The sequence below is a fragment of the Oreochromis aureus genome, linkage group 8, assembly GCF_013358895.1.
Source record: "Oreochromis aureus strain Israel breed Guangdong linkage group 8, ZZ_aureus, whole genome shotgun sequence".
NCBI lineage: Eukaryota > Metazoa > Chordata > Actinopteri > Cichliformes > Cichlidae > Oreochromis > Oreochromis aureus.
The window spans coordinates 30,175,657-30,424,802 of NC_052949.1; the positions used below are offsets into that span (position 1 = coordinate 30,175,657).

Genomic DNA, 249,146 nt, shown 5'->3' on the forward strand with positions numbered 1-249,146 from the left:
ACGCCCTTAACCTGGACTTCCCACTAAGATCATCCAACCTGACTTTGAGGGGAGGAAGATGGGACAGGAGGCCCTGAGAGCGATAGCTGAATGGCTCCACCTTGCCTGCGTGGAAATCATTCCCTGTTTGTGCCACATTTATACACCGAGGTCCAGAGATGGGAAGTGACAAAGTAGAAAGATGACAGGACAAATGCAATTTTCCAAGTATGTGTCTGTACTTTATTGCAGTATTTATTTTTGTGGCACCTTTTCACTTTTATTCATAACATGTGTTTTACTTCAGAATAAAGCATTTATGTGATGTCACTTCCTGTCACTGCGAGCTGAATGTAAATGGAGGGAGGTCTACCATCACTGTTGCTTAAAACACATGAAGAGATACAGAAACACATCATTTATAAACTCAGTGATTTAAATGGGTATCAGTATCTAGCTAGCACTACAGAAGAGGAGCACGGATAAAGGCAACAAAAGTGTGGCAGGCAATGTTCCCTCTAAGTTGCGCACGTGCGCAATTGCGCACTGCTGGCACGGTCTCTGCGCACAGAAAATCTGTTGCGCACAAAAAAAATCTAACCTGAATTGAAATTAAAATTAATACTTTAACAATTCTGTTTTGCAGTGTTAGTCAGTAAGTGACTGGCTGCTCCTGTATGTGATTAGAACGATGCCACCTTATTCCATAGTCCAGCCAATGATGCGATTCACATTCGTATATACGCAGCCAATCAACGTCGTTGACAGGCTATGACAGCGTCCTTATGTTCCGACACCGGTGTTTTAGCGAGCAAAGCGGCGTGGCTGACGTGCAGTGAAGCCACATTAATGACAACGTGTACAACCATTGGAGATGTGAGCAGGACAGACGGAACAACTGACGGAAAAAGTGTGGACTTTATACCAGTTTTTAAATTGTGTTGATCGGCCACGTAAAACCAGAGTTATGATAAAAATATCTGCAATGTTTGGTTTTCTTCCTGAATACTATCGTTATTTATATTTACTGCGGGAAGAAACGGTAAAAACGGCGTTTTATACGGAAAACGCTCGAAAGCCTGTGAGCAAAAACAAACTCCACCCCCCTCTCCCTTTCCTATTCGTCCAAAAAAGTACCGTGTCGACCAATCAAAACATGATATGGCAACGTGGCATCTAGTTGTTAAGAAACGGGGGAAGTTTGAGGAGTGACGGCGGTGTTCTGAGATGTGAGAGATTTGAGACGTTTAGCGCAAATCTTGTGTAGTTAGTGTGTAGTTAGTGTGTAGTGTAGTCAATGGTTTTGTTGTGTGTGTCAGAACAATGAGGCGGCTGCTGAATGTTACAGGTGTTACAGCAGTGATACATCTCCTGTTGTCAGGCCTGCAGGTATCAGGCTGTTGTTCTCCTTTATCTCATAGTGGACAGAAATTATTGTTTGGAGTGGCACAAATAATTTGTGTGGCATCAGATTTGATGCAGAACAGCTGATTGTTCTGTAAATAGTTTGAAATGTTTATTTAAAAACGCCTTGGCTGCATTAAAAAAAATAAATAGCTGCAAAAAACTTTGTTGTTTGCCAAACTCAGTTACTTTTTTGAAGTAGTAACTATATAATTAATTGCCCAACATTGGTCATTATATACTGTATTTTGCAGACAGAGAGTTACAGACTCTCTCCCAGACCACAGACTCATAATACAAGTCAGAGCTTTTTTTAAAAAGAAAGAAAGAAAGTTGTGTTTTCAAAATTGGAGTTCAAGTTATTTTTACTTCCAATAGTGTTAACATACTACACAGGTCATGAACAGGATTTTTTTTAAAATTTTCATTGTAAGTGGGCTAAAGCAGTTAATTAAAAGTAGTCTAACATAAATGTAAATGCTGTAATTTGATTGTTTTAATAAACCATGTAACTTGGATGGATTAGATGCTGGCGTGACCACAGTGCACACGTCTGATGTCGCTCACAGTGGTCCAAGGGACGCTCAGGGAGTTTGTGTGTTCGCTCAGACACATGAAAAATTAGAGGGAACATTGGTGGCAGGTAATTTCAGATGCAACGTTTCTGTTTGTGTGCGTCTGCCAGCCCAAAGTCCAGCTCTGTGTTTCCAGGGGGAGAAAAGGGTGCGAGTTCATTTCAATCAGAGATGGAGAAAGATGCCAAAAAGCAGAGGAAGAAGAGAGGTAAAGACTGCTCAGTGATTTGATAAGCTGCTTACATGCAAGGATGCTTCAAACTTTGAGTCATGCTGACGGTGCCCTGCAATTAACACTGACTGAAAATCCATAAATATTTACATTTGTAAAGCTCAACTGAACTGCATACACATTACAATGTTACTGCTGTAATGTGTAAGAATCATTCAGGTTGAATCACCACAGATTTCAATATAATATCATTTCAGTGGACCCTGTATTTATCTAACCCGAGGCAAAGGCTCGTGTGGTCGTGTTGATCATAAGTTTCCAAACTAAGCTGAAGAACATTATGTAGTAAAGCAGGTAAGAAGAGAAACACATAACGTGGTTTCAGTCCATCAAATCATCGAGAAATGAAAGTAACATTATCAATACAGGCACAACAATCACACTGTCGCTATGAAAGTTTTCAAATTCACTGAAGCCCGCCTTTTATTGTGCTCAACACTTGGCATCAGTTAAATGCTCCCATTCATACCAATGTACAGTACTGAACACATGGCCAATGAAATTTATTCCTACAGGTGCCATTCATCAGGTACAAACCCTCCAATCCACACATGCAAAAACCAAAATGGTGAACTGGAGGATCCAAATAACTGGGTGGGGTCGCTGTGGCTGTGTCACAGAAGCCTTCCTAAGGTGGTGCTGCAGTGTGGAAAGGACATGCCTGTGCTCCAGAACACGATGGGCTCCCTTTTTATAAACGGGTAAACGGCACCAAATCAACTTTTAGCCAAGACCACCCTGCTTCCTCTTTATCCTTTTAGCTCTCTGCATTCTTTCTTTTACCTACTGACTGGGAGGAAGTGAGAAAACTCACATCCTGTGACCCCCATTGTCTTGCATAGCACTTTCCATGGATAGCAAGAATGCACTGGGGCTAAGGGAGACCTCGTTTCTGACCTTGAATAGAGAACTTTGTCTGCCGTGGCATGCTGAACATAGAAACTGAAACAGCTAAACAATAAAATACCAAATATGAAGAAAAATAGGAGTAACGTGAATTATTATTTGGAAAAAGTTTAAAAGGTTTAAAATGTGGAGAGCATATTTTAACCTGGTTCGGGTTAAAGTAAATTTTCCTGACAGTGCAGATCTGTGTACTGTGGGCTGTCCAGCATCTGTCCTACCTGTTCTGTATTACAGAACGTGAAACATGGAAGGGTGTTGCATTTAAAACCTGAGTCACTTTCACGGAAGCAGTTTCTTCTTTTCTTTCTTTGTCTTCTGTGCCATTCGTCCTCCAGTGCCTAACACAATGTTCCTTTTTTTTAAAGACGCTCTTCAACTGTTCATTCTTTTACAATCTGTTACCAGCTTTCTGTCTTTTAACCTCTTTCCTTATCAAACATCCTCCTTTGTGCTGGACATCTCCCAGCCAAAATCCCACCTTCCCTCCCAGCATTCCTTCATCTATTAATGTCCCTTCCTGTCTGTGTGGCCATCACCGTTTTCACAGTCCTTTGCCGGAAACCAAACAAATTAACACAGCATTGTTCTGGCCAGTCGCATTATAGCTGGAAACATCAGCACAGCAATAGTTTCCTGAAGGCCCACATTAAAAGGAAAGGCCAACAGCAATACATGTACGTGTCTCTAACGACTTTGAGCTTGCGTGACTTAATATGCACTGTCTTCACTGATGGGATGTAAATAAGGCAAATCCAAACAGCGACATAGTCGCTGTAAACAGCAGAAACTTCACCGTGGTTATGGAGCTGGGGCTCTTCCCATTCTCGTTAGTGGGCCGGAAAAAATAAAGGCTCGTCTTTATTTTTTCATAGTGGATCATCTGCTTCCATCTCACCCTTTTCCCAGCATCGCCCTCCTTCACTTCATCCATGAATCTTGTCTGAGGTCTTCCTCTCCTCCTCCTGCCTGTATTCAACATTCTCCACACCGTCTCAGCCCTGCCTCCCTAACCTTTTCTCCAAATCACTCAGCCTGAGCTGTCCCTCTTTGTGGCAGTGGGGTGTGTTTGTGTCTCAGCTGCAGGAGAGAGGTGGGGAGGAGGGTTCGGGGCAGTCCCAGGACAGGCTGGCTGGTACAGCCAGTGCACATTTTCTGAGGGCAACAACTGCAGAGTTGCAGCAGTGAAGTTACAGTTGGGACGTTCTCATCATGCTATGACGTCCTGTTCACTCCCAGTAGGGTCTCCAAACCATCTCATAAACCTTCCCTATCCTTCTGTCATAAATCCCCCCTGCCCATAGTTTCAGGTGGCTGACACCAGGTATTTCAACTTATCCACCTTCTCTATTTCTGCTCTTCTTGCATGTTCACATTTTAGTCACATGTATTCTTTACTAGTGTTGTATTCCTTTTGTAGTTCCCACAGCTCTGCGTTGTGTATGCATGCTGCCACTTACAGGAAAGTAGAATTTAAAAGTACTGCCAGTGTTCATGGAGGCTTTGAGCTGATGGCAGCTTAGCCTATCAAACAGTTGTCGTTCAGCATCAAAAGATTTTCCAAATGCTTGATTAACATGGAAATCCACAATCTGTTAACAGGTATATTATGTCTTAGAGACAACACAAAGCCATTTTTCCAGATCCTGTCTTTGACCCATTCATCTACTAGAGACTCCACAGACTACTGGACGAGCAGCACTTTACTGTTTTTCTCTAGGTAGCAAAGCTATGACCTGACAGTGTGATCGGGCGCAGTAATAAACAAAGCAAACACATATATTGCTGCTTGTTAAGGCTTCCACATGTCAGTAGAAAGAGAAGCATCCCAACACGATATCTTTTCCAGTACACTGATCTGAGATTACCTCCATATCACTAAGCCCAAACACACACACACACATCTGCATGTGTACATGTGTGTGTGTGTGTGTGTGTGTGTGTGTGTGCGACACACACTTTTACCTACTCATTTCTGTCGACTGAGGAAGTTTTATGAGGGGGCCTACTGTTTGCACAGGCAGTGAAAATCAATAGTGGGATTGGAACGAGAGCAAAAGCATGTCATAAAACAACCAGCAGCAGATCAATAAAAGCTTATAACTTGATCATTTACATGTGTGTGTATGAGATGACAATAAGCTGCTTCAGCACTGTAAACATGGATACATGTGTTTATCCTTTTCACACATACCATTACAGAAATGTGCATACATACTGAGAGTTATTCATACTGAGAGTTCAGTTATTTATGTACTTGATACAGATATGGTTGGGACATGTTCAAACTTTCAGCTCCTTACATTAAAGTGATGACAGGGTTTGGGTCGTGCCAGAGCCCAGTTTACCTTGAAATAACCTTTAAATCAATTTACCTTTAAATGCTCTTCCACAGCATGTCTTTATCCTGTCTTCCTTCTCCCACCCCAACCAATCACAGCAGATGGCCCCGCCCCTCCCTGAGCCTGGTTCTGCCGGAGGTTTCTTCCTGTTAAAAGGGAGTTTTTCCTTCCCACTGTCGCCAAAGTGCTTGCTCATAGGGGGTCATATGATTGTTGGGTTTTTCTCTGTATGTATTATTGTAGGGTCTACCTTACAGTTGTTGTGATTTGGTGCTGTATAAATAAACATGAATTTAAAAAAATTAAATCTCAAAACATGAATGTAAAATTTTATTTTACATTAACATACACTCACAAGATTTGTGTAACACAGCAATAGTCCTACACTAAAGCTTACATTGAACAAATCTGATTGATCTCTTATGCTATCATTCAGTGCCAGCAAGACCAAAGGTTAGGACAAACGGACGTGCAGCGTGCTGGCATCCTATTCTGTTTGTCTTTTTATGGCTGTCCTGATACTCTCCTGATCCATCTTATCGACCTCGCTGAAGAGATTTACGGGAGGTGCCTGTCGCATCCAGAGGTTCCTGATTATTGTTGATACCAGCTGTCAGAAATGAAACAGTCTTTAATCTCACAATTGTCATGGTCCGGGCGAGTGGTGGTGTTTTTCCACAGTGCTGTGATCTCCACCCCTGGGCGGAGCCATCATCACCTCACCTGTTGTCCACACCTGGTGGCGATTAGGCCGGCTGTATATAAGACCAGCGTGCACAGCTCGTCTTCGTCAGACTGTCTGCTACTCTACGTTAGTGCTAGTGAATCATTGTGTTTGGTGTTCTTGTGCTCTTTGCATTCTTCGCATTCTTCTGCTTAGCATGGAAGATATTTGAGCTCATCTAAAATCAGTGCAAACAATCTCCTTAACTGAATTCAAATAATGCATTTAAGTTCTTCATTTTTGTTTAAGGTTTATGCTTTCTGTACTTTGTACCTGCATAGTTGTTTCAGCTGTGGCTGGATCATGTCCTGGGAGAAGAAAGCTGTACATGGGCATCAAGATTCATTAGTTTGGCTGTGATTTTGTCCAGGGTGAGCAGTCCCCCTAAAGCATATATGTCTACATGTCTCTGCACAGTTAAAGATCATCATCACTCTGTCATAACCAAGGCTCAAGTTGGACCCAGGGAGCAGACTCAAACAGTGAGTGGGTCCAGCTGTGCAGGGATCTGTGTGGAGATGTACTGTTAGTGACTGAGAGGGATTACAATGTGCCTGCCAATGCTAACAGGAACAGAGTCTTACTCATTACAGAGAGTGCCCATTTCCAAGGAGATGGACTGAAGGCGAGCAGGCAGAGGAAACAGGCAGGAATGATCCAAGTGAGCCTTAACAGGTCAAGAGTTATCTAGACGTGGTATCTGCAGAGGAAATCTGGAATGGTGGAAACTCCAGGAAATGACTGGAGAAGATTGACATGGAAACTAGAGTTACTTCACAAGAACCAAATAAGTAAACAAGTTACCACTGAAGTGGAGACAACAATCGGGCAGAGAACTGCTGCCACAGCTGTTTAATGACTCAGTCTTCAAGAGGGATCATGGGTTTCTTTCTAACACAGCAGCGTCTTTATATAACAATATAAGTAATATAAGTGCCTCGAGGTGACTACACTTACTCTGACATTATGTAAATAAAACTGTTGTCACACACAACTGAATTCAATATTACTTTTAAAAAATAACTTTCACACTAAATACATAACAAAGAAAGTATTTTGAGGGACACACTCACTGTGCTCTATTCAGTCTCTTTTGTTACAGATGTGTTTTAGTTCTGCTTTGTCCTCTGATTTCATCTTTTTTCCTATTTTTTTCTACCTCCATGTATCTTCTTGTCTTCCTTATCTTCCTCTACCTCCACTTTTTATTCATCTAATTGTTATGTGGTTATGTGGTGCATATGTTTTTGACTTTTGCTGCCATATCTCTCCTGGAAATGAGATTTTTACCTGGATAAATAAAGGACTAACATCTTCTTCTCCTTATCTCTTTCCTTTCCTGCCCATTAGCTCTGGTATTGTTAAACTACGTAGATAGAAAAGGGCTAAAAAGAGGAGCCTATACAGTTTATAGAGCTACTCTTGACAAAGCAAATAGACCCAACAGCGCTTTCAGACCATGGCTCTGCTTGCTAATGATCGAGGACAGGACAGCTTCACAAAAAGTAAAATATAAAAAAATATAAGAAATAACCTAAAATAAATATGAGAGGTTGTTTTGATCAGTTGTTGTGAGAGTGTGTGTCAGAATGATTGTGTGTGTGGTAAAGGCCTTAGCATTACCACACATGTTAGGCTGAGTTTAGCCTGTTTGTCTCTGCCTGAGAGCCGACGGTCGGGCAGATGGTGTCCACAGTGAGAGCAGTGTTTTCCACCTCTGCAGAGGTCGCATGAGTTTGTGTCTGAGAGAGGGAACGGGTCAGCCAGGCATTTATTTATTTATAGAATTATTCTTATCAGCTACAGACAAGTCAGCTCACCCCACCGGGACACAGTGGGGTGAGCAGTCACCAGCAGTTTTTCCTTTTTATTTTTCTTAAACATTGTCTGGAAGTTCAAATGTTGCTGTTTAAATTCTTTTTAAACGCTACCTGTCCAAGATTTTTATATTTATCCTAATTAAACATTTAATTTGAGTCGAGGTTTACACACTAAAAGTTTTTATGTTTTAAGATAGAATTTTTAGGTTTTTTAGGAATATGCAAATATTTTCTCAACACTTCGGTGGTTACCACAGTTATTGCCTTATAGTGACATCAGACTGTGTCCACGATCTCAGCATGTTTATTTTAGACTGTTTTGATCCAGCGCTCGGAAAACTGAAGCTAACGAGGTGCTGAGCACGTTACAGTAGGAACCAGGGAGGTTCTGACATAACTGTAATGAACTGATGAACGGGGTTAGGGAATAAAGCAGACACACCAAGAAGATGAAGCTGAAGCTTTGTTAAATTATTTAAAAAATTAGAAACACTGAAAAGCTAGTGCATGTTTGATATATGCAGCTCGTGACGAGTCAGAGTAATGGGTTTCCTCTTCGGAAAGTGAGAAATGAAGATAAAAGCCTGTTTTTAACGTCTCATTACAACAACGAGATGTTAAAGAGTCTTTATTTTCCACAATATTCGCCCACCAGATTTAAGAGATTTCCTTTTATATGGTTCCAGAAACGTCACTTGTGTTCTAATTGCACCTTAATTTAGTCGGATGTTTGCAGCCTTTGGCCATAACTATTTATTATCTGTGTGTGCTCTGCCAAGCCAGCTTGTTTGAGCAGTTAATCGTTCAGATGGACTCTATCTAAATTGGATGGTGAGGCATAAAATCCTGCACTCTTTTAACTAGCATGTGAATACTTTTAAAACCTCCCTATCTTCCATTTGGATATGGCCTAATTGAAAAGTAAATAGTACACTTGAGTGCACCCATGAATCAGTGAGTGATATCTCCTTAGCTGCCAGTGGAATGAATCTCTAAGCTGGCCCCACGTCGCCTCTCCTGTCTTCTGCTGCTTCAAATGGCCTCCCTCGTGCATTATCTATTGCATTATTGTTTTGGGGATTAATGTCTTGATGTAGGTCATTTTCACACAGACAGTAAGTGGTTTCTGGGCCGACTCCAGACCTCAAATGTTGACTCACCAGATGGAGCACTGAACAAAGCCGAGCTTATACTTTCAGTATTCAGGGTGACTCGAGGGACTGCGAACATCTCGGAGCATTAAACATATTTCTATTGTTTGCTGTGTTTTATTCTCCAAAACACACTGCAACTCACCAAATATTGTACCACAGGCGTTCCAGATGAGGTGGGAAGATCTGTAAAACGACACAGAAAATGTTGAAACTGATATTTTTTCTCATCTCTCCCAAAATTCGGGGAAAAAGAGGTGTTTGGCAGTGGTTGTCAGGTGACAGTGATGTTTAAGAGCTGAAGGGGATGAACTGTGGTAAATGCTAAAAATGTTTTCCATTCTTACTTGATATTGTTTATTCCAGGTGTTCAGTACAAAGGTCAGAGCATATGTGTGTGTGTGTGTGTGTGTGTGTGTGTGTGTGTGTGTGTGTGTGTGTGTGTGTGTGTGTGTGTGTGTGTGTGTGTGTGTGTGTGTGTGTGTGTGTGTGTGTGTGTGTGTGTGTGTGTGTGTGTGTGTGTGTGTGTGTGTGTGTGTGTGTGTGTGTGTGTGCGTGTGTGTGTGTGTGTGTGTGTGTGTGTGTGTGTGTGTGTGTGTGTGTGTGTGTGCGTGTGTGTGTGTGTGTGTGTGTGTGTGTGACAGACAGTTATTTTTGCTTTTCATAGAAAACAGTGTTAGCAGCCATGTTGTCGTTAGGGGGAGGAAAGGATAAGAAGGAACTTGATGAGAATACTTGGGTAACAAAATCAGTAACAACCACTAACAGCAGAGTTTTACTTCTCTGCTTCACTATAAATAGAAAATTGTTTCATGGAAGGAAAAAAGTTGCCAAAGATGCCCTGTGATGGAGCCCAGTGTGCACCACGAGGGAAGAAATGCATAGCTCGTTACGCCCTGAGTCTGTAATTTGATCTCGGGCCTCTTCATTCAGCATGCAGAATGTCTGCTGGGCAAGATCCTTAACCCCAAATTCTTCTCCTCATGCATCCATGTAAACGTGTGCATGATGGGTCAAAAAGCTCATATAGACACAGAATAAAGTGGCACATCCAAGCAGAGCTCTATCCAGTTATTTTCCACATGTAAAACCCAGGGTACGTCCAGATGACCACAGATGTGCTTTTCTGAGGATGTGCATCTCTATGCTTTGGTCACTGAGTCTTTAAGGCTCACACTAGACATGTGGGTGTCAGTACTTGCTATCCCAGGGCTGTGCTGCAGAGTTTTTACACATGTGCAGTTAGTTCACTGTGCGGCTGCAGTACTGCTGACATGCACAGTGATGCCCTCTGGTTTTACTTCTGTGTTCTTAGCAGTAGTGTCAGCAAGGACTGACAAGTCCATCAGTTCATATCAGGTAATACTCATCCTGTGACAACAGTTTTCCTAGTGATGCCATCAGGGTTATCTCAAACTGGAATTTGGAAAGAATGCCTGAAGTACAAACTGGAGTGGGTGTTGAAGAGAAACACATACCAGGAAAGAAGTGCATGATATTTTCAAATCTTCATTAATACTGGGATGTAAAAACACAGAAAACACTCTGCTGTTTGCATTCTGACTCTTCTATCTTTGTAAGCATGTTTTGTGCATGTTTTTTTTTTTTTTTTAAATCTAGTGGTAATGAGATTTCATCCTTTCTATCACAGCTGATCTGAATTAGATGACACCAGGTTTGACAAACGACGAAGTATAGACGCCTGTTATCTTAAGATAAAGAAACATAATGAGGTACTTATACAGCCTGTTTCTTCAGATAACGTTTAAATAAGCAGGTCTTCAGTCAGAATATCATTAGTCCATTTGAAATGATGAGATTACTAAAGCTGGTGATGAAACAGTTTACATGTTGATCACAAATTAGATCATTATAAGCATCAATATTTAGAACCAAATATAATATTTTGTGCACCACATCATTACAGTCTGCAAAGAACAAAAACTTAACAACATGAGCAGATTTCTCCTGTTTTGGCTTCCCTTCATTGGCTCCCTGTTAAATTCAAAATCCTGCTCCTCACATACAAGGTCTTAAATAATCAGGCCCCATCTTATCTTAATGACCTTGTAGTACCATATCACCCTATTAGAGCACTTCGCTCTCACACTGCAGGCCTACTTGTTGTTCCTAGAGTATTTAAAAGTAGAATGGGAGGCAGAGCCTTCAGTTTTGGTGACCCTGAATCTTCCCTTAGTTACGCTGCAATAGGTCTGAGCTGCTTCTTCTCCTTTTTTTCTCACTGCGTGTTTTTACACCACTCTGCATTGAATTATTAGTTATTAATCCCTGGCTCTCTTCCACAGTGTGTCCTATCTTGCTCCCCTAGGTCTATGAAAAATTTTGTATTCATAGGTTACTTAATAAATTGCTGTCACCTTCCTTATAAGGCCTTAATATGTTTTGCGGCTATTTACTGATTTTATATATTTACTTATTCATCAAAAATGATTCGAGCTATAAAAAGGTAGTGAGTCCCTCTCCTTTCCCCCCGACCCACAGATAACAGTGTTCTTTAGAGAGCTCCTCATTAGGAGAGGAGTGAGTCAGAGTCTTAGTTTGTGTACAGTTTGTGAAACAACACTTAAGGCTTGCTTGGTCTACAACAGCGGTCCCCAAATTTATGGTTTTTATTGTTATTTCTTTACTGTTTTTATCGTTAACTCAGTTTTCCTGGGTCTCTTCCCGTGTGTTATGAATAAAATCTTCTTTTTTTGGTACTGGTTTCATTTTGTTGTATTATTCGCGACACCTTAAAGGCCGGTCCATGAAAATATGGTTGGACATAAACCGGTCCGTGGCAAAAGGTTGGGGACCGCTGCTTTACAACACTGATAACTTTGGTTTTTCACTGGCTTGTTTTTTCTGCTTTGACTGTAGGCTGATGTTCAGCATATGATCCAGGTCTGATTTCAGATATCTGCAATGCACAGCATCAACACTGCATATGGACAAATAATGTGTACCCAGTGCAGTTACACCAAGGGGCCCTGTCACGTGCTCTGAGTGCTTGTGTAGAGCAGACAAAGTGCTGTGTAAGTAGCATTTAGCACTGACTCTGTGTGTGTGACATGTGTGATGAGTTGGGATTCAGGAGCTTCTTTTTGCCTCCAGCTCGTGTGTTATGGTACAGTTGTTAAAGAACACTTTACGTGTAGTCTGGAAATGCCAGCACCTTGGCTGCTGACTCACACAATAGGACTGAATATTCCCAGCTTATATTCCATGTGTGGTTCTCATAGGAAGTAAACAAGCTGGATTCTGAGTGTTTCGATGATGTTTCACATTTTCCTCATAGTTATTTGAAAAAAATTTAAAATAACTTCACATCAGTTTCAAGGATTTCAGGAATGATTTCAGTTAAATATGCAGCAGAGTTTGTATATTTGGCAAATTACCGCATATCCTCTGTTTCCATTAGCTGTTAAAATACAGACTTATAATAGTATTTAAATATAAATCACTGCATTACATTTAAAACCATATGCATGCAGCTGTTCTGTCAAAACTGTGTAAAGCTTCACATAAATGTAATGCACTATTAGAAATATTAATTATGCACCAGTATTAGATCTCAAACAGTGTAGAATCCTGTTTTTGTTGCAGTAACCTATGGTAGTGCAAGAAATAGAAAACACTGTCAGTATTTCACTGGAATCTGCTCGATTCTTCAGACTGAAGCACTTTGAAGATAAACTCACTTGATGTTATTTTGTATTAACCTGCCTCAGAGGTGCTGGAGTGTGGGTCAGTGCAGGACTCTTAATACTGTGCCATCAGGGTGGTGGTGTTACAACTGTCTGCAAACTGCACACCAATCTCTGAGTGAAGGGCTCAGTAGTGCTTCACTCAACAACATCATACCAGCCAGAGCACACACAAAGCTGCAGCAATGAAAATGTAAAGGCCATTACGAGTCGCACTACTTTAGTCTGCCATAGAGTGCACAAATAAGCTGACACCAAAGATGAAAGTTGTGTTACTCTTAGTTAAGAAGATACATGATCCCTGCAAGAAACCTGCTGCAAGCACAAACTGTCCCAAAGGCGGTCTTGATATTTAGATGTATTACAACTTTGCAAAAAAAACACAAAAAACAGAACCAACAACAACTGTAACAATGTTGCAACAGTTAGTACTCATGTAAAAATGGCAACTTTTTCAGTATTCTGGTGTCATCCCAGTGCCAGAGTCTCTTGTTAAAGATAAAATGCTAAAGTACTTTGCATGACAACAAAATACTGTAATAATTACAATATTGCAATATACTGCAATATTACACATGAGAAGCTTGGGTTGAACCACAACAGTCTCAGCTGTTAATGTGATTTGGTGCTTTATAACTAAAATGAAAAAGGTCTGTAGAGTTTTGTGATCATGTCTTTCATCATTTTGGTCCTTTTGCCTCGACAAGTTGTGTCCACAGGCAGATATATGAACATCTGGCAAAGCACTAAACATTTGTCTTTGTGTTTGTTTCTCTACAGATGTGTACCTGTGGTGGGAGGCATCTGTCAGGCTTGGAGAGCTGAGCTCTGGATGGTGTTTCTGGTTCTGGTACAGGAATGGTGTGGCCAGAGTGCATGAGTGTAGTCAGGTGCCTCAGACTACTGGGCAGGTGGCTCTTCAGACTCAGTGACACCTTTCTACAGCGTCTCCAAGTTGATCGTTCAGAGGCTGCAGCTTTCCACGTGTTGGGGTTGGGGTGATACATTTTCACTACATGGCCAACGTGTGCATTTCCATTTCATCAGGTGTGCATGGCAGGGACTGCTGCTCTTTCCAGGATGGTGTTGTTTGTTTAGGATGACTGCCCGTGTTCTTTGCATTTCATCACACAAAGGTTATTATAGTGTCTCTATCACCCATGTTTTTGTACAGTGTGACTACGCTGGCATCCTTCTTGTGGCACGGCCACTTCTCTCTAGCATTTCTCCAGGACTTCATGCTGCTTGGTAATGAGGGTTCCTGTGCAGCACTTCATCCAGGCTGGTGCACTGTTGAGCTTCTCCAACGCAGCAGATACTCAGTGGTATTCAGCGCATGTTCAGTGACAATATTCTCTCTGGCACGCGGCTCAGAGTAGTGTTCACCCCAGCCCTCCATCTTTGTCTCTGATCCTGAATTATCTCACCGTTTATAGATTTCAAAGAGATGATTTTCCTCTGATTCCTTCAAACATTGTCCTGATTTTGCCTGTGTCAGCACCAATCTGTGTCTGACAGCAGAGTTGCAGCCAGTAGTCACTGGTGCATTGCCAAGAGCTAAGCTGCACCTTGTTGTGAGCAGCACAGAGGATCTGAAGGTTCGGGTTGCTGAGGGTAGGCCTCGTTTGCAGTGAGCGCTTGTCTCAAGGATGGTCTTCAACGATGTTCATAGGTGCACTTGGGTAATCATTAAGTTTGTAATCACTTTATCATATCCTATCATTTGTCTGGAAGCATCTGGTGGAGGTCCAGAAGACCTTCAGCTATCACCTCAGGAGGAGCTTCAACGACATTCCAAGATTAGCTGGGGACACTAAGTCCAAGTGGACCAAAATCTGCGCCTCCATTGGGTTAGGGTTAGTCGCACCGCACCGTCTGCATTTAATGAAGAGGTGACGGATAAAAGTGGACCAAATCCTCCGTCTCCAGGTTGCGTGGGCTCTGTGTTAGAGGATGGGTGAAGAGCTGACTCATTTGAAAAGAGCTGAGAGTAAAGCTTCTGCACCTGCATACGCTCAGAAGGAGCCAGTTGAGGCGGTTTGGCATTCAAAAAGGCTCCCTCCTCGACAACATCTATGTAAAGTGTTTTGGGTGTGTCCAGCCTGAAGACCCGAAAGCGGACCAAAGACACACTACAGATATCAGGTGTCTCTGCTGGGTTACAAATGCTCGTGTCCCCCGAGAAGAGCTGGAGAAGGTGGTCTGGGCATCTCTGATGACCTCTGCTGACCTCTGATGACCTGGGCCAATAAGTGAAAGAAACTGGATTGGATAGTACTATTATTACTATTGCTGCCATCTTCCCCTCACTTTGCCCATCCTTGTCTCAACAGTGATACTGAACAATGACATTAATCTCTCAGTTTCTGTCTCTCTTTCCTCACCTCTTCTCTCCCCCCCCGCCTCTGTCTCCCTTCCGACCAGTGTCCCTGTGGCTGCTGGCGACACTAGTATTGATGTAAGCGCTGTTTTCTCTCATTAATTTATCAGCTCAGTAGAGGAGGGGGGCCTCAGCAGGGCGAGATAATGGCTTCCATTTGGCCAAGGTCAACAGTCAACACATTCCTCAGTCGTTCAAATATAACCACACATTAACTTGTGTCACCAATACCACACACACACACACACACACACAGCTAATAGACTGTTAGTGAGCTGTCCTGCCTGTCTATGACTGTTTCATCCTGTTAAAGAGGTAATATAAAGTCCCACATATGAAAAACAGCCAAATATCAGAGTAGTTACCTTCAGATAGCAGCTACATACAGACAGCAAACCTTACCTCATCAATACTACATGATCCTTCCTGTCTGTGCATCGCTCATGTTTGAGTCTGAGAGATCAAAGTTGTTTCCAAATGTTTTATGATCATGATGAGGTTACAGTCACGTTCTGTTGGTGAACATTTCCAGCATTTTTCACTACAGTGTTACTGCTTAGTTTCAAATTATTCAAATTATACCTATCACAGTCATTGGATTTTATTTTTCTACATAACGTGTTAGGACAAAAACAAGCAGTGTGTGTGTGTGTGTGTGTGTGTGTGTGTGTGTGTGTGTGTGTGCGTGTGTGTGTGTGTGTGTGTGTGTGTGTGTGTGTGTGTGTGTGTGTGTGTGTGTGTGTGTGTGAATTGACCAGATCAGATGGGCACTTTGGAATCAGTCAGCTATCTTCTGAACATTTCACCCACCAACTGTTTGTGCTATTTGTCCAAATGTTGACTTTACCCTGCACAATTTGTGAACCATTACACAATACAGGGGCTGAGATCAATCAGTGTGCTCTTGGTTTGAGTATAGTCTTGTACGGTGAGGCCGTTGAACCTCAGCAATGGTAATGCAGCTCAAGTATGGCTACAAGAGCAATGACCTCTCCTTCCAAATATCGCACAGGGTTAAGAAAAATGTTAGATTTCCCAGAATACGTTTTCATTTCAATTCCCGATTGGTGTTAAGTAATCTATTATATGAACTAGTACTGTGAATGTATTGTATGACTATCAATCCACCCTTCCTGCTATCTCTCTGCTGCCCCCGCGGTTCTGAGGGTTCACTCAATCATTAACCTAATCTACTCACTGAAAAAGTCCCACTCATGCTGTTTGCATGAGAGTTTGACGATAAGCTATTTGAAGTTGAATGTGGTGATGGGACAACAATTGACAAGGACTAAACTGTTTGATAATCTTTGGCTGCGTTTGATTCCTCAGAGATTCTGAAACTGGAAATGGCAGCGATTCGCTTTTTAGCTTCAAAATCAAACATTTGTATTTCCTTTAAAAATTCAAATTAAAAGGTGCTTTGTCAGCCCTCACAAATCTCAGTTTTAGCTGCTAGCTGAAAGTGCTGACACATTTTTCACATCATGAAATAAAAACTATGACTAATCTAGAATCCTCTATAAAGTCCAACAACTGGTCCCAGATCTCCAAAGTGTTAAACATAGGCCTGATATTTTCCTTTTTTTTTAAAAAAAAACTTTCACATTTGTTTTCTGTTTTTTTTTTTTAAATGAAAGATGGTTTTACGGTTTTTGCAGATTTTGTTTATTTTCTCTTGCTCTCTATTTTTAAAATCACACAGAGCAGTGTGACTGTAATTCAGTGACTTCATGCACGCACAGGGAATCTTAATGTACCTCCTCACATTTACTACTGATAGTAAAGGCAGTTATCATTCATTATCACTGAGTGATTACACACTTTGATGATCTTCGACAAGACAGCTTGAAAAAGTTGAAGCTCTTCCTTTTTAGCTCAGCTGTTCTTCAGTTCAGATACGACGCGAGTGTTTTTGTCCCTAAATATTTTATAAACCCATACATTTGGATGCATTTTAGATATAACAACACATTCAATTTTTTTTGCTTTATTTAAGTTAAAATTAAAATTCTGATTTTCCATGAATGTAACAGCAATATTAAACCAATATTAATAAAATATTACTGAAGGCAGTGAAGAAACGCTCCATTTATTCAAGTCAGATTTGAAATGCACTATTTTTATGTTTATCATGTTGTGTTGGTACCTTCATCTACAGTCTGCTTTTTTCTGCGTTTTTTAATCGCCACTGATTTCCACACTGTAGTAAAAGAATTAGAGCTGGTGGTTAGAACCAACACAGCCACACATCTAACACATCATAATGTTCGGTAATATGGCTGCTGCAGTTTTATGAGATAAACTTTTAACCAATTAAAAAAGAATATGTGAAAATAACTTCGAGAACTCAAACAAAAGGAAAAAGTCTCAGATCTCCAGGTACACACAAAGACTCCCACGTTGGATATAAACATGTGCAAAATATATTTCAGGCTTAATGTATAACAGACACAATATGACGTCTGTATGAAGTTTATTTTATAATTATGCAGTACAGCTCAGCATTTAAATGCGACGTATTTCATGTTGATCGCACTTTTACTCGCAGTGATTCTTTATTAAATGTACTTTTGTTAAAGGTCCAAATATCACTGAATGACTGAGTTTGAAAATGAACAGAGAGCTTTGGTTCTTGTTGTTTTGGATTTTCTGTGATTATTTGGACTAATTATAATTCTTGCTGCTTTTTAACGGATCTTTCACACATTGCTCGATTGTATGTCTACATTTATTCTCATCCGCAGGAGGGAAACTCCAGAAAGTGGATCTTGTTCATCTGGATGTGGGAGAAAAGCTTCATTTACAATGTTTAATTTTCAGACAGCAGAGATAAGAGTTCACAGGTCAGCTGAGCTGCATCGAAAACGTTTAGATTGATTGTCATAAAATAGTTTATTAGACATCAGACAAAACTGAATTTGCGCTACATTGATTATTTAATAAAATGTCACATAAAACACACACACACACACACACACACACACACACACACACACACACACACACACACACACGCCGACACACGCAAAACAAAAAGAACTAAAAAACACGCTATAAAAACACGTATATGCTACAGTACAGAGAAACTGATCTACAGGCATACTATTCATCTGAAGAACATCTCTCTCTCTCTCACACACACACACACACACACACACACACACACACACACACACACACACACACACACACACACACACACACACACACAAACAAACAAACACAGTCACAGAACATTACGCATATCTACACAGGTTCAACAAAGAAGACAGTTCTGATGAAAGGCACTCTGGACGCGGGTTTGAGGGGCTGACTTGTCTTAGTATTACATCAGGAACCAGTCTATCAATCTGCAAGTCACCAGGCTGGAGGAGGAGGAGGAGGAAGGAGTTACAGCGACCCGACAGTCGAGGACGCATGAGAGCTTCAGTGTCCGAGGCAGTTTCTTTATGGAGCCTGTGTTTCAGAACTGGGAGTTTAGTGTGAAGTCCTCGTCGTCCTCTATGTCCAGTTCCTGGTCTGTGTCGTCTGACACGTCAGAGTCCAGCTCTGTGTGGGCCTGCTGTGAGGACACACAGTGTCCCGCCTGCGCCAACTCGGGAGCCGAGCCTGGCTGTCTCTGCTCCTGGTTCTGGATTCCGGCAGCCTCCATCATCTCATCTCCTTTCTTACCTCTGGAACTGTTATCCTCCACCTCCCTCTTAGGATTCTCCTGATGAAAGCGAACCCCGTGGATTAGGAGACGGGTACGAGTGTATTTTATATGAATGAGTCAAAGCAGTGAAAGGAAGGTAGGGCGACATCAGTCACCGCTGCTCACCTGTTTTAGTCTTCGCCACTTCGCACGTCGATTTTGGAACCAGGTTTTAACCTGAAAGGAAATGTTCAAAAAAAAAAAGAGAAAGAAATGAATGATCTTCCTTCTTTAAATATTAAAACTATGAAAGGATGTTTCTTATACGCAAACACGTCCGTAAGATTTCTAGCGTCAATTAAAAATTCGGTTGGTCCGCTATGTTCATGTGGAAATTCATTCTGGATCAAGGCCACGTTTAATCAAATCAGCACGCTGCTCAAATATTACACACACACAAAAACCCATCGGTAATATTTACTTGCAATTCGCTACAAATTTCAACCATTCGCAGCCAGTAAATAGTTTTCTAGTAATGAAGTAGCAAAATCTAGTATTATGCTACATTTCAAAAACTTCATAAATGTATAAAAGTGTTTCATCGAAAATTGCGAAAATCCTCCAGAGATCCTTCCAAACAGATGCAGGCCATTTCAGCACGTATGTGTGAACCAGAGAGGGCTCAGCTCACCTGTCTCTCGCTGAGCTGCAGCATCTTGGCCAGGCGTTTCCTCTCCGGAGGTGACAGGTACTTCTGCGTCTCAAACTTCTTCTCCAGCTCGATGGTCTGGTCGTTGGAGAAGCGCACCTGGCCGCCTTTTCTCTTGTGTAAGGGCCGCTGGATGAACGGCGTCCACAGCAGAGGCTTCCCTGTGGAGAGATCCCACAGAATGCACCGTGTTTCAAATAAATGAAATAAAACGAAATATTTATTTTGGCTATGACAAACGTGCGAAACGTCGAAAAAATAGCTACAGTATATAAACCTTACTGCTGCCATCTAACATGAAACGAATTCTGTGCTTTCCGAGTTATTCCATAGTACATAAACAAAAACACGCTAGTACGCGACATAAACACGGTACATTTGTACTGCGTTATATTAGGCCCACTGACGGCATTTTCACTCAAATTCACGCGTTTGAACTCTTGCGATAAATGAAGTATTATCCACATGACAATATTACTAGAAGGCCAACAACACCAGTCTCGGTAAGGCAGACAACACATTTCAAACATTTTCATTAAAAGCTCCTGAGCTGACGGCACCAGCCTATACGCAGACATGCGCAGTGCAGAGACATCGAAAAATCATAACTATTCGGTAACAGCGAAAAAATATATATTTTTTGTCGGTGATAGACTCTGTGGCCTCTCCCTGTCACTCCTATCACAGACAGCTGAGGACTTCAATGTGGAAAATTTTGAGACTTTATTATTTTTTAGGGTTAATCATCATCATCATCATCATCATTATTATTACTATTATCATTACTATTATTATTATGTAACAAATTGTAATGAAGAATTTCTGATGGACAGGACATAAACAGGAAGAAAAAGTGGAGACTATTAGTTACTAAATAGTGGGAAATGGGTGGGATTAAATAAACTTGCGCTTCTTTCTACTGCACTTTGAACATGTAAGTTATTTATAATTATTATTGTTTTGTTTGTTTGTCTCTTTTTTCTCTGTTGTTGTTATAATATTTAACATGTTCAAAATAAATATTTCATACAAATACAAATTATTATTATTATTATGATTATTATGATGTTTTATGTGTTTGTTGTTTTACACCGGTGCTGATTTTAATGAGGCTCAAAATCTCCAAAAGTCTCGATGTGCTTTTCAAAGTTTACCTACACTAAAACTCTAATGGAAATGAACATAATTCCTAATTTACAGCGGATTAATGAGGGGAAAGGATCGGTGCTGTTGAAGAGATTTATTGGAGCGAAAGGCCGCTGGGTGTAATCAGAGGTGTTTTTGTCCTGTCTGCTTTCCTCCCCGGGTAATGGCCGGGAACAAACAACGGCAGCCTGCAGCCTGCTGCGAGCTGTCTTTTCAGGAAGGTCGTGACAGTGAAAACTATGGCCAAATATCCGCTTCATGTGCTTCCTGCTTTGCGGTGTGATTATAGGCAATGGCATCCACCAACAGACACTCCTGTGCTCAGCTCTGACACAATATGAATGTTTGTGGTCGAAACTGCTGTCAAAGACCTTCTTATTGCTGCGCTTTTCCTAAGGAAGTTAGCCAATCCAGCCCCATGAGACACTGAGCGAAAATACAAGTACAGGAAAGATTGAGTAAAAATCAATTTGTGGCAAAAATGAAGGAAATGACATAAAATGAAACATTTTCACTGAATATGCTTTAAGTTGACGTGTGAGAAGTTTGTGTTTGTGCCTTTTACGCTCGGCTAATAAAGATCTGTGAAACTTTTAGAAGCAGCTCGCACTGAAATGATATGCGCTAATTCGTTATAATTGTGGTAATTAAGCACGCGCACTTCTGTTTGAAATATTTCGCACTCACAGTTTTTGTTGACTTTGTGTTACTTTGTAACCATTTCTGCCGTTTGAGCTCACAGCGGCCTGCAGACATAGTCTCATCAAATCAGAGTATTAACCTGATCACTATAAATAGATGCACAGATGTGGCGGTTAAGATAACTCGTTAATAACAGTTTCATGAAACTGTGAGTGACGGAGATCGGAACATAACCGGGCCTGAAAGCGCGCACACAGCGGGCTGCTTAAAATATCCAGAGGTGTGCGCGCTATTTATAGAGCACAGCATTTTTAATCCGCTGTTCGAGAAGACATATCATACGAGTTGATTACAGATGATTGTAGGTGCTGAAACCAATCATTGTTCTCCTCGGGCAATCTCAGTTCGTGCTTGTTTGTCGTCAGTCTGAAAGGTCAGCTCAGTTGGGAGGACAAGACTGTAGCTGCTGTTAGGGGGACTTTATCTTTCTCATAAGTCCCCATTAGCTCTCTGTTTGCCTTATTTTCTTCTCGCCGCCAACCATAAAGAAAGTCAGCCACATCCTCGCGAGCCCGGCAGAGGAAGTGCAACAATATGTGAAAAACGGATCCCGGGCTATCAGAGGCCGAGTGTTTCCTGAATATGTCTGTATTGAGGATGTCGATAAAATAATCAGCAGCGTGCAGCGGGCTCCCGAGGAAGCGGCTGGCCGGGGTGAGACAGGAAAACATTTAACAGCTTCTGAAACCAGATTTACTCCTATCGACAGGCTCACGGCTTCCGCTATGAACGGAAAAAGGCCCGGCTTGTTCAGCAGCAAACAGTCAGACGGTCCGCTTGTCACACTATACTTAAGAGGACCATCACTTCTGGCCTCTAACACGGCACACAGCGTGTGTGATGGGTTCAAGCACCCCGTGAACATCATGTAAAGCAGCTTTCACGGCTCCATACTCACACAGCCGATTTGTAACGAGCCCACAATATCAAGATCGGCTTGTTTCATGTCGGCCGCTCCTCCAGCCACCGCCACTATTACTAATACTACTAATGATAATTATCATAATGATAAAAAAAAAAAACTTGGTAAGCTCATGTTCAGTCAATACCCTAGAAAAAAATAACCTAACTACTTGGTGCTCAAAAGTATATGACACACACACACACGCACACACACACGCACAGCAGTGAAATAACAAGTGATTTAGGGCCTGGCTATGTTTTAGTCACTGGCTGACTCGGTCCTCTGATGTTTCAGAACAATGGGAGTCAGGAAAACGAGTCAAGGTTGCCATGCACCTCCCTATCACCACCAGCAGCAGCACACTGAATGGATATGCCTGCTGCTATTGTGGCCCCAAATACGTCTGTCACAATAACAATGTGACTCATGTGTGCGTGGTCGGGCATCATGCACAAATGTTCTTGTGAGACCAAAATGAGCTGAAGGCTTCGCAAAGACGCACAAAGTGTGTCCTCGACTCTAAAGTGTGTTTAAGAGGAGCAGTGCAAGTGGAGATGATCTTGAGTTCGACATGCATGACCAAGCGTGATGCTTATGCAAAAATGGTTTCGTTGGGACTGAAACGAAGCTTGTGAAGACATTAAAGTTTTCATGCAAAGAGCAAAAAGTTGTCTTACTGCCACATCATCCAAGTTTATATGTTGCCGCGAACAGATTTCAGGTTCACTTAAATTGTCACTGAGGGATATAATGTCCAATAATATATGATTTATTTGTTTTTTTATAATGCAAATTGTGAATATATGAGCTTAACTATTTTAAGGGTCCTGATTTCCAGTGAAATAAAACCAGCAGTGCAGACTTGAGGAACTGAGTTTAACTGGCGCATTTCCACACAGGAAAACAAGAAACGTGATGCTGGCTGTCTGATGGCAAGACAGAAGAAAAGGAGAAAATGCCCTGTAGGATATGTTTGCTAAAAAATGATAAGACAAATATCAGTGATGCAAATGAAATGGAACTCACCGAGAGGGTCGTGCCTGAGCAGCGCCTGTGCGTACTCCCCCATGGAGCGGTGGTGTTGCTGGTGAAATGGGTAAAAGGAGCCGGTGAAAGCCCCCGCCGAGGCGTACGTCGCCGTCAGCGCAGCGTGGTGCGACAGCGCAGGGTGGATCGGCGTGGGTTCATAGATCGGGGTTCGGTACGGCGAGATCAAACTTTTGAAGGACGAGTTGGGAGACGGGAGAGTCGGTGTGGGGATGACCGGAGTGGAGCAGGAAGATGAAGACGTTGGCGATGAAGAATAGGACGGAGATGTGGAGGTGGTGGTGGAGGTCCTCCCCAGAATGTCCTCGATGTAGAAGGGGGTCGGGTGTGCCGGCTGAATTGGGGTCGGTGCGTAAAGCGGGACGCTCATGATGCCGATCACCGCTGCTGCGCACTGGATCCAAACTAGGGGAGAGCTTCGCGTCTTTAGTCCCGCAGCCTTCCTCTTTCTATCACAGCAACTTTTTTATGAGCCGCGCTAACCTCGGCTCAGCCAGTCCCGAAACACAACGACCAGAGCCTGTTTCCGAGCTGCTCAGGAGACCGTTACACTGTTTTGGTGTCCATCAGGTTGCGGTGCTGAGGAGCTGCCACTCTGTTCAACTGTTGCTGCTGTTATCTGTCTGCAGCCGAAGGAGGGAGGAGATAAGTGGACGGCCAACTTCCTGCAGGTGGCCGGCGGCCGTTTCTGATTGGCTTGCACGCAGCTCTTAACGAGCCCCACAGTGATCGGATGACAGGAGAGGGGAGATAATTGTGTTTCAGAAGAATCGGCCCGACGCAAACAGGTAATCAGAAAACAGACGAATGTAATGGAACAGAGCCGGCACTGATAGTAGCTGGGTCTCAAAATGCAAATACGGGACCAGCTCACACTTCAGCCTCCTCAGTCACACTCCCAAGAGTGTACACCGCCCATACTGTTGGACTTGAGTAAAAGTCACACTCCTACTCAGTTCAAAAAGAGTTTGCATTTAAATTTACCCAAAGTACCTCAATCAAAACTTGCATGCAAAATCATATTACTGGATCATTAATGAGTGTGAACATCCGTTTATTGTCGCAGTATCTGCATACTGCTGGCAATGCTGCGTCATATATGTATTAGCACAGTGATATGTGTAACTTGGCACAATAAGAAATAAACAAGGTTTTCACATAAATGGTATGGAGTCGTGCTTTATAACATACACAATACAGTAGTACATGCACTGTTACACAGGAGGAGCGTTACAGTGTTTTCGTGATATTCTCTGTTAGCAGCTCTCAGATGATTTAATGGCAACTTTTTCAGGATATTTTGCATTAGACCCGGGCTTTCAAATTGATAAGTGTGATTTGGTTTTGAAATGATAGTTTTCACCGGTTTTGCTCCAGGAAGTATCGTGTCACAAGTCAGCGGATTGGCCCACGAGGGTAGCTGTCCAAACTGTTTATGTTCTCCCAGCCAGAGATCCGAATCATTGCTTTATGCAAAAAGACATTCCCCGTGGTTTGGCACCACGCTGAAGTAAGACAGTTAGGCAAAGAGCGCGATGATGCACTTGTTTGAATAACATTTCTTTGTGAACATAGCCGGGTTCTTGCGGTCTGTAAATGGTTTGTTCAACATTGTTTTTAAAAATGTTGAATTAGCAGCTCTCAGATGTAAACTCCACGTGAACACACAAAGCTGGAAGAGTACAGACAGCACGCAGCGCTGGTTTTATACCTGCACACACCTTTGTCTAATCAAACAGGCCGCAGCCATATCTTTAACAGTGTAATTAGAGGCGGACTGCGATCCACGGCCCCAACGGTGCAGCTCAATCAAGTGGGATTAACTCGTGATTTGAATGTTTGGAGTTTTCCTGTGAAATCCACTCTGGGATCAGATAGCAATAAACGCTCGTGTATGTAACGGCTCACTAAGTGGGTGGATGTCCCTTCACGCGTTAAACAATAACCGGAGACTTCTGCTTTAGTTACAGCGGGGCCCAGCTGCACGCGCGGAGGGCCTCGCGACATTTTATCGTCACACGAGTTCATTAATCGTCGCTGGTAACGGCGTCACACCTGGGAGCTGGACGAAGGCTTTTATCTGCTCGCTCCCCGAAACGAGCCGCTGGCTCGATTTCCTGGCGCGCGCCCCCGTCTGCCAACTTTCTAACGGCTGTAATTTAGATAAAGTGGGCTCTGAGAGCAAACAGCGCTGTAAGCAGCCTTTAAGACATCAAAGAAATCCCCAAAACGGCTAATATTTGGACTGAGACAATCATTGCAGCTCATTGATCCGGCCAGCCTCCCGTGGCGTCAGACTCCCGGCCAAAAACCGCTGATAACTCGAGTGAGCCGCCCCCCGGCAGCTGGCGCCATATATCTGCCTTTGTCAGTTCAAGCCACTCACACAGTCTCCTCCTCACGAGTCAACATTATCCCAATTATCAAAAGCATCGGGATGTTCCCGGCCTTCCTTTGTTCCAGTTTGGAATTACCGAGGAAACGGTAACAATGAGAAACAGCACAGAGCATGCGCTGGACGGAAATAAAGCAGCAGGGCTGGTGAGGCCTGGGCACATACAGGTGATACTCGGAAAATTAGAATAAGCCTAACCATGCATATGCACTCTGTACTTGGTTTGGGCCCCTTTTGCATGAATTACTGCCTCAATGCAGCGTGGCATGGATGCGATCAGCTGTGGCACTGCTGAGGTGTTATGGAAGATTGCGGCCACATTTTGCATGATATTCGAATTCTTCCAGTTTCACCTGCAGATGTGGGAAGCGTTAGAAGCAAAGAACTAAAAACACAACAAATAACAGTCCACACGTGAGTTTAGACGAGCTCAGAGGGCTTTTTTACTTAATGATGAACATCACTGCACTGAGCAGGACTCAAGGAAGACTTTGTAAAATACATTCTTTACAACAGTGAACTAAACTGAGTGTAGGCAGCCTATAAAAAAAAAAAAATACGGACCCTGAACGTACAACAAAAACTTCACAGAAGATTTTCGGTGCCACAGAGAGGGATCTTGCCGTTCCCTTGGATGTCCTCGCCGATCTTACGATCAGGTTATTTACTCTTCACAAATCTGCGCAGGTCAAGCAACATGGTAACCTGCTGAGTCTCCTTTGCTCACATTTCTCATTATATAACTGTTTACTTTACAACTTTTAATCTAAGGTGTGATGATGTCCAAACTTTGAACCACACATTTAACTAAAACTGAAGAGTATGAACCAAAAATCAGTCATTACATGAAAGGAAACCCCTTCCTCTTCCCTCTGGATCCTGGTCCCGGTCAGGTGACTACCTTCTTTGGCTTCAGATGGTCCTCCTCCTGCTCTCCCTCTGAGCAGGTCTTCAGCGAGCGCGAGATGTGTTCCAGCGTCCACTGCTCCTCGTGTAAGGCGTGCTCCTCCAGAGTGAACGGACCCTGCTTTGTTCTGATCAGCTCCTTCACATGAGCGCAAGAGGACAGAGCTGCAGCACACAGACAGCGTTACTCAGCAACACGCCGTCGATGGAAAGGTGAAATAGGTGGAAGGTAGTCTCACCTTTTCCCAGGTCATCCACCAAACTTCTGACATAGAATCCACCTCCACACTCAATATCTGCAACACGAAGGAAAGTGAAACATTCAGCTAGATGAACGACGCCAAAGAGGACACAACAGCTAAAAGCCTGTTTGAGAGGAGTCAGTATAGAGGAAGAAGGAAACGCTGTGTGATGCAACATTTCGAACCCAGAGTGAAGAGAGGAGGCTTGAACTCCTGCAGGGTCAGGTTGTACACCGTGACTGGCCTGGCCGGTTTGGCATCGACCTTGTGACCTTTCTTCAGGAGGACAGACAGACGCTGGCCATCCTTTTTTAATGCCGAGTATCTAAAACGATTATAAGAAAACAGTTAGTTGAAAAAGATACATATTTAGCACTCTAAGACGAGAAGAAGCACTAAGAACTGTTTTTATATAAAATCCATCTATAATGACACAAAGGCACTGCTCCCTGCATCAGTGTGAACGTAAACCATTTACCCCAGTGAATCAGCACTGCAGTAGAGGCAGTGAGCAAACAGTGACCTCTAGAGGCTTCATAGATCACTGCGCTACATTAATAAAACACAAAAAAAACTTAAAATGTTTAAACAACTTTGTGAAAGCTGGATCATTGAGAGGAATTTCATTCATTCTCCCAGGGGACAAGAATCCGTTCAAAGCGCACACGAACAGTTGACTGACACGCTGCAGCTGATCTCAGAGCATCTTCACAAGGAACTGGGTCCACACTACACCCTCAGTGAGCCCACACATCATTTCTTAGCCTTTACAACAATTAGTCATTACGGCTCTTTGATCATATCATTAACCTGTAACATGCCATCAAACTGGCTGCACATTCAAAGAAAACTGGTTTCAGTTCAGCCACTTATTGAAGCCTCTGGTGTCTACTGCAGCGTGTTGTGCGCTCTGCTGAGAAGGTGATTGGCTGCAGACTCCCATCTCTGCAGGACCTGTACACCTCCAGGACACTGGGGCGTGCAGCTCGGATCACAGCTGACCCTTCTCACCCTGGACTCAGTCTGTTTGACCTGCTCCCCCCAGGCAGGAGGCTCCGGTCCATTCGCAGCAGAACCTCTCGCCATAAGAACAGTTTCTTCCCCTCTGCTGTTGGACTCATGAACAATAACCACATGACTGTTCCCACCACTAACACATGACCCTACACTGTGTTCACTGCATCTGTTCCATTTTTGCACTGATCATCACCTGCGCACATGTATATATGAATCTGCTCAGCACTTTTAATTTTAATTTTTATGTTTTTGTAAGTGTTGTCTTACAGTATGTTTTGCACCAAGTACCGCAGCAATTTCCTAATGTTGCAAACCTGCTCAACATTTGGCAATAAAACCCTGATTCTGATTCTACTTCTCATCTTTGCTTGTGTAGACTCAAAATGATGACACGGCTAATGTTCCTCAGAAAATGGAAACGGTTTCTCCACAAATGGATATGCAGCCTAATTTAACAATCAAAGTCATTTTGTGGTTCCCTGATTTGAATTTTCCTGCTGCATCAGCCAACCTGTCACATTCCTGGAAGAGTCTGTGATAAAGCTGGGAATTCACCTCGAAGATGAACAATCCAAAGCTGTCGTCGTGCCTCTGCTTGGGTCGAGTTCAATTCATGCACCTTCATGTAAGGTAAGCATGTAACCACTGCACCACGGAGCTACTCACTGATGGCAACCCCCAAAGGGGAAACTCACATGAACCCGACGTTTATACATCTACCATCAAATCTAACACCATCCCAAACAAGCACAGTAACAGAGGACGTGAAGTCCTGAGCTGCTGCTCTGAAAAGTTTTAGGTTTTGATTTATGCAAAAGAAGATTTCATCTCAAGAAAAAAACGTTTCGTTTGATCTAATTAATGCTTCAGACGTTTGGATGTTGACTCCCGGAAGCCGTACTCACAGCGGAGGCACTTGCATGATGTCACCAGTGAAAGCTTTCAGCTTTTCCTCAACGTCCAACCTGGTTATGTGTTCTGGAGAGGAAAATATATGAAGACATAACTCACTGAGAGACAGACGGTAGAGCAGAAACTGAAGTTTGCAAACGCAGATTATCCTGCTGTGTCGAGGGATCTGAAAGATCAAATGAATGGATTTACCAAAACCTTTCTCCAGAGTCACGCTGCCGGTGGCATCAAGAGTGTCTGTTGCTTTTCCAAACTCTCCAACGGCAATATATTTCTGAGAAACACACAACATGTGTCACGTTTGTGTTTCCCCTTAAAAGAAACACCCAGTTCATCCACAGTTAACAAGTTAAAGGAAGCATTCATGTATTTGTCATTCCAGACATCTAATGTAAACGAGACGTTCAAGTCTGTTGAGGAACTGTATTGTATACACACTACAGAATGTCCTTATCAATATATATTTGCATGTATACTTGTACCTAAAAAAGTGCTTCTTCTACACACACAGAGGTTTGTGTTGTGGTTTCTAACAGCTCGTTAGTACTTGTTAGATCTGCTACCATGAAAGCAGGCACAAACCAATCAGCACGTATCAACACAATGCTAGAAGTTCATGGGGGAAACTGCCTTCACTGTGACACTAACTAAAGGACACGCGTTGTTTTATTTGTACTGGAACACGTCAGTGTGCATCTGTTAAAACTAACATGTTTGGCTTCATCCAGGTAATGAAATATGTTAGAGTCAGAGTAGCAGTCAGAGCTTGGCTGGTATCAGTTTAGAGCTGCACAGCAGTGCACAGCAGTGCAGCTCTAAACTGCATTAATGCACGGTGCCTCTCACTTTTCACCAGACGTCATGGTTTAATGCACAGAGAAACAGTTTAGTTCAAACAGCAGTGAAACAAACTGACCTTTGACCCAGTCAACATTGTGCTGAGCATTTTGGTGCCGTTCCCAACACCAACAACTGAAACAAAGAGAGTCCAATGATTAAAGTCCTGCTAGCGCCCCTTACAGGTTGAAATGTTCACTGAACTCACTTTTAATTCATTAATCTAATCACAGTTCACAAACTCAGAATATACTGAAACATTTATATTAAGTGTTCATCTTTGTGCTTTGTTAACAGTTGTTAACAACCTTTCTTCTTCATGACATCATCACCTGGGACTTTCCAAGCAGCAGTGAAGCGGCTGCTTTTCACTCAGACTGAGCCAACATCACTCCGCTGTAACCTGACTGAACAGCTTTTCTTATGTATAAGGACGAGGTGGAGGCGTGCTCTCGTGTCCCTGTGCTGCTGAGCTCAAACCAGACAACATGGCATCGTGCTGCAGGATGTTGTAGCAGCCATGCTGGTTAAGAGCCGTCTTACAATCAAAGCCATGTCACACTGTGGGAAACGTGCACCTCACAAAGACACAGCAGCTGGAGCATCAAATCTCATATTTGAACTCGTTTAACGTCTTTTGCTTGTATTTCTTGGTGCACACGGTTCCTTTCGTCATGGAAACACACCAAAGACACTTCAGGTTAGCTCTGACTCCAATGTTAAAATTCTCAACTAAACAGCAATAAAAGCATTTTCACTGCCTTTCAAAAGACCAGTTTGGTCTCTTTACCCACTTTTCCCTTTAATGGTGACTGTGGGTTTAATTCGACCACATTGAATTAATTTTTCCTAAAATTATGGGTGTGGCCACTTTGACAGACGTACCAGCACCATCAGCAGGGTTGTCTGGTAGGCCTCACCTCTGCTAATTGGAGTCAATCAACCAGGCTTCTGCACTTTTAGCTGCATAGGTGCTTTATAAAACACTTTAATAAAGATAAGAACTACAGTTGGGCTCATAAGAGTATCAGGAAAATCGAGTCCTATAACATCGTTATTCAATGACAACAACTTGCATTTGGCAGTTGTTCAGCGAAACTGTCAATATGAGGCTGCAATTGAAGGAGGCCATCATTGAGCTAAAAGCACAAACACAAAATACAGCCATCAGAGGGAGAGCAAATTACCAATGTAGTCCATTCTTAAAAAGCTAGAAAGCACGGGCCACTCAGAAACACCTAAAGGCCCAAAACACCACTGAAGAAAATTTAAATGAATTCTTCACTTGGTGAAGAAATAAAAATCCCTACACAACATCGACTCAAGTCCTGAAAACAGTTGAGGAGCGGCCTGTCATTGTTAAAACCTGCACCATGGTACAAACCACTGGTTACACTCAAGACCAAGAAGGCCAGACTACATCTGCCAGGATGTAGAGCCGACACAGTCGACACAGTTCTGGAAAAAAAAACACTTTTGTCAGGTGAAACTGAGATAAATTTGTACAAAAATGATGGGAAGAAAAAAAGTATGCAGAAGGAAAAGAAGCATACGACACAATATCTGTCAAACATGCTGGGAGCAGCATTATGGGATGGGCTTGTATGGCTGCCAGTGGAACTGTGCCACTTAAAGATGGTGTGAATGCTGATAAAGCAGCTCAGATTTAGACAAACGGGACACTGACAAACTGGGACAGCCTGTTCTACACTGTAGAAAATGCAGGAAAAACACCTGATCGATCTAACGAGCACTTCCGGTGTTGTTGGTCAAAGAGGTGCCCATAGACACTGTGATGCTGTTTCCACTGGCACCTTGATGGAAGTGGAAAGAGGGATGGCATGTTAGGAGGCAGTGAGAGAGAAGGAAAGGAAAGAGTGTGGAGGTGCTGCCTGAACATCATCTGTGGTATCAGTACACCTCTCAAGGTTGTGTTAAAAAGTCCAACGGCCTCTCTCCTACACATCTCCACACCTGCACAGGTGTGTCATCTGGACCATTCCACTCTTCATAGAGGATGAAGGGCCAGCACCAGGGGTACACTGCTTATGAGGAATATCTATCTATCTAGATCAAAACAATAAGAAGATCAGATTTCATGATTTTACTATAGTTTATCCATAGAAAAATAGCAAGCATGTTCTCATATAAAATGTCACGATGTCGCGGACTTTCTCAGGACACGCATGAGAAGAAAAATGTGCAAAAGAAAAGAAAATGCACCTATTACAGACACATTTTAAAGTATGTATTGTAAAAACTTATAGACAAACGAGTGTATATCTGATTTATATCAATATAAATCAATTTGATCTTAATAGTGAACTCTGTAGTTCAGCAGAAAAGGCCCCCAGAGATACATGACTGAATCAGACTGGGGTGATGCGGAGCAGCCCTGAAGGTGCTTCACAGATAATAATAGTGAACACGGAGGGTTTGGCTGGGACTGCCCCCCCTCCTCCCCCCAGGGCAGGAATGACAACAGTCGCACGTGGCCCAGCAGCGGAACGTGAACGCTAGCCTAGCCGCTTACCCAGCACCCCGCTGGCAGCGCTGTCCAGCGTCCCTCCGTGTCCCATCTTCAGGCTCTGATTCTTCCTCTTCCGCGGGTTTGGATTTTTGACTCCCGCTTCTGAAAGATAAAGCGACACAAACGGTTTACGGTCAGCTTTTCACAAACACCAGGCTGAACGTCCTGCTGCTGTTTGGTCCCGTTACCCTTGAGCAAAGCTTCCTTGAGTACATTTAACACGTCTGCGGAGGTCGGTCCTTGTTTTTTATATATCGCAAACAATCCGTTTAAAGCCTGTAGCTGTGACAAAGAACTAGTTATCGCAGGGACGGTGTTACTGACGTTCCCAGCCATGCTTGTTTCTCTTTTCTTTGGCTAATGTCCTTCTTCTTTTACCCCCAGTTGCAACTATGCGACCCGCTGTTGTCTTTACTGCCACCTGCTGGTTGAGCAAAAACTCCGTCTTACTTCTGCATGAATAACATCATTAAACAATACGATGCTTAATAACCTTCTGTTTTTGACGATCGGTTTAAACAGTATTATAGCCAGTCTTAGCTCATCCTCACACAGATTAGGCCTGATAAAAACGAACAAGCAGATAGATAAATAGAGACTTATTTTTTCGAAACTACGTTGACCAAAATGCTTTGCGTCAAACACTTCCTAGTTACTCTGTGCCCTGGTTTCCTTTTTCTGTCAGCTGGTCGAGCTACAACAACAATAACTGTCAGGAAGACAGTTTTGGTGGAGGTCTGTGTTTTTATCTTAACCTGTAATTATTATTTTGATCGCTACTCAAGAAACCCGGTTTGAACCCCTCCTTACTTGGATCATCGGTTTAAGATTTGATTGTCCCGCGCGAGCCTCTGACTCGCGTGGAGATAGCTCCTCGCGTCACTTTCATTCAAAACTGGCTGTTCAGCGTGGGTCTGACTGTTACAAGCTACCATGTAAAATACACGTCAGTACGCTTTAAATCCACACAGTTGTGTAGGCTGGTCGCTACAGTGGTTAAAGTTGATTCAGTGTCGTGTGATCATCAATTATTTCTTAAATTTAGCAAAAGAAAAAAAGTATCCCTCGGCGTTTTTGTTATTTATTAATGCATTTATCTTTGATGCCAGGAAAATCAACAGCACATGTATAGATAGCAGCAGTAAGAACTTTGGTCTCTCCTTCTTTTCACCAGTTGGTCTGAGGACAGAAAGCTCTGCTCTTTAGATGATCAGGAGTCTGCAGAGCCTGAATGGAGGATTTCAGGCGGATATACCTCCGTCTGTGTAAGGAGGGAGGCGTGGAGCCTCAGGAGGGTGTTGTAGCTCAGCTCCAAGAGAGCAGGTCTGCTCAGGGCTCCAGACTGGACCTGAGTGGACTGAGCCTGTCTGCAGATACCTGCTCAGTGCTGGCTAAGGCCTTCCATAAAGATACTGTCTTTACTGAGGTGTCACTCAGTGACTGCATGCTCAGCGAGGAAGGTGCGTAAGGACAGTCTTTATGTAATGTGGAGAATTATACAGTATGTGCAAGTGTATGGTGCTCAATAATGTGAATGATGCAGTGATGTGGCCCTGCCCGAGTCACACTGCTGCGGCACGTCTATGTAATGTACTTTAATCAGTCTGATGATTAAATAATAAAACTATCAGAATGAGTGTGTTAGGCTACATATCACACAGATGCTGTCAACAAAAAGTCCTTTGGTTCTGATCCTGAACAGATCTTCACATTTACAGAGTTTGCTCTGCTTGAATTAGGATAAATGCAAACAGTCTTTTTTAAATGCAACAAACAAACAGAGAAATAGAAAATGTTCATATAGATCTTTTTTCTCATTAGCACAATAAACCACATTTGCTGCTCTGGTAAATATTGTGACTCAGGATGCTGAGTGCAGGATTAAATTCTGTGTGTGTGTGTTAGTCACTGTGCTGTGTGTGACTCTCAGGTGCCAGAGTGCTCCTCAGTGGACTGTTTGACAACACAACTGTCAAAGTCCTGGATCTAAAGGTACCACCTCCCAAATTAGACTCTCCACACACGGTGACACTAGTTTTATTTTATTGCACAATATCTGTGTGTCCTTAGGTTGTGTTTTTATTGTTCACAGGGGAATAACCTCAGATCATCAGGAGCCGAGGTGCTGGGACAGTTCTTGGCACAAAACAAGACGCTGCGCAGGTGAGACTCATGCTCTTCGTGTCTGTGAACCATTTCATTCCTTTCCCTTATGGCTGTTAATAGTTGTATAGTACCGGTTTACAACAACAGATCGTAAGCTGTCTTTTAACAGCAGGAGACCTGCGAAAGCCCGCAGGCTGTGTGTAGAGACAGACAGACACTTTAGTGATCACACAGAATATTTAGTAGTTGAGTTGACCACACAAAAACCGCTGTAGTCACTTCTGTTTTTGGTGAGAAACACTCTGACACTTTGTATTTCACCACAAATGAGTTTCAATCAAACAACCAAGATGTGAACAAAAATATTGCATTTGTGGCAATTTTCAAACACATGAAAGACACATGACATGAAAGTAAGAACAGACAGCCTGTAGTGTGGGACATCATATATAGTCATTGAACTATGAGTTGTGGTCATGCTCCTGGAATTTGGAGGTCATGATACTGAAAACAAAATAAACCCGTCAGAGAGACAGCAGAAACGTGACCAAATGCACAGTCTTATCATGCATTTCTGATCATTGAAGGAATCTGTCAGCACATAGTCTGAGTACTGAAGAGTGTCCCTAATTAACTGGCAGTGTTTGGTTTTTGCAGGCTGGTGCTGGAGTGGAATGCGTTGGGCGTGTGGGACGAAGCTTTCTCGCTCTTCTGCAGCGGTTTAGCTTCCAACTGCGTGCTGACGCAGCTGGACCTGCGCAACAATCAAATCAACCACCATGGAGCATCGGAGCTCGCTCTGGCACTTAAACGCAACAGCACACTGGAAGTTCTAGGTGACACTAACTGGTTAACGTCATGTACCGTATTGTTTGGTAGAGAACAGCTTTTAAGAGCAGCCTCCGTCGTATGGCAGCATCATAAGTTTAAGCTGTAGAGCCTGCTGTTGTCATCAGCAGATGGTCCACGCTAACTCCTCTTACCTTACTTACTCAGATCTCAGGTGGAACAATATTGGTCTGCTGGGAGGCAGGTCCATGCTGGAGGCACTTCAAAACAACAAGAGCATAGTGCAGCTGGAGATGGCTGGAAACAACATACCCAGTGACACGCTGAAAGCTCTCGGTAAGTCCTACCAGAGGTCGTAACGCTAGCAGTATGGCTTTGTTAGCATTACTATAACATGGTTACGCTGAGAGCCATCTTTACCTTTCAGAGCAGGCCACAGGGCACAACTCAGACAGGCGGTCCACCCTGAGGGAGAGCCGCAGCCGGACCCAGGTCCTCAGCAAGGAGATTCAAACACTGAAGGAGGAGAAAGGCCGGCAGGTAACCTCGCAATCCCGAACTGCAGACACCACAGGTCGGCCATTCACCTCCAAAGTTTTGAATTCAGGAAACATTTCTCCCAGAGAAGCGATCAGAAATCTACAACCTGTCTGAATACGGGACTTCTGATCCTCCCAGCACTTGCACCACCAGTAGGAAACCCCAGTGCGTGCACTCTTGTAGCTATAGCCCACTGTGATTACAGATCCAATCCAAGACCATAGGCTGGATTCTGTAATGGTTTATCTTCTGTGTAGTGATGCACCTTTATTTGCTTTTCCAAAGAGACAAATGCAAACAGCTGCACTCGAGAGGTGAGTGCAGCTGTTTCTCATCACATAGTGGACACACAGCCTAGCTGCAGTAAAAATGAATCCCATAAATAGCCAAGACATGCATATCAGTACAAATCAGGTTAACATTTGGACTAAGCTGATAATGGTGGAGCGAGGGTTGAGGGAGTGTGATATCTTCACGGTTGTCTACACAAATTTTTAATGTGTAGTCAAATATTTCTGTGAGTCATAATGAACCACAGTAATGCCCAGTGGGGGTCAAATGTCCAGATAACCTACTCAGATTAAATGCAGTTTTTTATTTCTAACTTTTGTTTCAGTTCCTAAGCCTGATGGAGACCATAGACAGGCAGAGGGATGAGATGGGACGCTCCAGTAGGTGAGTGGTGACTCTGTGTGGCCATTGGCTAATAGCCTGGAAGATGGTGTGTGTGGAGACACCTGCATCCTCTTATGATTCTGTGACTTTTTCTCTGTCGTCAGGTCAACCTCCATTCAGATCGGCCAACTCCAGGAAGCTCTGAACGAGAGAAAGTCAGCCGTCAACTCTCTCACTGCAAAGTAATCGTTTCCTCCACCGTCAGCCCACGTTCAGTAAACAGCTGTGTGAAAATACTGCGCTGTAACATTAGAGAAGACAGCTGCTCGCATATGTGTGGGTGTTGCAATCATGCAAGAAGAAAACACGAGGATCACTTTATATCAGGACACTTGGCACTCAAAAAAATGCTGAAATCTAGGGAGCGTTCTAAGCCCCTCCCCCAGTTAGCCAGTCATGTTGTGCTGACACGTGTGAACAATAGGTTGTAATGCTGTTAAACTGTATGTGTGCCCAGCAGGTGTGGAGTAACGTGTCAGAGGAAAGCTCTTTACATATACTTCGTTACAGAGTCACATAGTGTTGTTTGCTTTTGACGTGTGGGTTTGAGTCCCACGGAGCACTGAAATGATCGTTATCCAAATAACTGCCTGGATTCGATCTCAGATGGTTACAGAGTAGCTAGAGAGACTTTTCTAGGATGCTCAGTCAGACGGTGGATGGAGGTTTACAATCTAGCAGAAACGCAGGGTTCTGACTTAGTTCAAGGCCACATCTGATAGCTTTCAAATGCTGGAAAAACACAGTACATGCAAAAATGCCCCCAGGAGGAGTTATTTCTGCCAAAGAGGGAATTTTACCAGCAGAGAAACAAGAGGAAACTTACAGAGTCCAGCCCTCCTCTCGTTCTAACCAACACCTTTACTATGAGCCACTCTGTAAATGTAGAAGCTCTGTTGCGTTAGGACACTGGGATGATGATGACTATGGTTTCCAGTATCCAAACATGATAACAGTTCTTTGTTTGTCCTATTTTCCTGACAGCGATATCATTCTGAGGAAATTTGCAGGAATCTCTCGAGACTTGGCACAGATGTCAGTTTGGACAAAGGATTAGCTGAGAGTTTGGTAGTCAGAGATTAAAGATCAATGTAACCGGGGCCTCCAAAACATGTTTTCCAAACATGCGTTTAACAGCATCATCTGTTGTTGTGCAGGCTGCAGATGACAGAAGCTGCCCTCGCACTCTCCGAGCAGAAAAACCAAAACATGGGAGAGCTGCTGTCTCGACTGAAAGCTGAGAAAGAAGAACAGAGGGAACAACACAGCAAAGAGAGGAAGAAAGAGCACGAGGTACAGAGTGATGGCAGCTTTACCTTTAAATGGTAGGACGCTGAAATACATGACCAGCATGCTACGTGGCCGATGAGGTCACAGAGTCAGCAGACAAATCCAGCAATACTAAAACATAATAACATCATGCAGAGCAGATGATATTATAATCCTGCTGAAAACCCAACACTGCAGTTAGCTTTCTTTTTTTCACAGTAATTTTCAGCGACCATAGAGACAAAAAGGAAGTTTGACACTGGTTTGTAATTGTTAAAGAATAATAGATCCAGTCCTGGTTTAAAAGTGGCTGCATGACCACATCACATAGAGATGATGGAGCCAAGAGTCTGACACCATGATGTCAGGAAACAACATGCTGCCCACATGACCAAGGAGCTCGTTGTGGCTGCAGGGAAGAGGCTGATAGCCCATCTTCATCGAGGGTGTAGAGGTGGAGAGAGTCAGCTGCTTCAGATTGTGAAGATAAACATTAGTGATGATGTTAGCTGCTCACAAAACAGCAAGACAGTGGCTCCTCTTCCTAAGGTGGCTGAGGAGGACTGGCATAGACGGACATATCACCTCCTTCTGTCATCCAGAGTATTCTGTGTGGCTGCGTCGCAGCCTGGGACGGCAGACTGACTGTACACATCAACAGGACTGAACTACGGGCAGGTGGCAATAGGCTGAAGCGACAGCAGGTCCATCCCACCAGTAGAGTCTCCACATTCCTGCTGTGGGCAGGTGTTAGCGGAGCATCCACACCAGCAGCAGTTATACAGCAGTAATAGTTTCTATCCACAAACCAGCAGCTGCTGAGCTGATGAGAAACCAAACGCTGCACTTTGTCTTCACCTCGCAAACCAAACTCACTCTACAAACTAGCTGATTTCAAATTGCACATAATTCACATATCCCACAACATTTGTGCATGCACACTACTGCAGACATTAAAGTATATTAATATAGAATTTTTACTAAGTATTGTTTTAATGCACAAAATTCAAGAAACTTTGAGTCTTTGGTAGTTTGGTGGTAGTTTGGTGGTAGTCTGTACGACCACGTCACACATTGAAATGTCACACATTTGAGGGAGATCTTCTTCCAACGACACCTGACGTGTGTGTGTGACGTGTATATGTGACGTGTGTATGTGTGACGTGTGTGTATTACTGTCACCTCTTCTCCTTCCGTTCTGTAGGACGCTGTGCTAAGACAGGGAAAACTCCTCAGAGACATCCAGAACCTGACAGAGACCAACGGTCAACTCAAGAATAACGTAGGAGCCCTGTCTTTTCACTTTCATCATTTGCACTTTGATATTTGCACTGTGAGCACTCTGGGATGTTGGTGTGTGTGTTAGGTGGAGGAGATGGAGCGCAGGTGTAAGTCTCAGCAGCAGCTGATCTTTGAGCTGAAGCAGGAGCTGACCACCAGCACAGCTGAGCTCAAGCTGCGACTAGCACAGGCTGAAGGTAACGCGTGTTATCAACTACGAACATATAGATTCCTTTCGTAACGTGAACGCCAGCAGAGATTTCCTGTGTGTCTGACAGACCGTTTGGAATCAGAGAAGCGAAGGTCCAAGCAAGCCCTGGATGACATGGACAGTCTCCGCCAGAAAGAGGTGTGCTGTTGGGCCGCACACAACGCCACGTAGAAGAATCAAAATAAGAGTTCGAATGTGTTAATAATGAGAACAAAATGCACTATTTTAATAGATGGGGTCATTTTAACAGCATCAGTTACTGAAAGTTTATGTTCCTGTGAAGGTGGAGCATATAAACCGACATTTAGAAGAAAGTGAGCGGGCCCTGCAGGATCGCATTTTCAAACTGGAGGGACAGCGGATACAACTGGAGGAGGTCAGAGCTCACACTGCTCACACTGCAATGTGACATACAAGTATTCATATGTTTACCACAATCAAAGTGATCCGTGCCATGTGTTACATCACCCAGATCTGTGACTCAGAGGAACTTGGCATACCACATAAGATACACACTTGTGTTACCTGGCTTCATGGACAGATAGAGCTGCGTGTCATCTGCATAGCAGTGAAAATTTATGCTATGTCTTCTAATGATGCTGCCTAAGGGAAGCATGTATAATGTAAACAGAATTGGTCCTAGCACTGAATCCTGTGGAACACCATAATTGACCTTAGTGTGTGAAGAGGACTCTCCATTTACTTGAACAAATTGGAGTCTATTAGATAGATATGATACAAACCACTGCAGTGCAGTACCTGTAATACCTACAGCATGTTCTAATCGCTCTAATAGGATATTATGGTCGACAGTATCGAACGCTGCACTAAGGTCTAGCAGGACAAGCACAGAGATGAGTCCACTGTCAGAGGCCATAAGAAGATCATTTGTAACCTTCACTAAAGCTGTTTCTGTGCTGTGATGAGCTCTGAAACCTGACTGAAACTCTTCAAATAAGCCATTCCTCTGCAGATGATCTGTTAGCTGTTTGACAACTACTCTTTCAAGGATGTTTGATATGAAAGGAAGGTTGGAGATTGGCCTATAATTAGCTAAAAGAGCTCTGCTCAGTATTTTAAAAATTATTTGTAATACCACCACCTTCAAAGCCTGTGCTGTGTAGCCTGCTTATGAACATAAATTGATCCTGTTTAAAACTGAAGCAGTAATTCATGGTAGGAAGGAGGAGGTCTAATAGAAATGTTGGTGTTTTAGAGTAAAAATTATTGAGGTAAGTTTGGAAAGATTATGGGATTGCTGTGAATGTTTTATACCTGAAATTGTTATTTATAAAGAAATGTATGAAGTAAATGGACCCGTGCTCATACAGAGCTTTTCTAAAGCACTAAAGAGCTTTGTACAACACGCCTCATTTATCCATTTATACAAGCACTGTTTTCTATGCTGAAATGTTTTCTATCTAACATTCACACACATTCATCCTCCAGTGGATGCATTAACGAGCAGCTCGTGGTCAGTATCCTGCCCAGTGATATTGGCACGCAGACTGGAGCAGCCCAGGCTCCAGTTACCAACCTTCCAGTTAATAGATGACCTGCTGCACCCCCTGAGCTACAGCCACCCCACCAGTCGTTACTAGTTAAGGTTAAAGGAATGCTTGGCTCAACAGAACTCTGACTCTGTGTCAGCCTGGTTCCTGTTCTGTTCATGTAAGGATCCAAAACTGGAGTGTCTCTCATTTTGATCTGTCACATTGTGAGTGGAAGCTATATACATAAACTGAAGGTTGTCAGTAGATGGATTAGTATGATATGATAATGGTGAGTAATCCAGGGGTGTGCGAGCTTTGACACACAGTTATACCTGAATTTAACTTTGTTTCTTTAACATATTTAAGGTTCAGTGACAAAGACTGTGTGAGTCTCTGTTTATTTAAGGAATAAAGGGTCAACTTTCCCTAACTGTGTATTCCAGACAGTTATTCAAATCCACAAGCAAACATTTCTTTGCCACCAGGGAATTTCCCAGTTATCAGGCCAAACTGAAGGTGACTGTAGAGAGCATGGGACACCTTGGTACTGCAGAGGAGAATGATAAAACCACAGCTGCTGCACACAGTTTAAAAAAACAGTTTCCCTGTAATCTGGGAGCATTTGTACAGAATAAATGACAGTGAAGTGAAATTCTTCTTCATCTTACACCCAGAGTGGGAGTTAACAAATCACCCCGAATGTGTTTCTCACGATAATCTGTCGTCTCATCTGTTCCAGGAACTGAGTAAAGCTAAAGCAGCGTTTGTGTCAGAAAGGGCCCAGGCAGAGGAGGAGCTGGGAAGAGTGCGAGCTCAAGTGCGTTTGGAAGAGGTGGGTTCAAACTTTGGTCATTTACTGAGTCACAACCTAAGTTTTCAAAGTCATGGTTGTGAGTGGAGAATGAGCATCTCCACTCCGGTGGCCGTACTTTTCTTTTTCCACCCACCACTTTGTCTTTTACTAGCAGGACGAGTCATTTACTCAGAGCTCTGAGGAACAGCAGAACGTGGCTGAACCCCACAGACCCAACTGTCATCATGCTACGACACTGTGTGTGTGTGTGTGCAGAGTCCGGCTCTTTAATCCATTTACAATGTCACTGTGTGCTGACCTGCAGAAACAGGAAGAAGCGTCTCGCTGTCTGTGAATCTCTAAATCTTGTACATGAATTGATGACAGTCAGTTTCCTAGAGACTCCTTAAAAATGACCTTAGTCCTTAAATCCATTTTCAAGGGTCTTGAAAATGTTCTAAGATGGGTAAAAAAATCTTTTTACTTTGCTTTGACCTCCAGTGACCCTACAGTCATAACATCAGGCAGAGACGAATGAATTACAGTTTACATTTCTTTGTGATCATTCCTCATGAATGGGTTAAATGCAAAGGCTGCACCACATTTGATCTAATATATGAATATTTTGACGTACAGTGAGCACAAGTTCACTGTAGTGGTAAAGACAAAGAAACTGGGGGACAGCAAACTGACTCCACAGTTTCCTCTTTAGAATAAACGTTCTCTCCTTTAGTTACACAGACATGTCGATGTATCACACAACTGATCACAAAATCAATATGGGCAACCTATTGGGATTGCATCATGTTGTAAGTTTGCCTAATGTTAAAAACCAATGTCACCTGTAATTGCTGGGCTCTAATACCTGAGAAAGACCCCTCCACAGCATTTCCCTCTGTGTTGATTCCTCTGAGCAGCAGGAGCACGTCTCGTCCTTGGAGGAGAAGCTGCGCTCGGTGCGTTCATCCCTGCAGGAGGTCCAGCTGCACTGTTCCCAGCAGAAACAGACCATCTCTGAGCTGCAGGCCAAGAACAGCCAGCAGAGCATTGAGATGGACGGACTACGACGCAGGATGGAGGAGCTGCAGCAGGTCAGGATGCACCACCTGCCTGTTGTACAAACACCACTCCAACTGTAGCTCCTGTATCTACAGGACAGAATTAGCAGAGTTTGGGCCTAGAACAGGTTTCAGCTGCCACACCTGCAACTATAAGACCTACCAGCAGAGGTGGCTAAAGTACACACAGTGTTTCCAGTGAAAAGTACACATACTGGTGTTAAACATTACTCAGTAACAGTGAAACAGTACAGGCTCTGAAATGTACTCAAAGTAAGGACATTACTGCCAGATGCTTTTGTGGAAAGCTAACTGAAGCTCATGCTCTATTAATATTACAATCAAATAATATTAGCACATAAAAGTAAAACCTTTGCCTGCACGACTAAACAGAGAAATGAGTACACTCGGGGGTCAAAGATGGCTGTACTGGCTCCATGTTGCTGTTGTGAGCTGCAGCAGGTCTTCTTTCTCTGCAGGCTGTGATCAGCTGACCTGTGCTGCTGCTGCTCTGAGGTTTACTGCTCTTTGATTTGATGTGACACAAGCTATCTTGACTGATTTCCACTGCCTTCATGCACACTCCTCTGCTGCAGTGCCAGCTTGATGCTGAAGCACTGCAACCACCATTTGTGGACATCTACACCAAAAATGCCGTCCTGGACCATTGCACCCACTCTAATACCTGAGCATAGCTCCATAAATGAGACATCAATGTTATGATTTTGTCTCCTTCATTTCTTTGTAGGCAGTAAACCTCGGTGATGCTAGATATACAGCTAGCTTGTGTCAACAGGAAGCCAAAAGACAGGAGCAGGCTTCTCAGCCCTGAAAGCACAGCTACCATAGTGTTGGCTGCATACAGCCAAGCATCTGTGCAGGCTGTTGACTGATGTAGCAGACCAAACCAAAGGCCACGTGAGAAATGAGCAATGTCCTAAAATGTCGGTCCAGTTATCCTTGTCAGGGTCGCAGGGGGGTGGAGCCTATCCCAGCTACCGTAGGGCGAGAAGCTGTCGCAGAGCTAACACAGAGAGACAGACAACTATTCACACTCACAATTTAGAATCACCAGTTCACCTTTCCTCACTAACTGCATGTCTTTGGACTGTGCCCAGAGACAACATGCAGACTCCACACAGAAAGGCCCGGCCAGGCGGTGGAATCGAACTCTGTGAGGCAGCAGTGCTAACCACTGCACCACTGTGCTTATGAATGAATGAAAGTAACCTTAGATATCAGCAAAGTGTTACTTATATTCATTCATGAGTCCGTTTCAGAGGCATGTGGTCTGTAAACACTGTGACCTGGACCTCCAGTGACACTGTGAGGAAGGTTGGAGGAACTTTTGTCCTGTAACTCAAACATTAAACAGTCTGCCTTCTTTCATCTGAACAACATTGTCTAAATTAGGGAAGCTCCTGACTCACAGTGGAGCTGAAAAAAATGAAAATATCTAGACTGGACTGATTCCTAATCCTTGTCCTGAAAAGGCTTCACTTGATCCAGAATGCAGCACCAAGAGCTCTGGAAGAAAACTTGTTTCTACACACTGAAAGCATTTTTTTCATCAGCTTTGAATTGTTCTAAAATTTAAATAAAATCTGAAAAAGGAATAACTAAAATTGAATTGAATTAAAGTTGGAGCAGGGAGAAATCTGTACACTGACTAGAACAGTTACTGTCAACACGTCAGAGCCTGAAACGCTGTCAGTAAATTGGCCTTGCTAATCTGAAATCCCACTAGAAGTGATAAATGAGAGGTGTTTGTTAGTAGCACCTGCTGTGCTCTTACAGGAGCTGTGCCATAAAGACCAGGAGAAGGTGGCCGAGGTGAGCTGGGTGAGGGTGGAGCTGCAGGAGCAGATTGGACATCTCCAGGCAGAGAGGACGGCACAGGGAGCACTTAAAGAAAAGATCAACGCTCTGGAAAGAGAGCTTAAAGGTTCGCCGTCCGTTTTTGTTGTGGTTACTTTTAAACTTTACATAAGTTTGTGTCTTTGTGCCAGGGCCGTCTAAAGAAATGTTTGGAAACAACAGTGTGATTTGATTCTGTGCTGCTCTCTTTCATGCTGTTCTCTCTCCGGTTTGCTGTCTTGTAGTGCTGAATAGTAACCACAGGGAGGCTCTTCTGGACAAAGAGAGCGAGATGTCTTCCATGTTGGAGAAGCTGCGGCTGAAGGAGGCAGAGATCCATAGGATGAGGGAGGATGAGGCCAACAGGGCCAGCTATTTGCAGAGTGCCGTCCTCTCGTACATTCACGGTTCTCCTCTGGGACACCACAGCAGCCCCCAGAAATGAGCCAGCAGGGCCTCTCTCAGGGGTCCCACACTGGGCAGGACAGTCTACTGGGCAATATAAGGCATAGCTCCACAGAGCTGAAGAATATTCTGGCGTGGACGATCAGTGCTCAGCAATATGAGCATCTAATAATTAATAACCATACCTAACATAATGATAAAAAATGACAAATCTCATCAGGACGTGCTCACTTCAATCTGTCCTCGTCTGCTACTTTCTTTTGTTTATTAGTACTTTTAATAAATACACAGCTCACTTTTTTAGTGCCAACACTTTCCACACGTTCCAGTGAGTGAAGCAGAAAATAACAAGGTTTGCACATAATGAAAAATAGGAATCAGCTGTGCATGTGTAAAAGGAACTATGGTTTCACTGAATGATGGAGCGAATGGTTTTACAGTGGCTGAGGGGAAGAAGAGAGAGCTGTCTGAGAGCATCATAATACTGTTTTCAAAAACTCCTAACAGTCCAGAGGCTACAAGTCAGCCATCAAACATCTGTAGATGTTTCACAGTCACACAGCTGTTCACACACATCCAGGACATGGTGACTATGACCTTCCACAGGTGAAGGTCAACAAGGACTCCGCTGCTGAAAGAGTCCTGTGATCAGAACCTGGTCTTGTGTCATAAATTTCCATTCTTATGTCCTTAGCTCACACAGTACACGTGATAAACTGTACTCAGCATTTACTGCAAGTGAGCGTCATTTCTGCCACATTTATCCAGTTTGAGTAAATGTACACGTTTACAGTCAAAAGGGTATTTGGTTCAGATATGCCTTAATATTGTATACCACAGAGTAGACAATTTTATAATTTTATAATGCAAGTCCAAATAAAACTGTACTGTTTCAGATCTGATATCAGTGACAAACCAGTATTGCTCTTTGTTTTGTGTTAATTGTGGTTCTGTGGTTGATCTGGATTATTCTAACAGATAAGGTTACAGTAGTGATAGTGATGGTGTGGCGTGTTGTTGGGGTGGGGATGTATGAGGTCACTAGTATTGAAACTGCAGCCAAAGATCATTAACTGCCAAGATGATTCAGGCACAGGCTTGTGGCGCTTTAACGTAAAACTGCTGCGCTCCTAAAATTCCCATTCACTGGATCCCCCCTCACCCCTTCATCAAGGAAACTTGCACAAAACAAATTTACTTTGGATCGAGTATATCGAATATGATCAGTTCTAAAAGTTTCCACAATCTGAAGATTAAGCAAGTTGCTGGTCTACGTTTCTAAATGTTTACGAAGGCAGCGAACACACAACTGTCTTGGCTCAGGATTGTCCGAGAGGATTAGACTAAATATCTTTGTGCTCAGTCACGTGAATTCCCCTGTACTAGCTGTCTTGACGTTCTTTATAACGCTGCACTTTCAGTAGTAGTACCACAGACACAGGCTGTGGGTAGCTAGTAGCTAGTAGCATGTAGCGATGACGGAAGTGAGCGGAGCGAACCATCTCTTCGTCTACTGGCGTTCTTCTGTTCGGCCTCTGGCCCTTTAAGAACACTCGGCACTTCTCGGAGACTGTCGTAACTGCTCGCCATCGAGCCTTTTCACTGCAGCTCCATCGCTGAGCGGACTGGCCCGCTGTTCTCATACGAGACCTCAGCGCTTACTGTCGGATCGGTGAACTCCCAGCGCCGGCTCCCTGAAAGCCTCCAGCTGCTGTCCAAATGCAGGCGATTAAGTGTGTGGTGGTCGGCGACGGGTAAGAGCACGCTCACAGAAACGGCACAGCGGCACATTTGTCATGTGGGGTTCAGTGATGCATCCACTGATGGATGGATGATGGGAGGATGCTATGTAGTGAAAAGGGGCTGGGGCTCGGCGATCCGTCGGTCGCCTGTTTTTCTCAGATACAGCTCCACGGGCATCTGTGATCACGTCTTCATCCAGCGCAAAGGCAGGAGCGGAGCATCGAGATGCTGCGGGAACACCTACACGCCTGGTAGGCCATTGAAGGCGGGCTGAAGTGCTGATGCACGCTAAGGAATTTGTGGCCCTGTCAGTGGCAAGCAGCAGGCCCCGCTGCCCTAATTCTGCTCTTACTGCATCCACATCCCACCCAGCGGCATGTGCACTGAAGTCTGCTGCGAGAATGCACCGCGCCGTTTGGAAATGCTAATATGATTAGTGGTTGCTGATTAAAGCCACCGGCACTGATATCAGTTCTTACAAACATTAGGAGCAGGCCAAAGGTCTTTTTTATCATCAAAGTCAAAATGGGAAAATAAAAGAATGCTGAGTGCAAATGTTCAATGTCAGTGCTGCTGTTTTCACACACTGTGTTTACAGCACGGTGATGTGTGCAGACACAGCCGGATGAAGAAAAGGAGCAGTCCAACCAACAAGCTCAGTTTACCTTTCACGTCGAGAAGTCCTCGACTGCCTCCAGAGGGAGCTGGGGCCGCTCCATCACTGCAGAAGTCCTAGTCTCACTTATTATTGGTCATTACTGAGATCACACGTATTTAACACACAGTCAGCAACTTTTAAAACAGTTGGTGAATTTTTGAACTCGTGGACCTTGCCAAACCAAAAGCCGAGTATTTCCAAAGAGCTGCGCTGGTTTTATGGCTCTTTCTAACCAGATCATCTGGACTGAGCTAAATGTGCCACAGCCTGTCCAAGTGTGAGTCTTTGACTTGTAGAGAAATGGGCTGCCTTGGATTTGTAGCAAAAGTTTAAAAAAAAAAATGCAGCAAAATTATATAAATGTCATTTAAAAATTCTTTAAATACTCTTTTTTTTCATTTTGGAAGCACAGACTGTAAGTAAAGATGGCAGTAGCTTCTGGGTGTGAAAACCAATGGCACCTTAGAGATGCATTACTTCTAATGGCCACCAGGGAAAGACCTCCAGTTTCATCAAAGTCTCTGTTTAATCTAGTCTCACCTCAGAAGTGTCAAGTTATACTGATGACATCACAAAGCCCATTGGAGTCAACAGGAAGAATAAACCCGTATGCTACTGAGCCTCCGTGCCCTGCTAATGTTAGGATTCAAAAAGCTGCAACATGACAGTGACAGGTTGAGCATTCGCAATCAAAGCGTGACACCCACAGTGGATACTTACATCTCTGTAATGCAGTCTGTGGTTGGAATCCACTGAATTTAAATATCGCACACAGCTCTCGAAAAAGTAACCCTGACAGTCTTGTTGAGATTAACGCAGCATGAAGCTGTTTCTAACAGGAACCTGCTGTTATGTGCGATGAGGCTGTTTACGAGGTGGGCGGGATATAAAAATGTGGGTTTTTCTCATCAGTTGCCACAAACAGCTTTAATACAGACTGTACAGATGCTGCTAGTTGTGTGTTTGGCGTCTTCAGAGTGTGAAGCAGATAGCTCAGTAGGTAGAGTGGTCGCCCCATGATCGGAAGGTCGGGGGTTCGAATCCACTGAACGGCTACCCTGAGGTACCGTCCCTACACACTGCTCCCCGGTGGCTGCCCACTGCTTCACTGAGTGAATGGGTCAAATGCAGAGAAAAACAAGTAATTTCCCCACGGGGATCAATAAAGTATACATTATTATTGTTTACCTGATGTCGTTCACGTTATTTGACCCACGCTGACAGTAGCACACAGGGACGAAATGAAGTGAACGACAGCAGAGTCGCTGCTCCAGTGTCCGGGTCGTGGATCAGCTTCACACTGGCTCGCTGACACACTCGGAGCAGGGATGTGGTATTACTAGCACCTGTGCTTTCACTGCTGTACATCTGAACGTGTAGCACTGTGTGTGTGTAACAGCATCTCTGTTTCTCGGCAGTTGTTTCAACTTTCTGTTTCTTGGATCTGTTTGGAGACATTTAAACTCAGTTTTGTGTGAATTTTGTGCTCAGTGCTTCACAGTCATGTGTGACCTTTGTATTATTGTAGGGTTTTACATTGTTTTGTTGTGATTTGGTGCTACATAAATAAAACTAAATTGAAGTTGAAGCATGTACATCTTACAGCTTCAGTTTGTGCGACGCAGAGCAAATCTGAATCATTTGTGTGTTTTGAGTGAAACAGGAGAGACGTTCTGGAAGTAAAAGCAAAGGCGTCGTATAGGAGACTGGTTCTGCTGGATATCTCCACCTCAGCAGGTGTCACGGTGGTACAGTGGTTAGCACTGTTGCCTCACAGCAAGAAAGTCTTGGTTTTGAACTTTGCATGTTGCATGGTTTCTCTCCAAGTACAGTGGGTAGTTATTCTGAAGCATCATTTCATTTTCACTTGAAGGACCTAAAATCTGCTTGTCTATCAAAGCCACGTCTGATTTTTATAAAAGAACTGCTGGGCCTCTGCTTACCCTTTGATGGACTCATTCCCGACAAGTATTTTAGCATCTTCAGCCCTAACTACCAAACCATCATAGCAGATCTCACTGTAGCTGTAATTCCTTATTCATACAGTTCTTATTCTGTGGGCTCTAAGCTCTTGTATCTGTCACACAGTCACATAGATCTTTGGGTTTTGTGTGCTGCCCAAGGACCGCCTGGATGAGCTGAGGATCACACCACCAGTGTTTAGATTAGTAGATGAGCCACTCGATCTTCTGAAGAATAATCATAATCATTTAAACTGACTTATGAAGCAGCTGTAAGTGTCAGTGTTTCCCTTCTGACCAAACAGAGACACACTGACCTCAAATCACTCTTATGTCAGTCACACATTTTGCCACCGTGTGTCACTGCCGTTTGTCATGTCTGTGGACACGAGCACACAGAATTGCTCATGAGTCATGCATGAGCAGCCAGCCAATACTCACCCATGCCACCACCAGTCTGTGTAGCATCGAGTGGCTCGAGTCAGAGGGGAGGGGTGCTGTGGGCCTGTGAGCAGAGGAGAGGTGGGCTATGTCTGCAAGGAACTGTGTGTGTGGACGGGTATTAACATCTTTGTGGGCACCAAAAATTGGAAGTTTACTATACTTGTGGGGACCGACAGCCCTTGTGGGGACCAAAATCCCGGTCCCCACAAGTTTGAAGGCATTTTTGAGACTCAAACTCTGGTTTTACTCATCCTGTTGTAGTGTCAGGGTTACAGTTAGGTTATGCTTAGGTTTAGGGTAAGGGTCAGGGCTAGGCATTCATTTTTGATGGTTAGGGTAAGGGGCTAGGGAAAGCATTATGTCAATGAGATGTCCCCACAAGGATATAAGAGTGTGTGTGTGTGTGTGGCTACCATAGAAGGCTACTGTGTCCCTAGGCAACATGTATGTAGGCCAATGTCTGTGTGGCACTCGGCTGAAAGGGGACAGAGGCCTCCATTGTGCTCACACATACATGTCGCCTGTTTACGCTCAGGTTTTGTACGAGAGTGGAGCTGCAGCCTAATTTTGGATCCTCTGTTGTCACTTCCTCAGGGCTGTGGGTAAGACCTGTCTGCTGATTAGCTACACCACCAATGCCTTCCCGGGTGAATACATCCCCACTGTGTGAGTAACCCAAACACTCCTCATGCTCTCACAATACGACCATCTAATGCTGTAGGGCTGAGCGCTCTGTCAAAGATACTGTGCTGTCTAAAGGTTTCAGACAAAGGATTTAATAATAATTATAATAATAATACAGCTGTTCTCCTACAAGAACTTAGTTGACAAGAAAGAGAACACAGAAAAGAGACGAATGAAATCAAATTAAATAAATCGCTCATTGCAGCCTTCAGCGAGCTGCTGCTTAGTGTGAATGTGCTGAAAAATGCCAAAACTCCTGCACAGTTCTGTACACTGACAAACTATACACGCTTATCAATAGATGATATTTGTAGTATTTATATATTTAATATAGCAAATCAAACAGACTGATGTTATTTATACTCCTTATGTTTTTTAAATTTTTCCAGTTTTAAGCTGTTAACATATTTTAGTGTTTATCAGCTACGTCGTGACACAAATGTTACATTTTTAAACCAGCATACAAAATAATCATGACAACTGTGCTAAGCCTGGAAAAGTTCCCTTAAATCTTGTTAATTTTTTAGAAATATAATGACACTACTCTGCTGTCAGTAGTCTCAGCTGCTTTTTACTCACTGTGCTGTCCAATTTCCTGCAGCTTTGACAACTACTCTGCCAATGTGATGGTGGATGGGAAACCAGTGAATCTGGGTCTGTGGGATACAGCAGGACAGGAGGACTACGACAGGCTCAGACCACTGTCTTACCCACAGACGGTATTCCTACTCTTTCCTCCCACACACTCACAGCATGCCACAGATACGTGACTGAACCTAGCTTCCTGTTTAGATGAACGAGTAAGGGAATCAAATGGAATGTGGTTAGTATACGAAGGATGTTGTAATGCTTTGTAGACCCCAAAATTGAGTTGCTCAGGTAATATGAAAACTGTATGCCTTAAATTACAAATGATTATTCCAATATTTCAAGAATTCCAAACTACTCTCACCAGTTTAGATGGCTAACAGGGCGTACACGGTGTGAGGAAAAGGCTTGAAGCCAACTTATTTCTGTTTGGGCGATCTCCCATTCAAGATTAGCAGCTGCTTCCCTTCCCCGTCTGCAATGCATGCTGGAACTCTGGCAGTCCTTCATCATGATTGTTTTGGCAGGTTATCCAGTTAGTGAGCAAAAAACGCCACCATTTTCACTACATTGTGCACTGGCACAGGGTAGATCTGCTGAATGTTCTCCCCCAGACACCCCAGGGTGTTCCACTATGAGCGAGTGCCTCCAACATGCAGCGTGTTCAGCCTTAAAGCTGCTGACCCTGTAACTGAAACTGCCAGCTCTCATCAACAGTGACAATCCTTCACATGAAATTCAGGTTAGTTTGAAAAAGAATTGGATTTGAAGTCTGTGATGAAATCAGCCTGTGCAGCGTGGGCACAAAGGACTTCCAGGGAGCAGTCCAGAAATAGCAGGTGGAAGCTGTCTGGAAACGCCCTAAAGGATGATCCGGGAGGCGATTATGCTCACAGGCACTTATTCAAACAGGGAGCTTCACTTTCATATCTCTGTCCATGGAAAAAGCAAAAAATGATGTCAAGCACTGTGACAACAGGCGGTGTATAGAAACGTTGGTCAGCATGGTCTGACATCCAGAAAGGAGATACAGGCGCACAATGATGATGAAATCATCATTTTCCTTCCCCAAGTGTATAAGCAGAAACACAGTTCCTGAAAGTGTTCACCCTGGAAGGGTTTTAAGAAGCCCTGTGTTTTTGTAAAAATGGGGATTTTGACATAAAACACCATCAACTTGTGTATGAAAGGCCTAAACACAGAGAAAAGGCTACAGTTACCAAAGTACCAGCGCACGTGTGGGCGGGGCTCCAGTTTGCAATAGGGGAAGGTTTTCATGTACAGCGCTCCCTCGCTATAACGCAGTTCACCTTTCGTGGCCTCGCTGTTTCGCCGATTTTTTTCTGTGCAATTTTGCAGGCTTTTTAAAAAAAAAAATTCTTTTTTTATTGCAGCGCATTGTGTTCTGCATCCTGATTGGCTGTAGACCTTTGTCAGTCAATCTCGTGCCGTGTCTCCTGTACAGTACAGAAAGCGTTCAGCTTGTCAAATTTACATAAATCTTGGATCCCAGCAGTGTGACTCTGAAGGTCTGCACTGTATGTTTGTAAGTTTCCTCCCCAACAAACAACAATGTCGATGAAACGTCGTCACCTGCAGGTGTCTTTGGTTTCATTCTGTAATACTGGACTTATTTTTCTACGAAGGTTTGAACTTTGTGTTTAAACAGGAGAGAAAAGTGTGAAGATGTTCATGCCTGTCTGAGGAAAGTGTATAAAGTGTGTAGTGACGGGTTTTTAAAACATCTATAATAATTGTAAAAATAAAGTTGGCTACTTCACAGATTTCACCTATCGTGGGTTATTTTTAGAACGTAACTCCCGCGATAAACGAGGGACTGCTGTGTATATTTGCCCAAGCCAGGACTGTGTTGATAACCACTTCTTGTGTAGATAAGTACCAAACATTCATCCATTGTCTTATCCAGTTTAGGCTTGCAGTGGTTGGAGCCTATCCCTGCTGCCATAAGGCGAGAGGCGGGGTCTGTCCTGGATGTCGTCGGTCTATTACACTTAAAATGTCTTTGAACAAACAATATGAAGCAGAAACACGCCTCTCTGAGGCTTTCTTTGAGCCCTATGTGTTGTGACTTTTAATAAGTGATGAAGACTTCAAATAAAGCCGATTTCTTGTGGTGGTTTTGCACACACACACACACACACACACACACACACACACACACACACACACACACACAGATCTCACTCTCAACTAGCGATGTCTCTGGTTCTCTCCCAGGATGTGTTCTTGATATGCTTCTCCCTGGTCAGTCCGGCCTCCTTTGAGAACGTCCGAGCTAAGGTCAGTACGCTGACCGTCCACCCTGCCCCCTCCTTTTCCCCCTTTCACGCCGAGTCTGACCACAAGGAGGCACATCTTTGGCTCCACCTGGTTTATCACACCTGTTCAGTCCTCAGCTTACGATGGTCTGGATTTGATGTTACTCCAGTAGGACGTGGAGCGCAGACACACACATTGTAGGCTGAGGCCTGAGCGAGTGCAAACACTCTGCAGAGGGAGCGTCACGGCCGGCTGTGGTTTGATCTGCTGAGCATCATGAGACGCTCTCGTGTGAAATCACACTTTTCACAAGGTCCGGGGTCCCTCTGTAGAGTCTCTGTGTTTCTGGTCCGACGGGATTCTCCCATCGTGTGATGTGATTGGAGGCTTCTTTGCCTGAGGATGTCTTGTGTTCATGCAGTTATGCCTTCATTCAAACTTAATAACAATGTTTTCTGTAGCCACAACTCAGTTTGTTGAATGTCACTGTGGAAAGGGTCATGATGTTCTTCCACCGCCTCCAGCTGACTCCTCTCTTTCTCCTCTCTCACTGACTTTTGTATATCCATATGTACACATCTGTGTGTGATTGTGTGTGTGGGTGCTTGTGGTGCCCTAGTGGTACCCTGAGGTGAGACACCATTGCCCCAACACACCCATCATTCTGGTGGGCACCAAGCTGGATCTGCGAGATGACAAGGACACCATTGAGAGGCTGCGGGACAAGAAGCTTTCCCCCATCACCTACCCGCAGGGCCTGGCCATGGCGAGAGAGATTGGTGAGGCTGCTGGCTGTAACGGCATCGTTTTTTCTCTAACATTAATTTAGCTACATATGATGATTGCTGTTTGTTTGTTCTTTCAGTAAGTAAGATATTAAATTGGATACCAGTGACAGCTGATCCAAAGAAAAGTGTATGTACAGTTTTCTGGGTTGAGTGAATCAAGTAGAAAATGGGTTAGTCAGAGGTGGGATATAACCAGGCACATTTACTCACGCATGTCGGTGTAAACTCAGTTTTAGTTGCTAATTAGTTTCCTGATGATCATTTTCCGTACCCTCCCTGCACGGTGAAAACTTACCAGCGGGCCGAATGCTTGTAACAAACTGAAATCAGCTGTTTATGGACGGAGTAGGTTCTTCTACTTCTCAGTACACTTACATGTGATGTGCTCCTACTGGGGTTTTCAAATGCACGAGCTTTGCCTGTAGTAAAGTATTGTCACAGTGTAGTATTAGCACTTTTTACTTAAACAAAAAATGTCTGTAGCTTTCTACAAACGAGGTCACCAAAGCCCGTTTCCATTAGAACCTCCTTGGATCCACTCGACACAGTTTTCAGGGTTTTCCATTAGGTCATAGTTCCTGGTACCAGTTACTTTTTTAGTACCTGCTCAGCCGGGATTCCAAGTTATCCAAACAGGTACTAAAATGTGACGTCATCAGACTGCATGCCACTGATTGGCTGGCCAATAGCGTACTAGGTGAGTCATGAGAGCGCTCACGAAAGTCAAAACTGCCATTTTTGAAACTCTGTAACGAGGGAAATGGCTACAAAAACAATGCAGTGATCTCTGAGTGTGGCGAAAAGCCACAGATGGAGTAGCAGGTATATATTTGCTTCAATGTCCACCTTTGTTGTAACGTTCGTGTCGCATATTAATTATGTCACAGCAGGGGCGTAATTTCCAGGGGGGTTATGACCCCCCAATAATCAGACCCGACCAATATAACCCCCCCAATAAAATTATGAATTATCTTGCGTACGTAGGCTGTTGATTTTCTTTACTCATTTCAGGTATTACCAGCAAAATAGTCGCATGTTTAATCATCTGGGAATGTACCCAGATTTATTCATTTATTTAGACAGAGAGCTTGACCCCCCCAATGTTCACCACAAAGTTACGCCGATGCATCGCGGGACACGCAGATGCGTTGCTATGACGACAAGGTACTACAGGGTTGTAATGGAAAACCAGTCGATCCGTGGCGAGTTGACTAGGTACTAATGAAAAAGGGGCTCATGTGACACAGTCACACAGTCAGTTCCAAAAAAGTTGTGAAAATGTAAATGAAAACAGACTGCAGTGATTTACAAATCTCATGAATTCATACTTTACTGATAATAGAACATAAAAAATAAATGTTTAAACGGAGAAAATGTACCATTTTAAGAAAAACATGAGCTCATTATTCACTGGATAGCAGAACATGTTTACAGCTTTGTAGCATTCACTGTCTGGTGATTGGTGGTTAGCGAAACGTATTACAGACTGAAAGCAGTAACGTGTCCAATGCTGAAAAATACATTTACCAACGTTTTGTAACCTCACTCGTTAATTAATGCATAACTGTTTGTTCTATCTGTGTAAACACACACACATAGATGTAGAGAGCATGTGCTCAGCCTCCCCTGTACATAAAATAGACCTTTCATAAACATGGACCATCAGTCTGGGTTAGAGCTGCTTTGAGTTCAGCCTCTGAAGTGAGGAACATCCAACCTCAGAATGCTGGGTGGTGAAACATGCCCACACCCTCACTGACGAGCAGAGGCAGTGAAAGCAGAAGCATGAAGGCGTAATTAGAGAATGATGTTTGTGTAACGGATGAACCATCAACTACAGTTCCAGCCGACTCTCAGTCAAACATCCTTCTATAAACCTTTGAAGCTTATTAACTTTCCTACATGATTATTAAAGAGACGTGGATTTAGAAATCATGACCACAGTGACTGTGAGAAAACAATGACCAAATGTCTGTTGGGGAATGTTGATGCTATTAGAATGGGAGTCACAAGGAGTCCGGAATTCTTTGGACTCGATCTGCTGTGGCTGTCAGTGCACTATAAGCAACTTCTATATGTGCCTTTTTGTCCTGACCTCATCTCAGCTCACTGATATCCATCTCACTGTTCACTGCTGTCAGCTCGTCCTGAGAGGCCAAAGAGTCTCCCACCTACATTACTGTTTTATCTTATTTATACTTCAATTCTGTTTTATTGTTTTAAGTGTCAACCCAAAGCAATTCATATTGTAGGATAAAGACCCGAGAATGTCAGTGAGAAGCAACAAAAACATCCCCTGGGAGCAATACTTGGTGACGGCGGGAAGGAAGAACTCCTTTTTAACAAAAACAGACTTATGGTAGAAGAAGAAAAGGAGACTTGGTCGTGGAATGAGGAAGTACAAAGGAAGAGGTTAGCAAAAGAAAAGTGGAATGGTCAGGGAGATGAAGACAGACAGGAGCAATGTTCCCTCTAATTTTTCATGTGTCTGAGCGAACACACAAACTCCCTGAGCGTCCCTTGGACCACTGTGAGCGACATCAGACGTGTGCACTGCGGTCGCGCCGGCATCTAATCCATCCAAGTTACATGGTTTATTAAAATAATCAAATTACAGCATTTACATTTATGTTAGACTACTTTTAATTAACTGCTTTAGCCCACTTACAATGAAAATGTAAAAAATCCTGTTCATGACCTGTGTAGTATGTTAACACTATTGGAAGTAAAAATAACTTGAACTCCAATTTTGAAAACACAACTTTCTTTCTTTCTTTTTAAAAAAAGCTCTGACTTGTATTATGAGTCTGTGGTCTGGGAGAGAGTCTGTAACTCTCTGTCTGCAAAATACAGTATATAATGACCAATGTTGGGCAATTAATTATATAGTTACTACTTCAAAAAAGTAACTCAGTTTGGCAAACAACAAAGTTTTTTGCAGCTATTTATTTTAATGCAGCCAAGGCGTTTTTAAATAAACATTTCAAACTATTTACAGAACAATCAGCTGTTCTGCATCAAATCTGATGCCACACAAATTATTTGTGACACTCCAAAAAATCATTTCTGTCCACTATGAGATAAAGGAGAACAACAGCCTGATACCTGCAGGCCTGACAACAGGAGATGTATCACTGCTGTAACACCTGTAACATTCAGCAGCCGCCTCATTGTTCTGACACACACAACAAAACCATTGACTACACTACACACTAACTACACACTAACTACACACTAACTACACAAGATTTGCGCTAAACGTCGCAAATCTCTCACATCTCAGAACACCGCCGTCACTCCTAAAACTTCCCCCGTTTCTTAACAACTAGATGCCACGTTGCCATATCATTTTTTGATTGGTCGACACGGTACTTTTTTGGACGAATAGGAAAGGGAGAGGGGGGTGGAGTTTGTTTTTGCTCACACGCTTTCGAGCGTTTTCCTTATAAAACGCCGTTTTTACCGTTTCTTCCCGCAGTAAATATAAACAACGATAGTATTCAGGAAGAAAACCAAACATTGCAGATATTTTTATCATAACTCTGGTTTTACGTGGCCGATCAACACAATTTAAAAACTGGTATAAAGTCCACACTTTTCCCGTCAGTTGTTCCGTCTGTCCTGCTCACATCTCCAATGGTTGTACATGTTGTCATTAATGTGGCTTCACTGCACATCAGCCACGCCGCTTTGCTCGCTAAAACACCGGTGTCGGCACATAAGGACGCTGTCATAGCCTGTCAGCGACGTTGATTGGCTGCGTATATACGAATGTGAATCGCATTATTGGCTGGACTATAGGATAAGGTGGCATCGTTCTAATACAATATGGGAGCAGCCAGTCACTCACTGACTAACACTGCAAAACAGAATTGTTAAAGTATTAATTTTAATTTCAATTCAGGTTAATTTTTTTTGTGCGCAACACAGATTTTCTGTGCGCAGAGACCGTGCCAGCAGTGCGCAATTGCGCACGTGCGCAGCTTAGAGGGAACATTGGACAGGAGTACTGGGAGATTAGATGTACAGCAAAGAAAAAGTCTTATACTGAAAAGGGCGTGTATCGATTGGCAGAGACTGAAATGAAGAGGATGCACAGTGGGTTAAAGCTAAGTTTGGAAAGGAGGAAGTGATGGCAGCTCCATACGTGTGGAGGTATGGAGCTGCCTAGGACAGAGGGCGGTGGACTATTTAACACAATCTTGAAGAGTGAGAGAGAAAGTGGGTAGAAGCAAACAGACTACATGTGTGACAGAGAGGCAGACAGGTGTAACAGTGAAGATGCGGGGAGTAGAGACAGGAAGGGTAGATGAGTTTGAATACCTGGGTTCAATCCAAGGCAACAGACAGAGCACAAAAGAGAAGACTGCAGCCACCCTGGCTGAGTGTCAGGGGGTGACAGAAGGATGGCAGCATGAGTGAAGGTTTACATGTTAGTAGTGAGAGCTGCTATGGTGGATGGTTTGGAGACGGTGGCTCTGACAAAAAGACAGGAGACTGATGTGAAGACGTTTTCACTGCCACTGACCAGAACAGACAGGATTACAAATGAGTAGAGACGGCCTGTAGAGCATCATGGTTCAGCTGCACAGCTCTGGCTCCCTTCTATAGCCCACGGTTTGGGTAAAAGTTAGTTTAATGTTACAGTAATGTTAGCTTTATGTTAGGGACAGAACTACCTGGAGACCACTGGGTCTATTAGGGCAGCTGGGAAAGGCAATGTTAGCCTATACATGCTGTGGTCACATGAATCGTAGAGCTGGAGAAAGATGCCACTTTATAGCCAAGTTTGTAGTTTTCTGTAAAGTGAGTTGAATTGTTTGTCACATGAAGATCATCCCATTTGCTCCATTGTTGTAGTCCCACTAAAGAGATGATCCAGTGTTACTCTTTGTAAAGGCTTTTAACAATCTTATAATCTGAAAGCAGCGCTCAAACCGATGACGTAGTAAATATGGCTAATTATTGTATATCGGTATGTTTATAAGGTAATTATTAAAAGCTGTGATAAGAAGCAGATGTTTATACAGCAGCATAATATTGACGGGAGCTGTGGAAGTTCCAACATGTCAGCATGTGAGCAGGTTATGGCACGAAATGGAAAACGCAGATTTATGATTGTTGTTGTGCAGCATCATTTGTTTTTATGAATGATCTGTGCCACTTTGATTATTTGCTTTTTAATGAAGGATGTTTCAGTGTATCCTCCAGTGGATGCTAAAGGAGGTAATAAAGGAAGCACTGGAGCCCTTTCCTTAGTGTTTAGAGAATTCCATTTAGAAACTGGTCTGATCACAGCTCCAGTGCAGGGACTAACTCATTTAGTTAGATGGCATGTATGTGTATGTATATAGATGTAAGCGTGTATGTGGAAATATGTGTGTGTATGCATGTACGGATGCAAATATGTATATATACATATATGTATGTATGTGCGTGTATGTTTGCAGGTGTATGTATAACTTGTACATATCTTTCTTGTGTAAATGTAAATTTGTCATTGTGTAAATACTTACGCTATTGTGTACTTCACACACACGGAGAGATGCCAAACTGCCTTTCACTGTTCTTGTAACAGTGACAATAAAAAGCTATTCTATTCTATTCTATTCTATTTAGAAAGACCATTTTTAACTCCAATTTTTTTAAAGGTTGGCACACTACATACAACACTAAGAAGATACATACAAAATGCAATGATTTGCAAATCTCAGAAATCCCTATTTTATTCACAATAGAACACAGAAAAGCTATTCAGTGTTTAAACTCTTAAATTCGAAATATTTCACGAAGCATCTTGACTCATTTTGAATTTGATGGCTGGAAAACTCAGTGATCCTAAAAAGAAACAGCTGGAGGAACAATTTCAGTTCAATTCAGTTTTATTTACACAGCACCAAATCACAACAACAGTGACCTCAAGGTGCTTTATATTGTAAGGTAGACCCTACAATAATACAGAGAAAAACCCAACAATCATATGACCCCCTATGAGCAAGCACTTTGGCGACAGTGGGAAGGAAAAACTCCCTTTTAACAGGAAGAAACCTCCGGCAGAACCAGGCTCAGGGAGGGGCGGGGCCATCTGCTGCAACCGGTTGGGTTTTATAACTAATAATAATTATAACTAATCAGTTTAAATGACAACAGGTCAGTAACATGTCTGGGTATAAAGAGTTCCTCAGAAGTAGGCGGGACCAAAAAACTGTGTCTACAAATTATGGACCAATGTCAGAACACTGAAAAAGAAGAGCTCCTTGAGGCAAGTGTTGATGTGATTTCTCTCGATATAAATCAAATTGAAGATCCAGGACTGCTGAGCTAGGATCCTCTGTCAGACAAGAACGGGACGAAGTTCCTCTCCCAAAACTCCAGCAGCTGCTCTCCTCTGTTTCCAGGTGTTAGAAGAAGATGGGATGGTACAAAGATAGAAACATGTCCCTTTCACAACCTTTTGGAGATGTTCTATTGTGAATGAATTATTGGTTTATGAGATTTGTAAATCATTTCATTTTGTTTTTAAATGTACATTTTACTCAGCTTCCCAGTTGTTGGAGAACTGTGGCTGTGTTTAGCAGTGGGTAGAGTCATGCTACATTTTTTAAATGCCCAAAATGTACAATGTTTAAAAACTAGTTTAAACTATTTCGTTTAAAATAAAAAAATATTAGTAAATATTTATATTGTGATTTGAATTCCACTCGCCTTGTGTCAAGGAAGAAAAAAAAAGATCATGCAGCTTCTGTAATAGTTCCAGGGGTCTCAAACTCGTGGCCCGGGGACCACTCGAGGCCCGCGTCACCCCTACTTGCAGGCCGTATATTGACGTGAAGAAATCTAAAGCAGTCTGAAGTGACTGTTGTTGTTAGGGAGGATTTGTTTGAAACATGCTGAGGCTGCGTTAGGTCAGTGACAGACTCACAAACTCATGTGTCACTTATGTCTGCATTTGTATTGTGTTAAACACGAACACAATGACAGCAGCAGTGCTGCCACGTGTGTGACAGACTGAGAGGACCAGTGTGTTTATTTGGTCGTTCAATGAAAGCATTCAGTTAGATTAAAAAAAATGTGTCTCATGCAATATTTGAAATTTTAAAAAACAAACAAAACATTTTCAGAAATGTTTGCTTTTGTATTACTTGAACACTAAAGTGTCCTCCAATGAGACGACAGTGCCAGCGGTGGCCCTCAGCTCATTTCAGTGTGAGACCCCTGCTTTATTCATACTCTCCTCAGTGTTTGCATGGACAGTTATCTGGTGGGGCCTGAGGTGTGTGCTGAAGTGCTAGGTGCTCTGTTGGGTAATGTAGATGGGCGTATCAGGAGTTTTTCCCATCATGCCCTCTCCCTGGTCCTCAGGAGCCGTGAAGTACTTGGAGTGCTCTGCACTGACCCAGCGAGGCCTGAAGACGGTATTTGACGAGGCCATCCGAGCTGTGCTCTGCCCTCCACCCGTGAAGAAGAGGGGGAAGAGATGCACCATGTTCTAAGGAGGAGACACTGCTAACACTACACTACATCACCATGAACAACAACCACTACTTCTCTGAGAGGATGAGAAAGAAAACTAGCGAGAGTGAGTGTGCACTGCTGAGATTGCTTTCTTTATATTGATGTTTTTTCAAAATCATATTGGTAGGACCAATATTTAACCCGATTTTTTTTTTTAACCATTACAGAATAAGGTCATAGGTTCTCTGTGAAAAACAATGACTGTCCAACTGCTTTGTACTCATAGACGCGTGTCATGTTGCCACGAGGGCTCACAAAGACTTCTAGATCTTCTTACTGCAAAGTCTTTTGTTTCTCAGCTATGCTTGCTTGAAGTAATGCAGTGTTGACTAGATAGAACATGAACTGTGAATACGCCTTCAGCTCCGAAGTTACCCTCAGCTTCTGATCTAGGATCAGCACATTAAAAGAAATACTGCCTTCATTCGTTCAGCCCTCATTTCTGACAGTATGCACAGCGAGGTCACCGCTGAGGTCTGTGGTCACATGACAGAAACACAGCAGTTAGACTATCTGACAGCTTGGTTCCCTGACGGGCTCCTGATTGGCATTTTATTATTCTCAATCCAAACCAACTTCTTTAAAATGGGAAGGTATTCATGTTTGCTCTATACTGCCAGACCAGTGTCTCATTATTAAACAGCAAACTAGAGCAAGGTCAGGCTGTTTCCCTCAGAGACTGAGCAAACGGCCCAAGCAGCCCTCTGTTGTTCTTAACTAGCATACTGACTGTAACGATAGTCTAACTGCTTGTATTTGTTCGATCCTCTCAGTAACTAGTCGAGCTAGGACAGATTTCCTGCCAAACGATCACATCAGCGCTGCAGTCAAAGTATAAACATGTAACTATGAACTCATCCTCTTTGGTTTTGTCTCAGTAAAGCCATGCACAGATTCATAATCATAGGCCCGTGTCATCTTTCTTAACTCAGTGAGACACACAGGTTTAACTGGAGGTTTCAGTCAAAGCTTGTCTGTTTCGTTCGAAAAGAGTCTGCCGAGTTAATAACTGTACTTTTGAGGTCTACCTGCAAACCTTTCGCTCGCTTTCAGAAGCATCAGTTGAAGAATTATTTGGCTATGCCCCTACAGCGTGTTCTTGCTTCAGTCGCCTGATCTTGGTCAATTTCTTTGGGTAACTATTCTTAACTGTGAAGATGTGACAGACGAGCTTGCCAAACACATGGGGGCTGTACAACCTTGCTGCCTGAGTTCTGCCTGTGGGGTGGAGGAGCTTGCATGGGTCTTAAAATATTCTGTCTTAATTTATCCCATTGTTTAGATTGTACGTGTGTGTGTGTGTGCAAGCACATGAATGCGTGCGTGACAGGTGTGTTTGCGTGCGTGCACGGGTGGACGGGCATGTGTCGGTGTCAGTGAGACAGTTTGGGGTAGTGCATAAAAGACAGTATTGTTTTAAGCCAAGTTTTTTAGTGTCCAGTTTTTGGTACTATTTCATATTGTATTGTAGTAAAACACAAGACTTTTCAACAATCTGTGACATAAAGGAAGGAAAAAACACGGATATCAGTGACATCCAGTCATGTACAGAATAATCCTCAGAAAAGGAATGCGTTATGAATATCTACATGTACCTGAATATTTAGCTCGTAAAACTAAAACAATTCAAACTAAAGGGATTCTAGTTGCTCATGTCGAAGTTAGAAGTGTCGCTAACAGTGTACAATAAAGGGGCCAATCGTTGTGGAGTTTGTCGTCATGGCAAACAGTGCAGATTGCACCTTTATGAAATGCATTTCTGTATGGTCGCAGGCCTGCTGTGTGTCTGTCTCCCCCGTGTGGCGAGACGCAGCACTGCAGTGCGCTCCGTTATGCTGTCTTTGGTTGGCATAGCTGTGTGGTTGAATCATGTCGTGTGGTCCTGCCTAGCTAAGGTGTCGAAATGTAGCTGAGAAACAGCAAAAGAAAAAAAAAAACTACTACTATTGCATGGAAGTTCTCTGGTTATTTGACCCACTGTAACTCTTAGGAGAGGTTGTATGATGAAATGCATTGGCCATGTACGTATGTAATGTAAGATGACTTGTATACTTGTTTCAACTGTTTGTCTTATTTTTTATTACTTCACATGTCTGTGTGGTGAAATATTTCAATTTTTTGTATACTAAATACAAATGTATATGTAAGGTAGTCTGCTTCCTGTCATCATTTACTCCTCACACATTTGTCACAGCGAGGCTACAATAGTACGTTTTTATCCCAAATAAACGTAGGAAGAAGCACCGTATAGGAAAAGTGAAATGATGATGACACGGCCCTGTTCCTGCACCTTTAGTTGCTTAGAGTTATCAGAGTGACCAAATGAATCATTCAGACTGTAGCTGATGATGACGATGATGATGATGGCTCTTATTCAGCTTCATGAGCAGGTTCACATTTTTCCAGCACACGTCCAGGCTGCAGTTTTTCTTTGCTATTCTTTACTGCAACACTGAGACAACTACAAGAGCCTGCAGTGCGTGAATGCTTGAGTAAATTCATTTAAGAGCTAAATTAATAACCAGAACTGTGGCCTGGTTAGTAAGTGTCCAGTGGTTCTGTCACTTTGAACCAGCTACTAAGGTGGAGCCTGTGTCACTAGCTCATTGTTTCGTCTCAGTTGTGGAGGGGTGCTGTAAATAAAGAGGACCCAGATTTCATTAGTTTCTGTTTTCATGTGTTGGTGACTTAGTCACTGTTGATCATTTATATTTCAGTAACAAACAAAACAAACCACGATCAAGTTTTAAACCGAGGTTTTGTTTTTAATACTGATTTTAAAACTTGAAGCTTGAACAGCACTGAGGAAGCAGCATGTTTTTATCTTTTAATAGCACAAATTCCATCAATGGGTCAAATTATTCTTCGGGTCCCTCGCTGGTTGAGTCCAGTTATATTAGAGACAATCACAGTGAATAAGAATATCTACAAGTGAATTGTACAGGCTGAGTTTAATAAAATGTCACACAGTGGGGCTTTTTCCTCCGAGCAGGTGGACGATGATCCGGGGCTGATGTGGGTCAGCAGGCCAGGAAGCCTCCATCCACCGGCAGAGTGACTCCATTAATCATGCTGCTCTTATCACTCAGCAGGAATAAAATGCTGTTCACAACCTCCTCCACCTCTGCACACAGACACACACATCACACTCAACTTTACAGAGCTAACCATGACACTATGTGGAGGATGGTGTGCAGACCTGATTCTTTGCTCATCTTAACTATCACTGTTGTTATGTCCCTAACCCTCGACTGGGATCATGCAAACTGATCTCCCTCTGTGAAGAAGTGCTGCACATGGACTCGTGACCTGTCTGTGGTGTAACACTGCCTCTCACATTAGGATAGATTTCCATGTATACAGGAGCTGAACACAAACACAGTGATGTTCTACCTGACGAAGACTGCTGCAACTGACCTGCAAAGCGGCCCAGGGGGATCCGGGACTTCATGCTCTTGGCTTTTTCAGGATCGCTCCAGCCCAAGCGACCCATGTCAGTCATCACCACTGTGGGGTTCACGGTGTTCACGCGGATCTGATCACAAGACGACACCTCAGTTAATCGAGTCACTGAAAAGACGTCAGATCCAGTGTTTGTTCAGACGACCTTGATCCAAATGTCCTATACTTTTCTTCATGTTAACAGCCGGACAGGCAGCAGTAACTAAAGTAACATCCTAAACCCAAATGTATGAAACCTCATACATGCTTTAAAACACTGGGCCATAGAACTTATAAGTAAATTTAGTGTTGGCTGCTGTCTTATTGTTTGCTTCCAATAAATGTTATTGAGTTCTCTAGGTTAGACTAAGGTGTGTCGTTTAGATCCAGCCTTTATAAAACTCTGTGTGGACAATACTTTGGTCTCAGGTTGGTGCCGACACCACTGACACCAGGCGCCAGCAACTTCTTACACAACTCCTTCACTATGTTGCACATATCACACAGCACTGTGGTGCAGGTGGGAATTTTGCAGACTTGGTTTCGGGCCTGTCGTCCTCACAGAGCGAAGGGTGACTTAAAATCAATGTTCCGACTATCATGCTGGAGGGGTCTCTCCTTGGATTTTAAAGCCTACATCCTGTGTTTTGATGTTGTATGATTATGAATCTGCCACCATCTAAACACCACACGAGGCTTTATGAGTTTGCAGAAGGTGTTTCACAGTGTCACAGCTCATAGTGCTCCAGCACCCCTCTCACCAATCACATGCAGTGTTTCACTGTTATATCAGGTCTCATCAAAGTATTCCAATCCTTTTCAACACCTTACATGATGTGAGGCACATGTATAAATGACTTTCAGTGGCAGATACAGCTGACCACACAGTGGTGCAGTTACAGGAATAATTAATATTCACATTTCCTGGACAATTTCTTGCATTAGCTTATATTTTGTTTTTCCTGTATTTCCTGATCATTTAAAAATACACAGCATGAACTAACTCCGTTACTGCTTTCACAAAGATGCACCTGAGCTAACCACATTAGCATTAGTAACTGTCAGGTGGAAGCTGCACTGTGTGGGTGGAAACAGGTCAGTGATGTACCTGGTGTGGTCCCAGCTCTAAAGCCATCACTTTACTCAGCATGTCCAGAGCCGCTTTGGTAGCACCTGAGCAGAAACAGAAGCTCAGTTTGTTACACTCACTTGGCTTCTTCATTTAAATGTGATAGAGGCTGTGGCGCCCATGTCTGTGTTCCTCACAGTAGACGGCGTGGTCTCTGAGGGCACACTGCGATGCCTGGCTGGACACATTAACAATGGAGCCTCCCGATCCCCGGGCCTTCATACCACGAGCCACTAACTGCCAACAGACAGAGCTTTGTTTCATTTCACAGAAGCAGTTTGATGAATGAGACGGGTCAACCGAACACCCCTACAAGCTCTACTCAACTGCATTAAGCTTTGTCATAGAAACTTTCCAAAACCCAACTTAACCAATAACATCAGTGTCAAAAAATTCATTGAACAAAATGTCATCTGCTCATTTTTTAAAAGCACAGATTTTTGCACGGCTCAGATCGACAGGCGAGGCACAGATATAGAGGCGGAGTTTTCATATCTACAGAAGACATTTTTTAATATCGAGGTAAAAAAAACACTATTTTACTGTAAGCCCCAATCACACGCGTTTTCTAAAGCGCCGTGTCCAACACTCACTCTGATGAACATTGTGATGGGTTCATTCACAGCTGATAATCAACTTCAAAGCAATGCATTTCCAACAAATCCAATGCAAAGTAACACTGTGGTTTAATAATGCAGCCATGTTTGTTTTACCTGCGAAACCTGCACCACAGCTTTCACATTCACACTGAATGCCCTGGAGGACACAACAAACGTGACAGGTTAGCACATGATGAAGCTCTCGCTTCTGGCTTACAGGCGCCTGTGCTGTGTCCTTACAGCTCATACTTCCTCAGTAACGTATATAAAAGTTGAGAATATTTGCTTTACTGGTCAAACTTGTCAGGTGTGACTTCCAGAAATGGCTGTAGGTTGGCGCAGGCAGCGTTATTGACCAGCAGGTCGACAGGGCCAACACCCTGCAGGGCCAGCTCTGTGGCCCCCCAGTCTGTGAGGTCCACACACACCGGGGTGATGGAGGCGCACTGTGACAGGAAGTGAAAAGCAGACGGACGCAGATTAGAAGGAAGACAAGAGACATCAAATATTTATGATGAGTTTGGGTCCCAGAACTGAATCAGTCATAGTCCTCCTCACAAACAGTAAACTCTGACGAGGTTACAGCAGCTGTGCAAGAACATAAAACAAGTTAAACCAGATGCTGAACACCTGTTCTAAGGTCAGACGAACTCTGTGCACTGTAGCTTTGTTCTTCTTTCAGCTGCTGCCTTAGAGCAGCAAATCAGTGAAATGACTAGGTGATAATACTTCCTATGTTAGCCGTGCAGATTGACACCAGTATTGAAAAAAATCTCTCTATTATTGTAGTTTTGCATGATGAACGTACTGCAGATTCTACTTCAAGTGAAAACTACATTAAACAGCGTTTAAAGTCATCAGCCCCCGTCAGCTGATTAAAATCTGTTTGATATAACGACAGTCAGAAAAGGTTTGAAGGACTTATTAATACGATTTAAACTGAGAACATGTTCAAAGCTGTCGGCAAAGAGTCGATTAAAGTCTCTTAGGTTTGTCTGTGCATCACAGACGCTCCATCGGAGAACTGACAGAAACAGCTGTCATGGTGTTCTTATGTCTTACAGGCACAGAGCTAAAGCTAAAGCAACGGTGACGTCAAGCCTCCCTGCAAAAAGAGGACATTCTGGATTTTTTACATGTAACTTTCTTTTAAGCTATGACGCTCTCTTCCACAGCATGTCTTTATCCTGTTTTCCTTCTCTGTCCCCAACCAATCACAGCAGATGGCCCCGCCCCTCCCTGAGCCTGGTTCTGCCGGAGGTTTCTTCCTGTTAAAAGGGAGTTTTTCCTTCCCACTGTCGCCAAAGTGCTTGCTCATAGGGGGTCATGTGATTGTTGGGTTTTTCTCTGTATGTATTATTGTAGGGTCGACCTTACAATATAAAGCACCTTGAGGCGACTGTTGTTGTGATTTGGTGCTGTGTAAATAACACTGAACTGAACTGAACTAGGACTTTTTAAAAATAAAGAGTCTTCAGAAAGGTTCCTAAATATTTGTTTGTTCATTCTGTGGTGTTGTAATCCATCCATATATATAATTTTAATAATGTATCTTTTTCTTTTGGACTCTTCTTGGACATTTTATCTATACAGCGCTGAATCACAACATCAGTCACCTCAAACTGCTTTATACTGTAAGGTAGACCCTACAATAATACCACAGACGCCACACGACAGCCTCTCCAGCTCCTCACTGTCAGTACCCTAATGGTGGATATACATGTGGTTGAGTTTTATACGTATCATTTTTAAGAGGTGGCCTAAGGTATGCTTTATGCTGATTGACAGTCCACCGTGTGGGTCAAAGGTCAGGGCTGGGGCCCCTCGGATGGGTGTGTGTGTGTGGGGTGATCACCTCCTCCACCAGGCTGTTGAGATCGGCCTGTGTTCGCGTGACCGCTATGACCTTTGCCCCGCAGTGTGCCAGAGCCAGAGCTGTGGCTCTACCAATCCCTGGGACACAAGAATCCATAAACACAAAGACTGATTACAGAGTGGACACACTCTCACACACACACATTCCACACATGTCTTAGGCTTCGTCCCACCAACAAAGCTCCTGTTATTCCACTTTCTCACTGATGACACTGGTTCAGGGTACGTGCAGAGTCATCAGATTCCTCCACCACACTGTGCTGAGTTCACAGTAATCAGTAACTTCAACGCTTCTTCATCGCTTCCATCAGACTTACTTTAAACGTCTCTAATATGGTTGGAAGCCGACAGAAGGACATGTTAGTGTTGTGTTTTCTATTTGTCTAACCTGTTGTCTGTGAAGGACATGCAGCGGCCTGCAGGGCGCACACAAGGAGCTATAATAGTTTGTTCTGTGCTCAGCTGAGTGTTAATGAAATCAACATTACTGCTGTGTCACGTCTAAGAATCACAGGGCGAACGCTGACATTTATGTTCTGTTCAGAAACTTGTTTCTAAATCAAGCTGAAATGGAAATCATGTGAAACTTTACATCAAGGATGGATTCATTTAAAAAAACTAATCTGATATTCAGTTTAATTAGAGGAGAATTAGTCTCGGGGTCCCGTGACTACACTGGGGTTGGTGGGGGCATTTGCACGAAGGTGGATGTTGTTCGTAAAGCAGCCTGCTGGTGTCGCTGCGTGTGTGTGCGTGCGTGCGTGTGCGTGCGTGTCTCCTTTACCTTTTCCTGCTCCGGTGACCAGAGCCCGTTTACCTGCAAACGAAGCCTCCATGTTCGGCCTGCGTGGGTGAGCGAGCCGCTGCAGGTGGAAGCACCACAGACGGAGTTACGAGTCACGTGACACTCAGGCTGAACGTGTTGAGCGAGCTTAGCTCGGCTAAAACTTCCACACCCTGCAGTGTGAAATGTTCCACGCGTGTTCTCTGTGCTGTTCCTCGTGTTTTGTGTTTGTATGACAGAAGACAGGTACTCACCAACAGCGCAGCGGACAGAGCTGTGTGTGTGTGTGTGTGTGTGTGTGTGTGTCCTCCGCCTCTACACCGTGTTTGTCTTCCAGGTCACTCGTGCTGCCCGTGGACAGGCACGGAGCACGCGCTCAGCCCTGCCATATAAGGCGGAGAGCTGCAAAGCTCCCGGATTTCTGTGAAATCCCAAAAAGCCATATTTTATAACCGGTAACCGCAAAAGTGTTTTTCAGGAAAATCCACAGCTGCTCACTGAAGCGAGCAATGCTGCACAGAGACGTCAGCAGACTTTCAAATCAGGAAGAAAAAGAAGAAAGAAAAGCGCTTTTCCCCAAAACTCCAAACTCTGTGCTGTTGCTGTCAGACACACAGACACTGACTTTTCCCAAAATCAAAAAATCCCTCCTCAGTATTTCTTCATCAGTCTGCATCTGTGGTTAAAGAATATTTTTCCTTCAGGTGTCTATATGAGAAGAAAATTAAATGTAAATGCTTATAGCTCAGTGCTTGAGTTGGGAATAAAGTGGAACTAAAGTCTACAAAAGTCATCAACCGCCTCCAGCTGGAGATGATAGTGGGCTTCGGGTTGAAACCAACACCACAAAAACTGATCTTCCTTCATGCCTGCCCAGTGGATACAGTAAACCAGTTTCTGGTTTATGGTGGAAACCAGATCTAAACTACAGTTCCTCATTCAGAGGCACAGAAGAGCAGGAACAAAGTCACTCATGGTTTGAGATCCTTGACTTTTACAGTAGGCTACAGAATATCATTAGTCGTCTTTTTCTAATGTATATTTTAAAGATGTTCAGCTACTTTCCAACTTTGACACTTCTTCTTCAGCTTTCAACAGTTCTGCACCTTCAGCTGAATGATTCTGTTTCAGCTCATTGAACATTTCTTCACCAAAGATTCAACAGTTCTTACATTTCAGCTCTCAGCATTCACACTGCAGGAAACGCATTCTGTAGTTTAAGTTACTGAAATCATCCAGTCACAACAAATGAAGCACTGCTGTGATTATTTCCACAACACTCTAAACGTGTCTGTAGATCTACTGTAACCTGGGAGTTACACACATGCACCCTCCCCCACTAAATGTTCACTTTTCCAGTTAACGTTATTGTATTTTTTCTGCATAATATATATTTGATGTATTTCATCATATACTTGGAAATAATCAAGTGACACTCTCAGGCACTGGGATGATTTTCATGTAATTATAAATCATATAATGAGTTCACAGATTTGATCATCTGTTATCCAAAACCTCGTTTGTTGAACATGATCACTGCGAGTTCTAATCAGAGTTGATGTTTCTGTGTGTTTCCGGGCCACCTGCACACTCAAGGTTTGTGCTAACATTTCAAACAGGTGACAGAGTCACGTGTGAGTGTTACTGAAGAATATACGAAGATTAGTTAGAAATAATGTTATTAGTTTACGCAACTCAAAAATCACCATCCATTCTCGGGAAACGCTCACTTCTGGGACGTGTTCATTAGTAGAAAAGGTGTCAAATTTTTTCCCCTTTTAAATAAAATAAATAAATAAATATCTGAAATTTCTAAAAAAAAGCTAGTTAAGTTAAGAAATTACAAGTTTGTCAGTGTAGGAGAGAAAGAGGCAGGTGAGATATGGACAAATAATTTCATTATACCAGTAATTAGAGTTTCAAGATCTCAAGTTTGTTTTATTTGCCTCCTGGATGGCCCCAGCGGTGCATGGGCCCCGGGGTCCTGAATATCCACTGGATAATTTAGTGCAACTAAAGAAAACTGACAAACTATTAGAGGAAAAATGCTGAGTGACATCACAGCATTTTTCCTTTAATAAAATCCTTCTTTCATGATCTAAATATCAGGGAACATGTGTCCAAGGTTGTAGTCAGACCTCTGTGGTGTAGCCTAGCTCCACGCCTTCTCTGTTGTCCTGTTTCCCACGGCTCTCTGCAGGTCTCTGTTAGCGGTCCGCTTTAAGGCTGGTTGCATGCTGCATCCTGAGCATGTGTTCAGAGTGAAGAGGTGTCACATGGTCTTCCACATGTCTTTTTATAATCAACAAATGTAGCGTACACGGTGGTGTTCACATTGACGACACAGTCTGTTCTAATCAGAACATCTGCCCTTCCAGTGTGGAGGAGCAGCAGCTCTGCTCCACCAGAGGACTGGAACGGACTATCCAGTCCTCTGGCATGTACTCAGTTTCCCACATTTCTCTGAATGTTTGTTGATGTGTCATAATTTCTTCAGCTTGTAGCATCTCTGCAATTGATTTTCCATTTTTAACTGTTTTGTTGGACTCTCGACCTCCTCAGGGTCAGGCTTCAGTGTCGATGACACAGGTCGTCCTCTGCAGGTCTGACGTCAGCTCTTAGTCTGGGCTTGAAATGCTTCCTCACTACTCTCCTTTCCTCAATCTGTGCTGAAGCTCCAGGTCTGATCTAGAGGTTTTCCTCATGTCCGAGTTTGCACTCATGTTACAGTTTGTAAAGCTTAGCTGCTTATTTTGGAGCATAAACTGTAGTTCTGATGGGAAAGCTGTTGGTCTTTATCAGCATCGTACTGCATGTGTCTGCCTTTCCTCTTCTTCACACTGACTTTCATTATAAGCTGGTGTTTCGGATGCTGTGTGCAACACAACCGAAGCAGTGACTTTGAACTCCATACTGTAAGGTATCGAGGTAACTGCTAGATTTTAAATGATACTGGAAAAGTTGTTTCTTGCTGATTTTATTTTTGAATTCACTTGTAGCTCCACTTTTAATTTGCACACCCTTTTTGTCTGTGCTCCATCCACGGACACTCAAGTTGTGATAAAGGACGACATCACAGTTATTCATCCAATCACATGTTGATCCCACTGAGCTCATCAGTTTGTGGTTAAGCAATTACAAGGAGACCCTCCCGAGGAGGCCGTGTGACTCAACCTTCTATAAATCTGACAGACGTGTAATTTCAACATGCACGACGTTATTCACAATACACTGAATATTTCCCTGCATCGTCTCGGTTATGTGGTTTTCTCTTCAATAGATCAATGTGACAGAAACTGTGAAACACTTAGGAATGCAGAAAAGCTTTATTGACAACAGATCAGTGGCAGCTTTGACAAAAACACGCTCGGTCTCACTCACTGACCTGCAGTGGGACTCGTGGTGTGGGGTTTGGTTTCTAGTCTTTTGTGCAAACAGACTGGTGCTGTACGCCAACACCTTTCACCGGCAGAAGTGACAGAATATACGGAGACAAAGAACCGGTTTATTCTCTTTGAAAGACAGAGCAGTGGAAGTTTAGGAAAAATCTTCACACAGGAAACTACGGCCTGACTGTGACACATTCCTGCACTATGCTCACTGGTCAGGATGCTGTAAATGTGCAGAGTCGTCTAAAAGCAGTCTCAAAGACGATGCTGCTGCTGGTGGTCGGTGCTATGAGGCAGGATTTGTGGCTTCTGCGGCTAAAAGAATAAACCTCGTATAATGCTGTGCGGACCACTGTGTGCTACTCTGCCTTTGACCTGACTGAAGCTACAAACTACAACCAACATTATTCATTTCATGCTCCAGCCTCTGAGCTGTGACTTGCTGATTATTCCTGTGGAGCTAAAACTACAAGAAATGCAAAGAAGTTTACATAAAACCCATAGAGTAGTTTGCACTGACACGTCACCACAGCTGGTAACGTTATAGAAGTGCCAGGAGCAAAGCAGCGCTCGGCCACAGACAGGAGGAGAGCTACGAGGGGCCACGGCGGTCACACGGGTGTCCCCTCAATCACACTGTACATGTCAAACATTCAAACATTCATCTTGATCCAAGTTCATGTTTGTTTGTGTTTAAACGAATGAACATCCTGTTCTTCCATCACGAGCGTACAAGTACATGAAAGTACTGTGAGGTCCTTCATGTACCGTGCACACGTCTACATGTTGGTGTTTGCTGTGAGCAGAGGACTCACAGCAAACACCAACTCTAAATCTTTCCCCACACAGACTCACTGACCCCGTTTAAAACTAAAGTACAAAGCAGCAGAACGATGTTAGTGTCCCTCAGTTTTTACCACCCTCTCCTCATCTGCAGCAGTCAGTCTAATCACAGAAACAGAAAAACAGGCGTCACAATAATAGATCTCATGCTTCTTCAGACCACAGCTGAAACAGCCAACCAGGAAACTTCTACCTCCTTCAAACAGTTTTAATACTTCACTTTAATGTACTGAGATGAGCCGGGCTTTTCAGCTCCAGTCAGTGATTTATCAAAGTAACAGGAACACATAAATCTGTCATGTAAGAGCTGTTGACCTAAACTTGGAAAACCCTGTAAGCTAACTCGCCTAGCTCAGGTAGAAGATAAGAGAGACTGCGTTTTACAGTCACCTCGGCGTTACCATCGCCCTTTAAAAACAACTTTGGTTTGTTGGCTTGAATGACACACAACCTGCACACGCATGAAGTGTTTGTACACCAGCTGTCCATCATTGTTACTGTGTTAGCGTCAATTTAGCAACAGTCACTTGATTATTCATAGATAATCGCCCGCGGTTACCCGGAGCTCAACCAGGGTCACTGAGGCTTTCAGAAAGGCTTTCTAAGATCATCACGTGCCATCCAATCACAGTTCATGTTCAGTGTAGATGCAGAAGTGAACGCCTTATGGTCGTCCCGAGGCGCTGTTCCCGAGGAACTTCACCTTATTCAGCTTCTGCTCGACCATAAAAAACATGCTAAAAATATATCTTGAATTGAGAGAAGGTAAATGTGGTCGACTCTTAAAACCTTGTCAGAAGTGGAGAAACTCTCGGCTCTGCAGGCCTGGATGGTCTTCAAACGGCATTCTTTGGCTTCAACTTTTAAGGCTTTACTTCATGTGTTTAATGAATATCAGTGAGAGTTCAGAGCGACTCTGCAGGATAAATGTTCACACTGGAATTCAGTTTCTGTGGCGCGGTTTGAGCTTTGGACACCACTCAGTGTCAGGATACAGAAGGCAGTGGACCGTCTTAAACCTGTGGAACAGAAAGGATCACAGTTCACGTTAATTACATGAAACCATCAGCAATAATTAGAATAACTGAATACTGTGACCACAGCTCATACAGACGGTAAATGTAACCATGTTTTCTGATGTTCAGCGTGGGCACGCCGTGTGTCAGTGTTTACCTTGTGGGGTCCTCAGCCAGTGAAAATCCTCCAACCACACCGACTACATTTCTTCTGTTCTCAAACCCTCCGTAACTCAGAGTCACCTACAGCAAAACAATCATACAGTGTACAATGAATCAAGATTTAATGGAGACTCGCATCACAGCTGCTTTCACTGAAAAACCCAAATCACATGTGAAAATGACGGATTTTAGTGAATCTAAACAAATGTGTGGATTAATAACGACAGCAGGATCAGCTGATGGAGGTGTGGAAGAGGAATGCACACATTGTTAAATGACAGGGCTGGACCAGGTGACCCTGAATCCTCCCTTAGTTATGCTGCAATAGGTGTAGGCTGCTGGGGGATTCCCATGATGCACTGGGTGTTTCTTCTTCACTCACTATGTGCTAATAGACCTCTCTGCCTTGAATCATACCTGTTATTAATCTCTGTCTCTCTTCCACAGCATGTCTTTATCCTGTCTTCCTTCTCCCACCCCAACCAATCACAGCAGATGGCCCCGCCCCTCCCTGAGCCTGGTTCTGCCGGAGGTTTCTTCCTGTTAAAAGGGAGTTTTTCCTTCCCACTGTCGCCAAAGTGCTTGCTCATAGGGGGTCATATGATTGTTGGGTTTTTCTCTGTGTGTATTATTGTAGGGTCGACCTTACAGTATAAAGTGCCTTGAGGTGACTGTTGTTGTGATTTGGTGCTAAATAAATAAAATTAAATTGAATTGTGTGTTTGTAAGGCTGTATTTTCTAAATGCGTCAAGATATTAAAATATATTGGGATGAATGTGTTTCCATTATAACATTGAGTGAGCTGGTATCATCTCCTGCTCACCTTTAGTTCACACTGGTTTTGTGGGTTGTTTTACAAAATCTGTTAATTGAACTACATTTAGAAGTTTTTCAGGTTTTACTGAACTCTTGTTTCAGAGCTCTGTAAAACACCTTCCCCTGTCACCTGTCGCTCACCTGCTCCAGCACAGTGTCAATGGGCAGCTTCTGCAGGTTCTCCAGGTGAGAGTGGAAAAGGTGCGTGTGTGTCAAAGCAACCTCCAACAGCGCCTCGATGATGTAGCCGATGGTGCAGTCATCTGGAAGTCGGATCTTCTCTGCTGTGCTGATGAAATTCCCCAAACTGAAACACAAGACAACAGTGTCCTTCAAGTTGAGCTTTGTCAGGATCAAGTATGCATAAAATAATGAAGTGGTTTCCAAAATCAAGTGTAAAGTGACCCTCACAGGGGCTGCACAGAGATTTTATGCGAGTTAAAAAGATCACGTATATATGTATATATGTGTATATATGTGTATATTTTGCACCAGAAGGTACAAAATATAACAGTGTGAAAATCCTTTCAAAGCAGAGTCAGCATCCTACCTGGCCCACGGACTCATTTTCAGGGCCAGACCTCGACTGATACAGAAGCCTGCTCCACCTGTGGCAAACCAGAACTTGACAGACACCTGAACCAGAAAGGAAAGAGCACATTAGCTAGCTCTTATTACATGTCGCCAACTTTCATGCCACAGGGGACTGTGGACAGCGTCGCCAAATTTCCCTTATTTGTGTGTGAGTGGAGCCAAAATCTCTCACTAAGCCGATGGCTGACCCACCGAACCGTCACTCTTGACCCTCTCTGCAGCCTCTATGGGGTGATCCAGACTGGGCCGGCCCAGGTAGACGTCCTGGCTGTGGTGGTAAGACGAGAGCAGCCGCAGCAGGCTGGGCAGGATCATGTAGTTGTCATCATCCACGTGGCAGAACCACCTACGATGCAAACACACAGGGTCAGACGTGCAGGCTGCTCTCAGAGTCAGAGCTAACTGCCACATCCTTGCAATCACTCACTTCCTCTGAGACTCGATGAATTTATCGTACTCTACAGACATCTTGCAGCACAGAGCCTGTCGGGTGTGAGCTGCTGAGCAGTTAGTGTTGATGATGTTAGCTCCTGGTGAAGAGACAACAGAAGAAACTTAATGTGACATTACTTAGAGCCTCCCACTGCATCTCCATATGTAGACTGGATATAATGGCAGTAACTCTGCTTTGTTTCAGACCTGCATAGATCCATGTGGCTACAGTACATTATCTTTTTGATGAGACAGCATGTGACATGAGCGTTTGAATAGACTCCTGTAGAGCTGTGTGCAAAATTCTGAGAGAGTTTTATAAACAGATAGTGAGTGAAGAAGAAACACCCAGTGCATCACGGGAATCTCCCAACAGCATAACTAAGGGAGGATTCAGGGTCACCTGGTCCAGCCCTAACTATATGCTTTAGCAAAAAGGAAAGTTTGAAGCCTAATCTTGAAAGTAGAGATAGTGTCTGTCTCCTGAATCCAAACTGGAAGCTGGTTCCACAGAAGAGGGGCCTGAAAACTGAAGGCTTTTCAGGGAGTTTTTAGGACATCCTGATAATAAAGAATTACAGTAGTCCAGCCTGGAAGTAATAAATGCATGAACTAGTTTTTCAGCATCACTCTGAGACAGGATATTTCTAACTTTAGAGATGTTGCACAAATGGAAGAAAGCAGTCTTACATATTTGTTTAATATGTGCATTGAAGGACATGTCCTGGTCAAAAATGACTCCAAGGTTCCTCACAGTGTTACTGGAGGCCAAGGTAATACCATCCAGAGTAAGAATCTGCTTAGATACCATATTTCTAAGATTTTCAGGGCCGAGTACAATAACCTCAGTTTGATCTGAATTAAGAAGCAGAAAGTTAGCGGCCATCCAGGTCTTTATGTCTTTAAGACATTCCTGCAGTTTAACTAATTGGTGTGTGTTACCTGGCTTCATGGATAGATAGAGCTGCGTGTCATCTGCATAGCAGTGAAAATTTATGCTATGTCTTCTAATGATGCTGCCTAAGGGAAGCATGTATAATGTAAACAGAATTGGTCCTAGCACTGAACCCTGTGGAACACCATAATTGACCTCAGTGTGTGAAGAGGACTCTCCATTTACATGTACAAATTGGAGTCTAGTAGATAGATATGATACAAACCACTGCAGTGCAGTACCTGTAATACCTACAGCATGTTCTAATCGCTCTAATAGGATATTATGGTCGACAGTATCGAACGCAGCACTGAGGTCTAGCAGGACAAGCACAGAGATGAGTCCACTGTCAGAGGCCATAAGAAGATCATTTGTAACCTTCACTAAAGCTGTTTCTGTGCTGTGATGAGCTCTGAAACCTGACTGAAACTCTTCAAATAAGCCATTCCTCTGCAGATGATCTGTTAGCTGTTCTACTTTTGTATTTTAGTGCAGCAGATAAGCTACAAAAAAAACACAACTGTGTGTTGTAACAGGAAGTGATTGATCTATAACTGGCTTCATATGATGTGATTTGTCTGACAGCACCATCAACATGCATCTGAGATCTAAATATTTCAAACCATTTCAATGCTAACTGTCCACAGTACTGACACCCTCGTACGAGCTGGGCTTCTTTCCTTTGGGACACCCAGATGTCACCCAGAAGTCAGCTTTCACACACAGCACCGCGGACTCATGGACATTCAACATTTTTCAGCCTATTTCATTCTTTTTAAAGGTCTAAATTTTAAGGTTGTAACAACAGCTTTTGTTTGTCCACATGGTATCAAAAATTGTGTTGAACATCATCAGTTTAAAATATTGCATTCTCACTATCAGGATGAGCCTAATTTCTAAATGTACACACATGCTGTGATAAAGGTCAGCACTGCACAAACAGCAGATTACTCAGCCCTGTTCGAAGCCCTCTGCAGCGTGCACTGGATCGTCTCCACTGTGTCAGCACAACATTGGATCACACTGCTGCAGCAGTCTGAGGGACATTTTGGTTGTCATCCTTTTTCCCCTGTAAAATGTGTTCCTCTTACCAGTCCTCATTTGCAGCTCCTTGTCGTCACCATCAGTGAAAATGAAAGTCTGAAACAAACAAGGAAACGCTGTTAGAGTTGTGCAAGCGCACAATTACACAAGCTAATGCTCTCCAGTGAGGACACAGTGAAGAACAGCTTCACTCCTTTGTTTGCTCGCGTTGATCAAGACCAGCATTTGCAAGAGGAAGAGCAAAGATGGAGCACAAGCTTCATTTATTTTAGAAACACACAGTCACCAGCTGCACCGACTCTTTATTTGGGTTTGAACGTCAAATTATTTGTTCTGCATTCATCAGCTGGACTCCTCACTCTACACTGGGACTGATGATTTATGCATAAGGTGACATCAGGCTGGACACTATACATTACTTCTTTAATGTAAAATAAATGTAGCACATCCATCCCTCCACTTTACAGCTGCAGGTCCAACCCAACCACCTCTTCCAGCACTTCAGGGGACACACCGAGATGTTCCCCAGTCCAGAGAGATGATATCTCAGCGTGTGCTGGGTCTGTGCCATGGTCTCACTGGGAGGAGGTCTTGGCCCCAGTCACCTCATCTAAGAGTCATTTCAGACATCCTACATACCCAAACCATCTACAGCTCTGGCCTCAATGATTTCTCTCCTTTCTTAACCTCATTTATACTGTATGATTACACAGGTCTGCAACCAAAAAACTGCATAGGATTTTTTGACCGTTTCTTATAGATTTTTAATCACTGAAAGCAGGAACAATATTTTAAAAATTCCATCTGGTCAGGTTTTCTTGTCATGTCCCAACAGGTTTATTTTGTTCATAGAGAAAGGTAAGGCGTCTCTGGATAGGTAATTGTAATAAAATATTGGGGTTTTTTAATCACTGTTGGGCTTTTTTAAAAATGTAAACTCCTCATGTTTTGCAAAATAACTGTACATGATGGAGGGAAGTGGAAATCAGTTTTGGACTCAGCACCCTGAAAAACATAAAATATGCCAAAAATATCCCAAGCAGCTGAAAAATGTTTTGTTTTTTGCAGATCTGTGTTATTTCTGTGCTGATTCGTTAAATGGAAAGCACTGCATGTGACAGCAGCTTCAGGGAGGAGCAGCCTTTAGTTTTACAGGCAGATTTAAACATACAGGACACATTTTACTGATCTGAGAGCAGTGAAATAATGCAGCGACAGGCCTGTAACACTCTCCAGCATCTGGAAGTAAGTAGTTAACCAACACAGACGAACCCTTTCACAGCAGACCTGGACCTGAAACTGGTTTGAGCCACACTGCTGATACTGGGTCGACAAACTGAACTGGAACAGTTGTGTCTGACTGTGACGTGGCTGAAGTGGAGCAGGCTGCAAACTGAGGCTCTTTGTCCAGCACTGGGACTCCATAGTAGCTTTTAATAGTGCTCACTTCAGACCTGCACAGCACTTGCACTTCAATTTTTATTTTCTGATCCAGTCCCTGCAGTCAGTTAATAAGCAGACAAGCCTTTCTTATTTCCCCTCTTGCATTTAAAGCTCTGTCACTGATGAGCAGCAGGCGCGCTGGCCACGTCGCAGCAGCCTATTCCCACACTTACAAGGGATCCAAGACCACTCTGCTGGACTACAGTACAAGTCCTTTTACTGCACCGCAAAGTTGTCACAAATATTTGCAGAGGAGAACTATACAATCTGCCCTAAGATTCTGGCATGGCAACACTCCACCGGCTGTCAAATCCAGCATCTGTACCATTTTAAAATATGTGTCTGTATTTTAAAATGGAACTGAACTGAAAAGGTCTCAGTCTGTTCCAGTGTGCCACTTTGGGGGCCAGACCTGCCACCCCAATGCAACAGAAACACACACACACACACCTGGATGTTAAGCATTAGCTGTTGTGTACAGCAGACAGTAAAGCACACTGAGTGAGCAGCAGAATGATTCCTGATTGAGCTCATAACTCTGACACAGCACATGAAGATTTTGTTTTTAAAATGTGCTGCGGTTGTGCTAAATGTCACCGAGGACAAACTTTACCACATTAGCTATGCAATCTCAAAATCCACCCTAAAGAGACACACAGTGTACGCAACGGTAAATCTTTCAGGACTAGCACCTGTGTGTATACACAGCCCAAATCACATGTGCTCACTACATGCTGTGAGGATGTGTTTCTGCCACAGCCACTTGTCTCCTTACAGCAGCGCTCTCAGTCTCAGTTTCAGCTCACTTTAATGCAGAGTTTTAACTGACACAGCACAACTGTGGCACACTCACACATTTAAATCCAACAGCACTCAGCAGCCTTACACTTACACCGCTGCTCTGCAGTGAGAGCTGTGTCCATGCAAAGCGCAACCTTTCAGCACCGCAACTAAAATAGTTTGCATCATCGGGAGACAAAAAACCTCCACTCATTTCTGCAGCTAAGAATTACTTTCAGTAATGTGTAATCAGACAATTATCATTTAGTTGTTTCGTCTACAGCAGAAGGTTTGAATGTGCAGCACAGGGTTAGTTTTACTTCTCTTATATTTTATGCTATTTTTGTCCCCAAAAATGTATGTAATGATTGACTGTAAAAGGTATAAATATGTTTAAGGTGTACAGAGAGCAGGTGCAGACTTAACAAGTAAATATTTATTTTAAAAACTTTCAGGCAGCTGAGAATCTTTTATTCTATTTAAATATATTTTGAATGTCTTATATTTCTATCACATTTCTCATGTGCCATTTTTTTTTTTTTTAGAGATGTTTCAACTGTTGTTAAATGATCATTTATTCTATTTATCCATTTTATATTAGGATTGTTTCTGTCTGGCATCTGTTTGAGACAATAAACCACTGCCTGGATCAACAAAAGGGAAGCCTAACAGATACAGATGGACACTGGGGTGCACAGCCACGTGAAAAACAGGAGTGGTACTCACCTGTTCTTTAGCTTGAGACACCCAGGTCTGAATGAGCAGCTCCAGTCTGGACTTGTGATACTTCCTGGTTGTCTTTACTGCAATAAAAATGTCCTTCAGCTCCAACTTGTCATGTGACCTATACTCTTGAGGTCCACCAACGCCTCTTTCAGGGATTCTTCTGACACCCTTTCCTGTTTTGGGATAGCTGTTCCTGCTAATTTCAGTTTTGATGGGTTTCCCCAGCCCTTCTGAGCTCCTGTTAAGACCCGCGGTTATTTCTTTCTTCCCAGCATGTAAAAAACCCCCTGGAACCCTGACTTGGTGTGACGTCCCCACCTGGGCAGGTCTGGCCTGGGGTCGGGGCTTAGGCAGGTCCACTTGGCGTGGAAGGGGCTGGAGAGCTGGAATGAGCAGGAGCAGGAGGCCGCAGAATGCGAGAGAAAACAGGAAGCAGAACTTGCTGACCCCGACTGAAGCTATGTGCATCCTGACTGGCTGATGGAGCAGATTCATCAGCCTCCAGGGCTGCAGTCACTCCCAGCAGCACCCTGTCCCATCATCAGATCACAGCGACGAGTCCTGCATAGAAACATGAAGATTCAACAGCGTGTCGAGAGGCACATTCATCCCAAACACTCAGTTTAACGATGGAGCCGGTGAGACAGCAGCACAACGTCACCTGCAACAACACAGGTCCAGCTGACGCTCTGCTAAAAGCCAAAGCTATCTAAAATGTATAAGCTACAAACATGATTCGACTGTGGGGATGTTTGAAGATGGCGTCCTTTTGCCAACGACACATCTGATTTATTACAAAAGTTGCAACACTGTAAATAAAAAGCAGCATCCAATGATCAGGACACATTACATGTTGTGCTGTAATCAGCTGCTTGATGCCTTGTTTCTATGATTTTTCATTTTATAATTCACAGTGTTTTCAGTGGATGACAGGATCCTACAGAGCTGTGCTGCTGGAATATGTGCATAATGTTTAAGGTACCCCTGCCTGAGACCCCACCCCCACCGAAGCTGGTTTTTAAACCGTGTGCTAGTAAAAGGTCCCTCTCCTCTTTAACCCAGCACTCAAAGTCTAAGACAGTCAGACCGCAGGACCGTTCTCTACTTCACTTCATCCCATCGTACGTGAGCGGGGGCAGAGGCAGATTCTGATAGAATTACTCTGCAGCTGCGTTTGTTGTTTTCCAAAGTGTTCCTGATGCAGTCATTCCCATCTGTTTTTAATGCAGGTCCACCTGAGCCCCAAAACCAGGACTTTGGAATTCTGCTTTCAGCTCTGTCACTGCTGCAGAGACTTTTCCCACCGTTTTAGTGCCTGAAACCTTTGCACAGCCACACGTCTCTGCCATGCCACTTCATTAAAACAGGACATTACTTTTGCACATGTCACAGGCCTTACTAAGTACTTTGCCTTTTAATCCTCCATTTCACAGCTCGATGGAGCTCGCTTCGTTCTCCAATGAACGCGCACATCTGTTTCCACTACTGGATTTTCCTCCATGCAAAGGGACCCACTCAGTTGCAAAATGGTGAACGGGATTTGCTGCCAACCCCCATCTGAAGAGGTTCGACTGCAGTCCTACAGAGTGATGGCATGTGTCTCGCAATCCACCAGTTACCAACAAAGAGGCTGAGCCTGAGAGGCTGCACACAGACTGCTGTGCTCAGCAGGAGCACCTCCACCACACACAGCATCTGCTCTTCAGCCAATATATTATTGGCTGAAGCTTGTCTGTGCAGGCAGCAAAGGAACAACTGTATCCCAAAAGTCTTTTAGTACCTTTCAGTGTTGCTCACATCTTCTCTTTGCTGTTTTTGTTACCTTTACTTCTCCAGCCTGCTGTGGCAGATGGCTGACCTTCACTGAGCCTGCTTCTACCAGAGCTCTTCCTACTGGGCGATCGTGGCTCAAGAGTTGGGAGTTCGCCTTGTAATCGGAAGGTTGCCAGTTCGAGCCCCGGCTTGGACAGTCTCGGTCGTTGTGTCCTTGGGCAAGACACTTCACCCGTTGCCTACTGGTGGTGGTCAGAGGGCCCGGTGGCGCCAGTGTCCGGCAGCCTCACCTCTGTCAGTGCGCCCCAGGGTGGCTGTGGCTACAATGTAGCTGCCATCACCAATGGGTGGATGACTGGATGTGTAAAGCGCTATATAAATACAGGCCATTTACTTTTATCCCACTGTCACCAAGCGCTTTCTTACACGCTCAAGCTCTTATAGGATCTTCACCTTGGGACAACAGAACTGATGACCATCCACAACACGTCTGAAATTCCCCAGCACAGATGGAGAGGACTTGGCCTTTTGTTGAAAGATTTTATTATGTTTATGTTTAGAAGTACATTTTGTTTAAGCTTTTCTAGATGTGTTTGCTCTTTTTTACTAGAGAAGTTACGTTGTGCAAGCTTTGTGTGCATTCCAGAGCTCTCTGACTTTCACACACACATCCTGGGAGCATGAGAGAGGTTGTACCTTCTCTTACTGATTTATGGTATAGGAGGACACCTACTCTGTATCTGTTTTAGTCTAAGAGCCTTTTGTTTAGATGGACCGCTAGACTCCTGGCACCAGCTTTGGGGAGTCTTCACGGGGTCCTATCTCGACCACACACACACACACACACACACACACACACACACACACAAACAAGGTATACGTTATATGTTAATGAACCTATGCATATTCATGTAACCACAATAAAAGAGCAGTGTTACGGGAGAGCGGACGAGAGCAACTGGGGTCAAGCGAAGGAACGGCGCCTGTCCAGTTCTCTCCCGTGCACGTTAATTTGTAAAACCTGTCTGAGTGTCATTTATTCCAATCTGAGTTGCATTACAGGAAAACTCCTTACACCTTTCTAATGTGAAGATTGTCTCCTTTTGATGTTTTTCTTTTATAATAGTGTTAAATGTGACATTCAGAGGGAAATTGGTCATACAAAAACTAATAAATCATTTTTTCATCCATCCATCATCTTCCACTGATCCACCTCAGGGTGATCTGGAATCACCAAATGATCTAAGCACACGCATGTTTGGACTGTGCAGCAAAAACAAACCTGGATATAAAACATCAGTCATGGACTGGCCTCCCCAAAGCCCACAGCTAAACATTATTGAAGCTGTGCTGAATAAAGGCATTACGTTTGCATCTTTCAATATTAATTCATTCAACCATTGTACCCGGTTGTCTTAATGATCGTCTTCTTTCTGCTGCTCCCTGTACGAGTCACCAGAGCGGATCACCTCAGCATCTCTCCACTGCACAAGTCCAAACCATCTCAGCCTCGTCTCCAACCCTGTCTCCAACCCTGTCCATCACGCCCAGTGAAAACGTGAGCATCTTCAGTCTCTTTGTCCAAACCACACATCATAGCACTACATCCTGGGTTTGCCTCTTATCTGTAGTTATTTAATTTAATAACTGTACAGTACTCTGTTTATAGTAACCATTGTCCTTGATGTAAATATGTAAGAAAAATTGTGTATGTTTCTGTTCTGTGTACTGTTTGTTTGTATATGTGTCTTTCTGGCTGCTGTTACAACCAAATCTCCCCTTGTGGGACAATTAAAGGATTATTCTGTTCTATTCTATAGCAGAGCTCAGCACCAACATGTAAACGTTGCCTTCCACGCCTGCTGTGATCCTTGTGTCACAAACCAGCCACGAACATCATCCGTTTGTAAACGTGCTTAGTAAATTAAGCCATTCGGTCTCATCTCGGTGAATAAACCCCTCCAGCTGTGTAGCACTGGAAACATCCGACAAGAGCCGTAAACAGGCAGCCTTTTCACTGAAACGGTTTCGTGTATCCTGCGCCGTACGCTCTAACTTCTTGTGCTACAACAAGCGCTCCTTAAATGGGAAGACTTTAAAGTGGAGTCTGGCATGGTGGAAGAGCACAGGCACGAATGGCACCGGGGCTTCGCACCAACTTACCGTGAAACATCAGAGCACACGCGTTTACCACAGGAAACACCAGGAAAGCATCCACTGCAACACGAGCGAGGAAACGATCTTCGGTTTGTTGGACGGCAAACAGCACCTGGACCCGCTGCGCGACTCGTCGTCTTTTGTTCCGACGGCTTTCCCTGGTGTTGCCTTCGCTCAGACCGCGGCTCTCGGCTAGCCTGACGGTAGAAAAAGCCCCCTCCACCGGCAGAGTTACACTCTGTGCTCGGAGTGAGGGTTAGCCAAACACTCCACAAGCAACGCACTCACGTCAGACTCGCACCGGGTTAACCACGGTCAAGGAGGCTGTTCCGGTCAAACCTTTCAAAATAATGAATAAGACGAGCAGTTTTTTTTCCCGTCGATGTCGGTAATACCCCGTGTTTGTCTGCTTTGACTTTCATTTAAACAGGAAATAAAAATTTTGACGAGTGTGACTGAATCAGCTCTATAACTCACACAGCTTTGATGGTGTTACTTTGTAACCTTAGTTTTATTTCCTTGTTTCAAAGGTAAATTCCAAACTTTGAATGTAACCAGTCACAGTTTGAATGTCATATGATTTGAAATGATCGTGTTAAATGTGCAACTTTTTATTGTTGTTAAAATGTTTAACAAATGAGACGGCTTCTTTCAAGTTCTACCTCAGCGCCCCCTGCCTGTCATGTTTGCCCACTGCATCAGTGGCAAAAGCAGACTGAAACGGCAGGTGTCAGCAACCTATACTACCAAAATTTCTATTTATTAGTAATACATATAAGCTGATATGTTATGTTCTTAAGCCTTACAATGAGATGACACAGCCTTCACTGTAAGGTTTAGAAATATGACTTATGAACCTACTGATATCAATAATAAGTGGAAATAATTTAAATCTTTGACCAAATGTAACTTCTTTGCAATGGATTTTTAAAAATGATTATTTAGTATTTTAATTTTGCCATGTCATTAGAGTAATACCATATTTTGTTGCTTTGACGATGGTCAAATACAGATTTATTTCAGCATTTAAGCTACAGTTTTAATAGTATACATGATTCCCTTAGGCTGTATTATTGAAAAGAGTGCAGATAATACCCTTCTCTTTATTTTTACATGAAGCCAAGTGATACAAGTCAGCAATACAGGCATGTGTTACAGTCATAAAGGCCTGGATGTCCTGTAATGTTCTTCTCCTTAATTATCCATCTTTATAGTGAATTAGTTTCAAGTTTATTGTCATTTCATATAGTGTTACCCAGGCTGAAACGAAATACTGTTTCTCACCAGCCTCTGCAGTGCAATAGTCAATACAATTTAAAAAAGAAAAAGTTTTAAAAAGAGCAGTAAAAAGGGAGTAATAAATCATTACAATTAATAGGGATAAAGAACATAAAATCTAAATTCTAAAACAAACACGAGTCTAAATAGTCACACTCATGCAGGTAGCAGCAGCCCTTTCACAGAAGGGGGTTGTTAAATTAAGTAGTGTGTGTATCTGGGGAGTATATTGTATGTGTGTGTGTGTGTCCGTGTGTAGATAGGGGGCATCACAGTCCGCTTGTGGATCTTACAGTGTAGCTGAGTGGATGGGGAGGGGGACAGTCCATTTATCAGTCTCACAGCTTGTGTAAAGAACCCTTCCAGCATCCTGGTGGTTCTGCAGCTGATGCTCCTGCACTTCTTGCCAGACGGCAGGAGGAAGAACAGGCCATGAGAGGGGTGGTGGAAGTCTCTGATGATGGAGATAGCTCTGCGTATGCAGCGCTGTTTGTAGATCTCCTCCAGAGACGAGAGAGGGGCACCAACAATCCTCCTGGGAGTCTTAACAATCCTATTGAGTTGTTGCTTCTCACAGGACTTGCAGCTGCCAAACCAAGATGTAAAACTTGGTGTCTGTTAGAGTCCATTATAGTCCATGTTCGTCAGTTATCTTCAAATTATAAAATTCTTCAAATAAACATGTATGGAAACCAGTTTGCATTTAGTCTTCTGCATCCATCTGACATAGAGACACAGAGTTGTAAACACCATAGGTGAACTCTGACCGTATCCTGAAGATAGGATAAAGAGGTTCGGTGAAGCTGCAGTGGAACGTGTGGATGTGTTTCGGTGTATCAAAAACGATTCTGTAGAAGGATACAGTACCAGCAGACCAGTCCAAATACACTCCCACTGTGTTAGTTTCAGTGGAGGGAGCAGGGCTATCTATGATCCGGACTGAGTTATTATGCCATGCAGAATAATTATCAGCAGAACAGTCCAGACTCCAGGAGATGTTGTTCCCACCAATACGACTCTCAATACCACAACCACTCCTTTTAATCCCTCTGTAAGTCACTCCTATAGATACCAGCCCACTCCAGTCCACCTCCCAGTAACAGCGACCAGTCAGGCCACTTGTACACATCAGCTGGTACCAGCACTCAAACCTCTCAGAGTGATTTGGATACAGCCATTCCTCATCGTCATCTGTCACAATGTTGTTTTCTGACAGGTAAAGGTTCCTGTGTACTGTGTTCGGGTCCATTTTGAGTTCACAGGCATCTGACGGCAGAACAAAATGAAAACAGAACCGTCAGAACCGTCCACTTGGTCAAGCACTGATGCCAGTCAGATCACATGACTACATCACCCCACAGATCACATGACCCAGAGAAAATGAATCCATTGTTCATATCAAATTATTTTATACCAGAGCTTCAGATACACAATTAGTAAATGTATCACAAGTCAGCAAGTTTAAGGGATAAAATCTTAAAATATAAAATCTTTTTACCAACCTAATAATAAGAAATGTGATAACAACACACGAGTGCTAAAACATGAAACAAATCTTTTAACTGTGAGCTAACAGAGTTCAAAGACATTTGGTAGGTGTTAACAAAATGACTCTACATAATCAACTTTGATCATAAACGTCTTTAAACCTTCACAAAGTCCAGGTCATAGATCTGTCTGTTCTTTAGATGAATGACACTCGGTATAAATATACATATATATATATATATATGTATATATATATATATAGATGTGCTCATGTTAGCTTCATTAATCAACCTAAAAACACTTACATTTCCTCAGTCCTGGTTTCAACCGTTGAGCTCCACAGTTGTCCAGGCTGGAAGAAGCACATTAACACAGTGAAATAATTCAAACAGAGAAACATGAAAATGTTTTCATACATTCGTTGGTTTTGTTTAGCTGAGTTTGGAGGATAAGCAAGACACGATGTGCTTGACTAGCTAAAAATTTAAATCAGTGAGAATATTAACAAACTAAAAGCAACATATTTTCTTACATTTCAGAACAGTATTCTGTCCTCTAAACAATCTGATTCATTACTTCCAGGCTGGACTAATGTAATTCATTATTATCAGGATGTCCTAAAAACTCCCTGAAAAGCCTTCAGTTAATCCAAAATGCTGCAGCAAGAGTCCTGACAGGGACTAGAAAGAGAGAGCAGATTTCTACTGTTTTGGCTTCCCTTCATTGGCTTCCTGTTAAATCCAGAATTGAATTCAAAATCCTGCTCCTCACATAGTTCGAATAGAACATGATGTTTGTTTTGTACACTCTTGCTCCAGTTAGTGTAACCAAAAAAAAAAAGTTAAGCATTGTATATTTTTCCATGTGACTGACAGGTTGCTTGTAGTATCCATAGGTCCGTTGGTTTCTGAAGTCTTAATTTGAATAAGGTTAGGAGCACCTGTCTTCCTACCTTAGAGAGTCCAGTCTGCAGAGTGGATCCTGCAGTGCAGCAGAGAAGAGCGTCATTCCTGTGGGTCCAGGGTGATTATAACTCAGATCCAGCTTTCTTAGATGAGAAGGGTTTGAACTCAGTGCTGAGCTCAACGAAGCACAGCCCTTCTCTGTTATCAGACAACCTGACAGGCTGTAAACATTTCAACATCATTGGGTTTATCTGTTTGAAATTTTGCATTAACTGTAGAAAATGTGTGATATGAAAACATTAAAAAACCTGAAATAACAAAAAACAAAAGCATATTCTTATCTAACCTGAGAGTTTCAAGTTTGCACTGAGGACTCTTCAGTCCACGAGACAGCAGCTCCACTCCTGAGTCCTGCAGGTCATTATTGTTCAGGTCCAGCTCTATCATACTGAATGACTGGCAACTGAGGACTGAAGCAAGAGCTTCACAGCTTTCATTCAACAGGCTACAACCACCCAGCCTGAAAAAACAAGAATGAATTCCGCTTTTGCAAAGTAAAATTTATAAGAAATCCAGCAAAACAGAATTTTCAGGACAAAATAGACCCTTCAGATTCTGAAGGTTAGCCACCACAGATTCAGAAAGGCCGATTTGAATATGAATGTTGTCACATGTTGTTGAAGAGCTCTTACCTGACAGTCTTCATTGTACACAGTTGACTCTGAAGTGGTGTGAAGAGATGCATGACTGCTAAATCTGTCAAGTCGTTATTATTTAGATCCAGCACTTCCAGAGTAGAGGACTGACTGCTGAGAACTCTGGAGAGAGTTTTACAGCTTCTCCATGAAAGCTCGCAGCCACTTAGCCTAAAGACATAATATTGAGCATTCATCAGAAATGTGGAATTTAAAAAAAAAATACAGAAAACCCAATTTCAGCTCGTACTAATGAGAATTAATGAAAAATATTTGAATATAGATTTATTCATTCAGGGCTAGGTTCAGGTTACTATGGTGTCATTCATCGACACTATACATTTTCAATACAAACACAGACAAGAGAAAAGCGTAATATTGCATAATGAATAAATAAATAAAATCAAAAATTCCTCCTCTGTTTCACTATTTGATTTAAAATCACGTTGAATAAAATCTTAATGGTTTTATTAAGGTGGAAGTACGACAGCGTTGTGAAACATGACACAGCTTCTCAGTTTGTTTCAAAGTTCAGTTTGGAATCTATAATTGCTCTAAGGTATTTGGACATTACACCATCGGACCTTTAAGGGACATGATCTTGAAGAGCACAGCCTCCATTTATTTTAAAACCACTAACAGGGAATCTAGCCATTTTTTTAACACTATTTGATTTTATTAACTGAAGTCCCCTCACTTCAGTGTTCGTATTGACATGTATACTTTAATTATATTTAATTAAATACAATTACATTTAAGTATTGATAATTCTGAGCTCTGGATGTCCCCACTTACTGTGTTTGTCCTCACATTAAGGACAGATTGATCATAGAAGAGATTCTGTTAAAGGTAAAGAACCCACATCAAACCTGTAATTCAGCGTTTGTTTGGGGTTGTTGTTTGTTTTTTCAGAAATGAATTCTTATTATTATATAGTATTTCGTTTTTTTATTTATTGAATCACTTTTTTGGTTGCTGTAATACAGTGGTTCTTTTAAGAAAAATTAAGGTCTGTTTTTCTTCTTCCTGGGCTGTCTCTCTGTCTGTCTCTCTGTTTGTCTGTGTGACCTGTACATTGTGGGAACTGCAGTAAAAGAACGCGGATTAGTTTAGACCTGACAGCACAGAGTGGCCTTTAATGTTTAAATGGATCCAGTTAGAAGTTTAAGAGTCTCAGTGTGCAGCCATCACACTAAAAATTAATGGTAAGTATGAAAATACACATATGAACTTATGGAGATTAACAGTTTCCTGATTTTACTTGTTTCGTTTTCTAACCTATATATTTAAATATTACAATTTTAGCGTAAAAATTCTGAAACCAACCTGAGAACCTCCAGTTTAAAGTTTTTCTCCAGGTCTGCAAACATTGTCTTTGTGCCTGAATCCTGCAGGTTATTGTAACTCAGGTCCAGTTCTTTTAAACTAGAGGACTTGCTAAGAACAGAGGACAGCGCTTTACAGCTTCTGCTCGAAAGGTTACATCCAATCATCCTGATCGGGTAAGGAAAAAAAAACAAGTAGGAAGTTAATTATTTTTTCTCTTTCTTTACAGTATTTAAGGTGACACTGACTTATCTGGTTGTGTATGAACATACAGAGATTTACTGGAAGCTTTGACCACTGGCAGCAGCCACATAAGACCTTCTTCAGAAGCAGAGTACTTCCTCAGGTCAAACTCATCCAAATCTTTTTCTGAAGACAGTAAGATGAAGACCAGAGCAGACCACTGAGCAGGGGATAGTTTAACCGTGAAAAGATTTCCCGATGTCAGCGACTGTTGGATCTTCTCCACTAGAGAGTGGTCGTTCAGCTCATTCAGACAGTGGAACAGGTTAATGCTTCTCTCTGGGGACAGATTCTCCCCAATGTTCTCTCTGATGTACTTGGCAACTTCCTGGTTTATCTGTGAGTTTACTCCTGTCTCTTTCAGTAGTCCTTGTAGGAGAGTCTGATTGGACTGCAGTGACAAGCCCAAAAGGAAACGTAGAAACAAGTCCAAGTAACCATTTGGACTTTGTAAGGCCTGTTCCACGGCACTCTGGTAGAAGAGTTTCAGTTCATATTGATTAGGCTTTGACATCTGAGTGGTTGTTTGTTCCTCTTCCAGCAGGTTGATTCCAGAGTTGATGAAGGTCAGATGGACATGAAGAGCAGCTAGAAACTCCTGAACACTCAGATGGACGAAGCAGAACACCTTGTCCTGGTACAGTCCTCGCTCCTCTTTAAAGATCTGTGTGAACACTCCTGAGTACACTGAGGCTGCTCTGATATCGATGCCACACTCTGTCAGGTCTGATTCATAGAAGATCAGGTTTCCTTTCTGCAGCTGATCAAAAGCCAGTTTTCCCAGAGACTCCATCATCTTCCTGCTCTCTGGACTCCAGTGTGGATCTGTCTCAGCTCCTCCATCATACTTGACCTTCTTCACTTTGGCCTGAACCACCAGGAAGTGGATGTACAGCTCCGTCAAGTTTTTGGGCAGCTCTCCTCCCTTCTTGGTTTTCAGCACATCCTCCAGAACCGTGGCAGTGATCCAGCAGAAGACTGGGATGTGGCACATGATGTGGAGGCTTTGTGATGCTTTAATGTGGGAAATGATCCTGCTGGCCTGCTCCTCATCTCTGAAACTCTTCCTGAAGTACTCCTCCTTCTTCGAGTCAGTGAACCCTCTGATTTCTGTTATTACGTCAACACATTTAGGATCAATATGACTGGCCGTTGCAGGCCGTGTGGTTATCCAGAGTCGAGCAGATGGAAGGAGTTTCCCTCTGATGAGGTTTGTCAGCAGTGCATCCACTGAGGTGGACTCTGTGACATCAGTTAGGATCTTATTCTTTTGAAAGTCCAGAGGAAGTCGACACTCATCTAGACCGTCAAAGATGAACACAACCTGGAAGTCTTCAAATCTGCAAAATTCTGCATCCTTTGTTTCAGAGAAGAAGAGATGAACAAGTCCTACCAAGCTCACCTTTTCCTCCTTTAATCCATTTAGCTCCCTGAAAGTGAATGGAAATGTAAACTGGATATCTTGGTTGTTTTTGCCTTCTGCCCAGTCTAGAGTGAACTTTTGTGTTAATATCGTTTTCCCAATACCAGCCACTCCCTTTGTCAGCACTGTTCTGACTGGTTCATCTCTTCCCACCAGCGGCTGAAATATGTCTTTACAGGTGATTGTCTTTTCTAACCTCGCATGTCGTCTAGATGCTGTTTCGATCTGTCTGACCTCATGTTCGTCACTGACCTCTCCGGTCCCTCCTTCTGTGATGTACAGCTCTGTGTAGATCTGATTGAGAGGTGCTGGGTTTCCTGCTTTAGTAATTCCCTCAAACAAATGCTGGAACTTCTTTCTAAGATTTGATTTGAATTTATCCTGGCAAATGGATGCACCCACTCCTGTTGGACAAAAAATGAATGAGATGGTGTTAAAATTTTAGAACAATGAAAAACTGGTCAAAATTTAAAATATGAGGCTTTTCTAGCAGAGGATAAAATATAATCTGTTTGATAACCACGACAGCTGTGTGCTTCTCTGTGCTTCTCTTGGGCTGGCTGCTTCAGTCTGTATGCCAAATATCATTGGGCAAAATAAGAACCCCAAGTTGCTCGGCAATGCCTCCACTGGAGAATGAATTCAATTCAATTTTATTTATACAGTGCCATATCATAACAAGAATGGTTTCTTATTGACTTGCTTTGTGAAATAAAGGTCACATTGACTTGCCAAGTACTTTTAAATATACTTGTAATATTTGTACAGACAATCACTAACCTTGTGGATGATTTCTTATTTATAGACTCGTTAAATCATATGTTAGCCGCAGAGAAATTCCTGGGTTATACTGCCATATCCCAGTCATTGTACACAACCACGTGCACCCACAACAGACTGAGGCTTTGGATTGGGGGGGGGGGCGGTATAAACGGTGTATGGTAGAAACGATATGAATTTGGCCAACGATAGGATTTTGAGTATACCGCTCTACCACGATAGTGCATGTTGATGGTGTCATCAAGCGCCTGTTTTGGTCGAAAGCATCGCAGCGGCTGCAAGCAATATTATCTGCAAATGCTGGGCGACAGTAATAGTGAAGAGACAAAGCACTTTATATAAGGAAAGCCAAGGACTGCGCTTCCTCCACTTCCGTACCATTGATGCATTAATGTTGAATTCTCTGGCAGCTGCTCTATTCCCATGTTGTTGCAGTATGTTAATGACTAACCTCGTATTGTGGATGGATTATCTCAGTTGTTCTCCTGACTGAAGTTTGGTCCGTTTACAGCATCCTGCCATGCGATTGCATTTGTCCCTAACCATCGGGAACCCTCACGTTAACTTTTATCCAGTGGAAAAAAGTTAGCGTTCATCCTCCAGCTTCACTGTGTTTATGTTATGCTAACATAGCTGTGTAGCTAGCGATCACATAGCACATCATTATATAGCAGCTAGCCCAACTTCAGTAACCCTACAAACGTCACTGCTGTTTAGTTTCCTGTCTTCATTTATGTTGGAAGTGATAGCAGAGCTGTACGTTTGAATGTTTCAGAAATCTCTCAGTCAGAACATGCTATATCATGTTTAGGTGGAAACTAGCGAGCTAACTTCCTGCTAACTTCTAACACCATTAAATTTAATAAATTCTGTTTTCATGGATGCCTGGATGTTAAACTTAATAGTTACACCTGGTAAAGCAGGAACGCTGATCATTTTATTAAAGATGAAAGAATTTAGACAGTTTTTAACTCTCAGTGATGCTGCAGTGTTCGTTTGACTTTGGGACCTGAAGCAGCCGGAGTTTTGGGCCCAGATTACTCCGTGGGGCTCCTGACTACGGTAGCCGTAGTGCTCCAACAATCCATCAAGCGGTGTGGCTTCATAGCCAAAGTCGTACTAAAACATTTTTTGACAGATTTTTGAGCGCCATGTACCACATAAAATCAGTTCAAGGTCAGTAAGCACAACCAGAATTCATACATAAGGCGCACTGTTGATTTTTGAGACAATTAAAGGATATTAGTACAGAAGAAAATAATATATCGCAATATATATCGTTACCGCACATGCTTCAAATTATACTGCGATATGGATTTTAGGCCATATCACCCAGCTCTACTTTGCATCAGTGGGAATGCCCTTACTGCTCTGCAGACAGACAGCCAGCTCCTCCTGGTTCATCCCCCTCAGAAAGTCCAATGTGATCTTCACAAAAGCCTCCCTGGTGCTCCATTTCTGCTCTTCAGCCTTAGAAGCTGACACATCCTCATCCTCACTCTCCTTCTCTGGGCAGGTGGAACTCTGCAGAATCCTCTGAAACCTTTTAAGCTCATTCTTCACAAAAGTGATAATGTTCTCTTCAAGCAGCTGGAAGACAATATTATAGGAAATTATCTTTCAGCATTTATGCATGTATTTGTTTATGCATTGTGCACGTATTCTCCTCTGTCAGGAGAATGTCATTGAGCCAATTAGAAACAGAACAGTGATGAAAATGTGCTTTAGACTTTCCCACCATAAAAACTGAGTCCAACGTTGTTTGATGCCGCTGAGCAGACTGACAGCTATGAACCTCAGACTTTTGTTGCCCGACTCTGCGAAGAGAGCGCACGTGTGCACACATCCACAGTTACCATTACTGAATGCAGTAATGGTCAGTAACACTTATGGATCACTGCATACATATATTGAAAGTTGAATATGTACAGAGTTATTTCTTGTATCTGTCCTCTGATCTGCACATATTCAGCACAGCATGGACCAGGAGGTAACGATAAAGTGTCTTCAGGTGTCTACAGGTGTACGTGGGATTAATGAAATACTAACGGAGCCAAATGAAATGCAGAACTACAGTAAAGTGGGCGGGGCACTGACAGTTTACATCAGCTAAGTGTAAGAGTGAGGACAGCAGTGAGCTATGAGACACTCACAAGTCCCTGATGGAGTGGACATTTAACCCTTATCAGCAGCATTAGAGATGTTTTTGAAAACAAAGAGGCAGGGCTCATTGCTTTTATGAGTTTCAAAATGTTACCTTTTGTCAACAGAGAGGTTCCCTTCTTTGAAATTTAAAGGCGGGTCCATAGACCAGTCACTTTTCATGGACATACAGCTGGACAGAGGAGAGCGTGATAACTGCTTCGGCATCCTGGTAGGAAAACAGCATACTGTATATTAAATTTCAAAGATATCAAATCCATACATTACGTATCAATGATTTTATTATACTTGCTATTTGTAAACATTTGCTTTAAAAACAGTTTTTCTGGATAAGGGACATAACTTGGTAAAGCCCACATGGTTACTCCACTTCCTTTACAACATGGCTCACTGTGTTAGCAATGGGGAGAGACTCCCACAGAGCATTGCCTCAGGATTATTTTAAAATGAAATAGTACTAATTTGTATGTTGTATGAGAAGTTCTCGTCTCACCCCGTAGCTTCATTGTCCAGGCAGTCTTCCATGCTCTTGGCACCTTTAGATGGTGCGACCACCTCCTCTGTGTCTCCACACTGACTCATGGCTGAGTGGACCACAGGGTCTTAGCACATAAACACACACAACAACATGAATGCTGATAATGACATCGGCTTTAAATCAGCAAGTGGCCAGCTCAGTTACAAACACAACAATGTACTGGATAATAAAGTTAGGACCCAAGCCCATGTCATCACCTGTTCACTCACACAGCCATCTGCTCAGCAGCAGCTAGTTTCTGTATTTCACCTGGAACCACAGAACAGGAGCATTAACACACCGCAGACTTTGATCATGCAAAAATAGATTCATATTAAAACATACCGACATCAGTAAAACTGTATCTAGTAGAATAAAGTTGCACAAATATTGACCGGTCAGGACTCCATCTACTTTCATTAGATATTTGCATTCTATGCTGTGAGCTGTTATACTCCACATTGTGCCATTTGACCGATATTACTCATAGCTTGATAGCGCACAAAACATCTTATGTGATAAAACACTGCAGATGGAAATGTATTGGGTAAACCAGGGGTCGGCAACCTTTCTGATGATGAGTGCCATCTAAAATTTCTGAAGAAGTCAATGTGCCATATGACTGCATTAGCAATAAGTTTAATAACGCTCTATATGAACAGTTACACACTATATAGAACAACTTTACAGAATTATATTTGTTCTCAGATGTTGGCAGCTATCAGCGAATAGTTATCAGCTATTTTGAAACAAAAAAAGACACTTTTTATCCATAACAGCAAATGGACTGTACAGCAGAAAAAGCAAATGCTATTTATGGTCTCCTCACAACAATGATAAGAAAAATAAACAGCCAATATGGCATGTCTGTTAATACAGAGACACACATGTTAATGTGATCTCTGGTCTCCCACTCAGAGACACAGGTCTCCGAGTCTCCAGCGTTCAGACGGCTACCTGAGGACACTGTGTGAGAGAAAATCTGCTCACACAGATATGTAGAGCCAAATGCTGTCAATAAGGCCTCTGCAATGTTCTGAAGACAGTTAAACTTGTCAGGCAGTGATGTCCAGCAGGTGAAAATGCAGCTCCATGAACATGCACAGCTGTGGATTCCAGCTGCGTCTGTAGTTCTGCAAACTTTGACCCCACAGAGTCGAGCTTTTCAGTTCAATCAGCTGCATTTCGATGTCCTCTGTGTTCAGCCAGTTAATGCGAGACAAATCCAGCTGCTCATTAAAGCTTTCTGGTTTGATCAGAAAAGAAAACATTGGTTCATACACCTGAAAGTCCCGAAAACTCATTGGGAATTCTGTCTCGAGTCTACGGATGTATCCGTGTATTTCCGCGGTGCTGATGCTGCGCTGAGCGGGCAGCTCCTGAAGCATTTGAAGTGTGAGAATGTGGAAATTTCAACATCACTTGAAAAAACTGCCAGCTAGCAACGTCCCTCTCACCGGTAGGCTAAGTGATTTTCAGCCAATTACAAGCTGAATCTGGTAGTTGGGGTTGTTTGCTAAGATACCGTCATTAAGAAGCGGCACAACTAATGTGTCTATGCGAGCTAATTTGTGATGTGCACCGCTGGCCCGGCCATTTATTTTTTAATGCACCTTTTGAGATTAATTCACTGCGTGTTGTGCCCAGGGCTGGACTGGGACAAAAAATCGTGACAACAACAGCTGATCAAGCTTAAACGTGCTGCTGTTGTTTAGCGCAACATCCGCTGGTTTCTTCTTTCTGGCGCAAAGTGGGCGATAAACAAAGAAGTGAGAAGGGAGTTGCGTCAGAAAAGCCTCTCAGCTGATCATTGATCAGTTTTATGATTTAAGTACCAACAGGAGAGGGAGGGGGAGAGAATGAGAGAAGAAGAGACAGCTGCAGCGTAAAGACAGAATAACTCCAGCTTTGTGTCTTTTCCATTCTGAAGTCCGGGACAAACTGTGTTCCTTCTCAGCTCAATACGAAACGCGTAATATTTTCTCTGAATACGAGACGATTCCGTTTTTTTACAGGGCGGTTGGCAACTCTACTAACTAACCTTATGAATAAAATAAAGTTCACTATCAGTAACATCATAGCACCCGCCCAGCTGTATAGAAACTCCGTCATAGCACGCAGCACGAGTTATTGTAACTGACTGTAAAAAGTCAGCACAACGAAAATAAACTCCACCTAAACTTGGTTTATATCTGACCCGGATAGACTGCAGGTCATTAACTTCTTACCTGAAGTTCAGTTCACCTGATGCTCCGACCGGTGTTGTGCCCAAAAGTGATTGTGGCCTATAACTTGTCACTGAAACAATATTTCTGCTTCAAACTTGACTGATATCATTCAGAAGGATCATATGTGACACATTATATCCCAATGTGTAACCATTGTATCCCACATGTAACCCTTCTGGAATATATCCAACAAGTTTGAAGCAGAAATATTGTTTCAGTGACAAGTTATAGGCAGCAATCACTTTTTGGCAGGTTGAAAATTGCATATTGTCAGTTTTATTGTTCCCTTAATGGTTATCCAGCAGTTCTAAGGGACTGTTTGAGATGTAATATTTGACATATGACCCTTCTGAATGACATCCGCCAAGTTTGAAGCAGAAATAGTATTTCAGTGACAAGTTATAGACCACAATCACTTTTTGGCAGGTTGGAAATTGCATATTGTCAGTTTTATTGTTCCTGTACAAGTTATTCAGCAGTTCTAATGGACTGTTTGAGATATAATATGTCACATGTAACCCTTCTGGAATATATCCAACAAGTTTGAAACCAAAATATTGTTTCAGTGACAAGTTATAGGCCACAATCACTTTTTGGTAGCGCTAAAATGCCATGTTCTCAGTCGTTATTCTGAACAAACAAGAAAGAGTCATGGTGATACTGGCACAATAGGTCTTTATTTTTTTAACTACTATTCGACAGTCTTATAACAAATATGAACAACGAGAGTAGACATACTAAACCTGTAGGCATTAATTATTCCATCGTGATGCGCAGTGGCGGTCCTAGCCTGTTTGGCGCCCTGGGCGAACACTCCCTCTGGGGCCCCCCCCACCCCCCCGCCCACACACACACACACACACACACACACACACACACACACAAAACATGTTAAGGATTGTACATTAACATAAAACTGTTGTCCACACACACATATGAAGAGAGAGAGAGAGTATGCATAGTATGCAAACGGCTACCAAACAGCCATCATAATTCGTCATACAATGAGAACAGGACAAATCAACAATTGACAAAGACTAATTAATATTAAAATCTGTAACATAATGTATTGTTTGGAGTTTAGTAGGTTACTGTTACTATTTTTACCATTTCTTCTTGGGGCAACTGTAACCCACATTATTTCCTTAGGGATTAATAAAGTATTCTGATTCTGATTGTTTCAGGATGACCTGCCATTATCCAATCACACATCTGCTTATCTGTATCATTTGTTCGTTTCTTCTCCTCTTCTTTTCTCTTTTTTCTAAACTGAGCACCTGATGGCTTTGAACTTTTCTTGTCCATCTTCCACTGGTTTTAATTTTGCACTCCAGTATGAACACCCATCCCTCAACCAGAGGATCACCACAACATAACCTAATAGACCTACACCTTAGTTCACAGATTAACTTTGTCTAGGGTGTATTTCTGGGATTTCACACAACCCAGGATTCAAATTATGAATACATAATGGGCTTGGATTTACAACATTATGAATGAAATGTGCTCTATTTGGAAGCAGCAGGCCCCTCCCCTTTCAACGGGTTATGTGTGAGACTTTAAATCATCAAACTGTAAATTATAAATTTTAAATTGTTATTGATCCCTTTACCCCGAGTCCTAAAGTATATATTTATTTTCTTACTCTTCTTATATTTATTGTTCGTTTATTTGCACTGCTGTAACTGGAGCCTCGTCGTCTCGTCTCTCTATATACTGGACTGTATGTAGCGGAGATGACAATAAAGTTTACTTTGACTTCAGCAGCGCGCAGGCGCACCGAGGGCTCTCGCGCTCAGTTTTCGTGTATAGAATTTCGAAAAAACATCGGTGCAAATTATAAGTCTGTATCATAATGTCCGGTGTTTTCGTGTTTGTTGTTTTGTTTTTATTTTGTTTTATTTTGCGAGTTGGTTATTAGATGCTGCTCCAGCCAGCCAGAGAATCCCCCGCCGCCCCGCCCTCTCCTCCCTGTGCCGTAAGCAGCAGGCGCACCTCGCAAACGGAGGGCGCCCTTACTCCCAGCAAATGGGCGATAGAAAACCGATCGGTGCCTATGACATTCCCAATATGCGCTGGCTGCCGTCGGGGCAGCATGAGTACGAGCATTTTTTTTTTAATTATTATTTTTTTGCCGATGCCCGTGATGCCGCCCCCCATCACGATGCCGCCCCGGGCAACCGCCCGTGTCCCCCGTATCTAAAACCGCTACTGGTGATGCGTGTAGTCATTCGTGACTGCGCTACACACTGAAAGCAACCTTCTGGTAAGCGTCATAATTCGGTTACAAGAAACGTTAAAGTTCCATAAATGCATACCTTTGCCTAATAATAAAGGCATAAATGTGTTTGGGTTCCCCCCCCCCACGTTATATCAGTTGCACGGAAGTAGCTGGCAACGCAAGTAATCCGGGCACTGCAGCTTTAAGCAGCTGCGCGCGCTCCCGCGGACGGCAATCAGTTTCTGGCAGACAATCACTTTTGGGCACAACACCCCTCGGGTCTCTCCTCTTGCCTCTCCTTTCCCTCATCCACCTGCTGGCCTCTGTGGAAGCTCCGACACCACCAAACAACTGAGTTATTTTTACTGTTGGCCAATCCACCACCTTTCACTGTTTATACCGTTACAAAAAGCAACCGCCCCCATCGGCCCATAAAAACGAAAAATCACCAAATGCCCGGTATGCCCGATGCCCAGTCCAGCTATGGTCGCGCCATCAATTAAACTATGATACATGAAACCAATGAAACGACGCTGGGCCTGCAGTTCGGCCCACTCCCTGCTGGCTGTATTTGCCCTCGTACCTGTTTAGATGTTGCACATTTTACATACAAGCTCAAATGTACATTCAGCATTGTTACGTTATGAGTGGTGCTCAGTAAAAGAAGACTTTTAAATACCTTGTAGCCAGAAAAACGACCCGCAGCTCTGCGTAGAAACCGAAACTGTTTTCAGTTTACAGAGAAACGAGGAGAGAGCTCAGCAGTGACACCCTGAGGTAGAGACGTGATCACTGAGATGTGACAGAATTATTTCAGTGTTGGATTTCCACAAATTCATCTACTCTTAACCATTTTATTTACAAAGCTAGGAGAGATGGACATTTGTCGATAGGCAGAGCGACTGAGCTGGAAAGGATGTGCAGATGGAAGCGTACTAACAAGTAAAGGGGAATGGGCTGAAAAAGGGTCCTGGAGGAGCTGATTAAGGAAGACAATTAGAGAGGAGGATGAATCAGGAATTGTAGAGGAAGGAGGAGGAAGTGAGAGCAGCTGTAAAGAAGTCGATGCAAAGCTGTAGCAACCTTGGCCAAGATACTAACCCCGGTGGTAAACAGTCTCTGATGCATCCATAGGGTGTGGGCGTTAGATAGAAAGCAGCACTGCATAGAAAAGGTGTGAATGGGTGTGAATAAGGCATGTTGTATCAAAGTTTCAGTGCTCGGGGAGCGTATAGGAATCAGGTGATGGGCAAAGAATGTTTCCTATGGGAAAGATTCATGGATGTAGTGAAGGACATGCAGAGGGCAGATGTGACAGAGGAGGATGCTGGAATGGGGGAGATGGAGGCAGATGATGCGCTGTGGAGACGCCAAGACGGAGCAGCTGAAAGAAGACACTTTCCTTTAGAAAAAGACTGCAGTGACATCTATGGTCCGACAGCATGGAGGAATTTTATATACAGTCAACAAGTTGCCCTGCTGTGCTATGGTGTAATAAAAGCAAGGAATGAAGCTGATCATAAGGATCAACTTCTGTTCATCAGAGGAAAACACAAAGATTTGTGTCTAAAACAGACATTTCTACTTTCTAAGGTTTATGTGACTTTCTGGGAATGCTGCTTTTATTTTACAGAGAACTGATGGATCGTTAGGTTTTCGTGTAGATTTCTTATTTCCTATAAGATGCTGCGGAGCGCCTATGATGCAGGTGAAGTTACCATGGTGATGTACCCCAACAGGAAGTTGTTAGTCTGTGTTCGGACCCAGTGGCACAGTGGGAACTTACATATGTGTTGTGTGCATGATGTGAGGGCGGACTTATCATCTATTTACAAATAAATCAAAAAGAAAACAAACACACACACACACACACACACACACACACACACACACACACACACAGCATGAGTCCCCAGGTGTCTGTTTATTATTAACACATTAACACTTTACACTTCTTGTCACAAGTCACTGTTCAACATCAACAGCACGTCTGATTTTTTTCTCATCCAAATGGAAACACAAGTTCATTACAGCACTTCAAATACACGTTCCCATAAAACTAAACACAGGGATGGTGGAATTCTGAAAATCCAGTTCAATAACAGCAGTGATGATCAAACCAACATGAATGACCAACGGTCGACTAAACTTTAAGTTTAAATCTCAGACATACTCAGAAGTTGGAGATGCTGGACACTGATTACAAATCATTAAATAAAAGGCTAAAGAAACAAAGGACGGTCCTGAAGTCTATATGTGATATTATCTTCCAAGCTTTGAACCAATCAGAGGTGACGGTACACAGCTTTGGACAGTTTCCTCTTTAACTGGTTTACAGCAGGAAACAGAATGAGCAGGTTACAGCGATACACTAATTCAAACCAAACATTCACTTTAAAAGCTGCAATGAGATTATAATTATAATGCTGATATCACATTGTTAAAGATGCTTTAATACATGACCTGTGAAAACACACATCACAGCTGAGGTGTTGTAGGATGAATCTTCAGTGGGTTCCCAGTGAAAACTCTCCCAATAATCACAGTCTGATATCCAGTTCCCATACTGTGTATCAGACAGAAGTAGTGTTACTTTAATAAGAGAACCCCTGTTCTGTCAGCAGTGGTGCAGTTTGTTGGTCACGTGTTTAATAAGTAGCTCCAAGTGTGGAATCGGTCCTGAGAGTGCAACAGCTCAACTCACAGCAACAAAAAGCTCAACGTGCTGTTTCATGTGCAACAACAACCTTAGTTTGTGATCTAAACTCTCAAACATGGAGATGTGCATGTGCATAAAGTGTTCTTTGATATGTGAGCACGTGTGAGTGAACTGGCAAAGTATGTGACAATTCATCGCAGGTGATGTACGGGGACTAAAAACAAATGCTTGTTTAAAAAGTTAGAATATTGTATGAAAAAACGGCGATAACCTCGTCCCTGTGTAGCAGATGGACAGTTACAGGAATTATCAGAGTTGTGACTGAGCAAAGAAACATCACAAAATATCTGGCAAAACCGATTGGATGCTGGCTCATTGACTCAAAGTTACAAAACCTACATTCTGCATTTCCAGCCAGCCAAAGCATTTATCATGAGATGTAGCATGTGATAAGAGATTTTACATATTGACAGCTGTCTAGTGCTCCACCACAGGGGAAACCAAATATTCATACTGAGCTTAATCAGTTTAAATTCATTTTGGGTGTAAATGAGCGATCGCAACGTCGCCCTGATGTTTAGGGCCAGATTTAATGCTAGTGCGAAACCTTCTGCTGGGGTTCACCAAAGAACTGACTGAAAGCCACCGAGGGCAAAGCTCCACGCTCACATACGAAGCTGCCATCAGGTTATTCCAATAATTACCTGCAAAGAGCAACACAGACGACTGGAGCGAGGTGTGTCCTCACAGAAATAATACAGTGTAAACACCGGTTTTACACACGTCTGTCTGAAAGCAGCACAGCAGCTGATGCATGAGCTCAGGTGGAGCTCAGGATTACTCCAGAGGAGAGAAAGATGATCCAGGGAGCAGTGAGCTGTAAGCAGCATGTCAGAACAGCATGTCCTAGAGTATTTAAAAGTAGAATGGGAGGCAGAGCCTTCAGTTTTCAGGCCCCTCTTCTGTGGAACCAGCTTCCAGTTTGGATTCAGGAGACAGACACTATCTCTACTTTCAAGATTAGGCTTCAAACTTTCCTTTTTGCTAAAGCATATAGTTAGGGCTGGACCAGGTGACCCTGAATCCTCCCTCAGTTATGCTGCAATAGGTGGAGGCTGCTGGGGGATTCCCATGATGCACTGGGTGTTTCTTCTTCACTCACTAAGTGTTAATAGACCTCTCTGCATCGAATCATATCTGTTATTAACCTCTGTCTCTCTTCCACAGCATGTCTTTATCCTGTCTTCCTTCTCTCACCCCAACCAATCACAGCAGATGGCCCCGCCCCTCCCTGAGCCTGGTTCTGCCGGAGGTTTCTTCCTGTTAAAAGGGAGTTTTTCCTTCCCACTGTCGCCAAAGTGCTTGCTCATAGGGGGCCATATGATTGTTGGGTTTTTCTCTGTATGTATTATTGTGCGATCTACTGTACAATATAAAGCACCTTGAGGCGACTTCTGTTGTGATTTGGCGCTATATAAATAAAATTGAATTGAATTGAACTGAACTAATGACGAGAGTCACAGACAGACGACTTTAGACGCGATCATTTATTCACTTATGCTTGATTATATATAAACTTGTGGGCGCGCCTGATACACCTGTGCATACACATAACTTCTGCATATGAAAATATTCTTTTGTTCAGCTTGATTTGACCTTTGTGAAAATGTTTGGACTGATTGTGTGATTTCTGTGTTTCAGTCTAAATGCAAAGACCAGGAAATGACAGCAGCATACAAGAGTGTGGGTATAACCCAGGAAAACCCTTCACTTCACAGGGACTAAACTACAGCTCATACACAATAAAGTTTCACAAAGTGCCACCAGGGGGAGACAAAACACTGCACTGGGGCTCATGCACGCCCACACAAACACACACAGAGGAGGGGAGAGAACACTGAAGACTGCTGGATGGGCTGAGGCCCGATCACTCGTCAAATCTTCCCTCCAGGATGCTCTCGAATGAGAAGGGGACAAACTTGAAGCCCTGGCCCGAGTAGAACTTGTTCTGGAACTCAACCCTGAAAGAAAAAGAGAGAAGACTGTTTGGTTAAACATCCACACAAGCATGTATGAAAGTAGGAAAGCTGTCCAGTTAAAGCCTTTTTAAACAAGTCAGAAGCTCCACATGTCTCCAGTGTGTGCACCCCAGAGCTGGGTCCTGTCTGTATGCCGCTGGTCTTAGCCCCGCCCACAGAGGCTGTTTCTGTACTTGTGGCTTTGAATGAAATAAGCCGCTGCTGCCCACACCCTTTCCAGTGCTCTGCCTTTCCAGTCATTCCCACCAACGGAAAAGAAGATAAAACTCAAAATTGGGAGTTTGGATTGAATTTAAATGCAAAGACAATGTTATTTATATAGCAACAGTGCACAACAACAGTCATCTCAAGCAGGAGAGAGAAAGCCCCAGTGAGCGGATAATTACCCACAAGCAGGAGGAGGAAAGAAGTATTTATGTGTTATTATCGAACAAACTTAAGCAGGAGGAGAGTGGACGAGAAGCAATCTGAGTTTTATTTTGGCTTTAAAGTCAGTGACAGTTTGGTCAGAGATGATGAATGACACAACCAATCAGGTCTGATGGCGTTTTCACAGCTACAGTTACTTTGGTCCAAATCAGCTGATGAGTCTGTAAACTTGTAGCTTTGTGGTTGTGAATACAGGAATTAGCTGCTGTGTTCTGCTGGAGAACATGCAGAGTGTGCATTCACTTCCTGCCTAGCTCCTAGGCTGCTCTGGAGTTTGTTTGGAGCCGTACCATGACCACCTCCTCCAAAGGTTCTCGGTGCGATTACCGCGTTCAGACCTGCACACACGAACCGCAGCGAGAGGGAAACAAACCACAGTTCGATTTAAACGCTATGAAAACACCCTCGAATGTAGAAAGGAGTAGTTTCCCCCTCCTGTGATGTTTACAGACAATGACCGCTCGTCACTCGGGGCCACTCTCGGTGTCCTGATCAACAGTATCTCACAAAAGTGAGGGCACCCCTCACATTTTTGTAAATATTTTATTCTATCTTGAGGAACAGGTGTGTTGAACAGGTGTGTTGTATTTGGTGTCATTGCTCTCACACTCTCTCATACTGGTCACTGGAAGTTTAACCTGGCACATCATGGCAAAGAATTCTCTGAGGATCTGAAAAAGAGAATTGTTACTCTACACAAAGACGGCCGAGGCTATAAGAAGATTACCAACACCCTGAAACTGAGCTGCAGCACGGTGGCCAAGACAGCAGTTTAACAGGACAGGTTCCATTTAGAACAAACCTCGCCTGAGTGCACGTGCTCAGCATCATGTCCAGAGGTTGTCTTTTGAAAATAAATGTATGAGAGCTGCCAGCATTGCTGCAGAGGTTGGAGGCGTGGAGGGTCAGCCTGTCAGTGCTCAGTCCATACGCCGCACACTGCATCACATGGCTGTCGATCCAGAAGGAAGCCTCTTCTAAAGATAATGCACAAGAAAGGCCGCAAACAGTTTGCTGAAGACAAGCAGGCTAAGGACATGGATTACCTGTGGACTGATGAGACCAAGATAAACTATTTGGTTCAGATGGTGTCAGGGGTGTGTGGTGGCAACCAGGTAAGGAGTACAAAGACAAGTGTGTCCTACAGTCAAGCACGGTGGTGGGATGTCATTGTTTGGGGCTGCATGAGTGCTGCTGGCACTGGATAGCTACAGTTAACTGAGGGAGCCATGAATGCCAACATGTACTGTGACACACTGAAGCAGAGCATGAGCCCCTCCCTTCAGACACGGGGCCACAGGACGGTATTCCAACATGATAACAACCCCAAACACACCTCCAGAAAGACCAGTACAAATTAACTGAGGGCAAAGGTACGTGACTGACCAAGCATGACTCCAGACTTAAACCCTACTGAGCATCTGTGGGGCATCCTCAAATGGAAGGTGCAGGAGCGCAAGGTCTCCAACATCCACCAGCTCCATGATGTCATTATGGAAGAGTGGAAGAGGATTGCAGTGGCACCCTGTGACGCTGTCGTGAACTCCATGGCCAACAGAGTTAAGGCAGTGTTGGAAATAAGGACGGCCACACAAAATATTGACACTTTGGGCATATTGGGCATATAAATATTGACAATTTGGACATTTTTACCTAGGGGTGTACTTTTGTTGCTAGCACTTTGACATTAATGGCTGTGAGTTGAGTTATTTAGAGCAAAACAGCAAATTTACACTATTGCACAAGCTGCACACTGACTACTTTACATTGTATCAAAGTGTCATGTCTTCAGTGTTGTCGCATGAAAAGATATAACAAAATATGTACAAAGATCTGAGGGGTGTACTCATTTTTGTGAGATACTGTATGTACATGGACGTTTAAATGGAGGAGCACACCCTCAGGTAATCCATTATTGAAATATTTATGATGAAGCAATCAGGTGCATTAATAAACTGACAGCAAAAGGTTCCAGAGATAACTCATTTTCCAAACATATTCCTCATGCTTAATCTGGGAACGCCTCCCTTGACCCACTAAAATGGTAATGGTAGATTGTTTGCATGGCTGTGACTGTTGCAAACAGAGCACACTATAAAGACGTCTAGAAACCTGCAGCATGTGTAGTGTATGACCTCAGAGCTTAAGAACATCACTTTTGTTCAGGACAAAAACAAGTGAGGATGATAAAATTCATCTGGCCGTGTGTGTGTGAGGCAGGGCACATTCCAGTAAGACCAAAACCTTCCCACACATCCGCTGAATTATTCCCTGACCAGCAATTTGAAAAGGATGATCAAATATGTTTGTGTGTGTTTGTGGGGGGGAGGGGCTCAGGTAATAACGTGATGATGTACCATCCTGTAAATATGCTTCTTAATGCCATTTAGTTGTGCATTTTAACAGGTCTACAGGCTCTTTTAGAGGATCTAAGGCTTTAAAATAAAATAGGTGATGAAGCACGTCAGTTTGAGACTTCATGTGCCTGATACTTGGAATACAGAATAATCACAGATTGTGAGGATTTAAAGTACACGATTCTGAAATAAAACTACTAGGACCTGACGATTCACTCAGTGTGACTCACTTCATTACAGTCTGTCACAGGCTGACTCAGTCACAGTATCCAACCAGCCGCTGTGTTTTTTCCACAGTTAGGATTCTGAAATCCTCCGGTCCTGACAACCTCTGATGACTTCATTTAAGAGGAAAAACTAAGACGGTTGCTGGTTGCTGGCCTCGGTCAGCGAGGGAGTGCCCAGGAATGTCTCCCAGCTGTGGCAAATATTTGGCCTTCCAGAGATGTGAGAGGGCAACACTTAGAAAGAGGAAAGAAACGAGCGCTCCTCTCATGTGCCTCGCCACACTGCTGTGGAAATGGAACAGATTCTTGAGCCTAACGTGCGCAACGCTGTATGGACTGTGGTGTGTGTGTTTGTGCAGATAGCTCATCAGAATGTGTGTGTGAGGCGTGAACAGCACAGAGGAACATGGAGGCTCACTTTGAACATCATTATTTCCACTCAGTCACTCAGCTGTGTGAAAAATACCCCACTGCTCCTTCTGAACCTTAGCAGAGGTGTGCTGAGCTGACACACTGAGGCTTTATGAACCTCTTACTGTGTGTCTGTGTGGGCTGTTGAATAAGAAATATCTGAAGTTGTTCCAGACTTAAATATGAACAAAACCTAAGTGATGTACAGACACGGGCCAGGATGCAAGAGAAACACAAAACATCACAAACAACAAAGTATAAAACTCTGACTTGTTCATGACCCGTCCAACACTGTAGCTGTGGGCGAGCGTGGGGATGTAGATCCAACGTTAAGTCCACACTTTCACATTCTGCTCTCTTCCTAAACCCTCTCCTGCTTCTTCCTTCTCTCATCTGTCAATAAAACCCTGAGATACTTGAACTCCTTCACTTGGGCAGCCAAAACCACTCAGTGTGCACCCCACTGAGGACCACAGCCTCACACAGTGCTAACCCAGTACTCGGGTGTGAACCGCCCCACTGTGACCTAAAGGTCATCATTCAACAGAACCACAGAGACGACGTCTTGAGAGTCCAACACCCGTCTGAAACAAGTCCGACTTACTGCTGGCAAATCAAACTCAGGACACCACAGAACAAGCAGACACACTGTGCAGATAGCAAACAGGAGGAACGTTTTTGAATTTTCAGCAGATACTGTGACATCACCATTACTGTGAACTCTTCTGGGGATGATACTCATGCACGGCCGCCTTAAACACCTAAAGTAACTGAACATCATGATGTGCACTGTTCAGACATTCTGGAAAACACACCGTGTTTCTGTCATGTATCCTGTGGCCTGCTGAAAAAACCCGTGTACGAATCTATCATGCAGCTCTCAGAGAAGATGTCGGGACTGAAAAGCCAGAAGCAGCAACTCTGTAAGAAGCATTCATTCATTCATTGTTGATGGACGAGGTCCAAAAGATATTTTTCCCCATAAGTGCAGATAATCATCATCTGTGACATCATACCTTTGAAATCACAGGTCACATGATCCAGAAACACACACACTGATTGGACAGTATGTGACCAGCCTACATGCTTAGATTATGGGGATGACATCATAATATGGGAGGCTGCCAGTGCTGCCCCTTAGCCTCAATATGGATGCAGCTATGGTATGAATTTGAAAATCACTGGTTTTCAGAGAAGTTGACCTTTGACCTCTTTAGGTCACCGGGATTCAAAGTTGTCCAGTCACCTATCATATTCACAAACTTAAGGCTGCAGTCAGCAGGGAGTCCCCATGGTGAGGTACACAGGTAGGACTAGACAACACATACTGAAGGATTCTTCAGAGTGTGGATATAACACAGTGCTGCTTGTATGGAACAGCGTCCACTTCAACTTCTCCTTATACAAATCAGCCCTGAGAGGAAAAGCTGAGCGTTACCACCGTGCCTCTGTCCAACAAAAACACACAGGCCATTCTCTCTTCCTCCGTCGTCTCTGAGCAATGACATAAAGCTCTGTGCTAGCAGCTGAAAGCAGACGCGAAGGATTAAAGAAAATAAACACAAAGCTTTCACAGAGCGTTCCTTTTGCAGCAGACTAAATCTGACAACCTGAGCAGTGCTTTGGTTCATTTGTAGAGAGTCCATGAGGAGACATAAAGAGTTCTGTCATTTCCATCCAGTAAAGCTGAGAATGACCCACACGTGTGGACAGGAATTATGGTCAGCACCTGAGTCCTTCAGCACAGATCTCTGATGAGCTTAGTTTGACTCGGCTCACCTGTGTCTTGTTTTCCACAGCTCCGCCCACTCTCCCTTGTGTGTGCATGTAAGCCCTCAGTTTCCACACTTCCTTGTTGTGTTGTAGTGCCAGGTGTTTTGCCCACTTGCTCCTAGGACTTTGTTTCTACCCGACACGTGACAGTAATGTAAATTTCATCATTAGGCGATGAGTTAAAGTTATCGTGCTGTCGTCTGTAAGTCTGCCAGTTTTCTGCGACTCTGCCGACTCGTCCACGGAGCCACCTCACTAAGATGCACCAGATCCTCCTGCACGCTTCAAGCAGACGTCAGTGAGCATGACAGCAAAGACTAATCAGCCACAGTGTCAGAAGCTGTCCTACACTACAGTCCCCACATTACAATACACGCTGCATGCCATCACAGAGTACAGGTGACACTCCACACTGTGCCCAGAGAGGCTGCACTGAAGAGCTGCAGTGGATAAACTGAGTTCTTACAAAACACATGAGGTGAAACATCACTGGTGCGTCTCTGAGGTGCTTCCTGCTGCGCCCGGTCTACTCGACAGGACGAGACGTTCTGGTGACTTTCACACCGGTGTCCATTTCCCCTTTAGTCATGTGCGCTGCACTGGATCATCTGTCACTTCCACCACCTCCACATAGGCCTCTGCAATATTCTGTGTGATTTTCAAAATAAACTTCCTCACAATATCACCTAAACTACAGTATATCCATATTTAGATTTATCGCCTAAGAAGTCGTAGATGTGTGCTACAGGGTGCAGCTGCCAGCCAAAGCACTATTACACTGCACAGCTAAAATATTTGACTGTTGTGTAATGTTTGACATTTGCTGTATGTCAGAGTAGTTGGATTAGCAGGCCGGAGTGCGTGCTAGGAGGCGATGGAGCTGGAAGCTGTGTAAGGTCTGATCCTGCTGGCGTTCCTCATGCGCTTTGGCAAAAGTACCTGTGTGTGTGTGTGTGTGTGTGTGTGTGTGTGTGTTTTCCATCAGTGCGGGAATGTTTAGACATGAAGACTGTTTACTTTCTGCATGTGCTTTCACATGGACATGCAGTGTGCTGCACATGACATACATGGAGCTGCCTGTGAGTGGATATTTTCTGCAGTCACTCTTCATTCTGAGGGAACAAAGGCACCAAAACACATCCAGCAAAGACATTCGGGGAATTATCTTACGATCAAGTCTGTGTTGATGTGAGTGCTGTCTTCATCGTGCTACAGCTGTCACAGTTATCAGGCCTCAAACAGAAAATCTGGGAGATTTTGTAAAGATGGCTCCAGCAGATTTTGAGAGACTTGGACAATCAGGAACACTCAACGACACTCAAAGAGCACTGAAGATGTTCTGACAGTAACACCGTGTTACTGTTGGGTTTTTCTTTGATTTGTCTTCATTTGTAAATCCTAGCTCAAACTTACAGCCTGCGGGCCCGTCGCTATGTGGAAGCTGAATCTGCAGCCCTGCTGAGAACCCACACAGGCAGGGAGGCGACTTTATGTTGATGGGCACACTATGAGGCCAGCCAGAATGCAAAGACAGACTGGGATCACACCCAGTCTGTCATGATAACTGGGATCATCATATGTAAGATAAGGAAGGGGGGCAGACAGCAAGTGTAGCGGTGCAGGCCAGGTCCACAGAGACGAGTCAGAAAAATGAGTGAAAACCTAAATCGAGCAGCATTTCAGTGATTGCAAAGCTGCAGACAGACTTTATCAAATGAGGAACTAAACAAAGTGATGCTGGTTTTTCCTTTCAGCCGTTTTTCATTGCGGAGGACAAAAGTTCAAACTTGTCTCTGACCTCATGTGTGTCCTCCCTGCTGGTAGCAAACACATCAAAATAAGGCTTTTATGCAAACACTGAATACAAAATTGCTTCTTTGAAAAAGACTAAAGTCACAGTTCAGTATTGAACATTACATAAAACAAAAACTGGACACTGTGTGTCTGTCATTTCACTCATTTAAGAGCTGAACTTGTTTACACCGACACAGAGGGGAGTTTCCCTGGTCCAGGTCACAGTGGGCCCGTGATGTAAAGTGACTCTGACACGCTGTCATAGATACTCTGTATTTGTGTGTAAGTGTGACTCTAACCAGTGCAGACGCAGGGCATGCAGGAAGGCTGACAGCCCCTCCATCACGAGCAGGATGGCGACTGTTAGCATGGCGAAGAATGCGAAGATGATGGACAGGCCGAAGAACCCGCCCCCGCTCCTGGAGGAGAGGCCGAGGTGCATCACCATGGACCAGAGTACCTCTGAGAGCTCTGTGCAAACAGTCGTCACAACAAGGTTTACAGTGAATATCCAGCAGTAAACAATATTACTCAACATAGTTCTGTTTCTCTGAATGTTTATGATCATCAAAAAACACAAACTGTGTGTGAACGTCGTTACTAACGTGCATGAGCCAGGCTGAGGGCCCAGAGGCGGAGGTAAGAGGCTGTGTTGGAGATGCACCCCAGGCAGTACTCTATGGTGTGGATAGCCTGGTGGACAGCTACATCGCTGAAATTAAACTGTAGTGAGAGAAAGAACAGCGTGAGCACAGGTGTGCGTACACGGAGGAGGTGTGAGCGAGAAGCTCTGAAAAGTGGCCATAAAATCGAACCAAACGTTTGGCCCAATTTCTCTGCAGATTAACTTCAGATCACTTCCTGAACGTCCTGCTGTGCACGTTTTTCCATTCGATCTCACAGCAAACGTAAACTTCTGTTTTCAGCAGGTTTCAGGACTTCTTAGTTGGAGAATCCATCAGCTTAGAAACGTATGTAGTCCCATACAAATAGACCTGTCTTCATGATGACGGCCTATTCAGAGAACCTTCGGACCACACCTTTGGATAAATGTTGAACATGTTTTTCAGCTTCATTGTTTAGAATCTGAAATCCAGTTTAGGAAGCAGAACCTGCTGTAGTGTAATTCCTCAGCATACCTCAGCGACTGGAGCATGCTAATCCAGAGAGCTGGGAAATGCCTTAAACAACTACTTCTTTTATGTTAATGACGAGCTGCTTTGACCTTTGACCTCTGCCTGTGACTTCTCTCATCAGCTTTAAAACAAAGAGCAGAGAAGTGAGTTAGTTTTTTCTTTGTCCACAGCCAGATCACAGCTCAGGGAGGTGTTTGTTTATTGTAAAGCCCGCGCACTTCCTCCATTTTCTCCATCCTGGAGCGAGGCTAGCCTTTCCTGTATGGAGCGAGCAGGGAGGGGGAAACATGGGAGTCAAACGCTCCGTGTAGCTTTTGTTCGGTTTTGCTTGGCGCTGATCTGGTTTCCTCTTTCCATGCTTCCCTTTTGTTATTGGATCAGAGAAATGGAGTTCATGGAAGCAGGAGTCATTGTTCCCATTCAAAGGATCTCCGACACTAATGAAAAACAGAACTATGAATACTAGCATGCCATAATGGCACAAAACACTGAGGCCACTGACTGAATTGAAAACATTTCCGGTGATAGTGGAAACAAAAGGTAAACTTCTGCTCAGGTGACAGCTTGAAATTTTGGACTGTACCTGACTGACTATGGACGCAGCTTTAGCGGCTAAACGGTGAGACGGGGGCAAAAGTACTTGTGCAGAAGTACAACTAGATGGATTTTAGTGAAAACTGACCCTTGACCTGTTGCTCTTTGATCTTGCATAAAAATGCACCGGTGAAGTGTCAGGTCACAAAGTAACAACAGCTGCTTCATCTTTTCCCAGTTACTGGATATCTAAACAATCTTCTGCATGCTTTTTCCATAATGATGACTGTGGCTTAGGATGTAGAGCACGTCATCTCCTCATTGGGAGGTTGGTGGTTTGATAACGGCCTGCGCCAGTCTGCACGCCAAATATCCTTGTAAATGCTTTAGAGTAGAAAAGCTCTATATAAGAACTCAACACACCTGTCACTGGGTGAGAGACACTTACTCTGTCATGCAAACAAACATGTCCCTTCATTCACAAACGCATGCCTGGCAGTTCAGGAGTAAAGCACATTTAAACAATTCAAACAGTCATGAAAACAACAAATGAAGCAAGCCAGCATTCAGACATGCTCAGGAAACGTTAAACTCTGAGTCTTACCGGTTCTTCCTCTGAGTGCTTGAAAGTAAGCAAAGGTGAAAGGTCAGTGGTGCGATCCACAATCAAATCTTTCAGAAGTTTTCATCACCCAGATTTAATGGGACACATGATCCAAATGAGGAAGTGTGTGGAATTTATCAATAACATGTCTCGCTCTGTAACCGGTACACAAACCTTCAGTTCTGTCATGTTTCATAGACGAGCACAGCACACATTATGCTGCCTAAATGTAGCCTGCCCTCAGGCTGCTTCTTAATAAGAGCTCAGATTTTTTCCCAGAATGCTTCGGTCTCATACATAACTGTTATTCTATGTGGGGGTGTAGGAAGTGATGAGTCACTGTAGTGTAAACTAAAAATCATGGTAAAAAGAAACGACACCTCTAACATCTCTGAATCCCACCTCAGTGAAGAGCACGGGACACGCTGCACCGTGTCATTACTTATTTAACCTGAAACACTCTTCTTCCCACTGCTGCATCAGTTCATTGAGGTTTGCTTTGTTTATGCACAGATGTCCTAAGGTCCCACCACAGCGTTTCAGTCACTGACTGGGCCATTAGGGCACCACCAACACCTGTTGACCAGGTGTCATCAGAGCTTCAGCCATCAGACAGATGACATCACACCCGACACTATAATACCTTGGTATACAAAGAAGTTTATGCTCAGAACAAGCTCTTTGCTGTCTCTCTGAGCATTGCATGGACTTCCACTTTTAGGAAGACGGTGGCTTTATGTTAACGTACAGCTTAAAGCTTGAAGACCAAGTTCTGCTTTCACAGAGGTGGTCACACTTGCTGCTACTTAACCTGTTAAAGGCTGAACTTACTCCACTCACTGCTTCTGCATGTTAGCTTCATGTCAAATAATGGCACGGTGTAATATGTCACATGTTGTTGGTCATCTGAGGTGGTGTTTACCTGCTAAGGCCAGATGATTTTTTATTATGTGGTGATGTGTAAAACCTTAGAATTCAAAGTGGGTGTACTGTCTTCTTACCATGACTCAGTTTCCCCCAAAGTCCAGACTTTAACAGGAAACCCCCCCTCTTTGTGTTTCCTGTCTTAGCCATACTGGAGTGACACATTTGATTTGCAGAAGCAGCTTCCACACCACTTCAACTTTAACTTGACTTCCAAACAGGAATGTGAGAGTTGCATCAAATGGACCTACTGTGCTTTTTCACACTGTTCAGAGGTTTAATTCTCATATTGAATCGTCAGGATCTACAAGTAATCCTTTTAAGGAAGCCAGACGAATCTCAAGAGGAAGTCCCAGAACATCACATATTTACATTGGGAAAGGATGATAAAATGCAGCCTTGATAACTGTGCAGTGTAAGTCCTCATGACAAAAACACTCAAGATTTATTACCAAGGCAAACCAGAGACACCTGACCCCTGTGTCACTGACAGAAACAAAGTGGGTGGTATTTTCAGAAATTCCTAATGGTGGTTCTCGTGAAAATCAGCTTCATATTTATGTTCTGAAATGGAAAAGTCATCTTTTTCCCAGTGCAGTCCGTTTATACCTGAAATAAACAGCCACTGCTCTACAGCAGCGGTCCCCAACCTTTTCTGCGCCACAGACGGTTTAACGTCAGACAGTATTTTCAGGGACCGGCCTTTAAGGTGTGGCGGATAAATAGAACAAAATAAAACGATACGACCGAGACAAAAACTGTGGTATTTTGTAAATATAATAATAAACATGAATTCACTGTGTAACTTTATTAGCAGCGTCCTCCTGAAATGCACCAACAACACTGAGAGTAACATCCTCCTCTCTGCCCCTTAACGCTCTCTGGTCGCTATGGTAACGCATAAATATTTCTTTCTACAACTACAACGCGGGAAAGACCCAGGGAAACCGAGTTAACGATAAAAACCCTGAAAACCCCGAGCCTCAACTCTCGCTGCCCGGTACCGGCCCGTGGCCCGGGGGTTGGGGACCGCTGGTCTACATGTCCTATCTGAAACATGGAACTGCATCTGTTTAAATGGCAGTCATGCAACATTTTGTGCTTTGTGACCTCTAGGCATCTGTGGGAGCTCAGGAAATAGTCAGAGCCCATATGACACTGAAAGCATGATTCACATCACAATCCTACTAAAATATATTTATAAAAAAATGAATTCAAAGCAAAATCTGAGAGAGGACAGAATTTGGCAGTGATGAGACTCACCTCATCACCTTCTTCTGAGTGCTGGGAGAGCTGGTCGTGGTCCATGATGCCAGCTTCGTCTTCTGTGGGCCCATTGCCCACCCGCACCCCTCCAAACTTCTGCGTGCCCTGTTGAGTGAGTCCGGTGCATGATGAGGACACGCCTGTTTGCTCTAAAGACTGCTCTAGATTCTCTGCAGGGGTTTCTTCCCTCTTCTGTGACTAGATACAAAAGCCACAAGAGCTGTTTCTAGCTTAAAGCAAGCCTTAGGATGATGCTTCCTTCTTAATTTACTCTAATTTGCAAGTAAAACAGGACACCCAGAAATCGAGTAAAAACAGATATATTTACCACCTTATCAAGTATAACTGTTCAAATTTCAATAAGCAAAATAGTCTCACTGGTTCAATCAAAGCTGAGCACAAAGACCTGAAGACTCTGTTTTCTCCAGCTAACTGTAGCTGTACAGCTCTCAGATCTCATCATCATCTTATTCTAATAGCATTTGTGTCAGATTTTAGCTGGAAAACAAATACTGAAGTATGGCTTGTTTTGTGACATTAAAGTAATCTTGACTTTTGACCAGGAAAATCTGCAGTTTATCCATGTGTCCTAGGTGTGTGTATGATCATATTAGCAAGCAAGAAACAGTTATCCAGCCAGCTGTAACATAGCCAACCTGCATGAATTTGGGAAGGTGGTTTAATGTGACAGCACAACAGTGCAGCGGTCACCTGGCAGCAAGGTTGTGGGTTTAAATCCACTGGTGCCTTCAGTTTATAGGTTCTCCCAGTCCTCCCACTGTCCAAAGAAGACATGTTAGCTTAATTAGTTATTTTAAACTGGCCGTCTGTGTCAGCCCTTAGAGAGTTTGGCAAACCTCTTGGCCTATGACAGCAGGGTCAAGGGGAAAACTACGATGTCATTTGATAGTTGGGATTTTCTCTGAATTATTGTGAGGTCTTTACCTTACAATATAACGAGGAGACTGTCATCGCGATTTGGAGCTATATAAAAAAATTGACTTGAATTGAACCCTGGGGTTGGAATCATTACGAGTCTGTGACAGCTGTGTTCTGCTGATAATGACCACAGTTTTCCACTAATGGTCAAATGTCCATTTGACCAGGGAAAAAAGTCCTTCTTGTGGCTAATTTTACCAAATTAACTGAAACTACGGACATCAGAAAAGAGAGCTGCAGACAGGCTATGGGGAAATGGCTGTCTAAGCAATTTTCTGATGAGCTACTCAGTTTGGATCATTTTGGCTCGTGCAAAACAAAAGACAAAACAAACAAACAGTGAATTATCTGTCAGAAAGCAGAGTTATCCACAGCGTGTGACTAACAGTCATTAGTGAGCGAGCGTGCAGACTCAGTCAGTCCCACTCTTGCCTGTAACATCTACTTTTAAAACACCAAGATGGCGACAGTGAAAACACTTAGTCTGACACTTCATAACTGGAATTCACAGCCCAATGGCATCAGTCTTTATAATGTCTATGAGTGCAGCTAGCTGGCTAATCTTTTCTTGTTTGCTTAAGTAGTCACAAGTGTTTGTTTAGCCCTCTTACAGACAGTTTGTGTTGGAGTCTGCTGTGCTGAGAGCTGACTGTTTGTTGGCGTTAATAAATAGAAACTCCTTTTCTAAACTAATGTTTGCCATAGTGTTGCTTATTGGCCGTCTTCTCCCAGAAGAGAAGCATTTAGGCAAAGTACTGTGTAGTGAAAAACAACCCTACTCCTAAACATAGAAATGAGTCCAAGCTAACATTGTTGATAAAAACCTTTAAATACATGCAAAAAGTTCCACAGTCCACATTCACCTCTCTTACAAAGTGTGAACATGTGTAACACCGCTAAAGCAAAACTGTTCTACATGTAAAACTCAGGCCCCACATTTCACAAAGCTACATGTACAGTTATAAAGAGCCTTTGTGAGGTTTTAACTGTGCTGATCTTCAGTGGAATGAGATTCATAACCAGTGAGAGATATGAAAGCTCCAGGTGGTATATCTACCAAGGTACCACTCGGTAATGGATGTCATCATTTTGGATAGAAAACTGCCAAATATACGGTTAAGACAACTGGATCAAAACAGCACATCATCGAATTTTTAGGGTGTCCTTTGTCTGTGAACTAGTTAAAATTTCTTTCCAAAATATCAGCGTTTCCAAAGCTGGCTTTAAGCAGTTTTCATGGCAGCACAACCAACCACATTACACAATACAATGTGCATTGAAATGAATGACAGAATAGGAGTAAGAAAACAAAAAGTTATATCAAAGGTTATAACTTAACAGTAATGACAGACAGAAGTAGGGTTTTAGTTGTGGTCAGATGCACATACCAGGTGCTTTTTCCACAGGTGCTGACGCCGAAGCACCATAGTTTTCACAATCAGCATACAGGGAACACATGCAAGAGCAATCAGCACCAACAAAACCTGGATCGCCATCTAAAGATTCAAACAGAGAGAGGTTAATTAAGAAATGAGAATTGTACAAACAGGTCTTGGTCTAAAACGGTACCTCAAACTGCAAAAACAGAGCACAACATAGTTGATTTTCTTTTGAATCTAAACACTGACAATGAAACCCACGAGACTTCAAAATACGAGCTCTGCTGTGCTTTATATAATTAAAAACATGCGACATGCTCCAATAGATTACATGTAAGTAAAAATAGCAGAAAAAATCTACACCTACAGTCACACCAACTGCTGCCAGATCTCCACCTTCATCTTGCAACAAGAACTGATAACTAATGAACAACTAATGTTGTTAAACAACAACTTGTAGTGGCACATATCCAAGAAAGGGTCTCCAGTATGAAGAGTTGGACAGCACCAGGTCCTGACATGAGTGACACCCAGAATGGACCGGTCCCATCCAACTACTGGTCAATAACCTGCCTTAGTACCACCTGAAACACCAGCTACTGGTAGACTGAGCAGTCGCCTGAGACTGCAAGACTAGGATGACCAACCTGTCCACTGGGTGGACTGACTGCAAGAAGGCCTATGACTCAATGCCCCACACATGGATCCTGGAATTCCTAGAACTGTACAAGAGCAACAGGACCCTAAGAGCCTTCATCAGGAACTCAATGGGGATGTGGCGGACAACACTAGAGGCCAACTTCAAGCCCATAGCACAAGTCACCATCAAGTGCAGGATCTACCGAGGAGATGCTCTGTCCCCACTGCTGTTCTGCATAGGCCTGAACCCCCTCAGTGAGATCATTGACAAGACTGGCTACGGATACCGACTACGGAACGGAGCAGTTGTCAGCCACCTCCGTACATGGATGACATCAAGCTGTATGCCAAGACTGAACGAGACATCGATTCACTGATCCAGAGGCTGCTAGGAAAAGCTGCAACCACCAAGTACTTGCAGAGGGTCAGGCAAGTCCTGAGGAGTCAGCTGAACGGTAAGAACAAGATCGGTCCTAGCTCCTGACCATTCATGGAGATTTTCACCCCAAGTCCAGCACCCTGAGGCTGTACGCTAAGCAGAAGGAAGGAGGCCGGGGACTGGTGAGTGTCATAACCACAGTCCAGAATGATGCCGCGAACAACCAACCGCATGCTCAGTGAATACCTCAGGCAGCAGAAACGCGAAGAAGAGGAGGAACCATCATGGAAGGACAGGCCCCTGCACGGTATGTACCACCGGCAGATAGAGGAGGTGGCTGATATCCAGAAATCCTACCAGTGGCTGGACAAAGCTGGACTGAAAGACAGCACAGAGGCACTAATCATGGCAGCACAAGAACAAGCTCTGAGTACAAGATCCATAGAGGCTGGGGTCTATCACACCAGGTAAGACCCCAGGTGCAGGCTGTGTAAAGATGCCCCTGAGACAATCCAGCACATAACAGCAGGGTGTAAGATGCTAGCAGGCAGGGCATACATGGAACGCCATAACCAAGTGGCCGGCATAGTGTACAGGAACATCTGTGCCGAGTATAACCTGGAAGTCCCGAGGTCAAAATGGGAGACGCCCCCAAGGTTGGTGGAGAATGACCGAGCTAAGATCCTGTGGGACTTCCAGATGCAGACGGACAAAATGGTGGTGGCTAACCAACCGGACATAGTGGTGGTAGACAAACAGAAGAAGACGGCTGTAGTGATCGATGTAGCGGTTCCGAATGACAGCAATATCAGGAAGAAGGAACACGAGAAGCTGGAGAAATACCAAGGGCTCAGAGAAGAGCTGGAGAAGATGTGGAGGAGGAGGTAACGGTGGTCCCCGTGGTAATCGGAGCACTAGGTGCGGTGACTCCCAAGCTAGGCGAGTGGCTCCAGCAGATCCCGGGAACAACATCGGAGATCTCTGTCCAGAAGAGCGCAGTCCTGGGAACAGCTAAGATACTGCGCAGGACCCTCAAGCTCCCAGGCCTCTGGTAGAGGACCCGAGCTTGAAGGATAAACCGCCCGGTGGGGAGGTGGGATTTTTATATTTTTGTTTTTGCTTTGTTTTTAAAAAAAATCCTAAATAAATTCAAACTTGTGCACTGAATTCTTTTTTAAAGTGATTAAAGATGTTTACCATGCGGAAAAAAAACAACTCAAAGGAATCATTAAAAGCCTAAATTACCATGATTTTTAGCCCCATGATGAATGTATATACACTTCTGACCCCAACTGTACCACTAGAGTGTTTCACTAACAAGAAAGCTTTCGTGCAGCTTGTCCACATTCAATATGTTTTAAGGTAGAACTGTTGTATAATGTGTCCAATAGCCAACAAATACTCTACAGGTTGGTGAGAGCATTTGGACCCCATTAGGTCCCAGCAGTACATCAATCATACTGAGAGGTGAGAATCATGAAGAATTTAAAATGATATATATATACATTAGTTTCAGATTAAAGACTTTGAGGATGAGTGCTTAGTTTGTAATTGTACCTTCATTTGTTCATTTGTTTGACCTTGAAGTGTTCGTAACACACGCACATGGCAGGAACACTTCAAGGTCAAACAAATGAAACATCAAATGTGATAAAACACATTTGACGAAACAGGAAACGGAAAATTATCACCTCGATTTGGAACTGCAAAAATTAAACAATTTAAAACTTGTAATTTAAATGGTAAACCTCAGCATACTGACAGGGTAGAATGACACGACCTGCACCTGAGAAGAAATGGTATCATAGCAAAGCTCAAACACCTTCAAGCTGCTGTGTTTCTTTTTGTTCTGCAGCTAAACTTGACCTCAAGTTTCTGAAAAAAGGCAATCAGGAAGGTAAAGCATACTGAAAAAAGCTGTTTTCTCTGTAGAACTGCTGAGAGAACGTCTATACACGACTAACATGTCAGTGTGACAGGGATAAGTTAGGACAGGGTGGGTAACGGAAGGAGCACCTGTCCCTCGTAGAGGCGTTTGTTGGTGGGGTCACCGTAGTTGAAGAGACACATGTTGATAAAGTGGATGAGGAGGCTGGGAGCATCCTTGGAAGTCTGGGCATTGTAGGCTGTCCACTTGTAGAAGATCAGCAGGACAAGGTAGCCAAACAAGCTCGCCATGAAGACAATCTCTGGGATGAAGCCCAGGAAAATGTTCAGAGGCTTCTTGAAGTACCTGCAGCGCAGTGAGGTCACACATGAACAACAGAACAGCATGGTGCTTGTTTGAAAATGATCAGCTGTGGATCAGAATATGAAGCTAGACGGCACATAACCTTATTCATTCTAAGAAAAGTGTTTGAACATTCAGTATCAGCCCTCAGTGTGAGTCTTACAGGTGGTTGAAGAGGCTGAGAGACACTCCAAATATCATGTGGATGACGCCCAGGATGACAGACATCTTCATCTTAAATGAGTTGAGGAAAGTCAGCTTGTTGGTGGCAATATTCCAGATCTGCAGAGAGCACACAGCAGGTTCAGTGAAGAGCACATGCAGAGCACCCTGCTACTCTAACATAAGTACAAACAGGCTGACATACAGGTCTGTGTTGACCACTCAGTGATCTCAGATAGATAGTATTTTTTAATTTATGTTTTTAGTTTTTAGTTTATGAAACAGCTCTGGAGCTGGATACTGCAGTTTTCTCAGACAGGGTTCAGGGACAGATGACTCTGTGTCACACTGTCTCACATCTGTGGGGTGTTTAATCAGTGAGGACTGACAGCTACCGAAGCTCTGACAGGATCGATTGTTGCTTGGCTCACAAACTGGATGATTGGCATTCTTATCACTGATTTCACCAGCCCGAGATGAAATGAGCAGGGTGTTGTGCACTGGAGAAAACTAGTGCCAGTAATTTGATTTAGTTGCTATAGTGAGTACATATATTGTTTACCGGGTCAATTCCGAGTGGATAAGGTCCACCGAACACACCGGGAACAGCAGGATCTAACTGGAGAACTGGATTTCCATCAAGAGTCTCAGACCTAGGACAGACGGAAGGAGAAGAACTACAATACATCCTGTAAGATGAGAAACTACACATTTTAGAGCACGAATCTGCCACATACACACACTGGCCACTTCATTAGTTACACCTCGCCAGTAACAGGTTGGACCCGTATGATGTTATTGATTTCCTGTCTTACTTTGATAGTCAGTTATCGTGTGTTTTGTATAATTAGCTTTATTATAGGGCAATCGTGGCTCAACAGTTGGGAGTTCGCCTTGTAATCGGAAGGTTGCTGGTTTGAGCCCCGGCTTGGACAGTCTCGGTCGTTCTGTCCTTGGGCAAGACACTTCACCCGTTGCCTACTGGTGGTGGTCAGAGGGCCCGGTGGCGCCAGTGTCCGGCAGCCTCGCCTCTGTCAGTGCGCCCCAGGGTGGCTGTGGCTACAATGTAGCTGCCATCACCAGTGTGTGAATGTGTGGATGACTGGATGTGTAAAGCGCTTTGGGGTCCTTAGGGACTAGTAAAGCACTATACAAATACAGGCCATTTACCATTTACTTCCTTCACTGCCTGTTATTATTATCCTCATACAGAGTGTCTACACCTGTGCTAGTCTGCACCAGCTGCCTCTGCTTCCATCATTGCCTGTGCAACCTCGGTTTGTGCTTCTTCTCCTGATTCTGTTCATCTGGACGGAGAAACATTTCGTCACTCATCCAGGTGATGTCTTCAGTCTCAGCTGACTGCAGGTTTCCAACCTTATTAACTGTACATTTGCATAATCACTGAGACTAGCACCACTGAATGAACAATGGGCTGGGAGGTCAGTTTATGATCATTAACATGGATTTCTGACTCAGTTTTTGCAGTTTGGGATTTATGATTATGATCAGTCATAATCTAACCTTTTGTTGTGAGCTTTGTCTCTGGGTACTGCCTTTAAATTCTAATCAGCAACACTCTAAAAATGACAGTTTGTTCAGAGATGCTCTCCTGCATGTCTGTGGTTATTTAAGTTACTGCTACCTTCCTATTAGCTCTGATATCAAACAGGCATTTTCACCAAAGAGCCGCTGCTCACCGAGATGATGTCAGCAGACCAGACCGTCTGACACCAACAACCATGCCGTGTTCAAAGTGAAAGTGATTGGCTGATTAGATAACTGTAAACAAGCAGTTGAAGTCCTCCTAACACAGTGGCCAGTCAGCAGATCCCTGACTGCTTCTGACTACAGAAGTCTCCTTTAGGTTCTCACAGGCTCACATGCAGAACTGGATTACATGGATCAGATTCTTTTTCCTGTATGGCTGTGTTTGTGCTACTGTTGGTAATTTTAGTTTTCAAATTATTTCTGAAGTGAGTTCAATCTTCTAGTCAGCTGCTGACATAGTGCTGGGCGTGTGATTCAGTACTGGTTTTAGTCTGGTGGTGGTCACAAACAGGAAAAGTGGAAATCTAAACTTCATTTGTGATGAGGAAAAACTGGAATATATTACAGAATAATCAGGCAGAAATCAAAGATCAGAGCCTGAACTTACGTCCAGTTGGCTCCTTTGGGGCCAAACATGGGCCTGACACTCCAGCCAGACCCAAACATGTTGAGTGACTTAGAGAAACAGTCATTGTAAATGACGCCTGTGTAGACGGAGAAGATCCCCATCAGAAGGATGATGTAGCGCCCAGCAAAAATCATGTTGAACATCTACAGAAGCAAACAGAAAACACTGAAATATGATGCTTCTGATTACTGACTGAATAACTTTACATAACTATATTGGATTACTTCTACTTGTGTTAACGTACCTCATTGTCACTCTTCTGGGCGAGGAGGCGACTCTCTCGAACGACCAGGTAGAGGGCAGCGCAGGTCATCAACAGGCCGTGCCCCATGTCGCCAAACATCACAGCAAACAGGAAGGGGAAGGTGATGATGGTGTACGGAGCTGTAGGCACACAGGGATCCACCGCCAAACAATCATTATTCAACTCTGCTGCTGAAATTTTACTAAAATGTTTGGCTAGAAGCAAATAACACATTTTACACACAAAGTAACGAATCCTTTGTAACAGAACCAAAATCGCTCTGTTCGTTTGGTTGACACTCGATTAGTTTGGCCTGAACACTGAACCAAAGTACTGCAGCGTGCAGGAGAGCTTCACATTCACTGCAGTCACAATCACAAGTTTTAGTGAACAGTAATTTCAACATGAACCAATGACCTGGATTGATTTCTCGGTAGCTTCCGATGCCGTAGGCGTCCACAATGTTCTGGAAGCCTGACGTGAACTTGTTGGTCTTGTTGAAGGTGGGTGGAGTCTGTTTGGTCTGCATCCTGTTTAGGATGGAGGGCACTGTTGATCCACTCCTCTCCTGTGAAATAAAGCCTCGTTTAGAAGTTGCTGAATGACCAGCATTGAAACACCTCTGACTGTACCTCAGACCTCAGTGATTTCCACCGTCACGTCTGTTTTTAACACCTACCTGCTGTACAAAGAACATGGCCATGCAATAAGTTCCTTATCCAAAGGTCCACAGATTCTTTTAAAGACCAGAGAACTTTGTCTTTACAGCTAAAGACAGAGCGTCTCTCAGATGCTCTCCTCATCCAACTATGTAACTTAGTTGAAATAGGGAGATTACCCGTCAGGTATTCTTTAAGCTTTACGCAGCTTTCTGAGGCTTTTGTTGCCCTGCGCCAACTGAAATTTAAAATATGATATATAGAAGTGTTTTTCTATACATTTCTTTCCATTCTGCTCAGCAGGCTGAGGTGCTGGGTTGGTGTAGTGGTCCTCTTCATACCTGTCTGACAGGTGTTTCCTGCAGCAGCTTCTAAGTACAGATCCAGTTGGTTTGGGTGTACCCCGAGGTTGTGTTTTAACTGTGTTTGCTCCCCTCGGGCACATTCTTTCACCTTTAAACACATCTCTAATCACTGGCTGCTATGCAGATGATACTTAGCTGTACACTTTGTTTCACTTACATGAAATGCGTCAACTCCACAGTTCATTAAAGTGCCTAGACACTGGTAAACGGTGGCTGGCAGACAGTTTTCTTCAACCAAATCAAGACAAACTGAAATAACCGTCTCTGCAGCAGAAACGTGTGTCTGGGATAAAGGAGACACTTGGACGTGTTGGTTCTGTGGCCCATGTGGATGCACATGTGACGTCTCAGGCTCGTTCCTGTGTTTATCATCTAAAACATACTGCTCCACTGGAAATGATTATTCACGCAGTTGTTTCATCACAATTGGCTTACTGCAGTGCACTGTACACGTGTCTTAGCAAAACCTCCCTAGAACGGTTGCTCAGAATGATCCTGACAGGCTTCTGACAAAATCCTCAGAGTTTCCACGTGCTCCTGATGCAGCTGCACTGGCTTCTGGTTTATTTCAGTGTGCAATATAAGATTCTTTTACTGACTTGGAGAGCTTTTCATGTACAGGCACTCGGCTATATCAGGGAGTTTCTGCAACCATGCGTCCCTCATGGTCCTGTGACCAGGGCCTGCTCATGGTGCCCCATACTGAGCTGACAACAAAAGGATCAGAGCCATGTGTTCAGTGGGCTCAGACTCTGGAACTCTCTCTTTGGACTTGAGATCAGTAGCCTCCAGTTAAAAACATATCATTTTAAACCTGTTTTGTATTCATGTTTCTTGTTTTTTATGCATTGTTGGCTCTTGTGAAGCACTTTGTGATTGTATTTCTTTAAAGGTGCCATATGAATAAAGTTTTACTTAGTTACCAATGGGTGGTAACTATGGGAACATTTCAACAAACCATCTGCTCTTTGCACTTCTGATTAGATGCAAACTGTATTTGGTTACCCCGTATTTATACATGTGTAATGACAATAAAGTTGACTCCTAACTAAGACACAGCTATTCTGTTTGGAAACATTCTGGTTTCTTTTTCCTCATTTTATAAAAACTCTCTCAGATGCACAGCATGAGGAACCAGAACAGAGAAATGTGCGACGGGCAGAGACAGAGCCACACTCACCGTTCCTCTGCGCAGAGCAAACTGGATAGAGTCCAGGTCTGAGACAGGACACCACACCTCAGCTATCAGACACTTCTGGGTGACGTCGATGTTGCAGAGGTTCAGCGTATGGTAGATGGCCTTCATCTTCCTCACCTTGATGAACCACACCCGCATGGTCTTAGAAGCAGCCTGAAGCACTCGCTGACGGTGGTCCTCGGTTTGGTTCAGCACCTACAGCAGCAGCGCAGAAGGATGTTTCGTTTTGTTAAACTGAGCATTTCTATAAAAGTGACACACGGTTCTTTGATTTTTCACGTTTTCTTGTTGAAGTTTGAAATATGCAGTTTCAGCAGTGCAACAAACCTACGTTATATTCATATTCATTCACACAACTTGTATTTCAGTGTAATCCTAGGCTCTGTTGTGGCAGAGTGTGTGTCTGGCAGGATCAGCCCAGTGCAGACCTTTCAAGCAGAACAGGTTTTTTCCTGTCTTAATAAGGAGAAACAGGGGAACCAGAGCACATAAAGGACAAGGGTCTTTCAAAGATAAGACGTGTAGCACAATAAAGCCTGTCTACACTACAAGGGCCTTTGTAATTTGACTGGAAATAAATGTTCTCAAGGAAAGGTGCAGGAGCCTGAGCACAGAGTCACTGTTGTGCAGAGCGTCTCATGGATTTCATCTTGTTTAGTGAGCAAAACAAGTGCACTGCTAACAGCTCTGTGGCTCAAACAATAAATAGGCATCTGTCCAAGGTCAACTCCTCCCCTCTGCTTTATTTTTACAAGACTGTAAGCATTGGCAGAAGCCTGTAGAGCACACATAACTTACCATTTGGAGGTCATCGATGCGGCTGTTGACTCCAGCCAGCATCTCCTTCCTCTCCTGCGGGGTCTCTGGGCAGGGGTAGAGGGACGCACGGAACCTGCAGGAACCCCACAGTCAGTCTGACACACAGCGTGGAACACACATCGCTCTCCCACACTTTGTGGGACAACCTGTTGCAGCAGATGGCCCCGCGAGTTTTTCCTTCCCCCTGTCACCAAAGTGCTTGCTCGTAGGGGGTCATATGATTCTTGGGCTTTTCTCTGTGTGTATTATTGTAGGGTCTACCTTACAATATAAAGCAGCTTGAGCTGACTGTTGCTGTGAGGTGGAGCTGTATGAATAAAACTGAATTGAACTTTGTGACGGGTCATGTGTGTCACTCTCTAGAAAATGTTCCACTCTGTGGATTTACAGCTGTAACACAGCGCTCACATTCCCACCTTAACTAGCACTTAGCTGTGATACTAACTATGTGATCGTGTAACCATGTCAGGACTAAACATAAGCATCACGCTGCGTGACTCTACATATTAAAATGGAGACTGTCAACAAAACCTAACAGTGACAGCAAGAACGGCTTTTCATGCGACACCCACCCCTCACAGATCTTCTTCACCCGGTTCTTCAGCTGGTCACCCTGGAAGAAGATGATGAACACTGACTTGTGGACTTGATCTCCCTGTTGGAAAGGGAACGAAATATTAGATAGTGCTCTGTGTTTAACTCTAACGTGCAAGCAAGGCAATGTCCCCAGAATTCCACATGTATTATTTATGTGTGTTATTATTCCATTCTTGTTTGAAACTCTGTTCTCATTACTACTCTCCACAACTCCACTATTACTGTACTCACTGTGGTGGGGTCCTCTAGTGGGTCCTCGATCTCTGCCTTCCTTAAAAAGACATTACCACGACACACTCTCCACAGCATCCGCTCAAAGGTGGGAATCCTCTCCCTGCTGATCACTCCGGCCACGAAACTGCACCACAGAAATGTTGCAGCTTATCCAACTAATAATCCATCACAGTTCACAGGTGACAAATGTGACCTTGAGATCCACTAAGGCAGAGGTGTCCAACTCCAGGCCTCGAGGGCCGGTGTCCTGCAGGTTTTAGACGTGTCCTTGATCCATCACAGCTGATTTAAATGACTAAATGACCTCCTCAACATGTCCTGTAGTTCTCCAGAGGCCTGGGAATGAACTAATCATGTGATTCAGGTGTGCTGACCCAGGGTCAGATCTAAAACCTGCAGGACACCGGCCCTCGAGACCTGGAGTTGGAGACCCCTGCACTAAGGGATCAGGATCATATATCTAATAAAATGACCAGTACTGTGGTGCCACGCCTTTAGCCAAATGAGCTAAACATGCAAAGTCCCAGAGAGAGCAGTTACAAGAGACAACAGTCTCAGTACTTCCTCAGTACTGTAGTGAGCATTTAGCATGGCAAAATCACAGCATCTAGCTCCTCTTGCATCAGCGGATAAGGTATATGCAGTAAATGGCTATTTCTAATATTTAGTCCTTGGCTGTAGTTCAGCAGGTACAGCAGGTACAGCAGGTTATCTACTAATCAGAAGGTTGATGGTTCGATCCCTGTCTGCTCCAGTCTGCCTGCCAAATACCGTTGGGCAAGATACTAACCCCAAGTTGCTCTCTGATGCATGCAGTGGAGTGTGAATGTTAAAGGTTAGTTAACCTCTCTCAGAGAGAGTAGAAAAGCTCACTAATCAGACTGTGCTCATTAACCACGAGACATCCAGAAGAAGACTGTCAAATTTAATTTCAGTTTTTATTTCCACATTAACAGATTGTCCTGGATAACTTGTGTTTCGTGAGCTGTTGGAGCGCTTGGTCCTCATTTGAGAGAAACTGTTGCCTCGATGAACTAAATAAATTGTTGCTGGAGTTGTTAGTGTGTGTTACTTTATACGTTTATCCTTATTGGAAAATGCAGAGAAAGAGAGCAAGGGAATGACACACATTGCTACTTCAATATGTGCTACAACAAACTGAGAACAGTGTGACTATTGGAGGACAGTCCTCAGGCTCACCCTAGTCTGAGTGGGGCCCCGCGGCCCCCCTCACTACCCTCCATCAGAGCCGATGACTCCTCCAGCAGGTTAGGATCCTCCATCTGCCAACAAAAAAACAAAAAGCACCTCATCAGGTGCAGGAAGTTACCAGTTAGGCCCATGCAACACACAAAGACGTTTGCACTGCCGCTGCAAGGCCTGTAACAGTTGCAAAGGGTGTGAAACATCGCTGAAGTATCAAATAAAGAGAGAAACACATGTTACAGAAGTTCCAGTGAGTTACTGCAGAGTGCTGCAACTACTAGAACAATACATTTTTATGTTGGAAAGACTTTCTGAGGTCAGCTAGTCACAAATGTCTTGTACAGACTCATGTGCTAAAGACCTGGAACGCTCACACAGCGGGTGCATGGAATGGGAAACTTTGAAGAAGCTTATAGTATTTGTTTAACAGGAAACTGATCCTAATAAAATAAAACAACAAATAAATCTCTGCCAGAGCGCACACAGTACAACAAGGACAAAGGCAGGACTGAGGCTGTGCAGCATAGACACACAAGGGAACAGGTGTGCAAACATACAGGTGAAAACAAGGGAATAAACTGAATGCAACACACACTGGACAATAGACTACCAAAATAAAACAGGAAGTAAGGTGACACAGAGACTCCGGGGAGGCCGAATAAACAGGAGCTCCACACTATAACCATAAACAGAACTGGGACCAGGCCAGGACAAAAAAGTCCCAGAGAAGCTGGTTTATGTTTCTCTCTGCATCCTCTTTGGTAACTGAAAAGCTGCTGGGTTCAGACTAATGACTGACTCAGAGGCGAAGTATATCCCATCAGTTCTTTACCTCCAGAAACTCTTTGTTGCTTTTGCAGTTTGTTTTGGGTCCTTTGCACTGTGGTGTGCTGTGTTATCAGTGTAGCACTGCACCACTGGTACAAGTCACTTTGGTCCAGCTGTCCCAGTATTTCTGTGTACAGACTGTGTGAGAGTAATCAGTGGTTTGCTCCTTGTTGTAAACTAGGCTAACGTTGACTGTAGACTCTGACAGGGACTCACCTGCCTGAGTCTTTCTGTCTTGGTTACATGTCATGAAATTGGTTTTTCTTAATCATGGAAATAATTCTGTCATCATGCACTTTGTCTTCTTTCAGGCCTGTTGGTGCAATCATTCTTCTTAGCAAGTCATCCATGTTGAGTTAGCCACCTCCTTCCTCTCTGACACTGTAGGTTTATCCAGGTTTTCCAGCCTAATGATGCCCGCCCTCACCTGCACTAACATCTCTTTCAGCTTCATATTTAAAATTACATCAAAAGCAAGGAAAGGCATAAAACACAACGTCAATACTTTAAATCAACTTCAGATATTACGTCTGCTTCCTTTGGCCTCACCTGGCCTGCATCACTGACAGCTGACTGAACTGCTGACAGTCCATTGTCCCAGAAACTTTAAGGCTGTGGACTGTTTATGCACATAGCTGCAGTTCTTAAATGAAATCTTTTAAAAATGTTTTGAATTAAAGCCAAAAGTCTGCACTTCAATAAGATACTCAGTGTTTGATTTACAATCCAATGTGGTGGTGTTCAGAGGTAAAACTGCAAAACTTTGTCTTTGTCCCAAACATTATGGAGGCACAGTAGGCGGCTACAGACAAACCATTTGACTGCAATGTTGTAGCTGCAAAGCTCATGTCATCGTCTGCTGTCTGACAGTGAACTGCTGCCTTAATCGATGCATAATCAAAGCTATCAGTGCTCTAATACTCTTTATGTTCTTCTGTGTAGTGTATGTGTGAGCGGGTGGACTGAGCAAACCTCATTAAAAAACTGCTGTGTTCGATGGAGGATGTGTTTGAGCTCCGTCAGCTCCAGGAAGTTCTTCTTCAGGGCTTCCTGGTTGGTGTTTATCTCCTTTAGTTCATTCTCCAGCTTCTCAAATGTGGCCTGCCAAACATAAGCAGCATGCACAGTTAATTGTGAAAATGCTGATACGTTATTTTGATAGATACAACATTTTGGACCAAGTCAATAAAAGCTATGGACATGAAGGAAACACTGTTTTGGAAGTGGCTGATTACCTCCAGATCAATCATGTCTCTGGGAAAAGGTACTTCCGGGTTCTCTCCAGTGTCCACTGTCGGGATGTTGGCTTTTTTGATCTCCTTCTCAACAAACCCTGTTCATCAAGGAAACTCAGTAATTACCTCGTTACCACAACAAGGGAACAGAAAGTGACTCAGACTGAGCAGCAGCACTCACTCAGCTTCCTGTCCATCTCCTCGCATCTCCTCACTTCATTCACAAACTTGCGCTGGAACACGTTTACATCTGGATTCAGCTGTTGTTAGAAAAAGACCAAAAATACATGTTTCAAAATGTATTATTGGAATTTGGCATTGACTTAAACCAGCTTACACCATGATAATCAAAAATGACTTTTTATTTTACCGCCAACATGTTGATGTCATATGAAAGATGTGTCAGTCTGGCACCATTTATACTCACATCTCTAAACTGGACCATGCCCAGTTCTCCCAGCTCGCTCACACAGCAGTAGGCTGCTTCTGACTGGAGAAAGAGCTGGGCCAGAGTCATCTCCTCACTTCTGAACAGTTCCCCCATGATGACCTCTGCACTCCACCTCAGCTAGGATAAACAAACACTGCACCAACGACAGGAAGATTCAACAGCAAGTACACAATAACTATATAAAATACCAAATATACCATAGTACCACACCTTTTATCACGCTATACAGCATTATACTTTACTGTACTCTTCAGACTTTACTATAATAAAGCATAGTATGGTTTCAGGTTTATACGGGCTGCAGTTACTAATCATTTTCTTCAGTGTTTTATCTGTAAAATAATCAACAAATAGTTATTTGTGTCTTTAAACTCTGTGGTTTAGCACAGCCTCCTCACAAGAAAGTTCCAGGTGAAAACCCTGGTGGGGGCATTTCTGCACCTGTCCTCTCTGTGTGGGTTTCATGGGGTACAGCTCCCACACACCAGAGACATAAGACAGCTAAGGAAAAAAAATATTGTTCATCATTTTGAGAATAACGTTGAAATTTTGAGAATAAAATGGAAAATTTGTTTTGAGAAAAACACTGAAATGTGGATTTTACAGTTGTTGTTTGATTGCTACAGCCTCTACACAATGTCTTGTTAGATGACTTGGTGACACTAATGTGATACAACACACATCATCTGTCCATTATCAGCAATTTCATTTTGTACACGTTTTAAAACCTGAAGAGAAGCTCTCAGGGACACACTTTAAACTGCACGCTGCTGATGAACGCGTCCTACAGCAGGAAAGAGTCAAATAAGACAAGTGCACTATAAAAAGCCAAAAATCTCACTGAAACTCCACAGACATTAAACTCCACAGACAGACATTAAACACCACAGACAGACATTAAACACCACAGACAGACATTAAACACCACAGACAGACATTAAACTCCACAGACAGACATTAAACACCACAGACAGACATTAAACTCCACAGACAGACATTAAACACCACAGACATTAAACTCCACAGACATTAAACACCACAGACATTAAACTCCACAGACATTAAACTCCACACACACACCTCATATATCGTATAGAGGCAGGAGTCTGGTTTTAGCAGGCCTGTCTGTCTCACTCGTGTACTGTAAGTGAACAGCTGATGCTAGAACAGGCTAAAGATGCTAATGCTCGTCTGTCACACCGGCGTTACTGGCACTAGGCCACACGACACACGACAGCGGAGAGTGGTCCACATATCAGGATGATGAACGGAAACCCACATAAGGAATCACCATGATTATTAATCATCAACGTCATAAATGTAGTTCCTTTTGGTAATTCGTGCATCAACAGAGGCTAACAGAGCAGAGCATCGCTGACGTCACTGCATCCCTGCTGATGCAGCTCTGTCCTTCACAGCTCAAGGACGCTGCTGGCTCAGGCCTACAGCCCCTTCATTCATACTCATTTTAAATATTAATATCTATAAACCAGCGATGTAACTCCGCTGTATGACAGGATACCAAGTGCCCCACCGCCTCATCCTGTGCCACCTCTATGAGAACACGAATCACTGTTAGTAAAACTAACCTTTAAATAGACCTCACCGCAAACACAGAGGAGCTGCACAACCGCCTCACAGCTCACAACAAACGTGGACTGTGGTTCATAATCCTCAAACATCCATCTCCAAAGTATCTACACTCACCTCACAAGCTGCAGCTCGTCAGCCCTTCACCCTTCAGTCTCCTCCTGGATGCTGGATGCGGTGGTCCACCGCGCTGCGTCAAGTTACACTTCAGCAGGAAACATACCCGAAGAGAGGATTTCAAAGTAAAGTGACTGTCTCTTTATCTCAGGGATTTCTTTCTCAGATGTGATAAGTTACACATCTCAGATGTGAAGGATGTCCTTCCTACTGCGCCAAACACGCTAAATCAGTTCAATGGGAATATATTTAGAAAATGTTAAAGGTGATTCGCCGCTTTTCTGCGGGATCCATCCCTTTGATCTGTTACAGTGTGGGGTCGATTTTAGGCACTTATTTGGATTCTTACTGCTCAGGCCCACCGAGCCCTGATCTCAGCATTCTGACGACAGTCGGGGATTACATGAAGACACAGAAAACACTGAAATAGATCAAAATCCATCAAGAAATCTTAGAACCTTTGCATCTACACATCGTTTTTAACTCCCCAAAACTTTCATGAAGAGCTGCATATCATGTTCTGATTAACTGATTGTTATGCTCTTACTTGTGCCTATAAGATGTCTATGATGCCTCATTTCTTATTACTACCACCTAAAGAGCAGAGCTACCAGAGCTCCTCTTCTCAAGGTCTAACAGATGCTGTGGAATAGTCTACGACTAGCCAAATGTTGAGTCAGTACTAATGAGAACCTGTAGAAAGTTTCCTATTACGAAAGCCACAGTGGTAGTTTCAGCATCTCTCAGTTCCACATGGTGCAGGGTTTAAATCAGGACACTGGGAGGCTGCCAGTGAGCAATTTTGGAGCATGGAATTCCCTTAATGTACATAAATTACCACAGCAGACGACTGCATGGAGCAGCTTTCTGCCTCATTCTGTGTGCCATGTGTTTTTCATAATGTGTATGCATGCAGTGTCTGCTTTGTAGAAGACAGCAGTGCCATGGAGATGCCTCCAATAACCAAATATGACTGTATAACTGAAAGATGTTTGTTGGATTTCCACAGATTTAAAATCAGCCTCTTTTAAAAATCATATGTAAAAAGATTTGTTCTCACAGCTTCTTGGCTGTTATTATGAAGCAGCCCAACTTCATTTAAGTAAACAGCGTTTAGGATCACTGTCATGGCTTAGAGGGCAGAGGTTTCCAGACTGTCATCATTAACCTTAACACTCAAAGTTAGTGCTTCAGTAAACTGTCTGTTCTTTACACTGACTGAGTCATAGATATGTACATTTGCAACGTTTTGTTGCTACGATAAGATTAGAAGAGATGAGAAATAATTTATTTATCCCAGAAGCTGGGAAATTATTGTGGCATTGCAGTTAAAGCATAAAAAACAACCTAACTCAATAAGATACAACATCTGAGAACTAAACAGGTCAGACGACAAAAGCAAATACAGTAAAGGAGTTTAATTAAATAATCAATGAATGAAGTATCTCAAATATGCAAATGAAAGTTAATCTGAAATGAGTGCAGGTGTTGTTGTACGACGTAGTAAAGCTGCATCTGTCCTTGTGGCAGTGGAGCAGAGGTGTTAAGGATCCATTAATCATTCAAAGCCACAGTCATTTGGTTGAGCTCTGTTCAAACAGTGCTTTGACTTAAACTGGATTCAGACAACAACAGCAGTGATGAATTCCCTCAGCAACTACTGGACTCATTGCAACAGCTAGCAGGTCAATATTTAGACCACAGAAAGCTTCTTTTGCAGTAACATGTCTACATTTCTTCTTACCATGTAGATCACTCACTGCAATGAGACACGTGCCACAGGCTGACAGTATATGGTCTGTGAGCAGTTTGTGTTTGTATGTAAGCACTCGACTCTTTGTCTGTAGTTTTAAATGAAGTTTACAGAAACTCGGGAAACAGAGCAGCCGAACACACTGCTGGGGTAGTTTTTCACATGCAGGTGAGCATGTTAAAATCCTATTCCATGCTTGCATGCTGATCACTTCATGGCTCTAAGAACAAAAACACAGACATAATCTACAAAGACAGTATCCCATAAGGAGACTGCTGTCCAGCAGGTCATGGCTGACTGGAGCTCCATCAGTAAGGACATGGTGATCCTGGAGACGAGTCATCCTGCAGTATGTCAACATGAAAATGAAGTAAGACTTGGAGCATACCTACTGGAGCTGTTTCTGCGACGTTATAGAGCCAAGTCAAAACAACAGTTACCTCAAAGCACTTCATATTGCAAGGTGAAGACCCTACAATAATACAGAGAACAATCAGATGAGGCCCTGTGAGTATCACTTGGCAACAGGGGGAAGGAAAAACTCTTTGAACAGGAATCTCCTCCAAACCAGGCCCATCTACAGTGACCAGTTGGGGAGGAAGTCAGGAAGAGAACCAGGGATTAATAATAACTAATGATTAGATGTAGAGTGGTGTACAAACACAGGTGAGTGAAGAAGAAATGCTCAGTGCATCATGGGAAGCCTCCAGCAGCCTAGGCTGCCATCCTGATAATAACAAACTACAGTAGTCCAGCCTACAAGTAATAAATGCAAGGGCCGAGCCCCATAACCTCAGTTTTATCTGAATTTAGAAGCAGAAACTTAGAGGTCTTCATGACATTCCTACTGTAACTAATTGGTGTTTATCATCTGGCTTCATAGATAGATATCATCTGCATATAGGGATGGGAATCCAGAACTGGTTCTTGTAGAGAACCTGTTCCCAGCAGTTCCTTGGAATCGTTAGTCTGCCTGCCTATCGATCCCGATTTATCGGTTCTTGCACTCTACGACCAGCTGATTTCAGCTCGTGTGTCAGAGGAGAAAATAGTGGCGCAGTTTAGACCATATGGACAAGACTTTTATTATTGTAGGGGAAAGGATGAGAGCGCGATTATAAAGTGGAGACTGCTGCAGGACAGAAACAGCTGCATCATAGTGTTCACACAACTTTGGCTCTTAGCAAGCACCTGCACAAACAGCATGCTAACTCTAAGCTAGCCAAGAACCCAGAGTGATGCTGAAGCTGAGTAAATCTGACCCAGCCCAGCACAGTGATAAGTGAGCCGCTGCTGAACTTTAACAGCAGTCAGGCTGCAGGTTTCTACCTGTTCATGTTTCTACAGTAGAATCACCACAAGATCGTTCTGAAGTCTCTTTGTGCTGGTTTTCATCTTTGCTTCCTGCTCTAACACTAAGAGAAAGATCACGTGTGAGTTCATCAGGATAGGATTGTGTTGGTGTGTGCGACTGTAGCCTGTAGCTTTATATTGTTCAATGGTAATTATGTGACAGTGTTCAGATCACCTTATAGAGTAACATGAAAGTAACGAGTAGTGCACGAATGTCTTTATCCTGGGTGTAATTAAGTAACGTACTGCATTACTTTTAAGACAAGTGTTCTGTGTAACATGTGCATTAACTTTTTTAACATCACCGATCACAACAAAGCGGGGAACACCTCCAACAGGCACAAATATTTGATCACACAGCATGTAGTTAATGTGCATGGATGTAATGTCTTTGATATGCTGCTTACAGATGATGGTGACTCTCAAACTGGAACCAATGAGAATCGATAAGTGATATTGATAATGGAATTATAATCACTAAACTCTTATCAGTTCCCATCCCAATCTGCATAACTGTCCCGATTACAAGTGCAGGACTCAAACACAGGACTCTGAATGAGTTTATTTACACAGGTGTCACCAGGTGAGATATACACATATACACAGTGCTGGGGGGAGGGGTCCAGGGCAGCCAGGGGAAGGTCCAAACTCTTCTTCACACGCTCACTGACTCACGGGACTCCACACAATAATCCAGTCCAAACTCACTCTTACCCTTATCCACTCAGGATCCATGGGGAAGGAAAACAGGCCAAAGTCCAGGGAATCTATACACAGAGAGAGGTTGACGTTAGCACTAGGAGAACACAAGGACATCACTGGGTTACACTGAGGAAGTAGCACAACGATCCAGCAGGACTCAGACTCCTCTGAGGCCTTAAGTAGTGTGGGAGCAGTCAGTGGTGATGGATGGGAGGTGAGTAACCATCTGTGACAGGTGAGAAGGCTGCACAGGTGAGCACTGAGGCGGGGACCAGGGCCAGCTAAGAAGCTTTGACATTCATTTTGGCCTTACAGCATTTTAGAGTATATTTGGATTCTGCTCAGCCAATTGAGGTATTTACTACCCCTCTCATGCCTGGGCTCTCTTTTTGCAGCCTTACAATTTGGACATCCAGCAAAGGCAAAGATAATGTCAGGGCAGATGCTTTGTCCCGCGCCCTTTGTAAGCAACAGCTGCACCTGTAATGTATGTCCTCTTTAGTATTGTTCCCCCCTCCTCTTAAATTGCTCCTAGGTGGATGGGGCTGGAGACGGTCTGAAGATGGAAGGAATTTGAGCATGCAGAAAGGTGTTTGGTAATTAGGCTGAGTGTGTGTGTGTGCATATATACATACATCTCATTTATAACTATAATATATAAGAATGTTTTTCCAGTTTGTTGGTTCATGATGTGAATAATCTTGCTGAGCTGACCCAGTTTCAGATGCAGCACACCTGAGAAGGCCAGGTGAGACTCTGACTGAGCCTCCAGGGCTCCTTCTGTGGCTCCTTCTGCTTCCTTGGTTGATCCAGAACTTGGTTTTGTCATGATTCGGTGCATTCAGCCATGGGTGCCGTACCATTTGATCTGGTTTGGGATTTCTTTACTTTATTCCAATAAAATATCTTTTTAAGCCTGTTTGTGGTCTCCCTCTTCCTTTGAGCCAGGCTGTGACCTTTGGTTAGATAAACAAATAAAATAAAATTGAAGAATGTTTAAACAGATTATTTCCTGTCACAAATTACATGAAAGTGCTTGAAATGAGGAAGATTTACCAGAATGCAACCTGACTTTCAGAATATTTACTTGAGATATGTTTGATATGTAACTTTTATGGCATACGATATGTGACTTCTTGGTTAGTAAAGACATCATAAATTTCCTCCAGAGCACCTCGTGCTAGTTTTCTTTTTTGTGGAAAGTGGTTCATATTTTATCAACATCACTTGTAGGAATAAATGTCTTTGGAGCCACCACGGCCAGCTGGCACTGACTTAAGCCTCAGTCTAAAAACTGTTGGTCTGAACTTTTGCTGCAGTCTGAAAAAGGTCTCAGTCTTAACTGAACCCCAAAAGGACTCAGGCCTGATCGCTAAATGTGAGACTTTATTAAATGTGAGACTTTAGAACTGTAAGCTGTTAGCTTTTCCAAGCCCCTTTCTATTCTTTGTGTTTTTCATCCACTGCTGCTTTCCATGTTGTGGAGGGCAGGGAGAAAGGAATGGAAACAAGAATAGCTCCAGCTTGGCATTCCTCCTTCGGCTGTGCCTCAGCTTGTATACGAGCAGATCAGTGCAGCTCTGCTAACTATTTCAGCCATGCTGATGGGACAAGACTAGACCGTGTGGGTGTGCCATCGAGTCATGAGGGGCTGGACTTGGGTGGAGTCATACTGACATTTGTAAATTTAGGGAGGAGATAAAGGAGGGGTGTGAGGAGAGGAGGAGAGCCCAGTGGAAAAAAGGGAGGGTGGGTTGGAAAAAAAAGAGCGCTGCCGGCTGTAGCTTGACTGGAGGATCTCTCTGCCTGGTGTGCCATTTACATCCTAACGCTCATGTGATCACATCCAGCATCGCTTGGCTTCCCCTGATCACCGGCCTGACTCCAGGAGCTTCAGACAGAACGGACAGATAGCCGAGAAAGACAGGCTCTATGTATGTGTGCTGGAGAGGGATTAGAGAGTTTATAAATAGGAAGTAAAAAAGCAGAGGGCTGCAAAACAGAGTAGAGGAAGACGCAGGTGGGAAGATAAGGAGTGAGAAAGTAATCCAGAAGAAACTGTGGTGAAAAAGGTTATTACACTTTATAAAATCTACCGACATGGCAGCCGTGGAAGCACTGGCATCTGGAAGTGCCCAGCTGGAGCCTCAAACTCTCACTGAGATCTCTGATGATGAGATTAACCTTCCACCTTCAGATGATGAAGACAACGCCCTTGCCGTAGCCAAGAAAGAGCTGTCCACAATGGGCACAGAAGGGGACGCCGCCGAGGACAAAGATGATGCCGTTAAAGCTGATCCACAGGTTAACGGGGTCATGGTGCTCTCACTGCTTGACAAGATCATCGGGGCAGTGGACCAGATCCAGCAGACCCAGAGTGGGCTGGAGGCCAGGCAGCAGGAGATGGAGCGTACGGTGACCAGCATCCAAGGCGAGCTCACAAAACTCACCAAGAGCCACAGCACCACGTCCAACAGTGTCAACAAGATGATGGAAAAGGTGCGCAAGGTGAGCGTCAATGTGAAGACAGTGCGAGCCACGCTGGAGAAGCAAGGAGGCCAGATCAAGAAGCTGGAGAACAACGAGGCGGAGCTGCTCAAGAGACGCAACTTCAAAGTCATGATTTATCAGGTGGGAGAGTGTTTGTGTTTCATATGTGTTAGTCAGTTTGATGTGTAATAACACAGTGGGAGTGAAACCCTGAGAGAGATGGGTGTGGTTCATGGATGAACCGAATAACCGAGCAGGGTTTTGGTGTGTGAGCCCCGTGGCAATATCACTGAAAACTCCTACAAAGGTGGTTTAGTCTGGTAAAGATGTTGCTGGGATGCTGAGGGTTTCAGGGAGTGGTTCCAGGTCTTACAGGAAGCTGCTTTTACCCTCAGTGCTACAGACATACCAGTAAGACTTTTCTCTGGACAGATGATAAAAAAGAAATGAAAGTCTGACCTTAATTACTGAATTACTCTGACTTTATGATGTCACTCAGAATAATCACTTAAGATGGAGAAAAAATGCAAAGATGAAGTGTTTTTGTTATGTAGACGGGGATTTCAAACACCACCCTGATCATCTGCAGACTTTTAATTTGCTGAAAAACAAAAAAAGTTCTTTTATCAGAAACGTTGTATTTCTGCATGGAAATAAAAGCAGAGAACTGTAATGATTAAGACTACCAGGCTCTGCAAAAGGAGCAAAATGCACGTGGAACTGCATTAGAGTGACGCGATCAACCAACCGACGACAGCATTAGACTGAGGAGGAGGAGGATGAACTGCAAACAAGAGTTGAACCAAATGAACCAAATGACTCCAAATCACACTTAATAATTAAAGTATGAGACAACAGAACTTGTCAACTTGTTGAAACAAATCTAGAGCGATGGTAACAATTACTGCACTCACACTTATTTATCAGAAAACACAGCTTCCTCTCTTTCTCCAATTTATGATACATTTCCTGAGTTCACCCGAGGTCTTATCATTAATGTCCTTTCTACTGGCATTAAGTTATTAGACGACACAGGGAAGCAGAGATCATGGCTGTGTGTGTGTGTCTGCAGCTCCACCTGCTCATCACCAAAACTACAGCAGCTAAAATGAATATTCAGCGTCAGTTTGCCTCCAGGTATCTCTTCCATAGCATGCTGTATGTAGGACAAAGAACCGAGCCTTCACCTCCTGGCAGCCCAAGTCAGACTAAATCGGTTCAGAAAGTCATTTCACTCTTTCCTCACTTTTTTCTAAAAAGATGGAAAATACCACAAGCATGCTTCAGCTCCAGTTTAAAGCAGAGGATTGGGGGCAGATGTTTCTTTTAAGAAGACTGGGAGCACGTTTTTTTCTTTGAGGGGAGCTGAGGAGAGCCCTGTTTCTTTTTTTAGCTTGAGAGGCTGCACTGTGATGTGTAATAGCTTGCAGCTTTTTGCACAGTGGCGCGAGAACATTCAGAGTTTCCACCCTTGACTCAGACATCGTGGCTTGGACCGACCTCACTCTCTCTGTTTCCTTCAGTCAAATGAGGGCTCCATCTTAGGCGCTGCAGACTGCCTGACTGCACACGGTCAGACTTTAACTCTGTGCTAACAGACTTACACAATGCATTTGGCTTCTGTGCCTCGGTGTACAAGTATAAGACTTTTTTTAGCAGTCAGCAGATGAGCAGGGCAGAACTCTGAGTGAAAAACAAACTTATCTTTTCATCACATATGAAGGAATTCAATGACTGAACTGTTTCTTAATCTGAGAAGATCGTAAATCTACATTTTAATTAGTCCCCGATAAATTGTTGAAGTTGAGGGCTGAAAGCTTCCAAAACAGTCTGTTTGGAATATCAGAGGTTGGGATTTTGCTAACGTTAGCCAAGCGCCCTGCCCCTGTGGCGAGAGAAACTCCCCCTGAAATGCCTATCACTGGCTCCCTCGCTAACTCAAAACACTGGCTTTGGTTACAGTTGCCAACTATGACATAACATCAGATTCATCTTCATTAAAAAAGCAAACCCACAATGTGTTGTTCTGTTTTCAGTTTTCTCTGCTCCTCTGTTGCCCTTTCAGGGCAGATTCTTTTTAGAAATCAGACAGTAAACACTTGGCCAACACCCCAGCATGGGACACACTGATACTATTAGCACTGTCAACTTATTAGTTCAGTCTGAACACGGATGTGTGACAAATTAGAGGAAAAAAGTGTCTCAATAATGATTTGGGCCATCGTGTGAAGAGTGGTCCCCCGACACGATCCTTCAGGTCTCCTGGTGGAATACCAACACTGTTCATATTCACTCATTCAGTGTTTGGATGACGGTGCTGTCTAACATGCAGATCAAAGATCTCTCGTAGGAGCTGAGGGCACCGTCATCCTGGAGGTGACCGGACATATTCTAAACCATTCATTCTCATATGCATAAGCAGCGTGACACCGCTGATTCTTTTTTAAACCTTAAATATGCAACATTGTTTCCACTACTTGTAAACCATTTGGGGAAAATGTAGGATACTGAGTCTCAGCTGAATATGCTGCAGTGTATCAGGCTTCCAGCACTGACAGGAAAACTAATCTTATATGGACTGGTTCTACCTGAGCGCCCAAAGCGCTTTATACAACTTGCCTCATTCACACAGGCACATCTAACATCACTGTCACACACTGAGAGATGCATCAGAGAGCAACTTGGGGTTAGGGTGAGATAATCTGGCATCCCAGGCATCAAACCACCGACCTTCCAGTTAGACCCGCTCCTCCTGAGCTGTAGCTCATCCTATGTCGCAGCATAACAACACGTAAAAGTCTACATACTGATGGCTGTTCAGAAATATGTGCTAATGTGGTTTCTGTGGGTTTACCAGCATTAAGGTGACACATGGAACATGCACCACATTTAAGCATCATCATGAGGTTTATTCGATGCTGCTGTTCAAAACAGTATACACAAAAGCAACATTTCATTTCACACATGCAGTCCAGTGCAAGCTAACAGCCATGAGGCATAATGTATAGGCAGTATAGGCACTCACAGTTTTCTGGTGTGTCTCAAGTATTTCCCACTTTTCAGTCAGACACAGTGACATGGGCTTGTGCTGCTGGTACCCTGAGGAAAGGCCCTGGCCTGGTACTCTGCTGATAATAAAAGCACACTTGCTGTTACGCGGGGCGGCTCACACAGTGAGGAAACAGCACGAGGGCTTTGTAGTGAAGCACAGGGGGCTGAATCTGTGCTGCAGTCTGATGCTGTTCACCTGCCCGTCCCTGCTAGGCCTCCCTCACAAGCTGAGATGGATAGAAATGATGATTTCATCATGAGTGAAGACTGCCATTGACTTCAGATGTCATGTATGCTTATAGTTTAATATATATGTAAATGCACCCTGGAAAACTATAATCTCACAGGATATCAAGATGATGTCTCTCCTGGGTTTTATGACCTCAGTTATATTACATTATATTTCAATTTACAACCAGTGATTACAGCTGATCAAAAGTAATGCCACACCATGCTGCTGGCATGTGTGACGAGCTACGATACAATGTGTAAGTGGAAACTAATCAGAGGGCGTTCTGTCAGCACATGAAGCACCTGCCTCCCTGTTAGCATGAGCAGCAGCTCCTCCGGTGTGTGTTTGTGTCAGCCTGTGTGCATTTGGCTCATTGGAGCTGCTTGTCCAGCAAGCCTGAGATTTACTCTCTTACATCTGTGTTCAGTTCCTTGACAGCTGAGGCCAAACGCTGCCAGAGACGAGAGCTTACTGCACTCAGTGAGGATCTGGCCTGGAATGTGATACTCTACACCACAGTGTGTGAGAGTGCTAAAATGCAAGGTGTAATAATAAGTGTTTGAATATGTGTAACTTTAAAGAGTTTACACGCAGTGAAAATGATCACTGTGCGTCTTGCAGCTCATTGTTTTGGTTTCCTGGCTCGTATCTTTAAACTCAGCCATCAGGTTTAGGATGCAGCTGACCACAGGAAACATCAGCACAGCTCACTAGGCTCTACTTTCCCACCATCACCAAAGTACACCGCATGTTTTTCTTAGTCCAGATCACTTCCGGTTACGTTTCACATCACTCTGGCTACTCCTTCAACAAAGTCTTTCTACAAGCTGCTCTCATCACTCCAACTCTGCTCTGCTCTCTTAGGATTGGCTCCCGGGGCTTACTTGAGCTTTAATCATTAGTCAGATTTGTCTATTTTTTCTGATTGGGCAACTTAAAGTAACCACAGGCAGCAAAACTCTGCTGACTTTAAACTTTTCCCAAACTCGAGGCAGCCAGTGAGAATAGATGTTTATTGACATGTGAACTGGTAGTAAGAGTACTACTAGACACTGTGAACATCCACGGTCACCACTTCATGCATAATGGACCTTCCATGTGTATGGACATGTGCAGGTATATATGTATGTATATGTATACATATGTATATTTAGTGTGTACATGTGTGTGTGTACATGTCTATAAATAGGAATAGTAGTAGTGGTACAATAGCTATATCAAGCGATATAGTTTATGTCTTCCATATTTCCAACCATATCCATTATCACATACTGTGTATGCTACCATTGTATATAGTGTATTATCTTACTTTTTTCATTGATTGTACTTATTTGTATTTTTTTATTTGTATTTCTTTCTGATATCTGTACCTGAGCTGAGGTGACGCAAAAATTTCCCCGTCGTGAGCCTGGAATATCTGCTACTGACAGCAACACAGTGATGTGCTGTGTGGACGCAGCTTTAGCTTTTATTATCTTGTTCCTGCAGATGTCCATGCTGTCCATGCTGTCACACTTAAACACACCATCAGCTCCACTGACCTACAAAAAATAACTTGACAGCAAATCAGTAGCTAAAAAGTTGATTACTGATTACTGATTACTTGGCTTTGCTAACAGCCGGTTGTTTTTGCATTTTTTCAAAAGCTCAGTCAGACGTCTGTCATGTTCAGGCCGTCTTGCGAGGCGGTGAGTGAGGAGTTAAGCTTGTGTCCATTGTTGACCATCGCACTCATCTGTGTACTGAGCAGAACCATGAACGCCTTTAAGAACAGACTGTTTTATACAGAGCCCCTCTGATGACATGGTCCAAAATGTATAACGTGCCCACGAAATGCTAATTTGTGGGCACGAAACACTTGACTGATAACCGTGATCCTTCCTAGGTCCTTGCAGTTGGTTGACAATAAAATCTATCCCGGCGTCCAGGTCGTACCTACATCTGTAAAGCAACTGGGCTCTCAATATCCTGTTTAAATGTCTCTCCGTAATAATGGTTCCTTTCATTGCCAGGCTTTTCAAAATGCATTTGTAGCTCATTCCCAGCCTAAAATAAAACTCAATCATACTCTCTCTGTCCATGGTGTATAGGTTTAGCCTACTCTTATGCTTATGTCTCTACGCAGCTGTCCAGGAATTGTATCAATATGATGTGCGCACGTTATCAATTTTGTTGCCACAAATGGTGAATTCGTTGTCACATTATACCCATTTCGTGCCCTTGAAGTAGTATTTTGTGGCCACAATTTATTTATTTTTGGACCATGTCATCAGAGGGGCTCCGTAGTTTTATAGAGTTCAATGTGATGATGTTTAGTTTAAACCTGAACACACGTGGCTCTTTGACCTGAAGCTAGCTAGTGGCGGTATATGATAAATGCCTGCTGATTTTTCCCCTGCACTTTAAGTCTAAGTCCGCTACAACACCAACAATAAAGACTGTGGGCCCAGAGTAGCAGGTTGGCCTGAGGGCTTCATTCCAACACTGTAAGGAGGGTGGAATGATAAATAGCATGTGCAAGAGTGCGAGGGAAAGATAAACTGGAAGAAGAGGAGGTGTGCATCCATACCTCCTCTTCTTAAGGGAGTGAATGGGTGTGTTACGATGAAGAGCAGGGATCATATTTAAACAGCTGATTCATAGCACAGGCATCCCCAACTCTCCATTCTAACCTCCACTCCTCCTGATGTGGAACCAGTCACGGCCCCATTCCTCCACCTCCCTAGCTCCTCCAGCCACCCTCACTTCACCCTGCATCACACCTCATTCCAACTCTTACTTTTTCTATTTCTCTCACTTCTGTCATTCAGATCAGTTCCTCTGATGAATAAAGCGCTCGTATTTAGTCCTAAAGATTCAAAGCTAATCATGGGAATGACAAATGATTCTGAAATGCTACATGTGGAATGGTAGCTGTATTTGTATAGCGCTTTACTAGTCCCTAAGGACCCCAAACTTTACACATCCAGTCATCCACCCATTCACACACTGGTGATGGCAGCTACATTGTAGCCACAGCCACCCTGGGGTGCACTGACAGAGGCGAGGCTGCCGGACACTGGCACCGCCCTCTGACCACCACCAGTAGGCAACGGGTGAAGTGTCTTGCCCAAGGACACAACGACCGAGACTGTCCAAGCCGGGGCTCGAACCGGCAACCTTCCGATTACAAGGCGAACTCCCAACTCTTGAGCCACGATCACGGCTCCACGGATGTGGAGGTTTTAACATGATTACAATCTCTAGCTTCAAGTCCAGTCTAAAGGTTCTAGTCTGTAAACTAAATCAAGAAGCACCACTGTAGGTTTTTATTAAGGATATTAATAAATGGAGTTTATACAAAGTAGCTCTCCAGGTGTTTAGAGAGTATATATGTGTTTGACTGTGGGTGGGTGTCGCAAGGATGGAGCTTTATGACATGTGCCATTGTGTGTGTGTGTGTGTGTGTGTGTGTGTGTGTGTGTGTGTGTGTGTGTGTGTGTGTGTGTGTGTGTGTGTGTGTGTGTGTGTGTGTGTGTGTGTGTGTGTGTGTGTGTGTGTGTGTGTGTGTGTGTGTGTGTGTGTGTGTGTGTGTGTGTGTGTGTGTGTGTGTGTGTGTGTGTGTGTGTGTGTGTGTGTGTGTGTGCGTGCGTGCGTGCGTGTGTGTGTGTGTGTGTGTGTGTGTGTGTGCCTAATGTGTTAAAAACTGCAGCCCTTTAATGTAAATTTAAAAAGTCTGGCTTCAAAACTATAAACTGTCTAACTTTAGAGCAAACTTTAAGGTATATTTAAGCCTGCTACATGATTTAGTTTGACCTCTGTCCACATCTGTGGCTGTGGATAGTTTCCATTTTATAACAACTCTAAGGGAGAGGACTTTTATATGACTCACAGGTGTGATGCCACAGGTAGCTGTAGCTGGTAACTATTGGTCAGTGCTCTGTTAATCAGGTTCACTCACCTGGACCTCTTGACAGTGTTTGTGCTGCTGGTGCCCTAACCAAAGGAGGAAGCACGAGCACGGACAGATAATCTGCTTGAATAAAATGGAATTATATGATTTTAGGCTTTGTTGTTTAAAATGCCTTTGATATTCATAAATGAAGGAGAGAGCAGACAAACATGAATGAAATGTGTTGGGCTCAGGTGTCCTGCTCCCGTCTCAGTGTGCTGATGTATTTAATATAGCTTGTTAATACAAGTCCATGCATACAATAAGATGCTTAGATCAGCTAAATCCCTAACTTTAGCAGATTTAATACCACAGCGCCGTACGTCTGCTCCTCCTGATCTGTGGAAAGAACATCACATCCTCAACCTCAACTTTTCAGCTTTACTTTCCTCTACTTTTACAATTTGAAACACCTGTTTCTGCCATACTAAACATCTCAGTCAGGCATGTTGACATCTACCATCCTACTATGTGGATTACAGCATCAGTCAGACGTTACTCTGAAAGTTTTGCTTAACCAGGCCTGCAGCACTGTAAAGTAGAAGTCTGAGCCTGGGAGACTCTCGGCTCTGTTTTGCATGTAAATTCATCAAGTGAACCCATTCTTCTCACTCAGGTCGGTCCAGGTCCATATATGGACATGTGAGCCTCAGTGTTCCCTGCTCATTTTACAGTCTGGATCGTGTGTAACATTGTTTCAGCTGCACCAATGTTTTTAGGCTTTGGCACAGTAGGAGTGGCAGGAATGGGAATATGGAGCACAGTCCAGTCCCTGTGTAGGGGGCATTATTGACTAACATGATAGGACAGGAAAGAGGGGATGAGGGTGAGAGCATAAGAGACAGAAGGAGAATGGGAGAGCGACCTAAAAATAGCAACTATCACATACTTGTTTGATTGTGAGAAGGAAAAGGCCTTTAGGAGATGGTGTTCCTGTTTGTGTCTGAGCCTGTGGCGTACTTGTTCAGATTTGGTTTATGCCTGATTCTGAATGAGCCTTACACAAATAACATCATCCAGTATTACAGTATGAAACATTAGCTACATGTATAATTACCTGTCTTACTGTAGTGCTTTAGATATTTCAATTTAATAAACTCCTTTGGTATTCTTTCAGCTATTTACTGAGCCCTGAGTCATTCTAGTATTTCTTTTTTCACTAACATTTACTTTCCCATATAAGCAAACTGGATTCTTAGCTGTTTTTACTTGGATCAAGTTTGCTTGTGCATTTTACAAATATGCCTGTGTTCAACAAATCTTTGTCAGTTATTTATATTGAAAGACAAGCTGATAATCTTGTTGATGCTCCATGAATTTTATTTACTTCCAGGCTGAAAGCCTTCAGTTGATCCCAGACGTCGCAGTGCGAGTACTTACAGGGACCACAAACAGGGATCATATTTGTACCACATTAGCTTCTCTTCATGGCTTCCCTGTTAATCCTGAATAGAATTGAAAATCCTTCTTCTTACATATAAAGTCCTGAAGTCCAAGGTCTCAAGTCAGTGCTCTCCTGACACAGAGCTGCTGACTGTTAAATGCAGACCGTCTTACTTGCTGAGGGAATTCAGCACTATTACCATCATAGCTATGTGCGCCCCCCCCATGTTCTGGGAATCCATCCTACCTGACAAACCATCCTACCCGTTGTTTCTGCGCATGCGCACAACACGAAATTAAGTGGTGATCCGTCCTACCTTTATGAATATTAGCTACAAAAATACTCTGACGGGTAAAATTAAGTGCCAAATTAATCCTACCTTTGTGAATCTGACCTACAAGCATACTTTAACAGCAAATATTTAGTGGCAAATCATCCTACCTTTGTTAATAACACCTAGAAAAATACTCTGACGGGTAACATGAAGTGGCAAACCATGCTACCTTTGTGAATATGACCTACAAGCATACTCTGATGGGCAAAGTTAAGTAGCAAACCGTCATACCTACTTAAATTTGTGCTGCAATTACACTGTGACAGCAGAAATGTGCATAAACTACTTACGGTAGGACGTTTTGCCAAAGTAGGATGTTTTGTCAGAACACCCAGCATAAACACAGAGGAGCCCCTGAGTGCTCTTTATCAGACCATCACTGAGCTGAGAGCCACACACACATGCACAAACACACACACACACACACACACACCTAGTTCTTCAGACCATCTGTCTGTGATGCTAATACCTGCACATAGGCAATAGAAGCCTTACAGCACAGCACTGCTTTGAATGCACTGGGACATGCTCAGAGCTGGTGACGCTGATAACAGCACACTAATGTGGACGAGTAGTATTGCAATGATATTTGCTTACATCCAGAAATACACAGAAGACCGCTGTGTCATAAAGAACATCTCCACTAGCACCAATGAGAAACCACGGAGCAGGAGGTCGGTGAAGAGCTAAAAGTACAGAATACTGTTTTCAGATCTGGTGATGAGGCTGAGCTCAGAACAGTGAGAGCCGACCCTAACCCTGCTATAAGACCAGCAGTGTGTCCGTACTGGAACGCATCATGGTAAATGGTAAATGGCCTGTATTTGTATAGCGCTTTACTCAGTCCCTAAGGACCCCAAAGCGCTTTACACATCCAGTCATCCACCCATTCACACACACATTCACACACTGGTGATGGCAGCTACATTGTAGCCACAGCTGCCCTGGGGCGCACTGACAGAGGCGAGGCATCAGACCCTAGTAACACCAGGTGGATGTGGCAGAGGACTCAGATGGTAACACTGTGTGACAACACAGACCTTCTCAACTAACTCAAACCCATTCTTCACCCTGATGAGAAGGCACCGAATCTCAATGTGACTGATGTTCGAAAAACCCTGAGAAAAGTGAACGTACGGAAGGCAGCAGGCGCCGACACTTCAGCACTGATACGTAGAAAGTGTGCTGACCAGCTGGCATCCATCCTCACTGGACCAAACTGTTGTTCATGTTTCTACCACTAGTCTGTTTCTAGTCTCCCAGTATCCCAGTAGCCCCACATGCTGACTACTGCCCTGTTGCGGTAATGATGAAGTTCTTTGAGATGCTGGTAAAGGACTACATCATCACTTGACCCGTTCCAGTTTGTTTCCCAGCTAGAGGATACCATTTCCTCTCTTCTACACTGAGCTTGGCACATCTGGAGGAGAAGAAGAGTCACGTACAAATGCTGCTTAACTCTGCTCAGCATTCAGTACGATCATCCTCAGTACTGGTGAGCAAACTGACCCTCCAGGTACCCAGTACCCCAACGTGAAAATGGGTGCTGGACTTCCTCACTGGCAGACCTCAGTCAGTGAGAGTGGGTAACAACTCCATCAGCTCCACTCAGGCCTGTGTCCTGAGTCCACTGTTGTTCGCACTTCTGACAGATGACTGCAGCCTGGCATCTCCTTCCAATCACATTATCAAGTATGCAGATTACACAACAGTGGTGGGTCTCATCAGGGACAACGACGACCTGTCCCGTAGAGAAGAGATGAAGCAATGTGGGCTGGTCCAGTGTTAACAATTTGATCTTAAACATAGATAAGACCAAAGAGATGATTATCGACTTCAGGACAAAAGACTCCAGCCATTCACCGCTCGTCACAGAGAACAGTGCTGCGGAGGCTGTCAGCAGCATCCAGCCAGATAACAGTTCGGTACAGGACCTGACATGACTGACACCTACTGGCTGAAGAAGATAACCAGTCTGGAGGAGTACCTCCTATTACAGGGCAGAACAACCCTGATCATTGAAGATCCCTGAACAGGTATGACTCCATCAAACTACTGACCGAAAACCATGATAAAGAGGCACAAAGGTCAACATAGGCAAGTACCTCCAGAAGGAATTGACAGGTGCTGAGTAGCCAGTTGAGTGGTAGGAATAAGAGCCAAACCATCAAGAAATACAGAGCGTATGTACTGGTTTGGATGCATGGATGGTCAGGCATCAGATACCCGGCTGAAATAATAAGCTGGCCACAGGAGGCCAGAGTGCCAGACCCCTGACCCCTGAGATAAGCTGTTCCAGTGATGCCTTAGACTGAAGACGGACGGTTATGATGAGGAACAGGAGAAGGGACTGTCATGGACGACCAAGGCCTCACACAGCATGTACCACTGACCAGTGAGGAAGGGGCTGACATCAAGAAATCCTACCAGGGAATAGAAAAGGCCGGCTTAAAGGAGGCTCTGATCCTGGCAGCACAACAACAGGAGCTAAGCACCAGCTCCATAGAGACGGTAGTCTAACAGTTTATCTCTGCCTATAATGCAACAGTGCAACAACTGAACTTTTGAAAAGGTGCAAAATTAACTTAACCTTAAAATCTAGGAGAAATGATGTAAGTATATTATCCTCATACTCTACAGGAATACAAACTATATGTACTGCTTTGGCTCTTGAAGAGGTATGTACAGTGAGGCCCAGTAAATACTGTAGAGGGTAAAATCTTCCAGACTGAACCTGTAGGGACAGGTTTTCCTCTTTTCTGGCTTCTCTTAATGGATTGCTATTTTGGTATTTTGGAAATGATGGAGTTAATAACAATAATAATGGTGCTTTGAGGCTCTTTCTGTATTTGCCTTGTATTCTGTATGATTTCTGTATGATGGTAATCTGGACATGCAGCAGTCAGTGCAACCACCATAGGTGGTGGTAATATGAATGTGTCCTAAACTGCAGTTTCTTGATTGGCCAGTTTGTGAGACAGTTTTTGCCTCAATCTGCAGCAACACTGCATGGTGGTATTTGGCTTGTGGCATAGTTAGAACAGGAGTGCCAAGAATAAGAGTCTGGTTGCAACTTCAAACCTGCTAAGATAATCTGCGTTCTTCCACCATAATCATCGGAAACTGTCAGCGGAGAGAAGCCAGTATTTTCACCTGACTTGACAATAGTGTGGCAGATTTTTTGGCTACTTTATTAATGAATCAAGCCCACAATGAAGAATTCATTCATCACAAGACAGGTGATATATACTCAGGCCAAAAGAAACATTCATTTCACACACCTTAGGTTCTTTAAAAACACAACTAGATGTCAAATTAAAAGGTGCCTGATTTGCTTTAAGTGCACAGATAACCAGCATCAGTTTACAGCTGCTTGCCCACTCGTCCTCATTCACACATTACTGATTATGCATTTAAAAAACAGACTGTATCACTGGGAAACCCTTCAGTGTTTGGTCATTTCACAAATACTGTCAGTACTGGTCGCTTGACATCAATAGAGTAATTGTCTTACTCTTAATTATTTGTATTTCCAAGTAAGAATGTTTCCACATGAGTCAGATGCCAGTGACTCACAGTGAAAAGCTGCTCCTCATATGATCCACTCTGTCATATGATTCCAGGTTTGAAGACCAGTTACATTAGTGGCCCTGAACAGAAGAACATTTGTGATAAGTCACAGAGTCATCAACCTCTGTTATGACTTCAGTGTCGCTCTCGCTTTTTCAAACATTACATTGACCAAAGAATAGAATAGAATAGAATAGAATAGCTTTTTATTGTTATTGCTTTTTATTACAAAGTAAGCTCTATTACCATTAAAAGTGTCTTACTTATTCTTCAGTGCACTTTTGTATGAAACTGTGGCTTTAACTTAACTTAATCGCTTTTTGGAAGCTTTGGGAGCATGAATGTTGCTTAGGAGTCACGTAAAGTCTTTATGTGACAGGACAGTTTTGGCCATCTGTTAACAGACGTCCAGGTAGGTGAAGCAAAGGTCTCGAAACCTCCTGGTAAGTTGACCCTGAAGTTTTTGTCTCATTACAGAGCTAGAACCTGGCTCCATGGTGAGACAAATCCATTGCCTTTAAATCAGTGAGAGCCTTTCTGTGTTCTCCCTGTGCCTGTTTGGGTTCTTTATGAGTACTCTGTCTCCCACAGTACTCCCACAGTACTGTGTTTGAGTGGCCAGTAAAACTGAGAAAGTGTAACGCCGCTCCCAATTCCATTCCACGCAGGGACCAGGACTCCTACCCTCCATAGAGGTTGATGAAAGTCAGAGTTAATTTTTCCATACTCCATGAATGTCTGCATCAAATGTCCACTGACAAGAAAGTTCAGCCTTGTGGTGGCAAAGATGGACAATTTAGACCAAACTGTGTTGCTATTACTACCAAAGTTATGTTAAAAAAGCAAACTTTAAAGCAAACTGACCCACAGACTCATTCCCAGTATGCACACCTGCTGTTAGCGGGGGTTCAGTTATTTTCATTAACGGGGTAATCAAGGATTTAGTGTGCTAACTGCAGCAAGAAGAAGAACCAGAGCCAGTTTGTTCCACTACAGTGTGGTACGGCCTGAGATAGACATGGGTGCTGAACTTTTATTTGTTTTGTCTCAATATTGCTCCAGCTGATGGCATTTGGACAGTTTATGTTTTACTTTTTGAATGAATGGCTAAACATTTATGATTAACCGTTTGAATTTATACTGTGTTTGCAGGAGAGGGTGGAAGGGAAGCAAGGCCAGGAGCATTGCAGATATAGTCAAAGGGTTTTACCATGGTGCAGAAATGCAGTAGGGGTAATCTTGAAGGAAGAGTGTGGAGTTGAAGAGAGTGTCAGACAACTTAGAAGAAGAGGAGGAGTTCTGGAGAAAGTTGGAGGAAGTGGCAGAGAGTTTACCCAGAGTGTAGACAGTGGTGATTGGAGCAGACTTCAGTGGACATGTAGGTGAAAGGAACAGATGTGGGGAGGTGTGTTTGAAGGTGAGCAATTCAAAAGGACAGATGCTGGTAGACTTTGCTAAAAGCATGGAAATGGCGGTGGTGGACATGTACTTCAAAAAGAGGGCGCACAGAAGGTGTTTGCTGTAAGGAGTGAGGAGTGTTTAGAGAGGATGGAAGGAATACTCTGAGGAGCTTAATGTAGAAACAGAGAACAACAGATGGAGGACAGTTAGTGAATCGAGAAGTGCAGAGGATTAACAAGGAGGAAGTGATGGCAGCTATCAGTGTAGGCCAGAATAAACACTGCAAACAGATGGCACGAGACACTCGCTGTATAGTCACTGCTTAGTGACTTTACTGTTCAGGATGATGAAGCAAATGAAACAAATATGGTTACCATAATGAAAGGGTCCGTCACCATCAATCGTCTTTTTTTAGCTTTAAACCTGATCCACAGTGACCGACTGACTATTCTACCTTACAACAGGTGACACATTGGTGTGTGAAACAGATAATGTGTCTCATGTAGAGTTTGGGGTTCATGTTTATAACAGAGTGGAGTCTGAAAGCCTACAGCGGGCAGGAAGGGTCAAATGAAAAAATTGTGGGAAGTATTTTCCAACATTTTTGGAGCCCGACTCATACCAAACAATGAAGCCAGGATGTGAAGTCATTAACAGTAAGGACCAGGTGGTCGTACACCTCTGAAAACCAGTGGCCACCCTCAGCTGTGTCTGCTCTTCTGTAGCCGGAGCAACAGCAGAGCACAGTCATCGCTGAGGCTGAGGAAGACGACAGTTGTTCTGCAGCTCCTCTCCTTACACACCAACCTCCTCATTGTTTTTGGAAACAGTAACACATGGTGACCATGGAAACGACTGCTATCATCCCTGTCCGTCCAAGTGTGGGGAAATGTACACAGAGGCACAGAGAGGCTGCCAAGCTCCAGATACTTGCCCCTTTCTTTTTACCGGGCTCGAGCTGGGGCTTGTGATTAGAAGCTCATCGTGTAAAAATGAAACATTTTTGAGTGGAAGGCTTATCTCGAGCTTTGCGTAAAGTATACAAACTTTTGAAAATTACAGTTACATTCATTGTATCCATTTGGAAGCCATCAGTCACGGGAGGAAATATGGTTTACTCATCACACTGGATTGTGTGTTTCTCTGTGGGTTGCATTTCATGCGCTGATATGTGCTTCTGCATGAAAGTACATGATCAGAATACTCACAAACCAAAGCATGCCATGAAAACAACCTCCAGTGATAGTCCACAATGGCAAGCTGTGTCTTGCAGTAAGAGTGAGAACAGCAGCGGGCTGCCTCACACACATGTCTGCAGCCTTGGAAACACTTCAAGAAAACTTTATTTGTTCATTTATGCACTTTACAAAACTCAGCTGGTTAAATAGAGGAGAGCTTTATGGAAACTGTCGGGCTCTGAAGTCCCACATAGGCTTAGAGACGCACTGTGGGCCTTTAAGAACTGTACAAAATGACAAAAAAGAGACACATCTGGCCAAAGCAGCAGAGGAGGGAGCCGACGACAATAATAACAAATGCATTTGAATGACGAGTGTGTGTTATTTGTTTTTAAGGACGTCACAGATTGGCTTATTATTTCAAAACCAGACAAGAACATTAAACAAGTACAGAAATATGCTCACATTTCACAATTATACTTGAAAGTAGGTGGCTTTCATACAATTCTAATCATTTTATTTATTAAAATAATGAGTTAAATTGTATTTCTAAAGTGCCAGTCACAACAATCATGTTAAGGAGCTAAATCCTGTGAGGTGAAGAGCCTACAGGGAAAATCCTGAATATCTGTAAATCCAACATGAGCAGCACAAACAGAACCACTCGTTATGACTAAACTTGTAGAATGGTTTAATTTATAGCATTTTTAAAATCATCATCATCATCATCGTCATCATATCCAGTACATGACTGTGCATGAATTGGAGATTATGTATTGGAATTTCAGGAGCGGGACCACGCCTCCAAACACGCTCCTTCTGGCTGTCATCTATATAGGTTCCCCCAGTTCTGCAAACTGTTCATTCTCGTTTACGTGCCCCTCCCTCCCTCCTTGTTCTCCATTCTTCAGCTTCTTCACTCCTATTTGGTACATGGAGATCTGCCAGGCCCGGGAGCCATCGCCAGTCCCCTTCGAGGCCTTCCCCAAACCGCAGCTCAATTCATGTCCAAGCATTCACCTTTACCTACTAAAACGCTGTCAAACCTAAAATGAGGACGTGGGCCCAGCTAGTGAAATAAGCAATCATATATCAGGAGTCTCTATTGATAACTACATGGTGGTGAGAGATGCCAGAGATTTGAGCACTGTCTTTGTTCTCTACTGCATTCAGTCTATAGGAAGACAGGACTTCTATGATCTGGGTTATATGTTCAGAGTACCTATATGAGAACAAAGCAGATTTAAGACACAGCAGGAGCTGCCTTGTAAGAAGGTACCAGACAAAGAGAAAAACCAAACAAAGCACGGCTATTACACTTAATATTCACTTAAACCACATTCAGCTACATTTACCTTCAGCACAGATCTTTACCTGCCTTACATCTGCACTTACAAACTGTTTATTTGATCTAATATGCACATGTGACTGATGAAAGGCCAATAGACTTACTGTGAAAATTAATTAGAAATAGAATAACTTGGCCAACAACTGGCACACAATATTTGTTCAGTTGCTCTGGAGCTGTTATGCCAATCTGACTCATTGCACAGTGATCCACGTCTGACCATGTAGTACCTCAGGGAGGTACTACACTTTAGAAAGGACAGAGAGAAAGAAAAGAAAAGAAAAGAAAAAAGAAAAAAGGGAATTTGGAAAAGAAGGCTGGTGCTGCGCTCCAGTGCAACTCTAGGCCTGGTGACTCATCCCTCTTTCTTCTCCCTCAGGGACCTGCGGCATGCCTTCACTTTATATAGCAATCTGTATTTCTCTCTCTTCGGTCCCATGTCTCTGATTAAAGGGGATGAGTGGAAAACAGGAGGAGGAGTTCTCTCCCCAGAGTTTTATGCTCTTTCTGAACATCACTTTTTCCCATGGCATTCAATAAGAAATGCTCTCCATCACACACACACACACACACACACACACACACACACACACACACACACACACACACACACACACAGTCTGACAGGGTGTTCATTAACATTAGAAAACAATACCAAGCGGTTCATGTGAACCATCTCTTACAGCATGTTAACTTAGAAATAACACATCACTCTTTCATAAATGATGAACACTGATTTAAAAATAATGTGTTATGAAACTGCAAAGATTTGATGTCTCGTGTTAAATGAGCTTTGAGCTGAGTGCACAGAAACATTTCGCCTGCAGAGAAAATAAACGTATCTAACGTATTTACCAACAGGTCAACAGTATTCGGGCTCGTTGGTAGCTGCTCCAGTCGCTTGGCTTGGTTTATCTCGGCTCCCCCAACTTCATGTTGCCACTGCACGTTATTTCACTCCTAGTAGCTTCAGTCTGCTTCACTGTTGCCATGTCAGTGCAAATCGTTTGCAGTGTGGTGGGAAGGTGTCTGCTTGTATGGAGACAGTGTGAATAAACGGATCCTCCTGTTATCTGAGTTGCTATTTTCCTGAGGACTGATAGGTCACAGGCGGTGGTTTTGTATAGGCTGATCTCTTTTCTTGAACATCCAGAGCAGGTTAGTGCTACAGCAGAAGTTACCATGAAATAAATGAACATTTTTGTTACCCTCAAAACATGAACTAACTCACAAGGCTGAAGCTGCTGGTCCTGCACACACTATGCACTGAGTTTTAAGCACTGCATTAAAGCTCCACAGGGCTCCATGACTGTTTCCATGCAGTGGCTTAGACTTGGGCAAACGTAATGTGAGTATAGGTATGAGTCATAGGTGACATGAGGTTAACGTTTCAATTCTCGACTTGAGACAAAAATGATTTCTGTTTAATGGCTCCTGTTAAACATGTGATCTGAAAAAGTAGCAAGACAAAAAGTATATTTCCATGACAGTTGGCTTGTGAGTTGTTCTTTAAATGTCAGTCCCCCAGTAAACACACAGACACACACAGTGTCCTCGCTTGCTTCTCAGCCTGCCCTCAGTTACTCTTTACATCAGCAGTTGTATCACGAGGATTCCCCTTTTTCCTGGATTTACTGGAAAATCCCCTGAATGTGTGTGTGTGTGTAATGGAATGTGGACTCCTAGAGCTTAGTACAGTAGAGTATGCATGCTGCTCACACAGGTACACACACACACACACACACACACACACACACACACACACACACACACACACACACGCTTTTCCACAGCAGTAGGGGAACTGTCGGTGGTTAGAGTTTAAACAGGAAAACAGAAACAGAGAAGGGTGTGTTATTGCCGGATTCCTCTCGCTCCCTCTGCATCAGCCTGATGAGTGGTTGCTGTGTCAGAGTGGAAAGCTTCCATGGTGTGCTCCTACCCCCCCCCCCACACACACACACACACACACACACACACACACACACACACACACACACACACACACACACACACACACACAAATTACAGCTCCTGACTAGTAAACATTGTTTTGCTTTTATCTGGAAACATTATAGTTCCAGTCAGCCTTGTCCCTGTTACCATGGAAACACAACTTCAATTAAGCATTTTGGTGGTGAAACTGGAAATCCTTGGTTCCAGCATGATTTTTGCTTGTAGGTTTGTTGCCATCGCAAACTACGACGCAACAATAGTGACATGAAGTGCACATGCACAGATTTAGCTCAAAGGATATAATATTGTAACTGTATCCAGTCTGCAGCAGAAAGCTCACACACACACTTGGCAGATACTTGGCTGAGGTAGCTGTTCGGGCATTGTTATTGCTGCCATGGTTACCATGGACCCCGCTGGCTACACCCAGAAAACCCAACAATTTTGGGATTTTTTGGATTTAACACTGTGTCCTGGAAAAAGGAAATCAGATCAGTTAAAGTGACATGGAAAAGCATGACAAAGGAAAATGCTTGACCAAAGAGCTGCACTGAGATGGACCGTGGCACATCATGCACACTCATCATGAAACAAAAACACTGAGTTCTGCTGACAGCACAGAGCATTAGCCAGCTGATCTCAGCAGCACACACACACACACACACACACACACACACACACACACACACACACACACACACACACTGGCAGGGTTAGTGAGAAATGCGGGCCTCTCATTCTTTTTGGTTACCTCTTGACTTCATTGTAAAGTGTTAGTTTCATCTTACATAAAGACATAAAAGATAAAGGCAAAGAGTTCAGCCTCATGAAGTGATGAAACCAATCACAAGATGAGTCGCACTGCTGCAGGAGAGACACACACACACACACACACACACACACACACACACACACACACGTTTTGCAATAAATGTCTCAACTCCCATTTTGTAATTTAACTAGATATAGAAATTATCATCTTGTGCATGTTCATGTTTTGCAATGCTTAAGGCAAAGTGTGGTCTGTGTGGTCTTAGTGCAGCCACACACACACACACACACACACACACACTGAGAGATTGCCAATCCTTACGTACCTCATTGGTCTATTTTCCGTGACTCTGAGTGCGCTTTCCTGTCTTTGGCACAGCATCCTCACAGAGAACAATGTCCCATTAAATTAGGAGAGTCAGGAAGTCAACACACCAAGGTGACTGCCTGAACTTCCTCCTACGCTCTTTCCATGTTCTTTAGACACACACACACACGCACGCACACACACATGTTAGCCAAACTGATAGACTGGCTTTTGGCTCCTTAAAGATAAGAAAATCATCTACATCTCATTTTAAACACTAAGTTTGTGCCACACCTATTTTTATATATGTATTCCATGCATCCACTTTCTTGTACTTAGCTAAAACTAAAATGGCTCCATGATTCTCTGTGGTCTAAGACATCATGCAGCATCTCCATGAGAAGCCTTTCAGTGATCATCATGTGACAGAAAACAAAGCAACCAGTGAGCAAAGAAGTCGCTTCAGTCTCCAGATCCTCCAAAACTCTGTTTCCCAGTTTTCTGAAATATTTATTTTGGATAACAGAAATACTTTTATAGTGCACAAAACTAATGTTCAAACCTCAGCTTTCAAGCTCATATGCAGCACTGTGTGCTGTGATGGATGATTGTTTTGAAAGTGGAAAAAGTATTTAAGTCAACATTATAATCCTACTGAAGTAGCTCAATAGCACACAGGTTGTATATTCAAATATATTTAAGGTAGAATTTTTAATGACACTTTTTCAAATCATATACGAGATGTCATTGGTTTATGATTATCGATTAATTGATGTGTATATCTCTTTCATGTTTCAGCCGTTGGTAATTGTCATTACTTGTATATCGCTCTGTGCAGTTAGATCTATCATTAATTTGCAAAACAAAAGGTAACAAAATCTTTCAAAGAATTCGTTTGTACAAATGAGTACTGTTACGTAATCGCTCAGATGGTGTCCCAGCCAAAGCAAAATACCTTCTCTGCTGGCTGAAAGGATCATAATGTTTATTTGTACATCATTTCCTTAGGGATTATTAAAGTATTCTGATTCTGATACATAAAATATGTAAACATGTCATTACAAAGATATGTGGAATGACACTTTTTTACTTAAGCAACTGTTTGTGCCATCTGTTGATGTATGTGATGTATGTGTGCAGATGAATATGGGTGCATATGGCAAAAGAAGCCATTTGCACCCAGGAAAACCAAATTTACTATTTACTGGGACATGCAAATAATTTCTGGAATAATAAATGGTGTGGTGTGTTGTCATTGGAAGGAAGCTTTCTGTGAAGTGTTGGAAGTGTACCTGGGAGTATTTTAACTGTGGAGAGAGACAGGCTCAAGGTTTAACCTTGCTTAAGTGATTTTCAACACCACATTGTCCTGGACTTTAATATAAGACGTAATGAATTGTAACTAGGCAGGTATTTTCCAGCACCCCCGCCCGGCAGGAAAGCCAAAATCCCTCATCTAAGGTCAAGTTTACCCAAGATACTGCAGCACAATACCTCAATAAAACCACGAGAACAGAACACAATGGACGCAGACCCCCCCTCCTCTACATGCTCACACTTAGCTCTCAGTGCTACCTTCCAGCTAAGACTTTGATGCTATCATCTTCCTGCTGACCAGATGGTTTTCCACGACTCTTAGAATCATCCCATGTGTGCAATTACTCGTTTCATACAACAGCAGAAAAGCATCTCCACTTTCCACACCTGACCATCCCCCATCCCTGCTAGTCCTTTGTCCCGGCCCCACCGAGTTCCTGTTTTGACAATAAAGGCGGTGTAAGGGGAGACAAACACACAATACATGCAGCAAGTACTACATTCAGTACACGAGGTACATGTCTGGAGCCCAGTTGGATTCAAAGTTGCCGTGATGGAAAGAGGAAGACCCCCGCCCTCTCTTCCATCCCTGCATTAGCAGGCCAGAGCGCTGAATTTATGAGGTGGAGAAAAGAGAAAGATAGGCTCCCTGGGTTGGAATGTAAATTGAGAAAGGGAAGATATGGTGGGTGGAAGATGGAACAGAGAGGGGAATGAATGAATATGGAGGCGAGGGCGAAGTGTTTCTATACAGGAATGCTTTTCAGGGCGGGCCAGGGTCGAGGGTGAGGCAGGTCACACATACAAAATATTCCAACCAAAGTAAAGTTCGGAAACTGCAAAGCTCGCTAGATGCAGAGTGATAGGACCGCTATTCCAGAATGTTGCCTGCAGATAGTGTGCTAATCGTCCTGAGGTAATGAAAACCACAATGGTTCAGTTCAAAGCAAATGTGTGCAGTGCTAGACAAGCTCAATATCAGAATGCAGAAATAATAACCCCACTACCTCTCTCCTGCTGTGACTGCTCCTGTCTCTGGAGGAGGATGATACAGAGTTTCCAGGTTAATACGATATGACGGAGAATGAGAGCATGCAGCAGCCTGCAGAGACAAACATGGTTAAACCACAAAACTTTAAATGTCCCGGAGCTCTGTCCTCCCCTCCGCATGTGTGTTAAGCACATCTTAATGATGTCAGCAGTAGGGTCATAGTAGCTTTGTGTTCACACTGTAATTATGTTGTTTTGTCACAGCTGACATCCCACACAAACTTTTTCCTTTCATTCCTCTGAGACAGCTTCATGTCTTTACTCAGAAACGTCTGTTTATGATGGCCTCTAACGGCTGCACTGTGTGGAAAACCTGAACAAGTGAGTCATATGGCTCAGCTTGGTTAGCCTGTGAGTACTTGCACACATCGACAGAAAGAGGAACAATGCACAAACACACATAAATCATTTCATGATAGCAGAGACATACCATTCCTTTTACCAATACTCCCATCCTAAAGCTAAAACTTGAATTGAGATTTCACCACATTAGCTTTACTAATCAATCTTTTTATCCTATATGAATTTGGATACACCAACCAGCACAACGCTGCTCTGGACTGTGATATGTAACAAAACACTATATCAGCTTTAATATGTCAGTAATGTGTTAAGCCACGTTAACAAAACCTCTATCAGATGAAATAATGTCACTATTTGTGCTCTTTTCTCCACAGGATGAAGTGAAAGTTCCCTCAAAACTCAGCATTTCAAAATCCATGAAGGTTTCTGAGTCTGTGTCAGGAAGCAGAGGAGGGAGTCTGCTCGAGCTCAAAGAAGCTGCGGAAGAGCCCGGGGAAGAGGGAGGAGAAGGAGAAAAGGCAGACAAACCTCACGTGGACCTCTCATCGGACGAAGAGGGTTTGGATATCGAGGAGGCCATCGAGGAGACTCGTGCCGAACGCATCAAGCGCAGCAGCCTGCAGCGTGTACAAAACCTGAAGACTGTTTTCTCAAAGGAGAAGATGGATAAGACCAGAGCAAAGACCAAAGAGAACCTGGAGAAGACCAGACAGAAAACCAAGGAGAACCTTGAGAAGACAAAGCAGAAGACAAAGGAGAACCTGGAAAAGACAAGGCAAAGAACCAAGGAGAATTTAGAAAAGACCAAGCAGAAGACCAAGGAAAACCTGGAGAAGACTCGCCACAACATTGAGAAGAAGATGGGAAAACTGGGGACACGCATGAGCGTCAACCCTGAGCGCAAACAGAAGATCAAGACATCCAGCGACAAGATGAAGAAAGCCTTCACACCAGACCATGTGGTTTATGCCCGGTCCAAGACCGCTGTGTACAAAGTGCCCCCCTTCACCTTCCACGTCAAAAAAATTCGGGAGGGTGCTGTTGAAGTGGTTCAAGGCACTGAGATGGTCGAGGTGTCGCAAGATCCCGAGCCCTTTAGCGAAGTGGATGTGGAGGCTGAGGAAGAAGCGGTGGAGGTGGAGATGGAAATGATGAATGGAGGTGGTGATGAGGAAGAGGCTGATGAGGACGAAGAGGAGGACAGCCACGATGCTCTGCAGGAGCACGATGAGAGAGACAGAGATAGCGATTAAAGATATAAAACAGATGCTAACAAAATCATCAACCCCAGAGATCTAAAAAAGATACGTCAAAATTAAGATACTACAGAAAATTATGAAAATTATGAGGCTAATTACAACCTGGGTATTATTATTATTGCTATTTTGATTTTGGCCATTATTCCTGCCAATTAAGACAACATTGTGTTCACAAAAATGCTTCCTGGGAACAATGTAAAAGAAAGAAAGAAAAGAAAGAAAGTGAGCATTCATACAGATTGTAACCATTCTCTGCAGCCAAACAGAACAATTGTAAACACAACTAAACTAAACATTGTAAGTCAGAGCTTTTCCAGGAGGCTGGTGATGTCTTTAACCGACCTTTGGCTCTGTTTCCATCTCACCTGCATGTCTGCCTGCTTCAAAGCTCCACTGGCCCTGATTGTTCTGCAGTCACAGGGCTCATTCCATACAGCTGCACTTGCAGTCAGAGTCAATCCTTCTATTATGAATTTTAACTACATTAAAAGTAGCACAACAGAACAGAGAGAAAACGGGGCTATAGCCATGAAGAGTGCTAACACATCTGGCTTTTCAGCTCTATAAGGTGATAATAAGTGTTTGCATCATCTACAGAGGCCCCCCAATAAGGTCCCAGCTCCTTTTTATGGACCACGAGCTAAAGGCTGCACTGTTATTAAGACCACAACAAGTTATATTTTTTCCTTTATTTGATTACATATTATGGCTAAAGAATCACTATTCAAAGAAATATGTGACATTCCTCTCAGATTTGCAAAGGTGGAGTGTAAATGATCATGAGCAAAGACGAGGAAAAAGGGAAGAAGATGAATGTTTGTTTGAATTATCGCCTTCTCAGAAAGTGTCCCTTTTTCATTTTCTCAGTCTGACTCACAGCTAGAGAAGGGTTTGTTTAAAGGATGTCGGGTCGCAGATTCCCGACTGATAAATGATAAATTCACAGAGTAAATATTCGCGCTTATCCAGAAATATCAAGTATCACACATGCTATGCTATTCCTTCCACCTTCTCTACTTACTAATGTTATAGTATTCTGCTTAATTTACTCTTTACTTAGAAGCACAATGATGTCTGTTATCAAGCTATTGTTGAGTATTTGTGTATTTGTATATGATCACAGTTTATATCAGGCTAATGTTCTTACTGCTGACAGACTGTAGTAGACTCGCTGTCTCATTGTTGTTTTTACAGAACATTGTGCTGCCATTTCTCCCAAAGAACAACCGTTATGAAAATGAAGGTAGTTAGGTCCATTACTTTTCCCTGAGCGATCTTTTCCTGTCTTGAAAAATGTCTTCTGTTATTTTTCATTGTTTTTTGTTGTTCAAAAGAGTTGGGTAAAGAAACTGCCACAAGGACCAATGCATCCTCAGCTTTTACAATCACTGCGTGCTCTCTGGAGCTTTTATCCTAGTATGTGACTGCTGCAGTCTGACACTGACCCCTAGTGCACGGCCGTTTCAACATATTTTCCTCTACGCGTGCATTCACCAATAAAACCAGCAGCTCTTTTTTAAATAAGCATTTCATTCACATATTTTCTCGGTTGCTTACATTTTTAAGAAGATGTAATAAATGTGTTTTAAATATTCACCACTCCTGCTGGTGTTTTAGGAAAAGAAAGAAGTCAAGAATTTATGTTGATTTGCGTTTGAATGTTCTGCTCTGACTGCATCTCTGTAGCTCATTCATCATATATTTCTACAGGTGTTCTGTGGTAAGGGCAGGGGGCGTGGCCACAAGCCAAAAGGCTACAAATACATGACAAATGATTCTAGGAGAGCTTCACGTAACTGTTCCCAAAGGTTTCTGCAGTGTTTGTATTGTCAAAGCTTAGTTCCCAGCTCAGAGTCGTCACCGTTTCGTGTTCATCTTTGTACATAATGTGAATCACAGCCAGTGCGCTGCTGTCTGCTGCCTGCGCTTCTTCCACATTTACTTTCTATGTCAAACAATTGTGATGTTTGCACAGCTTTCACAGTGCAACAAATGACATTTATATGTAAGGACAGGTGAAATATTTTAGCATTGTCAATGTACAGTTGAGACCTTTGGTGATTTGATGCTCAAACCACTAAAAGGGGGAAACAATGCCATGTCTGTGAGAGCAGTAACAACATGCAGCTGCACCGAAGCCTGTGCCAATGGAACAAATGTTCTTTACACTTAACTGTTTCCTTGCTTTTGTTTCCTTTGTAATGTTACTTTGCTTAACCACTAATGATTTCATTAAAATGCTTTTTGGTTCACAGCTTCTTTGTCTTTATTGAATGGTTTCTGCTGCTCTAAAACATTGATGTGATATTACAGAATTTGAAATGCAAGGGCACCATCATTTATTCATCATCACAGTGAGTTCTGATTGCACGATCACACACCTGTGTGCGAAAACTTTGCACAATAAATTAGGATTTTTGTGTTTGGTCAGTGATTTCTTTGTTGGAAGATGCTTCTTGGCTTACGTCTCATTCAGCTGGACAGCCTGTTGATTTCTCCTTAAATGGCGCCTCATTGGTAGGATAATGCAATTGTGGGTTGAGCAGCAGAGGTGAGTATGTGGGTTGTGCCTATGCAAAACTAACTTGCCAAATCTGCCAAAACAGAACACACACATAAAAAAGGCACTAACTTTGTACATGTACAATGATATTCTGCTGCTGGCTCTTGTTTGATGTCGTTTATTGGATTGGATGATTGAACACACATTAGTAATTTAACAGTTTATTCATTTAACAAACAGAAGCATGTGAAAGGAACCTCCAACAGCCACAACATACTCAAAACAAAAATCCGTTCAACTTCATTGAATGTAATTTTCTTATGCCACCATATTTCCATCTAAAACTTAATCAAGATACATCAAACAAACTTAAGTTATGTGAACATGACAAACATTCACCGGTTACCTTTCATCGAGTCCAACTATTTGGCTCCAGTAAATCCAACAGACGCAGACTAAATTAACACAAAACTCTTCAGAGCAACACTTTTTTTCCCTTCTTGTATCAACTGTTATGTACTTTGTGTAACAAGTGGCATTCTTGTTAAATGAACAAATACACAGAAAATATTACAAATATCAATGTTGTTTCAATTAGATTCATTTAGTTAGATAACAAAATTTACCACAGATGAATGACATTATTAACGCATCCAAAGAAATATACATTTTCTTTCTGTAACTGGCAAGTGTAATAACTTTTATACATAGAGATTACATGCAGGACTGCAAACTTACATACATTATTTTTAGACTGACTGTAAAAGACGATTGTTTTAAAAAAAAATGATATTTTTAAACATATTTAACATACATGAAAAAGTCCCATTTTGAAACCTCGAGCTCAGCATTTGTGGCGTAGCAGTGTTGGTGTTTCGACTCTGCACACGTTTGCTAACATCTCAGCCAGTGAGATCCCAGATAATCCTCCTTTCTGAAACATGTTCTGCTGATTTTTCACTCAATTTTAGTCCAAGGGATGAACCACAGACAACTTCCCTGCATTTTATTTATATAGCACTTTGTTTTCAACTGGAAGTTGTCTGAAAGTGCTATACATTTGACATGACAGAACCCCCCTGTGGCGAGGTGTGGTTTGCGATGCCGCTGCAGAGAAGGGACACACCTGCACAGCATCGGCAATTACGCCTCGCCGGCATAAGAAGCTGTGTTCTCTGCACTGTAAAATATAACTTGTTTCAACTTAAAAATATCAGGTACAGGGCTGCCTTAAAATTTTAAGTTAAGTCAAGAAATAGTTTGTTCTTATAACACAACCAATTGTTATCTTAATGAAAAATCACATGTTGTCTAAACTTTCGTCTTAGTTTAGTTGACTGAGATTTGTTAGTCAGTTCAACTCCTTTAATTGTCATTTTTACTTGGGAAAACCCTTTCAGCTAAATTAAAATAATCTATTATTTAAACTCTTGTCCTAGTTCAGTTGACTTGGGTTTTTTAGTTAATTCAAATACTTTAGTAGTTCTTTTAACTTAGGAATCTATTTTAGCTTAACTAACATAACCTGTTAGCTATAAGTTGATTTAAGTTTATTAATTAACTGAGCTCCTTAAGGTAGCTGAGTGAACTTGTAAATCAGTTTCATTTTAATTATCAGAGTTGATTGACTGGATGTAAAGAAAATGTGTATTAAACATCTTAAGTTTTGTTTTGTTTTTAGCTTTCTAACATCCATTTCAGCAAAACTACCTGTTAGGTTTATCTTAGATCTCAGGTTTAAATATCTACATTCCTTTAAATTAATTTTCTGTTGTTTACAGAAAAAAATAAAACCCCACAGATTCCATTAAAGTCTATCTGATCATTTCATACAGAAAGTTTGTTTTAAGAACATGACAAGACAATTACTAATGAGCACCCAACATTCACCATTTATTGTGCCATCTTAGTCATCTGAGAAACAGAAAAATCAGTGACGTAGCTCATCAGGCTCACAATCCATCAAAACTCAAAGGTTGCTCCCTGTGAAACAATAAATTTGAACTTGGTCTTGAGCCCAGTTTGGGTGAAGATTAAATTCTGACCAATACTCTAGGAGCAGTAGTGATTCTTGTGAAGTAACAACATAAAGTCTGCATTAATGTAATGTATCAACGGGACACTATTTTAGAAAAGTTATTCTTTACATTTGCAAATTTTTTAAACTTCATTGTGCTCAGTCACACCTGTTAGCATAAAATGTGAAATATTAAAATAGTACAACACCTTTGATAAGTGACAGTAAAGATCAGTTTATAACAACTAAGACATCAAACTGTTGTATTTGTCTTCATTTACAATTGCAACAAATTCCACAGAACCAATATCTCTGAAAATGAGTCCATGCTTCTGAAACATTTGATAATATGAATATTTCAGAAACATCAGTTTGAGTCTGCTCAATTGCAAAACAAAGGAAAAACTACTGACTTGCATGAGATAAGCATCTGCAAAGTCCACCATTATATTGTTGTTCACATAAGTTTCTTAAACCATGAACAAATGAGTAATTGTCTAATCTGGAATGTAAAGTGTAGTCATTTAGTGACATACAAAAGTGAGAATGAGAACTTGCAAGAATAAAAAAAACAAACAATAAAATAAAAACTGTCCTTAACACTAAGGAGCATACAATTACAGTTCTGCATGGCTTTCTGCAAGAGTCTGTTTCTTAGACCATGCACTAGTGAGATGCACTGCCTTCCACCAATGTTCATTAGGATGTTCTGAATGACTTCAAAGATGTCCTTAAGTTCCTTTGGATAGTCTATGTTGAGGGCAAAAAGAAGGCCCATCAGCATGGAAATGGCACTTGAGACATCCCTCAGATTAGACAGGATTACTGCCGCCTCAAGGACAACCAACACATCGATGATGTCTTCTTCTTTCACCATCACAATGCCAACTTTCATCCTCTTAGAAAACGTGTCTTCAATACCTGTCGGCTATAAAAGGGTTCAAAGACAAAAAAAAAAAAATAAATAAATTACACAATTACAATTACACAACATTCTTTGTGCTTAACAATTCATGTCTTTCCAAAGAAGAGCCATACTGATGCCTTGGATGATGGTGATTGGCTTTGGCTAACACTTATTAGTTGTTAAAGTTTTTCAGAATGAGATATGCACCCCATGTTACAAATCCATTTCTTGCTTTAAACAAAGACCATGTTCATAAATAACTGAGCATGTCTTCAATTGCAGAATTCAAACAAAATTTTCAATTTAAATGGTAAATGGCCTGTATTTGTATAGTGCTTTACTAGTCCCCTAAGGACTCCAAAGCGCTTTACACATTCAGTCATTCACACACATGGGTGGATGACTGAATCGTGACTCAAGAGTTGACAGTTCATCTTATAATTGGAAGGTTGCGGTTCGAGCCCGGCTCCGACAGTTTCAGTCGTTGTGTCCTTGGGCAAGACACTTCACCCGTTGCCTACTGGTGGTGGTCAGAGGGCCCGGTGGTGCCAGTGTCCGGCAGCCTCGCCTCTGTCAGTGCGCCCAGGGCGGCTGTGGCTACAATGTAGCTGCCATCACCAGTGTGTGAATTTAAATCTACTTATGCTAAATATTGGCTGTGCTCTAAAAAATCTGGCTGAGAATACATGAAATGTGCAAACTGCAGCTACACTACAGGATCAGATTATGGCTCCATAGACAATGCTTCTTTAATCAGTTTATTGATTAAAGTTTATTTTTCCCCTATATTAACAGCATGAAAAAGAGCATATAGACATGGCTGAACAGGTTGCATAATTGGCACTGAATATCAACATCCACCTTTACCCAGCTGCCCAATGACTCTGGGCCAGTAACCTTTAATTGCTTACCCAGTCTACACAGTCTCTTTTCCAGGGTCCAGGACATTTCACCAAAGTATTGCCCCCACAGCTGTAGCAGCCACTGCAGGCCCTTAAATATCCTAATATCTCTGCCATTACAATATACAATGTGAGAAATCAAACGTAAAGCTGAAGTGAACAGTACAGCAGCGAAATGTCAAAGACCCTGGTGAAGACATGAATAAACACAAGACACTAATAATATCAATGCTAGCTTGCCAGTTAGTTTCTCTGAAACCCAGACCAAATCCAGTGTCAAAGATCTTGTAATAATACATTTGGTGAGGAAAAAGTAGTACATGTTATCATGTGGCATCTATTGTTTCATAGATGCCACATGTTTCATTAAAATCCACTGTGGTGCTGTCATTATTAAATTTACTAAAAGAAACAATGCTAACCTTCACAGTCTTGAAAGTGTGTGAGGGATCTTCCTTTAGAAAATGAGGTCCTCTGTCCTCTTCCTTTGTGTAGGGCTCTGGTCAAAGAAGTCAAAAGAAAACAAAAACACTTTTTAAACAGTGTTTATGAAGCATGTAGACAGCTCCAAATTCACAGCTTTTTGATACATAATTCCATCAATATATGATTATCATTGGAGATTTTGAATCAGGCTTATCAGGACATTCAAGTAGAATATGATATCCAACCTACCACCAATATACATAGATTCTGTAAAAGGTACCACACTAAATGTCCAGTTGTGAAATATGATGACAGACTTTACTTATCAGCTTTCTTTCAATGAGTTCATCAGTTGAACTGGATAACCTAAAACTTAAACAAAGGAGAACATTTCGCAGTTGAACACTTACATCATCACCGAAGCATCTTATGAGCCTAGTTAGCCCTCCTATGCCGCTCTTGATTTTGTACAGCTCCACGAACCTCTCCATAATGGTCAAGCACAGCAAAAGGAACCCTTTCAGGTCAACAGATGTAAGACGGGCAAATTCTGCTTCAACCTGAGCAATAGAAGAAGAGGGTGGAGAGTACAGGCAGAATGAAAAAAAAGATTCTTTGAGACCCAAATTTAAGCAAACAGTCATCTGAGGCCCATTAGAGAAAACACAAACACACAAAAGCAATCAAACAAAAGATGCACTTTACCTGCCGTTCAGCGAACAAGGAAGTTCAGAGAACAATAAGCTCTGTCTCGAAATCTTTTAAAGTAGAATGATTGTGAAAATGACTTATGTGATGTAAAACTTTAGTAAACGTGTGATTAAAAGAACACTGAGTAAAAGGACAAGTAACAGTTTCCTTATTCCTCAGATGTTTACCTTGATGAGCAATACTGTTTTAGTCCAACTGCCTCATTAAAGTTACACAACAGGCTTTTTACATTAAAGCCAGCAAGTCCATTACATACTCCCTTTTAGATCTGAAATACTGTGCACATTCTGTGTATATGTAGTGGACAGCAATTTACCCAAAAGAGCGCAAAGTTTGCAAGTCCACCTCATTTAAATGACAAAGACAGATGTGATCATCTAGACCTGTGAAAATAAATTAATGACAAACTTGCAGTTATGGATGTTATTACAACCACAAGAACCTAAACAGTCTGCTCCATTGCTTTTGTTAATGAATCATTTGTTGGTAACACGTCTGAATATTTAGTTTATGCCACCTGCATGTGATCATCAATAGTGCCATATTACTTCTTAAGAAGTACCCTGACACTACAATCTTTATATCATTTGTTCTACAGAGCTATTAAGTTACAATATAATCTGTGGTGTTTCCAGTATGACAAAATGCACAAATTGTAACTTACCATTTGACTCCACTGACAAAAATAAATCCCCAGCATCAAGTTTGGCTTCACAGACCTAAAATAAGTCAAATAAAAATATATGTTATAATTATATTGTTTTCGCCATTTATTCATGTTTGCTAATTTTCTGACATATAAACAATGTTAGTTTTGTTACAATACAGAGAATGCAGTTTAATTAAAAGGTAAATTATGCAAAAAAAAAAACTTCTGCAGTATACCATGCCAAAAATCAGTGTCTCTGATGCCAATTATTTTATCACTACAGCTCTTTTAGTATGGAAACTCACACAATCTAGTCATACTGATCACAAGAGTTCAAAAATAAGTCAAAATAGTGAGCTGTTGTTAAGCATAAAGCATTTCAGGGTAACAAATAACTGCACAATAGAATTAAAGCAAAAATAAACACACTGGAGGACTATCTGATAAAAACTAATATAATGCTGGTTTGTAGACCATATTTTGTCTCAGTCCTCAGTGCACTCTTGCAGCTTAGCATGCAGCAGTTAATAACAACTTAAGTGATTACATAGGGGTAAACAGGTGACAACAAGCATCGGAGTCCTGCCAAAAGTTCTTTTGAACCCAGCCAGTTATTGGAAATATTGCCAAAATGAACTTCCACCAAAATACAACAGCCTGTGAACTTGAAAGAAATTTACAAGTACAGAGACAATATGAAATAAGCTTTATTAATTAGCTGAGTTAGCTTGCTAATATCGCAACAGTGGTTGAGTGCACAACCTTAAAGCTAGCGGCACAATACTTGTGATTTGGTCAGTGCCACATTAAACCCATAAAAAGGCCATGTGTCAGTTTATTAGGTCAAGTTTGGTCATGACACACAAGCTGGACCTTGTCGGCTAAAGTTACATTAGCTAAAGCAAACATTTCGGTAAAAGAGAAAAACACACATCATGCCATAAATTCAAAACATGTTCCAACTTTTGTAGCTCTCTTTCCTTATAGTTATAACCAATGTTACTCACCTTGAAAGCATATTCCAAAGAAGACGATTAGAAAACGTCCAAGTAAAGTGAGCATGTCGTTAACCGCCAATTCCCCATGATGCACCTCGGTAGCAGTCACGTGAGGCAGTTTTGAATCCTGCTGTGCTCAACTTACCCACATTGTCAAGTTCACATAAGTTGCTGATTTAGCTGGACATGAGTTTTCAAGTTAGCTTTTTGGTGTAATTGGGACGTTTTAACTTGTAATTCTATGTTATAACAACAACTTCAGTCATCTATCGTCAAACTGATATAGAATAATATGTTGAAATAACAAACATCTAGAATTACATTTTACAGTGTAGCTGTGGGGTGAAAGCTGCAGCCAGTGTGTAAACAAGCAACCGTGAGAGAATAAAGTGCTGAAATCATGAATATGTGGACAGGTCTGCCGTGTCATTGTTACACCCCCGATGCATTAATTATGATTATTTCTTTTTTAAAGCTAAATTAAAACAAAATCAGAACATGAGATTAAATTGAAGCAGTAAAATCAGGGCCAAACTGTGTCATATGCCAAACAATCAAAATGGGTTTTAAGACGCATTTTAAAAATGGACAGTGAAGCGGCCTCTCTTTTTTTTTTTTTTTTGTCTGTCCCATTTGGTTCTTTAGCCGTCAGAATTGTTGTCTGAAGACCAACAAGGATACCAAATGGATTTATTTTGCCAAATGGATCATCATGGCATTGCCGTATTGGTCCATTTGATCAAACTTTGTTGTTATTATTTATTTTATTTTCAGTTGTTACAGATGGGACAGACATGACGGGGGGATAGGAAAGGGAGAAAGAAAGAGAGGAAGGAAAAGAAAAACAGAAGGGAAAAGGGACAGTGAGAAAGGGCACTTACAAAGACAAAGAGAAAGAAAAAATAAAAAATCAATGTGCAGGGGCAGATTATTCCAGAGGTTAGGAGCAGCAATAGAGAAAGCCCCGCCCCCTCTGAGCTTCCCCTTGGACCCGGGTACCTGCTGGTCAGCTGGGGTCTGACTAAGGACAAAGAAGCTCAGAGAGGTAAGGTGGGGCAAGACCGTTTAAGCATTTAAAAAACAAACAATAGAATTTTAAAATGAACTCTAAGAATGAGAATATAAAATGAGGAAAAATCAGGCTTTGCCAAGCGCCTTAAATGATAAAAACTTGACAATAGACCTAATTTGAGTGTCCAATTTAAAAATCACTGTCCATCTCAAAACCCAAGTTAGTAACAACAAGTTTAAAATACTCTGCCAGGGGTCCCAAATCAATAGAGGGGTATCACAAGGTCTGCTAGGACCAAACATGATCACCTCTGTTTTGCTTGCATTACATTTTAAAAGTTCAGGGCCATCCAAGTGGAACAAGTGGAGCAAAAGATGACAGTCAATAACATTCTAAAAAATAATTTATTAATACAATGAGCCAAAAATGAAGGCTAAAAACCACACAGTCCAAGGCCAGAGCCAGCTTTGCCACGAGCCAGTTGCACTTCACATGTCGACCACTTTAACAGGGATCAGCAGTTGTCCTCCAAGACCCACCACCCTGTAAGAAGAAGGCCAGTAATCACTCCAGCCTCAGCAACATCACTCTGCCTTTAGGCTGCGGCATACTGTAGGCTCTGTCCTGCACAGAGAGAAAAATATCACAGCAGGCGTGTAAATACAATGAAAATAGACCTAGAATTGAGCCCTCGGGGCCCCCAAACAGAAGAGCAGCGGAAAAGGACTCGTACCCTAAAAAGTTAGAAAGTTCTGTCAGAAAGATGAGACCTAAACCAATTCAAAGCAATACCACGAATGTCTGCAGGTTGGTGTAAATGAGACAGTAAAATCATGTGGTCTACAGTGTCAGAAGCAGCTGTTAGGTCAAAGAGGACAAGAACAACATGATTACCAGAATCACAGGTAAGGAAGATAACATAAAAATCTTTAAGAGTGCTGACTCCGTGCTTGGGAGGTTTTTAAAACCTGATTTTAAAAAAATAACATTGATTGGGAATATACAATTTTCTCCAGGATTTTAGACAGAAAAGGCAGCTTGGAGATAGTTAACCACTACAGTGTGGTCCACATTAGATTAAACTGAAGCAGTAAAATCAAGGTCAAACACTTTCATACGCCACAGAGTAAAAATGGGTTTTAATACGTGATTTAGAAATGGACAATGAAGGGGCCTGTCTGGCAAAGAAACTATTTTTAACTGTATATGTCAGTACTTTGTTACTAGCAAATGTCACATGTCATTCTTCTGCTGAATCGATCAAAAATGCCAAAAATAACAGTGTGAAAGCATAAACTTGTGTTTTTACTCCAACAAAGATGTCTTATCTGAAAACGTGGCACATCTCAGCATGGTGTGCAGTGTGTCCTCAAAAAAATCTGAGAAAACTGAACAAGTGGAGAATATATCTGCCATCAACAGCAGATATACAGCATCTCAAAGTCATGCCCTTAAGAAATAGGATAAAAATCCTGCACAGACCTGAGAGATGGCCCTTCAGCTAATCCATCTACTATTCGCCTTCAGTGGAATGATTGCTGTCAAGAAGCCATTCTTAAGGAAGGAAAACAGGGAAAAGGCTGAGGTATGCCACATTACACAAGAACTGGACTGAAAATCAGTGGCAATAGATCTGATGGAGTGCTGTACCATCAGATTTTGATCCACCATGCCGCACCATCTTCAAAGCCTCTAATCGACAACAGCGTCATTTTTCTTCATGACAATGATCCCAAACGCACTGCCAACGCAGCAAAAGCATGCCAAGATAGAAAACCACACAGTGGAACATTATCACTCATTGAATGACCTCTCCAGCACTTAACATCAAACAGTGTGAGATCATCTTGACAGAGACCAACTAAAACGCAGAAATATTCAAAGAAGACCTCTGACTCTTTCTCTGAGGGAGAAAAGAGACACCGAGCATAGGACAGAGACAATAAATACAAGACGGTAACGGGGGAAAGAGGAAACACCTGGGAACACAGCTGGCAGGGAGAAGCAAATCAGAACATGACGCACACCGACAGGAGACTACCAAAGTAAAACAGGAACACACACACACACACACACACACACGACTGAAGAAGAAACACACAGGGGCAAGACCCTGACAAACAAGACCCAGTCAAAACCAAAACAAAGACAGGATCAAATACAAACTAAGATCACCACAACTAGAAATACTGAATTTGTCTTGGAGATGAGACAACGTGGACGCAAAAGCAGACACGGATGCAGGAGAATGTTTTAACTTAGAGCGAACCGTTATTAGTGGCTGTACAAAACACTGCAAAACAACTGATGAAAGGAAGCGTGAACTGAACCGTTTCCAAGGCAAACCGTTCAGGGGGCTCACCGCTTGGGAGGTGGCGGCAATAGAGCAGTTCAGGAGGAGGCTGTGTTGGAAGTGGATGTGCAGGCCGTGCATGCTGGACATGGACGGGCAGGTCGAGCAGGACCAGACGGTGGCATGGCAGCCGCAGGGAGTTGAACTGGTGGTTGCACCGGTGGTGGCGTGGCCGCAGCAGGTGGTTCAACAACTAGCAGCATGGCAGCTGCAGCTAAATGAGTGGTTGGTTCATCTGGTGGACAGAAGTCTCTCCAGAACCCCCAGCGGAGACAGCCGACAGCTGGACAGACTCTCAAGAGCCCCCAGCGGACACGAGGGAGTGCTGGAGCCACTCCCACCCAAGAAGTAGGGTACGGGCGCAGGAGTAAGCTGGGTCACGGCTGCCCTCATCCTAGGAGCCGGAACAGGCACCAGAAACGGTGGTACGTCTGCTGCCCCCACCTGAAGGCCAGGTACGGATGCAGGTATGGGTGAAGTTATGGGCAGAGCTTCAGCCAGCCTGGGAGCCGGAGCAGGGACCACCTGGGCTGGACCCTAAGAGGTTCATCAGGAACTCAATGGGGATGTGGCGTACAACACTAGAGGCCAACTTCAAGCCCATTGCACAAGTCACCATCAAGTGCGGGATCTACCAAGGAGATGCTCTGTCCCCACTGCTGTTCTGCATAGGCCTGAACCCCCTCAGTGAGATCATTAACAAGACTGGCTACGGATACCGACTACGAAACGGAGCAGTTGTCACCCACCTCCTGTACATGGATGACATCAAGCTGTACGCCAAGAGTGAACGAGACATCGATTCACTGATCCACACCACCAGGCTATACAGCAATGACATCGGGATGTCATTCGGACTGGAGAAGTGTAGTCGGATGATAACAAAGAGAGGGAAGGTAGTCAGAACTGAGGGGATCGAACTACCAGAAGGCAACATTGCAGACATAGAGGACAGTTACAAGTACCTGGGGATCCCGCAGGCGAATGGGAACCATGAAGAGGCCGCTAGAAAGGCTGCAACCACCAAGTACCTGCAGAGGGTCAGGCAAGTCCTGAGGAGTCAGCTGAACGGTAAGAACAAGATAGTAGTGTAAAGCGCTTTGGGGTCCTTAGGGACTAGTAAAAACGCTATACAATTACAGGCCATTTACCATTTACCAAGATCCGGGCTATCAACGTCTACGCCCTGCCCGTGATCAGGTACCCAGCTGGTATAATAAGCTGGCCAAAGGAGGAGATAGAAGCCACTGACATAAAGACAAGAAAGCTCCTTACCATGCAGGGAGGGTTTCACCCCAGGTCCAGCACCCTGTGCTGTACGCTAAGCGGAAGGAAGGAGGCCGGGGACTGGTGAGTGTCAGCACCACAGTCCAGGACGAGACAACGAACATCCACAAATACATTGGAAAGATGGCCCCAACTGACTGAGTGCTCAGTGAATACCTCAGGCAGCAGAAACCCAAGAAAGAGGAGGGAGATGAGGAACCATCATGGAAGGACAGGCCCCTGCACGGTATGTACCACCGGCAGATAGAGGAGGTGGCTGATATCCAGAAATCCTACCAGTGGCTGGACAAAGCTGGACTGAAAGACAGCACAGAGGCACTAATCATGGCAGCACAAGAACAAGCTCTGAGTACAAGATCCATAGAGGCTGGGGTCTATCACACCAGGCAAGACCCCAGGTGCAGGCTGTGTAAAGATGCCCCTGAGACAATCCAGCACATAACAGCAGGGTGTAAGATGCTAGCAGGCAAGGCATACATGGAACGCCATAACCAAGTGGCCGGCATAGTGTACAGGAACATCTGTGCCGAGTATAACCTGGAAGTCCCGAGGTCAAAATGGGAGACGCCCCCAAGGGTGGTGGAGAATGACCGAGCTAAGATCCTGTGGGACTTCCAGATACAGATGGACAAAATGGTGGTGGCTAACCAACCGGACATAGTGGTGGTAGACAAACAGAAGAAGACGGCTGTAGTGATCGATGTAGCGGTTCCGAATGACAGCAATATCAGGAAGAAGGAACACGAGAAGCTGGAGAAATACCAAGGGCTCAGAGAAGAGCTGGAGAGGATGTGGAGGGTGAAAATAATGGTGGTCCCCGTGGTAATCGGAGCACTAGGTGCGTCGACTCCCAAGCTAGGCGAGTGGCTCCAACAGATCCCGGGAACAACATCGGAGATCTCTGTCCAGAAGAGCGCAGTCCTGGGAACAGCTAAGATACTGCGCAGGACCCTCAAGCTCCCAGGCCTCTGGTAGAGGACCCCGAGCTTGAAGGATAGACCGCCCGCAGGGGCGTGCTGGGTGTTAAGTTTTTTCATATACATATATATATATATATATACATATATATATATATATATAGATATATATATGTATGTATACACACACTCAGTGTCACCATCCATTCCATATAATGTCTCAATTTACCATAACATTGAGTACTTAAACCTGCATCTGCTTAGAAATGTGTAAAAACTTACAATGCATTAAAAGAGGAGCTGCCCACAGGCAGATGAAGGGAACTGCTTTATTTTGTCATTTACGTCTGGGAAAAACAAAAATATTAAAACAAATTCTACTAACATTTCAACTGTAAAGCACACAAAAAAATGTAGACACTGAGCAACATATGAGCTACTATTAAAGAGAAGTAGTAGTGTTAAAATATCTACAGACTAACAAGCTAACTTAGTAACTTGAAGATAACTTAATTAGATGTGCATGTGTTTTTTATACCAAGTACATTGAAAAGTTGGAAAGATGGGATTAACCAGATTAACCATGCACATCCTTTCAATAAAAGAGTAAAAATACCATATGTATGTAACTAAACAGTCTGCATCGCAGTACTCTGTTAGCACAATGGAATATTTTCTAGTTGCTTTTGCATTGTTAGGAAGGATTTTACCGATGTCTAAAGATTCCAGATTCAGTGTGATAAGTTAGACAGGAATTACAGGACTCTGCTTTCTGAGAACTGCAGTTTGCCCCACCTTCTGCAGTTTATTTCAGAAGGTGGGGCAAGGTGGGGCAAGGTGGGGCAGCTTATTTCAGTGATGAAATAAGCTGTCTCTCAGGTGATTTAAGACTGCTATAAGTTTTCTGTGGGCACTGAGGACTGCCTAACGTCTGCTAAATGAATTTAGAATATAACCCTCATGGGGAGTGTAATAGTCTAGCTTAGTTATAGCACAGCGGCTAACAGTAGCCTGGCTAACAATAGAACACAAGCAGATTTCCACACATAGTCAGTCTCTCTCTGTACGGTCAATTTGAGACAGAAAAATGTACCTGAGGTATTCTAGAAAACAAAAGAACAGCAGAAGGTTGAGTTAGCTTTGTTAACTGGTCTATATTTAAACACACGTATTACTTACCCTGGATATTAAGATGCAAAAAAGTAGTTCTGAGTAGCTGTAAAGATGTGTTAGCTTAACAACTTTCAACGATTGTTCCTGCTTGCTTTGATTTGAACTTTTTCTGTGGTGTGGAGCATGTGCAATAGTGAGCAATAAAAGAGTCATTGTTTGGAAGTACTTGCTTCTCATTGGGTGAGGTCAGGACTGCAGGCAGGCAATTCAATCTTCTCTATTCCCAAAATCTGGAGGTAGTCTCTGATAAACCCCACACCCTGGGGATGAAGGTTATCATCTTAGAGGACAGAGTTTGGGCCCAGTTTGTGGAGATATGGTACTGCTGCTGGTTCCACAGTCTCATCTTGATATCTCTCTGCATTGAGACTGGCTCCAATGATGATGAGCCTTGTTTTTCCAGTGAAGGAGATGCTGCTCCACACCTAGGGATGGGTATCGAAAACCGGTTCTTGTTGAGAACCGGTTCCCACTGTTTCAGTTCCTTGGAATTGTTTGCCATTTTTGCAAACGATTCCCTTATCATTCCAGTCGCCCGAATAGCGTCACCACGTTGTGGAGCGTCGGGCGTACCTGGCAGGAAACACGGCGCCTAAGCGGCTCAAACGCTTAAAAGTTTGTTTATACTTTACGAGAACGGATGACAACAGGGCAACTTGCAATACTTGCAAAGTAGATATTTCACTAAGGGAGGAAACACTACGAATATGCAAAAGCATTTGCTCACAAAACACGCGATGAACTTAAATGAATGTCTTTAATTCCGCTCCGGACTCGTGAATCTCAACCCAGCAGCAGCGGTAACGTTTGCACGTCATCTCCCGTTAATGCGGCAGGTAAATAATCAACTAACAGTGCATATTATGTTAGCGCGATCTGCTTTATTACAAAACCTGCCATTGTGCATTTAGGTGACCATGATGAGACAGACAGAGTCTGGCTGGCGCTCGCTGGCAGTTGTCGCTGCAGTCTACCGATAGCGTCTCTTTTCAGGCCCGAATGTCACCGAGCAGTGACTAGTTTGTGGTCAAAACCTTGCAGCCATTTGCCACAGCAGATGGTAAGTGAATGTGTTTAATTGTAGGCAGGGACATTACTGGATATTCTTGTGTAATTGCTACAGAATAATTTATGTTATACTTTGTTATTGCTACAGAAGAATATTTATTTTATTATTTTACATTTACAATTTTCCCCGGGGACCCTGTGACACCCCATTGAAGAGCCGTAGGCTGTGGATCTCTTAAGATCTCACTGTTGGGTTTGTAAGGCCATGTTTCTCCTAAATTTCTATCTTGTTCAAAGAGAAGATATAAAACAGTTCTAAGCTAATCGACCTTAGTGTTCTCCTTTTTAAAAACAAGAATCGATAAGAGAATCGATAAGAGAATCGATAAAGAATCGAATCGTTAAACAGAATCGAAAATGGAATCGGAATCATTAAAATCTTATCAATACCCATCCCTATCCACACCATCACGCTACCTCCACCAAAAGCTGTTACCCTATCGATGCAGCGATCAGCAGAGCGGTGTCTTTGACCCTATGATCCAACTGCCATAGGCAGAAGCTGGACTCAGTGCTGAACATAACATTCCTCCACTTGTTCAGCTTCCAGTGCACATGTTGCTGACACCAGCGCAGCCCTGTGAGGCCAGAGATTGGTAGTCTGTTTTGGATTGTCTGACTGTGGGCCATATCGTCCTCCAATCCTTGACTGCAAATCTGTAGAAGACTGCCTACGGTTCCCAAGCGGGGAGGAATTTATCTTCTTGTGATGCAAACGTTACGGCCTGTCCCTGACATCTCCCATTGGAACTTGACCTTCAGTTTGGACATGGTAGTGTGCTCACTCCAAATAATTCAGCAACTTATTTGTTGGAAGAAAACATTGAAGTTGCCCTGTGGCATTCGCCCTATCCACATCAGTCAAACGTGGCATCCACCAGCAGACACCAACTGACTGCTGTAGCACGGTAACTGCACTGTGGCAGAGAGGAAAGCCCTACAGAGGGTGGTGAAGGCTGCACAGAGAGTTGTCGGAGGCAGCCTCCGTCACAGACATATACTCCTCCAGATGCAGGAAGAGGGCCACCCTGTATCATGAAGGAACCCACTCACCCAGCATACACACTCTTTGTCCCGCTCCCCTCAGGCAGGAGGCTGAGGAGCATTAAATGCAAAACGACCAGACTGAGAAACAGCTTCATTCCAGAAGCTGTGAGACTTCTCAATGCATAATGGACAAGAACTGATATTGTAGCACCTTAATCACTACTGACACAGCTGAAAATTCTGTTTCTTTTCCCTCCGGGACCGTGTGTACATAATTTCATTCCACCTCATGTAAACATGTGATGCAAATGACAATAAAGTTCCTTGAATCCTTACAGCAAAGACATAATTGGTTGTTGGGATTCAGAGATTCTTTTATTGTAACCATATAATCTGCCTTATGATAAATGCATTAATAACATGTTCTACAGTATTATTTTATCAGTAATATTTCTTATGGGGTTCATAATGCATTGAGTTCATTTTATACACAATGCATACCTGTGCTTGTTTAGAGTTGATGTTCCATCCAAGAGGGTTTTAAGCTTCACTGGTGAGAGTGTCCAGGTGATACATGTTGAGGAAAGATGAGAACATAGCAGGTTAATTGCATGCATGCTTACAATACACTTATTAATTTAGTGGCAGGCCTGAGCGAAGGCCCAAGTGTCTTCTGCTCTCTTTTTGAGACCTGCGCCAATTCAGTCTACTTAGTGATTGGTGACGAGGGTCAATTATTAGCTTTTAACGATCCCGAAGCTTGAAGTTTATTACCTTAAAAGGCAGGTGTTATAGAAAAGAGAAGTTATATGACTGTTTATAGTTATTAAAATGTATAAGATGCGCTCATGTCTGCCAACAATGTATTTTTGACTTGTATTGACGTGTATGTGTGGGCGTTAATGTTCTATGGTATAAAACCAGCATTTGATGAATTTTTGTCAGAGGAAGACATATGCAGATGTTGCCTCTCCTGTGTTAATAAACTCATCGTTTGATTGCATTCGTCTGGTGCCTCCGTCGTTTGTTGTCTGGTCTGCAGTTGATCGATCTCGCTTCATGGTCAAACACAAATTTCCTTATTTTTAGATGACAAAATGATGCCAGGAAGAGAATGTTCAGTACTAAAGTACATTTACATAATCTGCCATTGCTCAAATAACAGCATGAAAGGTAAAGTAATAATTTCAGGCTCTACATGGCCACACAAAAGCCCGAGCAGTGGTGAACATTTATACGCTACCAGGTGCCTTAGCTTTCTGGATAACAAGGATTGTTTTATGTTCTGTATATCATGATAAGTCCCAATCTCGGTAATGTAACTAACAGACTAACTAGCTTTCTTATAAGAGGTATTTATGTACAATTAGCTCACCTTAAATTGTAGGCGAAATAAATAAAGGTGACTATTAACGCACATTCACGTCACTGCCCCAAAGTGCCGCTTTCCTCTTTTCCGTTTACAGATTTGATCCTTAAAACCATTTTAAGGCTATTTTAAGGCTCGCGCAGCCGTGTTTGACACCTAACCGCGTGCAGGATGCAGGTGGGACTGTTCTTGGAAATGGTAGAGTTGGCAAAGATGTTTGAAGTTAGCGTAAATACAACCGGAAATGATGAATGTTGTGTCTGTATTTAGGCTTAAAAGGAATTGTTGACTTAATAATAAACTACAGCAGGAAATAGAATGAAATCTGAAATGTTTATTATTACTATAGACTTTCTTATTTTGAAATACGAAAGCGGAAGTTGTTTTTAATGCGTATTCATCTATTGCTACGGGTCAACAACTGCTGCTTGAAGCAGAAAGCAGAAGGTGATAAAGTAACGTAATTTGGCGATGTGACATATATGTCAGCCAACCTGCGTACGGTTGAAAAGTTTTCAGTGTGTGTTGTCCGCTGTTGTAAATGGTGCTGCTGTAAGGAGTGCTGCAGTCTTGTAAAAGGTGAGTTATAGTCGGAGCGGTTAACTACTTGTAGCGCATGAGAGCGAAGTTTTGGTGGAGCAGCAAGCTTCCCTACTTTGCTAGCTAGTAGCTTACCTTTTCTAGCTAGCTAAAGTAATAGAGCGTTGGCCACACCGAAATGACGAAGCCAACGTAAACTCGCCACCTTTTCATTCACTGTACTCACATCTGTTCAGCAACACTCATGCCATATTTACAGTTTCAGGTTTTCAGCGAGCTGCTTTGAATGTACACTGAAGTTAGCAAGCTAAGCTATCTGTTAAACTTCCCTGTTCCGCTCGCTAGTCAAGTGCCAAGGATGTAAACATATGGCTCTATCGATACCACCGCTGTTCTCCGCTCAATTAGACTCTTGTTTTTATTTTTTAAACACACGCTTTGGTTCATTAGCGTGTCGTCCACGTCACATTGCTTGGTAATACAAGGCAATGCCTCAGTGATAAATTAGTCATATGTTTCTTAGAAAGTTCCAGTCAGACTGATTTGGGGGTGTGAGCTGATATTGTTTACATCTAAGAGTTTTTTGTTTTTTAATTTTGTCATTTTCTTTGAGGAAAATTGGAGTCGTAGTTTTTTCTTATTTTTCGGGAATGCATGTCACAGAGTGGTTAACAGCTCATCTGTAAAGCTCATAAAAAACTGACTGATAAGCAGTTTCATGGTCAGATAAGGCCTGTTCCTTTGTTGTGCCAAAAACTGATTTCCAGCGTTCTTTTCATGTGTAACGTCTTTACTTATATTGGTAAATAGACTTTACTGAACAAGATTGACAAAGGAGTTATATATAAAATTGAAAAATTACCTGTTCTTCAAGTGTTTTTATGACTCTATTATTTTACCCACATTATACATTTGGCCACTTAAAATATCTTTATAGAACTATTGTTATATGTGTTGCAATTTCTGCCAGACCAATCTTGAAAAAGTCATTTTTAATGTCAATGAGACTTTAACTCGGTATATAAAGGATATATAAAAGCCAGAAACTGATTGTGCCTACTTTATATCATTCATGAGGGATACATTTGACATATATTTCATATGTTGTAGGCCAACAAAATATTTTTAGCAGTGTAAATATGGGCAGTCACTTACCAGGAATCAGTTTTTGGCAGTAGATCACTTTTTGACACAAGACCTTTGTTTAAGGTAACCCATATCTGGAGTTGAATGCACTTTTGAACTTGCTTTTAGTATCTTTACATTGGATCTCTCAATATGAAGTCCAAACAGTTGTCAGTGGAAGTGAAGGAGCCCATCATTAGGGAGGAAGAAGAACAGATAAACCTATGAGAAAGGCAGATAAAACTTTAAGAGTGGCCAAATCAGCGATCTGGTAAATTCTTAAAAAGAATAAATGCACTGGGCACCTTAGCAAAAGGCCTAGCAGAAGAAGATGTGAAGATCTAAGGTTAATTTTGGTTTAAACATGATTTATTTTTCTGTCAGAGGTTGAACATACATATATGGACTGTAATGTATATATAATAAACTAAAATCTTAATTCTGATTAGGAAAAAGCTTCAAGTGTTTCAGAAGAACACAAATGAACTGGAAAACAGAGTTTTTGGTCTGTTCCAATAAAATAAAGTAGCTATTAAAACAAAACAAACAAACCTGATTGTGTATTGTTTTTAGTGTAAAAACAGTTAGTTTTAAGTTGTTGTTGCAATAAATGCATAAAGGTGGGAAAAGAACATATTTTGTGTATCTCCTCAGAAAATCAATAAATCTTCAAATATAAACAAAAACAGACACTCCAGTTTTTCTCCAGGGGGAACAGAGAGAACATAAAGTGTGGTACTGTGTTAATGACGTGGGCAGTGAGACTCACATATGGATCTGATGTTGTAGTGAAAACAGCTGTTCAGCGGCGTCTCTAGCCTCCATGTGTGGTTGGGAAAAAGCCCAGTGAGAGAAATGTTAATGATCACAGAGCTGGCACGCAGTTTAGTTACTTTAATCAGCTGCATAAATCCGATGTTTGCGATTCTTGTCTTATAACGCCATTACCTGGCTTTAGGGAGACAAACTTCAGTCACTCGCAGTCCTAATGTACTAGTGTGTAACAGCTCAAACATTAGCAACATTAGCTGCTGGTTACTCCTCCTCCAGTCTGACTGGGCTCCAGTTCTACTTCAAACACATGACTGATTTGTACAGCACTGTTGTCATTGGCCTTTCATGTTGTCTGTCAAAACATGGATGGGATGGGCTCTATTGACCTTAATACTGATCATTTTTTCTGCATAATTATTTGGTTTTATCACCCAGCTCTAGACACTGGCATTTACAACAAGGTGCAACCCACTGGTTACACTCAAGAACTGGAAGGGTGGATGCTGCTAGATTATAGGACTTCACAGTGCAAATGGATAAGCATAGCAAAGCATTGCACAGCAACATAAGAGTGTCTAAGAAATGTGATATTTTCCCATGGCCAAGTCAACCACCTGATCTCAACCCAGTAGAGCATACCTTTCAGTTACTGTGGACAAAAGTGAGGGAGAGAGACCTACAGACAAGCACAGACTGGAGGTGGCTGCAGTAAAGGCCTGACAGAGTATCTCAGAGACTAAGCACTTGATGTCCATGGATCTAGGCTTAGGGTGATCACTGACCGCAAAGCTATGTTCACCCAAATAATAAACCTCATCTTGAGTATTAGCATGCTCGTTTGTCCAAGCGTTTTACTTTTTAGCCTCTGGAAGTTGGAACTCTTATACATATACTTTTGTCAAACCCCTTGAGTAAAAGCTGAGAGTCTGCACTTGAGTCACATCTTTGTTGTTTGATTTAAAATCCACTGCTGTAGTGTACAGAGGCAAAATAACAAAGAATGTATTATTGTCCAACTTATGGACTTAACTGATATTATTTGTAGGATCTTTTTTTTTGCTTTCATTGTGTGAAAAACAGTAATGTATCTGTGATATGGCAGGATGGTAGCATCAACTGATATTGTTTGCATAGTGTTGCTCGTCATTGTTGCTCATTGCTGTTCTTTTCACTCTGTCTAATCTGCTGACCTGGCCTTTTTTTCCTCCTATTTTCCTGGCTTCACAGGATAACCATGGCAATGTGGATCCAGGCCCAGCAGCTGCAGGGTGATGCCTTGCACCAGATGCAGGCCTTGTACGGCCAGCACTTCCCCATTGAGGTGCGGCACTACCTGGCTCAGTGGATTGAAAGCCAACTCTGGTATGCAGAATTACACCAGTCTCTTTCCAGTCCTGCCTAACTTTATTTAGATGGAACATTCAAAACGGTAGTTTTAGTCAGTGTCATGTACATAAAATAGGGTCACACACATGATACTCAATAAATAAATAAATAAATAAAAACTAACTGTAATCAGTGTGTTTCTATGTGTGTTTATATACCAAACCAGAACTAGATCAGTGACTGGCGTTGGTGGAGGTCACTAGGCTCGACTCTGGCTGTGCATTCTATTAACACTTTAAAAACAATGGTACTGTTCACAGGGACTCGGTGGAGTTGGATAACCCAGCAGAGGAAACCAAAGCCAAGCGTCTGTTGGATAACCTGGTGGCCGAGCTCCAAAAGAAAGCCCAGGTCCAGGGAGGAGAGGACGGCTTTCTGCTCAAGATCAAGCTTGGTCACTATGCCAGCCAGCTAAAGGTACGTGTTGGCTACAAAAAAAATGATCGTATGTTCCTACTGGAACCTTTATCCCAACGTTTCCCTTGTATATTTTGTGAAAGCTTGTGCTGATGTTGTTTAGTTTTTATACAACCACATCTCAACAGCTCTGATCTAGACTCAGGGTCCGGTTAATTAAACTTTTCAGACACCCATCTAATACGGCTAGGCATTGTCGCCTGATCACGTCTTGTGTATGTGGCCAGACACCAGCAGCTATATAGTTATTTAAAACTGTAAACTGTTTGACTGTTTAACCTAGGGTCGTCTCCTTCTTATTATGCCTTTCTCCTCCTTCATCATCTCCACTCCTTCCTCTTCCTCCTAACCTAAAAGCATTGTCTCCTGAACTGAGTCAGGGCTCTAACAAACAAGAACTTGTTAATTCCCGATAGTGATCGTCAGCAGGTTAGCACTCGGCCGCTGCTGCAGTATGTAGTTTAATCCTCTAAAGTCAACTCACCGATTTAAGATGAGGCAGCATCAAAACGCTCTCGTACCAGTTATTGAATTGTGTTGATTGGCCAGGTAAAACCAGAGTTATGATAAATAACTTTAGTCACATTTGCTGCTGGAAGAAACAGTAAAAAGTAAATTAAAAAAAATTAAAATCAGCGTTTGCAAGCAAAAAAACATGACACGACCTTTCCTATTGGTGGAAAAATGCACCAGGTCACGAAGCATTTGGTTACTGAGAAAAAGGGGAACGTTGTGGGAGCGATGGCAAAAGTAAGAATAGCGATATCAACAGCAAGTTTTGAGTTTTTAGCCATTTGTGACATTTGGCATGTTTGGAATGTTGTGTAGTCATTTTGTGTGTCAACACAATGAGACGACTATGGAATGTCAACAAAGGCAGACTGCAGCGTAAACGCTTTCTTCAGGTAGACACAGGAGCACTGATACGCCCTAAAGTTGTCAGGCATGTGATGTGCTTCTGTGTCGTTTGTTGACAGGAACTATTCCTGATTGATCTGTAAATAGTTGTACAAAAAACGCAGAGGCGTCCTCTGCATCTTAATGTAACTGTAAATGTAAACAGTTTTTAAAGGTGAAGTAGTCAAAATGGTCAGGTATACCCTTGACCCCACATTGTCTGGATGGGAGTATCTGTTTACACCTGTACATACCTTTCATCACTGATGAGGCCTTTGTAGATGTGCAAACTGTCTGTTTAATAGAGAATAACTTTACCTTCATTTAAGAGATGCAGGCTTTTGAACTGAGCACAAACAACAAGCTAGCTGGTGTCTTTCCTGTCCGGAGGACGCTGCAGCCGTGTTTGTCAGTAAGAACATCAAATTTTATTTTGGCTGACCTCAGAACAGTTTGCCTCAGTCCATTTTAAATGAACTTTGGTCCAGACAAGACAGCAGAGCGTCTGTATCATGTTCACATATGACTACTACTTCTTATCTGATTTGTGGATGGCAGAGTGAGTTGTGTTCAAGCACTGATTTCTGGAAGTGTTCCTGAAACCATGCACCGGTTTGGTCAAAGGACTTTGCAAAGAAAAGCGTCTGGACTTCTTTAAGTTGCTTGAAGACGTTTCACCTCTCATCCGAGAAGCTTCTTCAGTTCTAAGGTCAAATGGCCGAGAGTCCCAGATTTAAACCCAGTGGGAGTATCCCCCCAAGGAGGGACAAAGGACCCCCTGGTGATCCTCTAATCACATGCGCCAAGGTGTGAAAGCGGGTGTGGGACCTAATCAGCCAGGGTTTCGGGTGAGCTCATTGTGAAACCTGGCCCCACCTTGTCATGTGAATTCCTGAGGTCAGAAGGCCCAGGATGTGAGTGGGCGTTAAGGCGTCTGGGGAGGGAACTCAAAACTGGATTATAGATGGCAGACAGTTGGTGTCGTAAACCACCGCCTCTGTTCAAAGATGGTCGCTCACAGTGGACATAGATGGCCTCTTTCACTCCTCTTTCAAACCATCTGTCCTCTCTGTCCAAAATGTGAACATTGGCATCCTCGAAAGAGTGACCTTTGTCCTTAAGATGCAGATGGACTGCTGAGTCTTGTCCCGTGGAGGTAGCTCTTCTAGTTTATTATAATAGTTAACAAATCAGAAAAGTAGTAGCTCTTCATGCACCGGTTTCCATAACAGAATCACACCTGTTTTTAATGCAAAGCTTGAAATTCAGTCCAAAATGGCATTTTCAGCCTTGTCCCTCGCACACAGAGATTTCTTCTCTTTGAGTCTTTTGATATCACTATTTAACACTGAGGATCATTATTATTTTTTTGTAGCTACAGTTTTTAACAAATTGTTGCTTTTCTTATGAGGAACTCTGAGTTGATTATGAGTTCATTGTTGATGTTATTGTTGACAATTAACCTAATTAGTTGCAAAATGATCCACTAGCTTTTTCTCTTTAGGATCACTTACTTTTCCAGACTTTTGTTGCCTCATTCCCTTTTTATTTTTTTTTATTTTTATTTTTTTTAGAGAAGTTGGCATAAAGTTCAAAATGAGTTGATTGGAGGAGGTGGTAAAATATTTCATTTTACTTTTATTTATTTATTTATTTTGATTGTCTTTGTTCTATTGTGAAAAAATAAGAGTGCTGATTGAGATCTGCTCTGACTAAAAAGAAGAGCTCTGAGGCTTTTGGATGTGACTAACAAGTCATTTAAGAGGAATGTAGTATATGTGTAAACTCCCATTGTCTGCTGCTCTCTCCACACATCAACAGCAGTGGTTATAAATAAAGCAAAGTTTACAGCACCTGGTATTTGTGTGTGTGTTGTTGCAGAAAAAGTTGTGACACCTGTTATCTTGTTATCTCTGACTCGAGCGTCAGGTTTTGTCAAACCAGTTAATTCAGAGAAGCTTTGCATGTGTTGTTATTTTCTGAATGAAAGATGTGTATAATAACTATTATAATAAACTAAATTTGGTTTATGCATATAACATTAAATCACAGCAACGATCACATAAAGAGGCTTTATTCTGTTGGGTAAAGACCCAAGTCTGTTTGAGAAAGCACTTTGGGTTTTTTTTTTAATACTTTCTCTTTATTGATTTTCATCTTATTTTACATACAGAACTAAAGAGGGCAAGGGAAACCAACAAACTCACATATGTTCACATAGTCCAAAATACACATCGCCTTGTTTTACTTTCATATATTCCACATTCCACAGGTGCATGTTCCATTCAAACAAATTCGCAGCCGTCCCTCTGCATCACAGAGGTATCAGATTCTAGTCTCTTGACGTATAACGATCCCATCTTTCCCAAAGTCTCTCTCCTTTCTCCTTCTGCAGCCGCAGTGAGAAGGTAATCAGTTCCATATGATGAATTGTGTTAATAATGTCTATGACCAGCTTCCGTGTGGGGGGGCTTGTCTGTAACCAACATTTAGTAATTGCCTTTTTGCATGCAACCATAATTATTTTCAGTAAGTATGAGTCTCTTTTATTTATATCCCCAGGGATATTCCCAAGGTACATGGTACTAAAGGAGAAGTCCAGTGTTACTCCAAGCACATCCACCACCATTTGTTTAATCTCCTCCCAAAAGGTCTTCAGTTTAGGGCATGACCAGAAGACATGGAAGCAACCTGCAGCGACCTCCCCGCACTCCCTCCAGCACGAAGCGCCTGAACCACTTATTTTTGATTTCTGCTTTGGTGTGATGAAGAATCTAATTAAATTCTTCCATCCAAAATCTCACCATGTTAAAGAATTTGTGGTAGTAGAACAGGGCAATATGACCAAAAATATTTATCACGATATACATTTGAAAATTTGCGATAACGATATAACTGACGATATAATTGATACTAGACAAAATACTTTACAACTCCACAACTTTATTAGTGCAAAAAACCCCATCAATGTATTTTCACTTAAACAAGCAGCTGTTTTTTATGTGCATTAAAGTTATATAAAAATTTAACAGTGCAAATGCAAATTCCTCGCTGACAGTTTAACCAAAAGGCATTTCCAGTGGAAACTGGCCGACATATCCTCAGCATAACCAATATCCACAAAACTTACAAAGAGCTTATACACACACAATACGGTAATATTATGTTGAAGCACAGTACGTATCACTCCGTGAGGCGCCTGCCTACGATAGCCGTAATGCTCCGACAATCCATCAAGCGGTGTGGCTTCGTAGCTTAGCAAAGTCGTACTGAAACATCTGACAGATTTTCGAGCGCCGTGTAGCACATAAAATCGTTTCGAGGTCAGTAAACACAACCAGAATTCATACATAAGGCACACGGGATTATAAGGGGCACTGTCGATTTTCAGAAAAATCAAAGGATTGATTTTAAGTGTGCCGTATTTTCCAAACAACAAGGTAATAACGACGGCCCGCTAGCATGCGCTACCAAAAATAGTGCTTTGTTGTGTATCTGACAGACGAAAGCTAAACCAGTTCCACACCACTGAAGTTGCAGCATTTTTACAAACCAGTTCTGGTTCATCCGTTTCATTCAACGATCCGCTTTCGCTCTTCTCATTCTGCGTTGCCGCCATGTGCGTATGTAAACATAGGCACTGCGCATGCGCGTTTTACCCATATTCTATCGCGATATTTCATTTTTCTATCATTGCCCAAAATTACACCGGTATTACCGTGAACGGTATGATATAGCCCAGCCCTATGTGGTAGATAACACATTCTTCCACATCTGCGACCAATCTTCCTCTGAGATAGTTATACCTGCTTCTTTTTCCCATCGATGACTGACATATCTTGTTGAGGTCTTTTTCATAGCTATAAAACTTCTGTACACTTTGCCTATAGTGCCTCTTATAATGTTCTCACCATAAGCATCCATAAATATTTGGATCACCCCACTAGCGTCTGCGTCAGGCATTCTAACTTCCTTCCGGAAGAAACTCCGAACCTGTAGGTAACGATAAAAATCTTCCCTGCCGATCTCGTAAATCTGACACGTCCTCAAAATTTATCACCTCCCCATGCTTAACTATCTTACAGATTGCAGTGATTCCATGCCTGGACCACTCCCTAAATTTATGGTCTAACAATGCTGGAAGGAAGCGCGGGAGATACGCTGGCCATCCCAGCAACCCTATTTCCCTATTAAGACCAAAAATTTTAATCACATCTGCCCATTTTTTCAGGGAAAAACTTACACAGAAATTTTGCATCTGATACGCCTGTGGCAAACTCTCAAGAGACCCCAGAACAGACTGTATTGGGAAATCCATCAAGGAAAGCTCAATGTCCTTCCATTTTGCCTCATACTTAGAGTTACACCAGCACACTAGAGGTCTGATCTGGGCTGCCAGATAGTAATCCTCAAAGCACGGTAGGGCCATGCCCCCCCGCTCACCAGGCAGCTGCAATGTTGCATATCTCACTCTCGGCCTTTTATTTCCCCATATGAATCTTGAGCAATGCATATCCCACTCCCTAAATTGTTTTGCTGGAACTTCCACTGGAAGTGCTGCAAACAAATATAGCAGCTTTGGGAGGATATTTATCTTTATCGCTCTAACTCTGCTGCCCAGATCGAGGTGGAGCAGACCCCACCTCTCCAGATCTTCATATATCTTCTTGTTCACCCGATTATAATTAACTTCATATAACAATGCAAGGTCTTTTGTTAGCAGGATCCCCAAGTACTCCATTTGGGATTGATGCCATCCGAATCTACAGGGAGTGCAGAATTATTAGGCAAATGAGTATTTTGTCCACATCATCCTCTTCATGCATGTTGTCTTACTCCAAGCTGTATAGGCTCGAAAGCCTACTACCAATTAAGCATATTAGGTGATGTGCATCTCTGTAATGAGAAGGGGTGTGGTCTAATGACATCAACACCCTATATCAGGTGTGCATAATTATTAGGCAACTTCCTTTCCTTTGGCAAAATGGGTCAAAAGAAGGACTTGACAGGCTCAGAAAAGTCAAAAATAGTGAGATATCTTGCAGAGGGATGCAGCAGTCTTAAAATTGCAAAGCTTCTGAAGCGTGATCATCGAACAATCAAGCGTTTCATTCAAAATAGTCAACAGGGTCGCAAGAAGCGTGTGGAAAAACCAAGGCGCAAAATAACTGCCCATGAACTGAGAAAAGTCAAGCGTGCAGCTGCCAAGATGCCACTTGCCACCAGTTTGGCCATATTTCAGAGCTGCAACATCACTGGAGTGCCCAAAAGCACAAGGTGTGCAATACTCAGAGACATGGCCAAGGTAAGAAAGGCTGAAAGAGCGACCACCACTGAACAAGACACACAAGCTGAAACGTCAAGACTGGGCCAAGAAATATCTCAAGACTGATTTTTCTAAGGTTTTATGGACTGATGAAATGAGAGTGAGTCTTGATGGGCCAGATGGATGGGCCCGTGGCTGGATTGGTAAAGGGCAGAGAGCTCCAGTCCCACTCAGGCGCCAGCAAGGTGGAGGTGGAGTACTGGTTTGGGCTGGTATCATCAAAGATGAGCTTGTGGGGCCTTTTCGGGTTGAGGATGGAGTCAAGCTCAACTCCCAGTCCTACTGCCAGTTTCTGGAAGACACCTTCTTCAAGCAGTGGTACAGGAAGAAGTCTGCATCCTTCAAGAAAAACATGATTTTCATGCAGGACAATGCTCCATCACACGCGTCCAAGTACTCCACAGCGTGGCTGGCAAGAAAAGGGTATAAAAGAAGAAAAACTAATGACATGGCCTCCTTGTTCACCTGATCTGAACCCCATTGAGAACCTGTGGTCCATCATCAAATGTGAGATTTACAAGGAGGGAAAACAGTACACCTCTCTGAACAGTGTCTGGGAGGCTGTGGTTGCTGCTGCACGCAATGTTGATGGTGAACAGATCAAAACACTGACAGAATCCATGGATGGCAGGCTTTTGAGTGTCCTTGCAAAGAAAGGTGGCTATATTGGTCACTGATTTGTTTTTGTTTTGTTTTTGAATGTCAGAAATGTATATTTGTGAATGTGGAGATGTTATATTGGTTTCACTGGTAAAATAAATAATTGAAATGGGTATATATTTGTTTTTGTTAAGTTGCCTAATAATTATGCACAGTAATAGTCACCTGCACACACAGATATCCCCTAAAATAGCTAAAACTAAAACAAACTAAAAGCTACTTCCAAAAACATTCAGCTTTGATATTAATGAGTTTTTTGGGTTCATTGAGAACATGGTTGTTGTTCAATAATAAAATTATTCCTCAAAAATACAACTTGCCTAATAATTCTGCACTCCCTGTACATTCTCAGGGATGCCATATATCCGTATGTTATTACGGTGTGAGCGCCCCTCCAAATCCGTAACCTTCTCTTGGAGCTGCCTCTGGTTATCTAGCAGCTGAACAATGGCATCCCTCACTCCAATGTCCCATTTCTCCTTCCCTACCATGTTTCTTTCCATTTCTTCCAGATGTTTCCCCACCTCCTCGATCCTGCTTGTGGCGGCGGTAACCTGTTGGTTTATCTCGCGTATTAACTCGCTCATTTGGGCTTTCATGTCCTCTTTCAAACTTGTTCTCACGAGCGATAGCTCCTTCTTCATCTCTGCCTTAAGGTCTTGCATGCCCTCCGCCACTACTTCACTCACCACCTGTCTGAGGGAGCCTAGCGCTGATGTTGAGGCCTCCTCTGCCATCTTCTCGCCCTCATGCTCGGTTTCTAAGCTTCGGCCTGGGGTTCGTCCCTTCTTGTTTTTATCTCCGCTCATTATTCTTGAGGGGAAAGTCACTTTTAATGGATTATATTCTTGAATTGCGGATTATTTTAGCTATCGATGCAGGAGCTCCTGTTTATGCTGCTACTCTCGCCACCATGACACCGGAAGACCGAGAAAGCACTTTGTGACCTGCTGAGACACTTTCACAGGAAGCATGCTCCAGCAGAACCAGGCCCTGGAAGGGCAGCTATCTGCCACGACCATGAAATGTTGAAGGAGGTTGAACTTGCATTTGCTGAGTGTGTATGCTTGACTCTGTGTCTGGAGTTTTGTTTTGTTTTGTGGGTTTTTTAATGTGTAATATCAAAAATCAAGCCTGTATTACTTTAATATAAGCAAAGGCATGAATCAACTACTTATAAAGAACATTGCATCCTGATGTGATTAAAGTGTGTGTGTGTGTCTGTTTTGTAGAGCACCTATGATCGTTGTCCTTTGGAACTGGTCCGCTGCATTAAACACATCCTGCAGTCTGAGCAGAGGCTCGTTCAAGAAGCTACAAATGTAAGTGGAAGACATTGCTGTGTTAATACTGCAGAAATCAGGGTTGTGGGTAGGGTAGGAACCATATATAGCAGCTACAGCCTTTGTCTGTCTGGCTTGTTGCAGCTTGCTAGGCTGCATATACCAACACCTCAGAGCACAAGAAGAAACAAGTCCTCCTGAGTAGTAGGAGGATCTGTATCCCCATCTGTGCTAGATATAGAGGCAGGGTGATAACCACGGTGGAGCCCAGAGGCAGCAGGAGGACGGGAGAAGCTCAGTCTGGAGTGCCTAACCTCAGTCTTTAAACCAGCATGTTTTAAGTTACCAGGTTAATGCGCAGTTCAGTTACCAACTAATAATATGTGAAAGCGCTTCTCGCTTTGTTTTGGTCATTAGTATGTTCAAGATGGAAACCACCCCAAAAAGACAGAGCAGAATGATACATGTGCAGACAGTTTTGACTGTGATATGAAAACTTGTTGAAATATCTCTGAGTGATCACAGTCCACGGGTCGATTGATCAGATTAAAAAGATGTTTTCAGTTTGAAGCATACTTCCCCAAACAAAAATACAGAGGAGGACAGAGTGCAGAAACATCTGTATGTGCACTTACTCTTATTAAATTAGCATATTTAATATGTAGAGCAATGAACAATAGCATCATACTGACTGCATGATACTGCATGCAAAGATAAATAAATAGGAAATGTATGGGGAAAGGTTGGTAGTTGGTACATACAGTTTCACCAGAAAGCATCCGTCCCACACCCTCCCACACACCCCACTCAATGTGTCTTCCTTGCAGGTGTTGATATTCAGTTGCCTTTAGTTATTGTCATACATAGAAGGTGCAAATAGGAGGTTTGGGAGCAGATTTTGCCCTGATTTTGTTTTAAGCACTGAACATCTGTTTGGTGTCTAGGCCAGCAGTGGAAGTGGGGGTCAGGCCATGGACACGCTATCACAGCGCCACCAGCAGATCAACCAGGCCTTTGAGGAGCTCCGACTAGCCACGCAGGAAACCGAGAACGAACTGAGAAAGCTGCAGCAGAGCCAGGAGTACTTCATCATCCAGTACCAGGAGAACATGCGCATTCAAGGTAAGCAGGAGAGGAACACAAGCGGTAAGATAGTAGAAGCAGATAAACCCACCAGTACAACCGGAGCCATTTTTAGATTTGAATCTAATCGTTAAGTTTGGCGGGTTTTCCCACCAGAACACAACAACCTGTAACTGTTTGCATCACACGGTGAGCTTTCTCCCCGTCTCTCTCTCTTTAGGCAATATGTACAAGAAGTAGCCTTCTTTTGTCTTCACTAAATTACAGCCACATTTCTCAATAGAACATAAACAGCATATCAAATGTTTAAACTGAGAAAATGTGTAATTTAAAGAAAATATCAGTTCATTTTTAATTAGACTCTTTGGACATGAACCTAACCTGCTCTGGTGCAGGTATGACCTTTACTGGACGATCGCTCTGACCTCTGTGAATAACAGGAGGGCCCAAAGTTTTCTCCATGTCTTTCCCATCAGTAATAATTTTATTATTCTAGTTCTACAATTAATACAAGATCCTAAAACACGACACCTACAATGTACTTGCTGACCTCATATTAAATTTGTGCTAAGTTGAAATTGTTAAACCTTAAGCAGCACAGAGTGTTTAGTTGAGCGAATAAAAACTAAAACTGTCCCCAAGTTTCGGTTTAAAATCAGATTTTGGAAGCGCCACGCCAAAAAAACTGTCAAAAATAGTCCTCAGTGTAAAATTGTGACGACTTTCATATCTCATCATCTACAGCAGGGCTGTCAAGATTTACACTGTGAGCCACATACAGCTCGCTTTGATGTGACGCAGGCCGCACTAGCGACTCTGTTTTCTGTCAGTGCACAGAAGTCACATATTTAACTGTTTTTCTACATGATGAAGGAAAATCTGCTGTGACAAAGAAGGAAATCTGTCAACATGACTCTTTGGACTTTAATTAATGTGTAAAATTACAGAAAAAGTTGAGTTTTTTTGTTTTTGTAGGTGTAAAAAAACAGAAATTTCAATAGAAACTTTTCTCTTTTTCACAGAGTTGCAGAGTTTTTATTAGAGACAGAGCAAAGTGTTTTTGCACTTTGGTGTAATTTTGTGAAAGTTGAACTTTCTTGAATAGCAGAAACGAGTCTTTCTTGTCAGAGGTAATTTCTGCACACAGCAGTGAACATTAAGCAAGTAAATAATGCAGAAAATAAAGATTTTTGATGGGAATTAAAACACATAGAGAGACAGAACTGTGCAGGATTTCATTGAGGTCAAAGGAAGACAGCCAAAGTAAGAATAAATTCATTACAATGGGTTTCAAAGGCAAAGTGTGGTTTTGGTCCTCTTTTGCTGCTGGTTCAGTGAATTTTGGTCATTGTGATGAAATCTGCAGTTTCTTGCAGTTTACCTGCTCTTTAATCATTTGCTGTTTTAGCTGTTTGGTGGTTGTTGAAATGATTTTGTGGGCTTTTAGCTGAGATTCTGACGTTTCTGTGGATACCACAGGTCTATATTGGAATAACAGATCTGACAGTTTATCCTGTTAAACCACGTTCTCCCTCTCGCCTCCGGTACCAGTGGCATTGGGCTCCAACAAGTTAATAGTTTAATTACTTTGTGTGGTATGAATGTTCATAATAGACACGGGACAAGACTCGGCGGTCCATCTGCATCTAAAACAGCGGTCCCCAACCGTTTTTGCACCATGGACCGGTTTATGTCCGACAGTATTTTCACGGAGTGGACTTTAAGGTGTCACTGACAAATACAACAAAATAAAACCGGTACCAAAAAAAGAAGATTTATTCATAACACACGAGAAAAGACCCAGGGAAACCGAGTTAACGATAAAAATGATTTTAAAAAATGATAAAAACCCTGAAAACCGTAAATTTCACACCTGAGCCTCAACTCTCACAGACCGGTACCAGACGACTCGCAGACCGGTACCGGTCCATGGCCCGGGGGTTGGGGACTGCTGATCTAAAGGTCAAAGGTCACTCTTTTGAGGATGCCAATGTTCACATTTTGGACAGAGAAGACAGATGGTTTGAAAGAGGAGTGAAAGAAGTCATTTATGTCCACTGTGAGCGACCATCTTTGAACAGAGGGCGGGGCTTACGACACCAACTGAGATCCTTCCCAGATTCCTTAACGCCCACTCACATCCTGGGCCTTCTGACCTGAGGAAATCACATGACAGAGTGGGGCTAGGTTTCACAATGAGCTCACCCGAAACCTTGGCTGATCGTGACCTACACCCATTTTTACACCTTGGCTCATGTGATTAGATAGAGGATCATTAGGGGGTCCATGACCCTCTTCAGGGGGACGCTCCCAAGGGGTTAAATCTGGGGCTACAGCCACACTAGCCCAGATAGATTTAAAAACGGCGTTTTCGTCTGAAAACACTCCACGTCCACACTAGCATTTTCAGTCGTTTTCACAGAGTTGTGCGTCCACATTGAAACGGCCGAAAACGCTTACGTTCCAGTCCTGCGCATGTGTGAAACGCAAGAAGATTCGACCTGCCTCATTTCTGTCTGCCGCTTATTTACTTTCCGGCTCTTTGAACCGTCGCTGCAAAATGTCGAGGAAAAGCACCGAGTTTTTTAAATGGACTAACAATGAGGTGGAGTTGTTGCTGCGAGTAACACAAAAGTACAAAGTTGCAAAAGCGAGTGAGAATTAAAGAATTTGAAGAAAGCGAACATTTTTCTTGTAAAAAAGGGGGGCCTGGCAAAAAAAGTTTGGGAACCACTGCATTAAAGTATCTTGCCCAAGGATATTGTAGGATATTAGATATACAGACAAGCCAGGAGTTGAACCACCAACCTTTCGATTAGTAGATAAGCTGCTCTACCGAGGCCTCTGAAGTAATGGTGGGAGGGAGAATCCGGTTTGTTATCAGCACTCAGTTTAAAAACCTTCATCTCTGATGGTGTGGGGCTGCATTAATGCAGCTGACACATCTGGAAAGGCCATCAATGCAGGACGGTGTATACAGGTTTTAGAGCAACAGATCCTTTGATCAGAGGACGTATTTTTTAGGAAAGACCTTGCACTTTTCAGCAGGACATACTAAACCACATACTGCAGCTATTCCAGCAGCACAGCTTCATAGGAGAGTGCAGGTGTTGAACTGCCCGCAGTCCAGAGCTTTCACTGACCCAAAACATCTGATACTAGGGATGCACCGATACCGATACTGGTATCGGGTATCGGTGCCGATACTGTAAAATGTGTGCGTACTCGTACTCGTAAAAGTTAACCGATACCATGAACCGATACTCATAATTCCCATGGACTTAAACGCCACGGTAACATAAGGTGTTCACAGTTGATGTTATGTGATGTAACTCTACCCTGAATATAATTTGCCCTGTAATATGTCGCAAGGTAAATACAGGTAATTAGAGCAATCAAACTGTTACGTTAATCATAAAAGTATTATTTTATGGTATGTAACTCTGAAGGGAGTTAAAATATTTTTCAGAGTTCTAATTTTCTGGAGGCCTGTGAAGGTAGCATAAAACGGGACCGGAGATGCACGAGGTTAGCTGAACCAAAGTGAGAGACTCGGCTAGTTTTACTGAGGTTAACCAGCACAAAAGAGTGTGTGACTAGAAAGCTGACCGTGTGAGAGCTTCACAACAGAGTGTGGGTGAAGTGACTTTTTGTTTCAATGGTCGCACCACCGTGCTGTGTTTCCAGCTACGACCGCCGAGGCTACAGGCTAGCCCGGACTGCTTGGCTGCGCCTCGGAGGCAGCCGCTATGGACTGTCGGAGAGCTGGACAGTGACTCGCTAACGCGCTGTAGCAGAGACAGCATCGGGTCCGCAGGGAGTGGATTTAGTGTGGGACTGGTGAACGGCGACCTACCGATCAGCTGAACTGTAAGTCAGACTTTTGTGCTCTTACTGGGAGAAGAGGATTTTCTCCATCGTCCGGCGTGAGCAACAAACAGGCCTGCAACAAGTGTGAATGTGAGTGTGTGTGGGGCCCATGTGTGAATATTGTATGTTTAGTGGATTTATATAACGTGTTTTGGAGTGTATATTAGTGAGTCACTTACCAAAAGGTGATAACATAAGTTGGGTTGTTTAATATAATTTGAAAGGGAATTATGTCATTTATACAGTGTATTTCATTTGGTTAAGGAATTGGAATATCATTTGAGTTTAAAAAGGGATGTGTTGTACAGTATTTGTCTCTGCCCTTACGTTCAGTAAGCGTTTCGTTTGTGTTAAAGAGTTGTGTGGGGTCGTTTCTTTACTACTGGTTAAGTTTAACTTGTGTGTGGTAGAAGTATCGGTTTTTGTACTCGGTATCGGCAAGTACTCAGATCCAAGTATCGGTATCGGATCGGTTTGAAAAAATTGGTATCGTTGCATCCCTATCTGATACACCATGAAATGAAAAATACGGCTAAGCTAAGAATCCTCTATCAGACAAGAAAGGGACAACAGTCCTCTCTCTAAAGTCCAGTGTTGGTTTTTTGTTTCCATTTCAAAATGAGCTAATATTCTTCATAGATTTGCTCAGTTTAAACATCTGATTTATTTTCTGTGTTCTATTGTGAATAAAATGTGGATTTGGATTTCCAAAAACTTGCATTCTGTTTTTATTTAAATTTTATACACTGTCCTCTAACATTTGTTTTTGGAATTGTGGTTATAAATTGACTTAAATCTTAATCAACTCTCAGTGACTTAGGCTACGTTCACACTGCAGGTCTTAATGCTCAATTCGGATTTTTTGATCAAATCCGATTTTTTTTGTCTGCTTGTTCACACTACAAATAAAATGCGACAGCAAACGCTCTAGTGTGAGCGCTCAAAGCGCCCGCATGCGCAAAAGAAGGCGTCACACACAGCTGGCGCTCTGTTTAGACCCAGAGCAAACAATATTATTTGACTGATGGCCCTTAATATAAAGACTTCGGACTTTACGTTTCCCAATTTTTGCTTTAAGTTATTTTGTTTTACATAATAATGTAAATAACCTAATAATGATCCTTATTGCTGTTTTAGAGGAGCGGTGCTTCAAAGGATAGCTGCAGATTTCTGTCAGAATCTGCAGATTATACAGTACAAATAAAATGTTCACGTTTCTCCAGCGTTGTCTTCCCAACAGTTTCACTAACATCTACACTGGATGGCCAGGAAGCGTTCGCGATGTCTTCTCCGGCGCTGATAATTGGCGTCTGTCTTGTGTCAGTGACGTAAAAGACGGATTTAATGCGACATGACCGTTCAAACAGCAGTCGCTTTCTAAAACATCGGATTCAGTTCCACATACGAAAGTGACCCAGATCGGATTTGAAAATATCGGATTTGTGCCGTTCACACTGTCATACCATGATCGGATATGGGCCGCATAGGGTCAAAAAAATCGGATTTGATGCGCTTTCGCCTGCAGTGTGAACGTAGCCTAAGTAGCAGCAGGTTTATGGAAACAGATGCTGCGTCACACAGACATTTGTACGGAGCAAAGCTGCATGTGTTGATTAATAGTGATCGTGTTTAAAATCTCCTACTTCTTTCTTTGTTAGCCCAGCTGAGCAGCTTGTCTTCACTGCCTCCAACTGAGCGCACCCAGCGGGAAACAACCCTGCAGAGCAAGCGGGCCACAGTGGAGGCCTGGCTCGCCAGAGAGGCCAGCACACTACAGAAATACAGGCTTGTATGGAGACACAAAACACATACACTTCAGAATGGGTATCAGAAGATCTCTCCCTCCCTCCCCCCTCTCTCCACCCCCCCCCCCCCCTCTCTCTTTCTCACACTTTATTAGATTTACCTTTTCAACTTCTTGTTGCTCTTGGTATCTAATCAGCCAATCATTTGGCAGCAGCTCAGTGCATTTAGTTATGTAAGCTGGGATCGTGCTGTGTCACATCCATGATAACACCAGTATAAAAATACCCCTGCTATAAAATGTAATACCGTGATATCGTTGATATACCTCATGGCGCAAGGAGACGAGCTGTGGCGCGTCTGAAAGAGCTGCAGCAGCCACATGTCAGCCTGCAGTGACTTTTAATACCTGCTTCTGCTTCAGCAGCCTGTAGCAAAGCACAAAAAACACACACAGAGAAAATACATTTGATACTTGACCAAATTCAACAATTTGTGAGTTACTATACAGGTTGTGTAAGTGCTGTGGTAATCTCTACAGTTAAAATATAACAACAATAAAAAAATGTCTATCTCTGGTTTGAAGATGACTCCCACGACCCATTCACAGCGTACGGCTGTCTGAACAATCTCTGCTTCGATCTGACCATGTGCGCTCAGCATTATCATACTCCTCAACCGTTGTGGGCTAGAAAGAAAATTCCAGTGTGAAAGGAACAATTATCTTTTACATTTTAAGACGAAATTACAAAATAACTCCATTAGGCCTGTATGACTCTAGTTTAATAAAGGGTTCATTTCAGACTAACACCCCCGACCCCACCCAGCCCCCTTCCTTTGTCTTGTTTAAGCCTGAACAGGTTACGTGACAAAAGATTGTAATGTATCTGCAATTGCTCTACGTAACTAGGATAATTGTTAACTCTAAAAGACTGTGTGTGTGTGTGCGTGCGTGCGTGCGTGCGTGCGTGCGTGCGTGCGTGCGTGCGTGCGTGCGTGCGTGCGTGCGTGCGTGTCTGTCTTTCTTTCTTACTTAAAGAGAGTGACAGAGAGCGACTCCATCATCCTGTCTGCTGTCACATAAAATGTTTTATTTCCACTGATGCTTCACACAGATTAAGTAGATTTTTCAGTTCATGTATGTTTCATCACCCTGCAGATGAAACTCTCCTTTTCACAAACAGTCCATTTCATATGAGACGTATGTGTCTAACTTCAGTGCACTGATGTCTGCTGCTCGTCTGTGCAAAATCCAAACATTTCAAGAAAAGCTTTGAATTTTTAACTGTGTTCCAAGCTAGAAAGCACAAACCTATTTTTTAATAATACTGTGTGTTTAACGGTGAGAGCTTCTCACTGCCCAGCAGCATTGAGGCTGTTTACTAAAGCAGTTAGATAAGCTGATCCATATGAAGTTGTTTCTTAGTGTTTCCTGGCTTGTGACACCATGTAAATGTAGTGAAATGAGGAGCACAGAATAGACACACACCAGCATTAAATGTTACTGTGTAACTTTAATATGAAGTGGTTACGTAACAATGTAACAATAGCCATCATCACATTAGCATAATTTACATCCATTAAAATCCATCCACAAACTCCAACGTGTTCAGAGCTCTGCTGCCCGTATTATCACCAGGAGCCCTTCTGTTCGCCACATCACCCTGTCCTGAAGCAGCTTCATTGGCTCCCGGCCAAATATTGCATCAATTTTAAAATACTTTTGTACACATTTAAGGCTGTTCATCATCTCTCCCCTCCATATCTCTCTGATCCGGTTCAGATCACCATCCCATCTGGGTGTCTCTCTCTGTGGGGAGCAGGGCTTTCAGCTGCTCTGCTCCTCGACTCTGGAATTCCCTTCCTCCTGATTTAAGAAATATCACTTCCTTCTCTCTCTCTTTAAGTACAGACTCAAAACTCACTTTTTCAAAATAGCTTATCACACATAACCTTTCCACTCTGCTATTTTTAAATGTGTTTTATGTCTTATGCTTTTATGATTGAGTAAACTGCTGGCTTTTTATTATTCTGCTGAGCACAGTGTCCTTGAGTGTTCTGAAAGGAGCTTTCAAATAAAAACGTGTATTATTATCTGTGTTTACTTCCTTACAGTCTTCTTTCAGACTGTCTTATTTCTCCACTGCACACAGTGACACTGGTGCAGAGCACTACATGCTCTCTCTATTGTAACTGCAGCGGCTGCAAAATGTATATATAGCACTTAGCACAAGTCTTGACCCAACCTTATTTCTTTGTTTTTCTAGAAAATGGGTGCAGTAATTTATTGAAATATGAGCAAACATACATTGAAATACGGTTTATAAGGCAAAAACAGAGTTTGTATAGTTTTACGATGCCTGAAAGTCAAGATTTGGTAGGATGTAACACTGTTTGGATGCTAAGTTGTGTGTTATATGTAGAGACAACACTTGTTCGTCTCTTATGCTAGGAGTGTTTTTGAATGATGCAGATAAGTGAAAAAAACATTCGAAAGAACAAATTTGAAAGCTTTCAGATTGTTTGAGAATTGTTTAAAGGCCTTTCAGAGTCTGGCTCCTAATAAGCAAAACAGGGGAATAATCAAGGGTCACTTAAACCTTTTTGCATGTTTACTGTAGTTTACAGAGTTGCAAAGTTTTCATATGCACCTGTTTCTCAGTGTGTGGCTGTACTTTGGCAGGACCTGGCAGAACAGCACCAGAAGACCTTGGGCCTGCTGAGGAAACAGCAGACTGTGATCCTGGATGAGGAGCTCATTCAGTGGAAGAGGAGGCAACAGCTGGCTGGCAATGGGGGTCCTAATGAGGGGGGGCTGGATGTTCTGCAGTCCTGGTAATTGTTATGTTTTACATTCACGGATTAAACTCCAACAGCTGTTTTTGTAATAGAGTAAAACATTTGGAGAGTTTTTGTTCAGTAAAGACATTGATTGGGACATAACACACAAGTTTAGAAACATCATTCAGTGTTGTGGAAAAGGATTTTCCCCCTTTTTGCTTTGTTTGTTTATTTTTAGTTTTTTGCATATTCATCACATAAATGTTTCAGGTCCTCAAACAAATGTTAATGTTAGACAAAAATAAGTAAATACAAAATAGAGTTTTTAAATGATGATTCGATACTTAAGGGAAAGCAGTTATCCAAACTGACCTGACCCTGTAGGAAAAAAGTAGCTGGCACTTAAAACTAATAACTGGTTGTCAGTGTTGGGACTAACGCGTTATTAAGTAACGCGTTACAGTAACTACGTTATTATTGTGGTAACGAGCACGGTAACTAGTTATTATGCCAAAACCAGGAACGCGTTACTCGTTACTGGGATTTAGATAGGCTCGTTACTCGTTACTTCGTGTGGTGGATATCGCGGAGCTTCCACAGATTCAATAACATTAGCAAGTGGTGGAAGCCAGCAGGTGGATGAAGGAAAAGGGAGGCAAGAGGAGAGACCCAAGCGGCCGCGGTCCGCGTGTCAGGTGAACTGAACTTCAGGTAAAAAGTTATGACCTGCAGTCTATCTGGGTCAGATATAAACCAAGTTTAGGTGGAGTTTATTTTCGGTATGCTGACATTTTCGTATTGCGTGCTAGCTAGCATGACGGAGTTTCTATACAGCTGGGTGGGTGCTATGTTACTGATGTTGAACTTTATTTTGTTCATACGGTTAATTATTAGAGTTGCCAACCGTCCAGTAAAAAACAGAATCGTCTGGTATTCAGAGAAAATATTACGCGTTTCGTACTGAGGTGAAAAGGAACACAGTTTGTCCCGGACTTCAGCTACAATGAAAAAAAACACAAAGCTGAAGCTGCACAGCTGCCTCTTCTTCTCTCATTCTCTCCTCTCCCGTTTCTACTTCAATCACGAAACTGATCAATGATCAGCTGATCGGCTTTTCTCTCGTTTATTTATCGCCCACTTTGCGCCAGAAAGAGGAAACCAGCGGATGTCGCGTTAAACAACAGCAGCACGTTTAAGCTTGATCAGCTGTTGTTAGAATTTATTTAATATTAATTTCTAGTATCAGCTGATGTTTGCTGGAGCCACAGCTGTAAAGCTGCTGGTCATGATATCGGTTTGGTTATCTGGTGAGAGGAAACATGCAGATGAAACCAGGAGATGTCCTTACTGAATCATCAGAGCTGAACAGGTGATGGAGAAACAGGTTTACCTTTTAGGTGACATGAATGAGTTGAAGGAAGTTATGAGCTGTTTCTGAGAGACAAATAACACCAGGATCCTTTTCTAAGTAGCTGACAGCTGGTAACTGTGCAGGGGCGGGTCTAGCAAAGTGTTGCCAGGGGCCAGGTAGGGCATTAACAGGAAAGGGGGCACAAGGAAATACTTTTCTTTCTTATTCTCATTTAAAATGTCTCGCTTTTAAAAAATAATTATCTGAGTCTTGCAACAAACAATTGATAGATTGATACATATATACCATCAGAACAGTGTACATCACTGTCACAACAGTGTTTGTTTTCATTCAAAGTCTTTATGATTTTTCCTATAATGGTGGGCCGGTCTCTAGTCAAAATGCCCGGGATGATTTTTTTATCCCAGTCCAGCTCTGTATGCAGCTCATCTGCAGTCTGGTGTTACCTACATCTTCCTATTCAGAAGGCAGAATTTCCAAGTTCTGAGTACAATCAAAAGCACCACGACTGCAGTTTTGTGTTGGATGTAAAAGCAGGCTAGAATCATGGCGGCGGTCAACGACGGTCCAGGCGTGGGATTTCTCTCGTGGAAATGTGCACATTATTTTTTCCTTTCTATTGGTAGGTGGCACAGTGCACTTGTGGCAAGTAAGCAAGCTAGAAGACTGGCAATCTGGCTGGGTATCCAGTTACAGAAGCAACACATTAACAAGAGAATTCTGAGTAAAAGTAAAGTTACTTTCCCTAGTAACTAGTTACTTTGAAAGTAACGAGTAACTTGAAGTAACTGAGTTACTTTTTTAGAGAAGTAACTAGTAATGTAACTAAGTTACTAATTTAAAGTAACTTACCCAACACTGCTGGTTGTGCCAGCCTCTGCAGCACGAACTGCAGTTAAGCGTCTGTGCTGACTGGCAATTAACCTTTCACATCTCTGTGGAGGAGTTTTGAGACTCTCTTCTGTGCAGAGTGATTTTAATACAGACACACTGGAGTGTTCTGCATGAACGGCTGAATGGTTCATGCCAAAGCATCTCGGTCTGAGACTGGACTTTTATTTATTAGGCCACTCCAAATTGTGCCCAGTCTCGTATTGTTGAATCATGAGCTCTAAGCTTACATGAGACCAGTGAGTCCTGCCATTCTTTAGATGATGTTCTTCTGTAACCTCCTGGATAAGTCATTGGTGTGCTCTTGAGGTCATTTTGGTTAGCCAACCATTCCTGGGAATGTTTACACCTGCTCCAAGTTTTCTCTATGTGTGGATAATGGCTCTATCCAAGGTTCAGTGGAGTACCAGAGCCTTAGACACGGCTTTTTTCCTCATAGACTCATAGATTGGCTGTCATCTGTTTCTTTGGATCGTGGTGTGATGTGTTGCTTTCTGAGATGTTTTAGCCTGTTTCATTTTGTCAGGCAGGTTTTTTTTTAGGTCAGCATGATATATAAAAAAAAAAAATTCTGTCCATGTCTACATATTAACCCCAAGTTGCTCTCCAATGCATCTGTTGGAGTGTGACTGTGTGTGAATGTTAAAGCACTTGAGCATAGAAACAAGTGCTTGTATGAATGGGTGAATGTTGTGCAAAGCTCTTTGAGGGCTCAGGCAGAGTAAATTGTTTTATAAGATTCTGTATATTTAATATTTACAGTTACAAATAAATCTGTGAATCAACAAAAACTTATATATGAATGCAGGACAGTCTGGACATTGAGGTTTATGTCTTTTTACACATTTGTCATTAAAGAAACTGAGGCTTACTGTTGAAATTGATCTAATTTTTCTGATATCACAAATATCTGTTAAATGGTACGGTAAATGCCTTTACGCTGATATAAAGGACAGTGTCAGCGGTTCATCCCACTCGATGTATGTGTCCGGTGATCCATGGTGATCCTTCCGTTTCCTTGTTGCCCAGGTGTGAGAAGCTGGCTGATCTGATCTGGCAGAACCGACAGCAGATCCGGCGCTGTGAACATCTCACCCAGCAGCTTCCTCTGCCAGGGCCCATGGTAGAGCTGCTGAGCAAACTGAATGCTGACATCACTGACATCATCTCTGCCCTGGTTACCAGGTGAGGAAAAATTTAAACCAGATTAGAGAGGCTACAGTCTGAGTATGCAATATAGTTTGCATCTGTACTGCAGAATAAAAAGTAGCAGTACTCATTTTTTACTGCTGTGGGTTCCTCGGGCTGCTCAGCTCATTTCTCCAGCTGTTTGTGCTCTTGTCTTCTCTCCGGATCACCCATGCTACTGAAATAGAGGAGGTGTGATTAGAACATAGGCACCCGCCTCCCCTGGCACTCCCCCCTGAACCCACTGCAGCAAAGCTGAGTCACAGCCCCAAACCCTCCACATATCTATATACTAGTAGTCACTAATCGCTAGCACGCCACCTACTGGGAAACAGGAAGTGTCATGTTTAATGCATTCATGTGCTCCATCCTCTTCAGATGTGGTCAGAAGAAACTTAAGACCTTGATCAGGTGAAAATTGTAAGCTTTCATTTAACAGCATGTCAGGTGATGGTGTTACAGACACTTAACACCACTTTGAAACTAATTACAATAAAATAAAAGAATATGTCCAAGTATACTGTGTAAAGAATGTTTGCAGAGAGCCGTCCAAAGCACTTTAGACAACTTGTACATTCACCCATTCACTCAAGTACTTTTTTCTACACCGTTTCTTAGTGCTTCTTATCTAACATTCACACACATCCATATGCCGATGGATGCATCGGAGAGCAACATGGGGTCAGTATCTTGCCCAAGGATACTTGGCATGCAGACTAGAGCAGACTGGGATTGAACCACCAGCCTTCCAGTTAGTAGGTGACCTGGAAGGAAGGAAGTCTGGAAGAATGTTAGTTGGCTCACAGGTGTAGAAAGGCAGTTTGACAGAGAGGCCCTGGATGGAAAAGCTGTACAACAGGATGTCTGAAACTAATGATCTAGAAACTGAAAATGATGTCTGAATCCTAACAGTGAGGGATCCACACAAGGGTAAAACATCTGTGAACTACTGGCCAGTTATACGTGTCTCTCCACAACATATGTCAGACAGCGCAGGCTCCACCTCTGAAAATAGTTTCAGACAGACACCTGCTGACCAGTCAACCAGACATATTGATGGCTGACAAGAATCAGCACTGTGACAGACATGCCAATCCCAGCCAACGTCAGCTTCAGTAAGGAGCTGGGTAAAATAGTATTGAGGCTGAAAGGCCTGAAGCAGAGTAAAGCCCAGAGTGGTCCTCATGGTCAGAGGAGCGTTAGGAGCCTTAACCCCTAAAGAGGAAGAGAGGCTCCACCAGACTCCAGGTACAGCACAACACGTCTCAGGACAGAAGGCTGGCAGGTCTTTGGGACCTTCTTTCTTCACCATCTGTCAGTGACTCAGTGACTTTCATAGACTGAAACAACACCCACGTTTACATACTGAGTTAGTGTCACATAATGCCTGTGCCTATCCTACATTGTGTCATGAGATAAGTGTTGACCGTAATGTCATTATTGCTCTTCTTCACAGCACCTTCATCATCGAAAAGCAGCCACCCCAGGTGTTAAAAACCCAGACCAAATTTGCAGCCACAGTTCGCCTCCTGGTGGGTGGGAAGCTCAACGTCCACATGAACCCACCTCAGGTCAAAGCTGTCATTGTTAGTGAGCAGCAGGCCAAGGCTTTGCTGAAGAATGAGAGTACACACAGGTGAGGGACTGCTATATAAACCTCTCTGATAATGTTTATAGATGACACTCTCTTACATAAGAAATGGAAGCAGCTGATTGGCAGGTAATAAACATGTCGTCTTAACATCATCATTGGTTGCTTTGTTGATGAAAACAGTCAGTGAGAATGTGTTAAATCCTTACTTTCTGCTTTTATGCCTTGAAAGTGAAAGCAGTGGAGAAATCCTCAATAACAACTGTGTGATGGAGTATCACCAGGCCACGGGCACCCTCAGTGCACACTTCAGAAATATGGTAAGTCTCTTTAAATAAAGTGGTTACACCTGTGCATTTATCAGCATTTTTGTACGTTTGGGTTTTTTCTTTTTTTAAATTTGGGGATCTGTTTGGCTGTGTTCTAACTTTTAACTTTGTAAAAAAAATAATGCAGTAGATCAAATGTTTAAACTGCATTTAAAGGGTTAAAGTCCTGAAAATAATTTAATGTTTGATCGTTTTGAAAAAAGCTCACGTTGGTTAAATGATTAGAAAAAAAGTCTTGTTGTATGAGGATGTTATGGCAGATTTTAGGTGTTGAAAGGGTGCAAAGGAGGGCATAAGGGCTAAAAGTGCACTTTTTGTTTTTTCAGTAGAAAAAAGGTTCATGAGACGCAAACATGATTACGTAGTTGTTAGTTCAACTAATATATATACAGCAGGTAAAATAAGTATTGAATGCATCAGCAGTTCTCTAAGTAAATATATTTCTAAAGGTGCTTTAATGTGAAATTACCACCAGATGTCGGTAACAACACTTCCAACACACTGACAGTTTTTTAATACTGTGTTTGTTGGTGATGACGGTTTCATGACACCTTCTGTATGGAGAAACCAGTCCCATCATTGCTCAGGTGTGACTTTGACCCCTTCACCACACAAGCAGTCTATTAATCCTGAAAGCTCCGTGGATCCTTCCCACAGATTCAGCTCAGGTGATTGGCTGGGCCGTTCTAGCAGCTTTACTTGATTTCTCTGAAACCAACAGTTTCCATTGGCTGTGTTTGGGATCATTGTCTTGCTGAAACATCCACCCTTGTTTCATCTTCATCATCCTGGTAGGTGGCAGCAGATTCTAATCAAGACTGTCTCCACTCATCCTTCCTGGAGTTTTATATAACGTCCCGGTGCTGTACGCTGAATAAACACCCCCCCACCATGATGCTCCCACCTCCAAACTTCATTGTTGGTCTGTGTTACGACATTCAAAGAGTTCAGTTTTGGTCTCATCTGACCAAACTTTATTCTCCTGGTATTTCACAGACTTGTCTAAATGTTGCTCAGCAAACTTTAAACACACTTCAACAAGTTTGTCTTCAGCAGTGGAGTCTTGATGGTGAGGATGCACACAGGACATGGTGGCTGCCTTACTGCACTTTAAAACAATTGTACCTGCTGATTCCTGGTGATTTGTAGCTCTCCATAATCGGCCTTTTGCAGTTGGGAAAATCTTTTGATAATTTTTTCACCTGTCTGTCTGAAATCTTGTTGGGAGCAACCACAGCGACACAGCACAGATAAAAGATGATACACGTCTCCTTTTATTGACAAATGTTACTCTCACAGTTTCTATGGCACAGTGCTGTGAGGTTTATAGTATGCATAAGTGCTGATGGCAGTGTGTTAGGACATAACAGAAGATGTAAATGTAATGTATGTTTTTAAAGTTTATTTTTGTCTTTTCAGTGTGACTGTGTATAGGAAATCCAACTGTAACAGATCCACTTTGTGTGTGTGTGTGTGTGTGTGTGTGTGTGTGTGTGTGTGTGTGTGTGTGTGTGTGTGTGTCACAGTCACTGAAGCGGATCAAACGTTCGGACCGTCGAGGTGCAGAGTCCGTGACAGAGGAGAAGTTTACAGTTCTGTTTGAGTCCCAGTTTAGCATTGGAGGCAACGAGCTGGTCTTCCACGTCAAAGTAAACCCCATCTCCGTCTCTGATCTTTTATATTTAGGAGTTAAACATGAGCAGCCAAATTTACTAGAGTAGACTGGACTTCATCTTTTATAATTGAACAGTTTTTCAGAAGTCTCTTACTGTGGTGTGTTTCTGTAACCTGCAGACTCTGTCCCTGCCTGTGGTAGTCATTGTGCACGGCAGCCAGGACAACAACGCCACCGCTACAGTCCTGTGGGACAATGCCTTTGCTGAGCCGGTAGGTTGGTTACCCCTCGTTGGCTGGTGACCACAGTGCCCTCTTTAATGTTTGGACACAATTTGTTGTTTTTCCTCTGCAGGCCATGACAGCAGAGTGTCAATCAGACGGTATGTGATTAAAGAGCAGACTTTCAGCTGTAATCAAATGAATTTTACAAAAAATTGACATGGACAGTTTAAGAATCACAGCCTGTATGTTAAATCAGATTTAGCTGAAATACCAACAAACTGTCAAGGGTTCTGCTAAAGGGAACGCCTCACGCCTTTAAACTGTTCTGTGGAGACCGATGATGGTATAGAAACAGTGCCAGGCGGACCATTAACCCATCTCGTCCTGATCCTGTCTGCCATAGAGCTCCACTGTTGTCCAAATACTCGGACGGTTCCTCAGTCAGCCTCAGTGTTTTTCTGTGACCTGGAACGAATCCACATATTTTGAAATGAACAACAGTGAATATGCTGAGACAAATAAAATGCACCGTTGGAAGCTGAACTTTTTTCCTCCTCTCATCAGGGCAGAGTACCGTTCATTGTGCCAGAGAAGGTGCTGTGGCCCCAGCTGTGTGAGGCCCTCGATATGAAATACAAGGCAGAGATGCACAGTGGGCGTGGCCTGTCAGACGACAACCTGGTTTTTCTTGCACAAAAGGCTTTTTCAGGCAGCAGCAACAACTCCGAGGACTACCGCAACATGACCATATCCTGGGCCCAGTTCAACAGGGTGAGTCTGCTCCTCTGACTCTGAAATCACACATTTGTTGTGAAGCCGTGTTCTCACTCCACAGCTCACCCAAAACGCTTTAACACTAGGGATGGGTATTGATAAGATTTTCACGATTCCGATTCCATTTTCGATTCTGTTTAACGATTCGATTCTTTATCGATTCTTATTTTTAAAAAAGGAGAACACTAAGGTCGATTAGCTTAGAACTGTTTTATATCTTCTCTTTGAACAAGATAGAAATTTATGAGTAACATGGCCTTACAAACCCAACAGTGAGATCTTAAGAGATCCACAGCCACTGACTCTTCAATGGGGTGTCACAGGGTCCCCAGGAAAAAAAAATTGTAAATGTAAAACAATAAAATAAATATTCTTCTGTAGCAATAACAAAGTATAACATAAATTATTCTGTAGCAATTACACAAGAATATCCAGTAATGTCCCTGCCTACAATTAAACACATTCACTTACTGAAAATCGGGGCATCTGCTGTGGCAAATGGGTGCAAGCCTTTGACCACAAACTTAGTCACTGCTCGGTGACATTCGTCTATCCTGGCCTGAAAGGAGACGCTAACGGTAGACTGCAGCGAGAACTGCCAGCCAGACTCTGTCTGTCTCATCATGGTCGCCTAAATGCACAGTAATGGCAGGTTTTGTAATAAGGCAGATCGCGCTAACATAATATGCACTGTTAGCTGATTATTTACCTGCCGCATTAACGGGAGAGGGACGTGCAAAGCGTTACCGCTGCTGCTGGGTTGAGATTCACGAGTCCGGGCGGAATTAAAAACACGACATTCATTTAAGGTCATCGCGTGTTTTGTGAGCAAATGCTTTTGCATATTCGTAGTGTTTCCTCCTTTAAATGAAATATCTACTTTGCAAGTATTGCAAGTTGCCCCGCTGTCATCCGTTCTCGTAAAGTATAACCAAACTTTTGAGCGTTTGAGCCGCTTAGGCGCCCTGCCAGGTAAATGACGCTCCGCAATGTGGTGACGTCATTCGGGGCGACTGGAATCGATAAGGGAATCGTTTGCAAAAATGGCAAACAATTCCAAGGAATTGAAACAGTGGGAACCGGTTCTCAACAAGAACCAGGTTTCGATACCCATCCCTAGTTAACACGTATCAAATGATGTAGACAAGATCATACCGTGTTTCATTATTTTTATTTTTTTCAGGCTGGATAAAACTTTACATTCTTAAGTCCATAATACACGTTGTGACATTCAGACATTAAGCCAGCACACAGTCCTGCTGATAGCTGCATGCTGACATAAATATGCTATCATATTATCTAATAGCACTACTGAGGGAGGTAAAAGAGAGGAACACAGAGGTCATTCTGTGTGCACGGTGAGCTGAGAAAACACATACAGGGAGGTTTTCATTGTGCAGATGTGAGTAAACACGTTAAAAAGTATAACGAAGTGTTTCTTGGATGCATTTTGGGGGATTGTCCTCGTCCATCCTCCACACGAGGTTCATTTCTAATCCCAGTTTTACTGTGGTGCAGGTAAATGTGAGGCTTTGAACACTCACAGTGAGTTACAGCACAGAGCCAAAATCCTGGCACTGACTAGTTTGCTCACAGACTTCAGCTTGCTTTAAAGTGTGTGTGCGTGTGCTTTTGTGGAACAGCTGCCTCAATCCATCACCATCATTCAGGGATACAAGGATTTTTAGTATAATTTCAACTCATGTACTCACACAAGGTGAAACACTCAGGTTCTGTTTAGAAGCCAAAAAGAATAAGAACACAACAGAGCAAAAACAAAGAGTAAGAAAGTATATTTACAGTGTAAACTAAGTATAAATAAAAGAGTTGGAGCAACAAGCTAACTGAGGGCTCGTACAGTCCAGTAGCTCTGGGTTTGTTTGTTTGTTTGTTTTTGTGATTCTTGCGTGGTCTGGGCTTGGTGTGAATTTGATTGGACGTCCACTCCTGGGAACATTGTGTCATTGTATTAGCACACACCTGGATGCTCTAGACCAGGGGTTGGCAAACCTGGGCACTCGTGCCACAGCTGGCACGCGAAGGATTAACTGATGGGACGACACGCAGTGAATTAATCTCAAAAGGTGCATTAAAAAATAAATATCTACGGCCATGCCAGCGGTGCACATCCCAAATTAGCTCGCATAGACACATTAGTTGTGCCGCTTCTTAATGACGGTATCTTAGCAAACAACCCCAACTACCAGATTCAGCTTGTAATTGGCTGAAAATCACTTAGCCTACCGGTGAGAGGGACGTTGCTAGCTGGCAGTTTTTTCAAGCGATGTTGAAATTTCCACATTCTGACACTTCAAATGCTTCAGGAGCTGCCCGCTCAGCGCAGCATCAGCACCATGAAATACACGGATACATCCGTGAGACTCGAGACAGAATTCCCAATGAGTTTTCGGGACTTTCAGGTGTATGAACCAATGTTTTCTTTTCTGATCAAACCAGAAAGCTTTAATGAGCAGCTGGATTTGTCTCGCATTAACTGGCTGAACACAGAGGACATCGAAATGCAGCTGATTGAACTGAAAAGCTCGACTCTGTGGGGTCAAAGTTTGCAGAACTACAGACGCAGCCGGAATCCACAGCTGTGGTGTTCATGGAGCTGCATTTTCACCTGCTGGACATCACTGCCTGACAAGTTTAACTGTCTTCAGAACATTGCAGAGGCCTTATTGACAGCATTTGGCTCTACATATCTGTGTGAGCAGATTTTCTCTCACACAGTGTCCTCAGGTAGCCGTCTGAACGCTGGAGACTCGGAGACCTGTGTCTCTGAGTGGGAGACCAGAGATCACATTAACATGTGTGTCTCTGTATTAACAGACATGCCATATTGGCCCAGTTTATTTTTCTTATCATTGTTGTGAGGAGACCATAAATAGCATTTGCTTTTTCTGCTGTACAGTCCATTTACTGTTATGGATAAAACATGTTTTGGGCTTCTTCTTTTCTCAAAATAGCTGATCTGCACTTTGCCAACATAAAGCTCCATAAAGTTGTTCTATATAGTGTGTAACTGTTGATATAGAGCGTTATTAAATGTATTACTAATGCTATGGTTGATATGGCACATTGACTTCTGAGGAAATTTTAGATGGTACTCATCATCAGAAAGGTTGCCGACCCCTGCCCCAGACCAGCATACGTCCAAATCTTCTGATCACTTAGTCACGTACATTTGATTAGCAGCACCTGGCTGCTACTTGTCCTCTTATTTCCTAAGTAAAAGTGGACTTTTCCACAGTTTCAGATTGGAGAGTTTTCCTCTTTTACAGCTGTAGAGACATGGGAAGCAGCATCATGTCATTGAAAACATAAAAGGCCATAAGCGGTGTGCATATGAACCCACTGAAGAAATGTGTTTTGCACAGGAAAGCTTACCTGGACGCAACTTCACCTTCTGGCAGTGGTTTGATGGAGTAGTAGAGCTTATGAAGAAACATCTGAAGCCTCACTGGAATGATGGGTAATCACTTTCATTTATTTTCCCTTTGGAAGAATCTGGAATGAAGATTTATTTGTCTTGTGTGATGAGTTGAGATTAAAAATGATCTCTGCTGTCAGGACTGTGTCACCTTTAAATGAGCTTTGTGCTGTAGCAGAGATGGTGGGGTGAGGGCAGTACTGTGCACGTCTGACAGTGCACCTGTGATCCTGGTGTTTCAGTGTGTAACTATGTGTGTTCACAGGGCCATTCTGGGCTTTGTAAACAAGCAGCAGGCACAGGACATGCTGATGTCCAAACCCAATGGCACTTTCCTGCTGCGATTCAGTGACTCTGAGATTGGAGGCATCACCATCGCCTGGGTGGCAGAAAACCCCAACAAATCAGGTATGCAGTGGCTCTGCTTACATATACAATGCACTGCTGCCACACAAAACACAGTCTAAAAAAGTCCACATGAAGGTTTTGCTCTGCTGAAGAGTACACAGGTTGGATTTACTTCTGTCAGTCACAGCCTGTGAGCTTGTCCTTGAGTAACATATCCACACAGAAACACACAGAGTGGCACAAAGCCCCACTGATGAGTTTTAGACACTGTCTCTGCATTTGTCCTTTTGCATACGATCACTGCAATCCTCAGTTCTTTTATGTAGGTGAGAGGCTGGTCTGGAATCTGTTGCCATACACAACCAAGGACTTCTCTATTCGCTCGCTGGCTGACCGTATCAGTGACCTGAACCATCTTCTGTATCTGTATCCTGACCGGCCCAAAGACGAAGTCTTCGCCAAGTACTACACCCCCCCACTTTGTATGTGTCAGCCCATTTTTAACATCAACACTTCACTGTTACCATAACATATATCTACTGTTTTATATTAATGTATCTTTTTTTTAACAGCAAAAGCAGTTGATGGATATGTGAAACCACAGATCAAACAAGTCGTGCCAGAGTAAGTGTTTGTGTCTCGTTGTCAAACTGCCACAGGAAATCTGCCGCCTTTGTGTCGGTTTGTCACACCCACATGTGAGGCTTTATATCCCTGCACGTTTTGTTTTCCTTATTTTTGTTGAGCAGGATTAAAATTTCAAGCATAAAACGTTACGATCCAGAAAGTTTCTGAGTATTCCTGATTTACACCTTTCTGTATTTGTCATAACTTTACTAGCAGCTATAAAGATCACTAACACTACAATTTAATGTAAAAATAATCTACTTAAACATTACTTTAAAAAATGCATTACGTTACTTAATTAGGTTTAAATATAATGGGTGAGGACTAAGTTATAGATCTGCACAAATCCCAGTGATAGCTATGACATCATGCCTCTGTTTTCTTCATCTTCCTCATCTTGCAGAAACATCTTCATTTATTCCTCATATTGTTACCGTTACTTGTTGTTAATTACCTGCAGTTTAGACATGTGGCCCTGCCGTTTCTGGGCAGCTGACAATGAGACAATGATTACATTCTCACCTCGTATGAGAGTTTATTATTTAAGTGTCCAAGCCAAACAATGTTAGATCAAAAAGGTTGCATTAACAGCAACATGTAACCTTAGAGCACGGTTGTCATGTTCAACAGAAGCAAGAACAGCAACACTTAGAGGTGAGGATATCCTCAGCAGCTCACCTCAGTATCAAACTTCTTACAGAAAGTTTAACAGCGTCCGCCACAGTAAATTGACATGGATAAATGTTGACAGCTGACTGCCAGCCTACACTCACTACAGATGAACAGCAGCTAGAATAGCTAGGACTGTAGTCTGCTGACATCTAGTGGTGAATATGTCTCTTTTACACTGCGCACCTTTAACGTTACTCTGGTTGCCTAGCTTGGTGTTAGCCTGCTGGCTGGGAAGATGGTGGAAAAGAGTTGATGTGTAGCAGCTGTTTCTTAACCATCTTGTTCTCTCTCTGTTCTCCACTCGCTCTTTCTTGCAGTCAAAATAAAAATAATGTTGATATCTCCACTCAAAACTTATAAACCACTAAACTCAATATTATCTAAATATTAACCTGAATCTAAAATCAAAATGTTTGTTTTTCATTGAATCTCATTGTAAATGTGCTCTTTTAGTACCGCTGCAGTGGGCTAAAGTAAAGTGTGGCCATGTCTCTGATAGATTCACCACCCCGAACCCTGAACCCAGTGCAGGAGCTACTGTATTCATGGACCAGACCGCTTCTCCCTCTGTGACCCACCCCAACAACTTTGGTGTCTACCCTCCCATGTAAGCGCCTTTCTTTCTGCACTTGTGCATATATTTAATAAAACTCCTATAAACATGTAAAAAGGCAAAATTAGTCAGAATACCGTTGACATTGGTGTGATAGTACTTCATAACAATCATAAATCCAGGAAACATTTGGTTCTTCTTAAGGCAGATTTACCAAGAACACTGATGTTTGGCAGCAAAGCATGTACACGCATGATTCTTTATTGCTTCATGTCACAATAGTAATAATGATCATGCTGATATTAAAAACTAATATTCATAATATATATAATGGATATATTATACATGATCAATATTGGCATTCAGTAAATGCATCATGGGAATCCCCCAGCAGCCTACACCTATTGCAGCATAACTAAGGGAGGATTCAGGGTCACCTGATTTTGAATTCTGGATTTAACAGGGAGCCAATGAAGGGAAGCCAGTACAGGAGAAATCTGCTCTCTCTTTCTAGTCCCTGTCAGGACTCTTGCTGCTGTCCAGCATAGAAGTGATAGCTGTGAACGATGCTAGTTTTGGGTGTCTTTGTTGTCACTGCTTCATTCAGGAATGTTGTCTATCCACGAAGATGCTTTAACATTGTTTTCCACTGGCCGTCTTCGCTGCTGTCCTGTCAGGGCCGACGGCATGTTGGATCCCGATGGGGACTTTGATCTCGAGGACACCATGGATGTGGCTCGTCATGTGGAGGAGCTGCTCCGCAGGCCTATGGCCAACCAGTGGAACAGCCAGCAGTCCTAAACCAGACACCCGCACCTGCGGCACGCCTCGAGGTCATCTCCATCTGGAAACACTCACGCCTGCAAAACCAACTGGACTGCAACCAGGGCAAGTCGGCCACTCTGGCAGATCTGCGTCACATTTTGTTATTCAGGTTTCTCTTTAACTGTGTCGAATAATTGTCTACACGCCCAAGACTTTTTTAAGAAGTAACTCTGTTATCAAAGTCAATGTTACTGCCATTCAACAAGCTTTAGATCCTCTCCTGCTTCCTGTAGTTTCTCACTGCTGCTATCTGGAGGTAGTTTGTTTCAATTGGATTGTTATTAAAAACTGCAATGGGTCGTTCTCAGCAGAAGCTTTGTATGTGCCCGCTGAGCATGGGAAGACGTGCACGACACAGATAACACACAGCTGAAGTCCCTTTCAGCCATGCACTCACTTTTCTGTTGCAGTTGTGATGTTACTGGGCCGGCTCATTTACAATAACGTTGCCCTTTTAACAATTCATAAGTCTGAATGCACATGGGCACAGCCTAGAGTATGACTCTGTCTCCTGGACCTGTTTGTTATTGCTCAGAAAATGCCCTAAACACGTATGTTTCTATTTACAGTATGATTAGACTGATGCATTTCCCAATCAGGAAGACGGATCTCTCTCTGAGCACATTCCTCTTAGCTGTCACACACACTGATCTCACTGTGACTCTGGAGAAGTAAAAGTTCAGCTACACCTCACTGCATGTCTGAAAGGGCCTTAAATATCACTGTGAGGAGCTCTCTCTGCCCGTACACAGGTAGTCCACAGGTAGTACTGGTTACTGTGACACATAGTTGACAAATGTATTATTTTCTGTATTACAGAGACGATTTTTTAAATTATTGTCAAGAAAAACGAGAAGATTTCCAATCAAGACTTAAAGAAAGACGATGTAACTTCTTCTGTTTCCAAATTTTGAGTCATAACTTAAAGAAAGGGACAGCAAGAAGGAAACAAACTTGTCTCCTAGTAAGGTACCTCATGGCTGTTGCTTTATAATTAGCTCCTGAGCTTAGCTGTGGCCTAAGCTTTAGGACAGGTTTAAACCTCCCTGTTGGCTCAGTCTGAACCAGCGTCTGTGTGACGTTAATAAAGTGACCCTGTAGTGTGAGGTAGCTGTGGATGTAGGGCTGTAGATTGGCTAACACGGCGGTTTGTTGCATCTCTTCCCTTAGAGGTTACATGGTCTTCCTTTAAGTCCTGACAATAAACTGTAAGAGCTGTGTTTAAAACATTTCTACCAATTCATCTGTTTCTCTGTGACGACGTTGAACCAAACTGCCTTACAGCACAGTGGACTTAGGTGCTATCACTATAACTGCTTACTGATTTGAATTTTGTTTGGGTTTTTTGGGAGGTTGTCTTTTCTCAGACGGAGTTTTATATTATAGTAATGAGATAAACACAGACAGATTTTATTTTTTATGATATTTTGTCATTGTTTTAACTGTACAGAGTGGCCTGAGACCCCTGAGAAGTTTAATGCCATTTGAATAAGAAACCTGGGCAGTTTGTTTACCCAAAGCGCTTCAAGAGTACAAATTCATTTGTGTAATTTCTCTTTCATTCATATCTAAAGGGTGATAAAAATTACTATCCAAAAACATCTTGTTAGCATCTCCACACCTCCAAGCTGGTGGATTTAATGACAGGACACTACTCGAGAGCAAGTCCAGCCTACCTTGTGGAACAGGCAGGGTTCAGGTTTGGGACGTCATGGATGCAGGTTAGGCTTTAAAGCACACACGGGTTTCAGAAAGTGAGCAAATAGCAGCAAACCTTTCATGTGGACTGGATGTGTCTCTGTTTTACTTTGTGCCCTCCTCATCTGCTCAGCTTGACTTCCATCAAAAGTACAGCTGGCATGTATGTTAAACACTCAGCATCAACAAGCAAAATGTGCTCTGTCCCGTCCATGGAAACATGTCCCTCAATGAGAACTTCATCACAGACGCTCCTGCTAATGGAGTACATACAAACACAGCTTCTCCACACTCTGCATTCATACATTTTAAATCAAAGAAAGGTTATCCATATTTCTGATTGTGCTGGCAAATTTCATGCAAGTTTATTAAGGATGATTTTGTATTTACTGTTCCCTGACAAGTGATGGCCACTGTACTGTCACACACAGAGGAGATACCACGATGAGTGACACAGCATTATATGTAATCAGGACTCACAAACAGCATGTTGCCTGTATGAGCTGGAGTCTCCATTCCAACACTTTTTAAACTGAAGGTCTGATCACGCTCAAGTCTAACCAGTGCCTTTGTCTAATTATAAACCAAGTTGTGCCATTTAACATGGGTTTGAACAGCACTCTGGCTGTAAAATAAATGTTGGTAGTCACACAACATATTTTCTTAAACCTGGTAAAGTTGTCCTGTTCTCACAGTGCACAGAGCCTGCAGGGGAACAGGTGAACTGGGACTGATATCTGTAGGTGTGCACGGATCTGTAACAGTAAACCTTGTAACCTTAGAGCACCGTTGGCATGTTTAACTAATGACAACTGAAGTTTAATCAGTGACATATATGTGAATGTTTGCTAAATGCAGCCTTTTCTGTGTGTTGGCATTACAGCCACGTCCAAGAAAAGAGCGATTCAAGAACTCTTTCCTGGGTGGAGACTTTGTGTTTAGATTAAACAAAGAAAACAGACGACGTCTCGCCGTGTCAACGGTGTTGGTAGCCTTTTGATTGGCCAGCATTTCTATTAGGATTATATCAGCAACCGGTACTCAGGCATGCTCTTTTTATATCTTGTGTTTTCACGTGACTAGTGTTTTCAGTCCCTGTTTAAACGGTACCAGTGTAGAGAGTGAAGCCACCATTGTGATTGTTACGACCACGGCTCGTAATCACAACCATCCTATTAGACGCTAAAGACTCGTAGATTTTTGGAACATTCACAGAGGAACTGAAAGCAAAGAAGGGACAAAACTTTTACTTTTACCTCAGAGTGTGTGTGTGTGTGTGTGTGTGTGTGTGTGTGTGTGTGTGTGTGTGTGTGTGTGTGTGTGTGTGTGTGTGTGTGTGTGTGTGTGTGTGTGTGTGTGTGTGTGTGTGTGTGTGTGTGTGTGTGTGTGTGTGTGTGTGTGTGTGTGTGGTTTAAATATAAATTTGTGACAATTAGAAGGATGGATGGTGAAATTCTCAGACCTCATCATACTGTTAAACTTTTCTTAGGCATATACTTTTAAATATAATCTGATGTAATGCACGTCTCTGTAGAATAAACTAAAAAGCCATAATTAAGCTTGCACACCCATTTGAAAAGGGAGCCCTCACACGTGCTGGTAGTTCTCTAATGCTTATCCACCATCACCTCGTCTAGCTGATTATTTGTAAATTGCTCCGTTTCTTACACTGACTGACCGATTCTTCATGTTTGTTTGTCACAGTAACTGGAAGTGTCTGTGACGTGTTAGTGGCGTGGTGCTCACTGTCATTTCTCTAACTCAGTGAATGAGAGACCCAAGAAATGTTATCCCAGTAAATATCTGACCTGTGTAGCAACCATGTGCATGCGTGCACAGTTACAGTTAGTCGTTGCCTTTATCATATCAAGATTGCATAGGCTGCAAGCATGCAGTCGAATGTTAGACGGACAAGCAGACAAGTCCTCAGTGTATCCACGTGTTTCCATCAGCCGCTGTACAGAAACAAACTCCCTGTGGCACTGGCAGGTAATCGGCAGCTACTCACAACCTGTCATGTCCAACGTTTTCTTAAAGGAGACTGCTCTCTGGCATGTCATCCTTCAGTTATTATTGAATGCTCTAAAGTGTAAAAAGGTCAGGTACCCAGATTATACCAAATGCATACATGTGAGGGAAGAACGTGCAGAATGTTGTCGACTGTAGGTGTGCGCTCCATCATCATGCCATGTCTCCTCTCCTTTAGAAACTCTTAAGCTGCTTCTCCACTTCTTTCCAGCCTTGTCACAGTTTATCCAGAGTTTTCATCTCTTCCCAGGTTTCAATCCAAACTTTAAAGAGATAAACTTTAGAAGTTTGGGAGCAGCAGGAGAGCTTTGTGAAAGTGGGCCCAGGTAGATGATGAAGAACTGTCCTAATTGTTACTAGGCAGTTTTAACCGTGTGCGTAGTTTTTGTTCAGATGTTGTAGCTCTCGTATGTTGGATTTCTCTTTCAAGCTTCAAGAACAAATTGGGCGTTTGTGGGTGTTTAAACTGGGGAGAGCATTCAGGCCGCCACAGGTCGGTCTTCTTTTCTTGACTCGTTTGCTTTGGTTCACTGTTGTGTTGCAGCCTCTCCTCAGTTTGGACTACTGTTGCTTTATTGAAACATCCGACTCCAGCTACCTTTTGGGAAGTCTTCATTTTCTTTTACAGGGAAACAGCGCGAGGTATGACTCAGTGTGAGTCATACCTTAGTTTGTGTTAGATTGTTATATAATTGCAGAAATACCAGCCACACCGAGCTGTTCTTGAAACGGATTGAACCTCAGCCGAGTCCACGTTAGCTGTGGATCAGAGTCATGTGAGTGCTTCCAGCTACTCAGCGTGGTTGAACCCGATCATTGATGCAACAGTCTCTCGAATGCCTTGAATCAGTCTGTGTATCTGTCTGTGTGTTTGCTGGCTTCTGTTAGCTCTGTGCTCTGTCTTATTTACTGTCTGAATTTGTCCTACAGTTTACTGGAACTTTAATGTTGGGAATGGAAACATGACAATAAACTTTTTTTAATTAATCATTCTATTGTCTTTTCTTTTCTGCCTTGTCCTCCCAGGCTGGCACACATCAGAGATGTTTGTGGATTTTGTGTCTGTGCAGGAGGTTTGACGAATTCTCCAAAATGATTTGGCCTCTTACCAGTGTTGTTTGGCCAAAATGTTTGTTGGGGGAATAAAAAGTGTTTGTGGCTTCTCGTTTGATTCTGTCGTGGAAAAAAATGACAGAAACATGAGCGCTGTCACTACAAGATGGATCACGACAGTCAAAAGATGAGCGCGCTGAACAGATCTGACTGTATTTATGTTTTTTAACCAGTAGCAGCAGCAAAGACATTACCATTAGATGTATTCAAGCTTCACAGAGATCTGAAGTTTACAGAGGAGCAGGAGAAGGAGATTCAGAGGAAAAGTAGCTGTGCTTTAAACTGAGCCTCTGAATGTTTCACGTGGGACTCATTCATACTTTTCTTGCTTGAATTTGTACACGTGACCCTTTGTGTTATCCAAGGTTCTGTTATTAGCCTTGGTTCTCCCTAAAACATTGGTTCTTGATTCTTTTTAATGTGGCGTGGTTGTCTACCTCTGACAGCCGGCAGCAAATTCTGGTGTTATTCTAAAACAGGGACGGGGGACTCCAGGCCTCGAGGGTCCTGCAGGATTTAGATGATGATGATCCAACACAGCTGATTTAAATGGCTAAATGACCTCCTCAACATTTCTTGACGTCATGTCTCCAGAGGTAATGAACTAATCATGTGATTCAGGTGTGCTGACCCAGGGTCATATCTAAATATTTATTAATAATGATAATGATGATGTGTATTTTATTAATCCCGTAGGAAATTGCTTAGTCCTCTGCTCAGTGAAGCAGTGGGCAGCTACCAGTCCAGCGCCCAGCAGCAGTGTGTACAGACAGTACCTTGCTCAAGGGTATTATTGTTGTTGTTTTCCACACTGACTTAATCATCGACTGTCAGGCTGCACCCCGTAGAGGTGTGTGAAAAGTGATGCTGCACAACAGTGTATTTATATTTTTTACTTAAGTAAAAGTAATAATCCTACTTAAGTAGCTCAAAAAAATATATTCAAAGTACTTAAACTGAGTGTATTCATTATGTAGACCCTTTTCAGATTTATATTCAGTACTTTGTAGTATTGGATCATGATTATTGATTAATCAATACAATGTCTGTTTAATATTCCACCTCTCAATGGAACTTTAAGCTACACAGAAACAGAAATAATTTAATCTATGATAATGCAAAGATAGGAAGAAAGTCATATTTAATCATGCCGTGTTTTATTTAGAAATGTTACACTGCTTTTTAAAGGACACGTCACTTCTTGGTAACTGATGAAAAGCAGTTTGATGACAGATTTCAGTCCATCCGTCCTCTTCCAGGTATCAGGGTTTTTGTCCCAGCGGGGTGAGAGGCGGGGTACCAGCCTGACACAGGGCGCGAGGGGTTGGTTGGATTTCAGTCACTGTACAGCACGTCTGTGCAGTCTGAATGCACTCTTAACAGGACAGGGTACCAAAGTCACTGTCTTCCACATACACAGTGCCATTTATGAGATACTGCAGGTTTTTCCAGTTGACCAGGTTTCCAGGAGTGAAGGAGTGACCCTGCATATAAGAGCTGACGTCACACAGATCTCCTTGTCCCAGATCTGTCAGGTCTCCTACAAAGAACTGTTTTGCATTGAAGCCTCCACCGTAAGTGTCTTGATCTTCACCCAGAATGATACTCGGAGCACCGGTCAGAGTGATATAAGGCACACTTGTCGATTTTTGAGAAAATTAAAGGCTTTTTAAGTGCGGAAAATACGGCACTACAGAGGGTTAGTTCAAGGCTGCCAGGATTTCTTTGCCTGCTGTTTGCAGACGCTCAAATTTCAATGTTTTGCTTCAAACGGTACATTTTCTCTGTTAAACCTTTGATAAGCTTTCTATGTTGTACTGTCAGTGTTCAGCATTTGAAGTACATCATTATGTCCTTTTTGTGTTTGTTTGAGTCTGATGGACATTTTTTGTTTCTTTATTGATTCTAATAAAAAAAAATTAAGTGGAGATAAAAATTTAAAGTGGTAGCTTGTAAAGTGAGAAAACATGTTACTGACACTTCTTCTTACTGTCATTTATTTTACGCAGCACTAAAAGTACAAAGTATGTGAAGTCAATTCGAACCTGTAGCCTCGTTACCTTCAGTCACCGGCACTCAGCAACAACAGCAGCTCCTCCATCGTCTCCTGCTGACCATCGGACAGGATTTGCTTTTGTTGGAGGAAATTTATGGAAACTTTAAAAAATACTGAACTGATTCTGACCAGCTGCAACAAGTCAAATGACTCAGTTCACCAAGAGATTCCCTGATGTTGCACAAGTGTTTGTGGATGTGTGTGGTTAGCTGTTTGTGTGTACTTGTGTTACGGTCATAGTGACACGTTGTGGCAGCTCGACCTGCTTTTGGGATCAAAAGTCATCTCTGCACAACAATCAGTATTTTCAGGTAAGACCGATGCTGTGCTCGTCCCCAAGTCCGAGTTATCCCCAAACTCTGAATCTTTTCACTTTTTGTTACATCAGTCATGATGAGAGAAAGGAAAACTATGGGATATGAGTCATATTTGAGGTGACAGTGATCGTAGTAAAGACTCCTTTTTTACTTACTCATCCATGCCTTACCTCTGTAACCTCTCTCCCTCTCCTGATTGGCTCCTGAGTGCCTGACACGCCCTCTATTCACCTCCACAAGTAAGGTGAGTTTATTTTGATCTTCTCCAGAGTTCGTACAACTTCTTTCTTTTTAAATGGACGACTTCAAGTCTGACCTTGTTTTCTCTTTCAGAGTTGAGCTGTCCATGTGTGTCTGTCAGTAAGTAAACAACAAGTAAACAATGAGCTGAAGTCAAACACAACACTGGAGAATCATTGATGGCTGTGTGACCAGATGATAACAAACCTTTGAACAGTGATCAGAAACTGAGTGTTAGCCTTCTGGTGGTTGATAAAGTTAAGCTTGTTTCATAAGCTAATCAGCATATGTTAGCCTCCTAGTATTAACTAGCTAAGACTTCAACCAGCTGAATTTTACTAAAAAAGACAACAACACTAGCTGGCAGCTCAAGTTCTGAAAGATATTATGGTCAAATATGGATCAACTTACTCTGTGGAAAGAAATGATTCTGTTGTGTTTGAACTTGAGTCAAAGACCACGACCTCTACTTGATTACATTTAGACTATATTCATGCACTCAGATATTAAGCCCACTAAATAAATATACCTCAAACAGAAATTATGAAAATTGTCTGAATAGAAAAACCATTTGTTATTACTCTGTTTTATTTACATAACACATTTAAAACAGAAGCTGACCCAAAGTGCTGGAGCCCGCTGAGACCCAGCCTGTTCATTTATGTCCTCTGTAATGGACTTTTTGGTTGATATCTTTTGAGTTATTTGAGCTACCCTACCAAGTCCTGATGTACTGAACAGAGGCAGGAAATCAGCCACATTTATAAATGTGGGTCTCCAAAAAACCCAGTCTCTAAATACACTGCTCAAAAAAATGAAAGGAACATGTTGACAATACATCAGATCTCAATGGGAAAAAAATGATGCTGATGCAGACTGGCTATGACTGATGGAAATAAAAATGATGAATCTACAGAGAGAATTCAAAGACATCCTGAAAAGAAAAGTGAAAAACTGATGATGTGGACTATTTTGCTGAAATATCCCTGGGCCCACTGAGCTCCTGGACAGTATGAGGTGCAACCTGCTGGTGTTGGATAGACAGCAACGTGATGTCCCCGAGGTGTCTGTAGCCAGGCCAGTCGTTGCCTGTAGAGGTCTCCGTGGATATGCGCCCCCAGACCATCACTGACCCACTACCAAACCAGTGGTGCTGACCGACGTTACATGCAGGTTAATGTTCTCCACAGACCCTTTTGCGTCTGTCACATGTGGGCAGGGTGAACGTCTTCATCTGTGAAAAACACATCTAGCTAAATCCAAAACTAGTGATTATTTATTTATGTCAGAAAAGATGAGGAGGGGAAACGTGTCAGGCCTCCACCTGTTACATCATTAGTGTTTTGGGGTTGTGTCATCAGTCCACCTGTTGTTGCCCCCCTCTGCTGACCAGATCAGTATTGCAGAAGTTTAACTGCCTCTGCACTATGATTCAAAAATGCTGTTTTTTTTTGTTTTGCAGTAGTTTGCATGAAAAGCTGAAGCACGTTTTATTGTGTTGACTAATTATTATGGAAAGTAAAACTCAGTGTTCAGGATGTACACATTTATGATGATTCAGCTCATAAATCACAACACGCTGCTCTTCCCTGCATGATGCAGCAGCTGCTCTATATGTTTTATCAGTCTGTTGCCAGCACCATCTTCTTTGCTGTGGCGTGCTGGGTTGCAGGCATCAAAGCAAAGGACACAAACAGACTGAACAAACTCATCTGGAGGGCCGAGTCTGTTGTTGGCATGAAGCTCTCCACCCTGGAGGAGGTGGTCAGTGACAGAATGCTGGCAGGACTGCTGGTAATCATGGACAGGGACTCCCACCCCCTCCATAACACACTGGACAATCTGAAGAGCAGTTTCAGCAACAGGTTCCTTCAACCCGGCTGTCTGAGGCAACGTTACAGGACGTTGCTCCTTCTGCTGCTGTCAGACTCTTCAATTCATCCACTTGGGTCAGATCCACACATGTGGAACAGAACTGATCACACCTCAGTGCCCCCTGTCACTTTGTACACCACGACATATATTTGCACACATACTAGTCCTCTTATATTTATATCTCTATATTCATCTATTTACCCATCATATCTTTGTTTCTCCATTGATTTTATATGAGTGCTTGATGTTTGTTGTATATTTGCTGCTATGACAGCTCTGGGATTAATAAAGTCTGTGATTCTGCTGAGCTGTGTTTAAAGCGTCGGTGCTGTCGGTAACACTGGCTCTGTAGCTCCTTTATTTGCAGTTTAACAGTAACTCGCACAACACTTCTCTAAGTTTACTGTCATGTGACAAACTGATCACATGCCAAAAAGCTTTAGGGAAACAACACTCGCCGATTGGCTGACAGTCAACAGAGGCCGCAGCGCTTTCTCTGATTGGCCAGCAGGCTTTTGGTAAAGCAACTCTTCCTGGTTCTCCGCAAATAGACAAATAAACTGGTTTTTAAACTTATGCAACGGTGGGAAAGTGTCTCCCGTGGACAGGGCTCAAAATGTCAGGCGGAAGCGGCTGCTGTTTGGCTCTGTTGCTCGTCTGGAGCCTGTGTGTAAGCGCACGCTGCAGGTTTCCTTCTCTGGACCACATCAGACCGAGAGCCAGCGACCGAGCGCAGGGCAGAGCGGTGACCGAGCTGCTGAGGCGGCTGCTGGGGAACAGATCGGCCGAGTTCATCGTGTCAGTCAACGGGAGCCTCTCCAACGACAGCCTGGACGTGTGCGAGCTCAGGTCCACCAAAAACAACAGGGTCGTCGCCACAGGCAGCACCGGGGTGGCCGTGGCCTCCGGGATTTATAATTATTTGAAGTATTTTTGCAACTGCCACGTTTCCTGGTCCGGGAATCAGCTGGATCTGCCCAGACCTTTGCCAAAGCTCACCGGCGTCCTGCGCATCAGCACCCCGCACAGGTCAGTGACGCGCACCGTCCTCACAAAGGTTTCTGCAGGCTTAGAAGAGACCTGTGAACTGTTTAATGCGCAGAGTCCTGACAAACAAAGGCAGATGTTGGTGTCAAAGTCTGACTGCTTCGCCTGGTCAGACTGCGTGTCCAAACTGTGAGCAGCTCACGTTTCATTTCCATGTCAGAGACAACAAACTGACACTTCCTGATCACATACAGCAAACAACAGGAGGAAAGAAAGTGTGTGTGTGCTCCCCACACAGACATCGGATCAGCTGTAATGCTTTTAGACCCCCCAGAACTTGAAGTGTGGGCAATATCTGCTACATGCATTGAATTGAATCTTTATTTTGAACATGTTAAAAAATGCAACAAACAAACAAAGGAAAACAAAAGGAAAACAAAGCGACCACAACTACAAAAAAACATGCATTTTAAAAGAATTCTTATTTTAAAGGTTATATTTGAATGGGCTCAAAATGTTTCTGTCTCACTCCAGGAAGTGTGTGTTTTGTGAGTATAGTGAGAGTATAAGCTATAAAACATTATGGCATTCACAGGTCATTGGCTACGTGACTTCAATATTTTTAGTTTTCCCAAAATAATGGCCTGGTCCTTACAGAGGGAGACAGAGCTTTTAGGCCGCTGCACTCATAGTGTCGCAGCTCCATTAACATGTAACAGGAAGGTAAACAAATCTCAGTCTGTCAGTTCTTTATTTGTTGTCCACCTTTTACTTTACTAGTGTTTTTACATTTTTAATTCACTATATATTTAAAACTTGGATTAAAAAAACCCTCATACATTTCATGTCACATTTTCCTGTTCAGGTTTAAGCTCCATGTAGTCACAGATAGCAATGGTTCGGAGGTTCACTGCTGATGATGTTACAGAGCACCCCAGGCTGCTCCGGTGCTGTAAAGAACTCCTGCTGTCAAATTAAATTACAGTTTACTTTTACCGAACTAAGCAAAATGCTGTTTTCCCACCAAATCCACTTCACACCCGTGATGTTTGCCAGCTCCTCTCAGTAGTTCCCGAGAACTCTTCACCACAGAGTGGACCTGTTCCTGTTGCAGTCACAGCCCCCGATGGCATCACGATAATCGACGGTTCCTATAGTTGTCCGTCACCTAAGAGCAATTGCACATCAAGTGCTTTTGTGACAGGTTCAAACTACACACAGGACGATGCCGGGGTACTGTCCATATTTGAATAAAATGACGACAGTATTTGGGGGCGGGGCATATGATTCTCAGCCTCGCTGCCCGCAACCCAACAAGACCCGGATGCATGAGAAATGGAGCGTTGTCACACATTTGTCATTGTTTTCTGTGAGCGCTTGTACGGCCGCCAGGCCCTTTAAAGGACTCTTCCTTTCAGTTGTCTGTTGTGCATTAGACCCGCATCAGCTCACTGCAGCTATGTCATGTGCAGAGTGGCTGGGCTGAACAATCGGCAGCATGTGTGGTTCAGTTTGTTTTGCTCATGTCTGTAACATAGTTGTGGGGAGCAGTGTGTAATCCTTCAGCATCATACAGGGAGTGTCTACACCCACTCTCACTTGTCTCAAGTGTTGTAGCTTTATTTATGACATGTGTTTTTCTGTTTAATGTTCCTGTTTAAACTTCAGTGCTATATTTAAGCACCTTGTTGTGATTAGGTGCCCTGTAAATAAAATTGAATTATATGAAAAGTTTATTATATGTTGGTGTTGTAACTCTGTACTTAAGACTCATCAGGTCACATGTTGAGCAAACGGTGCAGTCACTCCAAAAAGTTGAAACAAATGTAACACTTCATGTGTCAAAGAGTGGCTTTGAATCCAACCGCTCACAAACAGTACAGCTGAAGGAATGACAGTGAATGATGCTGATTAGGTCTGGACTGTATGGACCTTTGTATTAAAAGGTGTTCCTGTTGTTAAAGTCGCCGGGTCACTGGTGTACCTCACAGGACACCTATATGCTGAAAGGGCCCGGGTTCAAGACAGGGACAGACCTGTCCAGGGTGTACCCTGCCTCTCACCCTAATAGGCGATAGGCTCTAGCCCAGGGGTGGGCAATCTCAGTCCACGAGGGCCGGTGTCCCTGCAGGTTTTAGATGTGTCCTCGAACCAACACAGCTGATTTAAATGGCTAAATTAGCTCCTCAACATGTCCTGAAGTTCTCCAGAGGCCTGGTAACAAACTAATCATGTGATTCAGGTGTGTTGACCCAAGGTGAGATCTAAAACCTGCAGGGACACCGGCCCTCGTGGACTGAGATTGCCCACCCCTGCTCTAGCCTATTAGGATGTATTACCCAGTTTTAACCCTGAGGTTACCTGGATAGCTCCAAATCCTGCTTTGTAGGACAGCCAGGCAGTCACAGAAACACAACAGTTTGCAGCCACCTTTTTCTCCATGTGTTTTTTTTTCAACAGATCACCACTGTCAACCACTGCAACGATGCACTTGCAGCGTTAAGCTGATGCACACCTTCAGACTTCGGTGCCTCCCTTCATTCTGCTGGAGAACTTTGAGTGTGAGGAGAGCTAGAGGTGCAGAGTGATGGAGGGGACCGGGCTGTGTGATTTAGAGTATATTTTGAGGACAGATATAAATAGTATTACAGTTTTACTGATGAAATGTCTAATGTAACACATACTGTTTTTATCATCATGTCTTTAAAACATGATATAGAGCTCAGCCATCATATGTATAAAGCAGGAATAGTGTGGCTTTACAGGGTATTGAAAAAGAAACAGTTCTAATACAGCAATAACACTGCAAACTATCAATCACAACATTATACTAAACATTAAACTACATATATATTATATTTCTGTATTAAATAAAATGCATTAATAAGCCACCATATTTGTTTATTTGTATCTAGATTCCGGTACTATCAGAACGTCTGCACCTTTAGTTATTCCTCCGTGTGGTGGGACTGGCCGAGATGGGAGAGAGAGATTGATTGGATGGCACTGAATGGAATCAATCTGCCGCTGGCTTTCACTGGCCAAGAAGCCCTGTGGCAGGAGGTAAGGAAGTCTGAAAGTTCAGCTGTTTTTTCTGCAGCTCTTGCAATGATATGAATCAGGACTAGATCAGGTTTTGGACTTCAATTCTGTAGTATGTTAAACAGCTGGTTGGCATAATTCTCTGAGCAGTACGGGAAGAAGTTACAGTTGGAGGAGAACAGGCTCAGCCAGAAGCCAGTATGATAAGAAGCACTGTTGCCTCACAGCAAGAAGGTCCTGAGTTCAATTCCACCATCAGGCCGGGGTCTTTCTGTGTGGAGTTTGCATGTTCTCCCCGTGTTTGCGTGGGTTCTCCCCAGGATCTCCGGCTTCCTCCCACCGTCCAAAGACATGCAGTTAGTGTGGATAGGTTAATTGATCAATCCAAATTGCCCATAGGTGTGAATGCGAATGTTGTCGGTCTCTGTGTGTTAGCCCTGTGACAGACTGGCGACCTGTCCAGGGTGTACCCCGCCTCTCGCCCTATGACAGCTGGGATAGGCTCCAGCGCCCCCGCGACCCTGAAAAGGATAAGTGGAAGCGAATGGATGGATGGATGCAAAATGCCGACTGTGCGTGTTTAGCAGCTGCTCTTGTTGTTTTTAGGTTTACCGTGCTCTTGGGTTAAACCAGTCAGAGATAGAAGAGTTCTTCTCCGGCCCGGCGTTCCTTGCCTGGAACCGTATGGCAAACTTGTTCAAGTTTGCTGGACCTCTGCCGCAGTCCTGGCACGTGAACCAGCTCTTCCTTCAAGTAATAAAACCTCAACACAGCTCAATACAGCAACATGTCAATGGACCAAAGCCATTTGTTTTTAAACCAAGTTGAATGTACGCTGAGATGCTGCTGTGGGCCCAGTCATCTCACATCACTTTTTCCTCACTTTTTCCAGTTTAAGATTTTAGAGCGGATGAGATCCTTTGGCATGATTCCTGTGCTGCCAGCCTTCTCTGGAAACATCCCCAAAGGAATCCTCAGGTCACTCTTCTTTGTTTGTTTCTCAGCATTTTCACACATCATTTTCTGCTCTGTGCCACAGCAAACTTTAGTCTTATAGGTACTTACAGCCAAACCAGTGCTAGCATTAAATATTATATAAACCAGTATGATTGGCTGCAGGTATTTATTTTTTCTTACAGATATGTAATGCTGTATCTGTCGTTACAGCGTTGGGACTAGAGTGGGGCAAGCAAGCAATTTATTTATATAGCACTTTCAGAACAACTCCCAGCTGAACACAAAGTGTCGACAGGAGTGAGAAGTTCTGCAGGTTCTGCAACTACTAACCATCAACTTGACCAGTTAATTTAATAATGAGCAATGCAGTCTGCCTGTGTGTTAATGATGTTACTGTTACATGTAGTGAAATATTATCAAGAAGACCAAGTATCACTAATTTGTACTTGAATGTAGTTAAATCTAGTTCATGTATGCTGTTACTGTCCTTCTGACAAACTGATCACTGAGTCTTATTCTTACCTTGTGAAAGAAGTAAGTACACATGCAACATTACCATCACGTTTATCTAACATGCGCAGCTGCCAGTTTTGTGCTTACCACCATACGCATGCTGGTAGTGCCACATATAAGGAAACGCAGTGATCTCGACCTGAGGTGGAGAAAGCTCTGAGGATGTTGTGAGGCAGGTTTCACATGGATGCATTTCAGGCTTTGACACGCTCGCTTCTCATTCACTTTGGTTGGAGTGACGTCACGAGCTGCCAAACTGAACTATGGATCTGTTGGTCTGCTTTGCTCATGCTGTTTAACTTTGGAAGTGCCAGCCAATCAGAGCACATGTGTGTTTATTCAAACACACAAATGTAGCTGCTAGCCAATGAAACATGTTATGCAAATATCCCGAGACAGTCATTTGGCACCAAAACCCAGAAGACATTGATCATTGCAATAAAAGTTACTAACAGGCCGCTACCTGGGTGACTATGGCCCAGGTGGTAGAGCGGGTCACATACTAATCCACAGGTTGGTGGGTCGATCTCAGGCTCCTCCCGTATCAAGTGATTCTTGGGTGAGATGCTGAATCCTGTCTGTGTGAGTGTTAGATAAACGTTAACTAAAGATAGAAACACTGTGTGAATGTATTTGTGACCAGATGGGAGAAAAAAAGTTCTTTGAGTGCTCAAGTTCAGTAGAAAGGCGCTACAAGTACCAGTCCATTTACCTTGGTTAAAATGAAAGCTAGCTGCTAATCAAAGCTCTGTAACCTTTCCCAGTGAGGTTGCTGTGCTTGTTGCTATGTTGCTCTACCTACTCCCATACCCTTCAAATGGCTTTCACTTGCCAAATGTGAAGAGTTCCTTTGTTACTAGTAAAGTTAGGAATATTAGGAGTAGCATTTAATGAACTCTCGTCTTCATCTCAGCTAGCCTGTTTTAAACCCACTATACCACCATCTCTTACAAAGATTAAGTTTCTCGGTCTGTTTTTGAGCATTTCATGTTGGAATTAAATAATTACATTTCATCAAAAGCGGCAACGATTCTGAAACTCTGGATATTTTCCACTGATCAAAAGAACCAGACCACAGAACCATACTGCCACACAGTATGGTAGGCTCCATAACAGATCATCAAAGCGTGCCCGGGTTAGTCCACTTACACAGCACGATGGATCCAAAACGGAGTCGCAGTAGATCTGATTTCCCAAATCATCCCATCTGGATCCATGTTGGATCTGTCGTTTGTCCCAGCACAATCTGTATTATTCAAAAATGATACTGAAATGTGTCAAATCTGGCTGCCCAAGATGTAGATATGAGAAAGCTCAGGCATTCTTATAACATGCTTGCCTTTACTGATGAAGCTGCCTTTTTCCAATTATTTTTATCTGCACTGTTTTTGTCTTGTTAATCTCCGTTTTAGAATTTAAAACCAGAAACGCTTTAATTACTTTTCCTGGTAGTCAGAACTGTTTGAATTGGTTTGTTAGTTTCTGTCCTGTATTAAAAGCAGCAAACTGCGTCTCTGTGTCTGCCAAATTTATTTCATGTAACCATTCTGTGAATGTAGAGTTTGTATTGCTGCTTGCTTGTGTTTCAGGCTGTATCCAGAGGCCAGGGTAACCAGATTGGGGCCGTGGTCTCATTTCAACTGCAGCTACTCATGTTCGCTTGTCTTAGACCCACAAGACCCCCTTTTCCACCACATTGGTTCCCTGTATCTGTCCCAAGTGCTGAAGCAATTTGGGACGGATCACATTTACAGCACTGACACCTTCAATGAAATGACTCCACCCTCCTCTGACCCCGCCTACCTGTCTGCAGTCAGTCGCTCTGTCTTTGCCTCAATGACAGCAGGTGAGTGAATCAGCTGTCTGAACCGTGACAATTTCTGGGTCCAAGTACAATAATTGCCCTAGTTTGTTGGCCCACCAATGACCTGTTGTACAACTTTCTTGCACAGACAGCTTGCTCAAGCTCCCTGCTGATTTTGAGCCATGTTCAAGAACTGTTCTATTGTCTCAGCCTTATCCAAATGTTTTTCTCTCCAGTTGATCCGCAGGCAGTCTGGCTGATGCAAGGTTGGCTGTTTTTCAGCGATGCAGCGTTCTGGAAACCAGCCCAGATTCAGGCCCTACTACACGGAGTGCCCCTTGGGCGGATGATTGTGCTGGACCTGTTTGCAGAGACCGAGCCAATCTTCTCCTACACAGAGTCTTTCTATGGGCAGCCTTTCATTTGGTGTATGTTGCAGAACTTTGGGGGCAACAGTGGGCTGTTTGGTACGGTTGAGAGCATCAATTCAGGCCCTTTTAAAGCCTTGCATTTCCCAAACTCCACCTTAGTAGGCATAGGCATGACACCAGAAGGCATTGAGCAGAATCCTGTGACGTATGAACTGATGAGTGAGCTGGCTTGGCGCAAAGAGCCAGTCAACTTGGCCAAGTGGGTGTCGCTCTATGCCATACGTCGCTATGGAAATACACAAGAGAGCCTGACTACTGCATGGAGGCTCCTGTTTGCCAGCATTTACAACTGCACTGACCCACACTACCGAAACCACAACCACAGCCCACTGGTCCGCAGACCATCCTTTCAAATGAACACTGGGCTTTGGTATGACCCCGCTGACTTGTACAAAGCTTGGAAACTCATCATGGATGCAGCTCCTTCTCTTATGTCCAAAGAGACATTCAGATACGATCTTGTGGATGTGACACGGGAGGTGCTACAAGTACTGACTACGTCCTTTTATCGAGATATTGCAGATGCTTTCAAGAAGCAAAACCTGTCAGAGTTGCTGACTGCAGGTGGTGTGCTAGTCTATGACCTCTTGCCGGAGCTCAATCGTTTGCTGAGTAGCAACCGAAACTTCCTGTTGGGGGCGTGGCTGGAGCGAGCTCGGTCCCTCGCCGTGGATGACAAGGAGGCGCAGCTCTATGACATGAATGCCAGAAACCAGATCACTCTCTGGGGTCCCAGTGGTGAGATCCTGGACTATGCCAGCAAAGAGTGGGGGGGGCTCATGGAGGACTACTATGCCCAGCGATGGGGCCTGTTTGTCCAAACGTTGGTGGAATGCCTGAACAGCGGACAACCCTTCAAGCAGGCTGCCTTCAACCAGGCGGTATTCCAAATAGAAAAAGGATTCATTTACAATGGCAGAAAGTACCCGACCAAACCTCAGGGAGACACGTACGAGATTGCTTATAGGATCTTCCTCAAGTACTATCCGCAGGCCCTAAACAGGCTATAGTGAGCAGAGAGTACATTTTTGAAAAACTTGCAAGTAACAGCTTGAAGAATGTGTTCGTCCACTTTCAGTTGTCCTCGGCCGTCCCCCGAACGAACTGCTTGGGTTTACAGGAACAATCTGTTTTTTGCCCACACAGTGAAATCAGCAACAGGTGGTTTTGTCTGAACAGATCTTAAGGAAAATGTTTCACATGTTAAGAAATGCACATATTCACCATTTCAGATTAATTCGAGAAGACTGATCAGAATCTCCAATCTGCAGTTCAATTGTAGAAAGTCTGGATATGTTCAATCCAGTCTGCATGCATAAAAGTGGCTTACAAACCTGCTGTGTACCTGAAATGTGCACGTCAGTGTCCCGCTACTGTTAGTGGCTAAATGTAGCAAGGAAGTAGTCTGATCTCCATCTTTAGTTGCACAGAAAGCAAATATTGGACATGTTAAACTTTAAGTGCGCACTTCTGGTAAACTCAAGGACCTTCTAGAAAACTCTACTTGTGAATAATATGCTGTTTTTAGAAAGTGACTCTGTTTTGCATTAGTCTGAAGTTAATTTGGATATTGTCATCTTTTTTCTTGTTGTTTTTTCTAAACGAAATGAGAGACGAGAATATGTTTTATAGACCTGACATTAAGTAAAGGCAGAACATGAGGCCAGTGTCCTACTTATCAAACTGTTTGGTTGCTTCAGACACTGTTTAACAACCTTCTCCTGTATTTAGAGCTCCTGCCTAACATGTTCAGTTAAACGTAGTGATAATCCATAAAGGTTTTCCAAACAGATGAATTTGTATTTAGCAATGAACGATAAAGCTGACAAGCTCATGTATTCTTGTCTGAATGATTATTCTGATTCAAAAATATATTTTTATATCAAAATAAACACCTGTCAGATTTTGACATGTCATGTGAATCAGTTACTTTCTCAGAAATACAATTGTGTTCATCACATTGATCAGAACTGACCCCTCGAACCGTAGATCACAGGACTCAGCCTGTGCAAAGGTGCCCCAGAAACAGTCCAGCACAAAGTAGCAGGACGTGAGCTGCAAGCTTGGGCACGGTACTCTGCCTTTATGAACATTTAAAAACCAGTGGACTTAAGAGAGAAAGCATTTAAAATGGAGCATAACTTAAAAATTGAACCCTGTCCGAAAAATACTTTGTGTGTATTTTAGAAGCTACGTGAAACCTTTAATAACATTCCTCATTAATGGAGGCATCTTTAAAATATCTCTGAAATGTGCAGTTCTCTATCATATGGAGACTATCTCTCCACTCTGTTACATAATCCCCCCCCCCCCAGGTCGTGGCGTGTGGATACTTCTTTAAGACACTCCGGCTAGCCCAGCCACACCCACAGCTTACGTAAGAAGCAGCTTTGCAACCGTGAAAGCGGTGATCGTTTGATCTCCTCTTGTGTATGCGCGTGTGTGACAGATTGAGTGTGGTACTGTGTGTGTGTGTGTGTGTGTGTGTGTGTGTGTGTGTGTGTGTGTGTGGCGTGGTGTCCGCCTGTGGGAGTCTGTCTCGGCAGCCTACCTGCCTATCCATGAGCCCTTAACTCAAAATAATAATAATAATAATGATAATAATGATGATGATACATTTTATTTAAGAAAGCGCCTTTCAAAACACTGAAGGACACTACACAAGCAATAACAACAACAAACATAACAATTTACAAAATAATAAGGATGAAACGTTAAGCAAATAGATAAAATAAATTAAAGTAGCAGCATGGAAAAATTTAAGTTGGATAGGCTAATGTGAATAGGTGAGTTTTGAGTCTGGAATTAAATAGAGGCAGGAGGAAGGGAGTTCCAAAGACGGGGGGCAGAGCAGCGGCAGTTCGCAGGTTTACGGAGCCAGCGGGGCCTTACTCGATCGTTCACTCTTTTTGCCTAAAGTTCTAAGCGTTCCACACACCTAGGGGGAAAAAACAAAGAAAAAAAGCGAACACACTATGTTAAATAAACAGTGAAGGGAGAAAAATGTGGCAGCTCGTGCCTGCTTACCTGATAGTAGCAGAGTGCTTTCTGGGTTAGCCCCGCCCCCTTGGTTTGAGCCAGAAGTATGGTGGCCCTACATCCCAAAATTGTTTGAAGTGTGGCATTTCCATGCCATTACAGAATGGGCATGCTAACCAGGGAACCCCTGAATTTGTTTAAATTGTTTTATTTTGCCAGCACGGACTAGAGAGGCCTGTGCTCGATTTTTCAAAGACAGGTCAGAGGTACGAAAAAAATACAGCAGGCAGTCGAGGCTCCTGCAGACAGTTTGCTGCCATGCATGGCCAGGAGCAGATTGCCTGTGGCCCCCCTGCCCCTATTGGATCCGCCTCTGGTCACCCCCCTAGGGCTCCCTCCTGGGGATGGCTGCATGCCCTAAAAGGGACGTGAGGGTGATGGACTCGCTGTTGGCTGAGCTACACAGGGCTATGGTGACCCAGGCTTGTCTATCCAACTCGACGGCCATCTTGTTGCTCAACTTGCAGCACGTTGCACTCGTCAGTTGCAAGCGAGTCCTGGGGACCCAGACAGTGCAGGGGAGCTGGTGGCTGCTTCCTCGCACATAGCCTCGCTCATCAAGGAAGCAAGCCATAGCTACCGGCTGCTTCTTAGCCTCATTCTGGGTGGCATGCCGTGACCTCTGACTGTCACAGTCCTGGCTCTGGCAGGGTAACTAGGACTGCCTGATGAAGCTGCCGGTTGACCCTACAGCCATATTCAGACCAGTGGCGGCCCAGTTCCCGCAGCAAGCTACAGACAATCGCCGTGCTGCTCAGGAAATGTCACAGGGCCTGCACAGGCATTCGGCCAGAGTGGGGAGGCACTGAGCTTCCGTGCCACAACCTGCCTCCAAGGCTCCACCTTGGGGCCCTGGAGATCTCCAGCCCCAGCTGAAGGCCTTTCATAAGCGCGGTGGCTGCAAACAGGGGAGGCAGGGAGGAGGTGAAGCCAAGGCTTAGCCATCCTCCAGCTGCCCCCCTCCCTTCCTACATCTCTTTGAGCCAGGCCACCCAGCCCCCTCCCCTGCCTGCAGCACAGGCAGACCAGGGTGGCCTGGTTGGCTCTCAGGGTGGACCCCTGGGTGGTTTCCACCATGACCCAGGGTTTCTGCCTGCAGTTTTACTGCAGACCCAACGTAACGACCATCCAGACCTTTACCTCAGTGGACGACCCCCAGCAGGCCCTCGTACTGCGGGAAGAACTGGCGACACTGCTAGCAAAGGGAGCCATACGGGAGGTAGACACTGGGTACTGTTAAGGTTCAAAATATTGAGGGGAAATCCAAAAATAACCACAGATCCAGACGGCATTTTAATGAACACATGTGTGAGTCCAAACGCTGTGCAGATTTCAGCGTCGAACTAACTACAATAGTCAGAACAAAGACTTTATAGGGTTGGCAGTCTTCCTGTTACCAGGCAGACTCAAACAAAGCATATGTCACTCCAAAACCACAATGACTTTTAACATAGTCTAAAACAGAACATCTTCTTCGGGTCGAAGCCAGGTGCTTCCTCTCAGCTGTCTTCGCTGTCGCTTATCTTCTGGGACATCTGGTGTACTTCCTGGAACAGACTACCACGTACGCACCCAAACTTTGCAGTTATAAACTCTTACCTAAATGAGTCTATCTAATATGTGTGTGCGTGTGCGTCGCGGGAAGCGTGCGTGCTGTGTACTGCGTACGTGTCATGACCTCTCTCACTATATGTGTCTGTATGTGTGTATGGGTGTCTCGCCCTTAAATGCTCTCTCGTCTCACCCGTCGCACCTCTGACCTGTCACCAGAACAGAGGCTCATCCTTACATGTAATACCCTAACTGGAACTATATATGTAATATGTTGAGTAAATGTTTAATCAAGAGCCTCTACTAAAAGCTTAATACAGTTTCAGAACCTACTCACAGTATGTGCACTCAGAGTCTGCTTTCAGTTTCACTTCTGCAGGAGCATGCCTTGCAGACGTGTTTCCTGTCCCTGCTCTTTGAGTGCTTCACCCACTGAAGACTTCAGTATAAGAATATAAAAACATTCAAAAGCCTTTAAAATTATAGATTCAACTCAACAATTTAAAGTGGTTCTTCTGGACTCGTAATAAAGACTTATATAATACCAATATATTTGAACATCTGAATGCAACTGAATGCAACATCACTATTAATAATGAAATGGTAATGATGATTATAAAAATAGCAGCAAATAATAGCAGTAAAATATTTCTATTCTTCACAGTACCACGAAGCCGTTTTTTTCCCCCCCGCTACTTCATGGTCCCCAAGCGGGATGGGCGTCTTGTATAGATGCAGCCCTAGCTCCAATGAGACTGTGGGGCCTCAGAGTCTTGAATTACCTGGACGACTGGCTGGTCTGCGCCTCGTCAGCAGATCACTGTAGCAGCCACCTTAACCTCCTGGTCTCCCATATTCAGGCTCTGGGGCTCTGCCTGAATCCCTATAATTGCAGGCTGGAACCATCCCAAACCCCAGTTTTCCTGGGCATGTCCCTAGACTCCGTCTGGTTCTCAGTGTCCCTCATGGCGGAATGGCAATGGGTCCTCAGGACGAGCCTAGACCACTTTACCCTCCACTCTTGGGTGACCTGGGGCCTGTGTCTCCACCTCATGGGCCTGATGGCTGCAACAGTGCAGGTGGTCCCATTGGCATTCCTGCACAAGACCAGTCCAGCATCGTCTGCTAAGTCTCGGCCTGCGTCCACAGCGCTCCCACCAGAGCAGGGTGGTCGTTTCCCGGGGTCTCCACTGGGCTTTATGTTGGTGGAGGGTAGGGATGGGTATCGAAAACCGGTTCTTGTTGAGAACCGGTTCCCACTGTTTCAATTCCTTGGAATCGTTTTCCATTTTTGCAAACGATTCCCTTATCGATTCCAGTCGCCCCGAATGACGTCACCACGTTGCGGAGTGTCGGAGCATACCTGGCAGGAAACATGGCGCCTAAGCGGCTCAAACGCTTAAAAGTTTGTTTATACTAGATATTTCATTAAGGGAGGAAACACTACGAATATGCAAAAGCATTTGCTCACAAAACACGCGATGAACTTAAATGAATGTCTTTAATTCCGCTCCGGACTCGTGAATCTCAACCCAGCAGCAGCAGCGGTAACGTTTGCACGTCATCTCCCGTTAATGCGGCAGGTAAATAATCAACTAACAGTGCATATTATGTTAGCGCGATCTGCTTTATTACAAAACCTGCCATTGTGCATTTAGGTGACCATGATGAGACAGACAGAGTCTGGCTGGCGCTCGCTGGCAGTTGTCGCTGCAGTCTACCGATAGCGTCTCTTTTCAGGCCCGAATGTCACCGAGCAGTGACTAGTTTGTGGTCAAAACCTTGCAGCCATTTGCCACAGCAGATGGTAAGTGAATGTGTTTAATTGTAGGCAGGGACATTACTGGATATTCTTGTGTAATTGCTACAGAATAATTTATGTTATACTTTGTTATTGCTACAGAAGAATATTTATTTTATTGTTTTACATTTACAATTTTTTTTCCTGGGGACCCTGTGACACCCCATTGGAGAGCCGTAGGCTGTGGATCTCTTAAGATCTCACTGTTGGGTTTGTAAGGCCATGTTACTCCTAAATTTCTATCTTGTTGAAAGAGAAGATATAAAACAGTTCTAAGCTAATCGACCTTAGTGTTCTCCTTTTTAAAAACAAGAATCGATAAGAGAATCGATAAAGAATCGAATCGTTAAACAGAATCGAAAATGGGATCGGAATCGTTAAAATCTTATCAATACCCATCCCTAGTGGAGTGACCCGTCCAATCTCCAACAGGGCCAGGCAATGGGTCTAGTGACTCACCGCCAGCTGGTCTCTTCAGAAGCCTCTCTGGTAGGATGAGGAGTGGTCCACGAAGGCTGTGGGGTCAACAGCCGCTGAACTGGCCCATGGGCATCTCACCATATCAATATGTTAGAGCTGCAGGCCGCGATCCTGGCACTTCGGGACTTTCTGCCTCAGCTCTGTGGGTTCCATGTCATTGTCTGGATGGACAGCATGGTTGCAGCGGCCTATATCAACCTGCGTGGGGGGAGGGGGCTGGGCTCTCCTCCCCTCTGCAAACTGGCCACCAAGCTGTGGCAGTGGGCTCACTCCTGATTCCTCTCCCTCAGGGCAGTGAATGTGCCAAGTCCCCTGGGCACGGAGGTGGACATCAGGGGGGCCCCAAGCCCAGGGAAATGGAGACTCCACCCGCAGGTGGTCGAACTCTGGGGCCATTTCGGGAGGGCAGAAGTCAACCTTTTTGCCTCCAGGGAATCACCACACTTGTAGGAGCCATATGAGCTGTTCCTTTTTTGATTAAGTGGGTTGGTTTAAATACACACACTTTATTGGTGCACAGGTGTGGGGCGTGACTCATGGGTGTGTTAGGTGATAAATGTGGTTGCACTCACCTGTTCACCGCATCTGATATTGATGAGCAGAAAGGTAGGGTGAGCATGAGGGGAAACCTTCTGTTGACCGCAGCTTGAGCGCAGCTTTAGTTATTTTGATGCATTTTTGACTGTAACTTCATGTATGCTTTATTTATGCCATAGGCCAATGTTGTAGTTTGGCATAGTAATTGGTGTAATTCCTTGTGAGTTGTAGTTATTTTGTTTTTGCAGTCTGTGCATTTGTTTAAGAGTTTGATCCCATGTGCTGATTTGTATAGTGGACAGTACCATGTGGAATAAAAGGAGCAAATAGTACATAAACGCATCCAATGTGTTTACTGCTGCGAGTCTTCAGCGTCCTCATGTTTAGCCTGCCGCGGCCGTTGGTTGGAGGAGCCGCAACAACACTGCCTTCAATTCTTCTACCTACCAGTACGGCTTCCCTCCTTTCTCCCTCCTCCACTTAGTCCTCCGCCGAGTCCAGACCGAGGAGGTGCGGCTGGTCCTGGTGGCCCCTCTCTGGCCCCACATGCCCTGGTTCTCAGCAATCCCACACCTCCTGGATGGCATACACTGGGAGCTCGGTGACGCGTTCTGATCAAACTATCACTAGTTTCAAATTTGCACAGCTGTTTTGTATGTAAGCTGTGGGCGTGGCCGGGATAGCTGGAGTGTCTTAAAGAAGTATCCACACGCCACGACCAAGGCGGGGGGGAGGATGCATATGAAATATGTAAGGGAGTGGAGAGATGATATGATAGAGAACTGCACATTTCAAAGATATTTCAGAGATGCCTTCATTAATGAGGAATGTTATTAATGGTTTCATGTAGTTACAATGTAACCGTACACTCTTTGCCCTGTGTATAACATTACAACATGTATTATTATTTTGGTTTGTAGAGTGTGTTCACGTCCCAGCTTAGGTAACACCAGGTGTCTTTGCCTGGTTATAAAGCAGTTTATTTTGACAAACCAGAGAACAGCTGCTCTTTTTTTGTGTGTGAATAACAAAGTACTGCAGAACAGGGCTGGTTAGCATGGCTGTGGTAGAACATGCTAACTCAACAAATAAAGGACCTGGCTGTCCAGCAGGTTCGATCTCAGAAACCTTTTTGTTGCTAGGCAATGGCACTAACAACTGCACGCCAAAAATGTCAGGTTTGACATATCAAAAATTGACAAGTACCGTACTGGGAATATATAATGGTAAATGGCCTGTATTTATATAGCGCCTTTATGGTCCCTAAGATACTATTAACTGTCAAAGGTCACATTTTGAGGATTCATCAGCTTAAGACCATGAATACAATGATGGTAATTTAACCAGTACAGCTCAAGTTTAAAGACGGGGTGGACATTATAATCTGTTACCCCAACGCATCCTCAGCATGTGGCAGGCAAAATGTTCTTCTTTTGAAAACAAATAACTTTTTACCTCTTAGCCTCAATGGCTTGAGGTATTCCTGTCACTCTACCCAGGTGGGGGTCCCAGACACTCAAATATGTGAACACAATAACCTGAGAAACAAGGTGATGTAGGATTTTCAAATTGATACTATAGGTGCATCTGCACTGACAATGACCTCAAGATCACTGTCAATTCAATAGCGTCAAATCAGAATAACAGTCACCTCAAATCACTTTATATTGTAAACTAAAGACCCTACAATAAGACCCCAACTATAAGTGAGCTCTCGCCGACAATGGGAAGGAAAAACTCCCTTTTAACAGGAATAAACTTCCAGTAGAACCAGGATTAGGGTTAGACAACCCCGCCATGACCACCTCTAACTGGTCTTGGCGATTATCGGCCAAGACCAGTTAGAGGTGAGGGGAGGAAGAATGGACAAGGATACACTGTGGAAGAGAGCCAGAGATGATTAATAACTACTTTTAAATACTCTAGGAACCACAAGTAAACCTGCAGTTTGATAGCAAAGTGGTCTGTTGGGGTGGTACAGTACTATGTTAAGATATGATTGAGGCTAGTTATTCAAGACTTTGTGTGTGAGGAGGGAGATTTGTAATTCAATTATGAATTTAACACGTACCCAGTGAAGAGAAACCACTCTGGGAAAAATATAATTCTTTTGTTGAGTCCCTTGAATTAAAAACAAATAAAAACATCAACAAAACAACAAAAAGTGTCATTTTCCACGTATTTATGAGTGTAACCTTCACCCATACATCTATGGAGCTTGCTTACTGGCCTTACCTGATACTAGTACTTTACACTCTGGTCCAAATGCCATCACTCCTAATCCCTAAAACCATCCAAGATTGGAGCGGCTAGTTTCAAAATCAACCACTGCACTACAAGACAAAGTTTTCAGATTTAAAAATAATTATCAAAATATTGCCAAAATGGTTAAAAAAGTTTCTGTCATAACCATTTTAATCAAAACCAGAAGGAGTATGTAGTAATCAGGTAGCATGGCTGTGTTCTGGTGTCAGGAATGATGCAGCTCGTCAAACTGTTTATCCATTATTTTTTCAACAATAAACATATAGAGGGAGTTGCACAGTTTTTCGCCTCTAATCTCTTTTCTTCAGGCTCTTTATCACACATTTTAAATCCAGTAAGTGAAAATTCAGACCATTTTATAATTCCACAAAGACGATTTAAGAGCTCAGAGTCCCAGGGTTCAGGGACCGTCCACGTTCAGTCCAGTGCTGGAAGAGGAGCTGAACTGGACCTGCTCCACAGGAAGTGCTCACAGCAAGCTTTCAGTCTGTCAGCCTCACATTCACACATCACTGTTTCCTTCAAGTGACACAAACACACTTAAGTAAATCAGTGTTGTCACTCAAAATAACTGTGCTGGAGGAAAGGACAGTTAATGTGAACCACAGTTTGTATTTAAAGCACACTTTCATTAAAACCATCTCAGGTGTACTTTTTTAATGGTACACCTCTGTCTGCAGCTCTGTCCAACTGAACATTGTAGGAGATTACCAGAGGTCTTCCCATGTCACACAGAAAATGCAAACACTGCCAAAATGATTCTGATTGGCTGAAAAAATCAGAACACCGTCATGTTAACTGAGGATCACATGATGAAGCACATGGAGGCTTTGGCAGTTTTACGCTCTCCAAATGCACCAATTTCTCCTCTCTGCAGTTTGCTGTGACTCTTCACTTTCCCTCTGCTGCTGCATGTCCACTCTTTAGTGGTAACTAATGGTGTGCTCTCAAAGTAACTGGAGTAAGCCTCAAAATTAGATTTTTTCTTTAAGTGTGGTGCATGCCAGTGTGCAAAAAACATCCTGGATTTGCCTCATTGTGACTTCCAGTTCCTAAAAAGTAAAGTTGGGCTGCAGGACGGTTGGATCCTGATGTAAACATGTCTGAACAGATGAGGTTCAGGAACAAATTAAACCTTTTTTCTTTCAAGTAAAGAAAGAATGTATGTGACACGAGTTTGAAATAAATTAATTCATCTTCAATTAACGCACAAAAAGTTTCTTGGTTTTGTTTTTTTTTTTTTTAAATCTACTTCCAGCTGCTGCCCCACACTGCCAGGGCCTCACTGACTCTAAATTGTTTTTGGATGAAAGCTTTATAAAGTGTGGAGCTCTGTTTGAATCTATGGTTATATGAGGCTTGACTGGTCAGTAAGATTAGCTGGAGTTTCAAATGATCCAATGGGAGGCTGCAGGAAGCCCAGCATCGTCTTTTGTGTCATGCACCTTAGCTACGAGACAGTCACATGAATGTGCAAAGGCTCAGCACACCTTCACTTTCTGTTTGAATGGCTAAACCTACATCCCAGAACCTCTTCTGGAGAACTCACCAGGAAGCTTCCAGCTCATTGGAAATGGGAGAGGCAGAGCCTGGGCGCTGTAGCGGTCATATTCTGTGCTTTATCCAGTGTGTAGCTGTGATTCCTCTTCACTCTGTCCACTTGGATGGATGCATGTTTGACACGCATGAAAACTATTTGTTTGGTTTTGTGTCTTTTTGTAGAAGTTTGTTTTTAAGTCATTAATCTTTCTTAATTGCAGTGTGCAAAAACTAAGAACATTGTCATCTGCTGACTTGGAGAAAGTGATCCATGCATTTGTTTCATCCAGGCTTGATGACTGTAATAGTCTTTATTTTGGTATCAGCCAGGCTCTGCTCTCTCGTCTTCAGCTAGTTCAGAATGCTGCAGCCCAACTCGTAAACATGACCATATTTCCCCAGTCTTGGCTCAATTACACTGGCTTCCAGTACATTGTGGAATTCATTTTAAGATTTTATTGCTTGTTTTTAAATCTCTAAATGGATTAGCTCCGTCATACCTCTCTGATCTGATAACTAAAAATACTCCAAACAGAACTCTCAGGTCAGCTGATAAGTTGCTTCTAGTGGTCCCTAGAAGCAGAATGAAACACGGAGGAGACCGGGCCTTTGGGAACGCTGCGCCCAACCTTTGGAACAGTCTGCCTCTTCAGATTACGATCGCTCCAACACTCAGCATTTTTAAAACCCGTCTGAACACATTTTTACTCTCTAGCTTTTAATTGTCACTGAGTTTTGTTGCGGAGATATCATCTTAATTTCAGGAGCGGGTCCACTCCTCCTTCACGCCCCCTCCGGCCTCAGGCTATAAAAGCCCCCCTTCTCCAATACCTGCTGTCCTCATTTTCATGCCCCCCCCATTTTCCCTCTCTTCATTTCTCGTTAGTACACGGGGATCTGCCCGGCCCAGGAGCCGTTGCCAGTCCCCTTCGAGGCCTTCCCCAAACCGCAGCACCAGTTCACACTTCCTCATCGCCCATCGTTACCGAGGATGTGGTCCCTGCTAGTGAATTGTTCTTTGTGTTTGTTTGTTCTACTTTATACTTTTTTACTATGTACAGCACTGTGGTCAACCTGTGTTGTTTTTAAATGTGATTATAAATTGATTGATTGAAAATGTCTTTAACAAGAATTAAATAATTTTTGTTGCTGGTGGTTTTCCCCCCAGTGGATCTAAATAATGCATGTTATGCATGTTAGTATGGAAACACAGTCACTCTGAAATAATGCATGTTTCTTTTTTCAATCCCTTTGTTCTCCAGAACAGATTAGAGGGCAATCAGGGATTAAGTTACAGTGAAAATGTTGAGAATAAAGTTGGAATACTTTCACCACAGACCATACGCTGCCAGGCTTCTGTGACATCACCCACGCCTGTGTAAAGTCTCATTTCAGTAAAGCTTCGAGCCAAGCGTTTTAGCAAATAGCAA

At 43.0% G+C, this 249,146-nt stretch overlaps 11 protein-coding genes and 1 long non-coding RNA gene across 22 annotated transcripts; 5 read left to right on the forward strand and 7 right to left on the reverse strand.

The window, feature by feature from the left end:
• Positions 1-18,090: 18,090 nt before the first annotated feature.
• Positions 18,091-26,052, reverse strand: hhex (hematopoietically expressed homeobox). The gene is made up of 4 exons (XM_031739636.2): positions 23,339-26,052; positions 19,543-19,721; positions 19,038-19,088; positions 18,091-18,929 (listed from the first exon to the last, which is right to left on the reverse strand). The coding sequence occupies exons 1-4, from the start codon at positions 23,727-23,729 to the stop codon at positions 18,681-18,683; spliced, it is 870 nt and encodes a 289-aa protein (XP_031595496.1). The 5' UTR covers positions 23,730-26,052; the 3' UTR covers positions 18,091-18,680.
• A 121-nt stretch (positions 26,053-26,173) lies between these two features.
• Positions 26,174-32,597, reverse strand: trub1 (TruB pseudouridine (psi) synthase family member 1). The gene is made up of 8 exons (XM_031739624.2): positions 32,387-32,597; positions 32,202-32,300; positions 29,748-29,803; positions 29,024-29,105; positions 28,825-28,897; positions 27,088-27,227; positions 26,900-26,956; positions 26,174-26,825 (listed from the first exon to the last, which is right to left on the reverse strand). Exons 1-8 carry the CDS (start codon positions 32,532-32,534, stop codon positions 26,644-26,646), a joined length of 837 nt encoding a protein of 278 aa, XP_031595484.1. The 5' UTR covers positions 32,535-32,597; the 3' UTR covers positions 26,174-26,643.
• lrrc45 (leucine rich repeat containing 45) lies at positions 32,195-45,594 on the forward strand. Of its 3 annotated transcripts, none has more exons than XM_039616189.1 (18): positions 32,195-32,331; positions 33,373-33,658; positions 34,129-34,190; positions 34,291-34,361; positions 34,962-35,140; positions 35,301-35,429; positions 35,521-35,633; positions 36,250-36,308; positions 36,413-36,490; positions 37,466-37,601; positions 38,782-38,859; positions 38,944-39,055; positions 39,137-39,207; positions 39,353-39,445; positions 41,302-41,394; positions 42,273-42,446; positions 44,211-44,358; positions 44,516-44,715. In XM_039616189.1, the coding sequence occupies exons 2-18, from the start codon at positions 33,430-33,432 to the stop codon at positions 44,713-44,715; spliced, it is 2,025 nt and encodes a 674-aa protein (XP_039472123.1). In that variant the 5' UTR covers positions 32,195-32,331; positions 33,373-33,429. The 3 variants fall into 3 exon arrangements, with proteins under 3 accessions (XP_039472123.1, XP_031595472.1, XP_039472125.1); XM_031739612.2 differs by lacking the exon at positions 32,195-32,331 and adding an exon at positions 32,836-32,933; XM_039616191.1 differs by lacking the exon at positions 32,195-32,331 and having other exon boundaries at positions 33,430-33,658; positions 44,516-45,594.
• A 655-nt stretch (positions 45,595-46,249) lies between these two features.
• rac3b (Rac family small GTPase 3b) lies at positions 46,250-63,487 on the forward strand. 2 transcript variants are annotated; one of them, XR_005614117.1, is made up of 7 exons: positions 46,250-46,429; positions 50,076-50,147; positions 50,767-50,884; positions 52,992-53,054; positions 53,653-53,812; positions 61,184-61,400; positions 61,504-63,487. XR_005614117.1 is itself a non-coding variant. In XM_031739602.2 (6 exons), exons 1-6 carry the CDS (start codon positions 46,395-46,397, stop codon positions 61,312-61,314), a joined length of 579 nt encoding a protein of 192 aa, XP_031595462.1. In that variant the 5' UTR covers positions 46,250-46,394; the 3' UTR covers positions 61,315-63,487. The 2 variants fall into 2 exon arrangements, 1 of the variants encoding a protein (XP_031595462.1); XM_031739602.2 differs by having other exon boundaries at positions 61,184-63,487.
• Positions 63,488-64,077: 590 nt separating this feature from the next.
• dcxr (dicarbonyl/L-xylulose reductase) lies at positions 64,078-69,673 on the reverse strand. The gene is made up of 9 exons (XM_031739593.2): positions 69,419-69,673; positions 69,165-69,243; positions 68,361-68,458; positions 66,797-66,951; positions 66,620-66,662; positions 66,044-66,143; positions 65,886-65,950; positions 64,754-64,871; positions 64,078-64,460 (listed from the first exon to the last, which is right to left on the reverse strand). The coding sequence occupies exons 2-9, from the start codon at positions 69,214-69,216 to the stop codon at positions 64,357-64,359; spliced, it is 735 nt and encodes a 244-aa protein (XP_031595453.1). The 5' UTR covers positions 69,217-69,243; positions 69,419-69,673; the 3' UTR covers positions 64,078-64,356.
• A 2,798-nt stretch (positions 69,674-72,471) lies between these two features.
• Positions 72,472-85,722, reverse strand: rfng (RFNG O-fucosylpeptide 3-beta-N-acetylglucosaminyltransferase). Its single transcript, XM_031739583.2, has 9 exons — positions 85,281-85,722; positions 81,345-81,905; positions 78,443-78,491; positions 76,413-76,515; positions 76,178-76,331; positions 75,942-76,027; positions 75,533-75,698; positions 74,570-74,655; positions 72,472-74,415 (listed from the first exon to the last, which is right to left on the reverse strand). Exons 2-9 carry the CDS (start codon positions 81,837-81,839, stop codon positions 74,340-74,342), a joined length of 1,215 nt encoding a protein of 404 aa, XP_031595443.1. The 5' UTR covers positions 81,840-81,905; positions 85,281-85,722; the 3' UTR covers positions 72,472-74,339.
• A 622-nt stretch (positions 85,723-86,344) lies between these two features.
• Positions 86,345-101,275, reverse strand: LOC116320061 (protein NLRC3-like). Of its 3 annotated transcripts, none has more exons than XM_039616040.1 (14): positions 101,221-101,275; positions 99,064-99,139; positions 96,311-96,362; positions 96,069-96,177; positions 95,670-95,783; positions 95,151-95,229; positions 94,780-95,002; positions 91,239-93,036; positions 90,967-91,134; positions 89,638-89,811; positions 89,292-89,465; positions 88,993-89,166; positions 88,346-88,392; positions 86,345-87,818 (listed from the first exon to the last, which is right to left on the reverse strand). In XM_039616040.1, exons 4-14 carry the CDS (start codon positions 96,155-96,157, stop codon positions 87,256-87,258), a joined length of 3,603 nt encoding a protein of 1,200 aa, XP_039471974.1. In that variant the 5' UTR covers positions 96,158-96,177; positions 96,311-96,362; positions 99,064-99,139; positions 101,221-101,275; the 3' UTR covers positions 86,345-87,255. The 3 variants fall into 3 exon arrangements, with proteins under 3 accessions (XP_039471974.1, XP_039471975.1, XP_031595434.1); XM_039616041.1 differs by having other exon boundaries at positions 99,059-99,139; XM_031739574.2 differs by lacking the exons at positions 99,064-99,139; positions 101,221-101,275 and adding an exon at positions 98,321-98,405.
• A 3,338-nt stretch (positions 101,276-104,613) lies between these two features.
• atp6v0a1b (ATPase H+ transporting V0 subunit a1b) lies at positions 104,614-134,227 on the reverse strand. 6 transcript variants are annotated; one of them, XM_031739396.2, is made up of 22 exons: positions 134,145-134,227; positions 132,414-132,570; positions 132,168-132,246; positions 131,987-132,084; positions 131,724-131,852; positions 129,918-130,000; positions 128,715-128,841; positions 128,459-128,541; positions 127,866-127,959; positions 127,050-127,262; positions 125,263-125,413; positions 124,846-124,985; positions 124,581-124,744; positions 122,985-123,075; positions 122,424-122,542; positions 122,047-122,263; positions 119,022-119,129; positions 116,692-116,892; positions 114,505-114,522; positions 112,836-112,953; positions 112,530-112,701; positions 104,614-105,221 (listed from the first exon to the last, which is right to left on the reverse strand). In XM_031739396.2, the coding sequence occupies exons 2-22, from the start codon at positions 132,528-132,530 to the stop codon at positions 105,128-105,130; spliced, it is 2,616 nt and encodes an 871-aa protein (XP_031595256.1). In that variant the 5' UTR covers positions 132,531-132,570; positions 134,145-134,227; the 3' UTR covers positions 104,614-105,127. The 6 variants fall into 6 exon arrangements, with proteins under 6 accessions (XP_031595256.1, XP_039472081.1, XP_039472082.1 ...); XM_039616147.1 differs by lacking the exon at positions 134,145-134,227 and adding an exon at positions 133,518-133,634; XM_039616148.1 differs by lacking the exon at positions 134,145-134,227 and adding an exon at positions 132,648-132,765.
• Positions 134,228-139,715: 5,488 nt separating this feature from the next.
• Positions 139,716-166,088, forward strand: LOC116320051 (caveolae-associated protein 1-like). The gene is made up of 2 exons (XM_031739562.2): positions 139,716-140,583; positions 162,950-166,088. Exons 1-2 carry the CDS (start codon positions 140,053-140,055, stop codon positions 163,826-163,828), a joined length of 1,410 nt encoding a protein of 469 aa, XP_031595422.1. The 5' UTR covers positions 139,716-140,052; the 3' UTR covers positions 163,829-166,088.
• An 8,261-nt stretch (positions 166,089-174,349) lies between these two features.
• Positions 174,350-183,249, reverse strand: LOC120441363. Its single transcript, XR_005614017.1, has 3 exons — positions 183,120-183,249; positions 182,246-182,294; positions 174,350-174,583 (listed from the first exon to the last, which is right to left on the reverse strand). It is a non-coding gene; the product is annotated as an uncharacterized LOC120441363 (long non-coding RNA).
• A 283-nt stretch (positions 183,250-183,532) lies between these two features.
• Positions 183,533-224,156, forward strand: LOC116320031 (signal transducer and activator of transcription 5B-like). The gene is made up of 19 exons (XM_031739537.2): positions 183,533-183,692; positions 186,780-186,914; positions 187,199-187,355; positions 195,471-195,560; positions 196,466-196,643; positions 202,133-202,263; positions 204,901-205,052; positions 208,291-208,446; positions 209,906-210,085; positions 210,273-210,360; positions 211,896-212,018; positions 212,164-212,256; positions 212,773-212,979; positions 216,366-216,460; positions 216,684-216,826; positions 217,093-217,248; positions 217,339-217,390; positions 218,565-218,672; positions 219,296-224,156. The coding sequence occupies exons 2-19, from the start codon at positions 186,787-186,789 to the stop codon at positions 219,417-219,419; spliced, it is 2,361 nt and encodes a 786-aa protein (XP_031595397.1). The 5' UTR covers positions 183,533-183,692; positions 186,780-186,786; the 3' UTR covers positions 219,420-224,156.
• Positions 224,157-229,266: 5,110 nt separating this feature from the next.
• On the forward strand, positions 229,267-238,413 carry naglu (N-acetylglucosaminidase, alpha). The gene is made up of 6 exons (XM_031739519.2): positions 229,267-229,799; positions 232,673-232,820; positions 233,406-233,552; positions 233,692-233,777; positions 235,859-236,115; positions 236,310-238,413. Exons 1-6 carry the CDS (start codon positions 229,387-229,389, stop codon positions 237,512-237,514), a joined length of 2,256 nt encoding a protein of 751 aa, XP_031595379.1. The 5' UTR covers positions 229,267-229,386; the 3' UTR covers positions 237,515-238,413.
• Positions 238,414-249,146: the final 10,733 nt, after the last annotated feature.

Excerpts from the sequence above, each read along its gene's own strand:
- hhex (XM_031739636.2), bottom strand. The coding sequence starts at position 23,729 with ATGAGCGTCCCGCTTTACGCACCGACCCCAATTCAGCCGGCACACCCG. Across the intron at positions 19,089-19,542 it reads TGCAGCTCAGCGAGAGACAG|GTTAAAACCTGGTTCCAAAA; the intron begins GTGAGCTGAGCC and ends ATTTCCTTTCAG. Across the intron at positions 18,930-19,037 it reads AGTGGCGAAGACTAAAACAG|GAGAATCCTAAGAGGGAGGT; the intron begins GTGAGCAGCGGT and ends CGCTTTCATCAG.
- trub1 (XM_031739624.2), bottom strand. The coding sequence starts at position 32,534 with ATGGCTGGGAACGTCAGTAACACCGTCCCTGCGATAACTAGTTCTTTG. Across the intron at positions 27,228-28,824 it reads ATCATGCAAGTGCCTCCGCT|ATACTCGGCATTAAAAAAGG; the intron begins GTGAGTACGGCT and ends TAATCGTTTTAG. Across the intron at positions 26,957-27,087 it reads GCCTCCTCTCTTCACTCTGG|ATATTGAGTGTGGAGGTGGA; the intron begins GTTCGAAATGTT and ends TTCGTGTTGCAG.
- lrrc45 (XM_039616189.1), top strand. The coding sequence starts at position 33,430 with ATGGAGGATTTCAGGCGGATATACCTCCGTCTGTGTAAGGAGGGAGGC. Across the intron at positions 33,659-34,128 it reads CTGCATGCTCAGCGAGGAAG|GTGCCAGAGTGCTCCTCAGT; the intron begins GTGCGTAAGGAC and ends TGTGACTCTCAG. Across the intron at positions 36,491-37,465 it reads GTCAACTCTCTCACTGCAAA|GCTGCAGATGACAGAAGCTG; the intron begins GTAATCGTTTCC and ends GTTGTTGTGCAG.
- rac3b (XM_031739602.2), top strand. The coding sequence starts at position 46,395 with ATGCAGGCGATTAAGTGTGTGGTGGTCGGCGACGG. Across the intron at positions 50,885-52,991 it reads CACTGTCTTACCCACAGACG|GATGTGTTCTTGATATGCTT; the intron begins GTATTCCTACTC and ends GTTCTCTCCCAG. Across the intron at positions 53,055-53,652 it reads TTGAGAACGTCCGAGCTAAG|TGGTACCCTGAGGTGAGACA; the intron begins GTCAGTACGCTG and ends GTGGTGCCCTAG.
- dcxr (XM_031739593.2), bottom strand. The coding sequence starts at position 69,216 with ATGGAGGCTTCGTTTGCAGGTAAACGGGCTCTGGTCACCGGAGCAGGA. Across the intron at positions 68,459-69,164 it reads GGTCACCGGAGCAGGAAAAG|GGATTGGTAGAGCCACAGCT; the intron begins GTAAAGGAGACA and ends CTTGTGTCCCAG. Across the intron at positions 66,663-66,796 it reads ACACCTGACAAGTTTGACCA|GGCATTCAGTGTGAATGTGA; the intron begins GTAAAGCAAATA and ends TGTGTCCTCCAG.
- rfng (XM_031739583.2), bottom strand. The coding sequence starts at position 81,839 with ATGAATCTGCTCCATCAGCCAGTCAGGATGCACATAGCTTCAGTCGGG. Across the intron at positions 74,656-75,532 it reads TTGACACTGTGCTGGAGCAG|GTGACTCTGAGTTACGGAGG; the intron begins GTGAGCGACAGG and ends GTTTTGCTGTAG. Across the intron at positions 74,416-74,569 it reads CTGGCTGAGGACCCCACAAG|GTTTAAGACGGTCCACTGCC; the intron begins GTAAACACTGAC and ends TCTGTTCCACAG.
- LOC116320061 (XM_039616040.1), bottom strand. The coding sequence starts at position 96,157 with ATGAGTCAGTGTGGAGACACAGAGGAGGTGGTCGCACCATCTAAAGGT. Across the intron at positions 89,812-90,966 it reads TTTAAACTGGAGGTTCTCAG|GCTAAGTGGCTGCGAGCTTT; the intron begins GTTGGTTTCAGA and ends TTATGTCTTTAG. Across the intron at positions 89,466-89,637 it reads TGTACAATGAAGACTGTCAG|GCTGGGTGGTTGTAGCCTGT; the intron begins GTAAGAGCTCTT and ends TTGTTTTTTCAG.
- atp6v0a1b (XM_031739396.2), bottom strand. The coding sequence starts at position 132,530 with ATGGGGGAACTGTTCAGAAGTGAGGAGATGACTCTGGCCCAGCTCTTT. Across the intron at positions 131,853-131,986 it reads GAGACATGATTGATCTGGAG|GCCACATTTGAGAAGCTGGA; the intron begins GTAATCAGCCAC and ends TATGTTTGGCAG. Across the intron at positions 122,264-122,423 it reads CTCAGCCTCTTCAACCACCT|GTACTTCAAGAAGCCTCTGA; the intron begins GTAAGACTCACA and ends ACTGCGCTGCAG.
- LOC116320051 (XM_031739562.2), top strand. The coding sequence starts at position 140,053 with ATGGCAGCCGTGGAAGCACTGGCATCTGGAAGTGCCCAGCTGGAGCCT. Across the intron at positions 140,584-162,949 it reads TCAAAGTCATGATTTATCAG|GATGAAGTGAAAGTTCCCTC; the intron begins GTGGGAGAGTGT and ends TTTTCTCCACAG.
- LOC116320031 (XM_031739537.2), top strand. The coding sequence starts at position 186,787 with ATGGCAATGTGGATCCAGGCCCAGCAGCTGCAGGGTGATGCCTTGCAC. Across the intron at positions 202,264-204,900 it reads CACTACAGAAATACAGGCTT|GACCTGGCAGAACAGCACCA; the intron begins GTATGGAGACAC and ends GTACTTTGGCAG. Across the intron at positions 212,019-212,163 it reads AGCTGGTCTTCCACGTCAAA|ACTCTGTCCCTGCCTGTGGT; the intron begins GTAAACCCCATC and ends TGTAACCTGCAG.
- naglu (XM_031739519.2), top strand. The coding sequence starts at position 229,387 with ATGTCAGGCGGAAGCGGCTGCTGTTTGGCTCTGTTGCTCGTCTGGAGC. Across the intron at positions 229,800-232,672 it reads CGCATCAGCACCCCGCACAG|ATTCCGGTACTATCAGAACG; the intron begins GTCAGTGACGCG and ends ATTTGTATCTAG. Across the intron at positions 232,821-233,405 it reads AAGAAGCCCTGTGGCAGGAG|GTTTACCGTGCTCTTGGGTT; the intron begins GTAAGGAAGTCT and ends TGTTGTTTTTAG.